The sequence below is a fragment of the Plecotus auritus genome (assembly GCF_963455305.1).
Source record: "Plecotus auritus genome assembly, chromosome: 6".
NCBI lineage: Eukaryota > Metazoa > Chordata > Mammalia > Chiroptera > Vespertilionidae > Plecotus > Plecotus auritus.
Window position 1 is genome coordinate 43,705,102 of NC_137773.1, and position 288,358 is coordinate 43,993,459.

The window sequence follows — 288,358 nt, forward strand, 5'->3', positions numbered from 1 at the left end:
AAAGAGGGAAAGAAAAAATGAGAGATTGGAAAAAGGAAAATGTAAAGCAGACACCTTCCTAATTGATGACACATTTTCAAAAAGTTAAAATATTTACTCATGTTTGTATTTAAATGCAGATGATGTTTATAATTGTGTTAACATTGGATATAATCAAATGATTATGTATTTTATTTTATATTTGTTTTAATAGTTAATACAGTGGATCCTCATTATTCTCAGATTCCTTTTTTTCAAATACACCTACTTGCTAAAACTTATCTGTAACCCCCAAATCAACATTCACTGCACTTTCATACCATTTCTGAACATGCACAGGGCTGCAAAAGAAAAATGGAGTCACCCAAACATGCCCGTTTCCAGGGGATGTTAAAGAAGAAGCCTGCCTGCTGTTTCAGCTCTCACTCAGAGAAAACCAGAGGACGGAGTGGGTGGAAGGCAGTGAGGTGGAGTGCATGAAGCTCTTGCTCTGGGGCCTGTCAGAGGGGGGTTTGAATCCCACGTCAGGCACTTGTTAGTGCGGTGGCCTCCACTGAGCGCATGTCTGCCTACAGTAATGGTTACGTTTCCCTACAGTTAGTTTCAGCCTCATATCAAAGTTCTGGCCACTGGGACTGAATCAAAGTGTAAGGTGACTGTGTCTGGGAAATCTCCTTCAAAGAGAAATGATGGAGGTTCTTTGCCTCATCTCCTTCTCCTTCCTTCAACCTCCTGAAAATGAGAACAAGGAGACATGACCCACTTCACGGCCATTCAAACAGTGTGATTAGATAGGACCTGATGCTCAGAGGGACCCACATCTCATTGCTGTGCTGCAGCCCTCCAGAAATCCTTAATTTTATCTTTGAGCTTATGTTCTGTAATTGAAGTCCTGAGGATTCGTGGAGATGTGTGTCATCTGAGGAGATGCACACAGTATGTGTTTCAGATGCTCATTGTTTCCTCCTTGTAGCATCTCAAGGCCCTGAGAGGAGAGGATCCAGTGGACCATGTGACAAAGTTCAGTGAGATGCAAAGTGAGGACAAAGTAAACATGGTACAGGTTTGACTGAAAAAGCCGGCAATACTGCCAGTTCCAAGAGACCACACTTTGTATTTCAAGAAGAACTTGCTTTAAACTTAGGGAGAAGGTGATGGGATTCTAAGATGCATAAAGGGCCAGGGAACCTTGTCATGGTCTTTCTTAGCTGCATCACTTCCTTGTATTAGCCAAATACTTAGGCTGAAAACAGTAACCTGGAAGGGATGGGAAATAAGGCAACCCATCGTACTTTTCTTTTCAGACTTCCCTTAGCATCTGCAAGGTGAAGATAGAGAGTGGTAGTAGACTGTGCATGCATAAAAAATGAAACAAACGTGTCTAAGTTAGTTTTGTGCACTATCTCCACCATTCTGGATGTATGAGTTATGAAATAGTAATTGTGTCTTTGGTAACAACATATCTGAGTGAAATACTTTTATATTTGCACTTATAACTAACATTGTACAATATCAAGGTGAATGGTAAAAATTGATGTTTTTTATTTAAATTTTTGATTTAGGAAAACATTAATTATAAATAAAATATTTTCTTAACAAACTGAGAAACTGCATAAGATAGGAGTGGCTTTATATTCTAGCACGTTTAACTACATCTTTTCCCTGTTTTTGAAAAAGGGAGTCCCATGTTTTCATTTTGCACCATAGCCTGGGAATTATAGAGTTGGCCCTGCATGGAGATGATGGCTGGAAATCATTCTTGGTCCATGAGATGGAGGGCCTATCCCTGGCAGTGGCAGAACAGAAAGCTGGAAGCAGGCTGGGTTCCATATGACTGCCAAGAATTATAAACCAGCCATGGGCTGTTCACACCCAGATTCCCCAGAATGAGAAGTAAATGGCTATCCTGTTTAACCAACCATTTAGGGGAGGCTCTGTTATTCACAGCCCTATCTACTCCTCATTCACACAAGCACTGAAACTAAGCACAAGAGTTTTAACAGAAGAAGATCTCATTGCAATGCATTTGCATTACAGACACTTCTAGAGTTCAGACACAAAGATAACGTCTTTGGAGGAAAAATGGTCACAGAGATGATTGACCAGGTTCATAATAACTCAAGTGACTAATGAATGTTTCTTTCTTTCTTGATTCATAACATGTATATGGACCTTGATGAAATGTTTTATTGGAATAGAGATACTTGAGTTAGAGTAAATTAGTATTATCTTCATCAAAGATACAGTTTCTGTTTGTATTAGTTGAATATATTCATAATCCAGGGAAAAACCACTATGAAAAGGTGACACCTGAGGCACTGCCCTGATGCTAAAAAGAAAAATTCCTAATGAAAGACAGGCAAGAGAACATCGAGCCATCCATGCAAAGTTGGATGAAATATTTGTTAGTTTACTGATGCAAACCATGTCATAGGAACAATTGCCTACAAGTAAGATCTGGAAAATGATGTGCCTCAGAAGCATTAGAGCTGTAAATTGTATGATCAATGAGATACTACACGAAGAGAAAAGAAACAGAATTTCCAAACTAAGTAAAATGAGCCACACAGGGATGTTCATCAGTCAGAAAAGTCTAGTCAATGTTATGCAAATGAACTTGCTCTGAGGGATGTACAGGGACAGGTGAAAGTAGGAAGTAGGTTTACGGTTCTTACTATGTGAAACAGTTTATTCTTCTATTATTTACTATTATTTGTATTATAATTGTAAGCCCACTTTTGCCCACCCCTGCATTTAATGTTTTCTATAAACCCTTCACAGATAGATTATTAACTGCTCTTGGAATGTGAAGTAGGGGTAGAGGGAGATTAAAAGGCTTAGAAAAGATCAAATATCTGTCTGGAAATAAAACTTAAACTAATAGCTAAATATTGTGAATATTATTTTGTTCTCAAGGAAATGATCTTTTATTAAAATAAAGCAAATAACAACATTGAATGATGAATGGAGAGTCCTAGTAGTGCTCTCCCTTGATCTTCTAAAGAAAGAACTGCTGTGATAGAAGACTTATGAAGAAATTTCTCCAATACCATTGGAAATAGTTTAAAGGAGAAATGGGAATTAATTGGACCAATTAAGCAAGAAAATTCAATAACCCAGATAAAAAGGTGATAGGGTTGGCTGGTAAGAGTGCAATGAAAATGAGACTGAGGGAATTTAAAGTAACAGAATATATTTTAAAAGGAATTTGTTTAGGGAACTCAATATATTCATGTATTGAATGCTGTATCATCTCTCCTAGAAATATGTTGTGAATACAACTATATATTGAGTGATCAAAATTGTTCTGTAAGGAAATAGAAAAAGAAATAATAAATAAATAAATAATGAGCACTTCAGCTCCTCAATATCAATTTCTTTTTTCCTAAGATAATTGTTCACAAATGTCATTTATGTTCTCAGACAAAAGTGGATTGCCTAAAATTAGAGATATAGGTACAAGTTCATGTTTGTGAGTCAGGACTTTATTTTACCATTAAGTGAATGAAAATAAAATTTCTGTTCCATGTTTCAATCAAAATATCAGTTAGTCCACTTCTAATAAAATTAATGGTTAGACTCAATGTTCGCTTTTGCAATAATGATATGAGTGGGAAGGGCAGTCACTGACTTTTGTTGAGTTCCTTCTATGTGTCAGTTTTTACCTCACAAAAGCACTATGAAGTAAATAGTACCATCCCTTTATAGGCCAGAAAGCAGCAGCTCAGTGAAGTGAGATAAGTTGTCCAAGGTCACATAGATAGGAAATAGATTTCCATCTAAGTCTGTTATGGCAGAAAGAGAAGCTGTGGAAACACACTGCTATCCAGGCAGAGCAAGTGGCATTAATCATCTGTAGAAGAGCATGTGAAGTCTTATATGGATCGAGTTCGTGAGGACTAAAAAGGTCTTGCTATTTCATCTACAACTTTAATCAAGTTTCAATATGCACTACCGAGCCTAGCAACCACTAAATTCCACATGAAGCCAATGGAAAAAGAGATCACGAAGACAGATGGGGCCTTTGGATCCATGCACGATTATTGCCTTATGTTCTTTTACATGATCCCTGTAAAAATAGGTCAGCTTAGCTGTCTTACTCAGATGAAAATGTAATAAATGTTTACACAATTCATCACTTAAAGAATCTAAATTTAATTTCCTTCTTGGACTCCTGTCTGTAATAAAAATATGGAAGAAACAGCCTGTGTTATTTACCTCTTGAGAATGACAAGTTATAAAGTGGGATCTTTGAGATAGTAAGCCTAAGTGTTTCCATAGCTTTTTGCTCAATTCACTGCAGCTGTCTTAGTCTTCAATATAGATTGATTTGAGCACATAATCAATGTTGCCTATTTACCAACAAGCTTCACTTGACAAGGTCATCAAAACCACACACTTTGTTATTATAGTGGCTAAGTATAGAATCATTCTTATTATCATACCTCATTAAAACAACATTTAATTGTCCTTTATTTATTATTATTTTTTAAATCCTCATCTGATAATATTTTTTATTGATTTTTAGAGAAACAAGAAGGGAGATGGGGAGAGAGAAAAAGAGAGAGAGGGAGAGAGAGAGAGAGAGAGAGAGAGAGAGAGAGAGAGAGAGAGAGAAACATTGATGTGGGAGAGCAGTATCCATCAGTTGCCTCCCATCTGCATCCCAACCAGGGATTAAACCTGCAACCTAGGTATGAGCTCTGACCTGGAATCAAACCTGTAATCTTTTGGTGTGTAAGACAATGCTCCAACCAACAGAGCCATCTGGCCAGGGCTAATTGACCTTTAAAGAGATGGCAAGTTTTAAAAATTGGTGACTACATTTTCAACTATTTTAAAATGAAAGAAAATGTTAACATCAGAGAATTCATAGTTAAGTCTTAAATTGCTTAAAGCATCATTCATTGGCATTATGTTATGTTATGATGAATTTTGAGGGCTTCATAACTTTCATGTACTTATCTATCTCCTACTTACTAAAACTTCAATGTTTAAGATATATTCTTTTTATACTATGATTTAACTTTTATCTATTAAAAATCTTTTAATGTTAAGATATTTATATTCTTAACATCATAAATTATCATGTCATTTATTATGTTAAAGTCACCCCTTTGGAAGCTCTGAGTACAAAGGGCACTAGTAATGAGTGGTTTGATAAAGAGGTAGAAAGAGCATTTAGAACTTAGATGGACTAAAATAAAGACAGACAAGTAACATATAAAAGAATTTTGAAATAATGTTAATGGACCAATTTGTCTACTAGTATTTTACAATTTTTACTATAGATCCTTCGCCTTATTTTATTACAAGAATACAAATCCTTTAAAGTATTCATAGATTTATTGTATTTCATTTTACTTTATTTCTCCAAAGTTAGTGTCTTGAAAGTATAAGAGAATGGACCACTGTGTGTACAAAATGTAATTATAAGTGGTATGCCTGAGGGAGGTATGTTTTCTTATGCTTAGATATTTTTTGTTGTGGTAACTATGCATATTAGCAGTTAAATGTATGTGTATGTGTTAAGCATTAGCAAAGATTCACTTAAAAAGGAAGCAAAGTACATGTTAGTTATATATTGAACTGAAGAGGGAGGAGGCAAAAATGCACTTTTCCCAGTTTTCGCTGAAAGGGGTCTGACTGCAGAAGTTACAAGCTACTGACGGAAACTCTTGTGTGTAGCCTGCTTCTCTTTGGGACTTTCTTTAGAGGGAATGGTTGCCTCAGATGTGTTGTGACACATTTTTGTTCATGAGTCCCAGTTTATCTTTCCGTCATGTTTATTATTAACCCAATAGTTACTGAGGAAGAGAGAATTTTATTTTTTATTTTGCCATGGAGGTTCCAAAGTGTCACACCTGGTCTAGGAACTATCTAGGACACATCTTTGCTTCCCGCAGCATCCAAACTAGAACTTAACATTTCATCTTTAGCCCATGAGCTTGTTTAGCCAGTGTTCCACAGATAGAAAGAGGAGGATGTCAGAGAGCCCTATTTGGTCCAAATGCCACCCCCAAACCATCACCTGGAGAAGGGCCTGGGCTTCTCTGCCTGTGTCTTCTCATGGTGAAAGTCGGGCTCCCAACAGTCACTCCTAGCTCTTCCTAACTGTGATTGGCTGTGGCATTATTGACCTACAGATCTGATTCCCTCTCTGTCTCTCTGTTTCTTTTTCTTTCTTAGGAATTATGCTTGCTACTCGTGGAATTATTCATTCTAAAACAGTCTTTTCTATCACTCAATATGCTTTCAAGTAGAAAGGAGGATTGATATAGATGCATTTATGCTCAGATCCTTATCTCTAGAGTAATTTTAAAACAAACAAAAATTAAGATCATGAGGGATATTAAAGGTTCTTTATAGTGCCAGGGTCTCAAAGTTCTGTTCTTATTCACATTTGGTTTTGTTAATCTTAATCCTCATTTCCAACTCTTCCTCAATCAATTTTAAAACTAGCAAATAGTTAAGGGGAATAAGCAAGTTTAAAATATCTTTAACTGTGCTTTCTCATGTCTTCATATGACTTTTTCATAACATATTAACTGGTGAGGCAAAAATGTATTTTAAATATAGTTAATTCTAATATAATCTTGAATATAGATTCTCATGTCTATCAATTATAAATAAAATTAACTTGAACATATTACAATTAGGACCTTATTATCTCTTAATAACCTTAATCACAAAAGAATGATTCATTTGGTTCAGTTGGGGTTCAGGTGTACTGCCTACCCCTTAGGACCTGCTTCCAATCCCAATACCCCCTTGTTTCCTATGTTGTCCTTAGCCATATGCACACAATTCCATTTTATTCTCAGGAATTAGCACAGTGTTTTGCAGGCAGTAACTCTCTATCAATGTATGAAAAAGAATAGATAGTATACTGACAAAAAAAAAGAAAGAAAGGGAAAAATTAATGTAAAAAAATTAAAGGCAAACATTTCACAGAAATATAACTAATCAAATTGATATTGATGTTCCTATATTTTTAAATGCCTTATAACAAGGAAACCTATAATTTCCACTTGAATGATTGTGCGTTACTGCAACAAATTCTCTGATTACTTCACTATCAATTGACTTGATTTCAGATGCATGCAAACTTGCTCCAAGTTTTCATAAGGGAACAGAGAAATAAATAGAGACAAAAACTATAACAACATTTATTATCAAAAGCATTTATTGAGTACTTGTCTCTGTAAGGCACTAAGTAGTTGCTATGATTCTTGTGTTCAATAAGCCTACAAAGTCCTGAATTAGGAGTAAATATAACATTGGTGGTTTATTATACATCTTTGGAATTTGTATGAAAACTAATTACACAGTTTAATAACATGTTTCCCTATTTACTCAGGAATACTAACATTCCTTTTAAAACAACAATAGCGTCCTTATCCAGACAATGATCATTAGTCATGACTCTGACCTTGGGTATTTGGCCAACTAGAGACATTCTTACCTGGTACAATTAGCTAAATGAATTCAAGGAAGGACAAGGGAGGTCAAATCAGGCATTATTTTCGTTAACTCCTTCTGGCTTAGTCCATGTTATATGTGTAAGCTTCTTATGGTACCTGAAATGTGCAGATTATGCAGCTCAAAGTGTGAAATTGCCATGTGTACTTAAAATGAAAACCTAATTTTCCTACAACCGGCATTTATATCTCTAGCATTTACCAGGATTGACTGTAAATTAAGGAAAGCTATTTATAAACTCTTTGGTCTGATTTTCCTAGATTCTTTATAATCTCCCCCTAAAACCTAACATTTCATGGTATGAATTGAAAACATTTACTCTCAGTAAAACTGACTGTCAGTTTGTAAGAGTGATAGAATAAAATTGTATATAAGTTATATAATTTTAAGAAAAATGTCATAAAGACATGGTTTTGTTTGGCCTCCAGACCTACATATATCATACATTTCCCCTAACATTAGAAAGAAAATAAAAGCTGTTTTATTCACAAAGCAACTCAATTTTAGCCAAGCAGGGCAGAGCTAAGTCTAAGTCACAGGGTCTCATCTGTCACACAGAATTCTGTTTACTTTTAACATTTAACTATAGAAATGCTGAATTTCATTTCATTGGAAGGAATAAATCACAGTTTCTGAGTGGAGAACAGGAATGAGGAAGAGAGGAAATTTGGCAAGAGAGGGAAATTTCCCTCTTTTTCACCCCTCTCACTTCAGCATATTTTCTCTTACCCCCTAGGCATTAATTGTACATTAACTGTCCTTTTGTGCTCTTTCATTGAGTTCTTGGTTTTTCTTCCTTTTTGCTGCCTATTGTACCTTGACCAGAATATAAGCAAAGTAAAATTCAAATCACCTAAATTCATGGTTTACTAACAGCTGTATTCCATAATTTAACGGAACATTCAGGAACATTTGGGTAAAATAATATTAGCCAAGTGTCATAGTGTAAAGTAGAGATTAGTGTTGGGATTAGGAACAAAGGACTGAGGAATCACTGACCTGAATCTGAAACTTTACTCTACAGCTCCCTGAATTATGTGGACTTGGGAGTTTGCTTATCTTCCCCACACCTGCTCCTTCTTTTAGACAGTGAGAGCATTTCCTAACATGTGTCATCATTGTGGGGATCTCAATAGGTGTTATAAACAAAGAGAGTCCTTATTTGGTGACCAAATAAAAATCCAATGGTTCTTAGCAACTTTTACAATTTCAATTATCATTTTATGCCATGCCATAGAATGAGTTGAAGTTATTCACACAAATGCACAGTATATGCACATGTTTAAGACTTTTAAGATTTTCTGCATGATACAACACTTTCAATTTAAGCTATAATCATTGGCTATAAGAACCAAGAGCCGTGCCTCACTCTGGGAAGTAGAGCATACCTACGCATACAAAGTTCTCAACAGAAAGAAAAAACTAAATATTTTAGAATGTGACCCTCAGCAATGGACCCAGAAGTCCTAATTCCCTCTCTCTCACACTCATTAGTCTCTATTTGCTTCTGATCCTGTTTACTGCCTGAGAATTAAAACTAATTTTCTTTCCTGTGTTCATTTTCATTTTACATTATGTCTATAGAGTTGTTCTTTTTCTGTCCAATTTGATCAGAAACCTTGGACCCTGGCTTAGATTCCCACCCTCTCCCACCCAAGTATGATCACAGTCCCTTGGTCTACACAGAAATGCTATTGAATTTGTGGTCCTACTATTAGTCCCAGCTGTTACATACCATCTAGTTAATCTGGTTTCCAGATCCAGATCCTGCAGTCCATCCTGCTGCAGCCCAAGACTTAACATGAGTTTACATCAGTAGACGCACACATTCCATATATATTACCACAGATTAAAATGGAACTTTGTCAAATATCATGCTGTGACAATTTACTCCACTATGCTTTTTTGGTTCTAATCTTGATTTTAAAAGTAAGGCTAGCTATCTTCAACAGAGTTAATAATGAATAAAACAATTTAATATTTTTCTTTATCATACTTTATTTTTCCCATCATCATTTATCACCCTTATATACCCTCTTCTACACCACCCCCCACAATCACCACACTATTGTCTGTGTCCATGAGTTCTTTATCTATTTTTTTTTCTTTTTTGCTCAATCCCTCTGCTATCCCCCACACATCCCCACACCAGAGTTGTCAGCCTGTTCTCTATCTATGAGTCTGTCTCTTTTTTGCTTGTTAGTTCAGTGTGTTCATTAAATTCCACATATGAGTGAAATCATATGGTACTTGTCTTTCTCTGACTAGCCTATTTCATTTAGCATAATATTCTCCAGAGTAAAATGTTCTTCCTTTTTACCACCAAGTAGTATTCCATTGTATAAATGTACCATAGCTGTTTTGTTCACTCATCTACTGATGGATTCTTGGTCTGTTTCCGAATCTTAGCTATTGTAAATAATGCTGCAATGAACATAGGGGTGTATATATTCATTTGAATTAGTGTTTTGGGTTTCTTTGGATAAATGCCAAGAAGTGGAATTACTGGATCATAGGCAGTTTCATTTTTAATTTTTGAGGTAACTCCATACTATTTTTCACAGGGGCTGCACCAGCCTGCATTCCCACCAACAGTGCACGAGGGTTCCCTTTTCTCCATATCCTCACCAACACTCATTTGTTGATTTATTGATGATAGCCATTCTGATAGATGTGAGGTGATATCTCATTGTGGTTTTAATTTGCATTTCTTGATTAATGACATTGAGCATCTTTTCATATGTCTATTGGCCATCTGTATGTCCCCTTTGGAGAATTATCTATTCAGGTCATTTGCCCATTTTTTAATTGGATTGTTTAGTTTTTGCGGTATTGAGTTTTATAAGTTCTTTATACATTTTGAATATTAACCCTTTACCAGATGTATTGGCGAACATGTTCTCCCATTGGGTTGTTCTTTTATTTTGTTGATGGTTTTTCCTTTGCTGTGCAAAATCTTTTTAGTTTGATGTAGTCCCATTTGTTTGTTTTTTCTTTTGTTTTCCTTGCCTGAGGGTATATATATATATATATATATATATATATATATATATATAATATTGGTATGAGAAATTCTGAGATTTTATTGCCAATGTTTTCTTGTAGGATTTTTATGGCTTTGAATCTAACATTTAAATCTTTAATTTTTAAAGAACTATATAACAACCAGTATAGCATATTGGTATAAACTATTACTATCTAGGAAATGGGATCATCTGCTATTTGTTTTTACATTTTCTTTTCTTTTTTCTTAAATTGATTTCAGAGAAGAAGGGAGAGAAAGAGAGATAGAAACATCAATGATGAGAGAGAATCATTGATCTGCTGCCTTCTGCGTGTCTTACACTGGGGATCAATGCTGCAACCTGAGCATGTGCTCTGACCAAGAATTGAACCATAACCTCCTGGTTTGCAGGTCGATATTCAACCACTGACTCACACAAGCTGGACTATTTTTACATTTATACCATGGAAATTAACCATAATTCTAGAGCACAAATAAATACAGACTGTCATATACAGCTATAGTTTAGTTTTCACAAAGTACTCTAAAATGGCATCAATTTAATATCATAAAATCTTAGGCATGAAGTCAGTTAGAGGTAATAATTTGCAGAGAAAGAATCAGAGGCTACTAGTGATTAGCTAATTTTATCATGCTCAAACACATAATAAGTATTAAATTGTTCTATTAAACTCAGGTTTCCTCAATCCTAGTCTGGAGTGTTCATCTCTCATGAACTCGCTAGAGTGGAACTGATGAATAATGTATCTTGTTTCCTGTGATTCTGATAATAAAAGGGAAGCAGAATATTTTTACAGGGAACAAAAAGACTACATTTACAAAAAAAGCTTGCTTTTTGTATGTTTGATTTGGTCTGTGGCATAACTGCTCCTATTTTGCTTTTAAGTGTTGATTGTATAAATACTGCAGGCTATGCATAAAATAAATGCCTGTGAAGTAATTTGAGCCTAATTTTATTTTTTATTTATTTTTATTTATTTTTATTTTTTTTTATTAAGGTATTATATGTGTACATATCTTGCCATTGCCCCCCCCACCCCACTCCCATACATGCCCTCACTCCCCAATGTTTTGCATCCGTTGGTTACTCTTATATACATGCATATAAGTCCTTCAGTTGATCTCTTATTTCCCCCACCTCTCCCTAACCTTACCGCTGTAATTTGACAGTCTGTTTGATGCTTTACTGCCTCTGTATCTATCTATCTTTTTGTTCATCAGTTTATAATGTTTTTTATTATCCCCAAATGAGTGAGATCATGTGGTATTTTTCTTTCATTGACTGGCTTATTTCACTTAGCATAATGTTCTCTAATTCCATCCATGTGCCTACAAATGGTAGTAATTCCTACTTTTTTATGGCAGCATAGTATTCCATTTTGTAGATGTGCCATAGTTTTCTGATCCAGTCATCTGCTGACAGGCACTTAGGCTGTTTCCAAATCTTAGCTATTGTAAATTGTGCTGCTATGAACATAGGGGTGCATATATCCTTTCTGACTGGTGTTTCTAGTTTCTTAGGATATATTCCCAGGAGTGGGATTACTGGGTCAAATGGGAGTTCCATTTTCAGTTTTTTGAGGAAACTCCATACTGTTCTCCACAGTGGCTGCACCAGTCTGCATTCCCACCAGCAGTGCACGAGGGTTCCTTTTTCTCCGCATCCTCGCCAACACTTGTCGTTTGTTGATTTGTTGATGATAGCCATTCTGACAGGTGTGAGATGGTATCGCATTGTCGTTTTGATTTGCATCTCTCGGATAATTAGTGACTTTGAGCATGTTTTCATGTGTCTCTTGGCCTTCCTTTTGTCTTCTTTCGAAAACATTCTATTTAGGTCTGTTGACCATTTTTTTTATTGGATCATTTATCTTCCTTTTATTAAATTGTATAACCTGCCTGTAGATGTTGGAGATTAAACATTTATCAGTGATAACATTTGCAAATATGTTCTCCCATACAGTGGGGTTTCTTGATGTTTTGTTGATGGTTTCTTTTGCTGTGCAAAAGCTTTTTATTTTGATGTAGTCCCATTTGTTTATTTTCTCTTTGGCTTCCATTGCCCTAGGCGCAGTATCAGTGAAAAAGTTCTTTTGCCATATGTCTGAGATTTTGCTGCCTGTGGATTCCTCTAGTATTTTTATGGTTTCCCGTCTTATATTTAAGTCCTGTAACCATTTTGAGTTTATTTTTGTGTATGGTGTAAGTTGGAGATCTAGTTTCATTTTTTTGCATGTATCTATCCAATTTTCCCAACACCATTTATTGAAGAGACTGTCTTGACTCCATTGTATGCTCATGCCTCCTTTGTCAAATATTAATTGTGCATATTGGTTTGGGTCGATATCTGGATTCTCCATTCTGTTCCATTGATCTATATGTCTGTTCTTATGCCAGTACCAGGCTGTTTTGAGGACAATGGCTTTGTAATACAGCTTGAAGTCTGGTATTGAGATCCCTCCTACTTTATTCTTCTTTCTCAGGATTGCTGTGGCTATTCGTGGTCTTTTTTTTATTCCAGATGAATTTTTGGAGAGTTCTTTCTAGGTCTGTGAAATATGCCGTTGGTATTTTAATAGGGAGTGCATTGAATCTATAGATTGCTTTGGGTAGTATGCACATTTTAATGATGTTGATTCTACCAATCCATGAACATGGTATGTTCTTCCATCTGTTTACATCTTCCTCTATCTCTTTTTTCAGTGTCCTGTAGTTTTCCGCGTATAGGTCTTTTACCTCCTTGGTTAGGTTTATTCCTAAGTATCTTAATTTTTTTGGTGCGATGGAAAATGGGATTGCTTTTTTAGTCTCTCTTTCTGTAAGTTCACTGTTGGTGTATAGAAATGCCATAGATTTCTTGGCGTTAATTTTGTATCCTGCTACATTGCCGAATTCATTTATTAAGTCTGTTAGTTTTTTGATGGAGTCTTTCGGGTTTTTTATGTACAATATCATGTCATCTGCAAATAAGGACAGCTTTACTTCTTCTTTTCCAATTTGGATGCCTTTTATTTCTTCTTCTTGTCTAATTGCAGTGGCTAATACTTCCAGTACTATGTCAAACAGGAGTGGTGAGAGTGGGCATCCCTGTCTTGTTCCTGTTCTTAGGGGAAATGGTTTTAGTTTTTGCCCATTGAGTATGATGTTAGCTGTGGGTTTATCATATATAGCTTTTATGATGTTGAGGTATGATCCTTCTATTCCCACCTTGTTGAGAGTTTTTATCAAGAAAGGGTGTTGGATTTTGTCAAATGCTTTTTCTGCATCAATTGATATGACTATGTGATTTTTATCTCTCAATTTGTTTATGTGATGTATCACATTTATTGATTTGTGGATATTGTACCATCCTAGCATTCCTGGGATAAACCCTACTTGGTCATGGTGTATGATCTTTCTGATGTACTGCTAGAATTTTTTTGAGGATTTTGGCATCTACATTCATGAGGGATATTGGCCTGTAATTTTCCTTCATTGTGTTGTCTTTATCTGGTTTTGGTATTAGGGTGATGCTGGCTTCATAGAAGGAGCTTGGAAGTGTTCCTTCCTCTTGAATTTTTTGGAATAGTCTGAGGAGGATAGGTTTTAGTTCTTCCTTGAATGTTTGGTAAAACTCTCCTGTGAAGCTGTCTGGCCCCGGGCTTTTGTTTGCCGGAAGCTCTTTGATGACTGCTTCAATTTCTTCCATAGTTACTGGCATGTTGAGCTATTTAGATTCTTCCTGATTGAGTTTTGGAAGGATATATTTTTCTAGGAATATGTCCATTTCCTCCAGGTTATCCAGTTTGTTGGAATAGAGTTGTTCGTAGTATTTTTTAACAATCCTTTGTATTTCGGCGGGATCTGTTGTTATTTCACCTCTTTCATTTCTGATTTTGTTTATTTGGGTCCTCTCTGTTTGCTTCTTGGTGAGCCTGGCTAGAGGTTCATCAATCTTGTTTATCCTTTCAAAGAACCAGCTCTTGGTTTTGTATTGTTTCTTTGTTCTCTATGTCATTTATCTCTGCTCTGATCTTTATTATTTTCTTCCTTCTGCTTACACTGGGCTTTTCTTGTTGCTCTTTTTCTAACTCTTTGAGTTGTTGGGTTAGGTAATTTATTAGCATTTTTTCTTGTTTTTTGCAGTAGGCTTGTAGATCTATGCACTTCCCTCTCAAGACTGCTTTCGCTGTGTCCCATAGATTTTGGATTGTAGTGTTTTCATTGTCATTTGTTGCCATGATGTTTTTTATTTCTTCTTTGATCTCTCTGGTAACCCAGTCATGGTTTAATAGCATGCTGTTTAGTCTCCATGTGTTTGATTTCTTTGGGTTGTTTTTATTGTAGTTGATTTCCAGTTCTATGCCACTGTGGTCTGAGAAGATGCTTGATATGATTTCTATCTTCTTGAATTTGAAGAGACTTTGCCTATGTCCTAACATATGGTCTATCTTTGAAAATGACCCATGTGCACTTGAGAAGAATGTATATTCTGTGGCTTTGGGGTGAAATGTTCTGAAGATGTCAATTAATTCCATCTGGTCTAGTGAGTCATTTAGGATTGATGTTTCTTTGCTGATTTTTTGTTTAGAGGATTTGTCCAATGGTGATAGTGGGGTATTAAAGTCTCCTACTATGATTGTATTGCTGTCAATCTCTCCCTTGATATCCTCCAGGAGTTTTTTTTATGTATTTGGGTGCTCCTGTATTGGGTGCATATATGTTTACCAGAGTTATTTCTTCTTGTTGGATTGCTCCCTTTAGTATTATGAAGTGGCCTTCCTTATCTCTTGTTATGTCCTTCACTTTGAGATCTAATTTGTCAGATATAAGTATTGCTACCCCAGCTTTTTTTTCATTTCCATTTGCCTGGAAAACCTTTTTCCATCCCTTCACCCTCAGTCTGTGTGCGTCTTTTTTTCTGAGGTGGGTTTCTTGTAGACAGCAGATATATGGGTCGTGTTTTCTTATCCAATCCGTTACCCTATGTCTTTTGATTGGGGCATTTAATCCATTTACATTTAAAGTTATTATTGATAGGTACTTATTTGTCGCCATTCCTATTCTTTACCCCTGTGTTACTTCTTCGCTTCCTATTTCTTTTCTTTCTTTCTTTTTTTTTTTTTTTTTCAGCAGACCCTTTAGCATTTCTTGCATTGCTGATTTGGTGGTAATAAATTCCCTTAGTCCTTTTTTGTCTGTGAAGCTCCTGATTTCACCTTCAATTTTGATTGATAGCCTTGCTGGGTACAGTATTCTTGGATTCAGACCCTTCCTTTGCATGACTTTGTATATTTCATTCCATTCCCTTCTGGCCTGATGAGTTTCTGTTGAGAAATCAGTTGCTAGTCTGATGGGGGTTCCTTTGTATGTAACTTTCTGTCTCTCTCTTGCCGCTTTTAAGATTCTTACTTTGTCGTTGGTGTTTGCCAATTTAATTATAATGTGCCTTGTCGTCGGTCTTTTAGGGTTCATTTTGCTTGGGACTCTGTGAGCTTCTTGGATTTGTGTGGGTTTTTTCTTCCCTATATCAGGGAAATTTTCTGTCATTATTTCTTCAAATAGGTTTTCTTTTCCTTGCTCAGCTTCCTTCCCTTCTGGAACCCCTATATGCGGATGTTGTTTTGTTTCGTGTTGTCCCAAAGTTCCCTTAGGCTCTCCTCCCGCCTTTTAATTTTTTTTCTAGAAGTTGCTCTACTTGGGTATTTTTTCCCATCTTGTCTTCTAGCTCACTGATGCGGTCCTCTGCTTCTTCTAGTCTACTCTTGATGCTTTCTATTGAGTTCTTTACAGCAGCGATGTCATTTTTCATTTCTTCTTGGTTCTTCTTCATTTCCTCTTGGTTCTTGCTCAGATTGTCGAATATGTCTTCCATTCTTTTCAGCCACCTTATGACCATTTCTCTGAATTCCTTCTCTGGAAGGTTGCTTGCCTCCATTTCGTTTACTTCCTTTTCTGGTGATGCCTGCTTTCTTTCATATGCGGGCTGTTTCTTTGTCTCCCCATGGTCTCTCTTCTCTGGGTGTCTGGTTATGTAGTTCTCTCTCTCCTGCATTGATTTAAAAGCACAAAATACAGCACTACCAGGTACAACTCACAAGGCACTGAACAGAAATGTATTCACGATATTAATAACCTCCAATAAAGGTGACCACCAGAGAAAGGCAAATTAGGTGATAGGAGAGAAAGAAGAAGAGGAAAAAGAAAGAAGAAAGAAGAAAAAAAAGGAGTGTCAAAATGAAATTGGGAAAAGGGAAAGAAAAAAAAAGAAAAAAAAGTGAGAGAGACAAGAAAGAGACTAAGAGAAAAAGGGGAACAGACTATATATATTGGGGATAAAACTCCAATAGAACAATCACTAATCCCAGCAAATGCCAGCAACAAGTGCCTGGGGATTAATACAAACTACAACATCAACTAATATTGAGTGAGGCAAGGGAAAGCTGAAGCACAAAACAAACAAAAAAATAAACAAAAGAAGAATAAGCAAAACAATCTCACAAAAAAGCACAAAAATTTGATATAATCTACATTCAAGCGAACAACAACAAAAGGACAGAGAAAAACAAGTTTTTGGATAGTTAAGACAGCGAAGAGAGAGGTGTGTATGGACTTGGAGTAGGGGATTGGAGATTAGATATGTAGGTAGGGTGAAATTTTAACAAGGGGTAAACAGAAAGAATAGGGAAAATATAAAGCAGGAAAGGGGTAAGATAAACAGGATACCGAAAAGGGGAAGGTTAGGAAGAGAGTGATGGCATAAAGGTAGAGTTGAGATAGAGTAAAACGATGCTAAAGGAAAGATAAAAATAGAATGTAGAACCCTAATCCCAAAATAAAATGAAGAGAAAATAAAATGACACTTAAAAAAAAAAAAGATAAAATAGCAGTAGTAATAATACGGATTGAAAATAAAAATGTAATAATTAAAAAGGTAAAATCAAGTGATGAAAAAAGAAAAAAAAGTTAGTTCCTTGAGTAAAAGATGCACAAAAAATGAAAATAAAAAAAATAAAAAAAATAAAATAAAAATAAAATGTGGAGTAGTGAAGGTCATTCACTTCCTCTGTTGTTCTGTTTGGCACGCCTGTTTCTCAGTCTGGACAGTATTGCAGTTCCGTGCGTTCCACTGCTCTTCAGTGTTGTAAGCCAGTCCTGATTTTAAGCAGGCGGTGTGTCTTAATTTCTCGTATTCCTTTATTTTTGATTACACAAAAGTCAATTTGTGATTCAGCCCCCAGGTGGCAGTGTTTCTGGATTGACTTCCGGGTCTATCTATGGCCTCTCTAGGCAGTGTTAGAGCCTTCTTTCCCTGTGGCACTCACTACCGGTTTGTGGGAGTGGGCTGCCTCAGAGCTGGCTCTCCGATGGTCACTCGCCGCTCTGATCCCCAGGTTCCAGAAAAACAACTTTCCCCTGCAGTCTCCCAGGGTGTCCCCAACTGGGTGATCCTATGTATTGGGCTTAGTAATCAGAAGCAAGGATTTCAAGAGGAAAAAGCCCAAGTGTGCGAACTCCGGGGCTGCACATAAGCCTAGGCGCCCGGGGAACTCCGGGGCTGCGCGTAAGTCTGGGCAGCCTGAAATTCTTAGGGTGTCCCTGCACTTCAGATCAAAATGGGTTGCTTTTTAGAGAGCCCTCTATTAGCAGCTCTGAGGACCCCTTTCCACATTCACAGATCACGCCAGCCCCAACAGCCACGGATTTTTCTAGGCACAGACTTCCCTGGTCCTCCAGCTCCCGCAAAACGCACGTTCCTCTCTCCCGCCGGGACCAGAGACCTCACCTTATCCCAGGCGAAATCTGACCTTTCTGTGGTGGAGTGTAGAGCTCCTCTGAACCCGTGTGTTTGCGCCAATTGGGGAGCGTTGTTCTGGGGCTCGCAGCTGTTCTGTGGGTGCCGCAGTTGTGGATTCTTAGGCTTCCGATAAGCTCCACTTTCCGGATCAAGATGGCGCAGACTCCGCGTCCAAGCCCGCAGCTCCGGGAGGGGACCCAGCAGCAGTTGGTGCTGCCAGGTCAGGGGAACTCCGTCTAGCAGTCCCCCACCTTCTTCTGGAGTTTAGCTGTCTCCCAACTTGCCAACAAACACTCCTTGTGCGATCCTCAGCTGTTCTTTCTTTCTGCTCCGGGACAAGGCTCAGAACATGTCTGTCTATTCCGCCGCCATTATTCCCTCCTCCTTGAGCCTAATTTTAAAGAAAGTGTGATTGTAACTGAAAGATCTTTTACTAAAACAAATTATGGGGGGTTAAAAATATTGCTTATCAGATAGACACACTATCAAATAGTCATTTAGTAACTATTTCAACAAAATAATACCAACTCATTTGAAAACATTCAAGGAGACTGCCTGGAATTGAATGGATTACCCAGTCTTGTCTAGGCCCTTAATTCAACCTTCAAGAAATCCATGCAATGAGTGGCTTCCCCCAAAGTGTCCAGATGCTAATAATAACTAGAAAAGTAAACCACCTGTGGCACAGGGCCTCCCACATCTGTCACTTTGCAACATTCCAGCTGGAATTCATTACTGGCAGGTTCCCCATTTTGCTGTCCCTTACTTCCTCCTGGAACCTTAACCCACTTGTTGGCATTTACTCTCGAGCTGAAATTTCTCTCCCAAGTCTACTTCCCTTGACTCTGGGTTTTGTTTAGGTCTGATTCCCCAGTCTGTACACAATGACAGTCTTCCCTTCCTCATGTAGTCATGTAACCAGATGGGATCCATTTTCTAGACATTCTCATTGACCTGGAATTTCAAAGCACAGACATTCCCTGCTATGAGCAAAAAATAAAAAATAAAAAATAAATGCCCCTGAGCCCTCACCACCTTTCCTATGTTCTCAGAGTCAGCCACGCTGGCTGATATTTCTGGGACCAGCCCCAATAAACAGAACCTATCCAGGGGCTCAGAATCTGGTCAACAGATGGGGGTCTGCTTCCATCTCAAATGAGAACTACTTAGGGCATGTTTTCCTTCTGTTCTTCCTAGGCCTTCTCTCTGTTTTCAGATTAACTATACCTTCTCTTTTGCACTTTTGTTAGGATAGAATCCATGATATTCATAGATGCAGGGAGAAGCACAGAAACATTTTTTATTGATGAGAGAGAGAGAGAGAGAGAGAGAGGTAAATATTGATTTGTTGTTTCACTTATTTATGCATTAATTGGTTGCTTCTTATATGTTCCCTGAACAGGGATTGAACCTGCAACCTTGGCATATAAGAACGATGCTCTAACCAACTGTGCTACCCAGTTAGGGCTAGAAACATTAATTTAAATAGAAGGCACTACTCTTTGTCCAAAATCCCACTCTAAGTATTTGAGAAAGGAAAAAGCACAGAGCAATACAAACATAATGGAAGACTTAAAATGTGCTAGGTACTGTTTAGTATTACACATACATTGTACCTAACATAATCTTCATATTGGCTTAAAGTAAGAGACATTTTATTCATTCTCCTATTACATAGAGTTAACAGAGCTTGAGACAGTTTAAAATGATTTACCAAGTGTCTTTTAATACAAATATATTGGATGAGTATAATTTTGACTTCTGTTGCATTTCATGTCTTTCATATCTTCATTACAGAAGAACCTATTATCAATTATCACAGTATTCTCCCTCTATAAAAACAATCATGGATAAGTTAGCCCAGATATGAATTTAATAAAAGGTGGCTCATCATCTGTACATTTCAAGCTATTCCTAAGTATCCCACTGCTAAAGTACTTGCTTCTTCCAATTTATTCTGGGCCTTAATATCTGGGGACAGTAAAATAAGATGTCTATTTTCAACTAAGCATTTATTTTTGGAGGGTCTCTTTTTAAAAATGCTAAAAAATAATGTGTAAGATTGCACAACAATTCGGACATTTGAAACTGTTCCAAATCCAGGTGAACTTCATTCATTTTCTACATAATCCAAAACAGATGATTACATTGGAGCATATAAATTATAAAGTATAGTTTAGTGCAAAAGAGGCAAATGGGCTAACCAAAACATTGGGATTTAATGCATGAAATTTTAACAGTATTTTATGTATCATTTCCATTCTAAATATTAATAACTGGTGCAATACATTATTTAAGAAATGAAGATTATAAGAACATAAACAAACAATGAAACAAGTAAATAATAAATCCATCCATCTTGAATCTATTAACCTGACAGTTAAAGAAACACTGACCAGTAAAGAAATTCTGGGGGGCAGGGGGCAGGTAAAGGCATGTACTGGGGGGAGGGGAGGCCGGGGGGAGGTCAATGGGGAAAAAAAAAGGAGACATATGTACTACTATTTGTAATACTTCAAACAATAAAAAATTTAATTAATTAATTAATTTTTTAAAAAAGAAATTCTTTGAATACAATAGGAAAGGAGGTTACAATACCGCCCCCTTCAAACATATTTGGTTATACATCCTAGATAACTTAATTCTATCTTCAAAAGATACTTATTTTTAAAGAATTCTTTATATTTAGCCAAAAGCTATCATCTTATATTTTTAAACTATGGTTTCCTGGGTTACAGTGTCCAAATTGCTTAATTTTTCACCTGGGTTCCTCACTCTGGCATATTCACTGGTATGTTTCCTCCCTCTTAATGTGTGGTGCCCAGAACACAACATAGTATTTGAACGTGTTCTAACAAACCAAAAGTAAGACTAGCATATCCTCTTTCTTCATCTCTACACAATAATCCTACCACTATATCATACAGCTTATTCACCTTAAGTTTATTGTAAACTAAAATCCCTATGTGTTTATTAAATCACTATCTGCTAATATGTCTATCATTTCCTCCTTTCTTAAGAAGACTTGGGGGTTTTAAAACCAAAATTCAGTTTTATCCTGTAACTTTCCCCCCCCCATTACTCCAGGCTATCTAGCATTTTGAGATGCGTACTATTCCTCTATTCAGCCCACCCACAATATTATTATCAAAACCAAAGTAAATACCTTAAAGAAGTCCAGATATACCATAAGCTCTGATTTTCATTACATTTAAGTCTACCCATAGGGAGGGATGGTTCTTACTACTAATCATTCCATCCTGTGGGATTTAGAAGAATGAGTCTTTAGTTCACTATTGATAAGGTAAACATCAAGTTGTGTGGAAAGCACTATCTCAATAATTTTCAAGGTCTACTTGGCCATTCCTCTCCTTTCACTTTAAAGTCTCTTTCAGGTTTTTTTAAAACTTTAATAATTGAGAAATTGTTCTTGAAAAATGACTGTCTTAAAACATTTTCCTCTTAAATAAAACATAGTTTCAAAAGGTAAGCACAGTAATAAACAATGCAATCATTTTGAAAGCACAATGAAATTATATTTAAAGAAAATATATTTATACACATATTTTAGGTCTATTTTTAATTATATAAATATGTGCCTTCATTCCTTCTTATTTAACTTGAAATGAAAATTATTATTCTTGTATTAGTAGAAAAACTACAATTTTTTCATGAACCTATAAATCTGCTGTTGGAAACAAAATTTGTGATTTCCTAACACAGCTTGTTCTTTGATCTCATACGTTCTTTTTCACAGAAAATACTTGTAGAAAACATTACCAGAGGAACTAAATAACTATCTTCTTATGTTTCCCTGCCCTGAAATCATTTTTTTTTCTCCACGTTTCTTTTCATGCAGGATTAATGGGAAGAGAACAGAGAATAACACGTCAACTTCTGTGATTGTGTTTTCAAACACAATCTATTTTCTATTTTTCCTATAAAGATGATATACTTTTCTCCTCTCAGCTGTTTCCTTCTAGGTAGGTATTTCCTAGCACTTTAAGTTAAACTACAGTCTTTTTCACATATCTAAAAACCAGTAAATTTTACATACATTTGCATCTGATATAACTGCTTTCTCAAGGAAGTTGATTTTTACCATAGAGACTCCCACTGACTACTTCATATTATACAAATTTTTTACCAGAGAACACACTCAATTATGGTTTAAGTCTCCTCCATTCTATACCATTTAACAAAAGAGCTAAGGGGAATATTTAGAGATTCACTTGATTTGTAAGCCAAATATTCATTTACTTATGATATACATATTACTCAGTTCACCAATCTCCTGTCTAGGCAATTATGGGATATTAAGTGCAATAGCTCTTTATCTACAGAGGTTCAGTTTTCCTCCCCAGTACACAACCTTACAGGTTTTGTTTTCCCTGGGTGTCTCTGTGGACATCTAACCTAGTATAATACCCCAAATTGGCTTACTTGCCAGGTCCCACACATATCTTGTCATCTTCCTCCCAAAACAGAAAACAGAACCTATACAGAATCTTTACTGTTAACTGCTTTATCAATTTCCAAGCCCCTTTACAGTAACATCACTCTTGTTTTGTTATCCACTTCACTTTCTACCAGTATTCAAGTATATTTTCCAATACTATTGCTAACTGTTGACTCTCCACAAAACACCAAACGGGTGGGGAGAAGCTATTGCTAAGGCAAAAACAAGTTTATTACATTTGCTAAAGTAAGAAAGACTCTTACCTTGACTGATCTTTATAATGTTTCAAAATGGGAAATTGGTGCAGAATATATATAGGAATTTAGTTTTTAGGACCCATTTTGGGAGATTTTTAAGGTAGGTCTTGTTAGGTGAGGAACTGATTGTGATTGAGGAGAATTTATAACACCTTAGCTTCAAACAGCGGTCACAGTGTGGCAAGGGTTTTGGGTGAGTATGAGCAAGTTTAGAGTATTGAAAATAGGTTATATAATTTTCAATCTCACCTTTCAGAAACTAATATTTTGGAGCAAGGGCTAAAATAAATTATTTTCACTTGGTGCCAGCATTGTTTAAACTAGGGACAGAAATTGTGTTCAGTCTTGTAATTGTTTAATATACTAGGTTGGTTTGAGTTCTCAGTATGTATACTCCCAAAGGCATTCTAATATCTATTCATTTTTTATTGTGTTCTCTTCTGTACATATACTAAATAAATGCCAATCCTTATCTCTAGGCTCTATGAATACCATTATATCGCTCACAGCTTAATATGCAGAACCCAGGGTTTTAGCTGGTACACAGCATGTGTTCAATTTAATATTCTGTTGAATAGATGAATCAATCATAATGTCTGAAATTCATAGAAATATTTTACTTACTAGTTGTAGGGTAAATGCATAAGCATAAAATAAAATATGTGTGTTAGAAATAACTTAAACCTTTGTTCAGATCAACTCAGCTTTAGGTTTCAGTTCACCATGTACATTTTACTTTCTAAGTAAGTCAATGAGATAGGAACCCTAGTTCAATGTGTGTATGTAACAAAGGAAAAACCTGGAGTACATTTGATTGGGAGAGGGGGATATTCAAGAATTATTTCCCTGAGGAATTGAAATACTGGAGCTGCAACTTGAAATATGAGAGGAAATTACCTAGGCAATGGGAGAATGCATTATAGGCAAAAAAGCAAAACACACACACACACACACAAAATATAATATTGTAAAATTTTATATTATCATGTTCAACAAATCAAAGAAGCCCATTCTTTCTAAAGATAGAAAGCAAGTGGTTTAAAATGATGCAAAAGAAGTAGGTAGTGGCCAAGCCATGGAAGGTTTTGTAGGTCGTGTTAAAGAATCATCAGACTTTATCCTAAACCCAATGTGGAGCACTGATGTGTTATGAGCAGGGGAGTGATGACCAGACTTGGGTTTTGAGAAATTACTCTGGCTGCTTCCTAGAGAATGGGTTAGTCAGGAGCAACTGTCAATACAGGGAGACCACTTGGAACCTGCGGAGGTGATTAAGGTCAGATGATGGCCATGGAGCTGGGTGATGACAACAGTAATGGAGAGAAGCACAGAAACTTGAGAAATATTTAAGGGGTAAAGTAGGAATTAAGTGATGGTGGCGTCATTATCCATATGTAAGGACACTACTGCTCAGTATCGGTGTTGGGGTGATTATCCCAAGTTTAGTCTTCTACATGTTACATCTGGAGAGATTTTAGAAATGTGAAAGTAGAAATAACAAAGTAATATATATATATGTAAATGTTTGGATTTTTCACTAAAGAATGGTGAGGGGCTATATATTTTTCAGTAATGACCTTCTATAACAAGCTATAAATGTGAGTAAAATCACCTAGGTAAAATAAATATTAGAAAAGCCTTACAGAAACTTCAACATTAAGGGTCAGAGAAATTTGAGCCAGCAAAACAGGCACAGAAGGAGGCCCATAAATATAAAGATAAAACCAAGAGAACATTATGTCCTGGAAGCCAGTAAAAAAAATAAAATAAAAAATTTAAGAAGTGCATACTATAAAAGGCTGCTGAAAATCAAATAAGGTGAGTTAGAATTGAAAATGTCATTAGATATAAAATTACAGAAGTTATTGGTGACATCTCTTTTTAATAAACTGGCCTTAAATTTGATTATCACTGAAAAAGTAAAATGAAATATAGAGTCTGAGGAAAAGTTTTCTTTAAGTTCCATCTAATAACGATATCATACTGCAGAAATTAAATCAGGAGATAATTATATAAACGGCAGTGCTGTTATTAGAGACAGGTTGGGGTTCGACCATATGAGGGAATATTTATAGTTTTAGACATCTGGCTCTTAAATATGAATCTCAAATAAATCACTTTTGTACTCCCTTAATGTGTTAAAAAATATGTTTCTATCTTATTTCTACCTCTGTTGGTGAATAAATAGCTCAAAAATAACATAGGCTGGGTTTTCTATACTTGGAATAACTTTAAATATGCAAAAATCAGAACTTTCATGTTTATAAGAAAGACAGTGGAGCTCAGCGGATGGCCTTCTGAGGCAAGTCTTAGGAGGAAGGTGACTCCATTGAGAGTTTTAAGGTAAGAGATTTAAGGGGGAGAAAAATAAAATCTACCTTCTTCCAATAAATTTCTCTATAAGCAAACAAATAGACTGCAATCACAAGAAATTTGGGAAAACATAATAGTTCTGAGAGTTGTTTGATTTTGTTGCTTTTTATTTTGTTTTCTCTGCTTTTATGGTAGCACCTACATTGGGTAAGTAATGCACCCTTCAACCTCACTACTCCTTTAAAAACCACAGTGTTAAGACAAAAAAAAAAAGACATTCTCTAGTCCTAAAGGAAGAAAAAACAGTATTTACTCCTTCTTTATAAGTAGCAGATTTTCATGATTTTTAGTTTATAAATTAATTGTTATAGCTTATGATAATGTGGCATAAGATTGCTAATTGATATAACATCAAGCCTTATTACTTAAGCATCAAGTACTAAATGTTTACTAGTAAATCCACTGTTTTGCCACAGTAGCCTAAAGCATGGGAAATGTAGTATTGATTACTGGTTTCTATTATATGGGAATTATTTAAATGTTCTGACCATTAATTGATAGGGATATTATTTTTTTAAATTTAATAAATCTTTATTGTTCAGATTATTACAATTGTTCCTCTTTTTTCCCCCTATACCTCCCCTCCACCCGGTTCCCACCCCACCCTCTGCCCTTACCTCCCCCGCACTGTTTTCATCAATAGGTGTACGCTTTTTGTCCAGTCTCTTCCCGCACCACCACACCCCTTTCCCCCCGAGAATTTTCAGTCCACTCCCTTTCTATGCCCCTGATTCTATTATATTCACCAGTTTATTCTGTTCATCAGATTTTTTATTCACTTGATTTTTAGATTCACTTGTTGATAGACATGTATTTGTTGTTCATAATTTTTATCTTTACCTTTTTCTTCTTCTTCCTCTTCTTAAGGAATACCTTTCAGCATTTCATATAATACTGGTTTGGTGGTGATGAACTCCTTTAGCTTTTTCTTATCTGTGAAGCTCTTTGTCGGACCTTCAATTCTGAATGATAGCTTTGCTGGGTAGAGTAATCTTGGTTGTAGGTTCTTGCTATTCATCACTTTGAATATTTCTTGCCACTCCCTTCTGGCCTGCATAGTTTCTGTTGAGAAATCAGCTGACAATCCTATGGGTGCTCCCTTGTAGGTAATTAACTGTTTTTCTCTTGCTGCTTTTAATGTTCTCTCTTTGTCTTTTGCCCTTGGCATTTTAATTATGATGTGTCTTGGTGTGGTCCTCTTTGGATTCCTTTTGTTTGGGGTTCTGTGCGCTTCTTGGACTTGTAAGTCTATTTCTTTCACCAGGTGGGGGAAGTTTTCGGTCATTATTTCTTCAAATAGGTTTTCAGTATCTCGCTCTCTCTCTCTGGCACCCCCATAATTCGAATGTTAGCATACTTGAGGTTGTCCCAGAGGCTCCTTACACTATCTTCAAGTTTTTGGATTCTTTTTTTGTTTGTTTGTTTTTCCAGTTGAGTGTTATTTGCTTCTTTGTATTTCAAATCTTTGACTTGATTCTTGTGTTCCTCTAGTCTGCTATTAGGTCTCTGTATAATATGTTTTATTTCAGTCAGTGTATGTTTAATTTCTAGTTGGTCCTTTTTCATATCCTCGAGGGTCTCGCTAAATTTATTGGCCTTTTCTAGGAAATTCTACCTTATAACCGTGGTTTTGAACTCTATATCCAGTTGTTTGCTTTCCTCCATTCTTTCATTTGTGATCTGTTTCTTTGTCTCTGCATTTTCGTTGCTTCCCTGAGTTGGTTGAGTAGCTTTGTGTGGTAGGTGTCCTATAGGGCCCAGGGGCTCAGCCTCCCCAGTTACCTGAGGTGGACACTCTTGGTGCACCCCTTTGTGGACTGTGCACAGCCTTGTTGTAGTTAAGTCTTGATTGTTGTTGGTATCACTGGGAGGAATTGACCTCCAGGCCAATTGGCTGCGAGGATCAGCTGTGTCTATGCTGGGAGAACTTCTATACTGGAGACACCCTTATGAGACAAGACTTGCAAAATTGCAAAAGCCTCTGTGCTCAGCTTGGATGGGGCAGAGTCTCAGGGCAGAGCAGACAGCCTTGGCTTCCAGTCAGCCCTGCCCTATGAGGCCCTTGGGTCTCAGTGTCCCTCAGTAATCGCTGCAAGCACCTCTGAGAGAAAGCCACCCTTGAGTTTCGCCCGCTGCCAGACAGTGTAGTTTCTCCTCGAATGAGTCTGGGTTCCCAGAATCTCGCCCGGAATTGGAGTTCAGCGCAGTCGGGAGCTTCCATCTTCCTCCCGCTTTAGAAAGCCAGCCGCGCACTCAGCCGCTCGTGCACTCAGCAGTCAGTCCTCTCTGCGCGTGCACGCCTCTGGACCTCTGCCTTCCGCAGCTCCCCAGAGTCTCAGTGTGCTTTCTCTTTTCCTGACAGTCCAGATTCCTCCCCTGAATGTGTCTGGGTTCCCATAGTCTCACCCGGGACTAGAGTTCAGTGCAGTCGGGAATTTCTGTCTCCTTCCTGCTTGGGAAAGCCAGCCACACACTCAGCCGCCCGTGCACTCAGCCGCCCATTCTCTCTGCGCACGCACCTCTCCATATCATACAAATACAGCTTTTTCAGATTGGCTTCTTTCATTCAGAAATAAGCATTTGGAATCAATAAGCATTTGCAGCTCCTCTGAGTCTCAATGTGCTTTCCTCTTTCCTTCTAGTTGTAGAATTTCCACTCAGCCAGCTTTCCTGTGGTTCTGGATGGTGTCTGTTTTGTCTTTTAGTTGTAGTTTTGATATTGTTGTGCAAGGCAGCAGTTTAGGTGTTTACCTATGCCACCATCTTGGTTTCTCCCGATATTAATTTTTTTAATTGCAGAGGAGATTACTTCTAAATAAGCAAATATTATGGGAAGTGGGTTAATATAATTTTAAAGTAGAAATTCGAGGGAAATTTATAGCATTAAATGTATATATTAGGACAGGAGAAATATCAAAATAAATACTATAAGTTTCTCCCCTAGGAAAGTAAATAAAGAAGAGCAAATTAGATCCAAAGGAAGGAAAAGAAAAGAAATAATAACAATCAGAGCAGAAATAAATGAAATTAAAAATGGGAAGTCACTAGAAATAGTGAATGAAACCAAAAGCTTGTTCTTTGAAAAGATTCATAAAATTGATGACTCTAGCCAGAGTAACTAAGAACAAAACAGAGTAAACACAAATTAGAAGTGAAAAAAGAAACATCACAACATATTCCATGGACATGAAAGAAACAATAAAGGAACATGGTGAATAGCTCTATTCTCACATGTTAAATAACTTAAATGAGAAAGGACCAATTCCTTGAAAGAGATAATCTGTCAGAATATACACAAGAAGAATGGACTATATAAATAGGACTATTAAAGAAATTAATTCTAAAATAGAAAACACCAGGCCCGGAAAGTTACTGGAGAACATTAACAGATATTTAGGAAAGCAATTACACTGAATCTCTCTAATCACTTCCAGAAGCTAGAAACAGAGGGAATACGTTCTAATTCATTCTGAATCCAGCATGACACTTATATCAAGTTCTCACATTGGTGAGGGTAACCATTTTGAAATGCGTTGGAGCATTTTAACCTTAACAAAACTATTTTACAACACAAAAACCTACACATGGATATTTATAGAAGTTTTATTCATAAGTGCCAAAGCTTAGAAGCAACTAAAGTGTCCTTCCATAGGTGAATGGATTAATAAACTGTGGCACATCCAGACAATGGCATATTATTCAGTGTTAAAAGCAAAGGAGCTATTATGCCAGGAAAAGACATGGAACGAATGCTTATTTCTGAATGAAAGAAGCCAATCTGAAAAAGCCGTATCTGTATGATTCCAACTATTAGACATTCTGGAAAAGACAAAACTATTACAGCAGTAAAAAGATCAGTGATTGCCAGAGGTGAGGTGTAGGAAAGTATGAATAGATTGAGCTCAGGAAAATTTGGGGGCATTGAAACTAATCTGTCTGATACTATAATGGTGGATACCTGACATTATACATTTGTCAAAACCCATAGAATGTACAATAGCACTATAGTGGGATGTGTTGATAGGACTGTTTGTATGTAGGGGTGGGGTACTCTCTGTTCTTTCCACCTGATTTTGCTGTAAGCCTAAAACTGCTCTAAACATGAAGTCTATTTTTAATGAAATCATTATTTAAAAATACACATTTATAATATACACATTTATCTTATGATTCCCACATTTGAAACCTAACAGACAATGTACTTGGTTTAGCTCAACATTTCCCCAATGCATTTTACTGCTAGACTCATTTTATATAACATTTCTTTTATATCCCTTGGAGCTTGAGTTTTATATAATGTTTTCTGTGAAATACTGGGTTTTGATATACCAGTAGTAAATAAAAAAATATATGAAAATCTTCTGCAGTATTTTTTACTCTCTATATAGCTTACATTTTACATTTTTTGTGATTAAACAGTGATATGAAATACTTTTTAAATAGGAGTGAAATAAGAAATTGACATATAAAAAGTAACAGCAATAAACTAAAGGTAGCATGCACTCCTATTTCCTGACTCACAGTGTCAAGTGCACTTAGAAGCATCTGTAGTTTTCCCACGGAGCTGAGAGTATCTGTGCTTTTCACTAATCCATCCAGGCACACACACACACACACACACACACACACCCCACACCCCAGTTTCCATTTTGAATATGAGGGGCGGGCAGATAATCTCTATCTCAGATCTTTGTTAGAACCCTATTGTGCTTCTCTGGTTTTATAGAAACTTGCTTCCTCTCTGCAACTGTGCGCTGACATTTGCCTACTTCTTTTGACTTGACCTCCTGCCACTCACTTTCAACTCGGTTTGAATCCCGGGCACTCTGGCTATTTGGTCTTTGTTTTCCGTTTCTTCCCACTCTATTTGGAAATTTCGTTGATGACCTCAGGCTGTACACTTGGATTATATGCCTTGTTTGTTTCTTTCCTGGAGCAGCGGAGTCATTAGAATTGGAGCACGTCATCTCTCTCCGGAGTTACAATATCTGTGCTTTCTAACCTCCCGGGTTTGGGTCTGTGCCTGCCAGACATTCACTGTCTTCAAGGTCTTTCCAGTTGGGCTTCTGATCTTGACTTTCATGGGTCTGTCCCAGCTGGCTCCCTGACAGTTTCCAATACTTAGCAGACATGAGAGAAGTCCTTCTTTTCCTGTCACTGCTTTTGGTAAGTCAAACATAACACTTCCTGCAAACTCACAGGGCTATCTTCAATGGGCACTTGCCAAATACCTATTTAAAATGCAAACTTTTGCTCCTTATCACACTCCCAATTCCCTTTCCTTGCTTTATTTTTTTCTCTATAATATGTATATCCTTTTATCATACTATCTAATTTATGAAGTCATTTATTTCCCATATTGTCCACCTCCTCCCACTAGGACAGAAATTCCGTGAGTCAGAGCTTTGTCAGTTTTTTCTCAGTGAAATACCCCACAATCCAGAACAGTGTCTGGTCCATAGCAGGCGCTCAATAAACACATGATATGTAAATGAAAGGAATGAGTGAATTTGAGGTCAACTGGGAATAAGAATGTTGCAATTGACAATTTCCATTATGGAAAGCCACAGAATTTTTATCCAAGACTGGCCCATTGTGATACTCACTAAATACTCTGAGGGAATTTGCAGTCTGGGCATCCATGACTGCGATGATCAAGTTGTAAACTTTGTAGCAGGGAAATCAAAGTTAAGTTTACCTTACTGACATACTCTTCAAAGAAAAGTGAATACTTTTTGATGCACAGATCTCAAGGAAGTTATTGACAATTAAAGGCTGTATGGCTTACTCTTTTCATTATTTATTTCATAAGAAAACCACACTGCTCAGTTATTCCCAACTCCAAATTTCTTAAAAAGGGAAATTAATTTTCCATCATTCTCTTATTTTTATGCCTTTAGTAACTGAAAGTGTGTTTTATTCTCAGTGAAATTTTTAAGTCTGGAATCTCCTAGTTGAGAGGAGTGGTCGTTCCTCCTCCCAATTGCATGACTTCTGGAGTGCCTCCACTTTTTGGCTATTACAAATAAAACTACTATAAACATGCATGTCCAAGTTATTGGGTGAACGTAAGTTTGCAGTTCTTCAGGATAAAGGTGAGATTGCTGAATCACATGGTAACTGCATTCAGTTTTGCAGTGGCTGTGGGCCTTTTTGCAAGCTGCCAGCAATGTCTGAGCAATCCTGTTTCTCTACTGTCACCGGCATCTGGTGTTGTCACTACTTTTTCTCTTAGTCTTTGTGTAGACATATCTCCTTTAGGAAGACATCACTCTCATTTAACCTATTTAGAACTCTAATTTTTGTCACATGCTTCATCTCATTCCTTCCTCTTTTCCCAAAGTGACACAAATCACTAATAGGAGGAATGTAACAGGGACTATCAGTACAAATTTTGCAATCATTAAAATAATTATAAGGGGATACTCTGGACAATTAGATGCTCATAAATTTGACAACTTCCAAAAATAACACAAACTTACCAAAAGTCAACCAAGATAATATAAGTTGTCTTGTCATCTTTCAAAGTTTAAAAAGTATAAAATAATAATACCAGACTCAGTTGGTTTCACCATAGAATTTACTATACATTAAATAATTGTCAATTCTATACAATCTCTTCTAGAAAATAGAGGAGAAGGGAACACTTCTTAACTAATTTTTCATGGACTAGTGTTATATTGATAGCAAAACCAGAGAAAGACAGTACAAATAAAGAAAACTATGGACCAACATCTCTCATGAACTTAGAAAAAAAAAACTTAAAAAAATATTAGGAAATCAAACCCCACAATGTATAAAAATAGTTATACCCAATGACCAGGTAGGATTTACTTCTGTAATGGAAGGTTGGTTCAAAATTTGATAATTAAATAATACAATCCACCATTTCAACAGGATAAAGAAGACAAAAATAATATAACTGATACTGAAAAGGCATTTAACAAAATTTAATATTTATTTATGAAAAACTCTCATCAAGATTAAGAACTGAGAGGAACTACCTCAATTTTACATAAACCCTGCAGCTAACATCAGACTTAAATGTGAAAGTCTAAATGATTTCACAAAGATCAGGAACAAGGACATAGAGTTGGTTCTTACCAACTTATTCAACATGGTACTAGAAGTTCGAATCACTGCAATAAGGCAAGAAAAAGAAATAAACATCACACAGATAGAAAAGAAAGAAAGAAAAAATATTTTCTATTTTCAGATAACATGACTATCTATAAAGAAAATTCCCAAGATGTACAATACAACGAAACTACTAAATCTAATAAGTGAATTCAACAATGTTACAAATACAAGATCAATGCAAAGGAAAAAAAGTCACATTTTTTGCATACTAGCAATGCTTATGTAGAAACCAAAATTTAAAACACAACACCATTTAAAATTGCTACAAAGAAAAGGACAGTTAGAAATAACATTAAGAAAACATGTACAGGATCTTTATGCTAGAAAAATACATAATGCTGATGAAGAAAATCAGATATCTAAATAAATAGACATCCTGTGCTGTTCATAAATATTCTCATTTAATTCCCTTTAAATATTATAAATCAAAATACAAATTAATAATATATTTGACACTACAATGCCACAGACAAATGAAGACCTATCAATTTTTATCTCTCTCTTAGGAATTATAATCCTTTTTATGCCAATATTTTTCTAATGTAGTTCCAAATGTTTATATATATATAATGATTTATCACAATCTGTTCTTAAGCATATCTGTATATGTTGATATATTTCAGACCAAATTTATTAAGGGAAAACAAAACAAAAACAAGCCACATTTTTTGTTTTGCTTCATCATGTTTATGGTTTTTATTAAATCTCATGTTTCTGTATAATTGGGTTATTGATTATGTTTTACAAAGTAAGCAGAATATGTTTATTATAGTTCATCATTAGTCCAAATCACAATGTTTATATTGTGCAAATAGAACAATTAATTAGTGTGCTTATTATACTAGTGACTTTATTTATGCTCAATAGGACTATGGGTTTTAGGAATCTAAAAACAATTTCTACACTAAGGAGGAGTAAGAAATATTCATGAAAAAGAGATAAAAAATATATTTTAAAATTATCCAAAAGACTTATGATGAATTACCATGAAATAATTATATTTCAATTTCACCTTTGAAGAGTCAAGACATATTTACTCTCTTCTATTTTCCCCAATGTTTTCAATTGAAAAATGTCTACTATAACAGTATGCTTACTCAAAGGATCTTAAATGAAATATTTAATAATATATATTTTTTAAAGATTGAAAATCAATAAGACAATGTTTAACATGAAAATCAAGAAACAGAAGTTAATTCTGTCTGAACTGCATATAATAGAATTAGAAAGACAGCCATAACTGGTTTGGCACAGTGGATAGAGCGTCAGCCTGAGGACTGAAGGGTCCCAGGTCTGATTCCGGTCAAGGGCATGTACCTTGGTTGCGGACACATCCCCAGTAGGGGGTGTACAGGAGGCAGCTGATAGATGTTTCTCTCTCATAGATGTTTCTAGCTCTCTATCCTTCTCCCTTCCTCTCTGTAAAAATCAATAAAATATATTTTAAAAAAAGAATTAGAAAGACAGTTCCCTGTTTTGAAATAATGATGCAAAATGAGAGAAATATTAAGTTCAGACAAGTTCTGTTTTTATTACCTCTTAAATATGTTAATTACTTTTATTTATTGATTTTTAAATTATATATGTTGAGGAAAATAAAAATCAAGTGAATAATTTTAAGAGGTATATCATTTCAAAATATAGGGATGGGAGTAATTTAGTCTCATGTATATATATTATTTACGAATAAGAATATTTGGGGGGAATAAGGCAACCATCAACTATACATATATCTAAGCTAGACAGAAGTCACTTTCAAAGAAAATAATAACTACACAGAACCTCAAACACTAAAAAGGTATGATAATCTTACAATTTTCTCTCTATGTTGGATTTTATTTGTTATCTAATTCATTAAAGAGAAATATGTTTGAGTATGTTTTATTGATACTACACATAACATTATATCTCATCTTCTGAGTTGGACTGAATGCATGTATTGTATAGATTGGAAAAAATTAGTTAGAAAATAATTAACTAGAATATATTTAGTTTGAAATATCTAATCAGACATTTTAGAAATAGTTTAATATGAGGTCAGTAGACCAAAATATATAGGTAAAAAGTATAAAAAGTAAATCTTTAAATCTTCCAGGTCAAATATTAGGCATATATTTTGGCTTTTTACCATTGTCTTTTCCATAAATTAAAAATCAGTCTTCATAAAGTTTAATGTATTTGAACATTGAGTTTACTTGGAAGCTTACACTATTACTTCTTTTAATTTATTCATTTTAGGAAATCTGCTTTAAATTCAGGGCAAAATATTATAACTCTACTTAAGGCACCATTCAGTAAAGAATATAGAATACTCTCAGAACATAAAATGGCAGTTTATTTTTCTCACTCTTTCCAACTTTATATTGCAAATTTAATTTCCCCCTGAAACCAGGAACACATACCGTTCCATGGAACTATAAGGTTTGAATCATTATTTCTTCTCCGTCTCATGTTATGTTTTGAGGTGGGGATCCATCATAAATATTAGTATTATCATCTGGATCTGATTAAATGTAATGGATATGCAGTTTTGGAAAATAACCCACTTTTTTGCCTATTAGTAAATAATATTGATTCTTCTTTATACAAATCACTAAAATTCTGTAACACCCAGTAAAACAATGGTCTTTAAAAGCTTGCCCAGTCTTGTGTATAAAGTTTTATTTTCAGACTTTAATTCAGTCTGATTATTTTCATTGTTTTTTTTTTTTTTTTTTTTTACCATAATAGCTCTGAGATTACCTACTGACATAAAATATTTTAAGCATCCATAATTAAAACCTAGGGGGAAAAAGACAATAAAACTTCAAAACTAGTTTAAAGCTTTGCAGTAATATTTTATTGCCAAAGAAAGCAGATAAGACTTTCACACTGGGCTGGAAACGGCAGGTAATTAATTCCCATGGCAGAGAAGTGAAGGAAAAGCACATTCCAAATTCTCAGGGTAAAGTGCAGCAGGAATATGCAGCAGGTCCTGTTAGGTTTCAGCATTAACCTATGAGAGACACTCACAGCGCACGGGGTCGGGGGTGAGAGTGGGGGGGTGGAGACTGTGAAAAGTACAAATTATATAATAGAAATGCTTCCGGCTGCCAACCATCCACAAGAGAGAAAAGCTCTAAGTAACACAACAAAAGGGCTTAGGAAGTGTTGGAGTTCTTTCCGCATTATACCTTCAGCATGGGCTTTACTTCCCCTGCCCTGCTTTCCTAACTCAGCCACAGCCAACTTCAGACTGAAGCGTGGCCCTGGCTTTGCCTCACTCTACATTCTGTGGTTTAAGGACTAGAGTTTCCTTCCTTTAGGATTTGTTATTCTGATAAGCCCCCACCCTTTTAGTCATTGATTTCAAAGGGTGATCTGTAGTTCATCACTAATTCGGGGAAATATGTGTGATCTCATGGATCCTGGAAGTTGTAAAGTGGAGCCTGGAAGTGGAGTGAGGAGGAGAAGACAGGGGCCTGTGCACCATTAATGAGGAGGGCTTGTCATTTTCCTGGATTTGGCCAAGACTTGACTGTTTTAAACTGTCTGCAGTGTGTTTGCTACATCAAGAGGGAATTTAGTAAACAGTTTATGGGGCGAGCCAGAGCTGGTGCTAACCTCACACACTTACAGAACACACCCTTTATTTAAATTCTTCCCAAGTAGCATTCAGGTGGACAAAGGTTGAGTATCATCGTTATGACCATGTGCAGAACAAAGAAAAAGTATTTTTTGCCAGTGAATATCTAAATTTTAAGTCACGGCCCTCAAACACACCTTGACCAAAGTCTTGTCTCACACATTTAAAGAGTTAATAAATGCAGCAGTTAGATACAGAACATACAATATCTGATCCTTCTCAAGGGTGAAATTCACACAATGGTTTAAAGGCATCTATTCAAAAAGTTCTGAGACTGATACTGTAGGAAATGACCTAGATGCTTTCCCATAGTTATTCCTACTTTCCCCCCGCACTTCATAAAATGTTTAGTGTTCCAGGATTTTAAAGCCCACGTCAAATGAGCATATACGTCCAGCAGCTGCAGGTGTCTCCTCTACACATCAGATACCATTAAAATTACCAAAAGATTTGCTCATGTGTGTCAATAGGTCCTTCTGCCGAGCCCAGTCCTTAGAATAGATAAGTGAGAGAGAAATGCCTGCTATTTTTCTAGGTACTGTATCTGAAATGGTGCTCTACATGCCATGGGGTTCTAGAGATGCCTGACCCCAGTGAAAGTGGTGAGGGAGGGTGACGAGGCCCAGGTAGGCAACGGTCTGGGTCCCCCAAATGTGCTTTCATCAGAGCAGGCTCGCTGTTACCTGCTTTATATTCTGGAAAACTTCTTCCACTTAAACAACCATTTCACTACAAAGGCTGTTCTGGTAAAAGTTAAAAGATCCAGACCGCCAATGTACATATGTAAAACGGAGAATAACTTTCATGTGTTCTATTTGTTTTGACTGCTACACTATTTGAGCACATGTAAGGAATTTGCTTGCTGTGGTTTTTGGGTGTGTGTTGAACACAGATTGCAGGTAAAAATTATAATTAACAAAGGCTTTGCCACTTCATTGTGTTAATTTCAATTCATCCTTCTCACTCCACAGAAAACTCTTAAGAACATAGCAGTAATTTCTTAATTTTTAGAAGGATAGTCGTTAGTTTTCAGAGTTGTGACTTTTTGTTTCTCCCATTCAGTCTATATTGATCCCTACAGTATGCACAACACATTACACATCATGACAGTAAAATATAAATTAGTTTGTAGAACTGAAATGCTCTGAAGTCTGGGTACATGCCTTTCCCTGAAAAGCTGTTATTAAACCAATGACCTCATAAAAATCTTTAAAATTAATGAGTGACTGTGATGGTTATCATTAGGTATATATCTCAAGCGGAGTCCTTCCATCTTAAAGGAATTTAGTCACACACATATTAATACCATGTTAGACATAACAATGTTTTGTTTTGTTTTTTCACAGATTAGGGACAGAGAGAGAGATTACTTGTTTCAGCTTGATGACTGACTTCTAAGAGTAGAAACTCAAATGTTCTGTTACTTCAATATATTCAAGCTGCCTTTGCAGTCAGATTTTTGACTGTATTGGGAGACAACCACTGGCTGATTGTCCAATTCTCTCTATCCTAGACACAGAAAAGGAGTACTATACACATTTTTGTTCACTATGTTTGCTGTGCCCCAGGGGCTTGAAGTCACACTTGGGCTGGTCCTTCTACCAGCCTAGATTGTCAAGAGGGTGCATTTCATATACTGGCTAATGTTTTAGCTAGCATATTATCCTGCTATTCTCCATAGTATGGCACATAAAACTGTATTTGATAGAAGTTTGAATGCCTCACATAACCTAGTACAGTCTCCAGAACATTATAGGCCATGTCTCTATTTATCTGCCACATGTATGTATATGTACATACACACATGAGAGATGCTCACTTTTGAAAGATCTGAGTCTTAGAAAGAAGACAAATGCTACTTATTTTAGTTTGTACTTAGAGAAGGAGGTATTTTCTACCCATACCCGACTCAATCTCTGACTAATTGATAAAGTGCACCTGAAACTTGGGTTTATAACATCTCATCTTTCTAGAAGATTAAAAAAAAAAATCAAAGTCTGTAACATTTTCCCCACTGTAAAATTATTATCCTATATAATAAAAGCCTAATATGCAAAGTGTCCAGTCGGCCGTTCAACCAATCAAAGTGTAACATGTTAATGATATGCTAAGGCAGCTCAACTACTTGCTGTGATGTGCACTGACCACCAGGGGGGCAGATAGTTGACCAGTCGACCAGTCACCATGATGTGCACTGACCACCAGGAGTCAGATGCTCCAACCGGTAGGTTAGATTGCAGGTGGGGTCTGGCCGATTAGGACTGAGTGAGATGGGCCAGACATGCCCTGGAGCCCTCCCACGGTCCCTCCCCAGCTTGCCAACCTCCCACATCCCTCTCTAGCCTTGATAGTGCACTGGAGAGGTCCCTCGGCCTGGCCCATGCCCTTTCACAATCTGGGGCCCCTCGGGGGATGTTGGAGAGCCGGTTTCAGCCTGATCCCGCAGGCCAGGCTGTGGGACTCCTCTGGTGCACAAATTCGTACACCGGGCCTCTAGTCAATGATAAAATCTTGGAAGCAAAGAAGCACCACTACTTTGACACTCACAAAGTGTTTTTGAAAACAGAACTAAAATCATGTCTACTTGAACTTATGAGTAGTAGTTTTTACTAAATGAGCTGACTTGCTTTCTCCTCATTACCTTCCCCCAATCTCCTTATTTAATTCAGATTCCTTTACTTTATTGGCATGGCCATTAAAGCATGGCCAGAAAAATAGTTTCTTGCTTTCCAAAAGTATTTGAGAGTGTTGGGTTCACTTTTGGTTTCACAGTAATTTAGGATAATCACATAAGTTGTTGACAAATAAACATTCAGGAAATTTTTATGAAGGATAATCTTGGCAAACCACAATAGCCTTTAAACTTTGCTTTAAATTAAAATTCTAGCAGTTTATGATGTTACTTTTTGCCAGGATAAGGCTATAAATTGCTCTCATATTCAAAAGAATGTTTCCATTTAAAATTTACATTTACAAGTCCAATAAGATGCTGGAGCTCATTCTATTCACAGAAAATCTATTGAGTTGCACAACTTAACATTATTAGAAAACCAACTCATTGTTCCTTGAATCAATTTATGGTAGTTAATAGTTCTTTAATGATGGAATTTTATAGTAATTAAAGATAATGATAAAATCTTAAAATGAAGAAGCTAAATTGATAGTTCCAAATAGACAGGTCAGTTATATGTTATAAGACAGTGTCTAATGTTTCTTTTTTAAATCTGTTTTGAACTTATCAGTACTTTATGATTAGTTTACGTAGGTTGTTTGGAATATTTTCTTATGTCCAATTTATGTTTAGAACAGAATTTATAGAAAGTATTTAGAGAACTATATAAAGTACATTAAAGACATATGGCATGTGGTTTCATCCATAAGAGATGCCTCATCAACTATAAGAAATATTCCAGCCAATAAGCTTATGATTTATTATACATAGAGAGTGCACTAAAATATAGGCCAGTTCTTTGTGAATATGAATTATGATCCTTAAAATTCATGCAGAGTTTCAAATTCTAAATTATGTGACATAATTGCTTTTTTAAAAATTTAAATATTTGGAAATAGTTTTTGCAATTAGACTTCTTCATTATTAGTATCTAATATGACAAACTTATACCTTGTATATTTGTACTAAAAAATGAAATTCAGAAGACATATTTAGTAGCATACATAAGCATATGTCAGAAATAAAAAGAGAAAATTTTGATAACCAAATTGGCTTTAGTGGGAAAACTTACATTGATTTCTGTGAGAACCATAAAGACCTGGATTTAATTTATGACAAGTCATATAGGTGATCCTTAAAAAAAAAAAGTTGTGACCTGAGAGGTGGAGGTTGAACTACTGCAGGAGACCCCAACTATCTACATGAAAGTCTTTATAGTAGTTATTATCTATTGGATAACCTAGGGAGGGGCAAGTGTTTCCAAACTATTTCTAATTTACTGTATCTTTCTTTAAAGCACAACCGAATGTGCTTCCAGCTATGCCGGTGGTCGGCAAACTGCGGCTCGTGAGCCACATGCAGCTCTTTGGCCCCTTAAGTGTGGCTCTTCCACAAAATACCACATGCGGGTGTGCACGTACAGTGCGACTGAAACTTCGTGGCCCATGCGCAGAAGTTGGTTTTCGGCTCTCAAAAGAAATTTCAATCATTGTACTGTTGATGCTTGGTTCTTTTGACTAATGAGTTTGCCGACCACTGGGCTATGCAGATACGGTTTTATGAACTCAAAAAAAAAATACATACACACATACACAGCCAGACACAGACACAGACACACACACACAGAGGTATTCACAATGGGTAAGATCTCCCAAGATTGGAAAGTAGTAGAAATATGCTTCTGAAACTGAAATGAAACAAAGAACATTTGGTCTATTTATGGTGAGTAAACTACCATATATTATTTTAAATGAAGTGGGTAGGAAAATATGTTTAAAACCGGCGCAATTGTAACTATGTATGGTGACTGATGTTAACTGGAGTACTGTGGTGATCATTCTGCAATATATACAAATATAGAATCATTAGCTGTATACCTGAAACTAATATAATGCATGTCAATTATAATGAAAGATAGGAAGGAAGTTGGGAAGGGAGAAAGAAAAATAATTGGCCCTAGCCAGTTTTGCTCAGTGGACAGAGCATCAGCCTTTGGACTGCAGGGTCCTGGGTTCTATTCTGGTCAAGGGCATGCACCTCGGTGGCAGGCTCCTCCCTGGCCCTGGTCGGCACTCATGCAGGAAGCAACCAATCGATGTGTTTCTCTCACATCGATATTTCTCTGTCTTGCCCTCCCTCTTCCACTGTCTCTAAAAAAAAAAAAAAAAAAAAAAAAAAAAAAAAAAAAAAAAAAAAAAAAATCAATGGAAAAATATCCTCGGGTGAGTATTAAAAAAGAAAACAGAAAAAAAAAATAACTGGTACTGGTACCCATACAAGCTATGGAGAAATATAGGCTGATCTCTACTGCTTTCTGGCTATATATGTACAAATATAATAAAACTACCATCAATTATTAATGTATGATTAATAGATATAGGGGAACAATATTTGCTCTATTTTAACAGATGGGAAAACTGATACAGACAGTATCTAAGTTGCTCATGATCACACAGGTATGGGTAAGTGGCAAACTCATGATTGAATCCAAATCTAATTTCAAGATCATATTTCCACTGCCTCATGGGCTGGCGGTGTGGATACATGAAGCAGCATTTATAAAATACCAAGTATAGTGCCTGACATATAGGAGATATTGAACATGAGCTATATTTATTAGGCTTTGTTAACAATTAGTGCTTACTCTTTGGGAGGTTCTGGGCAGTTTTTGGAAATGATTTTACCTATCCCCTATTGTCCACTTCAACTCCATATAAAATGATTATAATTCCATAAAAGACACATGTATATAATATTAAAAGGTAAAGAGTGTAATAAGCTACAACTCTGTGGCATGCATTACAGTCCCCCGTTTCTCATAGCAACAATAGTCACAGCGGCATTTGGTCCTCGGTTTCCTACTGCCAACTTCAACAAACAGGAAGTTTCTTATGGTAATAATCCCAAGTCCATTATTTATTACTATTTTCATGATTTATCAATGCATTTGAATTACTCCAGAATCCTTGTCAAAGCCTTCTTATCATTTCTGGGGTGAGAGTGTGGTTAGAAGGAGGGGAGTTTCTAGAAGATCAAATTCTTCCTAACCATATTGTACAATTCACCCTAACTCTAAATTCTCTTTTACCCAACTTTTTTTTTCTAAAATGTGTACTCCAGTCTCATTTTGTCTCAAATGTTGTGCAAAACACTGGAGATACATTAGTGGGCAAAGAACTCACTGTGTCGTGCCAGAGCGCCACATCTTAGAGCCTTTACTGAAATTCAGACAATAGAAGCTCCAAGTACAATACTGTGTGATAAGTACTTTGATCAAAAAAGAATTGAGCACCATTTGATCAAATACAAGGAAGTCTTGCCTAAGATATTCAGAGAGATTTCCCCAGAGAAATTAAAGGTTAAAGCTGAAATCTCTACAAATTATAAACGATCCCTGGTTTCAATTTTTCTCAATCATTATGGAAAGCCTTCTACTCTCAAGTCATCCCTGGGGTGTATTTTATACAGGCAGCTCTGTATTCTAAATAAGTGTTTCTGCTCATCTTAGCCATAAATACAGAAGGTGCCTATGATTACTTCTTGATAAGTGATATATTTATACCATGGCAACATAATAAAACCTAACTCATCACTGACAGAGAACCAAATTCAACAGCATGTGCCTCCAGGTTCCTCTCACCACGGTACCTTCCCATGCTTACCACTGGCCCAGCTTTTCTGGTTTCATCCCTAAAGAAGTCATGTCTATTAACAAGGCCACTCCCCCTGCTTCTGAAGGAGTTAAAATTTAGCTGGGACTGATAATCTGAAAGTCAGCTGAGATGGAAAATGAACAAAGTCACCTGACTAGTAACTATGCTGGGAGAACAGTCACTTAGAAAGCCAACTGCAAAGTTAATAAGAGACATTGTTTCTTCACAGGTCATGTAACAGCTTTAAAATGCCAGAACACGTGCCTCTGATTAACTACTGCTTTCTAAACCATGATACCCCCCAACCCACTTTGCTATACCCATCTATCCCTGGGGATACCCAGTGGATGAATGACCCTCACCTCATGGAGCAATCATTTCCTACTTAATCCCTGCCACAGAAACAACTGCTAACCCCAACCCTAACCTTAACCCTAACCCCAACCCTAACCTTAACCCTAACCCTAACCCTAACCCTAACCTAGCCCTAACCCTAACCCTAACCTTAACCCTAACCCTAACCCTGACCCCAACCCTAACCTTAACCCTAACCCTAACCCTAACCCTAACCCTAATGCTCACCCTAGTTTCCTCCTCAAAATTCCTCAGAGGAAACCCAAACCTTATGCAAGGTGTCTCCTGCCTTCCTCTTGTGAGGTGGTGTCCCCTGGCTCCTCTGGAACACCCTCCTCCATTGCACAGAGCCAATAAATTTGATTTTGTCAGGCTATAGGTGTGTGCCTGGTGATTTCTATCTATCCAAAACTAATTTTAAAAAAATATCAAGAATTTTCTAACATTTATATATCACTCTATAAACATTTGTGGATACATTTTTTAGATAAATAATATTTTGCTGCCAAATATTTCATGTTATTTAATTTTATTTGAGTAAGCTGTTCATAAATGTATAAATGAAATATTTAATATTGGGTCAGATTTTAGTGTATTAATTAGGCAAACTTCTATCAACTTGCATAAAAATTATATTGCTAATAGACTCTGCACTGAGATGTGAGGTATACTGGGATGCTGTATCTAGTTGTACTAGCCATGCATTGTGCAAACATTAAGTGATCCACTCTCATCATAGTCCATGTGAATGGTACCCCCTTTAGTTACACATTGCAACATTCTACATATTCAAACATACTATATACTCAAAGTGTTTCCCATCAAAATCTACATAATTAACAAAATTATTCAAGCATGCTCCATTAACATTAAGCACTAATGTTTCTTCATATTTAAAATGACTTCTCATTTAAAAACATTAGGAGTTTTAGAGGTTCAGTTCTTACAAATAATTTTCATATTATTATAACCAAAACATAAAACTACAACCTTCATACTGGTTTCCTAAACAGATTGCAATGAGAATGTGGACCTAATATGAACTCAATTCTACTAAACCATAAGTCTTTCCTTAACAAAATAAAAACAAAGGTAATTATAGTTGCTTTAAGTTCAACTAAAACTAGATAATTACAGAGAATTGATGTAGTATATCATTATAGTTTTAGATGAGTGTAACAGTTCCATGTACTCTCATTTAAGAATTATTTTGACAATTAGTATAAGTTGTAAGAAAATTCTGAGGAACACCAATCATGTGCCATGAGATGTTCTATGTTATTTGAGAGCATCAAAAGTGCCAGTCATCTATAAATTAGTGAATAAACTTTATCACACTTCAAAGGAGAATAATGCATGCAACAAGGTAAGGGAAGCTCTGTTAGGGAGTAAATATGGGCTGGAGTTTGAAAGGGGAGATTATGATTACTGGAAGAAAATAGATGTGAAAATTACATTCCCAAAGGTGCAGGGTGTACTTAGAAAACAGTGTGGGTATTAGTGTGAAGAAATAAAAAGTAAGTATGATCAGAAAATAAATATAGAGCCAGAATGTACCTGATTCTCTCAGATCTCTCTCCTGTACACATAACAGAACCACTGCTTATAAAGTTCAAGGAAAATAAATAAAAGCCAGAGATAAATACAGAAAATAGAAGTGGAAATATCTAGAATAAGGTTGAATTGTTAGCAATTAACTAAGGACTGAAATCTTGTTTTATATATCACACTTGTTTCTATATCATACTAGATATTATATCAGTGGCATTTGCATTCAAAACAACAAATATATATATATAAAGATAGTGATTTCCACCCCAGAAATAGTATTTTCTGTTCTTATAAAACTTCAGACCATTACATAAACCTTTTATTTAATTTTTAAACTAAAAATAATAGCTATATTATATTTCCCCATTGGGACTTTTATTTATCAAGTTTACCCAAGAAGAGAAAGCTCTACAGAAAACCAACATATTTTCAAAGTAATTTCTCAAGCTTTATTTGCAATTTTATGCCATTTGATACTGTCCACTCTATTTGTGGGAGCTTAGTATAAAGTGTGTTGTTTCATCTAAATATAAATTTTCTTTCCAAATTATTATTAACAAGGAAAATAGTAATGGGCACAATTTCAATGCTGAGTAGTATATTGCCTTGAAAGTTTGGGAAGGAAACATGCAGGGCAGAGGAGTGGAAGAAAGAGACAAAAAAATGTAGATATATGAATTGGGAATTTATATAAATGAAGTAAATCATATTCAGCAATAAACTCAGCAACATGGGCTTAATGGGGAAAAAGGAAGAATATTAAAAGTAAACATTTATAAAATCATTAAAAGCCCAAAATGACATGGAAGAAGTCATCACTTTCTAAATTACTTAAGGTACATGTGCAAAGTATATATTTTTGGAATGACATAAAATAGACTTAAGTAAATGTAACTCAAACTATGACACTATTTTATTGATTTTTTAAATATATTTTTATTGATTTCAGAGAGGAAGGAAGAGGGAGAGAAAGATAGAAACATCAATGATGAGAGAGAATCATTGATCGACTGCCTCCTGCACATCCCCTACTGGGGATCGAGCCCGCAACCGGGCATGTGCCCTTGACCTTAATCGAACCTAGGACCCTTCAGTCTGCAGGCCAACGCTCTATCCACTGAGCCAGACCAGCTAGGGCTATGACACTATTTTAGATTGAAATAATACATGTTTTAAAAGTTCAAGCAGTCTTAGTAAGTACTAAATGGAGAAGAAATATTGATAGCGTTGTAAGTTTAAAATTGAGGGCTCCAAGCCAACATATGAAGAGTGCCTTTCCTTTGATACCTGTTCATTTTTTTCTATTCTACACTTGGTCACCAGCATTATCGAGTTTGCCCTGAACAACCCAGTGTGGGTTTGATTAGGAAGCAAAAAAATCAACCATTTTTAGATATTCCCCCTCACTTTACTATGCTATTTCCTGACATGGGTATTACAGTGAGCCTTGAGGAGAGTGAAACAAAAGAGTAAATATATCATTTGCATGGAGAAGAAAAGCATTAACTGAGCTATTCGTTGCCTAGTTATTTGAGTGTATCAGTGAATAGTGATCTGAAAATCCAAGTCAGTGTCCCTGTTTACCAGCAGTTGGTCTGAGGAAATGGATGTAGGCGAGTCCTCACAAAAGGAGGTATGCAGAATGAGTGCACATCTGCCTATTAAATCTAAGATCTGCATGGGACACCCCACCTCTATGCCTCAGCTATCAGTTCACACTGGAGAGAGAGATGAGGAGATGATAACTCAGAGGTCTGCTGTGTGGAGACGTCTCATGCAGGAGATGGTTTCTCTGTGGCCTATCCTTAAACTTCTCACACTTTCACTCTACCATCTTAATAGATATAATTTGGCAATTACAACAACTTCTCTAATAGCTCTTAGTATACACAGAGGTTTTTTTTAATTGTTAAATTATTTTTATGAATTTTCTCCATATAAATATTCTCTCTCTGTGTGTTTTATTTATTTATTTATTTATTTATTTATTTATTTATTTATTTATTTAGTTAGTTAGTTAGTTAGTTAGTTAGTTAGTTAGTTAAGGAACTGACTCCCAAGATGATGGAGGCTAATTCCGAGGCCCTGCAATTGGCAAAGCAGAGGTACAGGAGAGCCGAGGGTATAGTTCCAGTCCAAAGGCAGGAAAAAAACTATGTCAGAGCTCGAAGGCAAAGAGGGGAAATTCCTTCTTACTCACAGAGGGACTGGCTCAACACCTCAGTGATCACGTATCTACGGTGCAAGAGGAATTGCTCTGATATGTCGGGGATGATGATGCGAAGGAGGGTTATATTTGCGTGGAAAGTCTGCAGAACAAGCCTGTGAGGCGGTAATGAAACAGAGGGCCAGACGGACAGAAGATCCTTAACTGGAAGAGATATTACAGGCGACAGGCACTGGCATTTATTCTCAGGGAAGCTCAGTGTGGACCATTCAGGCTACCTGAGCTCCTCTACTTCGGATGCACACGTGGGGATTTAGGAGAGCAGGCAGCAGAATCTAACTTCCGTGAAAGTATTTATGAAGCATAAGGAGCACAAGGTGTAGGAGAGGCTGGTGGAGATGTGTTGAGGCACTTCTTTGGAAACACAGAATTACATAAAAGTAGGCTACAGCAGCTTAGAACTGAAATATCCGCTATTAGTGGGTGAACAGGGTGTGGCAGCCTGGTACCAAGTAGGGTCAGTAGCTGCAATTTATTTTCAGTGCATAGATGTTATTGTTGCCATTTTAGCTGTGAACAGTAGATATCAGAGTTTGAGGGGGGAAAAAAAGCTTAACACCACAGGCAACCATGTGTGAAACTTTGTCAGGAAATTCAGAAGTTTGTAGAGTATCAGAGGGCTAGGAGTCATTGAACAGAGTCAAAGCCAAAGAAATATTTCAACTCTCTGATTCCAAATTCCACAGAAACTGTCCCTCTAGGTATAATAAAAGGTCACAGCAAGCAGGTGCTAGTAATTTACTACGTTTAATAGAATATAAATTGAATCATAATTACTTTGTCACAGAAAAATAAGTGGCAAATGTGTTTTTCTTTCTTATTGAATTCTTTCAAACTAAGAGAATATGCGTATATTAAAATGTTTAGTATCATAGGTCTTAACATGATGGAACATCTCTTAAAACATGTTACAGGTGATGGTTGTTTGGAATGCAGAGAGCTCCACATGATATACTATAAAAGGTCTCGGAAGTGTATATAATGTCATATATCTTTTATATATTTATGGCTGTCCAGATTTTCCATGTGAAGGAAAGCAGTCAAACCAGCACTATCTCTTCACACCTCCTTTATCTGTCCATCACTGCCAACATACTATAGCATTTAACATGATTCCGAAATCTTTTCTAAAACTTAATTTTTGGGAAATTTGCCAGAAATACTTTGGTCCCCAAGGATTGAAACATCAGAGATGAAAATTCATCACCAATATCATCAGGCACACACACACACACACACACACACACTACCCATATGAACCAATGTCTATTATGGGCATGTATTCAACATTTTCTTTCTTCATGGCACATGTATTGGGCACGTCACTTTAAAACTTCTAAGGACGTGCTGGTGACACCTATGCTTTCTGATCCTTTGGAAACTATATCTTCTTTGTGGGGGTAGGTAAACAAATCTATGAAGCCTAGGAGACTGTGACATTATTTTTTCTCAAATTCAAAGTAAGCTGTTACAAATATAATATTTAGAAGTGAGTTTTGAGTAAAACTTTGGTTTAAATACTCAAACGGAATTTTCTCGATGTGTGACCAAGAACCTCAAACATGGAAACTTTAAGCCCTGGTGCCTGTGGAAATGTCCCGAGATAATTATACCAGCCTCACAAGGACCTTGGGAGGACTTAATGAAGTAATGTCTAGAAAGAGATTAACACAATGCCCGACTAATAGTGAGTGCTCAATAAATTATTAGCAGCATTATAATTACAAATTATGAAAAAAAACAAGTTTTAACATCAAACTAGCTTTACTTTAACATGGAGAATAACATTTTTGAGCTCAGATTGTGGTTTTTTTTAAGACTATATCAGTAAAAAAATGTTTTCCTAATGACTCACATTCTTTTCTTGCCTCTCCTCTTTTTCCTTCTCTTTCTCATTTCACTGTTACTCAGACTTGAGATTTGTCTTTAGCTTTATCATAACTTCAGTGTTTCCAACCAAATATTTTAGCACTTAAGCCAACTTGCTCCTCTTAGAGTTTACTGAATGCTTTTTCATATAAAAACATGTTACCTGACAATAAGTACGGTTTGCTTGCTTTGGCTGATCTAATTGAGTACACATTTTATAATGTTTACCTCTCCATAAAATGTTACCTTTTATAATGTCACATGATGATTAGATATATAGCAAAAATTTATGACAAAGGAATTTAAATTAATAGTTTAATGATTTCCATAAGCCTCTATTTTAAGATTCTGATGTGTTTTCATTTTCAGATTAATTCAACTATTGCTATTGAAACATGAACCTATCTATTTTATGACAAATTGTATTAAGTGCATGCATTCCATAATTCTCCCATATAGATGATGAAACAAAAAATCACCCAGCATATAATAAGCAGAAATAGATTTAAAATTTATATATCATTGGCTTCCTGTCTCATGTTGATCTGGGGGACAATACAAGCATAGTACTATTCATGTTTGATTCTCATACAAGAGGTCTGGAACCAAAACAAATTTGAACCTCACTTGGTAAATTGAGTTTGCTTTGGGCCTGTTCCATCCGGTCTTAACAAGCTTCAACCTTATGTAAATCTTGAAATGTGTCCTATACAAAGTCTGTTAAATAGACAGCGAGGTTTGTGTTCCCACTTCTACTTACAGTGGACTGATTCTCAGCGTCCTTCTCCTCCTCCACATGCTTCCTTAACTCTCTTATTCTCTGGCTACCCAAGTCTTTTATTAAATTAATTAATTTTATTTCATTTGGATCAATTCTCTAAAAGAAAAGCTGAAATCTTCTGGTCATTGTATTTCTTGACCTTTACACTACTCATGTTCTCTCCTAAGGTGTTAGTCAGGTACAGCTGGGATACGGGTCACCAGGGACAGCAAAGTAGTGATAAATTTAAATACAGAAGATCAGAGATAGTGTAAGAATCCTGAATCTTCATGACAATTAGTTTGTCTTTTTTATTACTAGTGATCAGAAGTTTGTGGCTTTTTAAAAAATCTGTCAAAACCCATAGGACTGACAACATAAAGAGCAAAATTTCCTGCAAATTAAAAAATCATTTAGGAGGTCGGATAGACATATCTACTCTGGGATTGAACAATTAAGTAAATGTATGGCAAATGACAAGCTTCACATTTCTCACTGTTGGAGTGGAAGGTTATATTTAAGCAAAGGCAGGAGGCTTGAATGATTCATATGGTACTGGATTAGAAATGTAGACACCAGTATGAACTCATGTTCTTCTTAATATAAATATACAAATATTTCCAATGGAAATATTTTTAGAGATGTGTATATTAGTATGCGTGGGAGAGTATATACACATACAACTCCTTGCCTTGTCTGCTGAAAGGAAAAGCAAGAACTCAAAAAAGCAAAAAGCACACCAAGCACTCAAATCTTGGCTTTTGATATCATTCTCCAATAAAAAAGAAACAAAAACCAGGACTCCTTAGAGAAATGGTGGATTCTAGGGCCAGAGCAGGAAATATAGGAGGTGAGTTGGGAGCCTCTTATTGTGCCAGAAAATAAGAGTGTTCAAAGCAAACAAACAAGCCAACCCTCATGATGGAGTTATGTCAAAGGGACACGATGCACTGAACAAAATTCCAAATGGCCAAAGTTGGAACAACTACAACAATAAAGTAAAGGGTTATTGGCTTATAGCTCCAAATATAAAATAAACATTTAGATTTCATAAAAGCATGACTTCAATTTCAAGGGAGCTTTGTGATTTACTGATTTCATATCATCTTTCACTTTCTTATAAAGAGGGTAGGAAAGATACCGCTATTCCTAACTTTAAATGAGAAACTTAAAACTTAGCATGTTACCTGACCTGTGGAGTGCCATAACAGAGTTAGCACATGGGAGAGTCAGAACACAGACATGAGCTCCTCCTACTCAGTGACCTGTTTTCAATTTCCCCTGAAAAGCCATCTAATTAGGTTCTTTAGTCCTTTATAAGACAAGATGTGTTAGAGTGCCGGAATTTACTTCAGTTACCTTTAATGAGAGCAAGGTTAAATTATATTATTCTTACATCTTACTGTAAATATAAAAATACAGCAATTTTGTTTGTGATCACTCAAAAAAGCATTTTATTCTGCTTTTAATGAAAAGTAAGGTTGTAGAATAAAAATGGAGTTTTATTTTTGCAAATACCAAACCTCAGGAAGAATGAATGTATATGGTTTCAACTAGAGGCTTTATTGCTATAATGTGTGAACATTTCCTTATTCATAACTTCATTTATATAACAAATATTTACTGAATGACTGATAGTGTCAGGCACTGTGCTAGATGCTGTAGATAAATGGCCAATAAAGCCAACTCCATTCTTACTTACCCAATACATATAGTCTAATAGGAATTATAGATATTTGAATACAAATATGAGAGTGTTACACTAAAGGAATAAAGTGTCTGGAGATGACACCAGCTTATAAGATATTCTAGAAGAATTAATAAAGACTTCACTAAGAAAATAATACTTAACACCTTAATAAGAAATAGGAATTGTTTATGTGACAAAAGGTCAGGATTTTAAAGTGGGAATATTAGGAATGGAAGTACAGAGGTGTTCAAAAAATAAGTTCAATGATTGTAGGAACTTAAGTGAGAATGTGATTCCTTGAGTAAGGGGTATGAAGGGAAGAAGAGCATATAAGAAGAGGGCAGCCTGAATAAGGCACATTTAGGAGCTTTGATTTTATTCTAAGAGAATTGGGGAAATGAAACTTATAGTGTTTTACATAAGGAATTTATTTGAGCAGTTTGTTTATTTAAAAGTACACTCTAGTTAGTGTTGAGCATTGACTGAAGAAAAACACAGCTTGAGGTGAGAATACCAGTTTAAAGCCTGATTTGTTATTCAAAGGATACCAAATATGTATTAGCATAGACTAATGATAAAAGACAGCAATTCAGTTTATACGGGGGTGGGGAGGAGTAAAGACAGAAACAAGTAAACAGATTTGGAAGAAATTTGGGGTGAATAATTTTAAGGCCTTCATGGTGAATTATATACAGACAGGTTGGAGAAGAAAGAAAATCCATAGAGGTATTGAAAACTCTGGTTGGAATTCAGGGTATTTGGTTGTGTCATACACTACATGACCATGAAAGAACCAGCATGTTGATAATCTGTCTTATATGTTATAAAAGTATTCTATAGGTAAACATAAAATATCTGGAACTGAAGTGTGAGCTCCAGGCAGAGAATATTGTGGAGTTTCAGCACACAGTTATAACTGGGGATCTAGCAGTCATCAATCTCACCCAGATAGGTGACTTAGAGTAATAAGAATGGAATTTTCAAAGTCAGGTTTCTTCTGGAGCCAGTCAGATGGTATAAATTAATAAAACAGCCCAGATGTATCAATAATAATAACAATAATGATATGATGATAGAATAAATTCATGAGAAATGGCCATTGACACTGTGACTTGGAGTCAAGGTTCAAAGAAAGTTATGGAAACAGTGGTCACCTCAGAACAAATGCTGTCAAGGGAGTGAGTACTGTGAGTCAACTCTAATCTATTTTTTTATTATAAAATTTATCAAGGAAGGCTCAAATTCTGGTTGTTAATGTAATTTTTAAATATTGACAACTAATTATTTTTTTAAAAAAAACCTTGTGAGAATCAAGCAAAACACAATTATAGACCAGATTCTACAGAAGGCCATCCGATCCCATTTTAATGAAATGAGAAAAAAAGAGTACCAACAGAGGATACTGGGAATGTATGAACAAAGATGCACAAATACAGCGATCCTAAAGAGTTAACAGACTTCCTGATCCATAACCAAGTGGTGATAAGCAATGGGATAATAGATCCATGTGCTTGGAAAGAACTTCAAATACCAAACAGCCTGTATTGATATAATTTACAACACTGCCTCCATCTCCTACTGTTCATCTTCATCGTGGAGGATTTATTATACTCCCATGTGCATACGTTTCAGTGCTAGTTGTTCTACCAATAAATGGACTAGATAGTTCATCATTTTCAAAAATATTTATCATTTGTGGTTTATCATTTTTTGTACTTCCAACATATTTCAGGAATGTACTCATCCTAATTCTTTTCACTTTCAGATTATTTTCTTCTACTGGTCTTGCCTTAAATAGCCCAGTAATGTATCCTTATTGTTTTCTTGATAAGATTTTGCAAATGCTCCAACTAGAACAGAATGTGATTGCCAGGTTTTGTGTAGTTGAAATGACAGAAGCACATTTATGTTTTTGAGGGCTTTATTGGCTAGAATTCAAACACTATATTGACTTGGCTCTAACAAGGTTTCTCTTATGCACCCTATGAGGTATTATATTTTCTTGGCAAATATAACGTACTAATCCCTCTCTCTTGGGGTTGAAGTATAGCCTGCTTGAGTAGAAGGATGAACTCGATAACCTAACAGGTATTTTTCTATTCATGATTATTGTCATATAAGTCCAATAGACAGCTAAAACTTTTTAAACATTTCATTCAAAAATAACTGCACTTAAATTATATTAAAATATATCCTATGTAAAACATATTTGCTTTAACCTACACTGCAATGTTCTGAGCAATTTCTTCCAACTATATTTTGCTTCATCCTAAAGTTTTCAAAGAAAAACTTGGGAAAACCAATGTCGTATATATTTTTACTAAAATGTCAAAGCTGAATTGAATTGGTGAAGGATAATATTTTCTCAGGAATTATATCAATGTATTAGAGCCTTAATTTTCATGTTTTCTTATGACTTAATTTCAAAATTTACAAATATCTCTCTAATCTATAACTTTGCCTGTCACATTTAATAAAGTGTTTTGAAAAGGCCAAGTCTGCAAATGGCTCACATTTTTAATTTCTACCATATATTATTTGAGTCACTGAAATAAATCTCAGAATTTGAAACAAGGTTCTTTTGAACTATGTGTCCAAGTAAAGTACATAATTTTATGCAAATTTTAATATATATATGTATATCATACTTTTATTAAACATTAACATAGTTGGGTTACCATCTATATTCACCTGTAAGCTAAGTAGCCTATTCCTTCACACTTAGGCATATAAAACTCATATTTTTCCTATAGCAAAATTAATGTTTACTATGCATTATAGATTCTTTGGTATCCTATAAAGGAAAAAATCTGGAGATATTGAAATCCCAAATGGCAACGTATAAAAAATAAATCTTGAAATGCTCAGGGAAGAAATAGTGGGGGAGAAACCAAGATGACAGCATAGGTAAGCACTTAAACTGCTGCCACGCACAACAATTTCAAAACTACAACTAAAAGACAGAACGGACACCATCCAGAACCACAGGAAAGCTGGCTGAGTAAAAATTCTACAACTAGAAGGGAAGAGAAAAGCTCACAGAGAATTGGAGGTACGGCAAAGGGTCTTTGTGCGCGCAGAGAGGAAGGGTGGCTGAGAGTCTGGCTGACTTTCTCTGGCGGAAGGGGGAAGGAAGCCCCCAACCACACTAAACCCCAGTTCTAACTGCACTGAACCCCAGTCCAGGGCGAAACCCCATGGACCCAGGTTCATAAAGGGGGAGTCTGGACTGTCAGGAAGAGAGAAAGGCACCCGGAGACTTGGAGACCCGAGGGAGCCCTGGGGGAGCCCCGGTGGGCAGGGTTCTGGAGGCGCGTGTGCCAGTGTGCACAAAGACTGCGGAGGTTGCCACAGGCTTTCCCTAGTGGAAGGGAGTCAGAAGCTCCTGACTGCACTGAGCCCCAGTTCTGACTGCACTGAACCCCAGTTCCAGGCGAGCCCCTGGGGACCCACGCTCTTGTGGGGGGAATCTGGACTCTCTGGCGGAGACTCGGGAGCCGGGGAAGGCAGAGGTCTGAAGGCCCGCACGCAAGCAAGGGCAAGGCTGACTGGAAGCCAAGACTGTCTGCTCCGCCCTGAGACTCCACCCCATCCAAGCTGAGCACAGAGGCTATTGCAATTTGGCAAGTCTAATCCCATAAGGCTGTCTCCAGCACCGAACTTCTCCCAGCATAGACACAGCTGATCCTTACAGCCAATGGCCTGGAGGTCAATTCCTCCCAGTGACACCAACAACAATCAAGACTTAACTACAACAAGGCTGTACTCACAGTCCACAAAGGGGTGCACCAAGAGTGTCCACCTCAGGTTAACTGGGGAGGCCAACCCACTGGGCCATATAGGAAACCTAGCACACAAATCTACCCTACCAACTCAGGGAAGCAGTGAAAATGCAGCGTCAAAGAAACAGATCACAAATGAAAGAAATGGAGGAAAACAAACGACTGGATATAGAATTCAAAACCACGGTTATAAGGCTTTTCAAGAATATCCCAGAAAAGGCCGATAAATATAACGAGACCCTCGAAGATATGAAAAAGGACCAACTAGAAATTAAGCATATACTGACTGAAATAAAAAATATTATACAGAGACCTAACAACAGACTAGAGGAACACAAGAATCAAGTCAAAGAATTGAAATACAAAGAAGCAAAAAACACTCAACCGAAAAAGCAAAAAGCAAAAAAAAATCCAAAAAGTTGAAGATAGTGTAAGAAGACTCTGGGACAACTTCAAGCGTACCAACATCAGAATTATGGGGGTGCCAGAAGAAGAGAGAGAGCAAGATATTGAAAACCTATTGGAAGAAATAATGACCGAAAACTTCCCCCACCTGGTGAAAGAAATAGACTTACAAGTCCAGGAAGCGCACAGAACCCCAAACAAAAGGAATCCAAAGAGGACCACACCAAGACACATCATAATTAAAATGCCAAGAGAAAAAGACAAAGAGAGAATCTTAAAAGCAGCAAGAGAAAAACAGTTAATTACCTACAAGGGAGCACCCATATGATTGTCAGCTGATTTCTCAACAGAAACTATGCAGGCCAGACGGGAGTGGCAAGAAATATTCAAAGTGATGAATAGCAAGAACCTACAACCAAGATTACTCTACCCAGCAAAGCTATCATTCAGAATTGAAGGGCAGATAAAGAGCTTCACAGATAAGAAAAAGCTAAAGGAGTTCATCACCACCAAACCAGTATTATATGAAATGCTGAAAGGTATTCTTAAAGAAGAAGAAGAAGAAAAAAGTAAAGATAAAAATTATGAACAACAAATACATATCTATCAACAAGTGAACCTAAAAATCAAGTGAATTAAAAACCTGAGGAACAGAATCATCTGGTGAATATAATAGAATCAGGGGCATAGAAAGGGAGTGGACTGATAATTCTCAGGGGGAAAAGGGTATGGGGGGGTTCAGGAAGAGACTGGACAAAAATCATACACCCATGGATGAGGACAGTGGGGGGGAGGTAAGGGCAGAAGGTGGGGTGGGAACCGGGTGGAGGGGAGCTATGGGGAGAAAAAGGAGAAACAATTGTAATAATCTGAATAAAGATTTATTTAAGAAAAAAGAGATAAAAAAAAAAGAAATAGTGGAAAAGACCAAACAAGTAATTCAATTCAATTCTCCCTTTCTATGGGTCAATTCTGTGGTTACCACAAGTTCATCTATCTTTAGCCACTCTCTATATCCAAGTGACTCCTCCTTTACTCCCATTTATTTATTTATTTATTTATTTATTTATTTATTCATTCATTTAGCTACTTGAACAGCTTAAAATCCTCTAGTGATCCCTACACAAAGCCTTAATATTTTATTATTATTTTTAATTTCTTTATTGATTAAGGTATTACATAAGTGTCCTCATCCCTCCATTAACCCCCCAATCCCCCCCGCCACTCATACCCTCACCCCCCTGGTGTTCGTGTCCATTTGTTAGGCTTATATTCATGCATACAAGTCCTTTGGTTGATCTCTCCTCCTTTCCCTCACCCTCCCCTACCTTCCCTCTGAGGTTTGGAAGTGTGATCGATGCATCTCTGTCTCTGGATCTGTCCCTGTTCATCAGTTTATGTTGTTCATTATATTCCACAAATGAGTGAGATCATGTGGCATTTATCTTTCTCTGACTGGCTTATTTCACTTAGCATAATGCTCTCCAGTTCCATCCATGCTCTTTCAAATGGTAAGAACTCCTTCTTTTTTACTGCAGTGTAGTATTCCATTGTGTAGATGTACCACAGTTTTTTAATCCACCCATCTGCTGATGGGCACTTAGGCTGTTTCCAAATCTTAGCTATGGTGAATTGTGCTGCTATGAACATAGGGGTGCATATATCCTTTCTGATTGGTGTTTCTAGTTTCTTGGGATATATTCCTAGAAGTGGGATCACTGGGTCAAATGGGAGTTCCATTTTTAGTTTTTTGAGGAAACTCCATACTGTTCTCCACAGTGGCTGCACCAGTCTGCATTCCCACCAGCAGTGCAAAAGAGTTCCTTTTTCTCCACATCCTCGCCAACACTTGTCATTTGTTGATTTGTTGATGATAGCCATTCTGACAGGTGTGAGATGATACCACATTGTTGTTTCGATTTGCATCTCTCAGATAATTAGTGACTTTGAGCATGTTTTCATATGTCTCTTGGCCTTCCCTCTGTCCTCCTTCGAAAAGTAAGCCTTCATATTTTAAATGTGCTTTGTGCCTGCCTGCCCTTCCAAATCTTCTAACACAGTGACCAGAATTAATCAGTCCCTCAAATATTCTGAAGTCCTTTCACTTGTAAGACATTTTCATGTGCCCTTCCACATTTATGGAGTGCTCTTCACCTCCTCCTTCCAAAATGGCACCTCCACGACACCAGTTAACTTGTCCTTAAGTTCTTTCTTTTTCTATGACAAGCTTTCTGCCCAAATGCCATTAAGGCCTCCTGCTTATACTGTGAATTAACTCAATACTTCTTTCAGAAAAATAATTAAATGTATATTTGATCACTTTATATGCATCCCTAGTGTTAACAGTGTTTGACGTATATTGGAGAACTAAAAAATATTTGATAATGAATAAATGAAGTAAAATTGCTATATTTGAATCATTTGATTCATATTTTAGGGTATGAGATCCTAAATTACTTCTCTACTTTTGACTTCAAATGTAGCTAGGATTAAAAGCAACACACAGAAACTATGTTTGAGCCATGCTTAGTGCTAATGTGTTCCTCCTTAACTAATAACATTGCGTTGACATTGACTTATGAGACAAACTATGAGTCAGTTTAGAAAATTTTTGTTGCATTATCAATTGGTGAAGCCAAGTAGTTAGTTAAATAAAGCAAATCTAACCTTTTTATTTTATTGATTTATTATCTCAACATTAACCAAAATTTCTGAAGGAGAATATCCTATGATCTGATGCTACCTCAACAGTTTGAAGAATATCTCTTAAAACATCATTATGACAACCTAAGGCTCATTTCCCTCACTTCCTTAAACATAGACAACTGCATACACACACACTCATGCACACCCATAATAGAAAATTATGTGCTATGACAATATGTTGATTTAGTTATTTTAAGTAATTTTTAGCACTATTTAATTTATACAATTTCCCCTTAATGTAGGTAAATGTTATGTAACTTTTAAATTGAATCTTAAATTGTGACGTGCCTGCAGATTTAAAATCTTCAGAACAAACCTATTATTGATTGATTGATTGATTGATTGATAGAACTCTTCATTTTACAAATGAGGAACCTAAATTACTACAACTCTGATCCTCTGTTTGTTAAAAGTGTTATTCAAACCTAAAACTTCATTCTCTCAAACATTAGCACTTTATTGAGTATTGTAAACTCATGATATAAATTATAAATTTTTCATTTAAAGAACTCATTCTGAGAATTTATGTCTATAGACACTTGAAATATAGAGTATTAAAATATATTGATCAATTTCTTGGATAAGTAATCACTTTGATAAAATGTAGGACACAAGAATATAGGTTAGTGGTTTATCTATATTAAGGATAGGTTCCATTCAGACCCTAAACTTTGAGTAAAAATGAATGTTCATAAATAAATTATTGAAGAGTTTAAAGCAAGCTAACAAACTATCAAACAAAATTAATTCTATATTCTATCATGAAATATGCCTTCACAACCACCTGGAAGGCCAGGATAAATTTAAAGGTCTTAGACTCCTCAGGTGAATGTGTTTGAATGTGTTGGCCAGTGGAGAGCCAGACCCCAGCTCCATGTCTTCAGCCCCCAGCTTGCCTTCACTGTCTTCCAATCCCTAGCTTTTCTCATTCATGGAGTCACTCAAACTCACAAGTCTGAATATCCCAGCTTACTTTTAGGCGCCATCTAAATGGCCTCTGTAAAGAACCTCCCTTTGGCTCTTCCTTGGGTCTAAAAGTGTGTACATGCCATTATGCTCTGCCCTAAGTAAGACAGACTCAGAGAAGAGGCCCGTAAGGGCAGTAGGAACGTGTCTCTGAGAAATTAATTCTTCCTCAGGAACACTAACTCACATGTATTGGAGAACTCCCTATCCTCCATTTTAATGATCATATAGTGGGGCTGTTCTTTTTGCCCCAAGTCTAAAGAGGCACACATAATCCGACCTGCCATACGATTATTTGTGCTCAAGCAGGTAAAGAGACCAGGTCTCTTGGTAATACAGATACTTTGAGGTCTGAAATGGAGGGAGCTATCTGGGAAGCTATTAGTTTCAACCATCTGGACAAAAATCTAAGAAAATGATGCCAGTAGGGGAAGAAAGCAGGGAAGGGAGGTTGTGAGTCTCAAACAATGTGCCTGATCTTGTTAGAACTGATCCAATCTTATCATGGTGCTTTCCTCTAAGGCCCAGCCAGGGTCCTTACAATACAATTCCTTTTCAGTGTTTCATGATCCTAAATTATATGGACATTATCAAGAAAGCATGAGAACTGCCCAAATAGCCATCAGCTTATTGGAGAAAGTGTTTTCTTTCACTTTACCTGAGAATATCATTTATTTTGCACTAGTTTGACAGCAGCTTGCATCCTAATACTGTGACAAATTTTCAGTGTCTAACCTGTGAGTGTGTATGTGTGTGGGGGGGCGCGGGGAGGATCCCTGTGAGTGCAGAGGCCATATGGTGCTTCCCTGCAGTCATATGGAAAACCAGCTGGGCCGCCTAAAGATTTATGGTCAATTATCTGTGCTCAAAGGCCATAAACCCATTGAACAATGGCTCTTTCTGGGTTGCTATGCAAGGGAAATACCAACTATTGTAAAGTTCCTTTGTCAATAGGAGAAGTTATTAACTCAAATTACAAAAGTTTATACTTCAAATGGACCCTTTAGTTGATAATAAAAAAAAGTATTTTGAAAGAAGTTTTAGTCTTCTAATAAACGTATCCACAGACACAAACATACATAATAACATACACTCTCACCCACATGCATAAACACTACCAAACTTTCTGGTATGATTTAAGTAAGCACTACCCTGGGACTTATGTAAGAAAATTGTGATTTTTAAATTGTTTTCCTCCTAACAGGATAATTTCATTATCATTTTATTCTATATTGCAATAAACTCTGTACCATACACCACATTCTAGTGTCTGACATTTTTCTCATAAGTTTATGATATACAATCATTTAAGTTTATTAACATGCTTAACTGCATAAGTCCCAGTTGATAGTTTTTGTGTTATAAATACAATGTTACTTGCTTTATTTTTATAATGAATCTCTACAAGGGTCCTTAATTATGATTAATTATAAAAGCTCAAATGAATTATAAAATTGATGGATTTTTTTTGACAAAATCTCAAACAACCATGAAGTATTTATGCCTGGCTAACTTCAACAAAAGAGGACTCAGACTAACACTCCCACACTATTGATTTGGTTTATATATGCATGTCTCAATACCACTGCAGAGAAAATGAAAATCTATTTTATAAGTAATTTACTGTCAAAACAAGAATCAATAAATTGTGAATTTGATAATTTACTTTTCTTTCAATTAATGGATTGTCTTGGTAATAAATCATCAATTAACAATAAGCTTATAAAATTATATTCTATCTGTATTTACAGTGCCATAACTTTTTTCTAGAATATTACAAATATTAAAAATCATTCAAATATAGCCAAAACAAATAATATTTTCTAATATTTATAAACTATTTCATAATAGTTTATAAAATTATTAAATTCAATATGACAGTAGCAATTTGTTTTATATGAGTGGCAAAAAAAGAGAAGAAAAAATTTAAAATATGTGCCCAAATATTAAATGTTATCACTAATATTACATATTATCAAATTTAAAAATAGAAAATTTAATGAGGTTTTTCTATAGATAGTTACTTAACAGTCTTAAAAAGTTTTCCAGTATCTTTCATCTTTACATAAGGAAGACATTTGTGTCTAAAAGTTTACGTTGGGCATGGATTTGACTCAGAATAAAAAAGAAATTGACACAAGATTGCAGAGGTCCTTCCACTGCAGGATGATTGACTTGTTTCTTTACTGTTTGAAGACTGTTGTATGGGGGAGACTACTAAATCAGGAGGAGAAAAAATGTAAATGAGTGATTTCCAGAAAATTATTAATAGAACTATTAATGTGTAAGGATTAAATCCCTAACTTCCCTAAATATATCTGCTGTTACCAAAGAACTCCTCAGCTGTGGAAAGTCTATACTATGTGGAATCATTATGGCAGATTCTTCTCTCAGAAAACACATGGACAGACAGTATGACAACATGTATTTAGTGAGTAAATAGTAAAGGTGTCCTGTAGAAAAAATGTACCACAACATACCTACATCTACACAATGATATCAAACAGAAGTGGGAAGTATAGACATTGATCAAGGTCTGTAAAATATTTTGAGATCTCCACTTTATGAAATTAATCTTTATGCCTTATAAATTTGAACGTGTAATTCGCGTTTTCTCTTAGGTTTTCAGAGCACTAAAGCTATGTTATATATGGTTGTCAGCTTTAACTTGGAAAAACTTTAGTGTTTATTCTAATTGTTATTTAGCCCTTTGACTTTATTGCCACTGCTAAATCAATAAAACAAGTTAAAAATTTAATTGAGACTCTGGGACACAGCAATGTTATAAAAACAATGCCTAAAATTATAATGATTAAGGATGCATGTTTTTAAAACTCTAAAATATAATTAGGAACAGTGAACATAATATCTGAGGCTCATACCTATTTGCACTCCTTCAGTAAAATCAGACATAATGAGCTCCCTGTAGTCATTAAAAAATATGAGAGGTGATTTAATTGTTTTGAGGGCTCTCAACCTGATGCTTATCCCAGAACTACAGCACAGACAAAGCATATTTATCATGTACCATAGCAAGTGAACCTATGAAATCTATGGAGCGAAATGATATAAATCACCAGGCAGTAAACAGTCACTGGGCCTTTGGACTTGCAGAATTCCCACTTCTTCAATGAAGCAATATGGGCTCTATAAGAATGGTAGGAGAGAAATTTAATGATCTAGAATAGAGATGACAAACTGGTGGATTAAGGGAGTAAATATTCACTGGACTTATGAGGTTTAAAAATTCTCATTTCTTTATGAAGCAAATAAATTCTTTATGTGGCTGACAAATATATAAGGATAAACTATCAAAGCGATTGCACACCAGTGGCTTGGGGGATTTAGCTTAAGAATGTGCTGCATTTGCAGAGTCAGGCATGTAGTCAGTGGGGATTCCAAATTTAACTTAGTTGTCAACATTTAAAAATCTTCAGTTTTCCTATAAAAATCCACTTTTTAATCGATGTTAAAATTGAGAGAATCTGATAACATGGTATCTCATGAATACGCAGTAACATTTAGTTAAAACAGTGAAGCAGCTGCTTCTTAGACAGGATGCCTGTTCTACCTTTTGTCATGGTTTGGATCCCTCCTTTTCTGAGTCATAAACATAAGATTTCACAGAGGATTCCTGAAAGCCCTTCTGACCATCCACCCACTCAGTTTAATCTCCATCCTGCACTATATCGACAGCAATTATCACTACCAAAAATATCTTGTTGATTTGTTCATGATTAGTCAAAAATTTTGGAATATAAAATACCCAAGTATAAGACTGTTGGCTTTCTAATCCATGAGCATGTTCCCCAGGGCCTAGCATAAAGCCTGACATACAAAGGATTTTAAATAAGTACAGGGCTACAATATTTGAGTCTCGAAGAATGGAAAATTAAGGAACTAATATTTGGTAAGCCTCTATAATACATTGGGCACTGTCCTAGGAATTTTATAGATAATCTCATTTTAGTCTTATAGAAATTCTATGAAGTAGTATTTTTATGCACATTTTACACTCAGGCGAGTGAGGTGATTGTCCTGAGGAAGCCAAAGAAACATAATTTGGTCCTAGATCTATGATGTTCAAGTCATTCCTTGTCAAAGGTGAGATTCAAATAGGTGAAGAGAAGGAAATACCCTAGAAAAAAGAGAGAAGATTTGCAAAAAGGTAATGTAGATATGTTTGTAAGACTCAATAAGCAGATCAGTTAAGTTTGAGGTAAAATGAAAGCAGGATCTCACAACAATGTGTCCTTCATATTATCACCAGAGTTAATTTCCCAAAGCATGTATCCATTCATTCATGCACCAATTATTTATTGATTATTGGTCCTGTACCAGGCACATGCTAGCCATTTGGAGACATTATTTTAAAAGTCAGGCAACAACAAACAACAAGCAATGGTGGTTATGTGGAGAAAAGGGTACCCTTGTGCACTGTGGGTGGGAATGCAGATTTGTGCAGCCACTATGGAAAAAAGTATGGAGTTACCTCAGAAAATGAAAACTGGTACTGCCTAATGATCCAGCAATTCTACTTCTGGAATATATTCAAAGAAATCCAAAACACTGATTCAAAAGAATATATGCACCCCTATGAAATCTTAAAATTCTCAGAAAAAATAAGTTGCCACTGCCAAGTGTTGACAAAAAAAGGAATAAACCTAGCTAATGGACCTAAGACTATGCCACGAGGAATATCATTATCCAAGCCATCTGGAAAGCAACTAATGCCTTGAAGCATGAGAACTGACAGGCCTTTTCATTTCTATCCTTGCCAGTGTAGGTCTTTAGAACATTTTATAACTTCTAAATCAGACATGTCAATGTCTCCATCAGAATACAAAATGGTAGCCATGATCAAGACTCAAGAACCTGATATTCTCAGGTTACACATTGCATATTGTCTGTGCTGTGATTTATGTCAAGAGTAAAACAAAACAACATGAAACAAATTCAAGTATATATTTATAGACTATTCCCAACTCTTCTATATATAAAATGTTGTATATGTCATGCAGTGAATAGATTGCTTAGAGCAGAAAACTCACTCAAACTGTGTAATAGATATGTAGGAATATGCTTACCCATTAAATAGAATTCAAAGATAATTAATACAAACAAGATATTGATAACCAAAAGTCAAAAGTCTTAGCATTTAGGTTGTTTTGTTATCCTGCAAATATGCACCTTTATAAGGCGGATATCTCCTCTATGATATTCAATGCAACATATTGTCAATGCATGACAAAGGGATGAATAAAAAAAACCCTATAAGGTGAACATGAACCTTCTTAGAGTATTAGTACCACTCACTATTTAGATAAAATAAACTTTAAATGTCACAAGTCTTAAAAATTTGGGGCCAAAGCATATACAAGCAATTTAGAGAGAAGAATAGTAGTGAGTACTAACAAAGGTTAGAAATCGCTTTTTGGTGTTCATAATAGTATTAAACACAAGATTAGGAATGTTCTTCTCCTAAGAGTTCCTTCATAAGCAGGCACTATACAAAATGAAAAAGTCATAATAACAAGAGACCTCAGCCTTATTAATATGATTTAAAATAAGAGCTGTTTATTTTCATCTCCTTGGATCTGAAATGTTCAGCTCTGAAGAAAGACAAAGATACAGACTGAAAACCCTGACTATACCCATGACCCCATGGAAGCAGGAGGCAGAAAGAGAAAAGGCTGACCAGTCCTGAGTGAAGACTTAGTCCCTTCTTATATGGGCTTCAAACATGGCCCATACAAGTACAGCAAGGGCCCTGCCAGGGCAGCACACCCATAAGGTCATGCCCAATAACTGTGCCTACTCACAGAAGGTAGACTAAACAGGTCCTTACCTTGACCATGTAAAATAGCAATTTCTTTCTTGGAGGGTCTGTCGATGGCAGGTACTGTGGACACATAGAAGAGCATCATAGTCTGCTATCTCACTAAAGCCATCTTTGATCTTATCTTCAATTAAATGAGAGAATTAGAGGATGATTTTTTTTTCATGACAAGTAGTTTAAAGTTTCATATTAAAACAAATAGTGATATATATGTATATAAAATATATTTTTATTGATTCCAGAGAGAAAGGGAGAGGGAGAGAGTGATAGAAACTTCAAAGATGAGAGAGAATCATTGATTGGTTGCCTCCTGCATGCCCCCCACTGGGGATTGAGTCTACATGTCTAGGCATGTGCTCTGACAGAGAATCAAACCATGACCTCCTGAGTCAATCAAGATTGATGCTCAACCACTGAGCCACACTGTTTGGGCAAAATAAGGATATCATTTTAACAAATATAAGATTTCACTAAATTTTTAAATAAAGCACAGAAATTCCAAGAGAGTTTGTTTTATACTGGGCTTCTGCACATCTCATTCCCAGAATCCCCCTTACAGTAAACTCAAGCTCCCTTACCATTAGGACAACCTTGGTAAAAATATTTTTTAATTCATAGGCTAAGGAACAAGTGCTGGGATCAGACCTGGTCTTATGAGTCCACATAGCACTTATCAGATATGAGGCCCTAGCCAATGCTCAATATTTCTATGCTTCACTTTCCCTATTCTACAACAGAAATGATTAATACCTAATTAGAAAAAATGCATGTAAATAGTGAGGTACCTACCAAGCTTTCAAACAAAGAAGTGCATTCATTACCCCTACATAGTACATTAATAGTATTGCAGTAGCAGTATTACTATTGGCTATACCATCATTCCTACCACTAATACTACTATTGCTACTACTATTGCCAATTTGAATTCCATGACTACCAGTGCTCCTACTTTCCAAAGGTAGTGGTTTCAATACTATCTATAACCAAACCTGTGTTGTTAGATGGCCCAAAGGTTTTGTAATTTTTTCCTTATCATTATTAAACTAAAAGCCGCCTTCCTTATATTTGTATCTTTTTTAAAAAATAGTCTCTTTATGGAAACACCTTTCTCTTATAATAACCCTTATTCAGATATATAATAAGAGTGTCATATCCCAAGTTTGTTGACTCCGTTTTCTCAATCATCTGTCGCCCTGAGTGGTTCCTGCTGCTGTGGCCGGGTTGAACTCCCTTGTTCACGCAGGGTTTGGAGCATCAGTGTCCTTTATGAATGTGGAGCTCTTAATCAAATCAGGTGTTACTCATGCAGTCAGAACCACACAAGAAATATAACACTACTTTACATTTAATTGGGAAACTTACTATTGACTTTATTTAGAATTTTGGTGTCTTGTTTCTATAAACTTTCTAGCATTTGCATGACTTTCCCTCTATGGCTTCTTTATAAAATTAATAATGTAATTCTCATGCTTAATTATTCTTTTTTAAAGAGTGCACATTCCTCTTCATACCTTCAATATTTTAAATTATCTGTTTGTTTAGCCATCTCTCTTATGGGACTTTGAGTCTTTGTGTTCAGGGAACACCACATTCATCTTGATGTCTCCGGTGTTTATTGAATAAACATATCAGCAAATGACTGGATTGGGAATTTTAATCTTAAAAGTCCAAGACCTGGCATTTCACTTTTAAATTCATATATTTTGTAGTAAAACTTCAAGTCATAAAACTCTTTCTAATAACTTATTTTAAATGTGGAATCAAGAGATAAAAAGTATCTACAACTTATTTTTGTAATGAATATTCAACATAAGCATTTTGTTCTTTTAATATGAAACACAAAATCATTTTAAACTATCATTGAGTTAATGCTATACTGCAATGAGCATTACTACAAATAATATGCCAAATATATTAAAAACACAGACTTCAGTATATCCTATATAGTGCTACATTAAAAAAATAATTCTTTTTTTTAATCAAGAATAGGTTTCCTTAGTTCAAAGTGTTAGGAGTTTCTTCAACAAATTAATTTTTTAACAAATATATTTGTCTTAATTTCCATGTCAAAAACATAGATTACTAATACAGAGACCTTCCCCTCTGGAAATGTCTGTAAAAATATGATTTTCTTAATAATCTAGAAGTCTGAGGTTTTTAAAAATTGCATCATAGCATTTACAGATGGAAAATAATTTAGACTTTTAAGAGCCATCTGTTGATGAAACCTTTAACTTGCTATTTGTTGGCACTTGTTTCAAGATTAATCATTCCAATTTTGTATCTATTTTAAGCAAAGCAATTTCATAAAATTCAACCCCATTTAAGATTCTGTTATCAAGTGTTAATAGAACAAAAATGAGAATATTATCTTCAGTAGTCTTAAAGCTAGAAAATGTTCTAAATACAGTCCTATCTTAATTTTTTAAATTTTAATAAGGAAATCAAACATTTTAATTGTTTCCCATTCTGAGGCTATAACTATATAATGCCAAGTAGCTAATATTTAACAATATCTTAAAACAACCAAAAAAAAAAAATACCAACAAGAACAAAACAACAAATTTAAGTTCTCTATAGACAAGGCTTGAAAAATTCTTGCATATCTAACATAAGTTTCTCCAAGGTTCAAGGGTTCTTTGCCTTGAACTTGAATTTCATTTTATAATTTTTAAATTCCTTAGTAACCGTAAGAATATAAGCTCAAAATAAGATAATTGAGTTCTATAGTCAAAAGATATTTATAATGTTTTTCTTTATTTTTATCCTCATGGATTTATTGTCTTTTTTGATAAAGTGAAAAATCAAATGAAACCAACCAAAAAAGTTCACTGGAAGGCATGTCCAAACACTGTCTCTAAGTGCTGAATTTTAGCACGGAAGGCTTGTTGGACTCTTGAAATATCTTCTTTGATCTTTGTAAGGCAACATTGGCTTAGAGATGAGTCAATTTTAATATATACTTTTATTCTTTTTCCTCCAATGTATCCTCAAACTCACAATTTTTAAAAAATATATTTTTATTGATTTCAGAGAAGAAGGGAGAAGGAGAGAGAGATAGAAATATCAATGATGAGAGAGAATCATTCTCCCTCCTGCACACCCCACACTGGGGATCGAGCCCGCAACCCAGGCATGTACCTGACCTGGAATTGAACTGTGACCTCCTGGTTCATAGGTCGACGCTCAACCACTGAGCCACCATGGCTGGGCTCAAACTCACAATTTAAATAAAGCAAAGATTTAAAGATTATTGGGATTATTCTGAACCATGAAATGTGCAGCACTCTGAATGACATCTAGATAAACTTTTACGAGATGCAACTTCAAATATTAATCATGTTAAATACTAGGTAATTCCTTATTTTTAAGAAATTAGAAGTAATAAAATCATATTCTCACTGTCATATAGTTAATGTCTTCATAATAGGGAATTATTTTCTAATTTAACAAAACACACTTTATTAAGAAGAGATTTCCCCCCTACATTATTTCGACCAATTTTACTCCTCCTACTGAAGCCTGAGTTGAACACGTATGACATTTTAACCATAATTGTATAGCCCACTCTTAACTCATTTCACAATAATAATCTGCATGTCTTTTGAATCAGTGATCCCCTGATCTGATTTCATAACTATTGTGCAAAAATGTTATGTCTTTGTCACTGCCTTTCCCTTCCACCACAAAGCTGGAAGCTTCTCAAGGCCATAGGCCATGTGGTAATTTTCTTCCTATTTTGTCACAACACCAGCATAGAACAATGCATAGAACAAGTGATTAAAAAATACTTTCTGAATTAACTTATGTTTTTGATGAGTGTTTATTAAAACTAATTTCACATCAGAAGAATAAGTGTGTGGGGCAAACAGCATTTAGTCTCTAATAGGGATTGGCATAAGTGATTGTAACTTCTGGCAAACATCACGCTGCCAGTCTAAAAGAAAACAGCTGGCCAAAAACCAATAAATTGTAATTCTCAGTATTTTTTTCAAGGGTAAACTTAGGGTGAATTAAAGCTCTGAAGTCTACTAAAACAAGAATAACTAAAACATGTAAATTATACTTTTTTCCCCTGTCAACTAAAGAGGTATGGTTTTATAAGCATGGTTTAATCCAAAAAGCAGATGTATTTTTTCCTTACGATACTAAATAGAGCCAACTGGCTTGCATACCACTTTTTCCCCCCACCCCATGGTTATTGGAAGTGGCAGGTTGAAAGACTAAGGATTATAATTTCAGGACATGGTAGAAGAAACAAAGAACTGAGTTCCAATCATTTAGAAGAAGTTGAAAACAAACCAACAACAACAACAAACAGACAAAGAATAGAAGAGGGACAGTTAAGGGAAGCGTATGGGCATTAAAAAATGATGTAACCAGAAACCACATTCTGAAATAAGCAATGATAATACTAAGAAGCAAGTATTATAAGTCCCTCAATAGCTCTTCAAGATGTATGTAAAGGGCTCTCTGTGTTAAATAGGTCAATTTCCATTCAACAAATTTGTTAGATGCTTGCTAACATTGCTAACATTTGAGTCTCTCACTACTAATATCTAAATCTCTTCCTACCCCCACCAAAAAAAAAAAAAAAGCAATAATCATGTTGTTCTGGTATGATAGCCTATGAGGGTATATTTGTTGAATCTATAAGCTTTTCTGGACAGGCCTATGGATTTCAGCTCCTTCATGAGTCAGATGGCTTCTTATTCATTTCTGAATTTGCACCACATATCTTACTTAGTGTCTGTTACTCCATAACTATTTTTTTGGAATTTCATATACAGGAATGTAATATTCAGAAGGGTTGAGTATTTAGTTTTGTAGTCAGAAAAATTTCATTCTGGGTCCATCACTGACACATTTGAGCTGTATGATGCAGTAATAGTGGAATAAACTTTTTTAGACTTTTTACATTTTAATTAGTGCAAAGGCCACATTATAAAGTTGTCCATCTTCCCTTCCCATAGCATAATAGATAAATAGGGAAAATAAAGATTAGAGTATAAGACAGGGAAATCACTGAGGAAAGTGTGGAGATATCGGAAAATGCAGTGAGAAGATTTATAAGGATACTTACTATGAAGCTAAAACTAAAGGACTTCTCACTTCCATGAGCCCATTTCAAAGCCCTGAAAGGGGAATCCACAAATGTGTTTACCTGATCATCTGTTTTTGTAGAATGTACAGAAATATTATATTTTAACCACAGTTGTATAGACCATTGTCTTTTGTACTCAGACTTCCCTGAGTTACATACTCTTTCCTTTAAGGCACCATTGCAGTGGCCACAGACATTTTTGGAGATCTGATAAAAGAAAGTTGAGTTATAAATACATTTAGTTCTGGTTTAGTGGAATCTATTTCTGTGGTTCACAGTTATTTCAGTGTATCGTTATATTCTGGCTGGCCATCATGTGGCAGTAATGACAGCAAACAATGTACTTCCCCTTCACTGTACCACGTCACACTTTGATATCAAAGGCAGGATGAAGGTTGTATCATATATGTATTGAAATTTAGCAAATTAATTTGAATGAAACTATATAAAATTTTCCCCAAATTTGGTATGAAGCATAAAAATTTACATGCCATTACCAATAAAAATTGTGAAGTATGGAACTTTTTAAAATGCCAGTAGTAATAATTTTTTAAAGAAATTCTTAATTACTTTTCTTTTTTATAGAAGTTTGTATTATAAGATTATTGTCATATGAAGAGATAAACATTGTTTTTTTAAAAAAGTATCATAGACTTCTGACAGTTAATATAATTATTTTTGTTATTTTTATGGATGTTGTAAAATAGTATTTGATAGCCTTTACATTCTGAGTTTCCATTACATTAACGGAAGATAAAATTGTTTCTCTGAGGTCTCTGGTTTCGAAAATTTATTTAAATTTCCTCCTACATGAACACTATAGAAACTTCCAAAGTCAGCCTCTCTGGAATCAGATGTGAGAGTTAAAATTAAAAACTACTGTAATAGAGAAAATAATTTTCTCTAGAAAAATTCTTCTGAATTTTAAACTCATATGATAAGAAAGTTAATGTGTCTTATAATTCTCATATCCTGATCAAGCAGGGCCAAAGTTTCTAATGCTGAAAGAATTTAGGATTGAATGAGTTGAGTGAATGCAAATTAAGAGAAAAAAAGAGTATATGCAATGCTGTCAGTTTTACTTTGAAAGTCATGTAAATGACAAATACAGGTTTCTGTGGATTTTCTTGTTACACTTTCTGTCAATTGTCTTAGTAAGAGCCTCTCCCATGATGTTACTTTTACCTTTGAAGAAGTGTTAAATATTATTTAGCTTCTAATGTGTTGCTATGGTGCAGAACACTTTTGCTGTCTGCTCTTTGAAGGTAGTTAAGCTCAAAGGGTTGTGTAGCCTTCTGGTTATTCTTGATTTCATCTTCAAGTCTGCAGCTTGGAAGAAAATCTTCCTAAAGAAAGTATGATATACGACTTGGTCAGGAATCAAAACACTTTGAAGTGGCTCCCGAGCCAGTGAAAGAAACCATCTGTCTGTGAAATATCTGTGAATGAAGTCTGACAGTAAATATCAGGGAAGTGAGCGTTACATGGCAACAGACTACCACACACAGTTACAATACGCACTCAAATTTCCATTCTAATGCACGTTCATATGGACATCTAATCTGACCGATGAGTAGCAGTGATTGCTTGGCAGATCTAACCCATCATCAAATCCTTTTTGGCATCTGGGTCGGGATGTCTGTTATTTAACCTCTTTAGAATGATCTAATAGAAATGGACTATAGAGAATGTGGAGAAATTGAGCCTGCTGGACCAGATTATTGAATGAACTGTCCAGGTCAATAGCATCTCAAGAGGTCCACTTTGATCAATAGAGTCTGTTACTTAATTCAAACCCCACTTGAAGGGATCTGGAGTACTGCATTTCTGCTTTCCTTTAATTAGACTGGAATTCCTTAGCACTACCTTTGGGAAAAACATCATTATGCTACTTCCAGGGATAAACCCTATTAATATGTTTGCAAAATATTTTCTAGTTTTTAATCCATATAATTATATAATATATGTTTATATAATATGCTTCCTGTAGGTATATTATACTGTAGGTATATTCTGTAGGTAGAGTAGGTCCTCGGGTTACGTTGGAGATCCGTTCCTACGGTGCGATGTAACGTTATTTTTGCCGTAAGTCGGAACCCACCTACATAAGCACCTATGTCACTCACATGGAGCACAGACACAGCAGTAATGAAGTGAAACAGTAACCAAAATTTAAAAGAAAGGTAACAATTCCTGACCTTTACTTGTGGTAAGAAAATAATAAAAAACATAAAGCACATATGTACATACGTCGCAATGATGGAACTTTATTTTTAATAAATAAATGGGAGATGGCTACGTAACCATGAAGCGACGTATGTCGAGTCCGGCATAACCTGAGGACTACCTGTATATTATCCCAGCATATGAATGGGACAAATATGTTTCTACTTTTTTGTATAAGAATATTTAATACAATGTGGTATATATTATACTGTCATTTAAGAATATTATTTTAAAATATAACTAATGCCTATAAACCATATATATAATATTCATTGGACCATTTCATATTTTTCCAGTTATTCAATATTAAAAATAATATTTTATCAGATAGACAACTGCATAATGTCCATGATATCCATAATTTTATCTGTTGAAGCATTTTTATAATAGCTATTTTAAAATTTTTGTAGAATAATACTAACATTTCTGTCATCTTGTTTCTTGACATCTATTGCTTGTGTATTTTCAATCATTCTCTATAAATGCTTCTTGAATAGATGTAAAATTTCATGCCCTAGGTCATCATCGTCCCCTAAACAGATTGTAGTAATAGTCTCTCACTAGTTCCCCTGCTTTCACCTTTGCTGTCTTCAGTATTTTCTCAATATGACAGGTTGATATATCTTCGGAAATTTTAAACTGATCATGTCACTTCTCTTCACATGTCATTAAGAATAAAATACAAAGTCCTTGTCAGAATTAAAGGCACTAGAATATTTTAAAACATCATGGATTTGAGAAACAAATATATATGATATCACTTTCTACAAGTGTATCTTACCTGCTTTCTACATAATTAGAACCAATGAATGCAGGTCTCTCATCTAAGACTTGGGTATCACACTTCAATACTCTTCCTTTCTATTTATCACTCATTTTGCAAATATCAGTGGACTTTCTGAAAAAATGTGTAATGTCTTAAAATGCTAAAATACAGATAGTCACTTTGCTTTCTATTCTAGTGGAAAAAAAATTTTGACATAGTCCAAAATATGCCTGGGATTACAGTAAACATTATTATGTTGAAACCATGATCTGCCATTAAAAGAGAAAGAGAGAGTAAGGGAGACCCAGCAATATATATAATCAACAATGCTGTTCACACAGTGTATAAATGGTAATGTGAGATTTTAATTCAATTAGAATCATCAAAAAGAACATGATTATTGTGCATGCCTATTCCCTTTTACATTACTACTCTGGCAGATAGTGCTGCTTTCTGTTAAAGTCTCTTCCATTTTATTATGTCAAAAACTAAGCCAAGAAGACAATAAACTAATAATGCTATAATTTTATGCGACACTTTGAACCAAACATTTAAATTTCATACAAATCTCTGGAACAATGTATGGTTTAGAAACTTTGTTATTCAATGATGGTACCAAGGTCACCTAGTTGTCTGAGGAACTAGATTCCAAAATGTCTGTGGATTACTTGAATGTTAGATAAAATCTATGGCAGTAAGAATTTGGCACATGATGCATCTACAATTATTTTCTATCTCAGTATTACAGTCTCTATAACCTTATAACCTTGTTTTACAGAGGAAGGAGCAGCTTACAGAACACACACAAATAAAAATGGACACACTGGTAAACTAACAAACAAAATAGAACCAGACTCATAGATATAGAGAACAGACTGACGGCTGTCACCCGGGGGGATGGAGGTGTGGTTGAGGGGCTGGGTGAACTAGGTGAAGAAATTAAGCAAAGTAAAGATAATTGCTAGGCACAGACATCAGTATGGTGATTACCAGAGGGAAAAGAGGGTCGGGGAGGTAGAAGAGGATATAGGGAGCTAAATGATGATGGAAGAAGACTAAACTTGGAATGGTGAACACACAATACAATATACAGATGATGAATTATAGAAGTATACACATTAAACCTATATAATTTTATTAACCAATATAACCCCAATAAATTCAGTAAAAATATTTTTAAAGAAACACACTAGAAATCAACACAAATTCCAAATAAAAACAAAGTACGGGTCCTGAAATAAAATCAGCTCATTTTTGAAAAAGGTACATGAAAAGCCCCAATAATTGCTATAGCTCAGCTTTACAGTCAATTTTGAGTTTCTTGGCAATCAAAAGGAAAGGCAGCTTATTATATGGAGCTCCACGTCAGAGAGCTCTCAGTGAACAGCAGTTATCATGCAACTACTGGAAAATGGACTAGACATCACTACTGGTTATTTTAGAGATCATTGATATCTAACATACGGTAACACCAGCAACACTCAGCACAGTACAGAGATTATTCAGCAGTTATCAAGCAATGAAGAAAGTTATTCCCATGGAAGTAATTCTCCCTGAGGCATTTTAAATGTGTGGATGTGAGGGAGGCATCCTTAGTGTTTTGGAGAAAGAGGCTCGGGATGGCAGACATGCTCCAATGTGCACAACAGTCTACACAATAAAGAGTTATCTTAAAACCTACCTGGGTTACAAATGCTTTGCCAGACCTTTACCTACATGGGAAATGTATTTATAAGTATTTGAGCTTAGAAAGTATTTTACATAAAAAATGAAAAGTACTTCTTTCATAATTTATTATGCACAGAATATAAATTAAATATATATATATATATATATATATATATATATATATATATATATGGATTTGGTCCTGGTTCCTGGTATAGTGAGTATGTGCAAGTCATGTCTTCTTTATTATACCTTGCAGTTATGCTATCTACTAATTTCTTTTCAGTAAAGCATTTATTACAAAACACTTGATGTAAAAAGTGAAAAGGAGACTTTTGTCTGGTGAACTTGAGAATGACTGGATTAAGATAATTTAGACAAACTCGTTTTTATGATGCTTAGCTGAATATAAGTGCAGAATATAAAACAGAGATGCAGAAAAATGAGCATATATAAAATTACTTCCCAAAGTATTACAGCTTTCAGTTGTTAATGATATTTAGATAATTAATAATTTAAACAAATATTTTTCTAATAAGTCTAAAAAATTTTAATGTTCTTTCTTGCTATTGAGGAAAGATTTATCTGATTCAATAACATGGGTTCAGTTCTATAGGGGATAATAATCAAAACTACTGGAAAATGATAAACTTTAATCTAGGAAAATATGGTTAACAGAATTGCAATGAGCAACTTAATGGATATATTAGTCCATGAAGATGATTGAATAAAATAAATCATATAATTTGATTTAAATTTTGTATTCCTTCTCTAAAATTTCCCTTATCCAGAGTCAGTAGAGTAGGCAAAGGATTTGGAATCAAAGCGCTGTCATCCTTTGCTTATAACTATTCTCCTTTTGAGAAACAGCTCTTGGTTGGCTACTGGGCCTCAGTAGAAAAAGAAAACTTAACCATGGGACACTAGTTATCAAGCCATGTATATATCATTCTGGTTCAGTTTCTCTGGTGAACCCTGTCCCATACATACAGGGACTGGCAAAAGTAGATTTACAGTGGTGAGTGCTCAACACTGTTTATTCTTATACTAGAGGCCCGGTGCACAAATTCGTGCACAGGGGGTGGGTGTTTGTCCCTCAGCCCAGCCTGCACCTTCTTCAATCTGGGACCCCTCGAGGGTTGTCCGACTGCCCGTTTAGGCCCGATCCTACTGGGACATCCCTCTCACAATCCAGGACTGCTGGCTCCCAACTGCTCACCTGCCTGCCTTCCTGATTGCCCCTAACCGCTTCTGCCTGCCAGCCTGATCACCCCTAACCACTCCCCTGCCAGCCTGATTGATGCGTAACTGCTCCCCTGCCAGCCTGTTTGCCCCTATCTGCCCTCCCCTGCAGGCCTGGGTCCCCCCCCAACTGCCCTTCCCTGCAGGCCTGGTTGCTCCCAACTTCCCTCCCCTGCTGGCCTGGTCACCCCTAACTGCCCTCCCCTGCTGGCCTGATTGCCCACAACTGCCCTCCCTTGCAGGCCTGTTCCCTCCCAACTGCCCTCCCCTGCTGGCCTGATCACCCACAACTGCCCTCCCTGGCATGCCTGGTCCCTCCCAACTGCCGTCCCCTGCTGGCCATCTTGTGGTGGCCCTTTGTGTCTACATGGGGGCAGCCATCTTGTGTGTTGGAGTGATGGTCAATTTGCATATTACTCTTTTATTAGATAGGATTATTAACTAGAGGCCTGGTGCATGAATTTGTGCATGGGTGGTGTCCCTCTGGATGGCCTGCAGGGATCGGGCCGAAACCCACAGTCCAATGCCACCTGCAGCTCCTATCTGCTATTCCCATTCATCCTGGCCCCACTGTGCCTGCTGCGGGCTTGTGCCCAATCAGTCCCGATCAGGAGAGGCTTGTGCTGCAGCAGCAGTGCTCACCAGACACGAGCCCTGCGTCTGGCGCCCTCCCAAGGGGAGAGGCCTGCGGGATCAGACTAAAACCAGCTTTCCGACATCCCCTGAGGGGTCCCAGATTGCGAGAGGGCACAGGCCAAGCTGAGGGACCACACTGGTACATGATTGAGCTGGGGAGGGACCACAGGAGGGCTCCAGGGCATGTCCGGCCCATCTCACTCAGTCCCAATTGGCTGGACCCCAGCAGCAAGCTAACCTACCAGAGCATCTGCCCCCTGGTGGTTAGTGCACATCATAACTGGTCGACTGGTTGACTGTCTGCCCCCTGGTGGTCAGTGCACGACATAGCAAGTGGTTGAGCAGCCTTAGCATATCATTAGCATGTTATGCTTTGATTGGTTATTCTGTTGTTCTGCTGTTTGGTCTATTTGCATACTACCCTTCTATTATATAGGATTATTGTATTATTTACCATATGAACAACTATTAACTTACTTTTGTCCATCTGTGTATGTGTCTACATTAAGATTTGTATTCCACTGTTCAAAGCAACATTATTTAATTAGGCAAAATCTGAAAGGTATCAACCAGCAAATGAATAAACAAATTAAGGTATAATCAATACAGTGAAATACTACTCAAAAATTAAAAGTAGAAAACTGTGAATATATGAAGCGATCTTGATGAATCTCAAAAGTATTATAATCAGAAAAAGAAGCCAGACAGCAAAAGTTACATACTGTATGATTCTATTTATATGACATCCTGGGAAAGGTTAGATTATAGAAAGAAATCAGGTTAATGGTGGCCAAGGCCTGGGCTTAGGGGAGTGGATTAACTATGGGGAATACCTTAGAACTATCTTGGAGTGATAAAAATATATCTTGACTGTGGGGATGGTTACATTGCTGAATACCTTTGTCAAAACTCTTTGACCCATATACTTAAACTAGTGGCCCAGTGCACGAAATTCGTGCATGGGGCAGGTGTCCCTCAGCCCAGCCTGCACCTTCTCCAATCTGGGACCCCTCAGGGGATGTCCAACTGCCGGTTTAGGCCTGATCCCTGTTGGCCTAAACCGGCAGTTGGACATCCCACTCACATTCCAGGACTGCTGGCTCCTAACCGCTCACCTGCCTGCCTGCCTGATCGCCCCTAACCACTCTGCTTGCTGGCCTGCTTGCTCCCAACCTTCCCCCCACGCCAGCCTTCTCACCCCCACCTGCCCCCCTGCCGGCCTGCTCACCCCCAACTGCCCCACCTCGCTGGCCTGCTTGCCCCCAACTGTCCCCCCCTGCAGGCCTGCTTGCCCCCAACTCCCCCCCCACCAGCCTGATAACCCCCAACTGCCCCCCACTGCCGGCCTGATCACCCCCAACTGCCCCCCACTGCCAGCCTGATCGCCCCCAACTGCCCCCCTCGCTGGCCTGATCACCCCCAATTGCCCTCCGCTCCTGGCTGGATCGCCCATAACCACATCTGCCTCAGCTCCGCCACCATGGCTTTGTCTGGAAGGATGTCCGGAAGGTCTCCTGGAAGGTCTTCTGGTCTAATTAGCATATTACCCTTTTATTAATATAGATGGTAAATTTTATGGTAATATAGATGGTAAATTTTACCTCAATAAAGGTGAGATTTAAAAAAAAAAAGAACTTTAAAGAATAATCTTCAAATTTCACATAGAAAAGAACAAGAAAGGATTCCACTGGGAACTACCCAGTTAAAAATATTTTAAAAACACACAATTAAATGGTGAGGGCTTTTAAAGACCTCCTCCATAAATTTCAGCAATAGCAATTCTTCCCTCTCCCAAAATGTTCTCCATTTATGTGTAGCAACATTTCCATCATTTTTAAGGATACTATTCAAAAGTGAAAACAGACATCTTTTGAGTCCATGACCAAAAATGAACTAGAAAATCGGAGTAAGAACTGATTGTTGCATAAAGGAAATTGATTCTGTCTGATGCTCACTCAGAACAGGTAATGTCAGATCTTATGTACGCAAACTTCCTAACAAAAGTCAAATTCTCAGGGTGGGTGGAGTCAGTCTAGGGGAAAAGTGATTATTTGATATGTATTTTGGCAAGATGTAGGTAGCATTCTAGAATAACATTATGTATAAATCTAGTTGGCAGTATTTATAAGAAAAAATGTCTGCCATTTTAAAGTATGCTATATATTTCTTTTTAAAATGCCTACAACAGAATGTAATACAGCTTCTCTTTCAAAAATTTCCCAACAGATGCTTTTTATTTATAATCTGTTCAAGTACAATATTTCATTCATTCTTAATTAAATGTTTATATGGCTCAAATTTAGGTTCACTTGAAATCATGTGTTTTATTTGAATTCTGAGAATAGGTAATGCCCCATTCCATCAGGGTATAATGTAAAAGGCAAATGATTTCTAAATATTTTCTGGTGAAACAAACCTTTGTGTTCTGCACAGAACATTTTATTAGCACATATTGCATATTCTGCTAAGCAATTAAAAGTCTCTCTTTTTGTGGGCATAATAAAGAGCGGTAATGGTTATTTTAAACTTGTCTTCCACAAAAAGTTACTTCAATATGTCATTTTGGACACTTACACAATGAAAGTTCTAGAACTTTAGACAAAATATTCACACCACAAGGCAAAGTCAATGTGAATTTTCTAAACTTTTATCTCAGAGGGACTCATTTGAAGAAATTATAAATGCTCAGTTTCTAAAAGTTTCAATGCAATGCCATTATATAGTGCTCTTAGAATTAGCCTTTTCTGGGAATTTGAGTTGAATTGAGGAGAAATAAGTAAAAACAGTGAAAGTAGCCATGAAGGTATCCATAGTAAATTTGGTGAGGAAATTTAATTTTATCAGTGGACCCTCAAAATCTGCCCAGATATGTATATAATAGTTTCATTATAGTAACTTTTCTTGCAAGATATTTTTGTAGATCTTGCTGAGCCACCAGTACACGTGATCACATTTCAAGGGGGATAAAGGAAAAATATGGCCAGTATTTTCATCATCTCCCTGTTAGAACTGGAAATGGGTATTCTTTTCTCAGTCAATAAGAAGCTAATCATGGTGAAACATAATACAAGAATGACAAAACCCAGTGCCATTAAGGGTGTGATTGTGTGTGGCCTGCTCAATCCCACAGCTCAGAAAAGTGGTGGGATTTTAAATATCTCAACCTGTTAGTGAAAGAACAATTTTTAAAAATAATAGTTACATGATATTATTATGAACTTCCTTTTATGTGAATAGATGTGTCTTTGCTTGGCTTCAGATAAAATGTTACTGGAATTATCTGGAAAAAAATATTTGGAAAACATTGATGTTCTGACCCTGATGTCCTGATGGATAAAGATATTTATGACTGATTAGAAAAAGGAAACACAACCCCTCTCCTTTCTGTATTCCCGACTCCCTTTTTCTCCCTCTTGAGTGTGTGTGTGTGTGTGTTCTATAGAAACATAAGAGTTAATAACTTGAATGCAAAGGGGTATTTTTTAAAAAATAAGAAAGGTCCCCATTTTAAAGGTGTTTATTTAAGGGCAAAACTCCCAAAGTTCTATGGAGCAAGGAGTGAGATGACCATGTTTCTAAAATGGTGAAGCACAATGGGACTCCCTAGCTCTGAAGAACTTGATGCTACACTTAATCTGGGTGAAGGCTAATTGTAAACATCCTTGTAGAACTAAAATAACAAACCCACAAAAACAATGAAGGTACTGCATCGTGGGCCACCAAAATGAATTCATATTTGATTTGGCTGTTACTCTCATACAATAAAACCTTCAGAATCTTTGATAGCAATTTAGAGTCTACCTTTCAAAGCAAACTAAAATAATAAAGCAAAATTTTATGTTGTGTATTGTTACCAGCCTTTAAAAATAGAAACACATAAAACTTCTATCCAGCAAAATTGCTTCTTAAATTGATATTTTAGCAAAAGATTTCAGAGCAAAAGGATCATGTTTCTATTATTATTTAAAAAGAAGAAGAGAAAAACTTTGGGAGTGATATAGAAATAGAGGTCGACTTGAGAGGTACTAGACCTCAAGAAATGCTGAACTTGGTTATAAGCTCCAAATATGTTTCCAAAAATAATTAACCACTTTTCCCCCCAAGATGATGGCAAAAAAAATGATATTCCTTCAGCCATTCAGAAAAAATTTTTTTAATATTGATCATTCTGTCACATTATTGGAGTAGTTTCTCAGGTTTTTAATAAATAAATAAATAACTGAGAAATGCCCAAAATTGTTCTTCCAATAGTTATTTTCCCTAAAATATATTTTTCTTAAAAATGTGTTTTTTATTTAAGTTGCCAGTTTTGTTTTGTTTTTTCCTTCTCTGGGCTTCTGCAAAAAGTAAGGGGAATTTAGAATAAACCAAATATTCTCTAATTAGAAATTCTTCAAGATGGTATGCATTTTCTTTCCAGTCTTCTTTTAATGTCAGCGTTTTCTGACTTTTTTTCTCAATGTGAACCTTTAATCCCCCCCAACTTAACCCAACTTAAAAAACATAAACAGACAATAATTTACAATTATTGTAAACTAGAGGCCTGGTGCACAAAATTCATGCACGGGGGGGGGGGGGGGGGGGCGGGGGTGTCCCTCAGACTAGCCTGCACCCTCTCCAATCTGGGACCCCTCTCACAATACAGGAATGCTGGCTCCCAACTGCTCGCCTGCCTGCCTTCCTAATTGCTCCTAACTGCTTCTGCCTGCCAGCCTGATCACCCCCTAACCACTCCCCTGCCAGCCTGATTGATGCCTAACTGCTCCCCTGCCAGCCTGCTTGCCCCTAACTCCCCTTCCCTGCAGGCCTAGTCACCCCTAACTGCCCTCCCTTGCAGGCCTGGTCCCCCTCAATTGCTCTCCCCTGCAGGCCTGGGTCCCCCCCCCCCCCAACTGCTCTCCCCTGTAGGCCCGGTCACCCACAACTTCCCTCCTCTGCTGGCCTGGTCACCCCTAACTGCCCTCCCCTGCAGGCTTGATTGCCCCCAACTGCCCTCCCTTGCAGGCCTGGTCCCTCCCAACTGCCCTCACCTGCTGGCCATCTTGTGTTGGCCATCTTGTGTCCACATGGGGGCAGGATTTTTGACCACATGGGGGCAGTCATCTTGTGTGTTGGAGTGATGGTCAATCTGCATATTACTCTTTTATTAGATAGGATAGAGGCCTGGTTCATGGGTGGGGGCCAGCTGGTTTGCCCTGAAGGGTGTCCCGGATCAGGGTGGGGGTTCCTTTGGGGCATGGGGTGGCCTGGGCGAGGGGCCTGTGGTGGTTTGCAGGCCGGCCACACCCCCCGGTGACCCAAGCGGAAGCCCTGGTATCTGGGATTTATTTATCTTCTACAATTGAAATTTTGTAGCCTGGAGTGGAGGCAAGCCTTCTGCTCGCTCCATGGCGGCAGCCATTTCTATTGGGATTTATGTATCTTCTATAATTGAAACTTTGTAGCCTTAAGCGGAGGCCAAAGCAGGCCAGGGCTACAGAAACTTGGCTTCCTCCATTGCCGGGGGCAACCCTAGCTTCCTGCTCTCTCTAGCTCCGTGGCTGCTGCCATTTTTGTTGGGATTTATTGATCTTCTATAATTGAAACTTTGTAGCCTTAAGCGGAGGCCTGGGCTGGCCAGGTTGTGTGGAAAGCTTGGCTTCCTCCATCGCCGGGGAAACCCAAGCCTCCCTCCTGCTCTCTGTGGCCGCAGCCATCTTGGTTGGGTTAATTTGCATACTCCCTCCTGATTGGCTGGTGGGCGTGGCTTGTGGGTGTAGCGGAGTGATGGTTAATTTGCATATTACTCTTTTATTAGATAGGATTGTCTAGTTAAAATTGCCTTGTACTTTCCAATTATTTTATCATTGAAAGAAAAATAAAACACATTCAAAAAACAACTGCCAGAAAAAATAAGCAGAACAATAAAACAGGTCCTGGAATTACTAGAAGGTAACATTTGGGAAAATAATGGTTTTCAGACAGATCAGTACCACTGCCATTTGGGAAAGAGGAAGGAAAGAAAATGCATTTGTAGTATATGGCATGAAAGTATCAAGAATGGACTGCTGGATGCTGTCCTGCTTATTCATTGTTATGTAACACATGACTCTGAAATGAAAATGATTTTATTTTCACCCCTGGTATGGCCAGGATGTGTGGCTCAGGGTCTCTCAGAGGGTAACTGTCAGGTGGGGGTGGCGCAGCGACAGGGTTGGGGGATGTGGGGGATCTGGGCCTGCCCTGGCTGGCTTTCCATTCCCTTCTCTTCCTGTCCTCTCAGGGCTTCCCCATGCCATTTCTCTGTTGAGCTCCTCTGGACTTTTTAAACTTATAACCCACAGAGCCACTCAATTCCTCACTGGCAACTCAGGCCTCAGTGCAAATGTGCTGGTGAGCAAGGCAACAGAGGAACCTGTCCTCAGAAGGCAATCACTCCCTCTGTATCTAGTGTGGGAACAGTCACGGAAGCCTGCCTAGCTCTAGTTCTGAGTGAAACCTTCTCACACTGTCAGCAGGGGGTGTGGGCTGGCAGATATCCCTGAGGTCATCTTTGGAAAATGAAACTTTATTAAAATTTCATTCATTTTTTTCCTTTTGTTAAAACATATGCCCATTGCTAAAATAATTTATTTGAATCTAAAAGTAATCCAAGAATAAAAGTAGAGGGAAAATGTCAAAGAGCCACACATGTGACATAATAGATGTTAGCCTATATAATAAAAGCCCAGTGACCGAATGGCAGAATGACCAGAATGACCAGTCGACCAGTCGCTATGATGCGCACTGACCACCAGGGGGCAGACGCTCAATGTAGGAGTTGCCCCTTGGTGGTCAGTGTGTTCCCACAGTGGGAGCACCGCTCAGCTGACTGGGATGATCCCCGCAGGCCATGCCCCCCACGAGTGCACGAATCCCGTGCACCGGGCCTCTAGTATTGTTAATAATCAAGAATCCCAAGAGGCTTCCTGGGCATACACTAGACAACATGCCTCAATTAGCAGTTTCATAGTTTCATTTCATGTTCATCTTTAACAATTATAATGACTGATGGTTGTGGATGCTGTACATCACAGCTGCAGGACAACTTTTAACACACACCCTCATCCGGTCTTCACTGCTTCCTTCTAAAATAAGTAATGTTTTCCATGTTCAGGAAAAAAGAAAAAAGGGGATCAGGCAATTCCCTATCCAGTAAAGAAAAAGAAGAAGTCAGGGTAGAGCTTTTGGCAACAACATTCATAAAAACCTTTATAGTTCTTTCCTTCTCATTATATTTATTTTTAGCAGTATTAGTGGGCAGTGACATTAGTCTTCTATTTAGTGCTAAAGTATGCCTTGAAAATTCAGGTCTCACACAAGTCAACTTAAAGGAAAATAGTTCATAAATGACAGTGAAGCCTGTGATGACAGAGCAGTCATTTGCTGAAGTCAGGACACCCTACTGCCCCACAGGCAGGTGAGGGGGAAAGGACTATAGAAAAGTCTTAAAGTACTGCTAAACGTTCACAATTTTGTCAAATAGCATTTTATAGCTTTACGCAACCCTCTCTCCTAGAGTTTGTACTTACTATGTGTTTCCCATTGTCCTCCCTCTTTAGCAACAGCAAATGCAGCATCTGCCCTGCAGCCAGGAGACAGATGGACAAAATCTCTCAGACAGACTGCTATCATCACAGTGAATAGCGATCCCCAGAAGGAATGCCAGGAAATAGAGAAATCAAGTACCATGCTCACACTTCCCTCATTTGGCAAGTTCTTGACAGTCAGACACCATCACCAATTTAGCAGTCATGGAATTGGGATTTAAAAAGGGAAGAAAAAAAAAGGAGAGAAAATAAAGGAAAAAAAGTATATTGTTCCTTCCCATGATCCTATTATATAAAATAATGTTAATAATAGTAATGATACCTTTAAAAAAAACAAATAATTCTTATGGCCTGCTTGCAAAGGAAGCAGTTGGCTTATATAAAGGGTTGGTTATGATTACTTTCACTTATGCTTTCAGAAAACATTTGCTTTATATATTAATTTGAGGACTCATCAGGGATAAAAATATTATAGGTCACAAAACATCACATTTATTTAAGAATAATTGACATATAAGTTAGTTTTCATTGTAAAGTGACTAACTGAAATAATCTCTGAATTCCACAAAAGCACACCAATTTGGGGGTGTTCACAACCATAAAATCTTCTAACCATTCATAATAACCACTACTTTCCAGAGCCCCACATACTCAGAATATGGAGTTAGAAATTACCTGATTGATAGCAAAGTCAGATGGAGGACTTCTTAGAAACCTTTCATAATGTTAAATGTTTCCAATCCCACTTTAAAGCAACAGCAATAATGACAAAATACATGTGTTTAGAAAAATATAAACTACCTACTTATCAGTGTGGAAAACAGGTCAGGGAAATTTAGGGCAACTTCTAAGTAAAAATTCTTCACTGAGTTCACATTGAGGATATTTATACTCTATCCCATCCCATTCCCACAGCAGAAAAGATATGAGATGTCAAAATACCTAATGTAAAGGAAATTTAAATATTCTAAAAGTATATATGCAAAAGATACACTGTACATATTGCACATGGAATATTTGTAGAGTAACCTCCCTCTGTACATCCCCAAATGTTTATAGGTTATTACTGTAAGACAATGATATATTGAACATACGTGGTCAATAAATTATGTTCCTAAGCCTTCTGAATGACTTTAATAAAAAGTCCACCATGAAAGACCAGATGGCTCAGCAGATTGGCAATTTATGAGCTAACTTTAATCTCTCACTGGACAAAATGACTAAAGGTTATTGCCATTTGCCATCTGCCATGTGGCATCTGAATAATGAAGTGGTAGGCTTAGTCTTGTTACCATAGACAGGTGTCTACCATAGACGAGACGAGCCTCATTCCAATTGGAAATAATTTATTTACATCTCCATAGAAAGACCTTTGATAAATGGTTTGAAAGCTGAGTTTCCGAACTAAAGTTGAAAACATCTTGAGGTTAAATTTAATAAAGTGAGGGACTAATAAAAGTAATTTCTAAACTCTCTATTTCAAAAACAATTATTTATGTCCCCACATATTTTCATGACATTGAATTAACAATCTTCAGAATAAGAAGTTATTAGTCATCTTTCAAATGTCTAACTTTGTAGAACATTTTTCAGAGTAGTTATGTATAGGCACTAGAATTACATTTGGAAAACTCTAGGTATCAGTAATGTGTGGCATAAAATATACTATTTAACATTTTTATCTCTAAATATACATGTATGTGAGTAATTGAGATTTTTAACTCTATATAATTAAGAAAAGGAAAGAATGTATGCTTTAGAGAGAGTGAGAAAGAGGGAGAGAGATTTGGCAATAAATAAATAAATAAATAAATAAATACAAACATAATCTTGTTACCTAAAATTGAAAAACCCTAAGTATTTAAATATATTTTCAGACATATCTAAAAATCAATTACTGAAAAGATTCTGCCTAATGTTTAAAAAATGTTGAGTAGAAAATTTGTGGTTAGGATTTTTTTCTTGTCTTTTACTCATTTTTCCTTGAACCTAGAGGGATTCAGATTTCCACAAATTGAGGCATCTTTACTCCATGAATATCTTTTCAAAAGTGGGTTCTGGTGATTCTGGAGAAAATCTTAGAGGATGCAGTCATTGTACTTAAATAACTTTGAACCACAGAGCTATGAAATTATTCACTTCCTTCTGATTAAAAAATGGGGAAAGTCATTAGAATCTCTATAAGCAGGTGCTAATCTCCCCTTTTAACAGATAGTAGCATGTGCAGAAGTTAGGATGTTGACAAGCAAATCAATCTAGCTCAAATATAATGGTCTTGTATTTCTACTTTATTGTTATTTATTTCCATAGCTACATTAATTGATCATACCTCTAACAGACTTTTCACTTGTTTTATCCTATATAATAAAAGGCTAATATGCAAATAGACCAAATGGTGGAACAATCGGCACAACCGAACAACCAAACAACCGGTCGCTATGACGTGCACTGACCACGACGTGGCATGTGCAGAATATGGCAGGCATTGGCTGCAGCGGGATGGTGGAGCAGGTGAGCGGGGTGTCAGACCAAGGCAGGCGCCAGTCACTGTCATCAGGGTGAGCCTCTGGTGGTTACTGAAAATCCTTTGCTTCCACGTACCGCAGTCCCACCCAGCACTTGCACTTGCTGCTGGCACCAACCCCGCTCACACCCACTGACAATGCAGGCCCTGCTTGCACCTGCAGCCAGCACTGGAGCTGCTGCTCACACCCACTGCCGGTGCCGGCGCTGGTCCTGATCACATGGTGCCATCAGTGGGTGCAAGTGGCTGCTGCCAGCCCTGCTTGCTCCTGAGGACTTCTCCACCTCCCCCTGCTCCTGAGGGGTGATTGGGCAGCAGCCACTGCTCACACCCACTGACGGCACCGGCCCCACTCACACCCACTCCTGACGCTGGTCCCAATCGCTCCGCACCGTCAGTGGGTGCAAGTGGGGCCAGCGCCATCAGCGCGTGGGAGCGGCAGTGGCGGGAGCAGGGCTTCCAGCAAACAGGGGACTGGGGCCATGGCAGGAGGGGCCGGGTGGGGACACAGAGGATGGGCCGAGACCTGGCTCTGTGCCTACTGCAGCCTTGCAGCCCACAGTGCCTTTCAAGGTGCATGAATTCGTGCACTGGGCCCCTAGTATGTACATAAAAACATGGAACATCATGTTAAATAAGTATAACATCATGTTAAAACTACTTAAATTTTTAAAGGAACTAAGTTTAAAATAGTGTTACCCAGATATGGGGAAAAATCAATAAAGAGATAGGACAAAGTTATAAGAGCATGTAGATAGTATACTAATTTAGTTCATTGCTTGTAATATATTATTTCATGATTCAAACAATGTATAAGAACACATTTTAATAAATATACTTAAAATTATATCAGCCTTTGCCATTTTTCCAAATCTATAGCCTTTTTTACCCTTTCAGCTCTATCACATGTTGTATGCGATCCATTAGGTATTCTAGACTAATTTTGAGATCTCTTTAACTCATTCCTTGTTACTTTTTCACTATTAGCCTGATAATGTAGCCTGAGAAATTAATGTTTAACTTGTTTCTTCAACTTAAATTTTTAACTTCTGACTCAGAAATAGGAATGATTTACTTATCTAATTCATTGTCATTGAGTCTATGTCTGGTTTCCCTGATGAGTGCCATCGTTCTAAGCTTCTGGGAGCCCTAGTTAATGGTTCCTCTACCTGTTGACAAACATCTTTGACATCCAGCACCTTCCTGTTCATGCAGTTTCAAACACTGCATTTTTATGAATGTCCTATCTCTGTACTAATATTCCAACATTCTTTTCTTTTTAATATATTTTTGTTGATTTCAGAGAGGAATGGAGAGGGAGAGAGAGATAGAAACATTAATGATGAGAGAGAATTATTGATCGGCTGCTCCTGCACATCCCCAACTGAGGATTGAGCACGCAACCGGGCATATGCCCTGACTGGAATCAAACCGTGACCTCCTGGTTCATAGGTCGAAGCTCAACCACTGAGCCATGCCAGCTGGGCCCAACATTCTTAATATGACTAGTTAGACCTCTAAATTCAGTGTGTTCTTTAGATAAAAATCCTTGGGATATCATATTCTTCTGAATGTACAAACTTCTAGACCCACAGTGATTTCTTATAAAAACTTGAAGCTCAACTTGACTGAATTTCTTAGTGTTCTCAGTTCTGAAATAGGCAGTAAATACTATGCTTAAATGTATAAAGTGTTTCATTATTTACTATATTTACATACATTCACACTATATGAACTTTCAAATGTAGGTACAGATATCTGCTTTGAAGACTATAAACTAAAGAGGGAAATGTGATGGAGAAGGAGGGGGAAGATAAGGAGAAACTGATTTAACTAGGGTGGTCATCAAAATGACGATTTGGATAATATTTTTTTAGGCACTGAGGAACTTCACAAAAATAAGTTTCATATATATTCATATGAGTGCTACAAATATTTTATTAAAAGCAAGCATAGTTATTTGGCATTTTACCAGATAAAAAACTAAATAAGATGATGATTCTTCACACCAAATGTTTACTATTTAATAGGTGATCAAGACACATACATAAAAAAGATCAGTATCTTAAGCTAATGCTCAACTATTTTTTAAAAATATATTTTTTAATTTATTTCAGAACAGAAGGGTGAAGGAGAGAGAAATAGAAACATCAATGATGAGAGAGAGTCATTGATTGTTTGCATCCTGCACACACCACAATGGGGATTGAACCCACAACAGGGCATATGCCCTGATGGGAATTAGACCTCCTAGTAGATGTTCAACCACTGAGCCATACTGGTTGGGCTCAACTAATTATTTATGCACATATACAGTTACCCTAACATGCAACTTGAGGTAAAAAGTTAGATTAAAAGAAAGGAGGCACAGAGGCAAGGCTAGGGTAGTCCAGAGAAAGAGGCTGCATCCCTCATGAAGAATAGAAATCTCTCAAAAAAGAAAAAAAAAAAAAAAAAAAGAACAAGAAACGCTTCATGTGTATACCAGTTATAAGCGGCAGACATGGAACATGAATAAGGCAAAGATAATGAGCATACACAGGAAGTAAGTACCAAATTTGGAGAAAAATAAAAGCATAAATTGTGTCCACAGAATTTTATGTAAGCCATTTGGATAGAAAAAGAAAATATCAAATGGTAGAATGTGTCAACTAAGTAAAGCAAAGAAGGTTTCATCATGTTAATATATTGAATAGGTATTGCATGTGTACAGTACACACACATTGATTTTAGATGCATGTAAAAATGTACATACATTGATGTAATTACATGAATCAAATTATTTAGAGATAGTTTCTCAATACAGGGTAAGGCAAAAGTAGGTTTACAGTTGTATGTCAAACACAGAGTTTATTCTTGTATTACTATTTATTATTGTATTCTATATGAACAACTGCAAACCTACCTTTGTCCAACCCTATATATAAAGTCTATAAACATATATATGAAATACCTAATTTTAGAAAACACACACCAATTTTATATAAACAGCAACGCTATCTACACTAATAAAAGAGAAATATGTAAATTGACCATACCTCCATGATGCCCAGCAGCCAATCAGGAGGGAATATGCAAATTAGCAGGACAAAGCTGGCGGTGGCCCCGCCCCCCAGCCGCTCCAGGCACAAAGCGGCCTGGCGGGGCAGGACAGAAGTGAAGCGAAGACTCCAGCTGGAGTAAAGCGAAGCCTGCAGACTCCGGCCAGAGTCAGCAAAGACTCTGCCTGGAGTGAAGACTCTGGCTGGAGCGAAGGTGAAAGGCAGCTGCCAGAGCGAAGGCCTGGGTCCCGGGTGCCTGAGGAAAACCAGTGCTGGCAGCCAGGTGAAGGAAGGCCTATTGCACGAATCTTCATGCAATGGGCCTCTAGTCTTCAAAATAATCACTTAATGTACTAGGAGAATGATATGCAATTGAAAAGTTCATCATTTCTTACACAGTCCTCAAAACATGACCATGAAAGATCATAACTAGTACTTCTTCTAAGAGTGTGTGACAAATACTGAAAAGGAAGAAAATCAACATCCTTAATATTATTAAGATATATGTGCAGTCACTGTCCATGACTTTAGGAGGTTATAGAGGAAAGAAATTGTAATTTTAAGACACCATGGTTTAAACCCGTATGTATCTATGGTGAGCTATTTTACCTATTGGGAAGTAAAAAGATAAAACTAACCCTATGTTTGTAATTTTACAATTGAATTCAATAGGAACAAAAATTAGGACATTTAAAGTCTCTGTGGTTTATCTAAATGGGAATATTAATTCTATGGTTCATATACTGTTTGTGTTGTTGTTTTTAAAGTAGAAAATTAGATCGATGAATGTTCCTTCCATGATATAGCCCACTTTTCTAAGGAAAGTAAAACTGTAGTGGATTTTATTCCTTGAAAACTATATTATTTTCAAGATTAATTTGAATAAATATTAGGATTACCTTAATTAAAAAAAAATGACCTGGTAAGAAAAGGTTTTCCTGGGGAGAAGGGTAATATAAGCAACCACAACTACCACCATGAAATATTTTTATAAAGGACTCAGGCACAATCACTGGCATTTGCAATGGCTTTACATTTGAAAAACACACTAATATATGCATGCATTTATTCAGTAAATAGTACATACCTATTACATGCCTGGAAAGGTAAAGAAGACAGACAGCACTCTCTGCAGTGCTATTGTGGGGAGATATATAATAAAAAAACAAACAAATAATTTCTGACAGTGACATAACTTTTTTGCAGACAATGAAACATATAAAAGAGTGATGCTGTAGGGAGAGAGGGAGCTGCATCCTACTTAGACACATTGGTCACAGAAAGCATTATTGAGAATGTAATGGGATAGAGCTATCAGTGAGAAGATCTGAGGAAAGGAAGTTCTAGGTTGAAAGTGGGAATCAGGAATGAGCATGAGCCTGGAACGTTCAGGAAATGGAAGGTATTCCTATATGACAGCAACACATGAGACAGAGAAGAATCTCATGAACTGCTTGTGGGAATTGAAACTGGCCCAGCCATCTGTAGAACAATGCGATAGTGTAGGTACATGCTATGGCCTAGGCAAAGTCATACCTGAGACGCACATCCCAGAGTGATTCTTGAACAAGTACGAGAAAATATATATGAATGTTCATTCTGTGTTTTTAAAAATATATATACTTTTTTTATTTCAGAGAGGAAAGAAGAGGGCGAGCTAGAAACAGCAATGGTGAGAGAGAATCAGTGACCAGCTGCCTTCTGCATGCCCCCCATTTGGGATCCAGCCCACAACCTGGGCACGTCCCCTGACTGGGAATGGAACCATGAACTCCTAGTTCATAGGTGGCGGCTCAATCGCTGAGCAACACTGGCCTGGCTAGAGAGTGAACTTTATTCAGTGGATTATGTATCCCAAACCTTAGTGCCTTTGCATTGGCCACGCTCATTTTGGCCAATGAACTCTGTTCCCAGGTGTGACAGACAGGAAGTATCTTCCTGTGCCATCCCAACTTTGATGGGCATGCATCTATCTTGGAATCCTGGGGAGTATAAAGTTGTAGCTTCCTGGTGAAGCTGTCCAAATGACATGCCTATAATATCTGGCATTCCCTTTGCTTCTTGCCTTTTATTAATAACTAGAGGCCTGGTGTATGACATTTGTGCACTGGAGGAGGGGAGTCCCTCAGCCCAGACTGTGGGGAGTGGGCCTAAGCTGGCAGTTGGACATTCCCCGAGGGGTCCTTAGTGCTGCTGAGGAGGCAGGAGAGGCTCTTGCTACCGCTGCTGTGCTCGCCAGCCGAGTCCGGCTTCTGACTGAGCGGCGGTTCCCCTGTGGGAGCGCACTGACCACCAGAGGGACAGCTCCTGCCTTGAGCGTCTGACCCCTGGTGGTCAGTGTGCATCATGGTGACCAGTTGTTCCACTGTTCGGTTGATTTGCATATTAGCCTTTTATTATATAGGACTAGTTAATTACAATTGTATCATTTGGACTGCACAGTGGCATGAGTAGAAGCTGGGAGATAATTCCAGTAGTTTGTGGGAGTGATCAGAGTGGCTCAAACTATACAGAAGGCAGGCCAAGAAGGAGGGAAGTGGAAAAATTCAGCGTGTATTTTGGAAGTGGTGCCCAAAGATTTCTAGGCACCGAGACTTTATAGCAGACCATCCCATCAGCTCTGGCACGAACAGCTTCCCTTGGGGAGATATTTTAACCACCCACTCCCTTTCTCATACATTTTTAGTTATATTAACATAGAAAGGAATTACGCATTTACCATCTTGTTATAGATTAATTCTTGCTGATGCTGGCATCCTGGTCACATACTTTTGCCAAGGTGATTCTTGAATGTGAGTTCCTTACCATACATTTAAACAGTATTAGCTAAGTTTTCTTTTTACATGATTTAGAGAAACATTTTCTTGATATTTGACTTTGGGTGGTGGGCACAAAATGCAATATACAGATCATGTATCATACAAATGTATACTTGAAACTTATATGATCCTATTAACCAATGTCACCTCAATAAGTTTAATAAAAATAAAATTAGTTCATTGGTACAACATAAGCAGTAAAATAAAATTGTATTGCCTGCATTCATGATCAGATGGAGAAATTTACAAATAAGTAAAATGCCAAAACAATTTGTTATGGTAAATGTTATATGAACTAAGTTATTTTTGAAGAAAATTATTGCTCAGAATTTATAAAGCAGTTCTGTTTTCACAATGCTAGTCTTAAAAATGCTATTTGAATATAACACCATAATTCTAAATCTATGGAGAAAAAAACTGAGCCATCGAAAAGCTGGGAAGTAAGCTGCAGGAAGCCTCCCAATTCTACACTAAAATAACAAAATGGCCAAATTATTTTTTTTTAAATAATAGTCAACATCTTTGAACAATCTTTTTCATACACTATGCAAGGCTGTTCAACATTTTATTTTTCATTTCAAGGACATGTGAGCCAACTGTTATGGATGATGTATCTTGTAGGGATTTTGAGACTAGCATAACTTATATTCATAATATTTGGGTGTTTTGTATTTTTCTTGGACTTATCTACACATTTGTGTCAGTGCCAGCAAGAGGAAGGAGAAAAAAGAATTCGATCCTGATTCTCAAGTGTTTAAAGCTATAACTGCTCTTGTTCTTTGCTCTCTGGATGCAGGACAGAATGTCTACTCTGCTCATGGAGTGCACCAGCTGTGTCTACGACTTTAACAGCCTCAGTATAGTCTGAAGAGTCCAGACCTAACAGCAGCCTCATGCCATGAAGAACATACTGCTTTCTGACTGACAATGGCAAGGAGCTACCAACCATTCTTTTGTCTAGACATTTTTCCTCCCAAACTTCAGAATCAACAAATTCAAGAATTACAGCTGCATTGGCATTACAGACAGACAAGATGGGTAAACAAAATCTGACTTTCTTCCTGTTAGAGTAGGCACAGACCCTGAAAAACACATTTCCTACACTGTATATACCACATTTCAGCTACCAGAAGTAAGGCCTAGAGACCAATATGCTTATGCCTCTGTGTGATATATGGACAATTGCCACATATTTCTACAGGATTCAGTTCTCCCCCATTCATCACAGATACATTCACTAAAAGTAAATAGTTTTAATTGCAGTACGCAGACCTGAAGATGCCAATGGCCCCCAATCTCAAGCATGCTCTGTGGCTCCTTATTTTTCCGACTCACTGCTTTCTCTAAAGATAAAGCTCACTTATCCTTCTGGTGGCTGCAACCCAAAAGGCAGTGTGAGAGGTGGAGTTAATGCCTCTGAGGACAATTTTCAATTTATGAGGGATGAAGGAAGCCAGAAGACAAATGCTCTAGTCTCCATTCTTAGGATAGACAACACAGAAAAAAACATTTTGTACATTTTTCACGAGTTCCTGCAGAGTCAAGCACTTGTGTGTTGCCTATAAATGTGACCTTGAAAACAGACCGTTCACTGGCTTCCCTCTTTCCCTGTCTCACTTCCCCAATTCCCTCACCTACTTCCTCTGAACACCTTTCAAACAATTCACCCAAGTCCCTTTTTACACTCTGCCTTTGTGATTCCCAAACTAAGACAGTTACCAGTGAATGAATATGCCACACAGAAATGCACATCTCATAATTATCCAGTAATTTTACATCAAAACATTGTTTGCATATTATCAATCCATGTTAGCACTTTGAGGATCTTGAGTTGCTTTTAAGAATCTGATAGAAGATATAGACCTTGTATGGACAGAAATATAAGGGGCTTGTTTATCAGGAAATCCCATCTACTGGCAAAGTGAGTACTCTATAACCATTTCAGAGTTTAATACAACGTTTTCTAGGAACCGCAATGCCCATCACTGGGTAGGAAATGGAGTTAATAAAAAATGTTGTGCCTCCCTGCACATCAAAGGCTCACAGTCAAAACATTTTTTTTTTTTAATTCTTTTGGAAGGTCGTTGAAAAGAATAGAGACTCCTCAACAAGGAGGGTTCTGAACTGTCAGGGTATCATTTGAAAAATTTCATTTCCATTTTTATTAAAACATGATATTTCTCACCCTAGCTGGTTTGGATAGAGTGTCAGCCTGCAGGCTGAAGGGTCCCAGGTACAATGCCAGTCAATGGCACATGCCTGGGTTGTGGGCTCGGTCCCCAATAGAGGGTGTGCAGGAGGAAGCCAATTAATGATTCTCTTTCATCATTGACGTTTCTATCTCTCTCTCCCTCTCCCTTCCTCTCTGAAATCAATAAAAATATATTTAAAAAATAAAAAATAATTAAACCAGGATATCTCTCTCCCCAATTCTGATGGTTCCCTGCTGTCAAGAATCACATGCGTCACATGACCTGTCTTCTGCCATCATATTGTAGTGAGCAGATAACATTTATCTAAGAATTTCACTTGGTCCTGAGTAAAGACAAACACTGTTCTCTCACTGTTAAAATGTAGCAGTTCTAACATAAAATGGCTCTGTAATAGCCACAAATCATTTGATGCATCGTCATAAATGAAATTGCAGGAAATTAAGAATATGTTTGTCTTCCTCTTCCATACAGATTGTCCTGTTTCTAATATTGCGTCTCCCAGTTGACCGTTATTCTAGACTCAACTGCCCAAGGTCAGTGAAATGTGACAAGAAGAATAGGGATCCTGCAGAGATCTGCTCCTTGTGAGCAGTATGAAAGGTTTCCCAAAGGTGGGGGACATTAAAGTGGTAGAAACCCATTTTCAAATGAGGAAGATCTGAGGGCAAAGAAACAAGGCTAGGAACCTAGAGCTATAGGGAGTTTTATGTGAAACAATTTAAAAAGAAATTATCTTCATATATAATTATTTCCATTAATTACATAAAACCCTGGATTAATGTCTGATGTAACTGCAGAGCCGAATGCAAATTATTTTGATGTATAAAGAGTAAATTTTAGAGGGAAGACTAGTCTTAATGAGCCAAGAGATTGGATATTAGAGGGAAGAACAGACTGTGATGCATTTTCCCTTCCCCTGATTCCTCTGGGAAGAAATCTCCATCCTATAGAGGCAATGTGACCAGGAGTTTTAGACATTGAAAAGCATTGATGTGCTGCTTAAAAGCAACATGTTAGTTTATGTCTGAGTATTTAACTTCACTTTTAATTCTTGACTTGAGGGAAACCTGGGAGAGAAAGCACAGTGACTTAAATTCAAACTGCAGCATGATTTATTAAAATGTGCTTCTTAGAAATCCATCTGATTTTAACTCAAAGGTGGGAGGAGATGTCTATGGAGAAAGCATGAGAACAGCATGTACCAAAGGCTAGCAGAGGTGGCTGCCACAGGGAAAGTACACACTTGTGTTTTCCAATTTTGCTTGGGGGTCACTCTAACAATGTGATTCTTAAAATTTGAGATTGCATGGATCATCAATTAAAGGATTTTCATCTCAGGCTTGCTAACTTTTAATTTGGTCAGATCAGGATGTCAAAATCAATCATTTAATCAACTGAATTAAGCAACTACTTACAACATGCCATTATTTCATTAAGAAATAATTTTTACCATTGTCACATTAGAGATATGTGTGTATATGTATATATATATATATATATGTATGTTTATGCATGTACATATGTATGTCTCTGTGAGTATAAATATACATATACATATATACTATGTGTAATGTATATACATATACAGATATACCATGTATATACAGGGTGTTTATATATCTATTGTTTATAAATCTATTACATTTTGAAAATGAAATATACTTTAATAAACGCTCTATTTATAGTCATTCAAAGTGTGTATACATTTTTTGGGATACTCTGTGTATATAGGAAGAAACAACATCCACTCAAATTTTTCTTTAAAATTTGCTTAAAATATATTTATTTATTATTATTATTTATCATTAAAGTATTATTATCTTCTGTATTTGTTATATAGATGTTAAAAAGAACTATCCTAGATCAACATAGTCCTCAAACTGAAATTTAGGAATCATTTCTTGACTTGAAATTTGATCTCAAATTAGAAATGGAAATCACATCCTTTGGTATTTGACCTCCCAGCCCTGTCTGTTGCCCCTCTAAATGGATACTTCATAAATTGGCTCTGATACTACTTGGGACCATTCCAGGGATTACAAAAGCTTGAACTCAAGATAGGCCCCCCTCATTGAGTGGAGTGCAGACATGAACTCATGTTGCATTAAGCAGTATGAAAACTTAAGTCAAATTGTCCCACAGTTTTCAAGTCAGCGGGTGAAAAATAACTTAGATAAGTTTGGAATAAGGAATACCTTACTTTAAAAGTGTTTATGATATAGGAATGAATACAAATGAGGTGGGGGAAGTACAGGTAGATGCATACCAAGAACTGTTGCCATTTTGAATAGTAGCCAAAACTATTTTCCTTACAGATGTTTCTGCAAGAATTTTCTCTAAGCACTCTGTAATTTTAAGAAGTACTTTAATAAATGTCTTTATATCTCTGAAGAGCTCATTTATCCATGTACCTTAACACATTTCTCTGATGCTCTCCTCTGTTTTCATGCCATGTCATTTCTAAAAAAATAAAATCACCTAACAATAAGCTCCATTGCATACATCTTTACCTAAACTCTATTCTCTGAATAACAAATGGACCTTCTTGCAGAAAATTTTGAACATAAGGAATATATTGTTATGATAGGTTTCTCGTGGTTGTTTTATACTCTGTACTACATCCATATCGTTTTTAAAGGATTCAAATTCCTTTGAATAATAGAGGTATTGGCTGTTCATAAAGAAATCAAATACACTAGGCTGCTATTTTCAAGTTTATTTTATTATTTTACAGCTCATATTTCTTTCTATCCAGAGTAACTCAGCCAAAAATTTCAAAAGCACTTTTGGCAGATATGTAAATAAATTGGATAGCAAATATCCAATTAATAAATTTTGGCAGATAGACTTTTGGATCCACATGAGAAGAGAAGACTATTTTAATATCCTTGACCAGTTCATAATGAGCAACATAGTCCTGCCCACACATGTCAAACACTGCGGGTTTCACTCGAGGGGAGTTCAGCCAGGGAAATCAGTCAGTGACCAAAGCCCAAACGTTCAGATAACATGAAAGTGGTGTTCTTGCTTTCAACCATTCTGCTTCCTCCTAAAAACAAATTAAATAAACTTCTGTTCACTTGCTTTTCTCTTTCTGAGTACTGTTTTTATTGTTAATTGCATATTACAGTAAAAGATGAAAAACCTGTCTTAATTGCTATGATCTCACACCAGAGCGGCAGCTGAGGACAGGAGCCTGACTCTGTTCTCAGAGCACTTTCTCTCTTCACTAAACAGCTTCTTGGTCCTATGAATCTGTTCAAAGCAGTGACTATTAGCGGAGTCTGAGGGACTTGGGGAGAAAGCAATGTCTAATATTCCTAACCCCATCCAATTGTTTCCTCTCGTAGAGGAAGTAATGAGACCTGGAACAGTTTCTAAAATAGAAAAGCCAAGACTTAACCTTTCCCATGAAGGGATTCGATGCCAAAGCTTCACTTGCAGAGCAAGCTTCCATCACTGAAAACAACTTTTAAAACCCAACTTCTATTTGAAAAGTCACACAGAACTTCTTTTATCAATGTCCACTTTAGAGAAAGCATCTATCATAACTACAAAGTTTGCTGTGTTTTGCCTTTCTGCTGCACAGATAGCTTCAGAATGCTATATGCAGATGTTGTTATCCATTATTATCAGAAATAATAACTTTGATGGTTCCTGGCTACCTTTAAGATGAGGAATGCATAAATGCTGTGACATGCAATAGTGAGTCATTGCAGAAGCCTCAGGTCCTCATGTCTTCAGCAGACCATCAAGTCTGAACAGTCTGCTGGTCATTCACCTCCTTCACTCAGACTCCAGAAGCCCCTCTTCATTAAACCTGCATCCTTCAAACCACAGTGACAGTCCTTGGGGACAGTGCATGGGCAAAACTCTTCTCTCTAGAATCCACCGTAATGGAATGGAATCCTGATTTATTTATTCCTAATTTACAACCACATCGGAACATCACTTCTATATTTTAGGTTCCAATGCCTTTTACATTGTAAGAAATTTTCTGGGATTGTGGAAAGAGATAACACACAACACACAGGCACACTCACACACATACATACTTATATATACACACACATTATGGGTATAAAGTACAGTTTTGTTTGTAAAAAAGTTATTTGTTTATATAAGGACATTTTGTAGGTCACATAACTGCATATTTTCCTTCTTCTGAGGTTGTGATCATTAATGAGTATGTACCATAGTTAATTACTAGTATTCTTTGATTCAACAAATATTGAAGTCCCACTTTTATGAATCCTTTTTTAACAGCTTTATTGAAATCTGCTTTATGTGTCTTAAAATTCCACTGTTTTAAGTGTAAAATTAATTCATTTTTAGTGACACCACAGTTATACAAAAAGCATCACAATTCAGTTTTCAAACATTTCCATCCTCCAAAAGGAATCTTCTGTCCATTGCCAGTCATTTCACTCTCTTCACCTTTCTGACTCGTTTTTTAAATTTTTTATATAAATTTAAATGTACATAAGGGATCTTTTACACCTGACTTCTTTAACTTAGCATAATTTTCTGAGATTCCTCCATTGGAAGTGTTTATTAGCAGTATACTCTTTTCTATTACTGAATAGTATTCTATGGCATGGATATAACCCATTTTGTTTTTATATTTACCAGATGATTGACATTTGGGCTGGTTTTAGTCTAGGGCTCTTATGAATAATAAGGCTATGAACATTAATGTACAGGTTTTTATGTGGACATATGTTTTTATTTCACTTGTGTATACACCTAGGAGTGGAATTGCTGGGTCATATGGCAAATTTATGTTTAACCTTTTAAGGAAATGGTCAACCATTTTTTTTCTAAATCATTGTACCACTTACATTCCCACCAAAAATTTATGAGTTTTCAAATTTACCACATACCCACCAACACCTGTTTTTGTATGCCATCCTGATTACTCCCATCCTATCTACTGTGAAGTGATATCTTGTGATTTTGAAATGCATTTCCTAATGACTCATGTTGTTGAGCAACTATTCATGTGCTATTGGCCATTCATTTATCTTCTTTAGTGAAATGTCATTTCACATCTCAGACACTATTTTATATCAGAGAAGATAGTAAAGAAAAAAAATTAATGCCTCACCCTCACTTCAAATAGTAGGGAAACTCAGACAATGAAAACATGTAACTGTATCTAATGGTGTTATATGATATGAAGCAATTTGAAGCATTGCAATGGGCATGGGAATACCAGATTACGGGTGGGTGTCATATTTTAAATAAAATTTACGAGGAAATTCTCAATAAGTAAATAGCTGGAGGTCCTGAAGAACATGAGGAAGGGACCCATATATATTTATGGTGGATAAATGTATATGTATATAGTACCATATTTGCATTTTAACAGGTAGTATTATGAGCAACTATTTAATGCAAAGGAGTAATAGCACTTTCCATCTTCCTGCCAAGTATATTGTTAGTTAAATTGGAGCTTGAGTAATTGAAAGAAATAGTAATGCTAGTGCTAGTTATTAGTTTAGGTTTTTTTATTGCTCTTTATAATCATTTCAAAAGATGCACAGAGCAAATTATTATAATATGGGGAGGACAAAAGTAGATTTAAAATCGTGAGTATGTGAAACACATAGTTTCTTCTTATATTATTTATTAATTATTGTTTTATTTTCCATACAAATAACTGTAAACCTACATTTGCCCACCCTTGTATTTTGGTAATCTAATATATATTGTGAATCAAGTGACTGAATTTTCCCAAGTACTTGGCTGTTGTTTGCATGTTGTTTTTTAAATTTTGTTTCATAGAAATAAGATAGTTCACATTCTGTTTGATAAGAATCCATTACTTATCACTATTGGAAGTGATCTGCTCTTACTAAAACAGCTAGAAACATTCCAGCTATTACCCACCACGGTGTCACGATGAAGGGCCCCTTGGATAACACGAGAATAATGCAGAACAGCAGTTCTATTTCGATGATATTAGAGCACCTCACAGATTGTTTTTGTTGTTTGTTAAAAAATGTTATCAGGTAGTTGCAATGTGCAAGATATACTAGAAAGGCAAACTGTTCTGTGATAAAAGCTGACAACTAAAACTGTACTTAGAACAAGTACACAAGCAAAACACATATAAATTGGGTTACTAAGATACACTAGACACTCCAGCACAATGGGAGTGACCTGGGTCCTATAGCAGGGACTCTAGACCAGAAACAGACCCACCTCTTTATCTCCCACCTCTCCATCTGTAGTACTAACAATTTGGCATTTAATCCCTCAATTTGAATCATCCCTCTTCTAATTGATATCTTAGAGTTTCAGGTTTTGTGTGTTTGGTTGGTTGGGATGGGTTTCTTCTTCTTCTTCTTCCTTTTTTCTTTTCTTTTTTTTTTTTTTTTTTTGAAAGGGCATCCTGGTATAGAAGAGAGTGTATCCATGACTATGTGGTCATTTGTCCTCTGACGAGATTCTGGCATCTGCCCTCAGTGCCAGGAGGCAGCTTCCAGCACATGCCACTCTCTGGTTCTTGTTTTCCCTTCCCTTGGGGCTCTCTGGGTGGATATCAGAGACTGGAAATGCTGCCTGGAACTCTGCTGCTCATTTGGGGCATGACTGTCGACAACAAATGGATCTGGTTGGAATTAGCCATACAGACGCAGCCACTGCATGTGCAATAGAAATTTTGGAGTTACCAACACCAGAAGCATTATCCAGACTGAGCATGATATTTCAAGGAAAGAAGGATGAAAATACCAGAGATAGAGAGAGGATATGTGCATAAAATGCTTTACTTTTTTATTAGTAAGGCTGGGACAGGGCTAAAGTGGACTAAGGTGGCAATAAATAATATCACAGATCAAGAAAAAAAACGGACAAAAAAATCTGACACCAAAAGATGTTATGTTGAGTATGTACCATTAAAAACTATGGGCATGGTCTCTGCCTTGATGAAGCTTATAAATCAGTATGTAAGAAAATTAAAAAAGAACTCAAGAAAATAAACCATATTAATGCTACCTACCTTTGTTACTTTATCTGAAGGTAAGACACAGGAATTGGTATGCTTTCTGTGGGTGAGAGTGTGTAAGGAGTAACACCCTGCAAATGTCCAAAAAATGTTTAAATCTGGGAAAGGAGCAAAAAAAATGCAAGAGAAAAATGAAAATAAAAATGACTAAAAATATAGAAAAGAAAACAACAATAATACAATATTGTGCCATAGAGGTTATCGAAGAGAGAGTTTTCACAGAGAAAGGGACAAAGAGAACTTTTTAAATACTTCTGAAAGGTTACAATAAACACAGAGAATTAAAATGTCTACATTGGATTAAGCAACCTGAAGTCACCAGTCTTTTAACAAGAGCACTTTCTGAAGACTCGAGGCTTCAGAGCTGAAGGGACTGGGGAGTGAGGTAGCAAAGGCAAGTCGCTTAAGTAGGGAACCCAATGAGTGGTAACTGGGAACATGATTAGAAAGGATATTTGAAGAATCAGAGTCACTTTACCTGCTGAGGACATGACCCAATAGAGAATATGTGGATGAAAATCCAGAAGAAAAAAAGGCATTTCATAATATACCTTGGTTAGAGGACGTTGGTCTGGCATTTATTTGGGCCAGGCTAAACCTAGATAATCTGTTACTCAGACTGAATCTCCACGTTAGATCAAGAAGGGAGAGAGATAGTAGGAATGGCATGATGTGCACAACAGAAGTATGAACAATATTAGCCCACAGTCTGACTAGATCTCATATAAAGGAACTGCTTCCAAGTTCATCAGTATTTCACTTAGTGCTGTTTACTAGGAAATTTAAACATCTTTCCCTTTGTGTGGAGACATCAGATATAAATGATCATTGGGAACTACTGCCTGGCTCTGTAGAAGTCTTAAAGGGAAGAATAGTAGAGTGGGGAGGATGGATATGGCCATGGAAAAGAATGCAGGTCAAGTAAAGGGCTTTGAAGAGAGGAAAAAGAAAAAAAGGGTGGGCTGGGAAGTGACTCTGCCAAAGGCAGGAACCCCACATCATGAGTACGTATCCACAGTCTGCCTTTCACCACACAACCTGGTGGTCTTTCTATGTTTATCCTGAGTTTCTACAATGTCTATAATTTCCTGCTCCCATATACCAAGAAAAGTATATAAAACCAAAGTGTGAATTATAAAATTTCCCCCATTTTTAAAAAGGCTTTGCCTAACTTTGTAGTAAAGATAGGTTATGGTGTTTTCAGAGACTTTGTGGTTGAAGAACACTTAAGAAAATTAAAGAGCATTTTGTTTTCAGAAATGGTTAGATCTGGAGCAATATCTTTTAGGAACAAATTTCTCATAATGATATTTTCAAGGATATAGAAATAGGCCTCTTTTAAAAATAATAATGATAAAACTATAATCAGTGATGGATGGTCTTGAATCACCTTCAGACTCAAATGAAGGCCCAAGGTTGCTGAGAGGGGAAACCTTACAGATGGCTTTTCCCACGAGGTTTCCAGTAGGCTTTGGTTTGTGCCTGGCTCGGAATTCCAGTACAAAAGCCTTTCTTGTGGTGGCTCGACTCTGTCTTTTTTGGATGTAGCCAATTCCAGGAAATGGACCGAGATGAAGAAATATAGTGTTTTTGTTTTGGGGGATTTTTTTAATTTTTTTTTTTTGGTTCAGTTACTCTACTGAAAAGCTTGCATTAAAAAAAAAAGGGGGGGGGGAAGAAGATTGCTTTCTCTCAAAGAGAAAGGTTTTCAAAGGTTAAGCGAGTTCGTGTATTCAAAATTGTTCTGTGATTATTGAATTTTTAAATTAAAAAATAAAATACTAGCCGAAACCGGTTTGGCTCAGTGGATAGAGCGTCGGCCTGCGGACTGAAAGGTCCCGGGTTCAATTCCGGTCAAGGGCATGTACCTTGGTTGCGGGCACATCCCCAGTGGGAGGTGTGCAGGAGGCAGCTGATCGATGTTTCTCTCTCATCGATGTTTCTAGCTCTCTATCCCTCTTCCTTCCTCTCTGTGAAATATCAATAAAATATATTTTAAAAAAATAAAATAAAATAAAATACTATTTACCCACTAGCAGACTCATGAACACATCAGAATGTGTGGCTGCCAAAACTCTGGAAACTGGGACCAGATTCAGCTATGGGGGATTTTTTACCGCTCCGGATTGCTTTTCGTATGTATCTTATTGGGTAGATATAGATCCAATAGAAGAGTTAATAGTTTCCCATGGGACCTAACTTAGGTCATGAGGGAGGGTGGGGATAAGGTCCTTCACAGCATCAAGGGATTCCGAATCATCTATTCATCATTACAATGTGTAATTCTCCTTCTGCAAAATGAGGGAAAATTGAGTTTACTTTCTGTGGTCTGAAGCCCTCCCACTTTGTTCTGTGACCCCATAAGCAGGGAACTTCTAGCCCGAAAGTGTCTGTGGCACTCTTTGGACACCCAAGGAGAGAAGGTCTGCTTAGAAGGTGATGGTAAAATTTCAATTACAAAACCATTTTGCAAGTAGTGTCTGTGTCCCCAGGCAACTTTAGAAGAGGTCGCAATGTTGCTTTAGGTGTTGGGTTTGGATGAGGGATATAATTTGAGGTTCCTTTTGCTTTTGCTTTTTCAAGAAAAATAAGGTCAGCTCTTGGTTTTCTAACCACAATCAGTTTCATATTAAATTCCTTCTGAATTTTCACCTTCCAACAGAGAAGTGCTCTGAAATGGTTTGAATCATTCTGTGATGGAAAACGTTGCAAATTTTGAAAATTAATTTTTCTTGGTTTAACATTGTTATTACTTTAGGTCATCACAATCTAGTGGACATTTTTTCAACAGATATAACAATATTTTACTGAATTATACAGTATAATATTATTAATAGCATAGTTTATTAATACTATCTTATTATATTGATTTTGTTTTGAATATATTATTTTATGTACTTTGAATTTCCTGGTTTTGAATGGAAAGAAATTGTGATGTTTAACTAACCTGATATCTGTGTACACACACAGACACTCAGGCACACGCACAAAATTAAAATCTTGTCAAAAGCCGTTCCTTCCAAAATTTTGTCTACACTCTGCAAGGTGAACTGCTTAACAAAAAAGCTCAGACAGAAAAGCACTCCAAGAAAGCATAAGCAAAAATATGAATAGTTACATAAATCTCTTAATTATTTTTGTTTTAAGAGCTGCTATGAAGATCCTCTTATAATTTTAAAGCTTTTTTCAAGCTAAAGAAATCTAAAATTTCAAAGTCATACTCTGTGTATCAAAACAAGATAGAGATTTTCTTACAGAGAGAGCAAGAAAGGGGAAGTGCTGTGTGATCAAGAGACCATGTGTAATGGAGTTCAAGTTCCTCCTTCATCCTAACATAGAAAGTCACTTAGGTCTTCTGGGCAAAAAAATTCTTAAACAGGAAATGAAAAATGTTGGACATTTTCCACCTGTGCCAAACCTGAACATTATCTTACTCTTAGCAATGACAAATACAAATTTCTTTGTTATTGTTTTGCTTAGCTTTCTTCTTTTTGCTTTCTTTTTCTTGGATCACAAGTGTGTTTAATTGAAATTTAAACGCATTTACTTAATTTTGCTTGTATGCATTCCTAAAATGTGTGTGCTGTGTGTGAGCACATATTTTATTTTATATCAGTGGCAGTCTAGTAGGGACCTCTCCTTTATTTTTCCACTCAGTACTCTGGTTTTCAGATCCAGCCACGTGCACATCTGAAGTTCTGCTCCTAACTACTGCATACTTTAGTATTCACTTTCCCGATTGTAGGCACTCAAAAATCCTCAGACTCTTCCCCTCCACAAACATTTCCGCAGTACTCATCCTTGCACACTTTATGAACATGCGTGAGAATTTCTCTTAGGTAAATACCTAGGAATGGAATATCTGAGCTAGCCATGGGATATATTATTAATTTGACATAATATTGCTATGATGTTCTTCAAAATGGCAAATTTCAGAGCATATTCTCACTAGCTGTATATAAGAGTTTCTATATCCCACATCTCCACCAACATTAGTTCTAGCCACCAACATAGGTTTCTAATTTTTGTCAATATAACAGTATAAAGGCCTTTAATTAAACGTCCATTACTCTCAATTCCAATGGGTTTGAATGTCACTTCATGTGCATGCTAGACTAAGTGTTGTCTGTGACCTATTAGGTCATATCTTTTGCCCTTATTTGGGGGGACATACTGCTTTAGAAATGTTCCTTGAATATTCTAGATATTAATTCATTGTGGTTTTAGAGATTGCAGATATTCCTCCATCATTTCCTCTATATTGCCTTTTGGCATGATCATTCCTCATTGAACATAAATAATATCATAAAATTTACCACATTTACTATAGTTCATGTTTGAAATCATACTTACAAAATCCTTTATTTCCCTGGATCACAAAGATAAACCCTTTATTTTTCTCTATACAATTTATCATATTACCTTTCATAATTATGATTCTGAGCAAATTGGAGTCCACCATACACATGTGATATACTAATAAACAAGTCTTTTCAATAATTTTAATTTGAAATAGTTTACCATGTTTAGTTTAAGTACATGATTAAACAATTTTGATAATACTACTTTAGAGGATGCTCCTTTTATTGTCTTTTATGGTAGTTCTATGGTTGAAAATATATATTTTTTCTCTGTGAATTCACCTTTTCCTTTACTTGCTCTACCAAGAGTCTTGAGGTTGGGGAGCAACACCCTAATCTGGGCAGGCACAATGAGTTTCAATAAATAAGAGGGAATGAAAGACATGTGTGGCCCAGGTGGTGTGGCTTAATGGTTGAGTGTAGACCTATGAACCAAGAGGTCACAGTTTGATTCCTGGTCAGGGCACATGCCCGGGTTGTAGGCTTGGTCCCCAGTGTGGGGTGTGCAGGAGGCAACCAATTGATTATTCTCTTTCATCATTGATGTTTCTATCTCTCTCTCACTCATCCTTTCTCTCTGAAATCAATAAAAATATGTTTAAAAAAGAAAGACATGGGCAGAAATTCTTTGTACCCATTAATTAGTGAATGATGCCTTTGCTGCCACTATCTACCAGACTCCCCTATTGTACAGAGGTCTACTTCAAACCCTTAGGGAGAGATAACAGGGTGTTTTAAGTGGGCTTGCTTTAATTCTCTGCTCCCAGCAGGGTCTCACTTTCTGCTATTATCATGGTGACACTGGCCTGAAGAGCTGGGGATGCTCACTGAACCCATCTGCCTCCAAAAATACCAATTTAAGAGTGCCTTTTGTCTCCCCAGGTGTTTGTCAACATCATGAAGTACAATACCTGAAATGTATATGGTGTTTTGAATTCTACAGATCACTTTATTTCTTATATATTAACCCATTTAATAATTTTTGACAACAATCTGGAGAGGCAGCTATAGCAAATATTATTTCAATATTTACAAATGAAGATACAAGAGATTGAAAATGTTAAAATACATACACAAGGTCATATCTATATATATAAAAGCCTAAATGACCAGCCAACCGGCTGGTAACTATGATGCACACTGACCACCAGGGGGCAGATGCTCAATTCAGGAGCAGAAACCACAGGCATGGAAACATGAAACAGACTGATGAATCTCAGAGGGAAGGGGAGAGGGTGGGAAGAGATACTAGAGGACTGGTGCACGAATTCATGCACAGGTGGGGTCCCTGAGTCTGGCCTACAGGGATTGGGTCAAAAGTGGCTCTTCAACATCCCCCAATGGGTCTTGGATTGAGAGAGGGCACAGGCCAGGCTGAGGGACCCCTTTGGTACACGAATCTGTTCACCAGGTCTCTAGTATAGACATAAAAGTTAGGCTGATTGATTCTGATGTTATACCTAATATTATTAATGATTTTATCAGTTAATTTTTTCTAGATATTGTTTTAAAATCAAAATATTATAGAAGTACACATAGGAACATACCAAACATTTAACCTATAAATTCTTTTGAACATACTTATTCAAACAGGTATGTAGGGGAAAAGATACCTCTGAAGAAAAGCCAAATGCTTAGCTGGAAGAAAGAATAGAGGACAAACAAGAAAGTGGTAAAGACTGATGTTTTATACAACATTCATCATATTCACATAATAGTTTATTAATCTACTCTTCATACCCAGAAATTACAACCTCACTATAAATATAAAGGCAAAAATAATCTTTTATAGTGACCAATATATATACTTCCACATACATTGCTTTCTTTCACTACTTTTCAATGATTGCTTGTGAGAAATATGTCTGAAAGGCCATTATCTTTAAATTTTTCTTTTATCTTATATATTTCATGTGAAAATTCAACAGAACTATTTTTATATTGCTATAAAGAATAATTTGTGTATATTTTGCATAAAATTTCATAAATTTTTATATGCTTTTATTTTCTTTTTTCCTCAATTTTGTTTCCTTCCTTCTTCCTTCCCTCTCTCCCCTTCTTCCTTTCTGTTTTTCTTTCTCTGCCTGGCTACATATCCATTGATCTACCTACCTATCTACCTACCACTTATATACTTCATCTATAAATAAATGATTTTTAGTACCATGCTTGTATTTAGCTTAAGCTAAATGTGCTTGGGTTTGAGGGGAAAAAAGCCACTGTTCTTTTTGGCATTGTTTTTGATTACTAAAATTAATTCTTAAGACAAAGGTAATTTTCCACGCTTAATTTTTAAAATTAATTTATTACAGTTATAGAAAATATTATTATTCTTAGCTTTACAAAAGGAAGGGAATGCATGTCTATTTAAAACTATGTATTCAAACTTTTCATAACTTTGACAAAGATAATCCTTTCAGGCTGAAAATTTCCATGCTTGGTCTCAATCAAGATCATTACCATAAATAAAGACATTTGGAGTTCAGCTGTTTTTACGTTACCAGTGCACAAACATGGGAATAGCAACATTTGAGAAGTTTTAGTTGTTTTTAGCTTTCTCAACTTCTCTGTTTGTTGTTGTTGTTTATTTTTACATTTTATTTTTATTTTCCTTTATTTTTTAAAAAATTGTTCCCCATCACCATTTATTCCCCTTATACCCTCTTCTACTTCTACCCACCACTCCTTCCCCGCTCAGTGTAATCATCACACTGCTGTCTCTGTCCATGGGTTCTTTCTCTCTCTCTTTGTTTGTTTTTTTTGTTTTTTTGCTCAGTCAACTGCTCTGTTTTAACCTAGGTTTGAACACTGGTTGGTGGATATGCCCCTGTAAGTCATAATACTCTGTGTGGCTTTTCAGATATCAACATTGTTATACTGACTTGAGCTGAATTTGGTAAAAGCTGGTTACTGCTAACAAGTTTTGCAGTTTTGACTTTGAGACACAGTTATACCCTGACATGTTAATAAATATATAATAGCAAGCCTGTCTTCTGAAAAAAAAAAAGTTATTTTTCCTAAAATTTTGTTTTTCTTTACAGAGATAGAAAAAATAAAAATTTGATCTCACACAATTAGACTTTTTTAAATTACAGTTTACTGATTTTATTCCATTTATTTACCCAGCTAATATAGTATTATATAAATTAAATAGAAAACAGTGTGTTATGAGTTTTATCTAGATTTGATAATAAACTTCAGCTAGCATGATAATAAATTGATTTGTTTAGATGTGCATTTTAATCACCTTAGAACTAATTCTGCCACAGTAAATTTGTCAAGAGTGTGACTGTCATTAGTTGTTTGGGTGATCACCTAACTGAAGTACAATTAAAGCTTCTGTAAGGAAGAAGGCCACTTGAAAAATAAAGGAAGCGATAAACCCTGCTGATGTTTATCTCTTCCTGCCTGTCCTCACCTTCTATTCTGCACAATTTATGTCTAGACAAGTTGGGATATAAAAATACATTCCAATCCTAATGTGTTATGAGCCTGTGAGCATGTTCATGGTTTTTTGTTTTATTTTTTGTATTTTATACATCAAACAGATTCACAGAGTAATATTAATGAGGAAGAAGCTATTAAAAGTGGTCCTAAAAAAATAGCAGCGGCAAAACACTTAATATAAAACAACATTTTTTCCAGGCAGTTAGAAAAATTCAATTTTTGAAACTAAGAAGTTCTAAATTTGAAGAAATACTAACTCAAATAACTGACAAGTGTTTTAGACTATCATAAATTAATGTTGAGGTAATTTTACATTTAATTTACAGAGATAGATATAGATAACTATGTTTTACTAAAATGCTATTATCAGGGGTTCATTTGTTCTATGGATTCAGAAATTATTAATTTAATTAAAAAGTAATGTGAATGGTTCATGGAATTATTACTCATCTGAAGTGTGTCTTTATTGTTTAGGTATTTTCATATCTCTAAAATGAAGTTTTTTTCAGATCCTGATTGAAAGCAGTAAAATATTGTTGAAGCATCACAATATGAAAAATATATACAAGTTCCTCTATTAGTTGAATCTGAGTAAAACCTTTCTTTAAGTAGTAAAACCATCCCAAGGCCTGTAAAAAGGCCAAATGTACACCCTTTGGATTATGGCTTCCTTAAAGACTAATTACTTTTCCTACTAAGAAGAAATATATACCACATTTCTATAGCCTCTGTCATTATCAATGATAGCATGCCAGGTGTTCACAGTTTATCACTGTCATGACTTCACAAAGATTTATGTGAAATTATGCATAGGGAAGAATTGTCTACGCAGCTTTGAATTTTAATTGCTAACTTGTGACTCTCATATGTGTACACTGACATATGTGTGTATGTATGAGTGTGCGGTTGGGTGGGTGTGGGGTGTGTTCCACAAGAAATATGTTGGTAACTTTTTAAAGGCCAGAAGAAAATTATAAGTATAGACAATGATTTGGTTTCATGATATAGCAAGTATATATTTACAATTATTTGTTATAATACTTGTGATACATTCCAGTTTAATATCTATAGGAAGGTTGCAGGATTTAAGGATTTGGTAAACACATTAACTATGTTTGTATATCTTGATATTTTCTATATTTTTAATCTTTAATAAATTCAGTCATGATACTTTAAAATTTTTTTCTGTTCAAAGCATTAACTCAGTGATTTTTAACCAGTGTGTCCCAAGAATTTTTAAAACATGCAATACCTAACTATTTTCCCTTAAACTGTCAAATAATAAAAAAGTAACAATAGCCAACACAACAATAGTCATCCAATGTGAATGTATCAAAATCATACCTATTTTTTTGTCAGATCAGCAAAAAGTATATTTTTGATGTGCTATAGAATTTTAGTAATTAGTTTATGTGTGCCATGAGATCTAAAGGGTTGAAAATCGCTGTATTAACTGAATAAATATCTGCATACATGTGTGTTTGTAATAAATATAGCTAGATCAAGTTTTAAAAATCATGGTCCTAACAAAATTATTCAAAGGAAATGATTCAGAATTCATGACTGAAACAGAAGAACAGCTCTTTTAATAGCGATGGTAAATTTGAGGGTATTTGGTAACAGCAATCCTTGAAAAAACTCATTGGAAGACCTTACTCAATAAGATTTGGTTCCAGAGGTCTCTGTGGTTCAGGTTTGGGTTGGAATAGAATCTCCACAGATGAGGAAACAAAAAATAAAAGTAATCCTTCACAGATTTTCACTCTGTAGGCAATCATTCCTAAATCTGAATGTGATGCTCTTTCCCTCTTTATTTCCCATCACTCCTCTGTTTGTTTTATATGTGTCAACCCTGCTTTAATAATACTACCTTTACAAATTCTTAAGGAACCAAAGAATAAATGAGCACTGATTGTTTTCTTAATATATGGGTGCCAAGAACCCCTATTCCTGAGCAGTTAAGACATGTAAAATCAGAATAAACCATTATATACATATTACACATTAAAAGTCTGGCCAAAATAATGGAAATACAAAGGGAAAACCATAGTCCTTTTTTCTCCTAGCATGTTATAATATGTGTGTGCAACTATGTTTTCTAATGTGATAAAATTGTGATACATATTCTATCATAAAAACCATTAACTCCAAGATTTTCTAAGATAGTGCATACACATATACTCTATATTAACTACACATCATTATATTTGTATCTTCCAAACCTCATATTCTATTTTTATTTTAGAATAGTATTATTACATATCTCTAATGAAAATATGAAAAAGGGTAACTTGAGAAGAGACTTTAAATCATGCTGGGCAGCAGCCTGGACCTGGTAAAGCTCTTTGAAGGAATTAAAGTTCTTTGTTCAAAAGACATTTTATTTCAATAAAGATAATTTTTCAGGTTTACCTCAGATAATTTAAAACTCCAACTGCTCTTGCATGGTTTGACTGTTGGTGATGATTTTTAACAAACTGGCTAATGCCACTCAAGTTTTGTTTAGCTCACACAGTGTTGTAAATATTTATCTCTATATATAAAAGCCTATGTGACCAAATGACCAAACGACCAAACAACTGGTCGACCCGTCACTATGATGCGTACTGACCACCAGGGGGCAGATGCTCAATGCAGGAGCTGCCCTCTCGTGGTCAATGTGTTCCCACAGGAGGAGCACTGTTCAGCTGACCGACAGGTGCCAGACACTGGGCTCATGGCTGGCAAGTGCAGCTGTGGAAGCACGATCCTCTCCTGCCTCCGTGGCAGGTGCAGTGGGGCCGGGATGAGCAGGAGCAGCGCAGCACCTGGCCCAGGCTCAGGTTCCTCCCCAGCCACCTGCCGCTTCAGACACTACTACATCCCTTGGGGTCCTGGATTGTGAGAGGCCACAGGCCAGGCTGAGGGACCCCACCGGTGCATAAATCTGTGCACCGGGCCTCTAGTATCCGTGTAATATAAAAAAGTCAGACTATATTATTTAAAAAGCTGGAGTTCCAGCTTCTTTTAAGACGCAGAGCATGTGGGAACACCAAACTCTCATTTGCACTTAGCAACAATTGACTGAGTGAAGCCCATGTTTTCATTGGCCCACCTGGTCCATCCAGGAGCTTTTACCCCTGCTTTAGAAATATAGGAAGAAGTGGTTGCCTCCATTGAGCTACATGAAGAGTAATATTATTTTATAAAAAGAGGAAAATGTTTCCCAGAAAAAAAAAAAATGTGTAAATAGTCTTACCTACTCAAATTGGCAAAGGATAGAGTTATTCTACTTACTTGTAATTTCTAGATATTTACAGTTCCCATAATAACTTGACCCTAAGTAGCTTAATGAAGGTGTGCAGGGTCTCTTTGTAAACACTAAATAATCTGGTTAAGGAGTATGTAGGTAAAAGGGAAATGAATATATATGCAATATCTATTAGAATCAAGTAACTTGGGTGTATTCAACAGAGAGTTTATCATATGACTGGCCTAAGTTTATATTCCCATGGTGGAAGTAGGCAACAAACCCAATTATTTTCAGCTACCACTACATTGTTTGCTAGATGTAAAGTGCAAAAGAAATATAAATGAGGCAGAAGCTTTTTAAACCAGAAAGAATTCATTTTATCTTAATCCTCATGATGTTGCAGTCATGTGTCTAATCTATTGATTAGCTATTCTTGATCTTTTTATGCTTCTATTAACCATGGACACTTAGTTTTTCTTCTAAACTCTATCTTCCCAAACATCAAAAGGGTTTTTGTTGTTTGTGCATCTTCCTAACAAAACTACCTTCTACCAATTATAGATTGGATGCTCTCCCTCGTTCTTTCTGCACCAGCTGGCCATGCGTTGTGTGTATGTGTTGTAAGATTTTAAAAATTGATTTTTAGAAGAACAGAGAGAGAGAGAGAGAGAGAGAGAATGTGCAAGTGAAACATTGATTGGCTGCCTCTTGCACACCCTCTACTGGGGATCAAGAACTGCAACTAGGGCATGTGCCCCGACTAGGAATTTGAACAGCAACCTTTAGGTGACCAGGATGACACACAACTAACTGAGACATACCAGCCAGCTGGTCAAGTTTTAATTCCAATAAGCAGTGAGCCATTTATGCCAGCATTCAAGAATCTGCCTAAACATTTTCCCAGTATTTTTGTATATTTATTTTCAAGAGATTGGCTCTATTTTTTACAATGTATTTTTTCAACATATGATAGTATTCTTAAAATTTCCAAAAAATATATCTTATTTTCAGGTTGAAACATGTCAATTACAAAGACATATGTGATTGATGAAGACACTGCTCATTAGTTCAAGGAAGCTCAAAGCCATAAACCGCATGCTTGATATTTTTCTAATAAGAATAAAAGTCTGAATTAATTTAGATTTAGACTCACACAACAAATATTTGCTTTAAAGTCATTTTACCTTTTATTTCTTTAGTAAATTCATATTTAAGTTTAAATGTTTTAGCACAAAATATCTAGGAGATAATCTAAACGAATGTTTCTTAAAATATGGTACTTGTAAAATGTATCTGAAAATATTAATTTTCGTTTCGCAAATACAGAGTTTTTGTCCAAAAAGTAAACATCTCTGCCAACTATTTCTTACCCTAAATACTAACTGATGAAGCAGAAATTGTCATTTTATCAATGCTTTAATTCAAATGAAAAGAAATGAAATTTTTATTACATGTATATATGTTAATTTGAATTTCTTTCCTATCCCCTTAACAAATTGTTAAGTGAACTGGACTCATTTTCATCATATTTCTAATATGAATTAAATGTATTCATTTAGCATAAAGAGCCAGGGGATCCAATAAAGAGATATTTGATTAAAGTGAAATGCAAGACCACCTTCACAGTGCTTTCTATTACAGTCCAGATCTAGAAATGTGCCCCATAATTGAGTGTTCTTATATAGTGGAATTATCTCCTCACTTTCTGAAGTTACAGCATTGTATCACTAGTGTATTAAGCCACAGAAATAGTACATTTGGGTATTGAAACATGATACATAGAGTATATGGGTTTTAGAAAAGGTGATATATTAAATATATTTTTGGAAAAAAATAAAGTATATAGTCTGGGTTTTCTTATTAGGATTAAGGAGAAATACAACTAATGTATATTTTCTACCATTATTACATTTTGCAGTTTTATTTCCTCCATCATTCCATGATCCCAGATAGGTATCTAAACATAAGGAAGGCAGACTGTTTTCACAGCTGCTCTTACAAAGCTGTACCTATGCACTCTGGACCACACAGAAGGAACACAATTGCTCCATTGTTAAAGCAATAACAAGAGATGCTTTCCTAAAATTTAGGTTTACTCAAATTTATTTAATTGCCCTGCTCAAAGATCAATTCTATGTGTATATACCTATCAGTATAGGAACACAACAGTAAGGAGATTTATTTTGGAAAACTGGTTTGGAATGACATGGAAAAGAGGACCATTGTAAAATAGATAAAGTCCCATGATCTTAAAAGTTAAAAGGTAATTGATTGTGAGAACATGTCCATTACATCTCAAACACACACTTCAGGATAAGAAAAAAATAATGCAAGTAGAAGCAACAGTGTCATCATGTAAGATTATATTCTGCTTGCCAAAGTAATTTCTCAATATGTTCCAGTGAATTACACCATTTTCTTGTTTATTATTTAACTCAGATCACACACACACACACACACACACACACACACACACACACACACACACACAAATGTACCCCCATAACCAAAATCTGTCATCTGTCAAGAGAACAAAGTAATGAGGCATGTTCCACCTTTCCTTCCTAAAGGCTACTCTTAAATGGCATTTAAGAAAGAAGAGATAGATTGATTCATACCTATGAAATTCCAAAATAAAAATTAATACTCTGGTTTCTATTTTAGTATTTTTTTAAATATTCTCAGCAGTTTACAGGTTTATTTAATCCCTCTAGAAGTGAGGCCAAACCACTGAAAAGAGAACCCTCCGCTCACCTATTAATGCCAGACTGCTTCCAACAATTCCCCAGGAAACTGTTCTAGACATGTGCTGTCAGACTCAGCTGGGTTTTTATTAAGTGGTGCACTGACACTCCTAGAACCTACTCAACTACAACAATCTGAAGTTTCTTCAAAAATCAGCTTCCTTGTAAGGATCTATCTCCTAACCTGAAGTGGGTTTTACTTGTATACTTTTAAGATGACTGATGACGATGTTTATTTTTAATAAAAGTGACTGACACTTGCTGCATTTTTTACCTTTCTTTCAAGCATTTTGAATGTACTAACACATTTAATTTGCAAAACTATGAAATATAAAGCCAATCAGAGAAAGACAAGTATCACATGATCTCACTCATATGTGGAATCTAATGATCCAAAATAAACTGATGAACAAAATACATAGATCCAGAGACACAGAAGTATGGAACATAGAAGGTGAGGGTGGGTGGGTGGGAGGAAAGAGATCAGCTAAAGAACTTGTGTGCATATATTCATAACCCATGGACACAGACAATAGGGTGGTGAAGGCCTGGGGTGGAGGATGGGGTAGGCTAGAAGGGGTCAATGGGGGGAAAAAGGGGAACATAAGTAATACTTTCAACAATAAAGGTTTTTAAAATATATATACAATTTAAAGATGAGAAAACTGATTTAAAGAGAAGTTGGGTTCTTTCCAAAAGTCACATCCCAAGTCAAGGAGGAGAGTAAGAATTGGAACCCAAGCCGACTGGCCTCTGAGCCTGTCCTCACAAACACAATGAAGATCTGCCTCTCTGCTTACTGTCTCTCCACTCCCCCCTTAAAACCCAACAGGAGATAACGCTAACTGTTGTCTTCAAGGAAGCTGTTTGATCCATCTATATTTATCCTGAACATCAAAAGAATTCTGAATGTGCATAGAATTTTGTTTTTAAAAAGTGAAATGTTTTGCTTATGTCTGAAAATAAATATAAAAGATTAGGATAACCAAAGGCTAGGAGCAATATGCTAAGTCTAAATATCTGAATTTAGGGGGCTTGCACAAAAACACTATGGGCAAAGCAAAATAAATAATAGATGTGAAATAAGAAAAAAAATTACAGTTAAAAATATAAGCATTGCCTTAAAACTGATTTATATGACACTAGACCTCAAAACTATGTAATGATACTATTTAGAATGACACATATAGTGAGCCATGTCATAGTTTTTAACCTCATTCACAAAAAGACTGTCAGTTGGGCCTCATAGTCCAATAAGCTGGGAGAAGGGAGATCAACCTTCTTACAAATGTGAGAAAATAAATGTGAAGATTACATTCCAATAGCTGCTTTGTAAAATATTTTTTAAATATTTTAGCAGTAGTTATTCTTAAGTAAAATACTTTTTAAAAATATAATCTCATGAGCTTTAAGAAAATGTATAAAAATGTATAAAATACTAAACACAAATTGGGAAAACTAAATAGCACAGATGCAACCACGAACTAATTCATTTAATTTGAAGCCTCAGAAATTTTTTTCTACTTTTCCCAAAGTCAACTTTCACCAATATTTAATTGTAACTTTATCTCTAGCACCTTCTCCTACTCTCTCATCTTTTTGTAAGGTAGAGTCACTCCAACAAAAATCAATTTTATTGTTGGACATCTATCTTTAGAGTTGTAAACATGAGATTATTTGTTGGTTTGAATAAAAACATCTGCATGTTTGAATTTTTCTGTTTTCACTTGGATGTTTAGTGTCATATAAACATAGCTGTATTCCAGAGATATGACAATATTTTTTTATTTTAAATACTTGAATTTGTTTTTACCAATTTTTGAATGGTATTTTTTTTAAATACATTTTTTTTCTCTTTGGCTAAATTCAAGGAAGGTTTATATTTCCACTAAAACAAAGCAGATTTTAATTGCAAAGGGTGTTTTTCATTTATTTTGGATGTGTCATGAGTTCCTTGTAGGTGTCCTGTAAGTAAAAGTGTACAGAGTTAGAACTTCCTTTACCAGTTGAGGATTTTTTATTGAGATAAAATTTACCTATAGTGAAAAGCAGAGATAGATATTAAATATGCATTTTGATGAATTTTGATCTATCTATCATCTATCTCCAAGTAATCAATTCACTGTTTAAGAAACACATATTTCCCCACTGTCAATCTCCATCACTGATTGGCAAACACAATTCTGATTTCTAGCACTATATATTCCTAACTATAAGTTCTAAGTTTAAGAACTTAATATAATTGATACTTCTCAAATTAGTGTTTGTGTATTGTATGAAGAGTAATGTATTATTTTTCCCCATTTATTTTTCCAGTTTCTCAAGAACCATATATTAAAAAAAAAAAAAAAAAAAAAAAATCCAACAACTTTTCTTTCTCCACTGAACTGAGTTGGTACTTAGGCTGAAAACTGATCACGTCAGTGCAAACTCATAAAACTCTATTTTATTAATCTACTAGAGGCCCAGTGCACAAAATTCGTGCACTCGGGGGGTTCCCTCAGCCCGGCCTGCACTCTCTCACAGTCTGGGAGCCCTCGGGAGATGCCACGGGGGCAGGAGATATTCCCGCTACCGCTGCTGCACTCGCCAGCTGCACTTGCCAGCTGTGAGCCCAGCTCAGGGCTTCTAGCTGAGCAGCGCTCCCCCTGTGGGAGCACACTGACCCCTAGGGGGCAGCTCCTGCATTGAGCCTCTCCCCCTAGTGGTCAGTGCACATCATAGCAATCAGTTGTTCCGTGGTTCGGTCAATTTGCACATTAGCCTTTTATTATATAGGATTTGTCTACTCATGCCAAAAGTACAGTCTCTTCATTACTGTAGCTTTATAGTAACTTTTGAAAACAGGTATAAAATTTTTCCAAAATTATTCTATTTTATGATTACTTTGACTATTGTAAGGACTATGCATTAGCACAGTACTATTTGAATCTCAAGCTTGAAAATTTCTATTGGAAATTTTATTGTGATGATTTTGAATCCATGTGGAGAGAATTAAATTAATGACAATATGGACTCTTCAAATCCATATACTTGGCATTAACTTAAGTCATCTTTAATTTCTTTTACCAATTTTTTATTGGCAGTATAGAGATTTTATACATATTTCCTAAATTTTACCTAAATATGTTATGTCCTGATTTATTTTTAAAAAGTATTTTAAAAATTATATTTTTATTTGTTCTTTTCTATAATATATAAATAAAATTGATTTTTATTTATTTACCATTTACTTGTGAGTTTGCAAATTTATTTATTTCTCCTAGTATTTTTGGGAGCACAGGGATGAGGTGACAGATTCCTTAAGATTTTCTTAACTAACAAAGATGTGTTCTATGATTAAAGAAAGTGCTATTTCCCCCCCTCAATCTTTATGTCTTATTTTACTCCTTGTTTTATTGACCTGTATGCAACACTGTGTTCGTTTAATAGGATGTCATGAATGGACATTCTTCAGAGGAAGCACACATAACCTCACCATTATCCCATTATCATAATGTATCTGTGGATGTTTCCTAAATGTACTTTGTCACATTGAGAACATCACCTCTACTATTAATCTGCTGAGAGTGTTTATCCAGAGTGTGTGTTGAATGCTGTCAAATGCCTTTATCTGCATCTAGTGAGATTTTTTTCACATTTAAACATTTACATTGATTTTTTAAAATGAAAAACTAGCCCTGCATTCATGAAATAAATCCAAATTTGTTATAATGAAAATCCTAAGATAGTATTAAGGATTTGTGTTTCTATATTTAAGAGGGATATTAATTTGTCATTTTTATGACATCTTGTAAGTTCATGTGTATCATTTTATCTCTCAGTTATAAGAGCATATATGAGATTATGTATATATGTATATAGGTATGTACATTTTTGCTTTATTTGCTAGATTGTCAGTTTTAATAAGTTTATTAGTCTCACTATAAGGTGAGAATAGAACAATTTGTTACCTTAAAATATAGGTTGGTCTTTGATCATCACAGAGTCTGTGATACATATACAAGCCAGCTTTAAGACTGATTCATGATTTTCCAGAACTGAGTGGAGAAGAAAATGGTTGAACTCTAGCCAAAGGAAGGAGTTCATATTCTACTTGAATCTTAATAACAATGGAGAAGAAGTGTGAATGCAACAGCCTGTGAGTCCCAAATATCTCTGAATCAACCCCCACCCTTGACTGTCAGGGGAGAAACAGCTGTTTGGCCTGCAGGTCCCAGGAGGTGCATTAGTAATGGCCAGAATCAGGATTTGTCTTTTGCTCCATGAGAAAGGGCTATCACCTCCCTGGCCCTTTTCAGGTGGAAAGTACATCTGAGGGTATGAAAAACTGGTCTCAAAGATAGTAACATAAAATTTAGGTTCCATATTCCATGGTGTCAAGCTGAAAAGATTTTGGAATCTCCAGGCAAAATGTGACACACCAAACTATTATCAATATATAGCTAAAGCCTGTCATTCATTCATATTTTCAATGTTACTTAAATGCAAACTGCTATATCACCAGTAAGTTGTGCCTGCCCATTTTACTCTATCTGCGGTGTGCAGATTTTATTCTAGTAAACACTCCAGTGAATAAAAGAAAGTTTCATACCAAAGCGAATTTGTAGTTGCTGTCATTTGCTTATTTAGCCAAGGCCCCAGATGAAGAATTGATTGTCCCAGACTGGACATCCTAAGGCATATGGGTTTTCTGTTACTTGCATCTGAACGAATCTTGACAAATCACTCTGTTAATGTAAATCTGCTCCAGTAAAACTAGTCTACTCTGAGTGAGCAGGCAACATTACCCCTTTGTACCCGTACAGCTGGGAGCAGTCACCACTGAGGCTAGGTGTGGTGCACCAAAGTGAATTCTAACTGAATGAAACTTCTTGCAGCATTCTTTTGTCCTCACCCTCTAATTTGCCTGTGCTGTGAAACATTTACTGAAAAAGTAAAACACATCTTTCCTCTTAGACACTATTCAGTAGGTAATTTTTGTAACTATTTTTATTTATCTTTTCGTAACACTTATAGAAAGAGCAAGTCATTTTTTTCCTATCTCCCACACCCCCTACACAAATATTTTTTCCTGACCTTCATTTGAACTGGAAAAATAACAAGAATTTCATAAATATTCTCAAAGCATATGGTCTCATTAATTTTTGTGTGTGTTTCATTCTGAACTTAAGCTGTCATTATTGCACCTGTTAGAATATTTTGCACACATATTATAGATTTGACATTTTGAAGATAGCTGCTGTCAATAAAAATTATAGATGTTTATTTTAAGTACTGTGGCTAGAAATCATCCAACAGATCCTGGAGGAAGCTAGATCTGACGAAGGCAAATATATCCAAAAAATATTACTTTTCCATATGGTTTCAGAGGCCTAAAAAATACCTAGGTGCATTATTACTTAATGAATTCAAATTAACCTATGCAAAACATTTTGTAATGGCATGAGTTAATTTTTAAATAATATAGTTAAAGAATATTTTCATATATTTCTCTATTGTAGATAATATTTATAATATATGATAAGCCATAATTCACTGAATACCATCAACTTTATATTCTCATTCCTTTTAGTATTTTATTTTACTAAAAAGGTAATGTATGTTTCTATTTTTAAAATAAATAGTGAAAAGAATATAAATTCTCTCAACAAAAAGCTAATCTTCTCATATCCATAACTGATTCCCTAACTGATTCCACTGGTACTTAAATTCACACAAACACACTTTTTTTTTTTTTTTTTATTCACAAATCCCTCAGGAAGCAGATGGACTGAAAAATTAGAGGACATACTTATTTCAAATTCAAGTTAAAGAATACTATTTAATCAAATCTTATATTACTGTTTTAAGAATTAAGGAGATTCCAGACCTGTTATTTTGGGTTGGTAACCGGTTTAAACAGAATTGTCCCAATTTAAATATAAATAATAAGAGGAGAAACTAACAAGAGCCAAGAAAAAAATCATCCAGCAAGAAAATTAGAAAGAAACATAATTAGTAAATGATACATTTTAGAATTGGTAAACAATAATATTTATTTCAGATAATAAATTAAAATTTAATTGACTACTTATTTGGGGGGTCAAATAAGTTAATGAGACAAAGATAAGATTAAATGAAGCGGTCAGAGAAAAGTAAATTAGCAAAAGAGAAAAAATTCGATCATATAATCAATGTACAATAAGGATATGTGATCAGTAATAGAATTCAGATTTAAGAAATAACACAAATTGTATAGGAATAGAGAAAAAAAGAAAGGTGAAAAGTCCAGGAATGATAGGTGTGTTGGTTAGTTTCATGTGTCAACTTGGTTAGGCTATAATACCCAGTTATTTGTTTAAACATTCTTCTAGGTGTTTCTGTGAAGGACTTTTGTTGGTGAGCTTATCATCTAAAATCATTTGGCTTTAAGTAAAGGAGATTATCGTCCTTCATCATGTGGTGGGCCTCATCCAATCAGTTGAAGGCCTTCAGAACAAACTGAAGATTCCCTGGAGAAAAGTTCTGCCTTAAGACAGACACTTTTCAACATGCCAGTCTGCCCTGTGGATTTGTGACTTGCTTACTCCCACATATCTGTAAGCCAATTCCTTTCAATAAATCTCCATCCTTGATAGGTAGATAGGTAGGAAAGTAGGTAGGTAGGTAGATGATAGATGATAGATAGATGATAGATAGATAGATAGATAGATAGATAGATAGATAGATGATAGATAGATAGATGATAGATAGATAGATGATAGATAGGTAAACAGAAAGATGGAGATAAACATCCCATTGATTCTGTTTTACTTGAGAACCTTGACTAATATAATAGGTACAAAAGATAGGCAATAAAGAGCCAGAATATTGATTGGCATATCTGAAAAAATATATATTCAGAGATTCAATAAATATAATTATTTCTTAAGTTGAAGGGATATATGTATTTTCAGACTAATATATGTTATATTGGGTCAGGAAAATTAATAACTTAAGAGAGTTATTGCCTTTTATTCACCATATAGTTATTCATTAATAGGTTTAAAGAAAGAATGCTGTATATTGGAAGATTAATTGGATTATCTGCAAAGAACAGAAAATAAGAATATTCACAACTCTCTTTACAATATGAGATACCAGGGAAAATGAGCCAATATGTATAGAGTTTTGATGGGAAGAAATAATATAAAACAAAGATTTGGGAACCATCCGACTTTTTTTTTCACTAAAGAGAACAGAAATATATTATCATGTAGAAAATAAAGTACATTACTCATATATCTTTTCTAAACTATGAAAGCAGAGAGAAATCAACACTTCAATGTCTGAGCCAATTCCTGTCTTTCTAATATGTAAAGCATCTAGAAATAGCTTGTTTCTACTAGAAAAATAACTCTGAGAAGCCCTAGATTACAGATGAATCCCAGAAAATATGGAGATAAAGATTAATAAATTTTATCATGTAAGATGTTACTTTAAACATTTTTAAAAAATCTAAGAAAGCCTAAAGTAATGAATTGGTAAAAAAAAAAAAAAGTCTATGTAGAAAAAAATGGCAAATATTTTTATTAGAAAATTGGCAAAGAATATAGATATTTCACACAAAAAATAAACTGTACATAAAATAACTTCTTTAAAACTAAAAAAAAAGTGCAAGGAAATAGCCATATGTTTCTTTTGCCTATAAAATTAAAAACTATGAAATGTTTGCCCATTTCAGTGCTAGCCAGGTTGGGAGGTAACAGGAGTTGTCTTTGAATCACTGATAGTAGTACAGACAGAGGTAGCCTGTTTGAAATCCCCTTTTGTAATATATTTTTGCTAAGTTTAAAATGTGAACACATTTTGCCTCAGCATTTCCAATGCTAGAAATGTTTGCCATGGTAGATAATGGCATATATTTGAAAAGAAGGCATGTGCATAGTTGTTCTTCATGGTGCTATTTATAATAATGAAAAATTATAAATACTAATTGTTAATTGGTTCAATAAATTGTAGTAGATCCATAGGCAAGATCATAATGCAGGCATTATAATTATAATGGATACCTATATTTGTTTATGGAAATAACCACAAATATAAAAGATTTATAAAGCAGCCTGTCTAGAAAAGTAATACTGACTAAAATATATACAATAAAGTGATATCTAAAATAGTGGTCATCAAACTTCCTTCTATATAATTTTTATGTGTTTGCATTTTCTATAATGCACATGTATGCTTTTTTATGATAAAAACATTATATTTAAATAACTCTATAAACCTTGTTGGAGAGGAGATTACCTGATGATTTTAATAAGAGAATTTTATAGAAATTGCATTTCATAACATAAAATTGTTTTTTTAACTATCTACTCTTGATGTGAGACTCCATTAAATAGTAAAGTGTTCTTTAGAAGGAGCTGCAGGAAATGATAACCTATTATCAACTTTCATACACTTATTATTGTGATTACAATGATGTTAATAAAGAATTCTAAATTTTGATGGAAAAATTTCCCAAAGGAGATTTAAAGGATGACAGGTAATCATGTGGAACCAGTACTAAACACTGAATACTGACAAAACAACTGATTATGTTTTAAAAGTTAATGAGATAATATTTCAGGAAGCAAAATAATATAACCTGAGAGGACACCATCTGGGCTTTGTGTTTAGTAATTAATTTTAAAGAAAGCTCATTGCTACCTATAATTTACTCCATCTTTTAGAAAAAAAATGCAAATTACATGAAGGTGTGTTGGGACATTAAGAGCTAGTATACCTGCTGAGGCGGGTATTTTTATGTCTTATAGTCCTATCAATTTAGTCACCAAAGCACAATGTTAAAAGAGAGTCAAAATGGAATATAATTAAAAAGGCAAAATCTATATAAGTTTATTACATGCTTATTGGAAGAATAAAAATGATAATTCCAAGTCACCAAAACGAGAACATTTCCATTATTATTCAATATTAAAGAACCAAATAGACATACATTTTCTACTTACTGAAGAAGTAAATCTACTGTGAGGAAGGAATGACTCATCTGACCTCATCATACAATAGTTGAAATATCATTCAAAAGTATTCTTTTGTTAGACACTAAAATCTCAATAAAATGCATTGAGTCATAGAAAGATTTTATACATTTACCTAGCCTAGAACTTGAAAAGTCCCAAATTTTCACTCATGTTTTCAGTAATTTCTTAATTGAGTTCATCCTTCTCAAAGGACAACCTTTTATAATGTTTTTAAGTTGGTAGGGTGGGGCTGTCTGATTGTTAAGGACATAAACCACCAACACCAAGCTGTCAAGATTCAGATACCAGCCCACCCATAATAGCCTCATAATGACCCATAGCAAGCAATTCAGTCCATAGATCCTGGAATCCTATCTGGACTAGCCACATGAATGCCAGTGTGTCTATTAGCAGACCTGGCCCAACAACTTAAGTCAGTCAAAGAATTCAAGGTCAATGTGGAGTACATTCCTTCCTCACCCCACCCCCAATTTATAGTCTCCCTAAACAAGAGGAGGAAAAAAAGGTGGAAGCAAGTGGTTGGGTTGAATTGGTTTAGTGAGTGCAAAGGTGGCCTCTTGCAGAGCAGGGGGTCAACCAGTAGTCTGGAATCTCAGCTTTAACTGTAAAGCAGCCTTTCCACTGAGCCTCAGGGGTCATTTTATAGGTGTTATATACACATTTTACAGCTTTTCTCTGGCCATTCCTTTTTTATAACTGCCCATCTTATCCTTCCTGGAGGTGCTGGCCCAGCAGGGGGTGAGGTAATGGCCAGTTATGGAGATCAGAATGGATGGCTTTCTTCACCCACTCACCTTCCACCTACTGTTTAATGACCACCCACCTATTCCCAGCACATTCAAGAGAAATTGGCAGGAGGAACTCTGAGAGGACAAACTAGAGGAAATTCATACCTGAATTTCTCTCACTGCCACTTTGCTAGTGAATGACCATCCCACTGTGCTTCTTTGAATACAGGCAGGATTATATTTAAATCAAGAAAAATGCAACTGGATCTGATATGGGAAGAACCATAGGAAAGAAAACAAGACAGTGTAAAGCTCCCTCCCTTATCATTCTGACATGAAAGAAAAGTCTTTACATAGTGCCCACACAATAATGGTCAAGAAAATTTTCAGTGTCTTAAGCACAATTTTGAGATTATGTGTCTAATCAACCTATGCTACAGAAGGAATAATAAGATTTACTTTTTTGTTTTGTTTTTTTTTAATTTATCTTTATTGTTGAAAGTATTACAGATGTCCCCCCCCCCCTTTATCCCCATTGACCCCCTTAACCATGCATCCACCCTTCCCAGGTTTTCACCACACTTTTGTCTGTGTCCATGGGCTATGCATATAAATTCCCCCCTCTCTCTACTTCCCCCACCCCCACCTTCCCTCTGAGATTCATCAGTCTGTTCCATGCTTCTATGTCTCTGGATCTATTTTTTTCATCAGTTTATTTTGTTCATTAGATTCCACATATGAGTGAGATCATGTGATACTCATTTTTCTCTGGCTGGCTTATTTTGCTTAGCATAATACTCTCCAGGCCCCTCCATGCTGTCTTAAAGGGTAAGAGATCCTTCATTTTTACAAGTGAATAGTATTACATGCTGTAAAGGTACTACAGCTTTTTTATCCACTCATCTACTGAAGAGCACTTGGGCTGTTTTCAGATCTTACAAAGAGTAAAGTCAGTTTCTTCAATTAATGATGTTAGGAAAACTGAACAGGTACATGCAAAAAAAAAAAAAAAAGGAAAGAAAAGAAAAGGAGAAAGAAAAGAAAAGGAACTAGACCACTAACTTATACCATCTGCAAGAATAAACTCAAAATAGATAAAAGACTTAAAGGTAAGTCATGAAACCACACAAATCCTAGAAGAAACCATTGGCAGCAAAATCTCAGACATTTCTCACAGCTGAAGAGAAGGGAAGAAAAACTAAGGAGAAAATAAACAAATGGGTCTACACCAAAGTAAAAAGCTTATTCACGGGGAAAATAAGATTTAAACTTCTGGGATTTTCCTAAAATATTGAGAATTTTTTTGGTTCTTTCAAGTCTGCTTCTGATATAGTTTTAATTTTCCTGAAAATTCTGAAAATATGTAATGTGGATGAAAATGCAAAGCAAGAAGAAATACTTTGGGTATTGAGATGGTTTGTCTGATGTGTCAACTTGACTAGGCTATAGTAGCCAGTTATTTCATCAACAACTAATGTAGGTGTTGCTGTGAAGGTGTTTTGTAGACATGGCTAATATTTACTATCAATTGACTTTAAATAGACGAGATTACCCTGTATAATGTGGAAGAGCTTCAATCAGCTGAAGGCTTTGAGAGCAAAAACTAGATTTCCCAGAGAAGAAATTCTGAAAAAATAGGTTATTACAGGTCCTAAGGGGGTGAGGAGTGGGATAGGGAATGGGGACAGGGAAATACCATGCTATAAACAGAGCTGCCAGATTTGCTCACAAAATACAAGGCCAGATGAGAGTTCCAGATTTAAAAGACAAATGTAAAAATATAATTTGAATGATAGTTGTCTGCTTCCCTGGAGAAGCCAGAGGGTCCCCTCCTCTGGGGAGACAGAGAGAGCTAGAGGAAACTGGTGGTTTTTAAGGGAAGAAACCAGTGAGGCAAGATGAGCAGGGTTTGGGTTGATGGGTTTGAATGATCTCAGCAAATTGGGGCATAAAAGCAGTTCTTAGTTGCCTGGTACCTCTGACCCTGATGTGATTAGGGCAGGGAATATTGAACTAGAATTAAAGAGTCCTACAGAAGGGGTGGAGGAGGTGTGGGCTCTGAATTGGTTAGTTTGCATATAAATGGTGCACACAGTCAGAACCTTCACTACCTCTAGGAATTGACTAGCCCTGGGAGTGGCAGTGTCTCCAGGGTCATAAGGCCCAGAATAAACAGACATGCTTAATATACCCTCCTTGTTTTCTTTACTTCAAAATCCACCCCAAAATGCTTTCACTCTAATGTTTACATGGCTGACATTAAATATTAACATCCCCAGGAGACAGCATACACAGACAGGCCTCCTCAAATAGGCAAGTTAAGACATGTTGTATGGGACATTCTTCCAGAGGCTCCTCACCACCTGGGACTGTCCCACTCTGCATTTCCAAAAACAACAACTAGGAGAGCAGTGAACAAACACAATGTGACACACTCTACAAATACTGCTCTGTGGCTTTATTTATTTCACGATTCTTCTCTGTGATATTTGGACAGCCTTATAAATGAGATTCTAAGCCAAATGCAAACCAGCATTCTCAAACAAATATGCAAGCAATAATACTAGTCTTATCATTAGGTAACCACCAAGCAAATGTTTTCAGTTGTCTCAGTGATACCAGCCAAACACAAAACTTAAGAGAACCAAAAATCTCTCCCTAGGTTTCTGACCCTTCCTTTCCCTTCTTTTAAAATATTTGTTTTCTTTCTCTTTTTGGTAGGGAACACATTTCAAAAACTTTTCCTTTTGACTCTTAATAAGAACTTAGAGCTATAATGATCCTATTGAAATTTTTCTGACCACTATTTTCATGTTTATTTTAGTTAAATTTAGAGAATCGACCTCATAAAATGTATCAGCATGATTGGAAAAAAAATCGCAGATTTGTTTATAGAATGCAAGGACAGATGAGACTTTGAGAAGATTGAAAACTCAAATAGAAATTATTTGAATATATTAATAACTTCATCCCCTTTCCCACATAAAAAATTCAGATTTCAATATATACGTGCATTATGATAAAATTGTGTATTCTTGTCTAGCCACTGTTTTAATTTTCAAATATAATGTCTTTCCATTTAATTGTCCACTCAGAAAGTTTTAATTAGCCAAATTTCTAAAACATGGCAATCATGCTGCTGAAAATCAGCCACAGTTTTGATTTACAAATCTGCAAAAAATTACTTGGTAGCAATCAGAATGAACTGCACAGCTTAAATCCAAGGCTTTCTCATGTGGCATAAACACAAGCAAATGGTATGGTAATTCTCCTTGATTGTACTAGTTGGGAGAATTCAGCAAAAGCAGCCAAAAGCTAGCTAAAGGTATGCTATCTACTGGGCTACATGACATAAAACAGCTACACATGTGTACTGTTGATTTTATCGACAAGAGTGGGCAAAAGTAGGTTTATAGTTAGTCAAATGAAAAATAATACATTAATAAATAATACAAGAATAAACTCTGTGTTTCATGTACTTACAACTATAAGCGTATTTTTGCTCACCCCTGTAGATAAAATCTATATAGCTATTAAACGTATATTTAAATTAAATGTGGAATTTATTACTCAGCTATGTCACTGAGAAACAAGTGCTATTAGGAAGGCAGGACCATCTGGTATACAGACACTGGATTTCAGGATTTGTTTGAGGGAAGGTGGAATTTAGCACATTTGGCAGAGCTTTCCAGTCCCCGCATAGTGCTATTCTTAATATGACTTTTGTTATTTATAAGTACTGGGGATAGTCAAGGACAATAGAGGAATAAAATAGACAAAGGAAAGCTGACTTTCTCATTTTAAAACTAAAGTTCTTGCTCCATCTTAAATGTCTGTTAACATGTTTATGCAGCCAAATTTTATGATTTTTGCAGCAAATCAACTTTCCAAAGAGAACCCTAAGGTGCTAGCAGCTTACAGTCTATGCCAAAAGTTAATATCTCTAATAACATCAGCATTCATATCCCTAGCTCAAAGGAGAAACACCATAAACACTACTGACAAGATGCTCAGGTTCAAAACAGGATTTCAACTTTCAATATATGTATCCTATTCATCAGCTGGCATTATGAAGGGTCAGGTCACTGGTTTCATGATGCCTATTCAAGTGTAAACAAGAGCTATAACCTGTAAGCATGGGGATTTTTATTTAAGTTTTAAAAAGAGTATAACGTATCATAAAGCAGGACAGATGTATGACCTAAGAAGACGTGTGAGGAAGTCTCCATTTCCTGCTGGAAATTTCAAGGCTGCTTCATGGAGTCTGTGGTGCAGAGGCTAGTTTTAACTAGAGGAAAGTTTTCGTTACTCTTTAGGTAGGAGAAAGCTCCTTCAAATAATATGGGAAGAGTGATGGTAGAGTCTCCCCTCCCGGAAGAGATTAAAACAACAACAATAACAAAATATAAGATTATTCTCTATTGTGTAGCATAAGACAAAAATGTGGTAAGTTAAAATTAGCATTTTTAATTATTTATATACTTCTAGTCCTTATGTTGGGGAGAAAAGATAATATACAAAATTCCCAATATTTATTATATGCATACTTTATGCTAGGCTTTGTGCTATGGAAATTATAAACATTATTTCATTTATACTTAAAACAATTCTAAACCATAAAAACTATCATGGCTTTTTTTTTTTTTTTTTCAAATAAAGAAATGAAATCCTGGAAGAATAAGTAATTCCTCCAAGTCCAACCTTCTAAGTGATGGAACCAAGAAGTGAAGGGCTCTAAAATTGTGATCTAGGAGTGATATTTAAAAATACATCCAGCACTAACTGATTTGGCTAGGTGGATAGAGTGTCAGCCTGAAGGTTCATTTCTAGTCAAGGGCTCATGCTGGGGTTGTAAGCTGGATCCCCAGTAGGGGGAATGCAGGAGGCAGTCAATCAATGATTCTCTCTCATCATTGATGTCTCTATTTCTCTTTCCCTTTCCTTTCCTCTCTGAATCAATAAAAATATATTTTTAAAAAATACATAGAAATTTCAGAGCACTTCTGAAAAGCTTTTTTACATTATTAATTTTTACACACACACAAAAAGACTATTAGAAAAATTTAATTTCCATTAATGGTGTGCAAATGAACATGATACCAATCCTTCATCAGAAAGCTAAAACTATAAGGAGATATTTTTCACAGTTTTTTGAAAAAGAGGTGGTTTATTTATGTTAAGCAACTCCTGAGTCAGACCACATCAGAAAGGCTGTAGGAGTAAGCATGGGATTGTCTTTCCATTGGTAGAGATTGCAGAGGGGAAGGAAACAATAGAAGCTGGAGAGGTCTACCATGATGCTGGCTACTGCCTTAGATGGAAAATTTCTCTCTTTACAGGGATGGATCTCAACCAAGGGCAGCGGAAAATAAATTTGAATCTTGAGAAAATTACAGGGTTTATCTTACAGTCTTGGAAGGTACATCTGTCAGGACACTCCATCAAGCCATCATGTCATTGCTATTTCATTAGAAATGCAGAGATTACATCAATTTAAGCAGAAGTTCCTATCCAAAGCTTCATACTGGATGAAAACGGTGTAGAACTTCCCATAAGGCAGATGGTGTTTCTACTCTGATGGGTAATTTGACAAGTGGAAGGGAAGAGATAAAGATAAAGTGGAAGGAAGGCAAACTTTAGATTGTCCTGGTTTGTAGCTCAGTACCACTAAGTAAGCAATCTTAGGCAGGATACTATTTAATCCGTCTGAACTTATCTATAAAAGATGAATACATAATACTAGCAATTACATATACACATATATATGGCCTGAGATAGTAGGAGGTCTCGCTGGTAACTATTATTATTAAGGCATCTGAAGCCTTAACCTTTTAGCTTTTTGTGTTGTTAATCCTCACCAGAGGATACTTTTTTCATTGATTTTTAGGGAGAGTAGATGGGAAGAAGAGGGGGTGAAAGAGAGAGACACATCTATTGGTTGCTTGCCTCCCAAATGTCCCCCACCAGAGCCAGGGATTGAACCTGTAACCCAGGTACGTGCCCTTGACCAGGAATCAAACCCCCCACCCTTTGGTTCATGGGCCCAACGCTCTAAACTGTGCAACATGGGCCAGGGCACCCTAGCTACTTTTAATGGTTGCATGAGTCTCCTTTTTAGCGGTGCTTCCTCAAACTTATTTCTCAAAACATTAGATTTATAAGACAAAAATATAGTGATCCTTTAACATAAATATCATATAAAAATGTAAATTGTGAATTTCCTAAAATGGAAGTATACTAACATAATATACTAGCATAAACATTTGCCAAATGACTATAATCATAGTATCTTTTTTTTCCCCTGTAGGGTATTGATTGCACCCTGAGAAGATATAATTGTAATGAGCATATATTACTTTTCCCCAGTTGTCTTTCTGGAATTACCAGCAGAACTACCAGAAATTGAATAGCTCTCTCAACGCCCACTGGCAGAAAGGGAATTGTACAGGCATAGTTGTCTGAGAGATGTAAATTTATCTAGAAGATTCCTAGCTGTCTTTGAGAACAAAATTGGGTTAAGCTTCCAAACTTCTGAATTCTATAATAAAGGAACGGCTTGGGAAATTCTCTCTTCATTTCCATTAATTCACCTAGCCCACTTCTAACAGATATTTAAATAATGGAAGTAGTAAAGACCCAATTTCTTGCTCATAAGCCTAAAGAGACTTCAGAGTTAAATAAACGATAAAATCCCAAGGATAAAAGGGTAGAAAAGCTCATTATCTCCATCCTGTTTATTCACCATAGAAGAACATCCTTTGATATAAGCACAAATCTCTCCCCAGGGCAGGGGGATGGGAGAAAGAACAAGGCTGGATGTTTCATTTCTGTAATGGGTAATTACTAAATGAACTCAAATAAAAGATAAAACAAACTTTCAGTGGAAGATTTTGGGGGGAACATGTCATCTAAAGCACATATTCATAATTTGAATAAAATTTGAGTGCCTAGTATTATTCTAAGTGGTACTTATAGAACAGTCATAAAACTGACACCATTTTTGCCTGTGCCTTAATATCTGCTTATTTTCCTCCAAAATCAGAGGTATAAGGTGAAATGTACAGGAAGGTTATACTTGAAAGAAGAAAGTGGAAAGGAAAGGTCCTGAGATGTCAATCATTTATATGGTTCTTCATTCATTCCTTAATGCTTTCCACAGTGCCAAAGGTTGCTGAGAAAGTAAGGAGAGGAAGAGATGTAACTTCACTGGGAACAGTATTTGTGGGGTGATGGCCCAGAGACCATTGTGCAGTGGGCTGAAATGAAAGTGTGAGAAAAAGAAATGGACACTAATTATGAACATCTCATTTGAGAAGTTTGGCTTTGAAGACAAGAGGAACTAGGGCAGTAACTGGTGTGTTTATTTTTTTATTTGGATAAATAAGAGTGTTTAAAGGAGAAATTTGAGACTTAAAAAGTCAGTGCAGAGAACTGTAGTTGAGAGACAAACTGAATACAATGGGAATAGAAGGAACAATCTCAGAGTAAATTCCTAAGGAATTAGGAGGAGAGAGAAAAGAAATATGCCTAAAATAGGCAAAGAAACTACTTGTCAAAGGAGAGAAAGAATCAATCTGTGTCTTCTTTGTTTCAACACATCTCTAACTTTAACAGGCACAAAAACAACTAGGGAACATGTTAAATGCAGATTTTAAATCAGAGGATTCCCAAGCTCTCTAGCCCACTGAAGTCATCGTGAAGTTCAGCAGGCTGGAGAACTTGGGAATCCTGAGTGGGAACCTTGTGAAAAAGACAGAAAAATGGAAAATTACAATCTAATGAGTTGAAATACAGAAGAGATGGACAAAGTGTTGAGAGCCTAAAGGCAAGACTAGTCCTTTCTAAAAAACAAAAGGAGATATCCAAGTCTTTTTTTTTTTTTTTTAAATCAGCCTATCAGCTGCCAATGGGCCCAAGAGTGCAATGGGGTAAAGAGAAATGATAGTCAAGGGGTCATGCCATTAAAGGAAGAGGTATTGCATTCTCCCTGCCCACAAAACAGAAACAGACTCATAGATACAGAGACCAAATTGACAGCTGTCAGACAGGAGAGGTTTTGGGGGGCTAGGTGAAGGGATTAATAAAAAACAAAGGAACAAAAAAGCCTCATAGACACAGACATCAGTATGGTGATTAGCAGATAAAAATGGGGAGGAGGGAGATAAAAGAAGGTAAAGCAAGGATAAATGATGATGGAAGGAGACTAGGCTTTGAAAGATGAACACACAATACAATATACAGATGATGAATTATAGAATTGTACACTTGAAATTTATATAACTTTATTAACCATTGTAACCCCAATAAAATCTTATCCTTTCAGACAAGCATGGATGGACCTGCAAAGCATTATGCTAAATGAAATAAGCCAGTCACAGAAAGACAAGTACCATATGATTTCACTTACATGTGGAACCTAATGAACAAAATAAACTAACAAACAAAATAGAAACAGGCTCATAGATACAGAGAACAAACTGACTGCTGTCAGAGAGAAGGGGGTGTTGCAGGGCTGGGTGAAAAAAAGCCTCAACATCATGATGATTACCAGAGGGGAAGGGGGCTTGGGGGAGGCAGAAGAGTATAAAGGGGGGATAAATGGTGATGAAAGACTTGTCCTGGGGTGGTGAACACAGAATATAATATGCAGATGATGTATTAATATAATTGTACACCTGAAACATATGTAATTTTATTAATCAATGTCACCCAATAAGTTCAATAAAAAGGAAACAAATAAATAACAAAACGTGGGAAAAAATAAAAACATTTTTAAAAAGATTGAAATAACTGCAAATGACCACCTCATGAATAAAATTTTATCCAATGCTTGTCATATATGCTTTTATGCTCCCACTAAATTATCAAGCTCCTTTCTTAAACTAACCACAATTATTGACCCAATGTTTGAAGAGAATCTCCTCCAAAGAAAACAACAGATGGGCTATAAAAGTAAAAACATGACTCATTTCCCATCATCCATGAGTACATTGGGACATCCCATTTTCCTAAACTAGTTAGACATAAAAGCTTTAGTCCCAGCATCCAATCACTTCACTGGGTAAAATTATATCATACAACTACATGATAAACTTATAAAGGGAGAATAATATGGGCAGAAATCTAATATCTAACTGAAAAACCAAAGAGGAAGGTTTCAAGGCTTTTGTACTTTTCTGAAATAAGATGCAGGTGGGAAAATTGGGACGAAAGGTGCCATGATATTTATCTTCGGTGAGGATGTTGTAACATAGGGGGACTGCAAAGAGTTGTGTGTAATTTAATCACATTGTTTAGCAATATGGTCTGTGTGTATCAAGATGTTACAAGTGGTTCTATATAATCCTGTCATCCAATCAAATGTTTTATAATGTTTATTATCTCTATATATATAAGCCTAAGTGACTGGCCAACCTGCCAGTATCTATGATGAGCACTGACCACCAGGAGACAGATGCTCAATGAAGGAGCTGCCAAGCTGGGGTGACTTGGCAGCTGCAGTTCTCGGGTGACATCCAGAACCAGAGAGGAGGGAGCCCAATTCTGGGGTACGTCACCTGAGAACTGCCCTCTAGCAATCCGGGACCCCTGCGGGGATGTCGGAGAGCCAGTTTCGGCCCAATCCCGGCAGGCCAGGCTGAGGGACCCCACTGGTGCACAAATGTACTGGTCCTCTAGTAACATTATAATAAAGTTAGAGTTTAGAATTCCAACACTTACTCTGTAGAACAAAAAGGTTAGGACATCATAATAACCAGGGCATCCATAATTGACATGGAATACCAGATGAGAAGGGTACAATAAAATATGAGGAGGTAAAGATAAAACAGAGATACTGGGGAAGAAAGGGTTTACACCTGTAGTGTGGGAAAAGAACCACTTCACTACAATAAAACATTAAGGGTAGAAGCAAATGCAAATTAACTGGGGTAGAAATTTGAGTCACATCCAAGTATTTATTTTCTATGTATAGTTCAATGGGGATGGTTTACAGAAATGAAGGTATATTCTAGGATAAAGGACTTAAGGAAATCAATAAAGATTGAAATAAATGTGAGAAAGGAGAGAAGGATTTGAGAGAGGCAAAAACAGTATTTTATGTTATTTTGAAGATCCAACAAATCCAGAGGTTATGGGATTCTCTCCACATGAGAACTGGATTCTGGGTTGGTGCTTCAGCAATAAGTATAGAAGAACTGGTGCTGGGGGTGTATTGTAAGGAGGAAAGAATTTGAAGGTATTGCAGGAAAAAAGTAAATGAGTATGTGGCATAGCCTAGATAGACAAGAAAGTGAGCAACCACTGGTAGAAGGGAAAAAAGATGTGTGATTGATGAAATTAGATGAGAAATAGAATCAGAACAAGAGAAATGGACTATTGGGGTCAGACAGTGGGGTGATGATATTTGGGGTTTAACATTAGTTTCACTTTGGGGGATTTGCACCTTTCTTTGCACTTGTGGTTCTCAGTGATATTCGCAACCTCTTCTGTGTTCTTTCTTCAGCTCACTTCCTTCTGCCGATATTCTTAAGGTAGAGATAGCTGATGCATTCAACCTCCTTATCTGTCAAGAAGTACTCCATTCTTAAAATATGAGCTAATAATGAAATGTCAGTGGACATTTTTTTTATGCAGAAGGACTAAATATCACAAAGGCAGCAGTATCTCAGGAGCTTAGTATTATTAACAACAGTGGTAGTTGTGTATTTCATTTTGGCTTAGTAGATACACCACTGCTAAAAATAATTAAAATAAAGCAGAAAATGTACAAAGTCTTTTAAATAAATTAACAATCTGGCGAGGAATAACAAAAGGCAAAAAAACAAATGTGACTGAGAGACGGAAAGAGCATAGAAGGTGGCTTTTCCTCTGAGAAATTTGCTGGATCCTGGTGAGCTGTCTTTGCAGAGCAATGGAGCAGAAAGAAAGCAACGTTCAGAGCTTGCCTAAAGTTGGGAATGCAAGAGGAAACTCCCCACATTAACCTCCTTAGTGTGTGGGCTAAACTAGAAATAAACCTGACACTCACCAAAAGGATTGTAAGAGATATTGCTGGTCTCAGGCTTTGCCACAGAATCAGATGGAAGAGAGAAAGAAAATCTCTCTGGAGAATTTGTCCCAAGATGGTATTCATATGTGTTTACGACTAAATTTTATACTACCCTAGATATTTCAAGCTGATAATTTATTTTAAAATGGTCTCAGGTTGTTGTACTCCTGGGACCTCAGTAAAAACTTTTCTCAAGAAAGCCACAGTCACTATTAGTTTTGAAGAAGCCCAATTCCAAAAACATAAAGTGGCATATAACACACAAGGAAATGAGCGCCCATTTGATGACTAATAGAAACAACATAACAGCTGAATTTCGAAAACATGAATAAAAACATTAATTACTCATTTTGTTCTCCTCAGTTAAAGAACAAGGTCATCATAGTCAACCCAACAATAGCTTCTTTGGATCCTTAGATCTGGGTTACATATGTTTGCAGTTGCAAAATGTTTCTGACCACACACCACATTCAGAGCACTAAGTGCACTCGGTCCTGAGCATTCAGTGATGCTGATTTATCGGTACTTTGTTGAGAAGCCTATCCCCAGGGAGCTATCCCATAGTTGGGAAGAAAAATATGCACACTGAAATCAAAGTGAATTGAACATTTTAAATAACAAATATGGGCTATTTAAATTAGAAAAAAATGTAAACAATATCTTCTCTTCTATGCTTCCTCATAAAAGTTAGCCTTTTACGCTCCCAGAACTTCTGGGTAAGGAGACAGACTTTAGCTAAAAGATTGACTAGGTCCATCCTACTAACATCTCTCTTCATAAATAAGGAGGGTAGAATTCCAGTTCTTCAGAGTAAATTAAGGAGCTATACTATTCACCCCAGAACCCACCTTGCATTCCTGGTATATTTTCTTTAGTATGAACCACTGGATCAATTAGATGAATACCTCATGCTCAGGCCTCTCAGTTTTTTGTTTATCTCTTCCCCAGATCTGGTCCTAACCAACATCCAACAGTTTATCACTGTAATTGTGTTTACTTTAGCCTGACAACTGACAAGTTTCTAATCCAGCATTCTTGGAAGCAATGAAAGCATCTTCAATAATCATTTGCTATCACAGTTCAGGTTTACAGGAGCTAGACTTCCCAGGACAAACCTTTCATGTCTTTGGACTAACTGAACTGAATTGCAATGTGATTCTCCAGCAAGAGATTCCAGTATTTATCACTCAAGTATGTTCCTAAATTAGATCAGCATCATCCAGGAAAATATGTAACAGCTCAGAATGCCCTTGATTGTAATGAAGCTCGGAGCAGAATAAGAAGACAACAGCTTTTTAAATCCTATGAGAAAAACAGCCTCACTTGAGGTCATACATATGGCAAGTGTATTGTTTCATTGGAAATGCATTTAATGAACTCATTTTCACTTGCAAAATATGGTTGAAAGGATTGCCTTTATTTTGTGAATTTTGGTCCATGTGACTAGAAAAGAGGAAGGTAACTCAGACACCAGATAAGATGGCTCTGTGGCAGATAGGATTGCTCTCTCAAAATTCCAGGATCAGGCATGTCTTTGCTTTTATGGATGGTATGTTCATATGATAATCCAAAGACTAGAGCTAGAATTCAAATTCTCAATGCCCACAGCTAGCCTCAGTGGCCCTTTTTAGCGAGTAAAGGCTTAAAACCAAACCCTACTTTCTGTTAGTAAACATTGTACTGTGTCACTTCCTTGGTGATAATACTTTCTGATTTTGGTTCATGAGCTTGTTGTCCCCAGGCTAAAATTCAGCCCATTCCACTACAGAGGGTTAAGTATATCCTCCCAGTCATGACTTATAAAGGCTAGCTTGGTGTCTATTTATTAACATATGCAATAGTGTAAGCAAGTAGAAATGTCATTTCTTTAATATCACCTGCCTTATTCTCCCTCACAAGACCACTCCCTGAATTATTAAATCCTCAGGACAATGAGGTTCTGGTTTACATAACATAATCTCAGGAACAAAGCCTTGGGTATGTTTACTCCAGTGACAGAGTTTTGGTCAAATTAAGGCTAATAGCTAAATCTCAGTGTGTCTCTACTCCAGGCCCAGAAAAACAGCAAAACCTGACATCAGGAACAGCTGTACTGGCCAACTACCCTCTACCCTAGGACTGTTGAATCAGTAGAAACCCTGATCATGACCCCAACTCCCTTAGTCACTATGATTAATGATTTTCCCCCCATATAATCCATACCCTGGAAGCCATCAGGAAGCTAGGTCTTTGAGCACTAGCCCACACCAGGAGCCACTTCCTAAAAATAAACCCTTACTCTCTCTGCTGCAAGCTCCTATTCCTGTCTGATTTGGCTTTGATGCACCAGGCAAAAGGACCCCTTTAGTTTGGTAACAATAGCCTCCTCAACATGGAAATCAAGCAGAAAAAGAGTGGTAATGAATTATTGGGGAGAGATTTCCTGTGCCTGAATGCCAACAAGTAACCTTCATTAAGTGTATGTCAGTATAGTAATGACCTAGTTTACTGTCTGAAAGTTAGTCTGACACAAGAAAAAATAAATGTTTCTTTTCCTCCATCCTGGGCATCAGTAGTTATTGAAATAGAGCACGCAGCCCTAAAGTTATTAAAAGATGCCTCAGGAACTGTTGTGAAAACAAAACAGCCATCAAAGAGGTGAAGTTCCCACTCTCTCCATCCCATGCACTTCAACCTCCAGACCTGTTTTCTATCAGCTTCATCTGTGCAAGACTTGTTTGAATAAAATATTTCATTGAGTACTAAAAAGGAAGAAAAATTGAAAACCACTGTTCTATTTCATCAACTATAACGATATTTTGTTATAAATTATTTGGATAATCACAATTGTGCAGACCTCATTGTAAGTATAAATGATGAGTTTGGAAAGGTTTGTTTGAAACCATAACAACAAAACAAAGCAGCACTGTTGTCCCTCAGTTGCCAAAGATGACGGACTACGCCTGGTGGGAACATGCTGTATGCATGTGTGTGAATGCCTCATACTATACGACCAGGATAATGAGAGTCTGTACATTAAATAACGCATAATAGCAAATTATGCACTAATGTTTCTAAATGTGTCAGGAATGCTAGTCGGGTTTGATGGAGCTTACCAGTTGTATCTTCTGGGAAGTATGATGGAGATCAGTGATGACACACAGATTTTGTAATTTTCACTTCTTGATTCTATCAAAGATAGGGATGAATTTTTAGGTAGCCTCTTAGTGAGTTTAACATATGAGCACAATCTCTTGCAATTGAGAATGAGGTATACGGTATAAGAACTTATCTGAATCTTTCCCAAGCTGTTGTCCAGATTTTGTGGGGTCTTGGAAGACATGTGCTCCAAAATCAATTTGATGTTCCTGATTGCTAATATTTGCTTTATGGACTTAACACTAAACATGTGTATACACATGTGGCCACTTAACAGCCTAATGTCTTTGCATTTGTGCAGACCGTCAAAATGCACTTAATTCACCTAAGGATCTTTTCTGTGAGATGGGTCTTTCATCTTCACAAATTTGAGGTAATGGAATTTGAATAAGTTGGAAGACTGAATTTAAGAGACCCCTTTCAAAGTGCTCATGTTGAAGAGCTTTTGAGGACAGCATGAATATGATCTTCAGCCTGTTCTGATATATGTTAAAGAAGAAAGTCTGTCAAAGGCTTCATGACCTATTTCCCATCTGATTATTTACATAGGTCATTTACTCAGATAAGATTTTAGCAACCATGATACATGCTGTTGACCCTAGAGTCAATATTTTAAATTAAAATGGGGTTACCCTATAAAGCTGCTTCCCATTTTAAAGGAAGATTTGCATTTTCAGAATCTTTAATTTAAAACAGTGAAATATACTGGCACATTGTCCACGTTTTCATCTTCTCTCTCTTTTCTTTTGGCCAATAATACTGAGCACTTCTTGTTATGAAAAAAGTATGTAAATATTAAGCTGTATATGATCAACTAGGTTTTTCTTTCTCCTTAAGTTTTTTAGAACTAACGTAAGTTGTTTTACTACAGGATTCAAAATAAAAATAAATTGCCTATTTCACTCCTTTATTACTTTTATGTGGAAATAAACTTCAGACTTTTCTGGTAGACATAGGAAGGTGTGATACGCATATACGGTCTTTATATCATTCAGTATCAAATGTTTACCTAAGAGATCAAAGTATACATTCACATAATAAGATATTGTTTTGTCTTGATGGAAGAAAAATGAGAGATATTAGTTGATTTCAATTTGTTTTGTAAGTTTTCCATAGAAGTTTGAAAATTAGTGTGCTAATTTTTTAAATGCTTAAAGGATATTGCAAGACTCCTATATCACCTTTTCTAACCCTCTTTAAAAATCATTTTCATTACTTTCTCTCTACTTTATTAGTAAAAAAAGTATAAATGTCTAACTGATTTTCTCTCTTTCTTCTTCTTTGGTTTCTCTCAGGTACAAATGTTTCTAAATGATCTATTATCCATTTTAGTTATTTGACTGTTATACAAAACCTGAAGTTCACTCTTTCTTCAGTGTAAGTGAATTGAATTTATTTCAGCATACCCAGTGAGTTTATCAATTAATTGGGTACTGGATCCTCACAGGTAAGTCCTAAAAAGTATTGATAGCCAGTGAATCTAATTTTACCATCATCTTTGAGGTCAATCACTTATGCGACAGCAAGCATTTAAGAGAATGTAAAGGGAAGACGGTATTGTCGAGTGCATTTACTGTGTCCATATGCACAAGACCTACTAAGACTTGGTTAAAAGTAAGACTAATCAGAGAACTTGTCAAATTATCTTCTTAGATCTCACATAATTATTTAAATCAGGCTAAGCAAAGAAACATGTTGAGCAAATTTTTAAATTGTATTTTCTTAAACTTATTCATTTGTTCATTTACCAAATATTAATTGAGGATTATAAGTACCAGAAATTGGACAGGATACTGTGGATAGTGTACTATATTCCTATTGTCTTGGAAGATAAAAACCTGGCTCCATCATGCGTGAGCTAATCTTTGTATTATTTAGTATTATTTAACCTTTCTACTTAACTTTCCTTATCCATAATACGTGAAACATAATGATATCTACAATCATTTTTGGTAGCTGAGAATATTAAATTATGAAACACATAAAGTATTTTAAATAAATACTGAGCCGAAAATATTAACTCAGTAATAGTACTATTAGTAGTATCATCTAAGAGATACATTTAAGAAATAATTACTAATTATAAATACTGCATTATAAAGAAGTATAGAAGTTAAGAAAGCTTATATAGGATTATTCCACAAATAATAATTATTCAACTACAATTTGCTTAAACATGTAAAAGTATAAGCAAGACTACTATATATCTTATATCCATGATAAAATATTAAATAACACTAAACTTTATAAAATGGAAATTTCGTATCTGTAGGTATATCTTCATTCACATCATTCTCCTAGAGACTCATCTTTAATTTTTCTCAATCTAACTATTTCTGTATAAAATGTCAAAAAGGAAGTCATTATAAGCCTCACTATGTTGGGAAAAAATAATTAGGTTTCAAAATAAAAAATGGACAAAGGAATATATGGGAAAATATTAGAGGGGGTTTTTCACAGCTGCAGTCTCAATAGCAACAGTAAATCAGGCATAAAAATTCCAGTCACATTTCCACCACATATAAATCCACTTCTCTTAGATGTAATTGCACCAAAGAAACCAGTGATCTAATCTTTGGAGAAGTCCCTACATTTTACTAAATTATATTTGACAATACGTTTATGTGTTGTAATCAGGGAGACATTAAATCCCATAAAGCATGTCACTGCCTTTTATATACTAAATGCTCAGTGAACATGTGAGTGTAAGGGGGGAAAGAATTCATACTTACATTATTGCACTAATAATGAAGTTAATACTGCTGTTAAAATTATTTTTTAGCCCCAACATGCAGCTGCTTCTGCCCGGGTTGCCACATCAGCAAACCTAAAATCAGAAAACTTTCGTGTCTCTGTGAATGTGCTACTTGACCAGAAACACAGTCTGTCAGGGTTGGCCAAACCAACTCTGGGTCTTCTCACCCCGGACACTGCTGATTACGTGACCCCAGCCTATCTCTTCCTTGCTCTTTATTCTTTATCCTATAAAAGCTTCCTGCCTTCTTCCGATTTTGTAGTTCTCCTAATGGAGACTGTCCACTTCATGAACTGTTATAAAGTTTGTTTGTGTCACCTAAATTGTCTTCTTTATTTTCAACAGTTTCAGGAAAAGCTTAGAATTTACGAACTTTTGGAGATCTAGGATGATATTGCCTTAACATAACATGGGTTTTGACTTAAATTCCCAAACAAGATCTGGAAGTCAAAGAGTTAAAGCCTCTCATCCATTGTACACCATTTTCACTGTTCAGATCATTTCTAGATCTCTAATGGGAATGAGGCTTCCACTAGTAGAGCAATTCCACACATGAGTCTTAGTGATCCAGAAAAGGCCAAGAAACCTGACATTTCAAGTTTTATGAAATGGCATATTAAAATAAGGTTGAACTTGATTGTCTGTCTCTTTAATCTATGTTAATTTATTGCAATTACTAATGCATTTCACAAAGAATGTTCCAGACAAGTTCATTAAATACTTTGCATAGCTTAAGGATTGAAGATACAGTCCTGTTGTGAAAAGACTCTACATGGCAAGAGTAGACTAGCCAACATAAATTAATTCATTCCAATACCCCATAGCATTTTCAACATAACCTTCTGTTTGTTATGCACCCTTGCCTAATGAGCAGCTTAAGATCTCAGAGAAACATGATTATTAAATGCTTCTGATGCGGTTCTAACTGTATCCTTATTAGAACCACATTAGAATTGTCCACAATCACTATTGTGAATATTGTAGCAATTCCTTAATTTAAGTGAATGCATAGAAATTGGATGGACTGTATTTGGGACCATGCTTATGTAGGAATGCATTCAAGTTGAAAATATTCAACAGAACTTTAAAGAAAATATTTCTTGATAAATAGAAATAACAATAGCTAACACTTGCTGACCATTATATGTGAAACATGATCACATTGTTAAATGTCATTGCAATTAACATTTAACCCTCATGAAATAAGAAACTGGCACATAAAGATGTTAACTTAATAAGTCAGAACCCCCAACAAGGATTGATAGAATGGAAACTTGATTCAGTTTTCTGGAAACAAGATGCAGTAGTAGTGGTTAAGCCTATGGATTTTGGAATCAGATTAGGCAATTTCAAATCCTAATATTAGTATTATGGCAATGTGATCTCAGGTATGTTATCAGGTTCATTAAATGTAAATTAGATAAATTATGAACTATACCACAAAGTTGAAAGGAAGTTATCTACATGCAGTAAGCATTTAATAAGATGGTTATGTAACATTTTATTAGTTTTTGCCCAGCCAGCATTGCTTAGTAGTTGAACATCAACCTATGAACTAGGAAGTCACAGTTCTATTCCTGGTCAAGGTACATGCCTGGGGTTGTCAGCTCAATCCCCAATGTGGGGTGTGCAGGAGGCAGCCAATCAATTATTCTCTCTCTTAATTGATGTTTCTATCTCTCCTTCTCCCTTCCTTTCTGAAATCAATACAAATATACTGTATTTTTGTATAATTTTTGCTTTCAGTATTGTCATGTTCAAATATATGGACCCTTATATTTGAGATAGGTTTTGGACACAGAATATTTATAAGTTATGTAGTCTGTGAGAAAATTCATTCTTATGCAGGGCTGTTCTATGCAAAGAATCCCGGCCTTTGGCCACTAAAGAGCTCAGTCATTGTTGCCAAAATATTACCAGTATTTTCTATAGCCCCTCTCCCTGGGTTATGTTGCCCATTGTGATTCACTGCTCTATGAGGCAAGGGACATCAAGCAGCTATTAAACAGGAAAACCTGACTTGGAATGACCTGTTGAAGTAATGGAGACTGACTGGAAAAAAATTAAATATTTATATACTAATTATATATGTATATTTCTATATATAATAGTTATAAATATCTCTATATATGAAAAATACAAAAATTATATATCACAGAAATAGGATTTGTTAGAGTGACAGACACTTTTCTCCATGGATTGTCACTCTGTCTTAGTACTACATCCTTTCCCTTTGTCCAAGAGTTATTTCTTGGCAGCTTCTTTCACTTGGTTTCTTTTCCTTGGGGCTTTCTAGACTTTTCTTTAATCAGGGCTCAATGTCTTCTCTCCTAAATACCAGATTTTTTGCATGGCTATCTCCTAACACCCAATCAGATGTCACCTTACATTCACCTCCTAATGAAGCCCTGTTCTGGACCAATAAGTACTTAGTAGCTCTCTCACCTCATCCATGTCACTTTTTCTACCACCCAACAATAATTTTCTACATCAATCACTCTGTTTCATTTCTATTGCAACATCTACATCATTCTGTAGACCAATGGCCATTTCCTTTTTTTTTAATCTTTATTGTTCAGATTATTACAGATATTCCTATTTTTCCCCCCATAGCTCCCCTTCACAGAGTTCCCACCCCACCCCAGGCCCTCACCACCCCCGCACCCCACTGTCCTCCTCCATACTTTTAAGATCTTTGTCCAATCTCTTCCTGCACCTCCACATCCCCTTCCCCCAGAGGAGTGGTCGGCAAACTGCGGCTCTCGAGCCACATGAGGCTCGTGAGCCGCGGTTTGCCACTCTGTTGACTAATGAGTTTGCCAGCACTGCCCCAGAGAATTGTCAGTACACTCCATTTCCATGCCCCTGATTCTATTACATTCACCAGTTTATTCTGTTCATCTGATTTTTTATTCATTTGATTTTTAGATTCACTTGTTGATAGATATAGATATGTATTTGTTGTCACTTTGTTGCTCATAACTTTTTATCTTACCTTTTGCTTCTTCTTCTTCTTCTTAAAGAATACCCTTCAGCATTTCATATAATACTGGTTTGGTGGTGATGAATTCCTTTAGCTTTTTCTTGTCTGTGAAGCTATTTATCTGACCTTCAGTGCTAAATGATAGCTTTGCTGAGTAGAATAATCTTGGTGGTAGATTCTTGCTGTTCATCACTTTGAATATTTCTTGCCACTCCCTTCTGGCCTGCATAGTTTCTGCTGAGAAATCAGCTGACAGTCGTATGGGTGCTCCCTTGTAGGTAACTAACTGCTTTTCTCTTGCTGCTGTTAAGATTCTCTCTTTGTCTTTTGCCCTTGGGGCATTTTAATTATGATGTGTCATGGTGTGGTCCTCTTTGGATTCCTCTTGTTTGGGGTTCTCTGCTTCCTGGACTTGTAAGTCGATTTCTCTCACCAGGTAGGGGAAGTTTTCTGTCATTATATCTTCAAATACGTTTTCAATATCTTGCTCTCTCTCTTCTTCTGGCACCCCATAATTCAGATATTGGTACACTTGAAATTGTCCAAGAGCAGTGTTCTCAACCTTCCTATGCCACGACACTGTAATACAGTTCCTCATGTTGTGGTAACCCCCAACCATAAAATTATTTTCGTTGCTACTTCGTAACTGTAATTTTGCTACTGTTATGAATCATAATGTAAATATCTGTGTTTTCCGATGGTCTTAGGTGACCCCTGACAGTGGTTCTCAACCTATGGGTCACAACCCCTTTCACAGGGGTCTCCTAAGAACATCAGAAAACACAGATATTTACATTACGATTCATAACAGTAGCAAAATTACAGTTATGAAGTAGCAACGAAAATAGTTTTATGGTTGGGGGTCACCACAACATGAGGAACTGTATTAAAAGGTCTTGGCATTAGGAAGGTTGAGAACCACTGTCTTAGAGGCAACTTACACTATCTTCAGATTTTTGGATTCTTTTTTCTTTTTGCTCTTCCAGTTGGGTGTTTTTTCTTCCTCGCATTTCAAATCTTTGACTTGATTCTTGGGATCCTCTAGTCTACTATTGAATCTCTGTATATTATTCTTTATTTCAGTCAGTGTATGCTTAATTTCTGACTGGTCCTTTCCTTTTTTTTTTTTTTTTTTTTTTGGCATTCTCACTAAGATCCTTGAAAGTCTCATTAAGTTCCTCAGAGGTTTCTAGAAGATTCTTGAGTAACATTATAACTGTGGTTTTGAACTCTATATCTAGTAGTTTGCTTTCTTCCATTTCTTTCATTTGTGACATGTTTCTTTGTCTCTGCATTTTGGCAGCTTCCCTGTATTTGTTTCTATGTATTGGGTAGCTGCTAAGTCTCCTTGAGTTGATAGAGTGGCCTTGTGTGGTAGGTGTCCTATAGGGCCCAGTGGCTCAGCCTCCCCAATCACCTGAGGTGGACACTCTTGGTGCACACCTTTGTGGGCTGTGTGCACAGTCTTGTTGTAGTTAAGCCTTGATTGCTGTTGGTATCACTGGGAGGAATTGACCTCCAGGCCAATTGTCTATGAGGACCAGATGTGTCTACAGTGGAAGAGCTGCTGTGAAGGGATATACCCTTATGGGGCAGGACTTGCTTCAGTGGGGCTTTGGTGCTCACTGTGTCTGCCCCTTGAGTGTATCACTTATGGTGTGAAGAGTTGTAATCTGGTATGGTCTCACACTGACCACTGGGTACACTGGCTCTTGCATCTCCAAGGAGGTGCAAGGTCAGCCACTGCCTGGGCCACCCAGCAGGAGCTACAGAGAGATCTGAAGATTCATCCTCTTGTATTGGGTTTGGAAGTGCCCAGACAAGGCCCAGCTGTGAAGCAAGGTGCTGGTGCAGGTTCTTTGGCCTTCTTTTGATAGCTTTGGGGCTCCCTGGCCCAGCTGTTGCCTGTTTGACAGGTTTTAGGCTGAGAAAGGACAGGCCATTCATATGCAAAAGCTGCTGTGCACAGTTCGGGTGGAGTTGTAAATTGAGTGGGGCGGGGTCTCAGGGAATCCCCAAGGCAGAGCAAACAGCAATAGCTGCCAGTCAGCCCTGCAGCAGGGAGGTCCCAGTGCAGGAACAATGACCACTGAGAGCACCTCTGTCTGGGAGAAAGCTGCCCTCGTGATCCTGCCCCGATGCCAGACCGTCCAGTTTCTCCCCGTATGTGTCTGGGTCCCCCAGAGTCTCTCCCGGAACTGGAGTTCAGAGCAAGTGGGAGCTTGTATCCTCCTCCCAATTAAAAAAGCAGTGCACCCAGGTGCCAGCCCGTTCCATGCCTCCACACCTTTTACCAGTCTCAATGCGCTTTCTTCACCTCTCTGGTTGTAGTACTTCCACTCAGCCAGCTTTCCCATGGTTCTTGATGATAGTTGTTCTGTCTTTTAGTTGTAATTTTGATGTGGTTGTGAGAGGCAGCAAGTACAGGTGTTTACCTATGCCGCCATCTTGGTTTGATCAATGGCCATTTCTATGCAGCTCACAACTGTACCCTCAGTGCCCAGAACAAGGCCTGGCACACGGTAAGCACAGAGTTAAGGCCCTATGTCAGCCGTGGGCAAACTACGGCCCGCGGGCCAGATCCGGCCAGTTCGGCTATTCTATCCAGCCCGCGGAGCCGAAAGAGCGGAGGGTTCTCTTGCTCTCCCCTCCGCTCCTTTACTTTGAATTTATATTAGTTCACACAAACACCATGCTTTTGTTCCGGCCCTCCGGTCCAGTTTAAGAACCCATTGTGGCCCTCGAGTCAAAAAGTTTGCCCATCCCTGCCCTATGTGAATAAGTGCATCTTATTCCTCGCTGGAATACATAGTCACCAAATCCCCTCACCACTGATCCCCACTTGTCTTTAATGTCCAGAGTGCTGCTGGCTTTCATCTTGATCTGACAGAGCTACAGTGTGGGGAAGGGGGTCTTGTCACAAATTTATTTTAAAGGAGAATGTTGACATTAATTTAAAACACGGTTCCTTTACCATCCAAATGTTTGCTTTATATCTCACTAAAATACAGTTTTTAATTATTTGATTTTTCCCCTAGAAAAGTTTATATGACTGAACCCATTAAAAATATGCTGGTGTTACTTATTCATGTTTTTACTTAATAATGGTTCTCTTAAATCTCATTTTAGTATTAAATAATTTTCCCCAAATTAAATAGAAATATGGCCATGCCTGGTAGTTGAATGATTTTATCACATTAGTTCTCCTTTCCAGATGCCATGGTTTTATGTAGTGAAAATGATCCTCTCATTACCAGATGGTATGAGAAAGAAAGTGCTTCAGGGAGGTATATGCTATAGAAGCCTGTACACTAAGTAGCTATAAAAAGAGAAGCTTTGTAAACTAGCCAGCAAAGTATCTGAACTCAGCAGTGTGGACTGGGGAATGCAAACACTGAACTCCCCATCTGACCAGATGTGGCCATTCCTAATGGAGAAGTGCAGTCAACCAATAAAATGTTTTCAAGTTAAAGCTTAAAGTGGTGATTATAACGCTAATGTTCTTGCCTGGAAAGTATAACTGAAGTAGACAGAGATACAAAAGAAAAGCAAACCAAATGTAGTATTTACCAGGCTAACTCTTAATTTAGCCTAGTTTCAGAATTCCACAACTTACAGTATTCGAGATATAAAAGCATTACATAAAGATAACTGCTGATTATATTCTATCACTCCAAACCTAATCCAATCATTGTTTCATTGCTGTAATTCTAAATGTGATTGTAGATGAGGCTTTTATCACATAATTACCTATCAAGATGATGGCCCAAATATTTACTCCCTCCCGATTTGAGATATTTATACTTTCAACTATTAACATCCACTTAGCATCTCTAAATGGACCCTCTTGTGGAATGCCTGCTAACTCTATTATCACAGATATAAACTCCAAAAGGAGAGCACTCTGACCACTGTGCCCCCAACTCTATGCCTTGCTTGCCGGCAGTGGATTCATTATTTATTTCCTTTGCTTATCTCACTGTTTCCTTTTCCATCCCCGCTCACCTGGGAGGGCATCCTCAGTGGATCTCTGAACTACAGAGTGAGGTTCCGATTTTCAGTTTTCTAACCTAGATGAAGTATGCTGTTAACCCAAATCTGAAAGTCATGATATTTCCTATTTTCCCTCTGGACTGAGTCAAAACTCATTGAGATAGTCAGGATCCCATGATGCGGCTTTATCCTTTCACCCTTATTGTCCATAAGACATGAATGTGGACTTTTTTCTTCCTGAGAAGTCAGCTTATTCCCCCTGTTTGATGACATCAGTGAGACATCGCAGTGCCCACGTTGCCTTGCCAATATCTAAAAGCTTATTCATAGCAAGTCTACTGACAATCACCATCATCACTGCCTTTTAAAAAACCTGAATGTTTTTCTTCATATTTACTCGCATTTTAATAATGTGCTTTTTGCGATACATTGGTTAGTGCTGGCGTTTCTTCTGAGGAAGTTTCCTCGAACCCATTTGGGAGTGTGGCAGAAAAGAAGTGCAGAACTAACAAACCTGCAAGTGAATTAAAAAATAATAACCCTGTGTACTAAATGCCTTTTTATTTCACACGGAGAGTGTGTGAAATGATGCCACCAGACTGGCTGTGTCACAATGAAGCAACCAGGTTACTGATTTTATTTTCTTCATAGAGGTTTTTAATACTTGCTTAGTTAACATTGAAGCTAAGTTAGAGATACGTTAATATCGCTATGTTAGTTACGGATTAAGAGACAGAACAGAACGGTTGGGTTCTCCATTCAAGGTCCCTCTGCCAGGAAGGGTCAGAGCAGGGGCAAGGGCGTCATCCTGGCAGCATTAAGCCTCCGCTGATGCAGGTTTTATTAAATTCTTCATTGGGGTTTTGTAATCACAGTTTAAAAGGTCTTCATTCTTTCTTATTTTAAATGAAAACAAATTATCACCCTATAAAGCAACTACAAAATTAAATTTAGTTTATTGCTATAGCATAACCTCAAAATGACACTCCAAATGCGATATTTACCAAAATTCAGGTTTTATTTATATTTTTGTTACTTGACATTTTACATACAAACATACAAAATTCTTTAAAATTCAACATTCACCTTGCATCTAAGGAAGGTACAGGCAGTCCTCAGGTTACGTCGGACTCGACGTACATTGTTTCATGGTTAAGTCACCATCTTCCATTTACAGTATTTATATAAAAAAAAAATTCCGTCATTTCGACGTACATATGCGCTTTATATTTTTTATTATTTATTTCCCACAAGTAAAGGTTAGGAATTGTTATCTTTCTTTTAAATTTGTTTTACTGTTTCACTTCATTACTGCTGTGTATGTGCTCCATGTGAGCGATGTAGGTGCTTATGTAGGTGGGTTCTGACTTACGCGAAAATCGCATTACGTTGTGCCATAGGATGGGATCTCTGACGTAACCCGAGGACCTACTGTATATGTTCTTCAAACCTGTTTGCATAAAAACTTTAAATGTTTTTATCTTGTGGCGGGGGCGGGGGGAAGCCAGTTAGCTTTCTATTAGAAATTAAAATTCTCTTGGCAGAAGAAAAGCTTGAATAAATGTATTTATAAATAAAATACTCATTATATTTTACTTAGAGTGTTACTGTATGCTTTGTAATCAGTATTTCTTCTTTTATACTAGTAATTTTCAGATATTTTTTAATTCACAAAATATCTATTAACCTTTTGTGAAAAGGTTAATTAAGAGAAGAATACCTATTCATAATGATATTCACTTGAGTCAAAAAGTTTGAAGGAAGAAAATGACAATTAACAACGTGCTTTGAAGCAGAACACTTGATAAAGTCTATGTTGAATTTGATTTCAATTGGATTAATTGGGACTTAGCAGTGATTTTCCCTGAGTTCAAGTATAGCTCAAAGTCCTAAGGAGTCTATTGCTTGACTACTAGTAATCTGGCATTACAAATACTATAAATACCTTTTTTAGCCCATTTTCAGGAATGGAGGAAAGGGAGAAGCAAGAAACCTAAAAGAGAATCCCAATTTACACTGATCAGACCTGAGGTCTCTTTGGAAATATATGGGTGCACAGATGGCTTGAATTTAAGATCAATTAGTTTGAAGACCAATTAGTTGACATATGAAGTTTGAAGTATTTATTATATTTTGATTATTTCATTAAAATAATGCAACATTGCTAAAATAACATAGAACATCCATACAGGGTGGGGTCAAAGTAGGTTTACAGTTGTATGTGAAACACAGAGTTTATTCTTGTATTATTATTTACTGACTAGAGGCCCAGTTCATGAAATTCGTGCATGGAGGGGGTGTTCCCTCAGCCTAGCCTGCACCCTCTCCAATTGGGGACCCCTTGGGAGATGTCCGACTGCTGGTTTAGACCTGATCCCACAGGGACATCCCTCTCACAATCTGGGACTGCTGGCTTCTAACTGCTCACCTGCCTGCCTGCCTGATCGCCCTTAAATGCCTCTGCCTGCCAGCCTGATCACCCCTAACTACCTTCCCCTGCTGGCCTGATCTCACCCCCAATGGCCGGCCCTCCTCTGCTGGCCAATTTGGTTCTGATTGGTTAGTTTCTATGCCAGTCAGCGCCAAAAGCTCCACCTGCTAGGCAGCCATTGGCTGCTCACAGTTGACCCAGATTTGGTTCTGATTGACCGGTTTCTATGCCAGTCAGCATCAATAGCTCCATCTCCTAGGCAGCCATTGGCTCCCCATAGCACCCAGATTTGGTTCTGATTGGTCAGTTTCTATGCCATCAGCATCAAAAGCTCTGCCTCCTAGGCAGTCATTGGCTCCCCAGAGCACCCACATTTGGTTCTAATTGCTTGGTATCTATGCCAGTCAGCGTCAGAAACTCCACCTCCTAGGCAGCCATTGGTTCTTCACAGCACCCACATTTGGCTCTGATTGGTCGGTTCCTATGCCAGTCAGCGTCTCTGGGCCTATCAACAGAGTCTAATTAGAAAGGCGGGGCTGATCAGCAGCCCTGGTGAAGGCCTGGAGAGAAATGGAGGCGCAGCTGCTGGCCAGACTGGGAGAGAAAGAGAGAGGCAAGTGCTGATCAAAAGCTGCCTCAGAGACAATGGATCAGTCCCTGCTTCTCTCTTCAGGCATTATTCTGGCCCTGATTCATAGCCCCCTCAGCAGTCAGTGCTGGGGCACTGTGCCTGCAGCAGAAGCAGTCAGAGCTGGGTTGCCATGGCTGACCTCAGGACTGACTTCCGGTTGGTCAAGCCTCGGTCGTTACTGGTTGTTACAACCCAGGGTTTTTATATATTAGAATTATTACATTATTTTCCATATGAACAACTGTGAACCTACTTTTGTCCCACCTTATATATGACTACTGCAATTAATTAGGTACATTTATTTTTCTTTTATAATTTATATTTTAAAAGTATATATCTCTCTCTGATATACATAGTGCATACTAGTATTTCCCTTTCATAGAGTTTTACAAATATTTTCTACTAGAGCCCCGGTGCATGAAATTCATGCATGGTGGGGAAGTGTCCCTCAGCCCGGCCTGCACCCTCTCCAATCTGGGACCCCTTGGGGGTGTCTGATTGCTGGTTGTGGAATCGGGCCTAAACCGGCAATTGGACAACCCTCTCACAATCCGGGACTGCTGGCTCCTAACTGCTCACCTGCCTGCCTATCTGATTGCCCCTAACCACTTCTGCCTGCCAGCCTGATTGCCCCCTAACTGCTCCCCTGCCAGCCTGATGGCCCCCAACTGCCCTCCCCTGCAGGCCTGGTCGCCTTCAACTGCCCTCCCCTTCTGGCCTGGTCACACCCAACTGCCCTCTTCTGCTGGCCCGATCACCCCCAACTGCCCCCCCCCTGCTGGACTGATCGCCCACAACTGCCCTCCCCAGCCAGCCATCTTATGGTGACCATCTTGTGACGACATGAGGGAGGTGATCTTGTGGTAGCTATCTTGTGATGACATCACTCTAGGGCGTGACTCCACCTAAGCTTTTATTATATAGGATATTCCTGCTTATTTACTATAGGTATTATAGAAAGGTGGGAGCAATCCTGAAGCAAAAAGATGACTAAAAGAGAATTTATAAAATATTTCTCTGAAAATATGTATAAACTCGAAACTGAATGAGTGAAAATTTTTTTCAAGCAAGAAATCAAGTATAACCCAATATAAAAGATACAAATCCAGGTTGTGCCAGCAATTCTAAAGGTTGCTGAATAAATGTTAATAACACTACTGAATCAAGAAACAAAATAAATTGAAAATGGAGAAGGAAACAGAATAAACAGGAATATACATAGATATGGCTTTGCACCATTGTTTTTCACTTTCAGATCATGATCCTATATATGCATGACCTGAGGTTGTATCTACTACATTCTTGGTGGGACAGAACTAAGAAATCCTTTCTAGGTTATTATTTTTCTTAGGAGTATATGTGTGGAGGGAAGTGGGTGGAGTAGGACTAGATATTTCAAAAGAGAATGTTTAAACTTAGAACAAGACCCATGATAATTCAGTGATTTTATTTGATGGAATCCTGGGAACCAATCTGTTCATAAACATACAATAACAATGTTATGTATTAAGGGTTTCTTAAAAGTTATTTGAGAGATCATTTTGGCATTTCTTCTGCATCCTCATTCCCATTAGACTTATTTTTCCAGGGAGTAAATAAAACCAATGATGTCTGGGAGAATTTTCTGAGATCCCAGGAATGATTAGCTGTACATCTGCACTTGAATTCATTTCTCCTGCCCACCCTGCAGTTCCTTAGAGGATTTCAGAACTCCCCCAAACCCTATATGAATTCTATTCATTTGGGAACTTTTTCAGGTCTTGAAATCAACCCAGGTCTGAACTGTCTTCAAAGCCATCACCATTCAGCAGATTCCCCAGCAACCGGTAAAGCACCTGGGAGATCCACAGTGTCACACAATCATATAAGTGATTTGGAAATGTGTTTTAATGAGGTGTTTGTCCTATGGGAAAAAGAAAGGCTTGACTCTAATTAAAGTTGTAGCCAATGTATTTTTTTTGCAGTTTCATTTAAAGATGATTAGATGTCTTTTCAGTTATAAAAGCTGCATGACTACGCATTTAGACAAACTTCAGGCAGAATTTGCAATCCTAATAATATGTACCCATACAAGTGTTATGGACATCTATATTTTACTTTGTGAGGAGAGTGTTCTCAAAAAGTTTTAGTGTTGGCAGAAACTTGTGGATTCCAAATTTATGAAATTACTAGAATTTGAATTCTAAAAATCCAAACCACTGAGTTGTAATAGATAATAAGTCATTGTTAAAAAGCTCATTTGAGAAAGTCTCTCCCATTGAGTGGAAGCTTGGGCTGTGCAAATGTACAAAAGTATTTATTTGAATCTCTTGCCCTGCTTCTAAATTTACCCTAACAATGGCTTTTAGAAAGTTATATTATGCCAGACCTAAAGGCAATTTCAAGAAAATTAATTCAAAAATTTTAAGTTCATTTCTATCTTTAGACACTGCGATGATTGTAAAATATTTTCCTCTGGAACAAGCAGCCCCCCTTTCATACTGATGTTCACATTAGTAATTATTAAAATGTATCCAATTCTAGCAAATCTGGGTCTTCAGTTATATCTACCTTATATTATGAAAGACATTTTCAATTTTATTGTTGAAAAAAAAAGGAGGAAAAAGCTCAAGAGAGTGTCTAATTATCCTACAAGTAATTTTACTAGATTAATATCAGCCCCATGCTAATTCTGTGATTCTGAACTCCATGAAGTATCTAGGCCAATCCTAACTCTTCTCTAGGTATCACTACTAAAGTATCCAACATAAATGGACAGATATGTACTTGTAAAGATTTTATGAAATAATAGTCAGAGTCTGAATAGATAATTTATCACAGAGATGCTCAATCAACTGAGCCACCCATCCAGGGTCAATGCTATGCTTTAATGTGACCTATTAGAAGGCCAGTGAATGCTTTACTGATGACTTTAGATAATAGGCTTTTCAGATACAGAATAAACAGTATAACTTTAAATGATAAATTTTAAAATAATTAAAAGAAGAAATAAGATAAAATTTTAAGAAGACCAGGCTGATTTCTATAAATGAAGCTAAATTAACTATATATACATATGTATATACATATATATGTGTATATATATATATTAAATGATGTCACTGAATATATTAGTTAAGGTTTAATTGGTAGAGCAAATATGATTAATGGTAAATAGAAATTTGTTATAGGAAATGCATCTTACAAATATGGGAGATGCTAGGGAAGTAAAAGTCTAGAGATTGATGTATAATGAGAGAAGTATTAGATTAAGTAGATTCCCAAACCACCCAAAGTCCTGAGGATAATTTACTATGATTTCTACAAAAGTGTACATGTTTATAGGAATGTAAAAACCCATGAAATCTATTATGATATCATAAAATAACAATCCATACATATTAATAATGGAAAGTATATTAATAACAATACCCTAATACTGAGAACACTCTGCTATTTGCTCACTTTGACTTACTCTAAGTATAAAGTATTAGCAACCACAAGGAATGATTCCCTCAGTTCTACAGCCTCATTTTAAACCCAGCATATTAATACCATGGTATTCTGATAATTCCTTCAGAAGTATCATCTATAACAAAATTGACAAAATAAACTCAAACAAAAATCTAAATGAATTAAAATAGGTTAAAAGAATACATGATTATGTGACTTATAAATAAAACTAAATATATCTTATTTACTAGCATTTGCCACAGTAAAAATATTGAAAAGTATGAAATTTTATTAGCAACAGGAAGCAATATTATTCTATTTAGGTATATACTTCATGAGGACTGGATTAGGAGAAATGAAGAAAGTTACAAATGCTCATAGAAAATCCTAAATAATAAAGAGCTAATATGCTAATTAGACCGGCTGGTGGAACGACCTTCCAGAATGACCCGCTGGAATGACCAGTGGGCAGGGGCGGGGCCACTAGGGCCGAGCTCCTTGCACAAACTTCATGCATTGGGCTTCTGGTTTTAATTTATAAAATTTATATATAATTTATAAAATTTTATTTATAAAATTTATAAAATTAATTTATAAATTTAACATATTTCAACTTAACATCCCAACAGAATTTAAATAAATTATATAAAATATTTCTAAAATCCATAGGGAGATATATGCAGGCAAGAATATTAAGTTTTATTCTGAAGGCAAATAGAACTCCTAGGTTGGAGAAAGGGAGATAGAAGTGATGAAACAAATGCAGCCCACCTCATATTACAATCTATTTGAAATATTTAAAATCAAATCATGCCATGTCAATAGAGAAATAAAGGTCAATGGAGAAAAGTTGTGTTTATGAACAGACACTAGTTTTTATTTTTAGCAAGTCATGAGTAAATTTTGAAAATATAGCAAAGAATAAGTAAATTGTGAAAATAATCAAAATTAATACATCCTATAAGAAAACCCTGATAGTGGTATAAGAGAAAAAATACACATATTAAACTATAAATATGTGTAAAGAGAAGATGAGATTTTTTAAAAGTTAAAAACTCAAATGACAGAACAAAGAGGTTGTAATATATCTTACCTTGCTGAATAAACAGAGTTAATCTTGTTTTATGAAGCCAAGTAACTGATTGAAGAACGTCCAATATATATTTTTCAACTTCCTTAAAGCAAAAAAGAATATCTTAGTTTGCTTGACCAAAGCCTTGGGATTATATATATACATGTATATGTATATATAAAAATATATGATTATATGTTATACTATATATTATACTGAGAAACCACTGAGGAAGAAGAACGTAACAGTAAATATCACTGCACAAATTTTCAAAGACAAATTAAATATTAAAATAATGAAAAGCTTTTTGAAAGAGCATTCTTATTTTAAGTAATCATTAGACCATTTTTGAAGGCCTCAGTATCTTTTGAGGGAAACATAGCTATGGGGAAGTCCTCTATGAGCCATACTATTGGGGTAATAATGAGCAGATGGCTTGATAAAGCTAGCCCAGTGGTCGGCAAACTCATTAGTCAACAGAGCCAAATATCAATAGTACAACAATTGAAATTTCTTTTGAGAGCCAAATTTTTTAAACTTAAACTTCTTCTAATGCCACTTCTTCAAAATAGACTCGCCCAGGCCATGGTATTTTGTGGAAGAGCCACACTCAAGGGGCCAAAGAGCCGCATGTGGCTCGCGAGCCACAGTTTGCCGACCACTGAGCTAGCCAAATGCGAAGTGAAATGCGGTGTGGGGGTGAATGTGATGTCCTGATCAGACAAGTTATAAGAGCTCAATATTGTAGTGCCAGTGACAAAGCATTTTAAATCAGGAACATGATATGTGAGAACCAGGTAGATGTATGACCATGAGTGCAATATGTCTCAGTATTTCCACTCTTTATTTTAAAAAGCATACTCATTGTGCAGTTGTCAAGTGTGGAAAGTGTTGAGTACCACACAATATATCTTTAATTCTACAAACGTGCATACACTGTATAAACAGTTCTCTGTAACGGTACCTATGATGGACTTTTAATTCCACATCTTTCTAATGTTACTATGGAAACTTTAACTTTGGAATTTCTTGCATGCTTAATTCCTCAATGCTAATGTTCCAATACCAGATCTGAATGACTATACATTATGGATATTTCTATCTGCTCTAGATGCTTCTAGAATGTAACATTTAACCACCTAAAAAATATAACGGAGGTGGGAGAGGCACACACACACAAAAAAAAGCAGAAACAATAAGAATCTGTTCTGTTGGTTGGCAGCAAATCTCTTTGTTAACTGTTGGATGAGAATGTGAAAAGGAATCAACACCCACAGCAGTGACAGAAGGTAGTGTAGTGATGGAAAATTAATGATTATATCTGTAAAATGTGTGAAAAGACCTCAGATTGTGGAGAAAATGTCCAAATGATCCAACTTGCTAATAACTGAGATCATAATACAAAACTTCATATTAATAAGCTTTCCCTGCCTTAAAGCAAAGCGAAAAATGCTTTTGGAAGTCATTAATACACACATAAAAACAGCTGCCAGGATGAGGCACGATGCTGACGGCTGGTATGCAGGGTAACTTCTGAAATATCGCAGTGCCCGCCTCATGGAGGATTTGGCCTAAGCAACTTCATGTGGAGGTGCCCACGTGTGCACACAAATGCTGCTTGTGTTCTGCTTAATTGTTTAAACCAGGAAAGTGGTAGGAAGGACTATTATTATGGTTTGTCATGTTTATAAGAAAACCTCATGTTTGGAGACTGGTGGCTCATTGGAAACATTATATTTTTAACAACTGAGGCTCATAAGAGTTCACCTTGACCCAAGTCAGGGCCTTGGAGGGATCCTAGAAAAGACGACATACATGATCATTGACACTGCTTATATGGTTTGATGATACCAGTGGGGGCTCCCTGGCTCTCATTTGCCCAACTGCTTGTCTTAGTACTGGACACCTTTCCTCCTTCGTCCAGTCTTGCATGTTCAATGTGCACATGTCATTTCTATCTCTCTAATCATCATGCAAGTGATGAGGAAAACTTGAACAGGCATCTCAGAGCAAGGAGCATGTGTCTTAGGGTTCAGTTTCCCCAAGTTGTTGATGTGAAAGGAAAATACTTATTCTTAAAACTTATTCATAATTTTTAAAAAATTTAAATATATTTTTTTTAATTTTCCTTCAGCCTGTTACGTGGCTTTAGTAAGAATATAATTTTAATGTAAAAACAAAAAGAGTGTGTGTGCATGTTGGTATGTGTGTGCTGCATTCCAGTGAATTAAATGAGCTTTCAAACATAGAAAACTCTTGACAGTAAGTTCTAATGAGGAACTTTAGAATCTATTTTGTTCAAGTGGAATAAATATTTGCTGACTTTTATCACCAAATCTGCCTTAGGCACCAAAAGAGAAGTGTCTTGATTTAAAAGTATATTATTTTAGCCATTATCAGCATATAAATAGTTGTTGAAGATACTGGGCTCACAAATATAAACAGAAATACAGGCTGACATCCTTTACCACTATAGACTTAAATCACCCAAGGAAAAAACTATAGAATGCATGAACACATATCGATAACTATTTATTCTCTCCAAACAAAATAGCGAAGCAGACGATAAATACTTGTTGTGTCCCCTCCCACTCTCTTTGGATGTCACCTTTCCCTTCATATATTACAGACTCCTAATTGCCTAATGACCGCTTCCCCCCATTGCTTCTTTGGCACAGCTCTAGGAGACCTCTAGAGTTTCCTTAGGAAGGTTTAGAAACACCATGGAACCAAAATAAATAGATAGATAGATAGATAGATAGATAGATAGATAGATAGATAGATAAATACAAAAAAGAACAGATTAGACAAGAAGAGAAAGAGACAACTTCATTTTTATCCATCATCCCATTCCCCAAGCCAACAGTGTTCAGCACCAAGAAGAAACTTTCCAGCTAGAAACTTTCTCTCACTAGGAAAAGAAGAGCAGGATGAGCAACCAGCTTCTGCACCCTTAGTGGGACTCTGCACAAATGTCCCACTTTGATTTCACCCCACACGGATGGGCAGAGCTCATACATGGAGCCAGCTTGCACAAGGAAGAAAAGCAAAGGCTATTACTAGCAGACATGCAGCATGAGTGACTGCACTTCATACACACCTGCTCTCAGACAAACTCATAGGATTTTGCCACTGACGAAGCCAACAGCTAGCACTTGACACCATGGACCCCTATAAATCTCACCAGCTTTCCCCCGACAGGCATGTGCCATCACTGACCCCAGCTGCCTGAGTCCCTCCCCACCCCAATTACCAGTGCGGGGCCTCACTTGCAGCCACCAGCTCAGGCGACTGCAGCCATGCAAGCACAAGACATCAACCTGGGCCACCCCAGGTCTGACCTCTACCACCTTGTCCATGCTTAGGGTCAACTCCTCTTCTGGCTTTGCAACTACATGCCACTGGCCTGATGCTGTCATCAGCCTCCACTGTAGTACACGTGCACAGAGGGGAGAATGCAGCCTTGGGTGAGCACATCAGTAGCTGGTCCCTCCACAACTGCTTGCAGATAAAACCAGCTTCTGCCTTGTATCACTGTCCAGCACCACCACACTAACCTATAGCTAGCCCGCCCCCCCAACCCCAACTGTGCACATACGTACATACCTCCAGATATGATGCTAACTTACAAGGAAGCGTGTCATAAGCCACAGAGGAAACAACACATAGTAAATTTAGTGTGTATTTTCCATAAGTAAATTGTGGGGAATTTTGTTCTGCTGACAGCCTGCTTTGCAATGTTTCTGGACTCTCTCAAAAGGAGGCGTAGAAAACCCTGCAATGGTGTTGATATGCAGTGAACAATGCATGCATTTTTATTTGTTGTTGTTCCCAAGATACGAATTGACAAATGTCTTGCTTGAGAAGATACCTAGTATATCCAGGTAACGACCTTCAGATGTGCATGAAGCACTGGCCTTGGGAAAGGCCTCCAAGTGGTATGACAACAGAAAAAACCCAGAAATCCAAACAGGCAAACCTTATAATAGGTTTTGAAATCCAATGAAAGATAGAATTTGCATTGACTATAACCACTATCCCGTCATTTTAAACACACATCCTCCCAACCTTATCTACAAATGGCAACCCGTACAATTTTGACTATTACATCATCCTGTAGTTATGTTTTATGTCTGGCTTTACTAAAAGAGATGCCCGAATTTATCTTTGAAGTTAGAAAATGTCCTGGGCCCTATAGATTATTTGCTGGAATTTGGCAAAGGTCTGGAATACTTATATTTTTCCAATATTAAAATACATTTAACCACCCAGCCCCCACTTATTTTGTGGTCCCAAGTGTAATTTCTGGTATTTCACCATACACATCACCAGCTACCAGCAATCTGGTTTCCTTTTTTCTTAAAATTTCTTCACCACTTCAGCACTTGGTTTGTTTGCGTTCCACAGGCCAACTGATCTCCACATGTGTACTGATACAGTAAGACCCTCTCTCAGGAAGAAGAATTAAATTCAGGAAGTTGGGACTGACAAGGGGAAGGGGCAAAGCATTTCTGATGGCATATTACTCCTTCGGGTAGGGAAATCTGTGGGCACATCTGCAGATTTGTGTGTGCGTGGAAAAAGAGTTGTTTTGTGCAAGATGTTTACTTGGCATACAGAGTAAATATAATTTCAAAAAAAAGTAAGTAAATGTTGCAGACATTTGCAAATATTTGGATTTTGATTTAACCTTTCTAACACACTCTCTAAAGGCCAAACTTAGTTGAACTGGCCTTGTTTTATTCAAGTCATAAAACAACAATTGAAAAACTACTAGTTTCATATTAAGATTATGAAAATAAACTTACACTGATGAAACGCTTTAACTAAGTTTGGGCCAAGTGTGATGAAAGCTTTCCAAACATTTGTGAAGCTTTTTACAATCTTCCTTCCATGTGGGATCAGTAGTAAATCCAGATACCAGGGGCAGCTTTTCAAATAGATCTCAAACATAACAAGAACTGTCAGTGCTCCATTGGAATCATCAGCTGTGCATCGTCCCTGCCCACATTTACCAACGGCTTCCTCGCACGCTTGTGGTCACTCCATCCCCTCCTACTACGGAATACATTCCCACCCCAATATGCCCATCTGCCTTTTGTAAGTATACTGAGTTTCCTGTGAAATGAATTTGAAAGAATTAGAATAGATCAAGGACATTTTTTGGCTATAGCTAGTCTACTATTTTTCCCTCATGATCTTTTTTTTTTCAGGTATAGGAATAGAAAGAATATTGAATTCAGATTCAAACCCCCGTAGACTATAAAAATGAATTATTTCTAAATCATAACGACTATCAATAATTTTGTGACATGGAATGTGGCTAATAGTTCGGGTTTTTAATATGATGCTTTGTAAACATAATAAGAACTCAGGGATATATGGGGGAAAAATGGGTTTCATTTTAAAAATGGGTTAAAAAGTAGGCTTCCACTCACTTAATTGATGGGTTTTAGATGTCCACTGCATTAGTAGGAGAAAGATTCTGAGAATAAATGTATCTGGGTTCAGGAGCAGGGTCCCAGACTCTGTGGATGAAGTCACGGGCATGGGCTGTGATACGCGTGGCAAGGGTGCCATGCAGCGGCTGTGTCTGCCCGAGATAATGCTGGTTCCAGCTCTCACGGCCTCAGATTCACTTACTCCTCTCTTCTAAATTATTTCTATCACCCGAGGAAATAAGCCTATTCTTATTTTCATAGCTGGGGAAATTACTGTCAAAGTATATTTTGAAAGTTATAAAGTACCCCTTGTACCCTTTCTTAAATGGACTTTTAGTGATACTGTTTATACTCAAATAGAAGAGTGAACTGGTTGTAAAAAATAAAAGAACAGAGGAATAAAAAGCTTTGCCAATACAAGTGCTCAGATATTACTTCCAATTTCTATAATAAAAAGTACGTTTCTTCCACAACAATTTAAACATGGGTCTGCTAAGCAAAACTATTTTCATCTTGCTCTAGCGGGCAGTTTTGCCTAACCAAGGAAAGTAGAATAAGGTTATTGAGAATAACTCATTGTAAAAACTTCTGCATCTTTTACAAAAGTCTTAACCTTGACTAATACGTGGGTATTTATTAAAGGAAAATAATTTTGGCAGACTCCGAATAATATGGAGTTCTCAAACCTCACATTGGAAAAGACTGAATAAGAAAAATGTATTCCATGAAAATAATATTAATCAAAACATTAATCCTGATACTAATATAATAGTAACACTAGTAAGAGCTCATATTTGCCACTTCATCTGTGTTATTGTGCTAAATGATTTACATATATGAATTTATTTAATGCTCACAATAGCCTTAATACATTTTATTATTATCATAATTTAAGATGGAGAAAATAATGTGTCTGAGATCATTCACTGGTTGAGTTCATGATTCAAACACAGAACTCTGACCCTATGATGTCTTCAACTGGGAAGACACAGGAGAGTCACAGCAAGAGAAAGGTTTTATATTTATATCTGACCTATTTATTAGATCTGTACTGGAATAAGACACAAAATTGTGAAACTTGTGAATCTTGGTTTATTCCTTCTTTCAAGAATTTTTGTTGAATGCCTACACATGTTAAACTCTTAAGACAGGTGCTATAGATACAAGATGGAAAAAGATACAAGAACCCACATTGCACAGAATCTAGTCTTGTCTACTTCTGGACACAGATGTTAAATTGAGACCTATACAGATAAGGAACATTATAGTAACTATAATATGTAGACTATGGTGTAAATAATATAGTTATTCTTAAACTACACAAATATTACAGTTTAATGACCTTATGTTAATGCAGAAAAGAATGCACAAAAGTCACAAAAGCTTGCACCTGCCCAGCTGGCTAACATTTTCTAATTGCAAGGCATGTCAGGGTACTAGGAAGAAGCCACTGGGATTCCATTGAACAAAGCATAATTGAAAGGCAAACAGAGATACAGACAGCAAATGAACAGTCTAGGGCCCAGTGGTGGGCAAACTTTTTGACTTGAGGGCCACAATGGGTTCTTAAACTGGACCGGAGAGCCGGAACAAAAGCATGGATGGAGTGTTTGTGTGAACTAATATAAATTCAAAGTAAAGGAGCGGAGGAGAGAGCAAGAGAACTGGATAGAACAGCCGGATCCGGCCCGCGGGCTGTAGTTTGCCCAAGGCTGGTCTAGTCTGTTGGTTCCCTCAGTCAATGCCTGAACTAAGTGATGTTCCTCTGGTAAGGTGAAGGCTGTTACAGAGTTGCTGAGTTCTTAATCTTTCACTCCATTGAATTCTGTTGTAAATAATACCAGTAAAACTACCACATTGCAATACCTAGTTGATATAGCTCTCCTAAACTGACTTCAGGTGGGGAGTTTCTTATATACACATAATTCCATCACGGATAGCAATAACTGAAGAGAAGAAAATCAGGTTTCTGCTCTTACAGCTTAAGTAACATGGTTTGGGGAGCATTAAACAGTCATTTCTATATTGAGGAATTTGCAATTTTTGTTGTAATATCATGGTACTACTAACACGTTGCAAATACTTGCTTTATCAGTGTCACTAATATGGAAGTAAAAATGTCCATGCAATCTTCCAAGTAATGTAAATACTTATAGTTGTCATGAATGAACACTGTTTGACAGAGTAGGCCCTAAAAATGATGGTAATACAGATATAGTTTAATGCATATCTACCTTTCTCTTTGAAACAGAATTTGGGTTAGAAAAATAAATATAGCGCCGAAACCGGTTTGGCTCAGTGGATAGAGCGTCGGCCTGCGGACTGAAAGGTCCCAGGTTTGATTCCGGTTAAGGGCACGTACCATGGTTGCGGGCACATCCCCAGTAGGAGGTGTGGAGGAGGCAGCTGATCGATGTTTCTCTCTCATTGATGTTTCTAGCTCTCTATCCCTCTCCTCTCTCTTCCTCTCTGTAAAAAAATTAATGAAATATATTTAAAAAAAGAAAAATAAATATAGCAAGGATGATTTTTTGACACATACTGATTGGACCATAAATTAGTTTTCTTTTTTATCTTTTCCATCCATGATCACCCATGACATGTCATTCACTGGCACCGTGTTCAGTGACCCACAACTAACCTTTGCCAAGGAGGCTTAGAGACCTCTCTCTTTTCCTTTGGGAAAATTGGAGGTCAGCTGAGAGATTGCTTTGGTAAAAAGAGTTATAGGTCCCCTTGCCTAACCTCCTGAAGGATTACATACCTCCACTAAAAGAAATCTATATGCTCACCTTACCAAAGTGTGCAGAAAGGACAATCTGACCAGAAAGCACTCCATCCCAGGATTATCATCCATCCCCTCCCATTGCACCGAATGCCCTCTGCAGCCTGAGACCTGTGGAGGCTGAGGAGCAGCCTTGCTTCTTAAGAACCCAGTCTGCACAAATAGAATGTGAAAGCTGGCTGATGCAGCGTGTAAATCTCCATTTTAGCCCACCAAGACATCACCGCACCTCTGCCAAGTCTCAAAATCCCAAGCAGACCTAGGAGATGAGTAGAAATATAAATTGAAGCTCCTTCATGTTTAACTTCTTTCCTTTATGGTTCTTATTCCCACAGATGGATTAAATTTTTACTATTGGGGAAGAACATTCTTTCTTAGAAACATACTCATGTAACAAAGTTCAAGTCCCATTTCTCCTTCATTTGCTCTTTGGGGCTTCTACTTATAATCCACTGCCCTCTCTGAATCTGAATTTAGCCAATTTGTTCACTTGGGTAAGTTTGGGTTCCAGGAACACCAGGGGGCTCTTTGGCCTTGTGTTTACCTTTAAGGTCAAAGCTATGGAAAGCCTGTCACACAGCTTCTTCCTGAACATGTTGGCTCACTTATTTCAAGGGTTCCATATTCCCTGGGAAGTTGTTCTTTCCAAAGTCAATTTTAAGGTTAAGCAAATATTAGTGCATCTAGCAGTATGTCCCATGTGCTTCCTTTGATTTCTTTTACATGCAAAATCCTAAGACAGTGTCATAAGTGCTTTAGAGAAAAGTTACTCTGTACTTCTAAAAGCCAATTTTCCTTTTAGATATATTTGTTCACGTGCCAAGGTGAATGAATATTAAAGATGCATTCAGAAAACTGTAACTGATGAGAGCATAATCCTAGATTTGTTGTATCCCTAGGAAACACTAATGTAAAGACTGGAAGCTCTAAATCTCCCAGTCTCTCATTTTCTACATATTACACGCACACACAAAAAATAATTATAATTGCTTATAAAAACAGAAGACTATAGAATTCTTAACTATCCATGTTTAATTCTATTGGAATCTCTATGGTGCTTCAATGCATGAACTGGGTTTGTCTGACCTTCTAACCTGCATTTTGGGCAACTAGACCCATTTCTTTTCAGTTGACAAAAATAGATTGATTATCTTATTTATAGAAAAGGAGTTTTCTTTACTAAAAGCTAGTTCAAGCTTTATGTTAAAATATTGTCAAAATTATTGCACCTTGAAGTTTCCAAAGAAATTATTTTATACTGAATAGTGTTTAGCAATTCTAAACCATGAAGAATGCTACTTGTAATAGTGCAGACTTTACTTCATAAACAGCTTTTTAGAGGATATGGCAAAAGTAGATTTACTGCTGTCAGTACATGAAACAGTATTTATTCTTACATTATTATTTATTAATTATTGTATTATTTTCCATACAAACAACTGTAAACCTACTTTTGCCACACCCTGTACATATATAGATATACTAGAAGCTCGATGCACAAAGATTCATGCCAGAATGGGCCTTCCTTTCCCTGGCTGCCGGCACCGCCTTTGCTCTGGCTGTAGCCGCCTTTCTGCCTTCCCACGCTGCCCAGAGGCCCCTGGCCACTTGGCGCCTGCATATGCAAATTAACCCACCAACTTTGTTGGGTTAATTTGCATACTCACTCCTGATTGGCTCGTGGGTGTCGCAAAGGTACGGTCAATTAGCATGTTACTCTTTTATTAGGTAGATGGGCAGATATATATACATAGAATATACTGATATATGGAGATATGGATATATATATCTCCATATGCCAGTATATCTGTAATATTAAAGCACACATTTCTATAATTTTAATTTATACTTTAATAAACATGTATAGATTATGAGATGAATTTATATTAAATATTTTAGCACAATACATATTTCATAATATTTCTACACACAGAAGACAGTTCAAAATCTAAATGTTTTTAATTTTTAAAGTTAGATGACTTAGTTTCTTTTTCTTTTTGTTGATTTTAGAGAGAGAGGAAGAGAGAGAGAGAGAGATAGAGAGATTGACTTGTTGTTCCACTTACTTATGCATTAATTGGTTGATTCTTGTATGTGCCCTGACAGGAGATCAAACCTGCAACCTTGGCATATGGGGATGACACTTTAACCAACCGAGCTACCCTGTAAGGGCCTAGTTTCATGTCTGTATACTGCTATTCATTGACATCCACTTGGCATTCCTGGCCTCATTTACTAGTGCTATATTTTGAAATGTTATCACTCTTATCTCCTTTATATTAAAAAGGCACCTGCCCTACATGTTTACTGAAGGCCCCAAATTAGATACTACTTGGGAAAGAAATCAGTAAGTTATCATGCTCAAAACAACCTTAAGTAATTTCATTAGTCACATATAATATTTAGCAAACATTTCATATCTAATTTTTAAATTATGTTTACTTCCATTTTTCTCATTATTTCTTGAATCACTTTTTCATGATAGAAATTTCTGAAGCATTGAAACATTTGCAAAGTAGTGCTTTATTGTGCATTTTACAGCCAAAGTGTTGGCTTAAACATATTTGATGCAAAGTAACAAAATGCAATTTTTTATGTCAGTAAATAAATTGTATGTGTATGTGATCTTAAAGGAAGATGAAAGAAAACTTATAGAAAGAGCTATGGATGCATGGACTCAAGTAAATGATTTTGACTGAATCCTATGGAAGAGGTTGCTTCAGAGTCCTCACGGGCTTACCCAGTGAACAGGGGTTGTGTTTCGTAGGTAAATGCACTCTCTGACTATTCACATCTTAATTTTCCCAAAGGTCACACTGCAGAGGACAGGCCTGGGCAATCTGGAAGGTAGAACTGTTTATACAATTCATCTATAAGCACAGGAGGTTGCGGTACAAGATCAAGCTAGACTTTGGTTGTGCCCTGTGAATAGGAATAAAATTCCTCGGCTACTGGTAGCGGTAAGCCAAGAGTCAGCTTTCCTTATGTTGTTCCCCAATATTCCTCAGGCCAGTCCACATTTTCACCATTTCCTCTTGCAGTAAGCCCTGCTATGTCATGCCCGAGGGTAAAAATGAGAAACACACTGATTAATTTGTTTACCTTTCCTCAACTTTTTTCCTAAGTCAATGACTCAAGTTAGTCCCGTGCAAAATTCCCAATCAATCAAGTCTCTTTTTGTTTTACTTTTTTTTCTATCGCATAACAAAATATTAAATGTTAAGATTTTTACATGAGTACATATTATTTTGAGCTTTTATGAGGCCATGAGTGAGGAAATTCAAATTTATGATTCCTTTAGGAAGCACAAGCTGGCTGTATTTGGACAACCCATATGTACCAGAACAGTTTCTGTATAAAGAGGCTTCAGAGACTCACTTATTTATGGTTTGGAAAATACCAGAACGAACCCTTGTGCTAAAATGGCAGCCACAATTTTTGTTTTAATCATCATCATCAACAAAATATTGTTCACTCTCTGAAACAGTTGGAATGTGATCCATTTCAGAACAAAGGTCAAGGTTGAGGGCTATTATGATGAAAGGAGCTACTTATTGGTATTAGGTCATTTCATCTGGGGTGGTGATTAGTGTGCTAACCCGGATCTGTCATTGCCTGAACAAATCTCAAAAGCAGAGAGCCAACACAAGGGCCTTGCCTACGAAGAACCATTACTCACTTGTGTTCCGGTCATGGATGTAAAGCCTCACAAAGTGTCTGCCCTCTCACCGTTTTTGATGAGATACACAGAATAAATGATTTCTCAGGTTCCTTCCTTCCTCCTCAGCTCAGTTGACTATTTTGCAGGTTTGCATCCTGTATAGGAGTCTATTTCAATACTTCCTATTTTGGAGGCTGCTTGGTGCACATGGTGCTAACTTGACCTTCTGTGAGTCATATTTTCCAGATGGGCAGCTGTGAAGGGCTGGTGTTCTGGTTAGCCTCACTTTGGTGTCCCTGATACTATGAACAGTGACCTTATCACTCGGAGTAAGCTCAGGAAAGTGAGGTCCTCCTGAATTTCTGAAGCCTTTTCCAAGCCTTCTGAGTTTACCCCTCCTCTTTCACTGTTTAGTGCTCTGCCCTATCAAAACACATTTTCATGAAAAGATCTGGTTAACTCATTAAATTGTGATTTATACAGCATGGTGTGTTGTCATTCCCAGGTGCATGTGAATTTTAACCCCATACATGGAGTCTTAAATCAAAGGGATGACTCTTATAATTAACTTTAATAATTTATGGTCTCTGTGAGCAGGTGAGAGATGAATTTAAGAAGTTAGGAAGTGGGTTTCTCTTTAACCCCTGAGACCATATATTAATAGATGCTTACTCCAACTCAGCGATAATGACTATTTAGGCATCAAATCATTCACACCTTTTTTCTATCTCTGTTATGGACATATAGAAATTTTTGCCTAGGATCTCAAAAGAGGTGATGATGGGGATTAAAGAGTTTTAAATAACAGTCAAGTCAGAGGAAGCAGAAGGGCAGGATCCCAAATTTGAATCTGGGCCTAATGCCTTGGAGTTTTAAAATTCCCATGCTTCACCTAAAAAAAAAAAAAAAATCTAGATGTTTTAATACTCCTTAGTCTCCAATTTCCCCCATTAATAAGAAATAGAAAGACATAAAACTCTAGGTGAATATCCATTCCCAGGGAGGCCCCCTGCTGGGTCTCTTTTCTGCTTGAATGACCAACTAGAATAGCACAGAAGGGGATCATTTAAATTGGAAGTTGTAGAGAGTTACAAATTCCAGGTATTAATTTGTTGCTCTTTCAATATGTCAGTCTCTGAGACAGCTGAATAAAGGAATCACAAAGGCTTCACCACCCATGGAACACTGCCCTCACTCTGTCTATAATTCTTCTGAGACAGAGGGACTCCTATGGGTCGGACACCCTGGAGCTATAAAAAGCAACAGCGTTGTCTGTGGCAAAAAGCAATGAAACAGGACATGTTAGGAAGAGCCCTTGTAGATCTGATACAAGGCATTCTTATCTGAATGCCTCCACTCCACAGGCAGAACTGGGATCTAATTTTCACAGAAGGAAACTGAGTTGTCTAACTAAGAAAATCCCAGTATTGTCAGTACAGGGATAATGTCCAGTGCAGGGACTTTTGAATCAACACTACCTCATGCCCAAATGACCTATGTCAAAATCAGTCATCACCAGCTATTGGCTCTGTGACCAGGGGTTAGCCATGTGACAGCCTAGAGATACAGCTTTCTGCATCACAAAATGGTGATAATAATGAATTTACCTACCTTATAGGGTGGTGGTGATAATTAAATGAGGTATTTTTTGGAAACTTCCTATCAAATTTTAAATGTTCAACATTATTCTTGGTGGTGTTATTTTATAGTCCTTATCTCCAAAGGTAAAATAATGTCAAAATGCCACCCATCAACTGTTTTGAAGGAGAGAGATGAAGAGAGAGTAAAACATTTATTCCTGTGATCACAAGGGTAAACACAAAGCTGTGTCATTAGTTCAAGTTGAAGCTAAGCCTGCTCCAGATTTCTCCACCTTTGAATGTTGAAACCATACTTGACTTTGGCATCAGGCAATGTCATTTAATATGTTCAGACAGCCCTGCATGCCGTTAAGCATGCACTGTGTATTATTTTATGATGTTTGAGTTGGACTCGCACTTTCTGGGTACACGTATTTGTGTGTGTTTTTTTCAGATTCTTGTGAAAAGCTGGAGGAATCTGTTTCCAATTTCATGACCGTTTATCACTAATCCAAAATGACTGCAGCGATACCTACAGACCTACACACAGGAAGCTCTGAGAATTGGATTCATCGTATATTTGCCCAGAAGCTCTGTTAAACCAGTTTTATGCTTATATAGCTGAAGGTGACAGTCTGTGGGAAAGCAGACAGCATTATACTGAGCTACAGAATGGAAAAATATCTTAATTTATTGAACACAACAGAAGATAAAGGACTAGTGATGTCGGTGCTTTCAAGAATTGCTTGATCACCTGAACACTTACTGTCTCTTTAAGTTTCTAATATTCTCTTTATAATCACTCTCAGCTGTAGTTTTCATTCATGAACAGATTTAATAGAAAGAAAGAAAGCCAAACCATGGTTTTCACTTGGGAGAGTTCTCTTAATCAGACATAAAGTGCACTTTTCCTGGAAAATCTTCAAACTGGTTTGAAAATATTGCAGCTGTGAAGTAATTAAGGTATTTGAAGTTTCTCAAGCAATTTGCATGAATATAATCACAAGTGTCATTGTGCTAGGGTACACTTAATACTTAAAAGCATCCTGTAGCATCCTGAAAGATCCCTCCTTAAAAAAAAACACACAGAGATATCTGACATAAATCTATATGAATGATGCTTTATTTAAAGCACCTCATTTAAAAATTTAATTCAGTAACTTAATATTAAATGTATTCACTGATGTTATTTTGCAAGCAATTTTATCTTTAAGTTCTTAAGGTCTATGATAACATACCTTTAATAACTTAGCTTTCTAAATGTAAGAAAAGCATTCATACAAATATATCCATAGTAGCATTATGTGAAGTGGCTAATTTGAAAAGAATCAAATGAAACTATAGAAAAGAGTTGAAAAAAATATAGTGCATGCATTCATTGGAAAACTATGTACTTGATAAAAAGTTTATATGAAATAGACAACAAAAATACTTATTCTAGAAGGACAATTGAAACACAATTTACAAGTTTTACACTATGTTATGTTAAATATTTGCATTTAAAATTTAAAGTACTTCATTCAAATACTAGTCCTGTGGTAGAACTATAAGCCTGACCATCTAATTCCCCTACTTAAAATGCTTCAATGTCACTCTATTTGTCCTAAAACAAACTCTCTATCATGATTCTTCCCTCATTCTCTAAACTATGATCACGTTGGCATTCTGTCAAGGTTTCCTCCTTGCTTCAATATTCCATTTCAATGTCCTTTCTGCATATGGAATGCCTACTCCACTCCAGCTAACCCTGACCTTCCTGAGCAGTTAACTTCTAAGAACTCTCAAATACCAGTTAACTTCATTCCTGTGGAAGCCTTTTATAAATCATCTTGGGAGACAACGTTCCCCTGGTATAGTCTCACGTCCCTTTGAAATCACTTTCATGCCCCTTTGACAATTTCAATTAATTACTTGGGTAAGTATTTAATGCTTCCCTCCCATAGCAGAACATATATCCAATTAGATGAGAGACATTATCGCTTGTTACCACTTAGAGCAGTGGTTCTCAACCTTTCTAATGCCGCGACCCTTTAATACAGTTCCTCATGTTGTGGTGACCCCCAACCATAAAATTATTTTCGTTGCTACTTCATAACTGTAATTTTGCTACTGTTAATGAATCGTAATGTAAATATCTGTGTTTTCCGATGGTCTTAGGCGACCCTGCTAGCGGTTCTCAACTTCTTGGTCATGACCCACAGGTTGAGAACTGCTGCTGTAGACCCACAGGTTGAGAACCACTGCTGTAGAGCCTAAGACCATCGGAAAACACAGATATTTACATTACGATTCATTAACAGTAGCAAAATTACAGTTATGAAGTAGCAACGAAAATAATTTTATGGTTGGGGGTCACCACAACATGAGGAACTGTATTAAAGGGTCGCGGCATTAGAAAGGTTGAGAACCACTGACTTAGAGTATCTGACATACAATTGGTACTCAGCTATTATTTTTTTGGTTTGACTACAAGTTGTGCTTTTGGTAATGATGAATTGGCTCATATCAAACAAACCCTCCCATAAAAAATAATGATATGAACACTGAACAAAATATGTATTTACACACACACACACACACACACACACACACAGTTGGAGGCAAACAAGATTCTCCTGTTTACAACTTTTCTCCTGAGGGAAATTTCAGTCCCCACTGTAAAGGCCACATCTTTGAGAGAAGTCTGACCTTGAGGAACCAGAGGAAAGACGTCAGGGCTCCTACAGCTGCAGCCAAGTGCAGGGGAAGTCCCAGGAGAGAGCAGCAGAGGGTGAGCCCACATGTTGTGCTGGTCGGTGAACCGAGCACACACTGGCAGCCTGGGCACGGCCCAGCTAAGGTGGGAGAACGGAGTCCCTATTTCCACTGCTGCCCGCTGCAGAAGAGCAGAAGGTGGAATCGAAGTTCAGCCAGGTTAACTGCTGGTCTGCTTAAACAAAAATTCAGCTCTATTTTGGTCTGGGATTTATATCCACTATAAAAATATCTCTGAAAAAGCAGCATTTATGTTGATACCCTAGGGATATGTAGGAGTTAGGAGGAGAGTAAATAATATTTTTTTCAGAGAGAAGAAAAGCACATGTGAATGTTCAATACTGGGAAAGCCTGACATGTTTTGTGACACAACAAATACCAACATGGCTGATGCATACTGAGAGAGGTAGGGAGAGAGGCATGTGTGATGCGATACATGGGGCAAACAATGTGGGATCTTGTTTGTCATGTTATTCTTACTTTATTCCAAGTACTTCCAAAGCCTTCAAAGGCATTTTTGAAGATTCTTAATTGATTTTTAGACAGAGGGGAAGAGAGAGGGAGAGAGAGAGAAATATTGCTGTGAAAGTGAAACATCAATTGGCTGCCTCCCGCTTGCCTTGTACTGGGGATGGACCCAGACACCTTTCAGTGCATGGGAGTACACCCAACCCACTGAGCCACAATGGCCAGACCTTCAAGGGTTTTAGGCAATGCAACTGCGTGATCAGATTGTGTTTTAAATGATCATTCTGGCTACAATTTGAAAAAGCATTGCTGGAGGTAAGGGTGGATAAAGACATCCCCAAATCTCTCTCGATATTTTCCAGCTATAATTGGAGGGGTGGGAGTTAGTAAGGTAGAGTAGAATATAAAAACTTACATTCAGGTTTCTGGCTTGAATACTCAAGATACACACATACACACACTTGTACACACATATATTCACATAGAAGATTAGGAGGAGAATAAAATAATAAGTAGCACTGAAGTAATCTGTTAAAGAAGCAATCATTTCCCTCTTAGGTTTGAAAAGAATATGTAATAATGTCTAGTAAATAAAGGCATTTATATTTTAATGGCACCTAATTTTAACTTCATGTTTATAATAATTAGAAGTTTGAGCTCTGGAGACAATTTTCCTGGCTTTAATTCTCAGCCCTGCCATTCACTCCTTGTAAAACTTGGTATATGTATGAAACTCCTTGTGCCTCAGTTATCTCATCTGTGAAATGGGGATAGTAATGGTATCTAGGTTGAGAGAATTAAACAAACAAACACTAACATGGCAAAGACTAGCTAGATGGTTGCCAATCCTATTCTTTTTCTTCCTAGATTCTCACGATGACATCGCCTAGCTTCCCCTTCTTTTAGGTTGGGATGACACCACTGTGTTCCTGCCAGAGGCGCGTGATTCTAAGACCTTGCAGGTCTTGCCATAAAACATTTGGCATAGTCTGTTCTCTCAGTTTGCTTGCTGACTATTTTAAAAAGAGTTGGAAAGAGCCAATATCTTTGATCACCAGGTAAAAGGCTGTCTCCTAAAAATCCAATTAAACTTCGACATGAATGAGAAATACACATACACCTAAGCCACTGCGGTCTGAAGGTGCTTTTTCAGCACTAGCAATGATTTCCCTAAGCAATGCCACAGCACTTAGAGCAGCAGCTAGCTAGCCAGAACATAGTGAGAGTTCAACAATGGCTAGCACTGAAAATACTGTTGGGCCTCCAGGAATCCAAATGTCAGAAAATATATTGACTATGGAAATGATGCTCCAAATAGCTAAAATAAGATTCCTTAACTCTGAAAACAAAATTTCACCTTAAAGCCAAGCATGGAGAACATGTTCTGTGTTAACCTATCATCTCAGTAGCAGAGAACATTATTGCAACAGGGTTCAAAACATATGTAGAGAGGTAAGCTGACAAGCTAGTATTGCTAGATAAGTGATTGTATTGCCACTAGCCATTTGACATATGCTCTGTGCCACTTCACCTGTAATGAGGGTTATCCTCAATTCAGAAACCCTCCAGGTGCCACATTTTTTCTCGGCATTATTACCAATTCACTCACTCATTTTTTTTTCTTTCTTCAGGTAGAAGGAATATGGTTTTCATATATTTATATAAGTGCCGGAAACTGATCGTTGTCTCACTAATTAGAAAGATATGGACAGGGAACAGGGAAGGCTGGTCAACAACCTTCATTGCTCTGAAAGGTCAGAGCTCGTTCACTGTTTAGTTGAAACATTATTAGCTGAAGCAGCCTCCACCTCTGTGTGTCTTATGTAAATTTCTGTTATTGGAATTTCCTGCCTAAAGGCTATGGGTGTATCCCATAGTCTCAATAAAAGGGATAGCAAGGCCAGAGCAGATGGTAGTCCTCGCACTAGAGGTGGGCTCCCACCTGGCCCCCAATATTCCCAAATTAATACTTTTCTAGTCTTTTTTCATTTGTGTGCGGCCTTCTCCAGAACCCGAACCCTAAACCCGAACCCTGAACCGCGGGACGTGAAAGGGGTTCCCACATATAAGCAATGAAAATGGTATTATTGCATGCATGTAGGTTAGCTATATATGACAATATGCCAAACATGGAAAACTTTGCTTGTTTGTATCATACATGGTGTTCCAAAAAATGTATACACACTTTAACAGCTGATGGCTCAATTTTGAAAATGAAATGCATTTTAATAAACACTGCCTGTATAATTAAAGTGTGTGTATACATTTTTGGGACACCCCGTATTTATACAATACATATTATGGTAGAGCACTAGCTATCTAAAAACAAAAATGTTTATTACACTTGGTATCATCTAGCATCTTCCAAAGTCGTATATAAATTTTGAGAGAGGGTGAGGGAGAGAAAGAAATATAGAAACATTGATTGTTCAACTTACTTATGCATTCATTGGTTGATTCTTGACCGGGGATTGAACCAGCAACCTTGGCGTATGGGGATGATGCTCTAACCAAGTGAGCTACTGGCCAGGGCAGCACTATATAAATTTTAAATAAACAGCTTGAGCAGAAACTTTCAGCAAAAACAGAGCTACACAGATACTGATATTTTTTTCCATCTGGAAAGAAATTATCTGCCTTACAGCCATTTTACTGTTCATTGCAGAGGGTTATGTGAAACAGACTGCATTGAAATTTTTTATTTCCATTAGAAAACCAAACCTGGATTTTTTTTTCTACAGAAGCTGCATATAGATTTAGCACACTCACTGAACCCTGTTACAGGCATTTTTAAACCAAAGCCAGTAACAGTGGACCTCTCTCAATCGCTAAGTACACGTGTGTGTTAACACAGACACACAGAAACCGGGAAGGAAATCGCCCCCAGCTGTCCATGACCTTGATACTCAGATATCCTTGCTTCCCTATCCTTTCCCGAAGCAGGGTGCATGAAAAGCTTCTAGTCTTCATGTGTTTTTATTCTTTTGCACGGAAGCATCCAAACCAGTAACATAATCTTATAGTGATGTTCAGGTAATCACCGACTTCCTCACTGAAAGGCATCCCTCCTAGTGTTATAAGTGCTTCCACTCCAGTCTAGGTCATTTTCTCTCAGCTGAACATGGTGGATGTATTCAAGCACAAGGGAAAATGATCCTGGGTAATTTTACTTCAAAATCTCCAAGTTAAGCAATTTTTAATGACATCCCATTACCTCAATTTGTTTTTGTTTCCAATTCTAAGACAAATCTTAACAAAAAAAAAATACAAAAAATTAAAAAACCAACCAACTAACCTGAGGACCAGAACTGAATTCCCTTTATCTTTTTATCAAATGTTTACCTTGTGCACTGCATAAAGCTACAAATATCATTTACTTTAATCCCTTATTGAGAATGAATGTTTCCCATTTCAGGGCACTATGTTGGCCACAAAAAAATACAGCTCGGCTGATGTAGCTCAGTGGTTGAGCATTGACTTATGAACCTGGAGGTCATGGTTCAATTCCCCGTCAGGGCACATGCCCAGGTTGCAGGCTCCATCCCCAGTAGGGGGTGTGCAGGAGGCAGCCCATCAGTGATTCTCATCATTGATATTTCTCTCTCTTTCCCTCTCCTTTCCTCTCTGAAATCAACATACATATATATCACGTTCCCCGAAAATAAGACATCCTCCAAAAATAAGACCTACTTACAGGTTTCCTTCTGAGTGAAATATAAGGCATCCCCCGAAAATAAGGCCCAGGCTCTGTCTCAGAATGAAAACTAATTTACCGTAAACTGGTCGCTAGGGCCGCCCCAACTGGCGTCTAGCAACCAGTGACGTTACGCGGAGTCCTGACATCACTGCTGTGTGGAGGCGGAGCGGAGGTCGGAGTGAGCAGTGAGCGCGGGGCGGGAGAGAGGAGGAGACTTTCGCAGATGCGTGTAGAAGAACAGGAGGATTAGAGCCGACGGGACGCGGCGAAGGTGGTGAGTGCTGGTCTGTCTCTGGTGACACTACCTGATGCTCGCGGCCGACTTCATGATGACTGAAGGTTCTCAGTCAGTGGCAGACCCTGCTCCAGCCCAGATCCAGGCCCCAGCAAGCCCAGTGACAGTCCCCAGGCAGGCCCCAGGGGGTAAATGTCTGATAAAGGCATAGGGGGAATGTCTGGTGAAGGTGTTCAGTGGCACAGGGGTGGGGGGAGGGGGATCACTTAAAATGACACAGGAGGATCAGAGGGGACAATCAAAATGACACAGGAGGATCAGAGGGGACAATCAAAATGACACAGGAGGATCAAAAGGGTTTACTAAAATGGTAATCCCCCCTCTGATTCTCCTGTGCCATTTTGGTTCCCCCCTCTAATCCCCCCTGTGTCATTTTGAGTGATCCCCCTCCCCCCACCTTGATACCCCAATTCCTTTTTTTTTACCCCTAGAAATGAGCGCAAAAAGAAAAAGCTACTCCGTGGAGTACAAGAAAGGAATCGTGGAAGACTCTTGGGGCCAAAATCTTACTGCTTTCTGCAAAGAGAAGATGTTGAGTATCCGATTGGTCCAAAAATGGCGAGCAGAGTATGGTAACCTCATTGAACAAGTGGACAAGGGAAATGCTAAAAAGCGCAAGTGTGGATCAGGTCGGCAACCATTATTTTCCGAGCTGGAAGACCTGATCTGTGAATGGGTTGTTGACAGGAGAGCAAAGGCTTTGGTTGTGAATAGGGCTCAGATTCAAGAATTTGCTCTTGCAATGGCACCACAGTTTGACATAGCCCCTGAAGACTTCAAAGCATCACAACACTGGCTGGATAATTTCCTTCAGCGAAGTGAACTGTCTTTAAGAAGATCTACAACATTGTTTAGGTTGGAAGATACTCAAGTTATTAAGTGAGCACCTGCATTCAAGTCCTTTATTGATGATGCTGACTTCTCTAAATACAATCTTTCCAACATGATTGCTATGGATGAAACTGCAGTGTTTATGGGCCAATCATCTCAAACAACAATTGAACAGCGGGGTGCCTCCTTAGTGTACATTCCCTCCACTGCTTACGAAAGTGCACGTGTTTCCTGTATTTTGGCAATTCATCTGGATGGCACTAAAATCCCACCTTTAATCATTTCTAAGGGCAAGAAGGAAAAGATTGAACGTGTTTTGGGAGTTTTTATTCCTGAAACTGAAAAAGCCTGGGCCACACAAGCAGTTATAAGGAAGTGGGTTGATTTAATGCTGCCGCTTGTTATGCGAGGGAGCCAAAGAGATCTGCTAGTCTGGGATGCAGCCAGCACTCACCACGCTAAAGACATGAAGACATTTCTTCACGAAAGAAAAATAGATCAGATAATGATTCCCACAGGAATGACGGCCTATCTCCAGACTGTTGATATTGCAATAAACAAGCCATTCAAAGATAATTTGCGCATGGAAATTAATGACTACATTGAAAATAGAATGGAGAGAAATCAGCGTGGAAACTTTGTGAAACCTAAACTGCAAGAAGTTGTGACTTGGGTGAAGAATTCATGGGAGAAAATCACTGACGGTTGCATTGCAAATGCACTGCGAGCAGGCTACCTTGACAAGAAGTACTCATTCAAAGACAGTGCTATTGCTAAACATGAGAGATTTGGTCCACTGATTCTGAAAGAAATGGAGTCACAAGAAATTCACCAGGAAATTCAGGAATTGGATTGTTATGATGATGTTCCAGAAGATGATGGCATGATTGTCATTGAATAAATAAGTAAATTCTTGATACTGTAGGATTCACAGTTTGTCTGGTTTGTGTTGACAACTACCATACTACCGTACCGTATACAGGTAATAAATTTCCTTTATTTTCATTTAACAATAAATGTGTACCGTATTCCTCTTCATGGAAAAATAAGACATTCCCTGAAAATAAGACCTAGTGTGTCTTTGGGGGCAAAAATTAATATAAGACACTGTCTTATTTTCGGGGAAACACGGTATATATACATATATATATATTCTATATAATAAAGAGTTAATATGCTAATTAGACCAAACAGCAGAAATACCGTCTGGATGCTCTTCCGGATGAAGCTGGGGCTGCGAGGGCCAAGGCAGTCAGGGCTGGGAGGGCTGAGCTCTTTGCATGAATTTCGTGCATTGGGCCTCTAGTATATATATAAATTACAAATGTGAAAGAGAAAGCCCTGACCTTCATGGAGCTGACAAGTGGACCAGTAACAAAACAGATGCAGAAATCAGTGATCATTAATATGATTGATTAATAATATTATTTTACGATGGTTAAACAAACACTCACATACATACATGCATTTTACCACCAGGTAAAAGGAAACAAGAGGTCAGAAAGCTGTATCATTCTTGAGATCTTAGGATTAAAATTGAAGAGCAGAAAGACATCATACCTGGAGGTGGAAGAGAATGTGCCAATGCAAGGCTACAGGAATAGGGAGGGTGCTGGTATCCTGAGATGAGGGTGGGTGGGTAGAGCTAACAATGAGTACAGCATGCACAACAGGGGATATGAAGGGCATCCACATTTAGACAAAAAGAGATTTTCCTGAATGACTCCTATCCATCCTGCTTTTATATGAAAACAAAACAAATAAATGTAAATATACGATATTTCTCTGGATAGAGTCTATTCTAGAAAAAGGCAAAGATAATACAGAAACAGTAAACTTGATGGAATGATCCAAGGAGGAAGTATCAGATCAGCTATAAGGGAAATAGCACCCATTACTGATAATAGTGAAAGAAAGAAACCAGTGTCTTTTAAAACTTCCTTTTTAAAAGTGGTCGTACTTGCCGGACACTGCATATGCGGGGTTGATAGCATAGGCTTCTAGGAAGACCTGCAGCTTCCACATAAACAGATCACTTCTGGACATGCTTTGAACTCCTTATAAAGGGGTTCCAGTCGTGGTTCATTTTCCTAGGTGGCATCTACTCTTTGGACTGCCACTGATGGACTATACCTGCTTGAAAGTGCCAAGGAGCTGAAGCATTCCCAGCCCTTGGGTCCTTGTCCAAGTCCTCCTTGGACTCCAAGGTGCACAAAGAAATAAGGCCACTGGAACCTCCTCCCACATATTCAATGTATTAACTTTGGTCTTTGTAAAACAAATCAGCCTGGGGTTGAATATGGTATTCCCACATTAATTTTACTATTGTTTTTAGATGCTTATTTAGTTTGGATTTATTTTATAGTAATAAAGAATGAAATAAAAACCAATTGTGGTCATCCTTAAACGTGGTCTCTGGGAAAGATTCTGAAGTATCTGTTCCCAAGTTAGCTTCATAACCTTCCCACGCCCAGGTCATTGCCAATTGCCTGGCAGCTTCCTCCAAGCAGCCTAGTCAAAAATACTGAGGTTAAGTTGCCATGACACTTCCTGGAACAAGGTGATAGCACTCCAACTGCAGAAACCACAGAGTGTGCTGATAAAAACAGTTATTTACTCAGTGAGCTTTCAGAAGATAAATCTGAAACAGAAGATGTAATACTCTAAAAATATCATGTCAGTTCTCTGAGAATTTCCCAGAGTTTTACCAAAGATGACTTGTGAAATAGGTATTGTTACATCAATTTTGGGAAGGGGTGGTGCATATACTTCATATATACTTCATATATATATATATGTCTATATAGAATTACAATGCTAGAAAGGGTAGCATTGAGTTCAGCTTTTATTTTTTACACATGAGGACACTGGCCGTGAGAGTTGAAAATGGTTTGCTCAAAGTCACAGAGCAGATAGGCAGGGACAGTCGCAGAACTCAGATGCCAGGCTCCTGGTTCCATGCTCTTTGCTATACTCTGTAGCTGCAGAAGAAAATACAAATTTACATACACACACACTAGCAAGGCTGTCCCCTACCCACACACACACACACACACACACACTCAACTATCTACACCCTGGGCTGTCTGTGAAAGGGCAGAGACTCCATTTTTGTGCTAGGCCCTTCCTCCTATCCCCAGAATAACCTCCCTTCTGAGAAAAACTACAAGAAAGCAGCTAGGCCCAAATTGGGCTATACTGTAGCATGCTCCTTCACCCATCAGGTGCCAGGGCCAGCATGACAGGTTGAACCGGGCTGAGGTAGGGAGGTGGGAATTGAGAAAAGAAAGAAAGACAGGAGAGTGGGATCGGGAGGACTACAGATCATCGAGAGACTGCAGCAAGTTTATTAACTGCATAATGCCTTTTGTGCACAGAACACTGAATAGGAGGTCTGTCAAGAGAAATGTATTCTCTGTTTCTCTTAATCTCTAAGGGAGAGACAGAGCAGAGGGACAAATTCTCAGTACAGCAAATCTCAGTAAATAGTTACAGACTTCTTGGTAAGCTATGAAAGGTTGTTCTCATTCTACTGATAACCGCCATCCAGACAAGCCTGGGAAAACTGTGTGGGTAGGGGACAGCCTTGCTAGTCCCTTCAGGTGACCTGGAACTGACCAATCGGGGTCAGCCAACTCAGGGGACCCTCCCCCTACCCCAGACTCCTATAAAACCTTTGTCCTGTTGAAGCTCTCTCTCTCTCTCCCCACCTCGCTGCTGCACCGGTGTGTGTGTGGGACTGAGCTCGAGCTAGCTCGAATAAAGGCTCTTTGCTTTTGCATCGGACTCGGCTTCCTGGTGGTCTTTGGGGATCACGAAATCTGGGCATAACATCTGCACTGTTTTTTCATACATAAAAGAACCTACTTTGTAGGAGTATACTTGTTCCTCATAGCTAGCTCCCAAAGTAGAATATTTTGCACACTGTAGAAATACTTATATCCTCAGATGGCATCATATCCATGAATATAAGAGCATTACCTATAGCATTATTGAAGAAAGACTGACTTTTGTTTCTCTCGGTAACACAAAAGCATCCCAAAATTTAGATTCTAGAGTGAGAACATGGGACTGGAAAAAATGGTTAGATTCCCTGGAGCTAAGTCATTTCATTTTATATATTAAAAATAAAAACTGAGGTCATGAAAGCTTAAGTGACTTGCACATGGTCATACACTTGTTGCCTAGATTAGGCCTGACAAATGATCCTTCCAAAGTATTCATGTAACATAGGTCTCTTGGACCTTAATCCAATGATTATGCCTCTGTGGAGGGATAATCGTTGCACATCCCCCACTCCCATAGAGAAAACATGAAAATAAGAATGAGTATAATTATCCAAGTGGAATTTAATCAAGTCTTAATCAATTTTTAACTGAAGAACATTAAATAGTTTCAGATGTTTGACCCTTTTGGCTTTATTATACCATGACTTCTCTGAATGTTTTGTTACATTCATATTTTTTTTGACAATTAGCAGCACTTCTAGAGTTCCATGATATATGGCATTTTAGGAATGCATGAAACATATAATGACACACACACATACAAAAACATAAGGGCCTGACATTATGTGCACACACACATACACACTGCAATTTCAAGAATGGAATTTTATTTTCTTCTAATATGATGAGTATATTAATCTCCTTGAATAATAATGATGATAATAATAATAAAAAAGAGGGAGAAGATGACTGAAAAATAACCCTAGAGTAGGACTGTTTGTTTTTATTAACTTTCCCAAAACAGATTGAGAGAAGTATGATCTGCTTATAATATCAATTATTTAATATCAATTACTGAAGATGTTTCTAAAAATTATATGAGCAAATATGCTTCACATTATATCAACTGTTTTGGAAATCACTAAAGTGGGTTAGAATATCTGGGAAATCTTGCATTATTAATAATGATGAGTAAAAATCCTGTTTAATTCTTTTTTTAACTAACAGTTTCCTCAAACTTATTTTTACCACAGAATGTTCTTCTTTTCTTCATCATTAACCATGAAATTGTGCTGTGGAAACTGTGATTGAGAGAGTACATGGCCAATGTTACTGAATGAAAATGTAATACACCTGAGATGATGCAACTGTCAAAACTAGGACAGATTAATTTTATAAAGAGTATTTCTCAAGTTTCTAACTTTTCCTTAAATCCTATAAGACATGAAATAATTGTCAATTAGAGTTAGCCAAATGTCTGATAGGTGGAATCCTTAACCCGTATGCAATGAAAACAAAACACCTCAACTTAAATAGTCAGAATAAAGATTAGACGAAAGAAGTGAAAGTGTACATTTATTGAATTTTGTTTGATTATTAGTTTATTATTTGGGTGATGGTAAATCACTGTTAAGGAAGTCACTCAATAATATTTGAAGTGACACATGACAACTTATTACACTTCAAGGAGAATTGCAAGCATGGATTTGATTTAGATCTCAACTAGCTGTATAGATTCAGATCCTAGTAAAATAATTTCTTAATGAGTCAATTTTACCATTTTATATAACAATGCTAAATTCCGTGAAATTATAAAGAGATCATTATAAAGAGTTAAAATTTTAAACATACTATGTATATTTCCAGATCAACTGTATGTGTGTTAAATTGAAAGTCTCTCAAGTCTTCTATGTTCAAAGCAGTAGAAAGATGAGGAAGACAATCTTAATAAATGCTGGCACTATCCAAAATTTATTGTACATGAGATGGGATAGGTTCCACAACCTTTCTTTGTTTTTCATCAGACATGTTTTAATATCACTCTAAATGATGTATTGAATTTTTGCCTTCCCCAAAACATTAGAAAATCAGAACTATTTTTTAAAGAAACATAACAATTGTCATTCATTGAAGTTTAATACTTCAATATTAATATTTCATAATATATAGGGGGAAAACAGAGAATACCTTCTTTCTAGAGAAGTAAAATGTTCTAAAGCTATTGCATTTAGATTTTAAAAGCCAATTACCGAGTTTTGGAAATGGAAAAGTTAGCTTATAATATTTTATCAATATTATTTAAAGATCTTGGAAAAGCTACAAATGTCTTTAATTCCTCCTGAAATTTTCTCACTTAACTGCAATAACATAAAGTCTTGGATTTTTATATTTTAACTATTGCCAGATCCCTAATCGATTTCTCCCTTCTACTTTAAATTTTACCAAATCTTTGGGGACCAGATATGGTTCGAATCTTGTAAATGTCTTTACATGTATTGCATTACTCTTTCACAGCTTTATATTTTTTATCCTTTAAGTCTGGACAGGGAGACTGAATTCTGAGAAACACAGAAGCAACTATATGAACCTGTGATGATATATGAGAATACGGAGCTAGTCACAACTCCTAAAGTGACGATATCTCGGCTCAATGGCACAGGGCCTAGGTCTTTGGCCTCAAAATCCTTTTCAATATGTCAATAGATCAAACGTACATATGTGTGCTGATTTTAATAAAATGGCAAAATGACAGCTTTTTAATGAAAGACCTTATAAAACACTCTTGTTATAACATGTGATTATTGATACTGGCACACAGATTTTGTTTCATATGTGTATCTGGTCTTCCAAACATCATGAAACTCAAAGATTGTGTTAATTCTTTACAAATACAGGCTGAAATTACATAATGGGTTTTGCTTACTTTGAATTAACAAAAATCTTACATTGACTATTTTAAAGAGAAATGGAAAAATTCAAAGCGAGTTAAACTCAAAGGTTTTTTATTTTTGCATTAAGTCATTCACCATGATGAATGACTCATGGCATATTTAAAATATAAAATACTATAAGCCACCCTTGCAAAATGTGCAACTCTTTCATTGTTTCTCAGATTGCTATTCCTTTTCGGTTCCTATGAAGATAATTTGGGGCAATCTTTCTGAGAAACATTCATGTAGTAAAACAATTGTTCAGTTTTGATAATTATCATACTATCATGATGTAGTAATTTTTGTTCTCCCAGAGATAAAGTTAGAACTCAACAACAATAAGCTCTCTATTCATAATACAGTATTCATATATTGATGCATATATACACAAACAGACATATACACATATTCATATATATACTGAGTGGCTAGATTATTATGATCTCTGAACACATAATAATCTGGCCACTCGGTGTATATCCTATATAATAAAAGGCTAATATGCAAACTGTCCCCTCGACCAGGAGTTCGACCAGCAGGCAGGCCAGCCAACCGCCCATGTCCCCTCCCCCTGGCCAGGCTGGCCGGACCCCACCCATGCACTAATTCATGCACCAGGCCTCTGTTCTCAGAATTACTACAATAGCAAGGTTCATTCTGTAATTAGTGAAGGGGTCTGGTTTACAGCCAGTAGACCCACATTGGAGTACTGCTCTACCACCAACAAACTGTGTAACCCTGAAGAAATCATTTAGCTTCCTTGATCTTAATTTACTATTGCAAGAAATAAAGCCTTTATGAAAAAGTATATTGGAAACAGAGCTTCCTAGTCACATGTTTTATTGTTTTGATTACTAAGGCTTGATACTATTTTCGGAGACAATAATTTCAGAGGCAGCAGCTATCTCATCTTAAAAATTTTTAGTGAATCACTAAAAGCCAGAAATTCACCAAAAGCTCATGCTCTGTTAGTCATAAAAAGGTTTCAGCCTAGGAATTACATATGAGAATACAGTTGGAGTTGGGTGCAGTATGTGGAGTTCAGTTTTCTGCTACTTGGGAGGCAATGTGATTGTGATTCAAATGTTCTGGGTGGCCTTGACTCATGCCATAGACTATTCTGTTTAACTCTTGGGGAAGTGCAGTTAACAGACATTTATTGAGCATTTAATATAAACAGAACACTGACCTGAAGACTGAAATTTGCACAAGATCTACTATCATTCACTTGAGGAATTTATAATATCTCTAATATAAAAATCTATATGAAGTTAGCCTTCCACACATTCATTCATTGACTTATTTTTTCAGCAAATATTTCTTGAGAATCTTTCATATACCAGATGCTTGGAAAATAAGAATGAGAAAGGCATGCCCCTTTCCTCAAGAACATGCAGTCTCACAGGGAATCTAGCAGGTCATGTAAAAAAGGTAGGGTAGTAAGAAAGGGCATGTACATGGGAGGGATCATTTAGCTAAAGCTTGGAACTACAAAGTCTTTTCCAAATCTAACATATTCTAACATCCTTATTTTAATGACAATTTTAGCTTCTTCAATTTTTTTAACCCAAATTCCAAATAAAGTTTATGGTAAGCTGCTGTACTCTCTCATACTAGGTCTGTACTGTATGTAGATAAAAAGTAGCAACAACAAAGAAGGCATCAATTTTAATTACTCTTGTTTTTTATGAATTTCTCTTTCTAATTTTAAGATATTATTTTTCTCATTATAAAAATAATATATGCACACTATAAATACAATTAAAAATAAAAACATATATAAAATCGAAAGTAGCTATCATTCATATATTAAGTCCCTAGAAATAACTGCTATAAATATTTTGATATATATCCCTTCAATCACACATACACACACACACACATACACACACATATATACACACGCACACATTATTGAATTGGAATGACTTTTAGCTGGTCTAGAAATAAGGTACATGGCCTAGACATAAGGAAAACCATGTTTATAATCAAAGAATAATATAGTAAAATGTCTCTTCCCTTCTGCTCCAAACCTGCTGATTAACACTATATTTTAAAAAGTAACAAAGGAAAAGGTACCAATTTTTTCTCTCACCCCCAACATGAATGAAAGGGAGGGGGGTTTACACTAATCTTTAGAGAACCGCACTATACGTCACATGGTCCAGCTTCCTGAACAGCTGATCATGATTCAGTTGGGCCCCGTTTTTATTTTTTTTATTTCTAGACCAGCAAAAATTGCAGAGATTTCCACCAGATATCTCTAGTGAGTAAGTTTATATACAAAAATATTTTGTTTTATGATCTGTAATAAGCATATTTGGCACATTTACTAAGTATATAAACCCGAGTCCTTTTTTGAGAGAGTCTAGATTTAAACTAAAAGGCTCCACATAAATAATGAAAAACATAATGCACTGGGCAATGTCAATGAATAAAAGATAATTTTCACTAATTTCCCAAAGCTGCCTAAGTCCTGATTGTGTCTACTCTTTGAAATATATTTAAATAATTACGGTTGTCTTTTCCTAGAGATGCACAAATAAAGAAGAAAGATAGAGTAATGTTTTGTAAAAATTGAGTATAAAAGAAAGTTCATGAGCATGCATTTAACCTGAACATCCTGGAGGAGGAGGAGAGAAGATAAGAGAATAAAAGATTATTGCTGTCAAGATGTCTCTTTCCAACAATAGATAGGTTTTAAGGCATACAAGACCAGGACTTTAATCCCTATCGACCCAAAATACAATGGGGTAACATTTTTCAAATAAAACATACAAAGCACATTAAAAAGTATCAATTATTTTTGTAAGGAATTTTAAATAATCTACTTCCAGAAAATTACATGTATACATATATTTCAAGGATATATACTTTCAAGAATTATTCAAATATACATATGCACTATATACTAGTATATGTGTGTGTGTGTACATATATACAGGTATATATGTGATATCCTATATAATAAAAGGCTAATATGCAAATCGACTGAACAACTGGACACTATAACACACACTGACCAACAGGGGGCAGACACTAAACACAGGAGCTGCCCCTTGGTGGTCAATGAGTTCCCACAGGGGGAGCACCGCTCAGCCAGAAGCTGGGTTCTTGGCTGGTGATCACAGCAGTTGGTGGCGGGAGCCTCTCCCACTTCTGGGGAACCGCTCCCCAGAGGAAGCCAGCCTAAGCCATCATTTGGACATCCCCTGAGGATCCCCTGAGGGCTCCTGGACTGCAAGAGAGTGCAGGCTGGGCTGAGGGACCTACCCTGAGTGGACGAATTTTGTGCACTGGGCCTCTAGTATATATATAATAAACAAACAAACAAACAAACAAAAACAAAAAAAAATAAATTATAATCATTTCACAATGTTTTAGAATAAACTATCGGGTCAAAATATACTCTGGGAGTAGAACCAACTAGCAAGTTCTAATTATCAGGATTAGTTCATTATTAGGTATAAGACTAGAGGAGACAACTTGTTACCAATGGGAGCTATAGTAAGTCTAACTAAATTAGTAGAAAAACCAGATCCCTCAATGCAATCATTGATCCAAAGGCAGGGTTCAACACAGCACCTGGAGATACAAGATTTATCTCAGGGGAACCTGATCAAAAGAAAGTATTGCATTGAGAATACGTGTAGAGCACAAATGAGGGTAATTTCATCTTAGTATTAAGTATTGTAATGTACCAAAATCCAGAGGCCAAGAAAAACCAGTGGAGAAAGGAGTAGCAGATATAGAACAAAATCACTTTTTGGTATGAGTAAATAAATCTATACTAAATTATAGGACACTAAGAAAATTCTGAGTTGTTTTGAAAATGCACATTCTACCTTCAGGGACAGAATAAATCCATGTCCCCCAACAAGCCATTTGCAAGATGAAGAAACAACACCCAGAAAAAGGAACCCATGATACCAAACACATAATCAATGGGGCTAGCAAGGGTTGAGTTGTCTATTAATGTTAAGGGATTAAAAATTAATGATTCTGCACTTTACTTAGTTGTATATATGCCTAAACCAATTGTTAAACACACACAGTGTTTTTAGACTCTTAATTCATTTCTTAAATCAAGGTTATTTGTAAGACATAAGTTGATGTTGCTAACTACACGTGTATTATGCTTGTTAGATGACCTGACATTTTTAAATGCCTATTCAAGTCAATCACAAAATCACACTAAAATATAATTCAATGCATATATCTGGGTAGTGGTAGTATTTTACCAAAAAAAATACACCTGTGTGCTGTTGTTGTTGTTTACTGTGTTCTATCTTTAGCCTCATCCAGATAAATTCTTCTTGAAACATTTTCAAGGTACTAACCTTCTCTCTTAATACCTTTAATTTTGTAACTCTTCTCTGACTTTGTTTCTCACATCTTTAAAATTCCCATCGGGCATCCAGAAATGGACAGAACACAGTGAATTGGCCCTAGCATCATTCTTCAGATACCATCCTGATGTACTTCCAGGCTATTTTGCTGAGGAAGAGGAGTTTAGGATTGATAAAACACTCAATCCTAAACTAGTTCGTTAGCAAGTTAATTTATTTAAAAATGCTTCTCAGAAAGTCCACAACTGGTAATATACATATTCCCTAAATGACCCCTCCTAATTATAGGTTTTAAATCGCAATAGAATCCTATACAATAAAAACTCAGGAAAATAAAAAGGGCAAGAAACACAGTGCACTACTTTGAAGATGTTAATACATTTATGTGCCTTTATCTCTGATTATGACATAATCCAGAAGTATTGAGTATTATACAGATGGCCAAATTTTTAGATGCTATGCCCTAATGCAAAGGAAATGTGTTTTCCATACTAAACCACGACATTTAGATACACCAAGCCATATTTCCAGATACCCTTTACCAGCACACCACTTTGGCTTTGCATTAAAACAAAATTTACTCAGAGGCCCCACAAATGATAGCTCCCCAGTGTCCAATTATTGCTTCACAATTCAAGGAAACATCTACTTATGGAAAGGCATTGGGCCAATAACAAGTCCAAGAAATAGCCTTTGAAAATTCAGTCCTATATTTTATTAGTTTTCCTATAAAAACATCCAGCAGGACACTATACATGGGTTAAAAAGTCACAGTGTTGTATGCAAAAAATGTAAGTCAGGACAGCTATGAACATAAAACATAATGTCAATACTTATAGTATATGTGTTTATACACATATAAATGGGTAACTATAGCTAATAGATAGAGTTGTTGGGAATATATAAATGTGAATATATAAAAATAAATATATGGATGTGGCTTCTTGTTTTTGACAAAGAGCTAGCTTGAGTTGCTGCATCCCTCAAAAATCAATCAGAGAGAGTTACCAATAATGAACAATCATGAAGGCAGCATATATCTAAATAACTAATTTTAGAAACTGTAAGAATCCACTTGAAAACAAGTCCAACTTAGCACTTGAGAGGGAAAAAATGCAGACTGGCAGATCTCAGAGGGGAAGAGTGGGAGGGAGGTGACTGAATAAAATAAGGTGAAGAGATAAGCTGAAGAATACATATGCATAGCCCATGTACACACACAACAGTGTGGTGATGGCCAGAGGTGGGGTTGGCGGGGGTTGGTGGAGAATAAAATAAAAATAAAAATCATAGACATTTAATATACCACTCATTAAACAGTTGAACATGTGAGTAATAAAGCAGTAAGTACAGGGTGCCCCATAAAAATGTATACACACTTTAACAGCTGATAGTTCAATTTTGAAAATGAAATGTATTTTAATAAACACTGCCTTTATAATTATTCAAAGTGTATGTATACATTTTTGGGACACCCTATCTATACTAACAAAAGGGTAATATGCTAATTAGACTGGGAGACCTTGTGGATGTCTTTTCAGACAAAGCCATGGTGTTGGGGCCGAGGCAGAGGTGGTTAGGGGTGATCAGGCCATGAGGAGAGGCAGTTGGGGGTAATGAGGCTGGTGGGGGTGGCAGTTGGGAGTGAGCAGGCTGGCATGGGGGTCCAGTTGGGGGCAAGAAGGCTGGTGGGGGGGGCAGTTGGGGGCAAACAGGCCAGCAGGCAGAGTGGTTAGGGGTGATCAGGCAGGCAGGCAGGTGAGCAGTTAGGAGCCAGTGGTCCCGGATTGAGAAAAGGATGTCCGACTGCCGGTTTAGGCCCGATCCCCACAAGGATCGGGCCTAAACCGGCAGTCGGACATCCTCTGAGGGGTCCCAGATTGGAGAGGGTGCAGGCCAGGCTGAGGGACACCCCCCCCCCATGCATGAATTTCGTGCGCTGGGCCACTAGTATATAAAATAAATAGTATGATCAATACACTTTACCTAATTGACAGGCAACCTAATCAATGAAAAGTATATGTTCATTTCAAATGCATATCCTATATAATAAAGAATATGCAAATTGACCCTCATGTTCTCATGTCACAAGATGGCTGCACCCATGTTGTCACAAGATGGCCACCACAAGATGGCTGTCCCACATCGTCACAAGATGGCCACCCCCACATTGTCACAAGATGGTCAGCAGGGGAGGGCAGTTGGGAGTGACCAGGCCTGCAGGGGATGGCAGTTGGGGGGATCGGGCCAGCAGGGGAGGGCAGTTGGGGGTGATCAGGCCGGCAGGGGAGCAGTTAGGTGGCAATCAGGCCGGCAGGGAGTGGTTCAGGGGTGATCAGGCTGGCAGGCAGAAGTGGTTAGGGGCAATCAGGCAGGCAGGCAGGCAGGCAGGTGCTTAGGACTCAGCAGTCCTGGATTGTGAGAGGGATCCCAGATTGGAGAGGGTACAGGCTGGGCTGAGGGACACCCCTCCCCCCCAGTGCACAAATTTCATGCACCGGACCTCTAGTAGATATATAACAAAATTGAATATACACTAAATCATAATTCTAAACTCAAAAAAAATCATTATACTTAAATAACACAGAATATGCTCAAACCACCATGGAATTCAACTAGGAAATAAGAAAATCAAAAATTCCTATACACTTAGAAAATAAGCAAAGCAGTTCTTAGAGTGGAAGCTTAGATTACTAATCTGAAGTCTTACTCTACTTCAACTGTAGCCCAAAATGTTTGTTAACTTGAACTTTCATTTTCATACAGTTAATATATTTTTTTCTCTTAATTTCACTGGGGCTTCCACTTTGATCCATGTGTCTTTCTACTCTTCAACTATCCAGGTATTTTTCAGGTATATTTCTGTTACTGGTTTCTAATAAAATTCAGGTATCAGCTATGAAAAAACTGTGTCCTTTTTGTTCTTTTAAATTTAAAATATGTTTTATGGCCCAGAATGTGACTTATCTTGGTGAAAGTTCTATGTGCATTTGAAAATAGTATGTATTCTGTTTCCTTGGGTGTACAGCATTCTGTAAAGGTCAATTAGGTCAATGGGTTGATGGTGTTGTTCAAGTTTTCTATTGTGCTTAATAGTTTTCTATATACCCTTTCTATCAATTAATGAGAGTAGAGTGTTGAAGTCTCAGACTATAATGGCACTTTTTTTCAGTTCTGTCTTTTCTTTGAATATATTTTAAAGCTCTGTTAGGTGCCAACTGCATAAGAGTGTTATGTCTTCTTAAAAATTTGATGCCTTTATGATTGTATAATTACGGTATTTATTCCTGACAATATACTTTGTTCTAAAATCCAGTTTTATTTTGGTTAGGGCTTGCCTAGATTATCTTTTGCCATATGTTAACTTTTATCCTATTTTTATCTTCATATTTTAAGATAATTTCTTATACATATCATATAATTTGGTCTCTTATAATTTTACTCCAATCCGACAATCTATCTTTTAATTTATATGCTTGGACTATTAACACTTAATATCATTACTAATATGGTTAATTAAAATCTACTAGTGGATAGCTATTTTCCATTCATTCTATATATTCTTTTTTTCCTTTTGAATTAACTGAGCAATATTTACAATTCCATTTTATCAACTCTATTTACTTATCATTCTCTTTAAGAAACTTTAGTGGTTGACGTAGGCCTTATAATATACATATTTAATCAGAGTTCACCTTCAAATAATATTTACACTGCTCTATATTTTGTGTAAGGACCTAAGTAAAATTTGGCCTTTGTTATAGAGCAGGGGTGGGCAAACTTTTTGACTCGAGGGCCACATGGGTTCTTAAACTGGACCGGAGGGCCGGAACAAAAGCATGGATGGAGTGTTTGTGTGAACTAATATAAATTCAAAGTAAAGGAGTGGAGGGGAGAGCAAGAGAACCCTCCGCTCTTTCGGCTCCGCGGGCCGGATAGAACAGCCAGACGGGTCGGATCCGGCCCGTGGGCCGTAGTTTGCCCACGGCTGTAATAGAGTATGCTTCTTGCAGTAAATTTCTTCATTATCTATGTGAAAATGCATCCCTCCCCTAATTGCTAAATGATCTTTTCCATGAGCATAGAATTTTGGGTTAATGGTATACATTTATATATATATATTTTTTATTCCAACACTTTATAAATGTCACTTCATTGCCTTCTAGCCTGCGTACCTTCAGGAAAATAGAAAGTCATGGATTTTAAATAAGACCTGGATCAATGGGCCAAAAACTGAGCATTTAGTTGATGATGTATGAAAACTGGCTCAATAAATTAGGGAAAATAAAAGTGAATTTCTATCCCATTGCATATAAAAAGGCATACCCCAAAAGAATCAAAGCTCTAATTGTGAAAGATCTGTCTACAAAGTTAAGAGAGGTTAACAAAAGGTAACAGAGATGAATAGCACATGAATTTTCACTATAACATCTAATAGAGGCTTGGGGTCAACAAAAGGACATGATGGGCATAGTTAATAAACCCCTTGTTTATTACTCACAGAAAACATTTGCAACATATATGGAACCAACAAAGGCCTAATCTCTGTATCTAGACTATACAAAGAACTCTTCCTAATCCTCAAGAAAAATACAGCAAGTCAAAGTAAGAAAAAAATAGGCAAAGGATGTAAACAAGCATTTAACAACAACAACCAATTAAGACTCACAAAAGAAGGCCACTAAAACAAAGGCATAATAATTTGTAGTTCTCATTGGAATAATAGGAAATACTAGAGTAGGGAAATGTTAGACAACCAGAAAATGCAGATGCTGCTGGAGAAATGAAAATTCTCCTGAACTGCCTGCTTGTGGGAATTGCAACTGGCCGGGCCATCTGAAGAGCAATGTGTCAGCTTCATGTTAAATTCAGTGTACGTACATGCTACCTACGACCTAAATGAAGTCTTTCCCGAGTTGCATATCCCAGAGCCATTCTTGAACAAGTATGAGAAAATATATGTAAATGTTCACCCCAGTGTAGGTTTTAGAAGAAATGACTTTGAGAAAGCTAACCCCTATTTTGTAAAACTACTGTTTGGAATTCTCTGCTGTTTTTTTAGACAGCCTCTTATTCTAAAAAAATAACTGCTTTCTAGCCTGCTTTAGCCTGCTTGAATAATGAGGAAGATAAACTTAGCTGTCTGACCTTGTAGGCCAGAGACTAGATATGCCCATACTCTCGGTGCCATGCCAGGTACATTTTTTAATTGGATAGAACTGTGTTGTTTTCAAGGTCAGCAGCGAGATAAACACTAAGTGCACATTGGGTTGGCTCTTTAATAAAAAGGGAAGTTCTGCTTGTAGCTTTGCTTAGAATTTGAATTCATTTCTCTAAGCCCACTGGTGAATAAAGTGTGACTCCAAACTCTCCGAGCATTGCTTGATTTATTCCAGTTCTCTGTAACAACTTGAATGCAATCCAGGGAGGAATGGACAATCAAATGTGGCCCAAGAACACTATGTAATACTGTGCAGCAGTTAGCAAATAAAACTAGATCTAAACACAGAGACATGAGTAGATTTGAAAGCATGGAAAATAAATAGAATGGGCTTATAACGTAACAGCATTTATGTAAATTAAATGTATATGCACATGAAACAAAAGCACAGGCAAATAAATTATGCATACCAAATGTATCAGTATGATTACTATGGAGACAAAGAAATGTAAGTGGATAAGTTGTTAAAATAGAAGGAAGGAAAGAAAGAAGAAAGAACTAATGAAAGAAGGGCGGAAATGATGGAGGGCCTTACATAAATCTCAAATAATAGTGTTCTAAGGATCTGGGACTAATCAAATACTCCATCACAAGGCTAAAAGTAAGTTATTAGAATGATTAATAAATACTTATTAAGTAGGACTGTAGATAAATGAGAGGTAGATCTATACATGTACGTAGGCACAAAGGTAGGTAGGTAGATGAGAGAAAGAGAGAGGTGTGGATAGATGGATAGTAGGTAAATTATATAAACAGATGATAGATAGAATATATATATATATATATATATATATATATATATATATGCAGGTAGATAAAAAGGAGAGAAAACATTCCTTGAAATTAAATACTCAAGTTTAAGGCAGAATATTAAAAAGTGGTGAATTCTGACATTTCTTCTTGACATTTTCTAAAATGTAAAATTTATTTGATCTATATTTGATCTAGAACAATATGGGCTGATTTCTACTACAAAGGTCTGTGAATGTGTTTTCTCAAAATAAGGTGACTTTTCTCCTTTACAACATTCCTATATTCCATCCTATGTTCCACAAACCATTTCCTGGGCAACTGGCTACAGCTTTTGCCTACAAGTTGCTAAGTCACTAGCATAAATTCCTCCTGGGACAAACACCAGTCATTTCAAAGAACAGCCTGACAATTTATGTTTTGTAAACATATTAAAAGCAATAAAATAATCCAATAACTGACTCTACATGTATTGTCTCAGGTGGTCTTTACAATAGCCTACTAAAATAGAAAGGCTATATTTTTATTATGAATACACTATTTATCACCATTTATTTATGAATAGGATTATTATGGCATTTATAAGAAATGACTACTTTCTTAACTATCTTTATTATTCTTTTCCTCTGCCATGTTGCACAAATAACAATTATCAATTATAAACATTATAAATACCTTATAAAGGTTCATCATAAGTGAATATAATATTCATATGGTGATGTAAAAAATTCAAATTCACAAATAAAAAATCCTTTTCTTCTTAATAACAGAGTCCCAAATTTAACAAAACTGTTGGATTATCCTGATGAGATTGCTTTTACAATGTCTGGTCCAATTAATACTACTTGTATCTTCTTTCAATGTGTTTTGTTCCTATCTCTTCCTGGGCTGAATGAAACAGAATGATCCAATTTGAACTGCATGCCTATTTAGCTAAATGAGAATATTCAGTGGTCTAGTTAATCTTGAGCCATTGCAAGGCCTCAAATAGAATGAGGTAATATATTCTATCCTTACTAGCTCAGCCCTCCTCCTTTTTATTCCTAAGAAGAAAGGTTTATGTTGTGGGAGAAGCAGAAGGTCGTAGGTCATAACCACACAGCATGGGGAAACAGGGGAGACAGCCATCTCTATGTGAATTTACAATCCTATCTGTGCAGGTCACTGCCAGCTTTGAGGGAGACAGGGGCCCAGAGTTTGGGCAGGAACCTCACATTTTACTTCATCCAAGTGAGGGAAAAAAGGAATAGCCCTATGACCAATACCACACAAGGAATCTCTGCTGTTTCGGTAGTCTTTCCACTGTGCAGATGCACAATCCTTGACCAGTCAACAGACGTTCAATGGTCATGTCATCTCCCTTCAAATCTCTTTCAAACTGTTACCGATGGAGCCTGGGCCCTGCCTCCTATCTTCCTCCCCCCCCCCCCCCCGCACATACCTTTATCCCTGATGAAAGCTACTTTAACGCTTTCCTTCGTCGAGGGACAGTGCTTTCAGGGGGAGACATTGGGCTGTGTATATGCATTTGATCAAAAACGTTTGAAATGTGCACAAAGGCAGCCAAGTCAGAAAAAGAAAAGGACCGCTGCATCAAGATGTCAGAGCCATAAAAGAGCTAGTTGGTTGTAAAAGCTCTGGCGGACTAAACGGCCTAGTTAAACAAAGCACAATTACGGCTATCCTGTCCTTTCTCCCAGTCCTTTCTCTCTGTCAGTGCATGCAAAACTCACTAATTAGCATTGCATCATTGTCCTGAATTCTGATTTCACTTCATTTTCTGGACAGTCCTGCTCTTGTGTCTGCCAACATAGGACGAAAACTCACTTTTATGGAACTCTTGCATTTTTCAAAGTATTTCACCCACTCTTCTTCCAATCATGTGCATTTTTTCTGTGCATAAACAGAGAGAAATACACATTATGAACCATAACACATTATTCTTTCTCAAATAATTCACTGTTCAAAATTAGAAATATCCAAATACATTCAGAGATTTCTTTGAATAACATAATGGAAGACTTTCCTAAATTCTAACAAATACAAGCTTAAGGTGGCATTATTCAACACTCTCCAGGATTAAAACAAGTAAACAAACAAACAAAAAACAATAACAGCTTAGCTGATTTGTCCAGGAAATGCCCTAAGATTATGCCAGATTGTCTACCATTCCATTCTCACCACTGACACCCAGTAGCACTGGGGTAGCATGCCAGTTCTAAGGCAACCAGAAAGCATAAAAATCTGGGCAGGATAGCAGTGAATAAACACACTAAAATCTAAGTCGGAAAATACCAGTGTGCCATGTAAGGTGTGATATAATAAGGCAAAGCGTACTCCACGCACAAAAAACAAAACCCACAAGAAACCCCATCGGGCCTTGGTAGGAAAACAAAGCCCAGAAACAGCTTCCCAGCAGCCACCTTGAGACCCGAGGGCCGTCATTTAGGCAACTACAGCTCAGTGGCTGTTAGACTCCTCTTCCTTCTGAACGGATTCTGAATGACTGTGGCCTTAAGCCTCCGTGAAACAGGGTGGATGGGTGATAAGAGAATGGGTTTGGAAAGCTCTCTGGAGGGATTTCTCTACACAGAGAAATTAATCTTCTAGCAGGATCTCCAATGTTGTAAGTAATTGGAAAAAACGGAATGCATAGAAATTGTATAATACTTGGAGATAAAGGACATGAAACCTGGGCATGAGATAAGTATATGCCCAAGATTATCTACCTATCAATCTATCTCTAAAATGAATGCTAATTCAAATAATTTTTTGATAAGAAAATCAGCAAATTCAAGGGAAAAATAGCTCAAGAATACAAAATTATGTGACTTTTATTTTGTGAGGTTTTTTTATATTATTAGTTCATGTCATTTAATAGCTGGAAGAGACATATTGATACCAGTATACAAAACATGGTTCTGTTCTTCTCCTGGTTTTATTCATGAAGATTTGATAGTGTCTCTAGTATGCCATCATGTGACATTCACATGTATATCCATTTTCTATGTAGTTTTCTCCCCCGCCCCAGAATGTAAAGCATTTTATAAATCAAAGTATAGTTGTCATACAATATTATATTAGGTTCGGATGTACATCAGAGTGATTTAACATTTAAATACCTTATGAAGTGATCACCAGAAGTAGTCTAGTATCCATCTATCACCATATGGAGTCACTATGATATTATTGATTGTATTGTCTATGCTGTACATTACATCCTGTGACTTACTTATGCTGTAAGTTTGGCATTTTCATTGTTTTTAGTGTGTATTAATAAGCACTACAACCAAGTGCATTTTGAAAATATATTAATATAATGTTTCCTTTGTTCACTTGTGATAACAAATGTTAACACCTTTTGAAGTGATACTTGGTAAGTATTAGTGTTTCCTTCTCTATTCAATTATTTTATAAAACTCTTGTTTTGCTCTCAGGGAACACAATATCAATTAGCTTTATTTTTATTTCATTATTAAATATTAGAATGGTTGACTCTTCCTCAGTGCTTCCTACAGAAGCGGCAGCCAGATCCTCCTTGGCTCTGTGGCTGCCTCAGACCCCTTGTGAAGCCCAAAATCGTCTTTAAGAGGACCAAGAAGTTCATCTGATACCAGTCAGACCAATACGTCAAGATTACACAGAACTGGCGGAAACCTAGAGGTGCACAGAAGATTCAAGGACAGATCTTGATGCCCAGACCTGGTTACAGGAGCAACTAGAACCCAAAGCACATGCTGCTCAGTGGCTTTCAGAAGTTCCTAGTCCACAGTGCCGAGGAGTTTGAAGAGCTGCTGATGTGCAACAAATCTCCCTGTGCTGAGATTGCTCACAGCGTTTCCTCAAGGAACCGCAACGCCATTGTGCAAAGAGCAGCCCAGCTGGCTCTCAGTCACCAATCCCAATGCCAGGCTGCGCAGCGAAGAAAATGAATAGACAGCTTGTGTGCACATTGTACTTGTGTTAATAAAACCATAAGATTCTGCCATCTGGCATTTCAAAAAAAATGGTCGGACATTTGGCTAATTACTATGAATGTAAAATTTTTGTCTCTAAAAATATTAGACTGTCAATCCACTTATTATTCTGTAACTGGAGAAAAATAATGTATCAATATTTTAATGTCATTTTATATCATCTAAAATTGAAAATTCAAAAGGACTTGGATTATATAAATTGTTCTAGGAAAGAAGTTTTTGGATTAATCATTTATAACTTAAAATTATTTTTATTAAAATATTTAAAATCACAATTGCCTTCTCTCACATTTGAGTAAGCACAGTCAGGTAAGTCCTTTGGAATCTTGGGTTCTGACAGTGTCTCTGGGTTATCATTTGTCTCATTTTATAATTTTTTCTAAAAGTGAGAGGCTTAATGCATATTAACTATTAACTAATAATGTCTTCCATACAGACTTTTTTTTCAAAACTACATCTCCTTATTAAAAAAGAATGCCATACCTGTGAATGTAGAAACACATGTAAATGTATGCATAATCACCCTTATCAATATTTAGCGACAGAATGATTTATTCTCTGGACAGTTGGTTTCTAGATAACAAGGAATTTTCACTTATACAAATTCTAACTACATGTAACATATCATAACCTCTTATATGCCACTACAACTCTAGTCAGATTTCTTCTAGTTATGAACTAGTGGTCCAATAGACTTTTCAGGCACCAAATAGTTGGCTTCATTCCAGAACCATAAAAGTATCACATAAATAGTGATAAGACATACATAGAGTAAATACCCTTGATATGGTAATGGCACTTGACCTCTGTAGTATCCCCCAAACCCATAACCCAGTCTCATCATGAGAAAAACATCAGACAGATCCTAAACAACACCTGATCAGTAATCCTCAACCTGTGAAATATTTTTAAAATGTTTCCTAATCTGCTCAATGAAAAAAATGATGCCATTTACTAGCTGTACTTCTGGGAGCACATATAGCCAAAGATTGAAATACTGATTCTCACAGTCCCTAGTACATTGTAGGAGTTGAAAATTGTTGTATGCAAAAATGGATAAGCTGCTGCTTAATGCTTCTTAAGGAGTCTGTATTTAGTGTTAATTTGTGTTTCTCTTCTCATGTCACACATGAATATTTCCAGGCCCTTTAAGAAACAGTCATTGGGGGAGGGGTTGCTGCTATTGATTCTAAAAGTTATAAATTTTGTTCCTTTTTAATGGTAGCTGTGATATTTGGAACACTTTCTTCTAAACATCAAATGTTTTATATCTATTTGGATAGTTACAGGCCGTTCTAAGTACCAAAATGCAAAATACTTTGCTTAAAATCATGCACACACATTAAAAAAAAATCCCATAAACAAAATTTTCCAGTTGTAAACATAACACAACACAAACAATACCACATATGTGGGGGATGGAAAGAGCTTTGCCAATGCCCGGGGCCTTTGGCAATACTAATGCTTGGTGCACTCTTTTGAAGAATTCCAAAGCCTGTGGCAAACTGTTCCCATGCACGTTCCAGCCAGGGACACAGCTGTACTGTACTGATGGGTCACTTGGAATACACGTTAACTCTGAACCAAGCATTGCAAAACGGATGCTTCTCACTCCTCTTCTGCCTTGCTAAAAAAAAAACAAAACAACAAAAAAAAAAACTTTCAAATATCCTCTTATAAAAGAGATGCTATAAAGATAAGTGAAATCTTTTCTGCAAAGTATGCGAAGATTCTAGGCAAAACTAATGGATGAATACAGCACTAAAGTCACCAGCAATTCACTAGCCAGATCCCATTATCATATTTATAACTTCTATTTGACATAACTGTTCATAACTTCCCACCAGCATAAACATGAACTAGTCATTTGCTTTTCATTATTATGAAACAAAGGTTAAATTCTGTGCTAATATTTATATATTCATGATAACGGTAATGGGCTTTTTCATTAAACATGCCCTGAAGAACTCAGTCACTTTGGCAATTTCCAAGAGTTGCAGGTGGTTAGCTTTCTCTAGAACTTAATGGAAAACCTATTCATTTGTGATGCATTGTGTGTGAACACAACAACAACAAACAAAAATCAATGTCTAATATGCATTGGAGAGAATTTGTAAAAGAGAGAAAATGAAAACATTTCCAAGAGTTAAGCTAAAAATTATCTCTTTTGATCCAATGAAAACGCTATTAATGGTTTTATAATTTCAGCAAAAACACATCCTACATAGCTGCTGCTGCTTTTTTTCTTCTTTAGCTTGAATAAAAGCCAAAGAAAATCTAGAAGCCAAGGCCTATCTTTGTTATAAAAAAAAAAAAAAAAAGTATAGGGAGAGAACCAAGATGGTGGCATAGGTAAACACCTGTACTTGCTGCCTCTCACAACCGCATCAAAACTACAACTAAAAGACAAAATAACTATCACCTGAATCACGGGAAAGTTGGCTGAGTGGAAGTTCTACAACTAGAAGGAAAGAAAAAAGCACATTGAGGCTGGTAGGAGGTGTGGAGGTGCGGAGGCGCACGTAGAACGAGATGGAAACCTGGTGTGCTTTTTTTTTAATTCAATTGGGAGGGAGATACAAGCTCCCGATTGCTCTGAACTCCAGTTTCAAGCGAGACTCTGGGGACCCAGACTCATAGAGGGAGAAACTGGACTGTCTGGCATCAGGCCGGAATGCAGGGCGGCTTTCTCTCAGAGGTGCTCACAGCAATCATTGTTCCTGTGCAGGGGTGCAGGATTTGGAGAAGCAGGGACCTCTCTGGTGCAGGGCTGACTGGAAGCCATTGCTGTTTGCTCCGCCCTGGTGATTCCCTGAGACCCTGCCTCACCCAATTTACAACCTCATCCAAGCTGTGCACAGTGGCTTTTGCATATGAATGTCCTGTCCTTTCTCAGCCTAAAACCTGTCAAACTGCAGCTGGGTCAGAGAGCCCCAAATCTTCCAAAAGAAAGCCCAAGGCCCGGCAGCAGCAGCCTGCCTTGCTTCACAGCTGGGCCTCATCTGGGCACTTCCAAACCCCATACAAAGAGGAGGAATATTCAGATCTCTCTGTAGCTCCTGCTGGGTGGCCCCAGGCAGTGGCTAACATTGCACTTCCTTGGAGATCCAAGAGCCAGTGTACCCAGTGGTCAGTGTGAGACCATACCAGATTACAACTCTTCACATCCAAAAGCAACACACTCAAGGGGCAGACTCAGTGAGCACCAAAGCCCCACTGAAGCAAGTCCTGTCCCATAAGGGTGTCTCCTGCATAGCAGCTCTTCCAGTGTAGACACAGCTGGTCCTCACAGACAGTTGGCCTGGAAGTCAATTCCTCCCAGTGATACCAATAGCAATCAAGGCTTAACTACAACAAGACTGTACACACAGCACACAAAGGGGTGCACCAAGAGTGTCCACCTCAGGTGATAGGGGAGACTGAGCCACTGGGCCCTATAGGACACCTACCACACAAAGCCACTCTATCAACACAGGGAAGCAGCCAAAATGCGGAGACAAAGAAACATGTCACAAATGAAAGAAATGGAGGAAACAAACTACTGGATATAGAGTTCAAAACCACAGTTATAAGGTTACTCAAGAATCTTCTAGAAACCTCTGAGGAACTTAGTGAGACCTTCAAGGATCTTAGTGAGAATGCCAAAAAAAAAAAAAAAAAAAATGGAAAAGGACCAGTCAGAAATTAAGCATACACTGACTAAAATAAAGAATAATATACAGAGATTCAACAGTAGACTACAGGATCCTAAGAATCAAGTCAAAGATTTGAAATACGAGGAAGCAAAAAACACCCAACCTGAAGAGCAAAAAGATAAAAGAACCCAAAAATATGAAGATAGTGTAAGGAACCTCTGGGACAACTTCAAGAGTACCAACATCCTAATTATGGGGGGTGCCAGAATGCTGAGAACCAAGATCAACAGTAATTAATATAAATGCGAGAAGTCCAGTCAGAAGGCTGAATGGTGTTCTTTGATATTTACAGGGTGAATATCTGCATTTTATTACCCACTATTGATGACTCAATGGCCTAAAGCAAACTCCCCCAACTGATAATCTTACTGTTTACTAAACAATCACCTTTGCTATGTCTGTTTGCATTCCTGAAAGGCAATTGTGTATTCTAGTAAATAAAAGCAGATGGGAACAGAGATTCAGTGGAACTTGGTCCCTTGTAACAAGATCACAACTGGCTTCCCCCATAATTTCCAAATTTATATTTCTTGTCTTGTGTTTTAATTTGCATGTCAGACCTTTCTCCATGTCTTTGAACCCAAGGCCACCCGGGCTGTGGCTTCACACCAGAAGAAGAGAGAGAGAAAGATATTGAAAACCTATTTGAAGAAATAATGATAGAAAATTTTCCCTACCTGGTGAAAGAAATAGACTTACAAGTCCAGGAAGTGGAGAGAACCCCAAACAAGAGGAATCCAAAGAGGACCACACCAAGACACATCATAATTAAAATGCCAAGAGCAAAAGACAAAGAGAGAATATTAAGAGCAGCAAGAGAAAAACAGTTAATTACCTACAAGGGAGCACCCATAGGATTGTCAGCTGATTTCTCAACAGAAACTATGCAGGCCAGATGGGAGTGGCAAGAAATATTCAAAGTGATGAATAACAAGAACCTACAACCAAGATTACTCTACCCAGCAAAGCTAACATTTAGCATTGAAGGTCAGATAAAGAGCTTCACAGACAAGAAAAAGCTAAAGGAGTTCATCACCACCAAACCAGTATTATATGAAATGCTGAAGGGTATTCTCTAAGAATAGGAAGAAGAAGAAAAAGGTAAAGATAAAAAATTATGAACAACAAAGTGACAGCAAATACATATCTATCAACAAGTGAATCTAAAAATCAAATGGATAATAAATCTGATGAACAGAACAAATTGGTGAATGTAATAGAATTAGTAGCATAGAAAGGGAACAGACTGACAATTCTTGGGGGGAAAGGGGTATGAGGGGTGCGAGAAGAGATTGAACAAAAATCTTACACCTATGGATGAGGATAGTGGCGGGGGGTGAAGGCATGGGGTGGGGTGGTAACCAGGTGGAGGGGAGCTATATGGGGGAAAAAAGAGGAACATCGGTAATAATCTGAACAATAAAGATTTAAAAAAAAAAAAAAAAGAAGGGACTTGTTCACATTTAAAAAAAAAAAGTATATCTTTTAGCTTAATGCCTTAAGATTCTGTGTTAGAGGATAAATGTCCTGTCCAGGTGGATGCTGAAGGAACAAATGTGAAAAGTTGTGCTCAGTTTTTGTATCTCTCAAATGAAGGGGCAGAAATATCACAAGAGACTTTCTTAGAAATCTAGTAGAGAAATCATGATTTGGACCAAGGTGCCATAAAATTAAAGATGATGAATGTGATCATCTTTTAAAAATACATTTAGGGTTATATAATTCTTGAAGATAGTGGTGACAGAACTTGCTGATACATTTTATATGGTTATATTAAAGTGACAATGAGCAAGGATGGCTCCTACGATTTTTTTTCCTGAGCAACAGATAGTGCCACCATTTGCTAAAACATGGAAGACTTGGGGAATATTTACCAATGGGGAATCAGAGTGCTATCTGAGTTGTATAAAATATTTATTAGACACCTAATGGAAATGCAGAAATGGAAATGAGATATGTAAATTTGGTGGGGTGGTGAGGACTATGAGATAAATTTGAGAATCATCAACATATAAATATAATGTAAAACCTTATACACATTAAAATCATGTTTGTAAAGAGAGAATAAAAGAAGACCATGTTAAAAGCCTTTAGAGGTGGGGGCAAAATACCAGCAAAGAAGATGAAGAAAGTGTAACCAAGAAACTTATCTACCAAAGCCTACTTTCTAGATGAAATTTAACTTTTCTTTTAAAAAGGGATCTATGGCTTGTATCTCAGATGAAGGATGATGATACAGACAATGACTTTTAGTGTAATTACATGGATCCTAAGACGTCCCTATTGGTATCAGTGAAAAATATAAAGATCTGTACAAATTTGCAAAATTACCAAAGGGGTAATCACCAACTGGTTCCCAAGCTTTTAAAAAAATATTTGAAGTATAAAGTACATTTATTAAATATTTAAAGTTCACTCATCTTAAGTGTACATATTGATAATTGTCTATACATATGTAAATGTCTTTTTTCTGACATCAAATTTTGTGCTTCTCTAATGCCAATTCAATTCTGATATCAACTCCTGGAGTTAGCACAGACCTTACAGGTTAAGGAATCAGTCCCATAAGACTGGCCCCACTTCTGCCACCAATCTCCAGAAGGAGGTGAAAGGGGAGAGACACCCATACCTCTGACCAACAAGCTATAAATCAGGAATTCTCACAAACCCATCCTCAGGCATGTCACTCTTGATGTGCTCACTATCTCAGAAACTCCCAAAACCCTAACATTTAGGACTTCCATGGAGGTTTCATTACATAGGTATGGTTAATAAAGTTACTGCTTATTGGTTATTAACCTCAATTCCAGTCCCTCTCCCCTCCCTGAAGATCAAGGGTGGAGCTAAAAGTTCCAATCCACTAACGAGGCTTTGTCTTTCTGGTGAAGAACCCTGTCCTAAAACTATGTGCAAGTTCCACATACCAGCCATCTCATCCTATATAATAAAAGGGTAATATGCAAATTGACCTAATGGCAGAACAAACCGGTCACTATGATGTGCACTGACCACCAGGGGGCAGATGCTCAATGCAGGAGCTGCCCCCATCCCACAGGCTCCGATCGTCCAATGGGGAATGGTGAACTGGAGGTGGTGGCGGCAGACAAAGGTGGCACTAGGCCAAGGCCCTCACCCTGCCAGTCGCCCCACGACTGGTGTCAGGGGATGGGGCTACTGAGTGGGTGGGAACAGCCAACCTCTTGGTCCCTCCCCCCAACCAGCAGGCTCTGATTGCCTGATGGCAAATAGGGAACTGGGGGTGGGTGGCAGGGGGTGGTGGGGCCAGCAGCCAGGAAAGTTGGCCCTGATCTCAGGCCAGGCCTAGGGACTGTACCCCGTGCACGAATTTCGTGCACTGGGCCTCTAGTTAGCATATAAAAGACACTCCTCACTCAGAAGATTCCAATAATTTTAGAAGTTCTGTGCCAGGAACAACAGGAAATGCCTTATTTATTTATTTACTTATTTAGATTGATTTTTAGAGAGAGAGGACAGGAGGAAAGAGAAATAAACATCGATCATCTGATCAGCTGCCTTCTGCATGCTTCCTACCAGGGATTGAGCCCATAACCCAGGCATGTGCCCTGACTGGGAATCAAACCGGCAACCTTCCAGTGCAAGGGAACCAACTGCACCACACCAGCCAAGGCAAATATTTATTTTTTTAATACCAAAACATATACACACCCTTGAAGCAAAAATCAGAACAAGATACAGAATATTTTGGGAATTTGCTTCCCTAATGTGTTGACAACTCTTTTAGGCTCCAACATCAACAGTCCTTGTAAACCTTCCAAGGATTCCCCCAACAAAGCCAGACTGAGATTCTAGTGACATCTCAAAGACAAATTTGTGACAGGTTTGATCTATGGAACATCCTATAAAACATACTGAATATCCAAAAGATTTTTAGTTGTCTATATTCAGCAGGAGAAAGAGAATGGTGAGAGAGATTTCTGAATCTGAGTTCACCTGTTGTTAGGAAACAATATATTCTATATAATTATCAGAGCAGTGTAAAACAACACTGAGCAACCAAAGCTTGTGTCATTATCTTTTCAAGACAAATTGTTTATATAAAAAGACATATCATGTTTTCATGTTGTTTTTTTTCCCAAAGTCATCTAGAATATTTTCTAAACATACTAAGATTATATATATATATATCAGATTCCCCAATCACCTTCTCCATTAGCCTCTAGGAAAAAAGTGAGGCTCCAATTTGCCCTCATTCTCTCCAACTGGTTAAACCTTAAGAGAAAAAGGTTATTTTCTAGTGAGCCTTACCTAAGGGAGGCTTACTTTCCCTCCATAAACCCCACTGTGACTCTGAACACTAGAAAATAGTATGACATCTGAGGATCCTAAAATTTGGAGAAAAATATTTCCATCAATCTTGGCCCTTTGGTTCTCTATTAAGATAATGTCTATCGTTCATTTTCTTCTGATACCTTCTCCGCCCTTTGTTTTGGTTGCTCTGTGACTTGAGTGAGGAGAAGGTGTAATCTCAGAGACTACTTCTGCCCAGGTCCACTGCCCTCTGACTTCTGATTGGGTTCAGCCAATGTACCTTTTGGCAGAAGATAAAAAGAACAAGGGTTTGGAGTAGTCACGAGGGTCCCTTAAATGGCTTGAGTTTTTATAGGCTCTAGGGTCGCTGTTTCCTTGTATAGACATTTTAGTCCTAGTTGTCATCATGGTTTTCAGCCCATGCTACCTCCTTGGTGTCTCAATATCCCTTATTTGTTCCCTTTGACCTTCCCAAACCACTTTATTTTTATTTACAGTTTATAGTCAGTCTTATTTTCTATTAGTTTTTACAGATACTTTACAAAGTGATCCCCCAGGTACTTCCAGTACCCACCTGCTGCCATACATAATTATTAGACTATTATTGTCTATACCCCATATGCTGTACTTTAAGTCCTGGTGACTATTTTGTAACTACCAATTTATTTCTTCATCCCTTCATCTTTTTCACCCATTTTCTAAACCCACCTCCCCTCTGGCAACCATTGGTCTGTTCTCTGTGACTATGAGTCTATTTCTGTTTTGTTGTTTTATTTATACTGTTTTTAGATTCCACATATAAGTGAAATCATATGGTATTTGTCTTTCTCTGACTAACATGTTTCACTTAGCATAATACCCTCTAGGTCCATCCATGCTGTCACAAATGGTAAGATTTCACTCTTGTCTATGGCCAATTAATATTCCATTGTGTAAATGTACCACCACATTTTATCCACTTGTCTATTGATGGGCACTTGGGTTGTTTTCATATTTTGATTATTGTAAATAATGTTGCAATGAACATAGGGGTGCACATATTCTTTCGAATTAGTGTTTTGAGTTTCTGGCTAAATGTACCTTATATTTCCTGTCAGGACCCTGACTGATAAAGTCTTTTAGCCTGCATTTAATTATTTTCAAATTTCTTATGTAACAACATAAGGAGGAATGTTAATGAATCCTGAAACTGAAATAAAATGTCATTAAGAGTCCCTTAATATGCTCCCTTACATCACTGGCTCTCAGAGTGTTCTCTATCGAACTACACCCAAAGGCTCATGGGACCTGTAACTCATTCTGCTTCTCATTCTCAAAATCGTATCTCACTCATGAGTAAGGAAACCTTTTCTCCTTCCTTGTAGCTTCTTCTTTAACTTATCCTTCCTTACTGTGCTGTGTCCTCCCCTGCATGGCCCTAATTAGTAAGGGCAGTCTGTGGTTGACTTTTTGGGCTTCTTGGTTTCTATCCCATGGGAAGCATAAACATAGAAAAAACTGCTTTCAATTAGTAAAACTACTATGGACAGAATCTCTTAGATCCAGCACTCTCTTGCAACAATACCCACTACCTTTCTGATCCTGACAATTGCCTTTGAAAACTTCCTTTCTGGTTCTATTTACTGTTCAAAAAAAGTTTCCCCTCTCATAGGTTCTACATGCTTGAGCAATATTTCATTCCCTTTTATGTTAAGAACCAGCATATGTTGACTTCTTGTCCAATTAATGCATCACATCTAGTGATGGTGAATTCAATTAGCGTGTGGGCAAAGATCTTCCCATCAATTTTCAGTATTCCTTATAGATGTTTCAAATATTATAGCACTCCGACTTTATGTTAAAATTCCAGGTTCTTCAATGCAGGGATAAGAACCTTTCTTTATAGACAACAGTCCCTGAATTATTTCATCTAGAAATTTACTGTGGGGCTAATTGTTATAAATTCAAATAGTAAAGCATAATGCAAACTCTCTGATGGAAACATGCATTTTTGCCTGGCTGGTGTGTCTCAGTTGGTTGAGTGTCATGCCATGCACCAAGAGGTTGCTGGTTCAATTCCCAGTCAGGGCACATGCCCAGGTTGTAGGCTTGATCTTCATTAGGGGGCATGCAGGAGGCAGCCAATCAATATTTCTCTCACACATAGATGTTTCTCTCTCTTTCTCTCCCTTCCTCTCTCTCTAAAAACTCAATAAAAATGTAATTTTTTTAAAAAAGAAAAAGAAACATGCATTTTTTAACTTTAGCTTATATCCTCTTATCTAACCTCTGGGTTCAGCACATCCATAATATTTTTTCCCTCTAAGGAGTTATTTCTTCTACTATACCTGTGCATATCTTGGACTGACTCCTAGTCTTGAACATCATTCCAATGACTTTCTGGTGATATTACGCAGTATATCTAGCTTGTTTCTACAGTGCAAGTTAAATTAGGCATGCCAGACAAACATACTAATAATTCAAAACCCTGAAAGGTAGTCCTCACATACAGTATGTGCTAGAAATTCTGGAAAGATATACAGGTGCAGTTCCATCCAAGGGTGGGGGGATAGCAATCTTAACATACGTAAATCATAAACACAAAATTAATGCCTGAAAGATGTATGCCTAAGTTTTCATAGTCTTTAGATAATGATTTGTTTAACAGACACATTTGGAGGCTGAGGTTGCTTGGGGTTCTGATGGACATAAACAAATAGTGGGATAGGGATTCTGGCTGTTTTCATCTACACAGAAGCTAAGTATGAGTGTTGGGTTTTTTGTTTTTGTTTTTGTTTGTTTTTTTGGCTGCATATTATTATTACAGTTCATTTTAATGATAAATATAAATTGGTAAAAATATGTTTTTAATATAACTCCTCCTAGGCTTCTTCTTCTTCCCATTAAAATTCTATTAGATTATTAGTAATGTATCCAAGAATTCATGATGACATTTTCTTTCCTATTGCACTTACATTCTAAAGCAAATTGCTGCTAAGTAAAAATAAATAAATGTGTTTCTTATAACTGAAACAGACCCTTTTCTTAGTATCCAAAAATGATAAGCCAGACCCAATATGGAGGGGAAAACAGAGCTACAGTATAACTAAAAATGGAAAAAAAATACTGATCAAACACAGGGTCCATTCGCTTTCTGTGTCAAAACTCTTTGGAATATGTGTCCACACAAGTTGAAGTCTAAATTTCCAGTCCAAAAGAGGTAGGGCAGAAAGACTAGCCCAGCTATTTGCAATGCAGATAAGTCAACGATGGTTGTGGGCCAACACTGGGCCTAATTTCAATGATTCCATGAGTCAAGATTTTATTATTTCCCATTTTCTTTTGATTATTTTTTCCAAAGAAACCTGAAAGACAGCTGACTGTGCATATGAGACTGGTATGGATTAGCTCTTGCTATTCAATGTAGGATGCAATAGTATATCATTAGGTGATGCCCATAGAGAAAAGAGTAATATAAAGAGAACTTTTTATGAAGGCAAGAATTTTGCCTCAGGTACTGGACTAACATTAATGAATCTCACTTGTGTTTAAATGACATTTTGCTTTTCTGTAAAGTATGACTATCTTATAAGGCTGACATTTCTAAGAATATGAAGTGCATTATATATTTTAGAAAAATGTAATTATAACATATTCATGCTAAAACAAACTCATAGCTTTTCATTCACTAATTATTTTCCATTAGTTATTTCCCGTATTGAAACATGGTTTTATTTTTTTTCACGTAATTGCTCTACTGACTGTCTCAAAGGAAAGAAACCAAAAAATAATGTGAAATTAAAGCTCTATTTCAAATTAGTTGGCCAATGATGGCTTGAAAGGGGTCTTGGAATTATTATTTTTTAATTATGTTTCAGAATCCTTTTGGGAACCTTTTAAGCAACTTGACACTGAATTATGTGTTCCATGGTTAGAACGGATAAGCAGAACCAGAATTCTGTGTCTGGGTTTCATGTACTATTGATCTCTGGATATGTGAAGAGTTTATCCTATCAATTTTCCAGCTATAAGCCTAGGTTTAATAATATTAGCTACTATTTGTTGAGTACCCACTATGTGAAAAGCTCTGTTATAAATGCTTATTTAATCCTCACAACAAACCTAGGATATTACTACTATTATCATACACATTTTATGGGTAAGAAAATTGAAGGTATAGAAAGGTTCTTAGCTAATAAGTGTATAGCCAGCATTTACAATCAGGTAATCTTGTCTAGGATAGTTAACCACTATCATCTCTAAATACATAAAATCCTGTATAAATAAAACTGTTATTATAGCTCAGGTTTTCTGGGATATTCAAATATAACTAATAAATGTGAAAAGATAAACTTTAGCATTTAGTTGGTTTTTCTGAAAAAAGCATGAGTCATGTCTTTTAGCCATCTCTTTATATTGCAGAATCCCAGTTGGAAAAGAATGCATTATACTGTACCAACACAGAAATATAGTAAGTAGAACAATTTAACCATATTGTATTCAGGAGAAACTAAAGCATTTAAGTGCCAAGAATTTCCCTTCATACAGTTTGCTTCATACTAGCCTCTGTAAGCTGTCTTGTCCATTGAAAAAGTGTCCTCTGTAGTGAATAGAAAATATTTTTGCAGATGTTCAGTGGTATTCATAAATTCCTGCAAACACCCACAAATTTTCCCCTGAGACTTGGCTAATTTTCACTTCATAGATCTGTGAAATATTTTAAAATAAAAGAAGCATGTCAGGAAATCTTGGGTTGTCTGGTTCCTTCCTTCTTGGCTCCTGGTATTTTACCTCTTATTCCGTTTTGACATGTTTTTCTGTGAAAGAAATATGTGTATATTCAATTAATTTAGTCAACATTTCTTTAAGAAAAAAATTTCAACACATAAGGAAATTAAAGGAATTCTAGGGGAAATTCACTGCCTAGTTTCTTCCATTAACATCTACATTGGTTTCATCACATATCTTTTTATCTGCCTATCCATCCACATCCATCAATCTTATTTTTTTGATGCAAAGTAAATTTCAGATATATGCAGTTTGCTTTTAATTATTTCAACACACACATAGTTTACTATAATCCATTATTGTTTATAATGGTTTTAATTGTTATGTAAAATTTACATTCAATAAATTCAGAAATCTGAATTGTATATTTACTAATTTTGACAATACATACATCTGTGTATTTCAAACTCCTATCAAGATAGAGATCATGACCATCACCCCATATTCAATAATTTTTTGTTAATCCTCACGCAGAGAGAGAGTGAGAGAGAGAGATAAACATCTATGTGAGAGATCCACATCAATTGGTTGATTGGTTGCCTCCCACATGTTCCCCAACCAGAGCCAGAAAACAGAATCGAACCCAGGACCCTCTAGTCCATGGGCCAATGCTCTATTACTAAGCCAAACCAGCTAGGGCTTCAATCATTTTTAAAAATAATTTTAGAAGAGGATTTAAGATGGCAGTGTAGGTAAACACCTAAACTGCTGCCTCACACAACAATTTCAAAACTACAACTAAAGAACAAAACATCTATCACCCAGAACCATGGGAAAGCTGGCTGAGTGGAAGTTCTACAACTAGAAGGAAAGAGAAAAGAGCATTAAGACGTGCACAAGTGCTGAAAAGCTGAGGTACGGAGGCGCGCGATCCGGGCTGGCGGCAGGTGTTGCTTTTTTCAACCTGAAGGGAGACAAGCCCCTGATTACTCTGAAATCCAGTTTCTGGGGAGATGTGGGGGACCCAAACTCCTACAGGGAGAAGCTGGACTGTCTGCCATCGGGTTGTAAAGTGACGCAGAGCCGGCTAACTGGCAGCCATCGCTGTTTGCCACGCCCTAGCCTAGTGACGCCCTGAGACCCCACCCTGCACAACCTACAAACCCACCCAAGCTCCAAGCAGGGGCTTTAGCATATGAATGGCCTGCTCTATCGCAGCTTAACATAGCAAACTTGCAGCCGGGTCAGACAGCTCCAAAACCTCCAAAGCCCAAGCAAAGAGGAGAAAATTGTAGTTCTTGCTGTAGCTCCTGCTGGGTGGCCTCAGACAGTAGCTGACCTGCACCCCATTGGAGATCCAGAAGCCAGTGTACCTAGTGGTCAGTGTGAGACACCGGATTTCAACTCCTCACATCTATAAGTGACACATTCAAGAGGCAGACTCAGTGAGCACCAAAGCCCCACAGAAACAAGTCCTGCACCATAAGCGTGTCTCCAGGACAGCAGTTCTTCCATTATAGACAGAGCGGGTCCTCACAGCCAATTGGCCTGGAGGTCAATTCCTCCCAGTGTACCAATAGCAATCAGGGCTTAACTACACCAAGACTTTGCACTCAGCCCACAAAGGGGTGTACCAAGAGCGTCCACCTCAGGAGATTGGGGAGGCTGAGCTACTGGCCCCTATAGGTCACCTACCACACAAAGCCACTCCATGAACACAGGGAAGCAGCCAAAATGCGGAGACAAAGAAACATGTCACGAATGAAAGAAATGGAGGAAAGCAAACTACTGGACCACATAGAGTTCAGAACCACATTTATAAGGTTACTCAAGAATCTTCTAAAAACCTCTGAGGAACTTAGTGAGACCTTTAAGGATCTTAATGAGAATGCCAAAAATATGGAAAAGGACTAGTCAGAACTTAAGCATACACTGTCTAAAATAAAGAATATACAGAAACTCAACTGGAGATCAACGTACCCTAAGAATCAAACCAAAGATCTGAAATATGAGGAAACAAAAAACACCCAACCAGAAAAACAAAAAGAAAAAAGAATCCAAAAATATGAAGATAGCGTAAGGAGCCTCTGGGACAACTTTAAGCGTACCAACATCCAAATTTTTGGGGTGCCAGAAGAAGAGAGAGAGCAAAATATTGAAAACCTATTTGAAGAAATAATGACAGAAAACTTCCCCTACTTGGTGAAATAGACTTACAAGTTCAGGAAGCACACAGAATCCCATACAAGAGGAATCCAAAGAAAACCACACCAAGACACATCATAATTAAAATGCCAAGGGCAAAAGACAAAGAGAGAATCTTGAAAGCAGCAAGAGAAAAACGGTTAGTTACCTACAAGGGAGCACCCATACGACTGTCAGCTGATTTCTCAGCAGAAACTATGCAGGCCAGAAGGGAGTGGCAAGAAATATTCAAAGTGATGAACAGCAAGAACCTACAACCAAGATTACTCTATCCAGCAAAGCTATCATTCAGAATTGCAGGTTAGATAAAGAGCTTCACAGACAAGAAAAAGCTAAAGGAATTCATCACCGCCAAACCAGGATTACATGAAATGCTGAAAGGTATTCTTTAAGAATAGGAAGAAGAAGAAAAAGGTAAAGATAAAAATTATGAACAACAAAATGACATCAAATACATACCTACCAACAAGTGAATCTAAAAATCAAGTGAATAAAAAATCTGAAGAACAGAATGGACTGGGGAATATAATAGAATCAGGGACATAGAAAGGGAGTGGACTGACAATTCTCAGAAGGAAGCAGGGGTGAGGGGTGGATTGGACAAAAATCTTACACCTATGGATGAAGACAGTGGCGGGTGGTAAAGGCATGGGGTGGGGTGGGGAATCAGGTGGAGGGGAACTATGGGGGGAAAAAAAAGAGGAACACCTCTTTTTAATCTGAACAATAAAGATTCATTTAAAAAATAAAAATAAATACTTTTAATCCATATTATTTTGTCTGCTTCATAGGATCTATAACTAATAATCTTAAGTAGTTTATTATCCTCTTATGTCAATTTCATAATATTGTGCCTAATCAGTTTGAGAATTATCTTAAGAATCCTATAGTTTCTTACACAGAAAGTTGTCCAAAGAAGTAGGAAGCCTATGTTTATTGCTTGGAGGCAGTTTCCAGGTTATAGAACAGGGAGAGAGAAACCAAACGTGGCCAAGTGGTCTCACTGATCAGAGCAAACGGATCAGAGGTGTGAAGAGCAAAGTGACTAGGATTCGTGCGCCAAGAGAAGAGAAAGCCTCCGAGATGGTGGGAGCGCGAGAAGTCTGTGTGGGAGGCAGGAGGCATCCCAGCAAGCATTTGGTGGAGTACTAACCTTCACATGCATAAGAGAAATGACCCAAGATTGGGAAAGGAACCACTGAAAGATAATAATGTGAATAATTCTAGGAGTTCAACCAGGTAAAAAACAATCTGTTTTTCTACCAGTCAGAAGAGAAATATGCTATAATACATGGAGTGTGAAGTAGAGTTCTCTGAATGGTATCACTTTAATAACCCAGCTAAATCAGCCTCAGACCAAAAGGCTGCTCTAGGCTCCTCTTCGCAAAGCTAAAAGACAAATCATGAAAGGGTCAAACTGATGCCAAGTAACTTAATTACCTTCCAGGAAAAAAAAAAAAAAAAAAAGGCTAAAATTATTTAAATAAATAAGTAAAATCCAGTACCTAACGTCCTAAATTAACAATGTTCAGCAAGTAATTAAAAATTATTCATGCACAGAAACATATCCGAGAGGAATAACCCAATAAATCAAAACAAAACCAGAAACGAAAAAGGTGATGGGAATAAGAGAAAAAGACATCAGAACAGCTATTACAAATATGTTCCATGCGATCAAAAACTTTGAAGAAATTGAACATGATAAAAGGAATAAAATAAATTTAAAAATGACCCAAATCAAAATCATGGAGATGAAAAATACCTTCTGTGAAAAATATACTGGATATGATTAAAAGTAGATTAGACATTGCAGGAAAATATCAGTAAACTTAAATACATAACCATAGCAACTATCTATACATATAAAAGCCAAACGACCAGAATGGCAGAATGACCAGAACGACCAGTCACTATGACGCTCACTGCAGCAGCCAACCGGCCTGATGGGGGCCCCGATTGGTCCCCCCAACCTCCCGCAGCCCCTCCCCCCAGCCAGCCCTACCCCCAGTCACCCCCCTAATCTGTGGTAGGGCCGGCCAGCCAACCGCCCATGGCTCCTCCTCCTGGCCCGCCCTGCCCCTGATTGGCACCCCCAACCTGATCAGGGGCAGGGCCAGGTGGCCAAACTCCCAAGGTCCCCTTTCCCCATGCAGGCCCATCCCTGATTGTCCCCCATCAGGGTGGGCCAGCCAGACCCTACCCCTTCATGAATTCTTGCACTGGGCCTCTCATTCAAAATAATGCCCAGAGAGGATAAAAATGTTGAATAGAAAATGAACAGTGAATCAGACCTGTGGGTCAGTGTCAAGTATAATGTAATTAATGTCTGTAATTGAACAAAAATGGAAAAAAAATTGATGAAGATCAAAAATTTGTTGATGCAAAGAAAATTTTAAACCTTAAGTTTCAAAAGGCACAACAAAATCTAGGCAGAATACACTCAGAGGAACCAATTCTAAGGCATTTCATAAATCACTAAAAACCAACATTTTATTTACTTGTTTGTTTTCATTGCTATTACTAAATTATTTTCTTTGCAGGGACATTTTTCAGAAGAAATATGCACTTTATGATTTTGACAGTTGTAGCAAAATCAATAACTAGTAGTAGGAAGCTTCTGAAATGACCCCCAATGATCTCTGCCTCCTTATGTAATCTCTGTCCTCTGAGTGTGGGCTGTACCTAGTGACTCTCTTCTAAGTATTACAATATAGCAAAAGTGATGGGATGCCACTTTTGAGATAGGGTTACAAAATTACCAGAATCTCCTTCTCCCTCTCCCTCTTCGTCCCCCTCTCCCCTTCCCCCTCAGGAAAAAGTCCTATATTGTAAATAGTCCTATGAAGAAATTCACATTGATGTCTCAGGACAAGAGTCTGTAAGGAGCTGAGGACTGCTAATAGCCCGAGCGGACACCTTGAGAGCAGCCTCAAGAGAGACCCTAAGACAGGCAGTCAGCTAAGCCATCCTATTTCCTAACCCACAGAAATGTTGATGTAGTAAAGGCTGATGTTCTCTTTAGCTATGTTGCAGGGCAAATCTGTAAAGAGGCAACAGATAACTAATACAAAAGACTAGAGAGTTGTGTTATGTGAGTGTGGGAAACCAGCTAGGCTCTGTGACTGGCTGGCCATTAACCTCTGATGCCAAACCCCTGGCTGGTCAGACTCAAAAGCAAGTTTGAAATTTAAAAAAAAAAAAAAAAATTTAAGTAAGTTGGAGTAAATTTAGAAATTACCTCAATTACTAACTTTCAGAAGACATAAGAAAAAATATTAGTTAAACCACTCATATTAAATATTTGACTATCACATGTCTAACATTGAAAAGTATAATTTTTCTTATATGTATTTTATTGTTTTTAGAATAGTAAATTTGAAAAATAAAATGGGACACAAATAACATTCTTATATTCATCAATAGCTCCTCAACTTCAGCTATGATAGACTCTAACTCCAATGCCACTTTGGATTAAAATCTTTTCATGAAGATTTACTGGATGCCAGAATTGAATTACGGTGTTCTGTTCACCCTCACTTGTCTGCGCTTCCCTCAGTCATGGATACTGGTTTTCGTTCATTGCAAGCATCACGCTCCATGCTCCATGTATTCCCAGTGTGCTCACCTTTATGGGGGTACAACCTCACTACAAGTAGCTGTATCATGGTGAATGAGGAAAGTCCTTCAGCATTTGCTTTTCTCACACCTTCTCTACCCCTGGTAGTATTAGCACATGCAAAAATTTCATACAAGAGATCTAAACCCAATAGATGTACTATTCTCCAAGAGGACTGTAAATGTCAAATTGATTTAAAAATCAAAAACTGACAAATAAAAAAACCCTGAAAGTTGAAAGTGGTTTTAATTTTAAAACATTTAAACAAAACCTATCAGGTTCTGGCATAAATGCAATTTTTCTACCAAGCAAATGCCAAAAGGAGGCTTCTCTGTATGGGACTGCCATCTAGTGGGCAGTGCTGTGGGGCTGGCTAACAACAGTGGTGAAGTTGGTTAGGGGTTGGTGAGCAGAGCCAGTTTTATCCACACACATTTAAGGAGTAGCTGCCATGGGCATGGCACTTTCCTATAACAGGAAAAGATTTTTGAAATGATTGAAATAAAAAACTTGGTCCCTGAGTTCAAATATTCACTGTTGCTTTTTTTTTTTTTAATATATGTTTTATAGATTTCAGAGAGGAAGTGAGAGGGATAGAGAGATAGAAACATCAATGATGAGAGAGAATCACTGATTGGCAGCCTCCTGCGCACCCCACACTAGAGATCCAGCCTACAACCATAGGCATGCACCCTGACTAGGAATGGAACTGTGACCTCCTGGTTCATAGGTAGATGCTCAATCACTGAGCCATGCCAGCCAGCCGGGCCAAATATTCACTGTTTTATCTATAAATTTAAAACCACAACCTACCAAATAATCCTTCTTAACCTCAATGAGTCAACATTATTGGAAAGGTACTATTATATATTCAAAAAGCCTCTTGCTTTCTACACTTTATCCCCTCCTGCTATCACCCAGTCTGCTATGAATTTAAAAGAAACTGTGAAAGAATAAATGAGAGTTGTTTTGAACCAAATGAGTAATTTAAAGAATCAATGTGTAATGTAAACACTATTAATATTATAATTTCTACCTATATCTTTAGTCAATGACTAGCAAATTTCCTCAAGAAAAGTTAGTTTTCCCAAAGGAAAAAGAAATCAGTTGTGAACATTTATTGTGTAGACTTGAAATTCATTTTGTCTATGGAGTTTAAATAATTTTTAAATAAAACTCCCCTGCATGAAAATTTATAAACCTTGTAAATTTAGTAAGCACTAAAAGGTGAAATAGATGTGTAAATTAATTCATTATAGACAATAATAATGCTGAAGAGCCATTAAAAGGTTGCTGTTTAAGCAATATTTTACAGAATGCAATATCATTAGTGGTTTTTGTAAAAGCTTAAAATTAAAAAAATTGAGACATAGACATCTATTTAAAAATTAACCTGATTATTAAAACAGTATGACATACTTTGTTTATTTTTATATTGGTGTAGAATGTTTCGACTGGTAATTGCAATAAAATTTTAAAAAGAAAGAAATATCTCTCAAAAACAAAAATGAGAACACTTAGTACATTCAGGATAAATAACTATAAAATATTATAATTACTCACGAGATTATAATGATATATTTCTGAGGAAGTCATGAGAAAAACTCAATTTCTAATATTTTTCATATCACAGTTAACTAAAAATAATAGTTACAACTTGTGTTGTGCTTTGTAGTTCATAAAATGATTTTACAAACCCTATTTCAGTCACAACTGCAAGCAGATATTTCTTTTTTAAAATTAAATCTTTACTGTTGAAAATATTACATATGTCCCTCCCCCTTTTTTGACACAATAGATACTCATATTTAACAAGATGGTAGACCAGCACTTCTTCAGTCAACTATCTATAAAATGGTTGTAACATTTTAAGTTTTTTTAGTGTCATCAATGCATTTACTGCAGCATCAGAGGGAAAATCTAAATCTATTTGTAAGTGCAATTTTCTATTACATATTTGACAGAAAACCATGCTTTACTGTCCTAAACAGTATATTGTACAGCAGAGGAAAGCTAGCTTTGGGGATGATTTACTTTTTTTTTTAATGTTCTTATTGATTTCAGAGAGGAAGGGAGAAGGAGAGAGAGAGAGAGAGAAACATCAGTGATGAGAGGGAATCATTGATTGGCTGCCTCCTGCACTGGGGATGGAGCCTGCAGCCTGGGTATGTGCCCTTGACTGGAATCGAACCCAGGACCCTTCAGTCTGCAGGCTGACACTCTACCCACAGAGCCAAACAGGCTGATGTACTTCTTACTGAAAACTCCTAGTTCATTGTATGTGCAAAAAGATTTTCAGAAATACATTTCACCTAAATGTTTTGAAATACTTTTTGATCCCAAACTTTCCTTTGAAAAACTTCATGTTTGGCATTCAAGTGCATGTATAGTTAAATCCAGTTCATAAATTAGCAACAATTTTCTACCATATGCCTACATTTGTTTTGCTTGTTTATTTGTTAGGTTGGAGTATGCTGAGTTTTTTTGTGTTGTTTTCCCAGTTCTCTGCATGTTCAGCATTAATTTTAGCTGGCACATAATCCTGGAGTATTTTCTAGGACACAACCAGTTCGTGTTTCCTCATCACTGATCACTAAAAGCTCTACAACTTTTAGGGAAACACTGTAAACCTGACCAGTGTTGCTCAGTGGTTAGAGCATTAACCATGTGCACCGAAGGATTGTGGGTTCCATTTTTGGTCAAGGGAGCCTCCTAGGTTGCAGGTTCAATCCCCAGCCATGGTCAGGTGTGGGAGGTAACCAATCAATGTGTCTCTCTCATATCTTTCTCTCTCTCTCTCTCTCTCTCTCTCTCTCTTCCTCTTCCACCCTTCCTCTCTCTCTAAAAACCAATGGACAAAATATCCTCTGGTAAGGATTAAAAAAACAACAACAAAGAAAAACATTGTACAAGGCTTTATTTGGTGTTTAAGTCCTTTCAGATATCAATATAGTAATAATACTGCAGTGTTTTTTGTCGTTTAAATCATCTTGGCGCATTGTAATCAAGTTAAATAAGTTTGGCGACTGAGACATTCTCACCGTGTGTGTGGCCTCTCATAAGTCACTTTTTTTCTGTTCTAGTCAAAGCTCCCTCATTTACAAATAGAAGATAATAAACTAGCATAGGACTTGTATAAGATAATGTTGAAATTATGTTTTAATGCATATAATAAATCATAAGATAATATATAAAATGTACCCCTACAACATAAATTTTAATAGGATGAACCATGTATCTTTTAGATAATTTTAGCACTTATGCACACACAAATATTAATTTAATCAGCTTATGTTACCATTCAAGAATAAGTTTTAAACAAAAGTAAGAAACATAATAATATTTGAAAATAGTTTTGACATTGCATTACCATTTGGGGAGTTTCAAGTTTATATGTTATGTTGCTTTCTGTGGTTCTTTTGAATTAGTCTTAAAGTATAATGTTTTCTTTTTAAGAGTGAAGCATTCCTTCCTTCTTGCTTAAAAATGATGGTCCAGTTTGAAAGTAAAGATTATACAACGGACTCTTCATTTAAACCTTATGTAAAGAAATAAAACCTTTATGTCCACACATTTTGAGCTCCTACCTTCATGCATTTACAGTGTGTTACATTTCCCAGCTTTCTCATATTTAATGTTTTACAGCCTGTTCTCCAGATTCAGGTAGTAAAAGGTTAGAAGGTACCTTTAAACAGACAGAAGGGCTGCAGAAACATATTTTAATTAAAAAATAGCTTGGACTAGAAATGTTGCCCAGTTTCAAAATAGATTACACCAACAGCTAATGAGCAAAGACGAAATCTGATCTGTTTTCCAGTGAAGCCTGATGTAGTATGCATGTGCTGTTGCAGAGTGACCTAAAAATGGCTGCTTTGAATTTAACCAAATGGAGCCAGGGTCACCTGATCACAGATTAGCAGTTTTTCATTTAAATTGAAAACAATGGGTCCGGCCAGCGTGGCTCAGTGGTTGAGACTGGACAGTTCGATTCCTGGTCAGGGCACATGCCTGGGTTGCGGGCTCCATCCCCAGTGTGGGGCATGAAGAAGGCAGCCAATCAATGATTCTCTCTCATCATTCATGTTTTCATCTGTCTCTCCCTCTCCCTTCCTTTCTGAAATCAATAAACATATGTTCAACAACAACAGAAAACAATGGAAGCAAAATCTAACTCAGGCTAATAAGTTTGGAAGAATAAAATAAGACTGAACATTGGAAGAACAAGTTCTAAAAACCTTTATTTAGCAGGAGTTATATATTGATTTAGCCCATTCTCTTCTATAATATATCAGCCTTCTTCTGTACTCAGGTGTTTTGTGGCAAGTTTCACAGGTGATTTCACACATGAATTGGAAGTATATCTCAGAATGGGCATAGGACAAGTGCCCTGGCCCTCATTAACCTGTGCTAGGTGCTTAAAGACCAGACTATTAGGTACCTAAATGTTTGTGTCCCATGTTCATATGACATTTCGCTATAGATAAAATAAAATAAGAGGGGGGCTACAACTTCATCATAACCATTTAAGGCTGTGTAGTATATGAAGAAAAGGCATGTAAGTGTGAAACTCTATCACACTGTGGGTAATTAGTCCAGACTCCCTGCACGGCTGTCTTCTATCCTAAAAGATGGATTAGTGACTCACGGCGGGACATTAGATAGTAAGCAAGGTCATGGAGGATATATAAAGGGCTGAATGGTGGAGATATGAAAACGTAGGATTTGAGGACAGCCATTTTCAGCCGTGCAAACCAAGTGAAAGAAAAAGCTCATCTGCAGAAAGAAAACTAAGCAGCAATGAGAGGAGCACAGGCCGGAGACAGAGCTTGCACATTTCACATTCCCTGTAAGTTTTGTGTTCCTGTTGCTGGTTCTACTACCTGTCGATAATGCCCAGTTGCACGTTCCCACTTGAGTTTCATTTAAAAACTACAAACCAAAACTCTTTATCATTAGAATAGATTTCTTTGTTGGTCTGTTTGTTTAAGCGGGGTTGAGTTGATCTCATATTTATGATTTAAAAAAAAAGCCTTCACACACCAAATCCTGAGACAGAAGTGTGAGGGGGGTAAAATAACTATTCTAGAATGTTAAGTTCCTTTATGAAAGTAAAACATCTGTAACATGAGGAAATTTAAAAAACAAAACACAGTTTTCAGGACATTAATATTAGTTTAGAGCTCCTTCTTCCAACTATTGTCATATCTTACCCTGCTTTATAGAGACTCTGCTTTTCTCTTATTCTTATTCCATCAAAACTCCGTCTAACACTTCTGCCTTATATATAGTCCTTTTAAAACTGTTAAACAGCTGAATATAATATTAATTATTAATATAAAATTATGTTACATTTATTAGATTTAGGTTAAGTAGACTAAGTCATTCACTAACTCAACTGCTAACATGAGCAAAAATTTGGGTGTCTATGTGGCCTGTGTAGTAGCTAGATGTAATATAGGCTTTTGCAAACTCATGAATATGATCTGATAATATTGCATAATGCAATCTTTTGGGAAAGGCCATTAAAAAACAATGGAATTTACTTGGACATAACACGCAAGGAGACTGAGTACCTACTATACTAAGGTTTGATATTTACATTTATATTTTAATCAGAATGAACATCAATTATGCATGTGGCATGTGCAGTGTCAAACTTAATTGAAGAATGTGCATAATTTATTAACATAACCTTTACATTTTTCAAATGGCCAGTATCCTCAATAATATAATCCACTCTTCAAGAAGCATAAGGCTTTCTTTTATTTAAAAACATTGCTACATCTATATCATCTGACAAGGGAAATTCAATCCCATTCTTTATGTAGGACACTATATTTTTTTTCAAATAATTTACTCCAGAAATATTCTGGGAAACAATTATATTGCTTCAGTTTACCTTCTACTATGTAAGCATTTTTAACCTCTACCTTAAATTATTGCGATTGTGTCTTCTAAAACAGTACCTTTTAGTGTGTTAAAATCTATATTTGAGAAGTTCAGGTTTGAAAATATGTTTAATAATAAGGTTTAGAATTTTTATAAAAGGTCTCTCAGGAATGTGCTCCTACATACAAAAGCACATACGGAAACAAATATTCTTTATTGTTGAAATACATTTGATGGAATATGAATATTTTGTGTTCAAGTCATCAGAATACTATGCTTATGCATAAGTGTTAATTCTGGAGAAGTAGGTTCTATATTCAAAAATAAGTGCATATCTTACATAAAAAAGCAAATATTTTATTCATAAAATCTCACCTGAAAATTGGTCTTTAATGAATTTTCTCTAATATATTTTTTTGTGATGATGAGAATTATCTGTATCTGTACTATCTGATATAGTAGCCACCAACCACATGTAGATATTTAGGACTTGAAATATGTCTAGTGTGATTTTCAGTCATTTGCCAATTGGGATTTAATCCTTTCTAGAAAAAATGCTTGACGATAAAAAAAAAAATACATCAAATATATCACTTAGCTAATTATCTAGTTTTCCATGCATTAAAAACAAGTAGTAATGATATTTACTTATTTGTTTTCCTTCTGTGTACATTTCAAAAACACTTTCCCCAAGTCTACTCTTAGCAGTACTATAAATATAAGGTTATTTTTCTCTTAGAAATTGGCCCTCTCAGTGAGAAAGTACCATGTAGCAATGTTGATTCCATGGTTATTTCCTTGTGGCAGGGCTTGTTCACATAGTTTGACAAACTCTTGTCATAAATATTGAGATTTATTAACCAGAAACTTTTCATTTAGCTGCTATGATGGGTATGAGTTGATTGATTATCTCATTGTAACCTTAAGACACATGAGGTGATCTTGGTAAATCCTGGAGCCATGATTCAAACCAATATCATGACTCCTACTTCTTGCCAAATTCACATCATTTAGGTAGCTTTAACACGGTATGTAATGTGTTGACCATACACCACTGGGGTAATAACATTATATAATTTTCTATTTTTTAGCAAAACATTTCTCAGAATAAGTAATAGTAGAAGGGAAGCAACAACATGGTAAAAAACAAAACAAAACAACACAATATACTTTGCCATAATGACCCATAGTTTGAATTAGATGTTAAAATAGAAAAGCTTCGTCTACAGAAGTTTTACAATTTTATCATTGCTATATGGTAAGAGGATGATTGCAAGGACCATAGTTATAATTCAAGGGATAAATACACGAATATAATAGGATTGAATGTAGATGGTGACAATTAAAAAAAAAAGTGTGTGTTGGGTTAGGGTGGAGCTAAGGAGATAGAAATAAGGAATCAAGGAACAAAAGGAACCGATGCATTATACTGCCAGTCATGGCAAGACTTTGAAGTTTAAGAACACATTTTGCCAGAATTTACAATTGCCCATAAGGATAGATGTTTACCGATCAGCTGATTAAAAAATAAGGCCATGAAGACATGTGGTGAAGAAAAACCAGCTCCCAACTCAAGGCTTTCAGACATAAAAAATAAAGGATTCCTGAGAACTGTTTTTGAAATATTTTAGTTATATCTATAGTTTCATTCTCTCAGGTGCATTCTGAACATTGCATCGGGATTTTCAGTTTCATCCACTACTGGATACAATGATGTTCTGCTGGATCCCAGTGCAAACCAAGTGATAAAGGTCTTTGGGATTTCACAGGCAAAGTCAGGACCCATTTAGGTAACCAAGCAGTGGGCAAAAATTTAACTGAAAGAAGAAACAAAAAAGAATATACTAGTACATTCAGGTGAAATTTTCAGAATACCTTATATTTGTTAAAAGATCTCAAGACTCCTTTTATGTCTGTAGAGTAGCTTCATGTCATGTTTCATAACTGACAGAAATGAGTCTTCAAAAGAACAAATTATTCATATAATAACATTTAATTGTATGTTAATCTTATGGCTTCTACAACATCTCATCTTTCCCTTGAGTAGCAGGCACATGTGAGTCTCAAATGCAAGTCATTATTTAAATAACAACACATACATTATTCATTATCATCTTCTTAGCTATTATGCATAATATTCTTTCATGGGCCGATTATATTTCCGCTTGTCTTTTAGATTCACACATACTTAAATCTTTGCAAAGACATTTTAACACACATGGCAATCTGTCTACTGTAGTTAGGGTCATTTCAGGACTAGAGAAATGTAATATTTTAAAATTAAAATTTCTATCATAAGATTCTGCAATGTTTTTAGACAGGGTATTTATTGATCTAAAAGATAACCTTCTAAAGTCTGAGTGAGGCAATTACAGAAATTCTAATAAATTCAGTCAAATGTGAAGTACAAGTATGGGAATTATCTGGCCAGTCAAATATGAGTGTGTGTGTGTGTGTGTGTGTGTGTGTGTTTTCTCAGTTATGAAAAGTTAACAGGGAACTTTAAAAGTACACATTAAAGGCATTAACTTTGTTCTGATTCAGTTTAGCCTGACAAACTATCTTTCCATCTGCATTTCTTCAATGAATTCCCATGGACTTATATGCCGGCACCTTTAGACTTTTAAACGCTGAATTTATAATAGCACACACAATAATGTCAGATGTTTTACCTTCAGTAGAATGAGTCTGGGAAAGTGAAGCTCTGATACTATAACTTGGAATGGGAAAAATGTAAGTATTCTTAGAATTAGTTATATGATTTTATATTAAAAGCGTCTGAGGATACAGATATTAAACTGCAAATTCTGTTGATGAGTTCACAATTACTGTATCTATTGCTGTACATTCACACACATAAAACTTTGAACAGAAAATGAGTGAAGTTAATTTAGACAAATAGTCACTTGATATATATCAGAAGTCATGAAAACAGAAGGCCACATAAATACCCCTCTGCAGCAGGCCATGTATTATTATTGCTATGCTCCTCTAGAAGTAATTATGAACATTGAAGCAACGTTCATCACTATCTTGATATTTTTTTTGTCAATGCAGCCCCTATATTTGTTGATTAATGTCATCAACTTCCTTTAAAAACTGAATTTCAATTATTAAGTTTTGCATTAAACATGCACTTTTTATTTTGAACATCTAATTATGAAAAGGACTTACTGCTACATTAAAAAATACTACTGCCGAGACCGGTTTGGCTCAGTGGATAGAGCGTCAGCCTGCGGACTGGGGGGTCCCGGGTTCGATTCCGGTCAAGGGCATGTACCTTGGTTGCAGGCACATCCCCAGTGGGAGGTGTGCAGGAGGCAGCTGATCGATGTTTCTCTCTCATCGATGTTTCTAACTCTCTATCCCTCTCCCTTCCTCTCTGTAAAAAATCAATAAAATATATTTTAAAAAAAATACTACTAAGTAATGCATATACACTCACACACACTTATAGGTCTACCTTGTATAATATAGCAAGAATGACAATAGCAAGAATACTCAAAGTAGCCTTTGCAAGCTTACAGAACTGCTCAGCACCTTTTACCAAACACATTTCATATACGCTTAATGTAATCTCCTACATTTCCCAACCACTCTGATTACTGGCATGCTGACAGCTCATGACCTCTTAAGCAAAGGCACGTCTTCATATTCTCAGGGAAGATATTCCCACTATGTCCTTTAGAAAGTAAAAGCTGAGTGTCTTGGCAGCCCAGCTCCTTTCTACTGGATCCTTGGTTACTGGCTATGCTGGCTTCTTCTCCAGGCATCTGGATGGGATGGCTCCCCCCTTGACCATGCTCTTCATTTTATCTACATCCTCTATATGATCCACATTCTCAAGAACAGAGGCCATTTAAATGACGACAAAGGCCTCGCCGTGGCTTTTGTAACCTTGTGCTGGAGGGGCCTGAGGAGTGAGATGGTGTCCAGGTTGTTGCTTTCTCACCTTGGGTCACTGTGGACGAAAGGTCTACCAGGCTACTGCCAGTCTATTTGCTAATGTTCCTACAATAGCACTAATCCAAACTACCTCAACCTGTCAGACTCCCTCCTTTCTTCAACCCACTGCCGAGGGGCTTCCCTGGGGCTGCCCAGCTCCTTCCAACCCACCAACAGTATACATATTTTCATAAATATTAGACAAATTCCTAGGCTCAATCATCGTGAAGGGCAGAGGACATTAGTTCTAGGAATACTTTTCCCCTTAGTTACCTTTGTCCATCCAACATTACATCTTGTTGATTATAAATGCTTTTGGGGTTTTTTTTGGCAGCAAACGCTTTCTCCCCACACCTTATGGGGCTCTCTACAGCAGCAAGGAGTTCAATGTTCCCTGCATTTGGGGGGATATAGAAGTACTATCAAAGTGTTCATCCTGCTTGGCTATTAATATATGACACATTTGATGTGCTAAAAATTATAAGAAGTAAGGCCCTTGCTGGTTTGACTCAGTGGATAGAGCATCGGACTGCAGACTAAAGGGTCCTGGGTTTGATTCCGGTCAAGGGCACATGCCCAGGTTGCAGACTTGATTCCCAGTATGGGGCAAGCAGGAGGCAGCCAATCAATGATTCTCTGTCATCATTGATGTTTCTATTTCTCTCTCCCTGTCCCTTCCTCTCTGAAATCAATAAATATATATTTTAAAAAAATAAAATAAGCACTAAGCACTACAATTAGGTTGACTTTTGTAGAAGGAAACAATGTACTTGGCAGGACCGGATGTGATGTCTGGGTTTCTGTCATTCTCCCGCCAGGAGTGCCTAGGAGGTATCTGTGGTGCTCAGTTGTCTCCTTCCTAATAAAATCAAGACAGGTCACCAAACAAACAAGTAACACCTCCCAGCACTACTGGGGACCAGGAGTTGGCTGTCTCTAGACATGTATAGCTGGGGGTACTTCATTTAAACTATATATTTAACTATTTTTTTTAAATATATTTTATTGCTTTTTTACAGAGAGGAAGGGAGAGGGATAGAGAGTTAGAAACATCGATGAGAGAGAAACATCGATCAGCTGCCTCCTGCACACCCCCTACTGGGGATGTGCCCGCAACCAAGGTGCATGCCCTTGACCGGAATCGAACCTGGGACTTTTCAGTCCGCAGGCCGACGCTCTACCACTGAGCCAAACCGGTTTGGGCTATATATTTAACTATTTAACTATATATTAAAATAAGAATTCTGTAAAATTTCCATTATCACATATTACCAATTGAAACCATAACCGAAGCTCAAAGGACAAGGTTGGAGTTAGCAAACTCATCCCAACTGCTCTTAATACAAATTCTTACTTTGTTAAAACTAGATTATATAGGAATGATAAACTAGGTAGAATACCAGGATAATCAGAAAAAATAGGGTATAGGGTATAGCACAGCAAGCACAAGTCAAGTTACCACATGCATACAGCATCTGGCATCTGGCTGACAAAAATCCAGGATTCTCTGCTTTCTATAGGCACATAAAATAGTCCTCATTAATGAAAACCTATTTTCACTATCTTTCCTAATGCCCTGAAGAAAAATATACTAATATATTAAATAAATGGTTTATACAATTTGAATCAATATAACTAAAAAATGGAAACAAGCCTAAATATCCAATTTAATGTCCAACCATTGTAAAGGATGGATAGATGGATGGACAACGGATCTACAGATGGACAGTCTAAGGAACAGATTAAACACCAATGATAAATAAGTTTTCCTCGGTTTAAAATGACCCAGGTACAGAACATGAACTGTCCAGAAAGGTGAGGTCCATGAAGACTACTGGTAGAATATCTGGCTATTTCCAATATTAGCCAGGATTGCACAACACTTTTGTGTTTCACACAGCCACAAAGCAAAGTCTGTCATTTGCTAGAAGATACACCAGTTAAGAATATCATTTTGGACTCTGGGGAGGACACCGGTGGCACAGAGACCACGCCATCTTGAAGAACAGAACTGCTTGAGACTAGGATCTTAGCCTCACCACCACCCAGCCTGGTCTCAGTAGCAAACCGGGACCCTACAGCCACTCTGGTAAAAGACCTGTGACCACAGCTGCAGATCCAGGGACACCAAGGCTCCAGGCACCCCAACCACAGATTTCTGTGAGTCACAAAGCCAATCCCCCTCCCCGCTGGCCCCACAGCAGTGGCATAGGAACTACCAGACCCCGGCCACACAATAAGGCTTTCTGCACACATACAGCAGCAGCAGTTCTACCCGACTTTGAGCCTTGGTGTCAGATACGGGAAGTTTGTTTCCCATGACCAGGCTCCAGGCCCAGGCAGGGAGACAGTGCTGAATTTGAGCCTGGACATGCGAACTTGGGGAATTTGTTTCCCGCAACTAGGCTCCACGCCCAGCCAGGGAGGCAGTGCTGAATTTGAGCTTAGGTGCACAACCTTGGGGAGATTGTTTTCTGCGACCAAATCCCATGCCCACACAGGGCAAGGAGACAGCACTGAATTTGAGCCTGGGGCATGAACCTGGGGACTTTGTTTCCCATGACCAGACCCTGCACCCAAGCAGGGAGACTGCGCTGAATTTGAACCTGAATGTGTGAACTCAGGGAGTTTGATTCCCATGAACAGACCCTGGGCCCACACAGGAGCAATGCTGAATTTGAGCCTGGATGCATGGACATGGGGAGTTTGTTTCCTGCAGTGCACACCCATGTGACCAGACCCCACACCCACACTGAGCAGCAGTGCCACCTGACTTTGATTCAGGGCAAGCGCACACAGAAGGCTGTTCTCCACAGGGCAGGAGTGAACCTCCTGCCGACACAGTGCAACTGTGCAACCCAGTCTCCCAAGCATATCAGGGACCATGAATCTCCATGCAAGAGGCAGCAGTGAGCACCAGTGACTAGACTGTTTCTCATTGTGTGTGCCTAAGATCCCTGATTCCTAGTACATTCACACTAAGAGCCAGCGACTCCAATTCTTGGTGCATGCACACACAGGGACCTTGATTCTCGGTGCAAGGCCGCACCAAGCAAGAGACTCTGATACTCAATTCTCGGCACGGACACAGGAGCCTCTGACTCCTGATATGCACTAGGGGACTTTGATTTTTGGCACACGCCAGCAGGTTCTCTGTTTCAGCATGGTGCAGGCAGGGTCCCTGATTCTAGGTGCACACACGTGGCCACACTAAGCGCCTGTGACTCTGACCCAGGGAGGGCGTGGCTCCCACCAACCCACACCAACCGCACATCTTGGTGTCAGAGCTCTTCAGTGACACTTTGGGCGTGCAAAACTCCCACTGTACATGGCCCAGGCCTCCACAACTCCATATTTGAATCTTCTGGTGATAGTCAGAATGGGGAGACAACAAAACAACCCCCAGAGGAAAGAAAAGGAGGAATCGTCAAGAAAGGAAATAAGTGAGACAGAAGCATGCAACAAGACAGAAAAAGAATTCAGAGTAATGGTCATACAGTTCATACACTGCATGGACGAGAAAATCAACAACCTATGCAAAAATCAGGAAGAAATGAAAAATGATATAGCTACAGTCAAAAATACCATGGAAGGCTTCAACAGTAGATTGGAAGAAGCAGAGGACCAAATTAGTGAGTTAGAAGATAAAGTACAGAAACAAGCCCAATCTGAACAGCAACTAGAGAAAAAAATTAAAAAGCAGGTGGAGAGCCTAAGGGAGCTTTGGGACAATGCAAAATGAAATAACATACATATAATAGGGCTGCCAGAAGGACAAGAAGAGCAGCAAGGATTAGAAAATTTATTTGAAGAAATAATGACAGAAAACTTCCCTGATATGGGGAAGAAAAAAGTTACACAAGTACAGAGAGTCCCAAGCAAGATTAATCCCAAAAGACCCACATCAAGACATGCCATAATTACAATGGCAAATGTTAACGACAAAGAGAGAATCTTAAAGGTTGCAAGAGAGAGACAGAGGGTTACCTACAAAGGATCCCCCATCAGATTATCAAATGATTTCTCAACATAAACACATCAAGCTAGAAGGGAATGGAAAGAGATATACATAGTGATGCAAAGCAAGTGACTGAATCCAAGAATACTCTATCCAGCAAGACTATCAATCAAAATTGAAGGGGAAATCAGGAGCTTTGCAGACAAAAAAAGGCTTAGGGAGTTTATCACTACCAAGCCAGCAATGCAAAAAATGCTAAAGGGAATGCTATAAAAAGAAGAAATAAAAAGGTAAGAAGGAAGTTGGGCTCAAAAAATAAAAATGGCTACAAACAAGTACCTTTCAATAATAACTTTAAATGTAAACGGACTAAATGCTCCAATCAAAAGACATCAAGTGGCTGAATGGATAAAAACACATGACCCATATATATGCTGTCTACAAGAGACCCACCTCAGAACAAGGGACTCACACAGACTGAAAGTGAAGGGATGGAAAAATACCTTCCAGGCAAATGGAAATGAAAAAAAAGCTGGGGTAGCAATACTTATATCTGACAAAATAGACCTCAGGGTGAAGGCCATAATAAAAGATAAGGAAGGCTACTTCATAATACTAAAGGGATCGATACAACAAAAGGACATAACCCTGATAAACATATATGCACCCAATGAAGGAGTACCCAGATACATTAAAAAAAAAAAAAACAAAAAAAAAAACTCCTGGAAGATATCAAGGGAGAGATTGACGACAATACAATCAGAGTAGGGGACTTTAATATACCACTGACATCACTGGATAAATCCTCTAGATAAAAAAATCAGCAAAGAAACAGCAATCCTAAATGACTCACTAGATCAGATGGACTTAATTGAAATCTTCAGAACATTTCATCCCAAAGCCGCAGAATATACATTCTTCTCAAGTGCACAAGGGACATTTTCAAATATAGACCACATATTGGGTCACAAGCAAACTCTCCCCAAATTCAAGAAGATTGAAATCATACCAAGCATCTTCTCAGACCACAATGGCATAATACTAGAAATAAATTACAATAAAAACAATCCAAAAGACTTGGAAGCTGTATAGCATGTTATTAAATATTGATTGGGTTACCAATGAGATCAAAGGAGAAATTAAAAACATCCTGGAAACTAATGACAATAAAAACACAACAATCCAAAACCTATGGGACACAATAAAAACAGTCCTGACAGGGAAGTTTATAGCTCTACAGGCCTACCTCAAAAAAACAAAACAAACAAACAAACAAAAAAAATGGTAGTAAATCATCTAACTCTACAACTCAAAGAATTAGAAAGAGAGCAACAAGAAAAGCCCACAGTGAGCAGAAGGAAGGAGATAATAAAGATCTGAGCAGACACAAATGACATAGAGACCAAAAAAACAATACAACAGATCAATGAAACTAAGAGTTGGTTCTTTGAAAGGATAAACAAGATTGATGAACCTCTAGCCAGGCTCACCAAGAAGCAAACAGAGGACCCAAATAAACAAAATCAGAAATGAAAGAGAAGAAATAACAACAGACCCCACAGAAATACAAAGGATTGTTAAAAAATATTATGAACAACTCTACTCCAACAAACTAGACAACCTGGAGGAAATGGACATATTCCTAGAAAAATACAACCTTCCAAAACTCAATCAGGAAGATTCTAAACATCTCAATAGGCCAATAACTATGGGAGAAATTGAAGCAGTTATCAAAAAGCTTCCAGCAAACAAAAGGCCAGGGCCAGATGGCTTCACAGGAGAGTTTTACCAAACATTCAAGGAAGAACTAAAACCTATCCTCCTCAGACTATTCCAAAAAATTCGAGAGGAAGGAACACTTCCAAGCTCATTCTATGAAGCTACCATCACCCTAATACCACAACCAGATAAAGACAACACAATGAAAGAGAATTATAGGCTAATATCTCTCATGACCATAGATGCCAAAATCCTCAACAAAATTCTAGCAAATCGGATCCAATAGTACATCAGAAAGATCATACACCATGAGCAAGCAGGATTTATTCCGGGGATACAAGGATAGTACAATATCCGCAAATCAATAAACATGGTACATCACATAAACAAATTGAGGGAGAAAAATCACATAGTCATATCAATTGATGCAGAAAAAGCATTTGACAAAATCCAACACCTTTTCTTGATAAAAACTCTCAGCAAGGTGGGAATAGAAGGATCATACCTCAACATCCTAAAAGCCATATATGACAAACCCAGAGCCAACATCACACTCAATGGAAAAAAACTAAAACCGTTTCCTCTAAGAACAGGAACAGACAGGGATGCCCACTCTCACCACTCCTGTTTGACATAGTACTGGAAGTACTAGCCATTGCTATTAGACAAGAAGAAGAAATAAAAGGCATCCAAATTGGAAAAGAAGTAAAGCTGTCCTTATTTGCAGATGACATGATATTGTACATAAAACCCCCGAAAGACTCCATCAAAAAACTAATAGACTTAATAAATGAATTCGGCAATGTAGCAGGATACAAAATTAATGCCAAGAAATCTATGGCATTTCTATACACCAATAGTGAACTTACAGAAAGAGAGACTAAAAAACAATCCCATTTACTATCGCACCAAAAAAATTAAGATAGCTAGGAATAAACTTAACTAAGGAGGTAAAAGACCTATATGCAAAAAACTACAGGTCACTGAAAAAAAGAGATAGAAGAAGACATAAACAGATGGAAGAACATAACGTGTTCATGGATTGGTAGAATCAACATCATCAAAATGTCCATACTACCCAAAGCAATCTATAGATTCAATGCAATCCCCATTAAAATACCAACAGCATATTTCGCAGACCTAGAACCATCTTTCCAAAAATTCATCTGGAATAAAAAAAGATCCCAAATAGCTGCAGCAATCCTGAGAAAGAATAACAAAGTAGGTGGGATCTCAATAGCAGATATCAAGCTGTATTACAAAGCCACTGTTCTCAAAACAGCCTGGTACTGGCACAAGAACAGACATATAGATCTATGGAATAGAATAGAGAACCCCAAAATCGACCCAAACCACAATGCCCAATTAATATTCAACAAAGGAAGCATGAACATACAATGGAGTCAAGACAGTCTCTTCAATAAATGGTGTTGGGAAAATTGGATAGATACATGCAAAAAAAATGAAACTAGACCACCAACTTACACCATACACAAAATTAAATTCAAAATAGATAAAGGACTTAAACATAAGACTGGAAACCATAAAAATACTAGAGGAATCCACAGGCAGCAAAATCTCAGACATATGCCGAAGCAATTTCTTCACTGATACTGCTCCTAGGGCAATGGAAACTAAAGAGAAAATAATCAAATGGGACTACATCAAATTAAAAAGCTTTTGCACAGCAAAGGAGACTATCAACAAAACAACAGAAAGCCCACTGCATGGGAGAACATATTTGCCAATGTTATCACTGATAAGGGTTTAATCTCCTACATTTACAGGGAACTCATACAACTTAACAAAAGGAAGATAAACAATCCAATCAAAAAATGGGCAAGGGACCTAAATAGAAACTTTTTGAAAGAGGACATAAGGAAGGCCAAGAAACATATGAAAACATGCTCAAAGTCACTAATCATCCAAGAGATGCAAATCAAAACGACAATGTGGTACCATCTCACACCTGTCAGAATGGCAATCATCAACAAATCAACAAACAACAAGTGCTGGTGAGGATGCGGAGAAAAAGGAACCCTCGTGCACTGCTGGTGGGAATGCAGACTGGTGCAGACACTGTGGAGAACAGTATGGAGTTTCCTCAAAAAACTAAAAATGGAACTCCCATTTGACCCAGTGATTTCACTTCTAGGAATATATCCCAAGAAACTAGAAACATCAATCAGAAAGGATATATGCACCCCTATGTTCATAGCAGCACAAATTACCATAGCTAAGATTTGGAAACAGCCTAAGTGCCCATCAGCAGATGAGTGGATTAAAAAACTGTGGTACATCTGCACAATGGAATACTATGCTGCTCTAAAAAAGAAGGAATTCCTACAATTTGCAACAACTTGGATGGAACTGGAGAGCATTATGCTAAGTAAAATAGGTCAGTCAGAGAAAGATAAATATCACATGATCTCACTCATCTATGGGAAATAATGAACAACATACACTGATGAACAAAAACAGATTCAGAGACAGGGAAGCATCGATCAGACTGCCAGACCTCAGAGGAAGATAGGGGAGGGTGGGGCTAAGGGGGAGAGATCAACTAAAGGTCTTGTATGCATGCATATAAGCCTAACCAGTGGACACAGACACCAGGGGGCTGAGGGCATGAGTCCGGGGGGAGGGGGGGGTTGGGAAGGTAATGTGGGGATGAGGACAAATATGTAATACCTTAATCAATAAAGAAATTAAAATGCAAAAAAGATTATCATTTTGAATGTCCTAATGTTGCCAGGAATCTGTTACATTTAAAAGAAAAAGTTATTTTCATCTAATCCCTCCAACTGGAGATCTGTGATGCATCAGTGCTGCCCAGCCACATTTAGGAGTGCGGACAGCTCTCTGCAGTCTCTGGCAGCAGCCTGTGAATCTGAGCAGAAGGGGGATTGTTTCAAAACTAGCTTTCTCTTTATTTTTGTTGTTGTTTCTCCAAATGCTCAGTTTGCAGCAGCATCTGCTATCTGGGCTCTGATGGTCCAAACAGATGTGTCATTACCTCATGTGATGAGCAGGGCCTTGAGCAAAGCGCCTGCTCCGCCTTGGCAGGTGGTCCTGGACACTTCGTTTCAACCCAAAAATAGCCAGAGTTCACCAGGGAATGGGAACTAATGAGAGGCAACTTCTCTGAAAACATGGTGAGCACCGTAATAGACTCCGAGTCTCCAGTTTTAGTAGTATTTCCATTTCAGTAAAACGTGGTTTTGACACAGCTTTTGAATTATCACTGAATTTATCAAGCACGTTTTACTTGCTGTTGTTGCTCTTGGTGATGCAAATAAGGAGATGACTTCAATGTTTCTAAATGCATAGTGAGTGTGAAGCGTGAGCAGTCAAATTGTGATGTCTCCAGGCTTTGTATCCTGTGGCATAAAGCAAGCAAACGAGCCAGGGCCATAGACACATAGACTGGTCCCAGGAAGAAATTCTACACTAATGGTGCTGCCTTTAGTCACTATGGCATGCTCTTCTCTTCCGGAGGAGGGCACAGTACATGAGTTCACGATAATTTTTCACTTAAACTAACTGTTGAGGAAATAATCTATTCCCACCACCATTCTCTCCTAACTGGCTGCAAGCCTTTCCCACAGTTGCCCAACACACTGGGAAGGTAAACCTACTTGCTCATCCTTTCGGAAGCAGAGTAGCTGAACTTGAGCAATATGAGAAAATGGTTTGCTCTCTGTAGGTAGCGGACCATGTGGTTTAGATACATTTTCTCATTTAAACTTTATACAACCTAATGTATATATTACTATCCAAATTTTACTAATGCAGAAACTACCACTTCCCATCTAGAAATTGGCAAAGAAATATTAAAATTCAGTTATGTGCAATTCCAAATTGCATTTCTCTCTACCATGCCATCAACCAGGCAAATAACTTTGGGCATTATTAGTAACAACCTCTGATACTCAATTTTTTTCTTCCATAAGCTAGTTATTTTCTAGACTGAATGAAAGGGCAAACATGCACACAGACATGTGCACACACAGGCAAAAAAGACAGGCTCAGATGCATTCATACACTCACATTGTTTAGCATAGAGCCTGGAGCATAATGAATGATCAATATACAACTTTGGCTAATTTCTTTTTATTATTATTATTATTAATTTCTTTATTAATTAAGGTATCACATATTTGTCATCCCCCCATTTCCATCCCAAACCCCTCCCCACGCATGCCCCCACACCCTGTTGTCCGTGACCACTGGTTAGGCTTATATGCATGCATACAAGTCCTTTGGTTGATCTCTCCCCCTTACCCTCACCCACCCCTACCTTCCCTCTGAGGTTTGACAGTCTGATCGATGCTTCCCTGTCTCCGGGTCTGTTTTTGTTCATCAGTTTATGTTGTTCATTATTTCCCCTAGATGAGTGAGATCATGTGATACTAGAAATACACTTATAAGAACCGAAAATGAGATAAGCAATAATGGTTATGCTGAGAGGCAAATGAATCAGTCTGTAGTGAGTTTCTTTCTGGGCCAACAGTTCTTTTGAGTCCCAATTTCAATGTCAAACAGTTCCTTATGTGTACATGTCAGCAATGATATTTCAGTTCTGGATGGTGGACAAATGGTGGTAATGCAGGTCCGACCCTCTCTGGTTTGGTCCTGGGCAACCTGCAGCGATGCACAGCTGCTGACTGCTAATATGGCAAGGTGTCGTCAGCGTCTTCCATCTCTGGACTGTTTCTCTTCTGTCTTCATGGCTGGAGCAGTCCTGTCAATTCCCCTCTGTTGCAGGAATCCACATGGTCTTGGAGGTGTTTTCTTATAGTATTTGTAAATTATTAAAAAACTATTAGCCACTTACTATTTATCCATCCTGACAAAATGTTATCTGGATTTAAAATAAGTGGCCTAGAAAGAGCATTCTTTTCCACAAAGAAGACCTTCATGAAGGTTTCTCTGGCTACTTCGCTAGTGAGTACATGAGCTTTGGGGACTAGGGACCCCTGTAGGGGGCCCACTGGATACATCACCACATGGCCTTCCCATAAGCCTTCACACTGGCACAGTGTCAGCAGTGGCCTTAGGCACTGAGGCCCCTCCTGCACATGTTAACAGAGGTTGTATGGGTTGATGGTACAGTGGGTAACTAATTTTCTACTTGGCTTCTCTAGCCTGGTGGTTTTGATCATAGGCTCTAAAGCAATTTGGTTGCTGTATAATCTTGAACAAGTTTTTTAACCATGCTAATCTGAAACCCCTGCTTTATAAATTGATGGAAAAAATCACTTGCCCCTAAAAAATATCTAACATTCTAATACCTCAAACATAACCAGTATTCAATATGTGTTAGCTCTTATTTTTGTTTACTAATATTGCTATTGCTACTGATAATAATAAGTGGTGTGTGCTTTTATTCCAATGATGTCTCTTCCTCTTACAGCTGTGGAAATTTCAAAGCAGGTCAAATACTTATAATCATTAACTTAAAATTGCCTACAAAGAGAAATGAAGATTTTTTATTATGGCAGACATAATTTAGACAAAATTGTAATGTTTCAAAATTATACATCCTGTGGCAAAAGGCAAAGTCAAAGGCCTGAACATTGCTGGAGGCAACGGATAAAAGCCCATAATAGCACACATATTCAATAACGAAAATTACAGTTATTGTATGTGCACATTTTTTCTCTCAAGCTGGCCAGGAATGGGAAGGGGGGAAGGAAAGCAGGAAGGCAGGGAGGCAGGAAGGAATAAACTTACCTTTTTTTTCTTTATATCTCTTTGATGCATGTTTGACAATGCATTTTGAATGATTTGCAGCTGTATCTTCTAGAAATTTAGAGCTAAAAAGTGTCTGAATAATAACTCCGTTTAAGATGGTCTTTTTAATAAAATATGACATAACTGAAGCCCAAGGAATTAGTTGATATTTCCAAATTTATTTGTTTAGGAGATGGAATGGCAAAGAAAGAAACATTTAGCAGGGTGAAAAGATTTGTGTGAGTCTAATTTTTTAAGTGACTTTCAAAGTTATATATGGATGTCCATGATCTCATTATCAGTGCAAAGGGTGACACACATAACCAGTGTAAATGTAAATTGTAATACACTGCTGAGATTTTTGAAGTTAATTTGAGAAAAATACAGTGTTTTCCAAACTGAGATAATATGAACTTTTTTTATTGCCAATAATTCCATTCAATGCAGAGAATGGTGTGAAGCCAATGCTTTGTTTTTTTTTTTGTTTTGTAGTGTCTCTGAGTAGGTTTCTTCCACAGATAGTAACTATAAATATTCTCAAAATTTGTCAGAGGCCAGCAGGCAATTTTACACTTCAAAAAGATTTTTTATTTAAAGAAAAAGAAAAACACAAAACAACCAAGATAATTTCCCCCCATTAACTACACCAGTTATCCTTTTTTGAGCTAAGTGGTGTGTGGAATTATGAACATGACGCATTATTACAATTTTTAAAGATGATTGTCTTAAATGAAGCAAATCATATAAAGCACTTGTTTTTCCTCATCATGGTATACAAAGAAAAAACTGTCAGCCCCCTCAAGAATAAATAAGAGAATTGACAAATGTTTTCTACAAAGAATCCTAATATAAAGAAATGGTGCCACACCCTACTTGGTTTGTCTCAGTGCATAGAGTGTTAGCCTGTGGACTGAAGGGTCCTGGGTTTGATTCTGGTCAAGGGCACATGCCAGGGTTGTAGGCTCAATCCCCACAGGGGGTGTGCAGGAGGCAGCCAATCGATTCCCTCTCATCATTGATGTTTCTCTCTCTCTCCCTCTCCCTTCATCTCTGAAATCAATAAAAAATAAAAGTGGTGCCACCAATTTCTATTTCATGATGAATGTTGTTTGATTTGGTTTTGCATTTAAATCACTCCCTGATAATTAGAGATAGAGTTACAAAGGTGTGGGATTTATCATCTCAAAAAAGAGGGCATTTTGTCACTCAGTTTCTGTAATCAAGATTGATAACCTCTATGTTGGTTCACTCATTGTAAGCTTTTCCCTTAATGCAGTAATAAAAACATAATTATTTAATATATGTATTCACATTTGTATAAGTACAATATTCCTCTCCCTCTAAGGATTACACAGAATTTCAAAACTTAGTTCAGTCATGGATCTTGTTCATTATGAGCAAAAAATGTAAAGTAAAAACTTGTACTCAATTCAAAACAAAAATGTAAGACATGTAATGTTGAACGATCTGTTTCATCTTCCCCAAGAAATTTAAAAGAAAAATGTGGGTTAAATAAGCAAAAAGAATAAACATGGTAGGAATGAAAAAAAAAAGAAAAGAATGAGAGATTGTTGAGGAAATATAAATCCTAAAGTCAAAATTAAGAAGGTGAAAAGGCCTGGCTGATCTTGAAATAACTAGTTCTGGATACAGGACAAGTTCCCTGAATAGTGAACATTACAAGGAATAATAAACCTGGAGAGAAAGACCTCTGTTGAGCTTTCTCTTCTAGTATCTGATGGTGGCAGAAAACTTCCCTTTTGCTTGCAGCTTGCTGGTCTAGTTATGAAAATCATTTGTTACCAGTTATGATGTAGAATATTTTCTTTGTGAAGAGAGCCTGACACCCTAGCCTGTTTTTACCAGCATACTTATAATTTTTTTTCTTTCCCTGGGCTCTCCCAGGTACCATATGTGACAAGTCCTTATCTTTCTAGCTCATCTTCTCCCACTTTTGTCTTCCTGAAATGAATCCCTCCTTCAGAAAGCAAGGATTACTTCCTGGCATCACACCATGTTCAATTACAGCCTATAAGCTTCCTTTAGGAATAAACATGGGCTAAAACAAACTTGTCATGATATAATGGAAAGGTCACAAGATTTAGTCAAATTCTAGTTCCAACCCTTACCATCTGTGTGACTGTGGACTAGCTATTTAACTGCTCTAAGATTCATCTTCTTATCTGAAAATTGAGCATTTTGCATGAAAATATATATGAAGGCATAGACCAGTATGCATTCTATGGTGTACTAGTATAACATAACGCAGTTTCTCAATCAGCAGGAATCACTACTAAAATTGCTATTATTACTAGGAACATAAACACCACCATTAATAACAAATCTTTCTTGTTCATCTATGAAAGAAAAGAATATTTTTCTGGGAAACTGACAAAATTAAATGATGTAATTTATGTAATACACCTGAAATTATTAGTTACTCAATTATTTTTATTTTTATTATGTTATAGCTACTATTAACATTTCTTTCCAGTCATATTTCTCTGAAAGTATACTTTCTTCTAAAAAACAAACAAACAAAAATAACTCCTTCTGGAAAGAAAAAAATGTAGACAAAATATTTTGTTGCCTCTTTGACACTCCTTCCATTTATTGAGAATCCAAAATCGATACTACCCAGTGTCCCTTGCTTTTCAGCTTCACTAATTAATAAAAATTAACCACATTCATACTTCATTTTAGTACTCAAAATGATGACTTTCACATGCATCATGCCTTATGATAGTCTCAATATAACATGCATTTATATTAATTTGTTGAGACTGCCATAATGAATTACCACACACTTGGTGGCATAAAACAATAGACATTTATTTTCTTAAAGTTGTGGAGGCAAGAAATCTAAAGTTGAGGTGTCAGCAGGGCCACATTCCTCTGGATGCTCTTGGGCAGTGGTCAGCAAACTCATTAGTCAACAGAGCCAAATATCAACAGTACAACAATTGAAATTTCTTTTGAGAGCCAAATTTTTTAAACTTAAACTTCTTCTAACGCCACTTCTTCAAAACAGACTCGCCCAGGCTGTGGTATTTTGTGGAAGAGCCACACTCAAGGGGCCAAAGAGCCGCATGTGGCTCGCGAGCCGCAGTTTGCCGACCACGGTTCTAGGGGAGAACCTGTCCTTGCCCTGCCTCAGGCTTTCTTTGTCTTGTGACTATATAACTCTCATCTCTGCCCCCTTTTCTCCCAAACTTTTCCTCCATGTCTATGTTTTCTCCTCTTGTCTCATACAAGGACACTTGTCATTGGATTTTGGACCCATTGGGATAATCCAGGATAACCTCATCTGAAAATGTTTAACTTGATGATATATGAAAAGACCCTATTTCCATATAAGGTCCCATTCACAGGTTCTGGGAGTTACCAAGTAGACAGATATGTTGGGGGCTACCACGCGACCCACTACAGCAGGTCAAGTAACACTGCAGAAGAGGAAAACCGGTCCTCACGGAAGTGTCATGAATTTTCCTGGTTTAAGGTGACATGGTCAATAAGCAGTGGAAATGGGGTTAGAAACCAGGTTGTAATGCTCATGGGATTCTCATTACTGGATACTCATGTGAGCTGGGAACGGGCCCTGATCCAAATCCACATATAATATTGTTGTTTAACTCAATCTTTCTCCAAAGTGATATTTTGCAACATAATTCTGTAAGATGTTATAGAAAAGTCATGGAGAATGGGCTCTAATGTCCAACAAACCTAAAAGAGTGAGTTAAGTCAGGTTAAGTGGTTTTATTTATTTCAGAATGCAGAGTCTGTGACATGCTACAGTACACTAGCAATTATAAATAAAAATAAAATGAAAACAAAAAAAATCATGCATTGTACACAGCATTTCCAAAACCTACTCAACCCTGAAATTGTGTATGTTTCCTAGAATATCTTTTTAAAATGTTCTTTGTAGCACACAGTTTTGGGACAAGTTGGTCTAACCTAAAAAGAAAGACAAATTGTAGGATTGTAATGTCTGAAATTTGGGGCCAGGTAAGAAAGAAAAGTCCTGAGAAAAGATGTATGAGGGGCGATTATCCAATTACAGAAAATACAACAAATATTTAGTGATCACCTGCTATAGATTAGTCAAGTGCTATATTCTGAATATTTATTATAACTGCTGTGCTCTCTGCCTTCTCATAGCTTACAGTATAGGTAAAAAGACAGTCATTAAGCAATTAATTTAAAGAAGTGTGATGGCCCTAACCGGTTTGGCTCAGTGGATAGAGCGTCATCCTGCGGACTCAAAGGTCCAAGGTTCGATTCCGATCAAGGACATGTGCCTTGGTTGCGGGCACATCCCCAGTGGGAGGTGTGCAGGAGGCAGCTGATGGATGTTTCTCTCTCATTGATGTTTCTCTCTATCCCTCTTCCTTCCTCTCTGTAAAAAATCAATAAAATATATTAAAAAAAAAAAGAAGTGTGATGAACTTTATATCAGCAAAACTATACTGTGGTATGGGTGTACATAATGGGGAATATTGCCTACTCTAGGGACTGAGGAAGTGGCATTTGAGCTGACCCCTGGATAAAGAACAAGATATAATAAAATGAAGGGGGAAAAGAATCAATTTCTTTTTGCCAAGATTCAGAGCTCAGAAAGGCATCTATTCTCTCAGTTATCTTCGGGAAAAAGGAATTCAATGTTACTCTTGATTTAGGAGATGTTAACAAATCTTAAAAAAATTAAAATTTCAAATTTGATTTATTGTAAGTGATGAATGGGACAGAACCATCACTCCATCTTTGGACCATTACCCTTCCTGACCACCATGGCATCTCAATCTTCACTGCTGTGCTTCAGATAATCCTGCACCACATACCCAAACCTTGGGAACTACTTTATGGACTCCCATTCCTTTCTCACTATAGTGGAATACAGTTGCTTCAGTCAAACAAAAGGCTTTTATGAAAATTTCTAAGAATTTTCATGACTTTTTGCACTCAACACTACAACTGCAATTGTCATGTCCATACAAATTGTTATAAATAAAAGAAAGGAAGGGCCTACTTTTCTGAAAGAATTTTACATTTATAAGCATTCCCTTAATACATTTTCCTTGGGGGTAGCTAGATTAAAATGTGATAGCAAACTGTAAGGTATGAAAGCTTAAGAACTCACAACTAATTCAGATGGAGATTGAGTGACTTCTTTCTAAGTCAAATGGTAAATATATAAGTTAACAATCAGATCTAAGATTAAATCTATCATGATTTATGATTTTTTAAAAAAATTAACATAGCCCAGTATGCCTTCTTTTTACATTCTTACACTGCACTCTACTTATGCTATTCTCTCCTCTCTGATCATGCTGGCATGGTTTACTGCTGCCATTTTTTTCTCCCAAATTCATATATACTGCTGCTGAGCAATTTTCACTTTCCTACTTTTAGTATATGCCAAGAATTGACATCAATAAGAAGAACTTCAGGCCAAAAATACTATTCCCTAATGAAATACATACTCAAATGATATTCCCCAAAATTCTCAGCTTGGAAAAACCAAGAAAAATGCAAAGTAATTTATGGAAAGGAGACTATAGTACTTGACATTGAACATTTTTATTATAAATGCATATGGGCCATATGTTTAAACTATATTTCAATGTCCATGCAGAGAAACCACAGTATCTACTAGAAGAGAAGTTGAAAAGAGGGATAAGTTGTCTTTGCATCTTTAAAAAATTCTTTAGAATCTCTAGAGAGACCATACATGGTCCAAGTAGATTGGGTTTGATTTAGTTGGACTCTTACATCTATATATTTTCTTATATTTTCATGTTGCAAGTAAAGCCTTCTATTCATATCTCTAAGAGGTTACTAAATAATGTATAGAGCAAGATTCTTTCACATGCAAAACTTAAACGGATACAAGAATGTTTCTGACTATCAAAGCATCACTCAGAAAATTTAAAATCTACGTGAATATGTTTGTGTCAACACAAACACCACACAGTAATCATTTAAAGTGCAAAAGATGCAGTTTTTTCATGAGCATCATAATGAAACTTACTGGATTCTGTAAGTTTTGAATCTGAATTCCATCAAACCAACCTTGCATCTACTTGATGACAGACTAGTTAGCAGGTGATATTGGGGGAGCATTGGCTTGGATTCTGACAATCACTTCAAGGTGGATGACTTTTAGGTAGTTTTCAAACTCTGAGATTCTAGTTTATCATCTCAAGTTTATGATGTTATTCACAGTTTTCACCAAGATTCTTTTCTTTAACAATTTCAATTATTTATAAACATAAAAGGTTTTGACATAACTAAATTAATGTCCACCACTTGGATCAGGATAGCACAGTTGTTAACTTAAAAATGCCAATTTTTCAGACCCCCCTACACATACACACACACTCAGTTGGAATCTTGAGAAGTGGGTTCCAGAAATCTACATTTTTATATAAACACTCCTGGAGATTATCTCTATAGTTTGACAACTACTAATATATAATAGATTATTTTGTAGTTACATAGCATTCCATCAATATTTTGTTTATTTTATAAATCAAATGAACAAGAAAAATAATAGCTTTCATTTGTAAAATGATTCATAATTACAACATCAAAATTCTTTTCTCCATGCCAAAGACTCTTTTCAACTTATAGGAGAAGAGAAGTTTCAAAGAAGAAACAGGTCACAGATCCTTCTGAAATCCATTAGGGATGTTTGCATTAGCAAATTAGGAACAAATGCTATTAGAATAATAGAAACTCAGGTGAGAAAGATTCTGTTCTTAGAATCTGATATTGACATAGTTGTTGCCAAAGTAAATAAGACTTTGAAGTTAGTCTAAAACAAGTGATCCGCTGAATAACCCATCCTGGTGCAAACCAGAATGGATTACTGCATAGTGTGAGATACGGAAAATAATCAGTGAACATGAAAGAATCTCAACCAAGCACAGAATATCTCATTTGACTAAAAATTTCACCAATTTCATTGTGGATCAATAGATCGCCCAAACTACTCATATCAATAATAGTTTGCTCTGCAGACATTTCATGGCTAGCAAATGAATAGAGTTGTCATATACTAATCTGTGAAATTAGGCAATAGTTCCCTCTAGTGTTCTTGTCTTTGTTCTGAGCAAACAAGTCTATTATATGCCAACCAATCTTAGTACCCTTAACTGCCATAAAATACTGGGGAACTCTGAAGTCAGGTATCTGGTCACAGCCTTTGATTTTAAGGCCCCATAAAAAAATAATAAACATGAACCCAAAAATGGGGGTTTAGATATACAAGGAATATGATATGATACTTAACTATGTGTACATTCTGGGGAGGAGGAGGGAGAGCAGTAAAACCAGACTGTATAAGGAGCCAAAACTCCACAGGGGCACCTATAAGAGAGACTGGCCAATTTGGTTTAACTGATGCAAGGATAAGGCCAGGGAGTCAAAGGAACTATAGGACGTATGAAATGTGGCACATGCTTACCACACACACACACACACACACACACACACACATACACACACACACAGGAACACGTGCCCAAGTACACAGGGTTGTGTGAAAAGGGAGCCTGTGTGCTCTGGGAACCAGTGGTCTGAGATGGCTCTGGTAGATACCAAAGACGTGTGCTTCATGCAACTCAATCATCTTTCCTATGCACGTTCCCCTTTAAAGGCCTGGGCCCCAGAAGAGAAAGTTATTTCCTTTCTTGATGGATACAGAGGTTTGAGGATATTGAAGACTCAGTGCAGAGATGAATATACTAGAAGATTCTGGTAGTGGAGTGAGATTGAGGCCCCGAATGCATATTCCACAAGAAGAAAGGGAGCTCCTGAGTAGACTCAGTTGATGATGAAGAGCATGGCATCCATGGTCTAGAGCATGTGCCTCCCCAAATGCCCCTTCCCGAGGACAAGTTCCACAGCTGAGCACTCCCAGACTCAAGGGGCCCTGCTCCGAGCACTGGCCACAGAAGTCCATCTGGCTGCAGTACCACTTGGAGCAGCAGCATGGAGGTAGCAGCCTCAATCAGGAGCAGCCTTCCCAGAGGCCTAAGGCAGCGCCCGAGCACCTACAGCTGCTTGAGAAATTTTACCTCCCTGCTACAAGATTGTCAAGCAGATGCCCTTTCCCACCGCCCTCAGTACTACACCTGGATCTGGATCATGGGGACAGCTGCACACAGAGGCCATGGCACCTGGCCAGGTACCAGCAGGCTTTGTGCAGAGCCAGCCCACCAGTGTTCTGGGGTGCAATTAGAGCTTTGTGTGCGTCTGGCTCCAAGGGCACCACACGCTGCACACAGGTGAGTGCCCCTCCCAGAGCTCTGAGTGTGGGACGTATTGCAGCCGAAAGGAATACTTGATCAACCACCTGCAGCTCCACACCAGGAAGAGGCCTTTCCTCTGTACAGTGCAGCCTCAGCTTCGTGCTCCAGGAGCGATTGGTCAAGACCAGCAGAAGCACATCAGGAAAGCTGAGAAGCACACCAGTTGCTCCCCCAGCCTCCTGGACCACAGGCCAAGCCTGACCAAGAAGAGGGCAGTTTGGGGCTCCCTAGGCAGAGCTACTTTGTAGGACACCCCAATCCTCAGGGAACTCAGGAAGAGGAGGGGGGAGTCCGGCCCTTGGGCGTTGGGCCTGTCACCAAAACTGCCGTGAGCATAACAGATCACCCAGAGAACCAGTGTTCTTTGCAGACATCCCCACACCTCATTTTAGGATCAGAAATGTGGGGTCCCAAGGTGATGACCAAACTGTGGTTACCTGTGACTCAAGGCCTGTGCTAGCTGCACCGAGAGCAGGAGGTTACCAAGCCTTCCATACTTTGTTTTTTGCACCAATTGTTCATTAAAACGATGGATGTAAACATAAAAGAAAGAAAGAAAGAAAAGAAACAACTCCCCCCACCTACTCCCCTCCAGGAAGTACTCACTGGTGACCTGTGATAACCTGTGATAATCCATGATTACAGCTTTGAGGGACTCTAAAGGGCCAATTTCATCTTCATTGTCAGCCTTATGCTTCTGCCCATCATCTTCCTCTGCACAACCCTGTTCTTTTACCTCCCCTCCATAAGTACTCATTTCTAGGACAATCTCCAGACAACATCTGCACATTTAACTTCAGCTCAGAGTCTCCTTCGAGATCCTGACCTGTGACAGTGGAAGCCAAGAGTGGTCCTGAAAAGCAGGCAATGAGGTGGGTCATCAGCGGGCATCAAGCACCTCATCACCTGAGGGAGGGAAGCAAAGGACGGGCCCTGGCACAAGGTGCTGTCCCAGTTGTTGAAAATGCACTCGTGAAGTAGAACAATGTGCCAGTGAAAAGGAATGTGTAATGTATCACTTGTTTGAAACACACTTGGAGGAAATACAGTACACCTCCTACTCCCACCATCCACAGTTTTGCTTTCTGGCAAGGTTTCAGTTATCCTTAGTCAACCCCAGTCCAAAACTATTGAAAGGAAAATTCAAGAAATAAAAAAACTCAGATGTTTTCCATTACTCACCATTCTGAGGAGCATGATGCACTCTTGCTCCACCTGCCTGGGACGTGACCCCTCCCTTGGTCCAGTGTCTGCTCGCTGTACACACTCTGCACCCAGTAGCCACTCAGCAGTGTTTGTGTTAACTGACCCTCATTTTACTTCCTAAGGGCCCACAGTAATGGTGATTGGGAAGTGCCAGAGAGAAGCTTTAAGTGCTTCCTTGAAGTGAAAAGGTGAAAGTTCACGCCTTAATAAGGAAAGAAAACAACGTCCTGTGCTGAAGTTGCTAAGATCTAAGATAAGAACGAATCTTCTGTCCCTGAAACTGGGGAGAAGGCAAAAGAAGTTTGAGTTAATTTGCTGTCACACCTCAAACTGCCTAAGTTATGGCTACAGTACATGACACATGCTTAGTTAAGATGGAAAAGGCATTATGATTGTGGGTGGGAGACAAATAGAAAGGTTGTTTTGATTGAAGGTAATGAGTTGCACCACAGAGCACTGAGACTTCAGCAAGAGAGCTCTGAATCAAGTGAGCCCAAGCCATTTGCTGCAAGTAAGGGACAGATGGCTGCACAGATCTAGGCAGAGATTTGCACTGAAAAATATAAAAATTACTGTGGAGAGACCACATTCAATAGATGTTATTACAGTATATTGCTAGAATTGCCCCATTTTATTGTTGTTAACTCTTACTGTGTCTAATTTATAAATTAAACTCTATCATAAGTGTGTATGTATGGGAAAAAACATAGTATATATAGGGCTCAGTACTATGTGCAATTTCAGGCACCCACTGAGGGTTTTGCATATGCCCAATGAAGTCTACTGTGGTGAATTTGAGAAAAATAGCATTGAATGTGCTAAACTCAGTGTGCACTTTATAAGATAAGAAAAAGCTGGGGTCAATTAACAGGCACCTGAAAGCAAGTGAAAACTGCTGACCCTGCCCTCAGCCATTACAGTATACCAGTGGTCGGCAAACTGTGGCTCACGAGCCGCGGTTTGCCGCTCTGTTGACTAATGAGTTTGCCGACCACTGCCCTATACCAACAGCAGGATTGCCTTGGAGGAGGCGTGTGATGGAAATGTTTGTCACCACTGAGAATGTATAAGATGCAGGAGTGTTGATTTCTACACCACCATTAAATGGACTGAGGAATTCAGAGGTGAAGGTCCCAATCATATCTGCATTTTGCCTTCATCAGAAAGGCTTTCCTAATCCCATCTCAGCCAGCAGACCTGCCCAGTGGTTCTATTACCCTGGTTTATTTTATCAATACCATTTTTCTGTATCTGAAGTACCTTAGCTGCCCAGATTCCCTGAGAATATTAGTTCCATGAGAAATATAAATTTTACTTTCTTGTGCATAGCTACATCTTTTTTTAAATATGTTTTTATTGATTTTTAGAGAGAGAGGCAAGGAGAGGGAGAGAGATAGAAACATCAGTGATGAGAGAGAATCATCTGTTGGTTGCCTCCTGCATGCCCCCTACTGGGGATCGACCCAGGCATTTGCCCTGATAGGAATTGAACCATGACCTCCTGGTTCATAGGTCATTGGTGAACCATTGAGCCACACCAACCAGGCCATAGCTACATCTGAAGTGTATGCATCAGTGTCTATGGAATAGTAATGCTCATTACATGTTCTGGGACATTGGGTAAATTAGAAAATAATATAGATAGCTAAAATATAAAACATAATGTATTCACCTTTCATTCTCCAGAGCTAGTAGCTATTAATTTAATTATATTTTGTTTTATCTCTTATTTGTAATTGACAGAAGTAACTTGTATGCTTCAATAGCATTTTATGTTGCACACCCTTACACAAAATAATATATTAATGTGAAACAGTTATGTTTCTGTTATCTGTTCATGTTATGTAGACAGGAAATAAATTAACATGCAAATTCTGTAAGGATTGAAGATAGCATTTTCTTTTGCAGTACCTAAAAAATGTGTCTCTGGCATTAAAGATTGCAATATTCAAAAACTACGTATTTTTAGTAGAGTATTTATTATTCCATTATCCCCCATTATCTCTCATTTACATAACTATAATCTCTACTATTGCTTACAGACAAACCAACCTTCAACTGTGACACTGGAGGAGAAAATGTATGCTTTTGCTGCTTAAAAGTTATAATGACTGAAAAACTCCAAGCAACATATATATTAAATAAAATTCTTAGTATTACATCAGAAACTATAGCTGTAGTGTATCAGTCTTAGAAAAATATTCTTATCTTGTGGAAATAAGGGAAATATAACATAAGAAAATAGAAAGAAATGAGTGTGTAAAAGAGTGCTTTTAACTGGATATTTGAGTGAAAAAAATATCTCCTGATATAAAATAATGGTTTCTGTATTGGGGAAGGGGAGTGCTGTCATAGCCTTTTATGCAAAAGCAGATTCCATAATGTGGACAGGAACCCATTGAATGAGCCTCTTTCAACTCATTAAAAAAGTAACATTAATGGGGTCAGAAAAAAGTAACCTCAGACACTACAGACCACAAAAAGATTTCCATGTCAATCAGCCAGGGTCTTCTTTGTCCTCAGGTTATGCCAGGCAACAACATTTGATTTAATGTATGGTGCATAATTTTCTGTATGTTGAATTGTATATGTTCCATGTTTATCACAAAATATATGTGTGTTCACTGACAATTTCATCATATGCATTCACATTTAATTATTTTCCTCAAAGAAAAAATAATTACTTTTCCAGAGGATGAAGGTGACATAGATGAAAATATCTCTTTCACAGATAATAATGTTCATTCTTAACAAACGTTGCAACTGGAGTTTTAGAAAGAGGCAACCCATATACAAATTTGTTAACTGTATGAACAACCTAGTTTTTGAGGAAGGGGCTGATTGCTGTGGACAAATATTTCTAAATACTAAATTCCAGAATTATATGTGCATACACAAGCAAGGCCAGGAACCCACCATCTTCCCTTGCTAAATGATTAGGACAAATAAGAATATTTGCTCTTTGGGCAAGCCCACTCCCAAGAAAGAAGAAGAGGTTGGGGCTATCTATATAATAAAGGCCTAAGCGACCATCATGGAAGAACGACCAGAACGACCAGAACGACCGGTCGCTATGATGCACACTGACCACCAGGGGTAGACGCTCAATGCTGGAGCTGCCCCCTGGTGGTCAGTGCACTCCCACTGGGCGAGTGCCACTCAGCCAGAAGCCAGGCTCACAGAGGTGGTAGCGGGAGCCTCTCCCACCTTAGCAGCAGCTCTAAGGAGCAGCAAGCCGAGCAGTAAGGAGCCTGCTGCTAAGGAGCAGTGAGCCGAGCAAGCAGGTGGGCAATAAGGAACGAGGGATCCCGGATGCAAGAGGGATCTCAGACTGTGAGAAGGCACAGACTGGGCTGAGGGACCCCCCCTCCCCCCTGCCAAGGGCACAAATTTTGTGCACTGAGCCTCTGGTACTACATAAAGTTCTGAGCTGGTGATTATTCCAAGTGCCAGACAACTTTTCTCACTTAGGGACATAGGCATATTCCAGCTGTGAATCCTATATATCCTAGGATGTTTTCCTCATTCTTGTGGTCAAAGATAACCATATCATCATTCTAAACTATTGGAATGAGAAATAGTGGACAAGCAGGTTTCTTTTAAGTGTATAATCTAGAATTTACATACATCATTTTTTTCATACTTTTTTGTTAACAGCTTGGTCACATGGCCACAGATAGACATAAAAATGCTGTGTAGGTGTGATATTATGAAATATGTATGTGTTCTTGGCACCGAGGTTCTAAAACCCTTGGAATTTCATAAGTGATAAGAGCAAGTAAGGTGCCTTTCGTTGCTGGACTGTACCTGGGTACAGGGTGTACTGGTTGTCAAGAGAACCAACAATGTCGTTAGAGGGTTAAAACTTTCAGTCCTACTCCCCTGACCTCTTGTGAAGGGAGAAGAAAGGGGGGTTAGAGGTTGAATCAATCTCCAATGGCCAATGAGTTAGTCAATCATGACTATGGAAGGAAACCTTCATAAAAACCCAAAGGACAGGATTCAAAGACTTTCCAGGCTGGTGAACGCTTGAAGATTTGAGGAGAGTGGTATGTTAAGAGGCAGTATGGAAGCTCTGTGCCCTTTACCCACACCTTGTCCTATGAATTTCTACCATCTGGCTATTCATGAATTACATCCTTTTATAATAAACTGATAATCCCATATGTAAAATGTTTAAATTCTGTGAGCTGCTCTAGCAAATTAATCAAACCCAAGGAGAGGGTGGTTGGAACCTCTGATCTATAGCCCAGGGGTTAGAAGCACTGGTACCATCTGGACTTGAAACTGGCATTGGAAGGGGGTGGACAGTAGTATACACTAAACCCTTAACCTATGGAATCTGATGCTATCTCCACAGAATTGAGTTGAATTGTAAGGCACGGGTTTATGTACAGAGTATTGCTTGTTTGGTATCAGAACCCACCCACCCCCGATTGAAATTAGGATCAAAAACTTACAGTTGGCTTTTCACTTTATTATCTGAGAAGTTAATAATAAAATTTGATTCTATGTGAATTTACAATTTATAAATGAAGACTGCCCACTATTATGTCTTATATTTCTTTCTTTTGGGTATGTGAATGGTTTTCAGATAAAAGTATATATAATATATATTTTTCAAATATCTATAATAATAAAAGCATAATATGCTAATTAGACCAGACAGCCGAATGACCTTCTGGATGTCATTCCAGACATCCTTCCAGACAAAGCTGCGGGAGCAAAGGCAGAGGTGATTAGGGGTAATCAGGCAGGCAGGCGAGTGGTTAGGGGAGATCAGGCAAGTAGGCAGAGGTGGCAGGTGCGATCAGGCAGGCAGGCAAGTGGTTAGGGGTGATCAGGCAGTCAAGCAGAGGGGTTAGGGGTGATCAGGCAGGCAGGCAGAGTGGTTAGGGGTGATCAGGCAAGCAGGCAGGCAAGTGGTTAGGAGCCAGCAGTCCCGGATTGTGAGGGGCATGTCCAAGGGATCCTGGATTGCAAGAGGGTGCAGGCCGGGCTGAGGGACCCTCCCTTCCCCAAGTGCACAATTTAATGCACAAGGCCTCTACTATACATACTACTATATTTGAATGTGATAGTCTAAAAAGTCCCAACTTCAAGTTCAGATAGCAAAGAATACATTTACTTAATCTATTGTTTCCCAAATTTTCATTTAGTAGATAGAGTTCAGATATTGAAGGATATCCTAATAAGTGCACCAAAATCTATTCAGTTTCGGAAAATGAGAATTGGGGGAAACAGTTTGGATCATGGAGGATACTGTTATTCTATTCTACACATCATGGTTAAATGAAAAATGAAGACACTCTTTTCTAAGATGCTGAACACTCCATACCACTTCTTCTCAGTTTATAGCCTGAGCTCTTTGTATCTGCCTGCTCCCTAGTTGTTGACAGCAGATTCCATCGTCAGCCCACTGCTCTTTGCATAGTCTTCCCTTAGAATATCTTCTATTTTCCTGTTGTCAATTACCACCTGTATAGTTACATAATGTGGCACCTGGTAAAACCTTGAAAAGTAGGCCAACCACTTCTGTTTCTATATGTGAAGAGGCTAAATCACTCCTAATGAGGATGTGTATTGTTATGCAAAAAAACATTTTGTCTCCATTAACTACATAAATATTAGCCAACTAGGAATTCATTGCCCTCATAAATGTTTGTTAAAAATATGTAAATCATTTGGGGAGATGATAGATAGATGATGGTAGATAGATAGATAGATAGATAGATAGATAGATAGATAATCACCCAAAACATTGCATTAAGAGGTATGTATGTTGTATGAAGTTTTGCTTTAAAAATAGAGATCCACCAGGAAAAGATTAAATAGGGAGAATTTTGACTAAGGTTCTCTCAGTTGCAAGTACCACGAACTAAGTAGAGGTAGTACAGTTAGGAACATTATTCAAAGGATATTGGGTAACCTCACAGAATCCATGCAGCAGCTGATATATCAAGCTTCAGAACAGATAGAAATAAGAGTCATTTTAGAGATCTTAGCTGTTGAAAGGCCTGTACTTTCTCTTTGTGGCAAAGTCAGAGGCCTGCTTTAGCCATAAATCATACCCAGATATCACTCAGCAGAGCAAAACGCCACACACCTGAGAGAAAGAAGCTGCTAGGCTCTGCTTGATCAAGGTATCCACTTCTAGGAGGAGCAGCTGGGCTGGGAAGGGTCATGCAAACAAACAGGGCTGTTTATGACAACCCAGGTAGGTCTGGTCAGTAATTCTCAGATTCAGAAGATTTAGGAGAACAATGCTAAAGCTCTTCTCTATTACTTGTATATTTATTCATTCATAAATCTCTACTGGAGCTAGCCTAGTGACATTTTCACAGTAGACATATGTTAAATTCATACTCTTTCCCTTGCTTCCATTTTTTTCCTAAAGACCTGTAATATATCACACAATCATTACTCAAGCACAGAACTTGAAAACATGTATGGTGCTATTTTCATTTTAGAAAGTTCTCAAAATCAGTTAAAGTTAAAATAATCCATTGTGTTTTGATACTACTATTATTCAAAAATTTTTGGGTTTATTTTTCAAGTTTAAGGTTACAGTTATTGGAGTAAGCTCCTTATAACACTTAAATAATAGTATCTAAGAGACAGGCAATGAAATTTAGCTTAACTGTTTTGAAAGGAGTTTGTTCTTTGTTTTACTGTGTTTTGAAAGATTCTAATTATACTCAGTTCTCTTTGCCTATTTACAGGAATCATAAATTGTGTGAAATATGGATGAAGTCTCCATCATATGACTTAGAATGCACAAATATTGTGAAAAATTTTAACGTATCTTATTTATTTGGCTTTCCTACTTTTAAAAACCTAAATTTGTTCATAAATATACTTAATTTTTTATAAAACTGATGTTATATCATAGTTAGAACCAAACATAAGCATAGCCTGATCAGAAAATTTTTATTACAATATCCTCTAAAGAAATGCACAATTAGGTAGTTAGTTCATGAACACGAAGTATACTTTTATTACTAAAGGTAAATGTGAAACCTTATTTTTACTTTCCCCGTCTTCCCCAACCCACAACACTCTATATTTTCAAAGTGGAATGGTTTGATTTGAATTGCAAATCTTATCATATATAGTTTTATTCTTTTTTTTTTTTTTTTAATCTGGATGAGTGACAGTGGTATATAAGAGTTAACAAACCTTATCCAGTTTTAAATACATTTCTGGTATTGAAAGCTAACAGAGCTGAAAGTTGAATAGGAGAAAGCTCAGCTCCTGTATTCATTCTTTTATTTGTGTCTTGAAAGGGCCTTATGGAAGAAACCTGATAGAAATGTCACGGCATTACTAAACAGATCGAAGGCCAAGGTGGGAAAACAAAAGGTTGGCTCTGCTGAGTCCTTTGTCATTTCATACAGAATGGATAGTGCTTTCAAAATAAGGGCCTGAGGCTATGCGTGTCCTTTACTTTCTCAGACCCTGAGGAGAAGCAAGTCCATCCCTCAATGGTCTACTGAAAAAGGCTTGAAAGAAACTCCATGTTTCAGGAACGGGTGACAATAAAGTGGGGGGAAATCTAAACGAAGGGGGCGCATATCCCTGCACCCGGGAAGATCCAGCGCCCGCCTGAGAGCTCATCTGAAAGGTTATCAACATGACCGCACTGAAACTTAATTTCTGTGATTTGTTGTGCTTTGTTTCCCTGGAACATGAACATGGGGTTCATCTTTAAATTCTTTGTGAAGTACACTGATAATCTGGCTGTCATGGGAGTTTACAACTAGCTACCTTGCTAACATATGACAAACAAGTAAAAATACTACATTCTGAAAAGTTCCTAGAACATTTAGCAAATTATTTCTCATTTAAGACCATAAAGTGTTGTGAAAAAGCAAGGTCTTTCAAGTGATGGAGTCTTGAGCTTCTATCCTCACTCACTTAGTTTCTAACTTTCTACCCTAGGCAAATTAGTCAGCTTTTGTGTCTCAGTTTTTGCCCTCATTAACTGAGGACGGTAATATGGAATATATTGAGCCGCCTGGAGGATTACTTGAAATAACATAGGTAAAACATCAGTAGAAATTACTCTCTCAACAGGGATTAATTTCCTTCTCCGCATTGAAATTAACTGGGTTCTAATGGGAAGGGCTGCATTTTTGGAGAGCTTATTTTTCACTGATGACAATTATAGAAGGTTAAATAATCTATTACTGTGATCTGGAATAATTGAAATGATCAATCACTTCTTTTACATAGTAATATTTGTTAGTGATTGAGTAAAAATAAAAATTTAGAGCTCAATTCTTAGGCAAAATAAATAAATGCATGCTATACCTCAACCTTTCTGTTATCAGTGAAATTGTAAGGGGAAGGCTATGCTTAAGGTGCATTTGTTGTACAATATGATACTATTTGAGAATACAGCATACTTTTGCCTTATAGTGTAGCATCGCCATTTATAATAAAATGATAAAATATTTTAGACTGCGGAAACAGGATAGCTATAGGTTTAACCTAAAGTTAATAAAATAAAATAAATGCTGTAGATGTTATCTCTATAATTTAAATAAAATAATACCTGTGAACAGGTATACCCCTGTGTTCCTGGAGAGTCCTGGGTTACACTTGAAATTCCAATGATATTTTACATAAAACAAATTAAAATGATTAAAACAAAGTTAGTGGAGAGTTTAAACTAACTAAAAAATCAAAGAAATACAATGAAAAGGGAGGCATCATGTGTCATTTTCAACTTAACAAATATTAACACAAAATTAAAATTAAAAGCTAGTTAGTGTTAAAGAGGGTTCATGTTGACAGCATGCTATATATTAGGCAAGACTCTAAATTGGTCCAAATTTCCAATTCATATGGGGACTTCAGCAATGTGTATAACTTGGACTAAACAATTCCATTTCTTAGAATCTATCCTCAGTAAATAATCATGGTTTGTACAAAGACATAGTTACAAGGATGTTTTCCCAAACATTATTTATATTATCAAAAATTGTAAACAGTCCTAATGTTCCACAGTAAAGTTGAATTAACTATTAAACATCAATACAGTAGAACAACATGCAGCCATTCCCAATTATGTAAAAGGAAATTACAGTCACTGTGCATTTTTACATTTTAAAGTATTATATTACATTTTTTTAATTTAATTCTATTTTAAAATGTGCTTTATAATAGTAGAAAAACATTACAAATCTATATCACAAAATGAAAAGTACATATTATCTCTAGGTCAGAGTTTTAAGATTACTTCTTTTGGGGCATGTGCACTTTAAAAATTTTTATAGTATTCTTTTTTATCATAATGTATGTATAAATTTTGGCATGATGAAGAAAGGAAGATACAAAAATAGATTAGATTCAAATTATTGTATACTATCTTGGAAGAAAGATCATCTTTAGAAAGATACATCAAGTTTCTAACACTTCCTCTTGTTCATTATAATACAATTAACTTGTTCAATCAACTTTAACTTTGTATTACAGCATCCTTTCAGAGAGCTGCCTTCATTGAGGAAAAGGAACTGACTAACTTTAGTTTTCAGGTATTATTAGATCTCACTCTATTTGAGAGTGTTTTGAGCCAAACAATACTGTTCCTAAAAGATTAGAGAAACAATTTTGGAGTTGCTATTTTCCAAACCCTACAATCATAATATGTCACTATGCTGGCATCATTAAAAATATCCTTTCTTTAATATTCCAATTTTGTGAATAAGCAAATTATGAACTTTAAAATAAAATAAAATGAGCATACCCCACTTTACTAGTTTTCTGAAAAACTACTCTAGCAAAATTGAATTAATTTAGCTCAGTATATTAAAAGCCTATACCCGGAATAAGGATTTGTTTGTTTGCTAGCTGAAGGAATTTGCACTGTCTGATTATGGAGGATTTCAAAAGCGCTGAAGAATTGGAAAAGCAAAAGCTATGATAAACAACAGTGTAACAAGCTGGGGTGGGGGAGACCCAGATAGAGCCAAAGGCTCAGGGGAAATCAGGTCTTAGTATCTTCTGTAATTATATGAAGCCAATAATAATAGGGTAGAACTGAAAGTTTCTGAGAATATTTAGAATTTTAAAATATTTTCAAATAAATTCTTTACATAGATATATACATACTAGTATATGAAGGATGTGTCTGTGGTATGTTATAACAAAGAGACTTAGAGTTTAAAAGAAAGCAAAGTAGTTTTACAGTGAAGACTGAAGCCTCCAAAAAAAATTCCCTTTAGGAGGTGGGGAAGCTTGAAAATTTACTCATCCTAATAAATTACGTCTTACTATTTGTCTTAAGCTTTTCTTAAAGCTTAAAAAGGTGGCTGTTTTATTTGAGACATTTTCTCATATATTTATAAGCCATCGTGTAGGGGTGTTAAGTAATGAGATTGTTACTCTGAGAAAATGCCAAAGTTCCTGGTCATTAATTCTAAATCCCTAATATGAGTCCTCCATTGGCAAAAAAGTTAGGATTCTAAGCAGGGTTTTTCCTGTATGTACCAGAATATTAGCCCCATGCGGACAGGGTTCTTGGATCTGATATTCTGTTTTTTACATTATTTTAGGACATTACTTTTTCTAGATTGTTGTGTTTTTCTCTGCTCCTTTTATTCTACAGCTCAACACTTCTTTATAGCCTCTGTTATAAAGCAAAATAGAGGCAAATGTAAAAGAAGCAATTTAAATTTTTATGCTTTATTACCCTTTAAACTTGAAATACTCCTAAACTTATGTATGGTTACAGAGCCACCCAATATTTTAATGAAGGATTTAATAATTTTAATAATGACTACAGGTTTCAAATACCTGAATTAGCCCTAGTCGATTTGGCTCAGTGGATAGAATGTGAGCCTGAAGACTGAAGGGTCCCGGGTTCGATTCCGGTCAAGGGCACATGCCCAGGTATTGGGCTTGATCCCGTGCGTGGCATGCGGGAGGCAGACAATCAATGATTTGCTCTCATCATTGATGTTTCTATCTCTCTCCCTCTCTCTCTTCCTCTCTGAAATCAATTTAAAAATATATATTTTTTAAAAATACCTGAATTACCAAAACAACGAGTAGCAGCATTTTTGAGCAAATTCAAACTATGACTACTGCTGCTATTTCAAACTATCCAACTAGTGTTACTTTTTCACTTTTGAATTAAAGCTAGGGTAAACTTTTACATAATCTTGGGGAAACAAAAAGGCTATAGCCTAGAAAACTGACATCTCTTGGTCAATGAGAAAATGAAAAACTTTCTCAAGAGTGATGGTGGCAAAAAGAACACAAAGAACAGCATCATGGTGGGGTTCCTACTTTCCGGGCACTCCACTCAGTCCTGGTACCATCCCTACTCCTCCCAGCGTTGCTGCAGCCAACCAACTGTTCCAAGGAAATTATCTTATTGCAAGGAGGCCATGGGCTATGTTTTTCAAATGATGTTTCTTCTAACAGGAAATATGGCATTTTGATCCATCTTTCAGATGAAAAGAAGTTGAAATACATCCCAACATTCCCTTCTGCAAAGCACTTTACATTTTAACCTGTTTCAGTGATCCTGTGTAATGGGTGAAAATAAGATTGGTCTCTTCGAAATACAGATCCACATTATAGAACAGGTTTTCCCAAGAAACAACAAAAAACTCCCCAAAGTTCAGAGTAAGGTAGATCTGGTAGGAGGTATTTATAGCGCAGGACCTGTCACTTCCTCACTTGTGACACTTTAGGAAAATTACCTGATCTCTTGCTGCTTCTGGTTCTTTATCAACAAAATAGGAATACCAACTCTACTAGTTTTATATTGCTGTGAAACAAATTGCCACAAACTTAAGCAGCTTAAAACAATAGCCATTTTAATACATTATTTGGCGCAAGTTATATGATAAATAAATGTAGACAGTTATTATTTTTATTATTGTTAAAGGTTTATTTAGATTTAGATATCAAATAAAGAAGTAAAAAAAATTGATCAGTCACAGTGCTAAAGCATGATTCATATAATTAAAGATGTGGTGAGAGATTTTTTTCTAAAACAGCAGTTCAGAAACTCTTTCTCTGAAGGGCCAGATAGTATAGTGAATGCTTTAGGCGTGGTGGGCCATATGGTTTTTATCACAGCTCCTTAACTCTGCTATGGTTGGAGCATGAAAGCAGCCTTAGTAAATACACAAATGAATAGGGGTGGCCATCTTCCAACAAAACCTTATTTGCAAAAATCAGACCAGATTTGTCCCTAAGATTGTGGCTTGCCCACCCCTCTTCTAAAAGAAGAGATAACGGGAATATCTTCCTAGTTCCTAATTTTATCTGTACTAATTGATCTTTTTTGTTAAGACTATCCTGCCGATACATCTATAACACATAATTTTCTAAAGCAGTGTGGGTTTTATAATTCATGTTCCGATAATAATTAGTTTTGGGGAAATAGTGTTTGATGAAAAAATGTAAAAAGAACATGAGAAGCTTAGATGTGTTAGTGGTATTCCTTTTACTGGGCAGAAATAAATTACCAAATTCCATGGAGGTATTTTTTCCCAGCTAGAAGCTGTAGAGGAAAGTTGCCTTTTACATATCTTCCTGAGGGGTCATGACTATAATTCACTGGGATGGATTGACATCTAAAGAAGAAATTATACCCCAAACAGAATGAAAGCCAGGCTCCCATTCCTTTAGAATTTTCTTCACAAATGTTTTGTGGTGTGCAGGTTATGAACTCTGATTGGAAGATGCTAAAATCAAAATCAGTAATCCATTGAAAGGATCACTTCATTTTGTTTTATTCTATTTATATTGACTCACGAATATGGTATAGTGTTCATTGGTTTTATACAATTGATTTGACTAACTGAAATTATTTGAATAGGGTTTTGTTTTTTTTTCTGCTTCTTTCTTAGCATTTTGAAAAGTCCAAGGCAGAGTGGGGATAATAAAAAATGAAGTGAGCATTAATCTTAATTTTGTCAAATGTCTGCAATTGGGGCTAAATTCCATCATATTTAAAATCACTACAAAATATATATTAGTTTGTTATGAAAGAATATATAACTTTTCATTGACAGGGCATTTAAAATAATACTCTTTCTTAGGATTTCTTATGTGTTCAGTTGATTGTAGAAAAAATAAATTTTTTTAAAAAAAATAGTGGGTTTTCCCCAAAAAACGTATGTTGATAGATACACAAATGGTTAAAATGCAATTGTAAACATTTTAATCTTAGACATGTCATATTTTTATTTGTGTCTTTTACTTATTCTAAAACTGTTGTTCTTATAATAGCATATGCAATTAAAATTCTTGTCTCTCAACCATAAATAAAACAACAGTCCCCTAAGCATTACTTTTGGTCCAAGCACTGAAAAGTCTAGGAAAATGATAGTGGGGAATGAAAAATAATCCTAGGGAATGAGACTTGGTAGGCAAAGATCAAAAGTCTATTTCCATGCATTTTTCTAATAACAACAACAAAACAACAACAACAGGATGTATTGACAATGGATCAGGGATCAGCAACACAAAGGGAAAACCCAGACTGGTAACCAAACAAATGTATGTTACAGATTTTTAGGCTGATTCCGCTACTTTTTTGTTTGTTTGATTGTTTTTCATTTTACCTCTGACACAAATAAAATGCATCACAAGCAATCCCTCTCACTCTTAGCTACATATTCAAATTCTGTGGAGATACTTTGAAAAATGATATGAAATGTCTTATACAAACCACCAATTTGAAAAAGATGTTATTTCAAAACTTTTCTTTTATTCTAGGCTAAAAATAATAAAATAATGGCTGAGCACAATTTCAAATTGAACTGAAGCATCAGAGACTGTTTCAGATGAAACATGAACAGCCCCCAATGCAGTCTGCATGAAGAGGTAAGAGTTCGTGCCCCTCCGTGGTGTGTTCACACACAACAAACCCCTTCTTTTTTACATGCCGATTAAGAGTTCCCAGCCTCTGAAATTATTTCACTCAGTTTGATTCTGTCCTTATTCTCCATGGCTCATTTACCAATTCCTATACAGGGCTATTCATGTGCCTTGGGAGAAAGTGAAGGTGAATATTATGTTTACAAAGGCCAAAGCCAGACAAAAAGGACTTCAACCATTGCTGCTATAATTCAGATTCCACAGTTCCCCTTAAGACCATCTTCTCAATCTGGAGTTAAACATTTGCATTCTTTATTTCCAACTCCCAGTGACCAATGACAAAATAGGTCAAGGATAAAGCTTCAAATGAGGTAAAGAGTCCTGGTTCCCAGATCTGACGTTCTCTGTGAAGAATATGTACAATATTGAGTATTGCTTCCAATTTTCATGTACTACTTCTTGCTTATTCGTTACCTACTTACAGAATCTTATCGGCTTTCATTGATGAAGAATTTATTTTATTACTATAGATAGAGTTCCTTATCGTAATAAGTAAATGTATTTAAATAAATAGTTGCTTTTGGCAAAGCTACTATGTAGGGTTAAAAATCAGGAAGATGTGCATCCAGCCGGTGTGGCTCAGTGGTTGAGCATCGACCTATGAACCAAGAAGTCCTGGTTCAATTCCTGGTCAGGGCACAGGCCCTGGTTGCAGGCTGGATCCGATCCCCAGTTGGGGGTGTATATAAGGCAGCTAATCGATGATTCTCTCTCATCATTGATGTTTCTATCTCTCCCTCTCCCTTCCTCTCTAAAATCAATAAAAATATATATTTTTTAAAAATCTGGAGGGTGTGTACAATTTGGGCTACATGGCATCTGGAAGGGAACTCCAAGGAGACCTCTGACAACTTGGCAATATTCTGTTTCTTAAGCAGATGTGGACATCACAGTGCACTCTAAGAAAATGTTATCATTCTGAACACACGGATTTGTGCATTTTTGGCCTTTATGTTTTACCTAAATAAAGAGTTTATGTATAAAACTATATTATACCAGAGGCCTGATGCACGAAATGTATGCAGCCCCGGCTGCCTTGGCCCTCAAGGCCCCAGCTGCCCCGTGGCCCTGCCCACTGGTCATTCTGGAAGGTCGTTCTGCTCTCCGGTTTAATTAGCATATTAGCTCTTTATTATATAGGATATTTTAAATATTTTATAATATATCATATACTAGAGGCCCGGTGCATGAAATTCGTGTATCGGGGGCGGGGCTGGTGTGTCCCTCAGCCCAGCCTGCACCCTCTCCAATCTGGGACCCCTGGAGTGATGTCCAACTGCCCGTTTAGTGGGATCGGGCCTAAACGGGTAGGTGGACATCCCTCTCACAATCCAGGACAGCTGGCTCCCAACTGCTCGCCTGCTTACCTGCCTGATTGCCCCTAACTGCTTCCGCCTGCCAGCCTGATCACCCCCTAACCACTCGCCTGCCAGTCTGATTGACACCTAACTGCTCCCCTGCCGGCTCAGTCACCCCTAACTTCCCTCCCCTGCAGGCCTGGTCTCCCCCAACTGCCCTCCCCTGCAGGCCTGGTCACCCCCAACTGCCCTCCCCTGCAGGCCTTATTGCCCCCAACTGCCTTCCCCTACAGGCCTTGTCCCCCCAACTGCCCTCCCTTGAAGGCCTGCTGCCTCCCAACTGCCCTCCCCTGCTGGCCATCTTGGGGCGGCCATCTTGTGTCCACATGGGGGCAGTCATCTTTTGTGTTGGAGTGATGGTCAGTTTGCATATTACCACTTTATTATATAGGATTATATATAGCATAAACATATGTATACAATGTTACATGTATACCCGTGTTCCCCTAAAATAAAACATCCTCCGAAAATAAGACCTACTTACATGTTTCCTTCTGAGTGAAATATAAGGCATCCCCCCAAAAATAAGGCCCCCAGGCTCTGTCTCAGAATGAAAATTAATTTACCATAAACTGGTCGCTAGGGCCGCCCCGACTGGCGTCTAGCAGCCAGTGACGTTACGCGGAGCCCTGACGTCACTGCTGTGTGGAGGCGGAGCAGAGGTCGGAGTGAGCTGTGAGCGCGGGGCAGGAGAGAGGAGACTTTCACAGATGCGTGTAGAAGAACAGGAGGATTAGAGCGGACGGGACGCAGTGAAGGTGGTGAGTGCTGGTCTGTCTCTGGTGACACTACCTGATGCTCGCGGCTGCCTTCATGATGACTGAAGGTTCTCAGTCAGTGGCAGACCCTGCTCCAGCTCAGATCCAGGCCCCAGCAAGCCCAGTGACAGTCCCCAGGCAGGTCCCAGGGGGTAAATGTCTGATAAAGGCGTAGGGGGGATGTCTGGTGAAGGTGTTCAGTGGCACAGGGGTGGGGGGAGGGGGATCACTTAAAATGACACAGGAGGATCAGAGGGGGCAATCAAAATGACACAGGACGATCAAAAGGGGTTACTAAAATGGTAATCCCCCCTCTGATTCTCCTGTGCCATTTTGAGTGATCCTCCTCCCCCCACCTTGATACCCCAATTCCTTTTTTTTACCCCTAGAAATGAGCACAAAAAGAAAAAGCTACTCCGTGGAGTACAAGAAAGGAATCGTGGAAGACTCTTGGGGCCAAAATCTTACTGCTTTCTGCAAAGAGAAGATGTTGAGTATCCGATTGGTCCAAAAATGGCGAGCAGAGTATGGTAACCTCATTGAACAAGTGGACAAAGGAAATGCTAAAAAGCTCAAGTGTGGATCAGGTCGGCAACCATTATTTTCCGAGCTGGAAGACCTGATCTGTGAATGGGTTGTTGACAGGAGAGCAAAGGCTTTGGTTGTGAATAGGGCTCAGATTCAAGAATTTGCCCTTGCAATGGCACCACAGTTTGACATAGCCCCCGAAGACTTCAAAGCATCACAACACTGGCTGGATAATTTCCTTCAGCGAAGTGAACTGTCTTTAAGAAGATCTACAACATTGTTTAGGTTGGAAGATACTCAAGTTATTAAGCGAGCACTTGCATTCAAGTCCTTTAGTGATGATGCTGACTTCTCTAAATACAATCTTTCCAACATGATTGCTATGGATGAAACTGCAGTGTTTATGGGCCAATCATCTCAAACAACAATTGAACAGCGGGGTGCCTCCTTAGCGTACATTCCCTCCACTGCTTACGAAAGTGCATGTGTTTCCTGTATTTTGGTAATTCATTTGGATGGCACTAAAATCCCACCTTTAATCATTTCTAAGGGCAAGAAGGAAAAGATTGAACGTGTTTTGGGCGTTTTTATTCCTGAAACTGAAAAAGCCTGGGCCACACAAGCAGTTATAAGGAAGTGGGTCGATTTAATGCTGCCGCTTGTTATGCGAGGGAGCCAAAGAGGTCTGCTAGTCTGGGATGCAGCCAGCACTCACCGCGCTAAAGACATGAAGACATTTCTTCACGAAAGAAAAATAGATCAGATAATGATTCCCGCAGGAATGACGGCCTATCTCCAGACTCTTGATATTGCAATAAGCCATTCAAAGACAATTTGCGCATGGAAATTAATGACTACATTGAAAATAGAATGGAGAGAAATCAGCGTGGAAACTTTGTGAAACCTAAAGTGCAAGAAGTTGTGACTTGGGTGAAGAATTCATGGGAGAAAATCACTGACAGTTGCGTTGCAAATGCACTGCGAGCAGGCTACCTTGACAAGAAGTACTCCTTTAAAGACAGTGCTATTGCTAAACATGAGAGATTTGGTCCACTGATTCTGAAAGAAATGGAGTCACAAGAAATTCACCAGGAAATTCAGGAATTGAATGGTTATGATGATGTTCCAGAAGATGATGACATGATTGTCATTGAATAAATGAGTAAATTCTTGATACTGTAGGATTCAGTTTGTCTGGTTTGTGTTGACAACTACCGTACTACCGTACCGTATACAGGTAATAAATTTCCTTTATTTTCATTTAACAATAAATGTGTACCGTATGCTTCTTCATGGAAAAATAAGACATCCCCTGAAAATAAGACCTAGCGTGTCTTTGGGGGCAAAAATTAATATAAGACACTGTCTTATTTTCGGGGAAACAGGGTAGTTTTATACACACATACATAGTATAGATAGATAGATGATAGATAGATATAGATATTTCTCCAAGAATAGACAAGTCATTTTCACTCTGGTTTTGAATATATATTTTTGTGTAGCATAGTATATCTTGTAAATATATATAATGATCCTATTATATGATCAGAGATTATAACTTCTCTTACAATAAAATCAGCTATCTGTCTCATTTAAAGCTAATAGCCTTCATTTTATTAACTCTCACTCAGTCATTCTGGCTGTGTTAGAAATCAAGGAAGTAAACAGAGCAGCAGCAGACATTAAGATGGAAGTAGCAACTGAACTGGAGCAGCAATGCAAGAGTTGATGCACAGAAGGCCCTTGGGAGAGACTTCCCTATAGATTTCAGGAGAAATATGTCAAAATACTCAACTCTTCTCCCAGAAAGTGATAGTTATAGAAATACAATTATTTGCAAAGAATGTTTAACTCCCAGGTAATAAAAAGCAGTTATATTGTTAGTTGAGACACCTGTGTATCCCTATATTCTATCCAACTTCTGTAACACTTTAAAAGATGCAAGGAAATTGTTCAGATCTTATAACTCATCCTTTTCTAAAATACTAGAGGCCTGGTGAACGAAATTTGTGCATGGATAGGGTCCCTGGGCTTGGCCGGCAATCAGGGCTGATCAGGGCCTTCTGGCTGCCGGCCAGGGCCTTCCTTCATTCCACGCCACCCCCTGGTGGTCAGCACACATCATAGCAAGCAGTCAAACTCCTGGTCAGTTGAACTCCCAAGGGGATAATTTGCATATTAGCCTTTTATTATGCAGGATAATAAAAGGAAATTTGGCATAAAATGAAATGATAGCTTAAAATAAAAATGTTCTTTATTACCTAATTATATCATTGAATGTAAAACATTGGAAACTTAGTTATCAAAAAAAATTAAGTCAGTGAAATATGATTCATCAAGTATGAGTTAAGTCAAATATATAATTTGCTGTAATTTTCAAGGTTGTAATTTCATTAGAAATACAATGAGAAAAAAATGTAAAATGCTTTCATACCCTGTATTGCCCTGGATCATAATAATAATTGTGGGAAAATGTGTTCCTTTAGCTTTAACCCCAATCACTCTGCAGATACTCAGCTCACATACGAACCCTCCAAAGCCCAAGGTTGAGAGAACTGATGACTGTGCCTCAGCGTCACCTCACAGCATTGTCAGAGGCCAGGGATCCCCCTTTCCAATGAGAGTAACACCTACAGACTCTGGACATCCTTTGTGAAAGAGCTGTTGTACTGAGTTGCTAACCTAGGACCATGCAGATGCACGAAATGTCACCATCATAGCTCCTGAGAACCACCTCTGTCCACTTATCCTTGAATAGTTTTCTGAACCGTAATTTTGTCCCTCAGTCCTCTTTCCCTTTATGTTTACTGAATTCTTCCTCGGGAGATGATTTGGTTTCCCCCAGTCCTCCAGACATATCAACTGACACATTCAAAACCCCTGGACCAGCTCCCTTCCACCTCGCCATAAGCTGCATCTCGGTTTCTGGTACTTGAGGCTTCCTGAAAACCATCTGCAAACAACTGCCGTGACTCTTTTGCTTTTATCTCCCCTGCGGCCTGGGCAGCATTTGCTTCTCATCCGATGCCATACGTGCCTTTGCAGCGGATATAAAAATTCCGAGATTTTCACAGACAAACGAAAAGGTGGCCAATTAATTGGAGTCGTGAAAAAAATCAGACTTAAGTATGCTACAAAGAAAAGATGGTAACAGTTTTGTTGATGGTTGCCCCTTATGGCACCTTTACATTTTAGAAATCCTTGAAACATTTTCAAAAGTAGTTTTCTCCTTTGCAACCTTAAATAACACAAAGTTGATTACTCTATTTATAATCAAGAAATATTTCCGTGGAGTCAGATGAAAAGTATCACAGTTATCATTACTTTTCTTGTCTTAATTGGAGAATAAATGTAAGGTTGTGGTCACTTGATATTTTACAACCTCTTCTCCTCTTTTGTTCTGAAATGTTCTTGGATACAGTTGAAAGAAAACGACAACATATGGTCCATTAGTTTAAATGAGGTGGGGGAAGAACAGGACGGATTATTAATGATAATAATTTATACTTCCCTTTGTATCTATAGGCTGCTGCCTTGATGTGAATTTGGCAGGCCTCACAGTCAAATGAAATTTAAGGTTAAAGGTTGAAATATGACTCAGGATTTTGGGGGCAAAAGGAAAAGCAAAGGAAAACTGTCCACGTTGGATTTTTGCAGATTCCCTATCTTACTTCTGCAACACAGTTCATCTGCCAGTAAGTAATATTTCCTGTAGGAATTTACAAATATTGAACTAAAATTATATTTTGGGGTTTCTTTACTTCATCTTACTGTGATTACATGGTTGCTCTAAGTGTCAATAATTTAAGAAGAAAATCTGGTACTTCCTTCTGGGTATTTGGAGGCAAATAGCCTTTCAGCGATTGAGGAGACAGTTATGGGTGACTGGCTGTACCTCTTGGTCAACAATGTGTAAAAAGAGTGACCAAGAGGATGTTCACAGACTTCCTTGAAGAACAGAAATTTGAATGTCTTTACATCCTCACATGCTTCCAATGCATGAAATAATCTGTTCTTTATGAAAATTATTAACCTTATTATTGTCTTCAGTTTTTTGTTTTTTGTTTTTTTGTTTTGTTTTGTTTGTTTTGTTTTTGTGTGTGTGTGGAAATATTTTAATTAGAGGATTCTTAGATATAGTGGTTAATCTATTGCCCACAATTCCTCACTAATTAGGCGCCTCATGTTGGGGACACACTCTCTTCCCTTACAGTAGAAACAGAATGATCACATTTCATAGTTCTCCTGTTACAAGATTCACATCTTTGTTAAGCCAAGAACTGTGGCACAAAAGGATATTTCATTAGCCAAAGTCACGACAATGTGCTAGAAACATCGATTACTTTAGAATGCTTTAACTAGAAAATATATTGCATTTCCATATATATTAACCATATACATGTGTAACTATTTCTAAGTGTAATTCAGTCATTACAAAATTAGACATTCTGGGAGGGGCTATACACATATGACCCACTGCACCCCCCGCATAAGACCCTCTGCATTAGAAATAATCATGAACATCAAACCGAGAGTACAGAAACCAAACAGACGTCCAGCTAAGCAAGTGAACAAGGCACTGGGCCCTTGGGCCATGCTGTCGGCTGAGGGGGCCACCTTTCTTAGGGTGAACAGAGGCACCCCTTCCTGGCTGACCAGCTCTCCTTGTATTCCTCACCCCTTTGGGGACCATCCCCACCTCAGTCTGCATGCCAGAGCCACAGGCAGCCTGGTTCTGACAAGGGTTCTCAGGTGGGAGGGCAAGGCTGGTTGATACAGGGCCAGTTCTGGACCTCTGTACTGGTCAGCTCTGTGCTCACTGGGACCCAGAGACCAGGTCCCCTTCTGTCACTTCCTGTCTCCATGTACCTACTTCCCCACTGAGCCAGGACTCAGGACTCCGGGAAGATTCGGTGTAGGCTCATGTTCCAGGGTTCTTTCTGAGGAGAGCAGCCTCCCTGGGCTACCGGGTTCAGAGTGTTTCAGGAAAAGAAAGAACATGCGCCAGTGGCCCTCGGAGCTACTTGCTAGGGGTGTCCCAGTGCCCGAGACTACCTGCACCCAGGGGTGGGGACCAATGTGGTGAGCGTGGAGGGCCAGGCTGCTACACGCAGATGCCCAAGGGCAGTGCCGGATGTGAGGAGGCTACATGTCATGGGTCAGCCACCCTGGCCTGGGTTTAGGCATCTCGTGATGGCTCAGGCAGAGCACGCCTTAGAAGAGTCTCGACATAAATTCCAACTTGGCCAGATCTGAACCCTAGCGCTCTATAGCCCAAACGCCCAGGTCGGGTGGACAGAAACCCCGGACACACATCATCTATGCACACAGCACTGTTTACAAAGGACCAGGACAGGTGCCACGCAGGACCCAGGAAGAGGCAGTGAGACCTGCTGGGGCCCAAGGCGGTGCTCTGCGGGGCCTGGAGCTGTGGAAGGGGGTGGGGAGACACTCCCTGAGGCTGCCTCCTCATACTTTTAATGACAATAAGGCAACAAAAACCTTCATATAAACAGTTTATTTACTCTAAACAGCAACACAGACCAAACGCCATATAAACACAAAGGAAGTGATGCGAAAACAAGAGGCTGGCTGACTTTGGATCTGAGGCTCATAGCAACACAACCCGGGTTCTGCGGAGAGAAGGACAGAGGCCCAGGGAAGGGGACAGGCCGATTTCCTTTTCCTACAGCCAGCTGGAGGGTAGTGTAGCTCTGACAGGGGAAGCATGCCTGCACCCGTGAGCAAAGGGAACTAGCTCCTCAGGAACTCATCCTATCTAATAAAGAGGGAACATGATAATTGACCATCACTCCATCACAAAGATGGCTGCACCCACAGCTGAGGCCAAGTTCCCATAAGGAGCCTTAACAAGCAATCAGCAGGGACCTGAGGCTATGCCCTCCCCCGCCCCCCGTTGAGCTTGACAGGGGACCTCAGGCCGCTCCCCCCACCCAGTGGGGCTTGACAGGGGACCTCAGGCCACGTCCTCCGCCCTGGCGTCAGGCTGGGGGACCTCAGGCTTCGCCACCCCCCGCCCCAGTGCCAGGCTGGGGGACCTCAGGCCATGCCCCCCACCAGGTGGGGCTTGACAGGGGACCTCAGGCCATGCCCTCCACCCAGTGGGGCTTAACAGGGGACCTCAAGGTGCACCCCCAGTGCTGAGTTGGGGGAACTCAGGCCGCTCCCCCCACCCAGTGGGACTTGTCGGTGGACCTGAGGCTGTGCCACCCTGCTGGTGGGGCTTGATGGGGGACCTGAGGCTGTGCCCTCCCACCTGGCAGGGCTTGATGGAGGACCTCAGGCCATGCCCCCCACCCAGTGGGGCTTGACAGGGGACCTCCAGGTATGCCCCACCCTTGTATGGGCTGGGGGACCTCAGGCCACGCCCCCCATCCTGGTGCTGGGCCAGGGGACCTGAGGCTATGCCCCTTGTCTGGCAGGGCTTGACAAGGGTAGGACTGGCCAGGTCTGGATCTAGCCAAATGGGGTGGGGGCACGCAGCCGGGTCTGTGTCTCATGCGATTTTGAGGCACATGTGGGTGGGCAGGGACTTGACTCTGGGTCCCGTGGTGCACCCCAGACTCTGACAGGAGAAAGGTTTTCATATACATTTTACTAAATTTCTTTCATCTCTGACACATCTATTATAGAGAAAGGGCAAATAGCAATATTAAATTATTTCCTCTAATTAATCCCCTTTTAATGTGCACGAATTTCATGCACCAGGCCACTAGTAGAAGTATAAGAGTTTATCATTTTACAGTGGTTGAAATACTGACATCAATATTAACAAGCAATCAGCAGGGACCTGAGGCTATGCCCTCCCCCACCCCGGTTGAGCTTGACAGGGGACCTCAGGCCACAAATAAAAGCAAGTTTTACAGAACAATCAAAATACAAAAGACTGAAGGAAGAGACCCTGTATGAAAAACTGGGCAATTCAGCAAGTGGAGAACTGTGAACAGTGGCGGAAATGGAAAATGGTGCCCGCCCACCTCCCCCATGTGACTAGTAATTGTATAGAGCAACGCCGGATCTGCAAACGTTGTAAACAAGTTCTTGCCAAACCAATCCCTTCCTTTAGATCAGGGGTCCTCAAACTTTTTTAAACAGGGGGCCAGTTCACTATCCCTCAGACCGTTGGAGGGCTGGACTATAGTTTTTTAAAAAAAAAAAACTATGAACAAATTCCTATGCGCACTGCGGGCCTGGGACGAGTCGGCTGCTAAGCAGGACAGGCAGCGGCACCCGGCGGGCCGGATAAATGTCCTCGGTGGGCCGCATGTGGCCCGCGGGCCGTAGTTTGAGGACGCCTGCTTTATTGTTGCCCCAGGTCGCTACTTATGAGGGTGCAAACTTCTTGGCTTGGGCTCGAACTCTTTTCTTATATTCCACTCTGTCTTGGCAGTGAATTGTGTAGGCCTCTGCTTGAGCTGGATCCTGAATATTTGGTTCATTTAGAAGTTCCTGTGTTCCTAATAAGATCTGCTTAATTGTGATGGCTGGCCTCCAGTCCTTGTCTTTCTCCAGGATAGACAAGCACACCGTGCCCGAAGGGTACACGTTCGGGTGAAATAATGGTGGTTCAAATTTGCATTTCGGAGGTGAGGATGGATAGTCATCTTTGAAGAGCATGCGTCATTTATTTTTTTATTTTTATTTTTTTATTTTTTTAAAATATATTTTATTGTTATTTTACAGAGAGGAAGGGAGAGGGATAGAGAGTTAGAAAGATCCATGAGAGAGTAACATTGATCAGCTGCCTCCTGCACACCTCCCACTGGAGAAGTGCCCGCAACCAAGGTACATGCCCTTGACCGGAATCGAACCTGGGACCCTTCAGTACGCAGGCCGACGCTCTATCCACTGAGCCAAACCGGTTTCGGCGAGCATGCGTCATTTAAACAAGCCTCCTTCCCAAGGGGTCCCTTTTTTCCCTGGAATGGCACACTCCCAGTTTGTGAGGTTCATCATGACGTGGGGGATTTTTGTTGGGACAGCTACAAAACCAAATGGGTGGTCTTTTCTCCAAGCTTTCCTCTCCTGGGTGAGTCTGCTGAGGGCGATCCCCGACATATTCAAAGTCCTAGGGCGGCCTCAGCCCTGTGAGCGAGGCGGACGAAGGGGTGGCGACTGAGGCGGCGCGGCACTTCGTTTGTCTTGGGACTTCCCTCCCGAGCCCCCTTCAGTTTTTATTCTCTATTAAAAGGTGTAATTCAATCATCACACTTATTGTTAATGCTGCTTCCTAGTAGAACACTCCAATATCAGTTCTTTTAAAAACATTGTTGCATAAATATCACCTGGGAAGGAACTGGGGTGCTTCCTAGTGTTGCTATTTTAGCAACAGAGTTCTTGTTTTTCTAATGACACAATAAATATTATAAAGAACCGCTACCCAGGTTGATGTGGGAGTAGAAAACCCATGAGTCTGCCACTCGTTTCCACCCTCCACAATGCTCTCCCTACCCCCTGCCTGCCGGGGGGTGCTTCTCAAAGACCCTAAACCCTGGGAACTCATTCTGAAATCTGCTTGTTCATGAACTACTAGAGGCCCAGTGCGCACGAAATCGTGCACGGTTAGGGTCCCTAGGCCTAGCCTGGCCACCGTCGCATGGCCTCTGCTGCCCTGCGATGCTACGTGAAGCTCCCCGCCCCGGGACACTCCGGGACGCTCCGCGATGCTCATGGCCCCTCGATGCTCGTGGCCCCTCGACTGCTCTGAGAGGCTCCCCCTGCCCTCCCACCACTCAGCGAGGCTCCCCAACCCGCAACTGCCCCACGAAACTCCCCCGCCCCACGACTGCTTCACGAAACCTGCTGCTGCCTGGGTGACTGCTCCGCTAAGCTCACGGCCACCCTGCAAAGCAGCCCGCCACCGCTGCTCAACAGTCCCCAGTCCCGCCCCGCTGCCAGCCCCCCTCATGGTGAGCAGCTCGGGGGCTGGTGGAGAGGGGGAACTGAGAGGTGCTCCATGCACTTCATGGTGACCGGTCATCCGTTCAGCCGTGACACCACCTAACTCTTTTTATATATTAGGATGAGAATGCATCCATCCTTCAGAGAATTGGGGAAAAACACCAAATCTTATAAGAACTTTTTTTAATCTTAAAAATTGTCATTGTAAATGGAAATATAAGGAAGTATTTTGTCAGGCCAAAAAAAAAAAAAAAAAAACAACAACAACAAAAAAAACAACACACTTGTCCAGTAATATGGAACTGTGGTCTCTGACCCAGCAAGCCTGAGCAACAGATTAATTTGCCTGTTTACTGGGTTCTGAACAATCTCTATTTGTGTTCTGTGAAAAAAAATGGGTGCATATCACGCAACTGGGAAACAGAGTGTGTGTCCTTCAGAAGAGCTCACAGTGCAACTAAGCATTCTCATTATCCTATACTAGAGGCCCAGTGCACAAAAATTGTGCACGGGGGGGAGGTTGTCCCTCAGCCCAGCCTGCACCCTCTCAATCTGGGACATCCCTCTCACAATCCAGGACTGCTGGCTTCCAACTGCTTGCCTGCCTGCCTTCCTGATTGCCCCTAACCGCTTCTGCCTGCCAGCCTGATCACCCCCTAACCACTCCCCTGCCAGCCTGATTGATGCCTAACTGCTCCCCTGCCAGCCTGTTTTCCCCTAACTGCCCTCACCTGCCAGCCTGTTTGCCCCTAACTGCCCTCTCCTGCAGGCCTGGTCCCCCCCCCAATTGCTCTCCCCTGAAGGCCTGAGTCCCCCCCCAACTGCCCTTCCCTGCAGGCCCGGTTGCTCACAACATCCCTCCTCTGCTGGACTGGTCACTCCTAATTGCCCTCCCCTGCAGGCTTGATTGCCCTCAACTGCCCTCCCTTGCAGGCTTGGTCCCTCCCAACTGCCCTCCCCTTCTGGCCATCTTGTGTCAGCCATCTTGTGTCCACATGGGGGCAGGATCTTTGACCACATGGGGGCAGCCATCTTGTGTATTGGAGTGATAGTCAATTTGCATATTACTCTTATTAGATAGAATAAAGGCCTGGTGCATGGGTGGGGCCAGCTGGTTTGCCCTGAAGGGTGTCCCGGATCAGGGTGGGGGTTCCCTTGGGGCATGGGGCAGCCTGGGTGAGGGGCCTGTGGTGGTTTGCAGGCTGGCCGTGCCCCCTGGCCACCCAAGGGGAGGCCCTGGTATCTGGGATTTATTTATCTTCTACAATTGAAACTTTGTAGCCTGGAGCAGAGCCAAGCCTCCTGCTCGCTCCATGGAAACTTTGTATTCTTAAGCGGCGGCCAAAGCAGGCCAGGGCTGTAGAAGCTTGGCTTCCTCCATCGCCGGGGGCAACCCTAGCCTCCTGCTCTCTCCAGCTCCGCTGCTGCCGCCATTTCTGTTGGGATTTATTTATCTTTTATAATTGAAACTTTGTGCCAAAACCGGTTTGGCTCAGTGGATAGAGCGTCGGCCTGTGGACTGAAGGGTCCCGGGTTCGATTCCGGTCAGGGGCATGTACCTTGGTTGCGGGCACATCCCCAGTGGGGGGTGTGCAGGAGGCAGCTGATCGATGTTTCTCTCTCATCGATGTTTCTAGCTCTCTGTCCCTCTCCCTTCCTCTCTGTAAAATATCAATAAAATATATTAAAAAAAAAAGTCATATAAAAAAAAAAAAAAAAAAAAAAAGGAAAGAAACTTTGTAGCCTTGAGTGGAGGCCTGGGCCGGCAAGGGCAGGTGGAAAGCGTGGCTTCCTCCATTGCCAGGGAAACCCAAGCCTCCTGCTCTCTCCAGCTCTGTAGCTGCAGCCATTTTTGTTGGGATTTATTTATCTTCTATAATTGAAACTTTGTGGCCTTGAGTGGAGGCCTGGGGCCGCCAGGGTCTGTGGAAAGCTTGGCTTCCTCCATTGCCAGAGAAACAAATCTTCCTGCTGGCTCTGTGGCCGTGGCCATCTTGGTTGGGGTTAATTTGCATACTCACTCCTGATTGGCTGTGGGTGTAGCGAAGTGATGATTAATTTGCATATTACTCTTTTATTAGATAGGATAATAAAGAGGTAATATGCAAATTGACCATCACTCCAACACACAAGATGGCTGCCTCCATGTGGACACAAAATGGCCACCACAAGATGGCCAGCAGGGGAGGGCAGTTGTGGGAAATCAGGCCAGCAGGGAGGGCAGTTAGGGGTGACCAGGCTGGCAGGGGAAGGCAGTTGGGGGCGACCAGGCCAGCAGGAAAGGGGGGACCTTGGCCTAAAGGGGAGGACAGTTGGGGGTGACCAGGTCGGCAGGGGAGGACAGTTGGGGAGGACCCAGGCCTGCAGGGGAGGGCAGTTGGGGGGACCCAAGCCAGCAGGGGAGAGCAATTGGGGGGACCAGGCCAGCAGGGGAGGGCAGTTGGGGGCAATCAGGCCTGCAGGGGAGGGCAGTTGGGGGGACCCAAGCCTGCAGGGGAGAGCAGTTGCAGGGGACCAGGCCTGCAAGGGAGGGCAGTTGGGGCTAACCAGGCTGGCAGGGGAAGGCAGTTAGGGATGACCAGGTTGGCAAGGGAGGGCAGTTAGTAGTGTCTGGGCTGGCAGGGGAGGGCAGTTAGTGGCAATTGGGCTGCAGGGGAGGGCAGTTATAGGTGACCAGGCCAGCAGAGGAGGGCAGTTGGGGGCAACCAGACCTGCAGGGTAGGACAGGTAGGGGGAACCAGGCCTGCAGGGGAGGGCAGTTCGGGGTGACCGGGCCAGCAGGGTAGGGCAGTTGGGAGCAACCAGGTCTGCAGGGGAGGACAGTTATGGGTGATCAGGCCGGCAGGGGAGGGCAGTTAGGGTCAATCGGGCTAGCAAGGGAGTAGTTAGGTGTCAATCAGGCTGGCAGGGGAGTGGTTAGGGCTAATCAGTCTGCCAGGCAGAAGCGATTAGTGGCAATCAAGCAGGCGGGCAGGCAAGCAGTTGGGAGCCAGCAGTCCTGGATTGTGAGAGGGTTGTCCCAGATTGGAGAGGGTGCAGGCTGGGCTTAGGTACACACACCCCCATGCACGAATTTTGTGCACTGGGCCTCTAGTTAATACTATAAACTACTCTTTTCCCAGCTTTGTATTTAAGTGAGATGTACAGGCCAAAAATATTGAAATGGATTAGAATGCCTTACTGGAAAACCCAAAAGATATAAATCATTCTTAGCTAAGTCTGACATTTGGAGGATACACTACAAATTTGTCAACTTCTTTCATGGGTAATAGAAGTGTGACCAATTTGAAAGAATGAAGACAACAGATGCACCCTAATTTCTTCTTGGCTTGTAATTTTGTTCAGTTTTCCTGTTCCCTTGGATGAGGAATAAGGTCTCCTGGTAGCACAAAATTGAATGGCCTATCCGAGTCAGTTAGTAACGTGAACAGTAGCACAGTGTCCTGTGCTAAAAGCACCGAAAGCAGTTTAAATTATAAAAATAGACTCATGAACAAGTTTATGAAAACTAAAATAAATGGATCATAGGTCCTTCTGTAACTTAACAACCTATTCCCCATTCCATGTAATAAGTACTTCCTTTGTCAAGTTGGAAGTCTAAAATAGCTGGGTGCTAATTTGTAGATTGATGGCAATAAATATGGCAAAGCACTTGGTAATAAGAACAGTTATAAAATGTAGACTATTATAAATTGTTGACAGTAACATAAGCCTGGGAAATAAACTGTAATTACAGCGTACCTCAGCTGTGCAATAACTTTATTGCAATACTTTAGAACTCTTCAGTGATTCTGTATAGCATATACAAATTTAAAATGAGCTGAGAATTGGGAAAGCCATACAGTAACTCAGTTTCCTTCAAAATATTCATCCTGATTTTAAGTACTATGAACAGAAATGCAGGTTAGACTTGCATCTTCCATGTAATTGCCATTATTTTGTGAATACTGAGATTTTTAAGGTGCATTTAAGCAGGAAAATATAGTAATTAAACCACAGCTTTGTATTGAGAGTGTAATGTTAGCAGGTGAAAAGAAAAGGAATTTTTAATTTTCATTTTCACTATTCTCTCTCAAAGAAATGGAATATCAATTAGACTACAACACAGATATGATTAAGAGTTCATTAACATCTGCTGAGGCAGTAAAGATACGAAGCAATCACTACATTTAGAGTTGAGACATAGATTTCAGTTCTAACTCAGCTACTAATTAGTAGGATTTTGGTAAGACAATGAAGTCCCTGTAAAATGAGAAAGGCAACATCTGCCCAACCTATCTCACAGGATTGTGAAAATAAGAATAAGAAGTATAGTGATAGACATCAATATCATGGCCCTCTTAACTGTTATAGACTTTACAAAATCAAGGTGTTATTTGCTGATTATTTAAAATGAAGACTTTAAATAAAGTAATTAATAGATACATATGATAAGTTACCCTCATTGTTATTTTAATATTTATTTCATATTACATACTAGAGGCCCGATGCACAAAATTCAAGGGTCTTGGCCCTCACAGCTGCGGCAGCTGCCTCAGCCCTCGCAGCCCCAGCTTCATCTGGAAGGTTGTCAGGAAGGACGTCCAGAAGGTCGTTCTGATGTCCAGTCTAATTAGCATGTTACACTTTTATTATTATAGATAACACCCATAGAGCAATTAATTGTGTGCTGCACACTATTCTAAGTGCCAACATTAAGAAATATATTTAATAAGGATCTACCTTTATCTCTATTTCACAAAGGAAGGAATTAAGACAGAGAGCGGATGAGTGGTTTGCTAAAGCCAGCCTCTCAGAAGTGAAGGAGCTAAGTTCCAAACACATGGGTACTGACACAGAGTCTATGCCCAAAGCATCCCACATCTTGCCTGCATCTCTTAGGAAATAACTTTTAAGAGGAAACCTGAGAATAAAAAGTGAATGGTGAGGAGACTTAGGTGCAGAACAGAAATCAGATGCAAATATCCTGAGATGGGGAAGACATTCGTGTATTATTTATAAATTATATAAACTTGTAAACTTCCTCAGTCTTAAACTTCTTCTGATCTTAAAAAGAGTAGGGAGAGGGAGTATAGGATTTAGCTCCAATTTATAAGGAGTTTAGAAATCATCCCTCTTGTCCATACAACAACAACAAAAAGTTGGATAAACTGATCGCGACTTCTTGGAGTCATCAGAGAAATGAGGTTGTGGGGCAAACTGCCACCCTGGAGTCTGAAGGAACAAGCTTACCCAGAGAGACACAGCCAAGCTTGACTAACCTGGACTGGAAAACGAACAAAGCCATGAACTAGTAGGAACACTTAACTGGTAATTTTGATGAATTTCTGGAGACCAAGCACAGACTAGCTTGAGAGTGAAAAACTCCTAGGGACTCTAGGCTTAGGGGACCCCCACAGTGTTGTTGGCTTTACCTCCAGTAACCCTGCCAGGTGAATATCTAAGAAAGAACTCTTCTGGCTGTGGTGGAAATAAGAGAAGAATAATCATCAGAACAGGCACAGAATATTCTTCATAACAAAGGCATACTCTCCAAGAAGAAAACTTGTCTGAAGCCTTCTCCCAGGTAGAGAAAGTCCAGCCCTCCCACTCTAGCTGTTTCTAGGCTTCCTGTCTCAACAAAAGGGAAAAAAATGAAGAAAACATAATTGACAGAGAGGGGGTGAGGCTTCAAAGAAATCGATGGTAAATTCTGAAGTCAGGAAAGGGTGTATGGGGGTCAGGCGGGAAAAACTATCCCACTGGAGAAACACTTGTCAAATTCATATTTCTGAGATACAGGCATACTTAAGGACTGATATATAGTAGAAAGATTACAAAATGCCTCTTTCCCCCAAAATTTACCACCACACTCAAAGGTCCAGTATGAAAACAGTGGATTGGAGATGAAGGAGCTTCAGTCACACTGATGAGGAATGCTTCGGAAAGCCCAGAGTGAAGAGGAGAGACTAAAAACACTAGAGACATTCAACCCCTCTAGCACCTATAACTACAGCAAACATTAAACACAGTTTAACCCCTAACCCGATTAACATAAAACTCTATACTAACCATCTATTTACCTCAGTTCCTATTATCCAATAAAACATATCAGGCTTTCAATGAAAAGTTGAGAGAAATACTAAAAAGCAATTACAAAGACAGACTAAAGAGACAAAGCAATCATTAGAAATAGACTCAGAGAATGATACAGATGTTCAAATCGTACAAATAATCTAAAATCACTATGATGAATGTGCTAGTCTCTAGTGGAAAAAAGATGACAATATGACAGACCAGATGGGTAATGTTAGTAGAGATATAGAAACTCTAAGATAGAATCATTAAAATGCTAGAATCAAAAACATTGTAACAGAAATGAAGAATGCTTCGGGAGGCTCATCAGCAGAATTGACATGGCTGAAGAAGGAGTCAGTAGCTTGAAGACAGGTCAGTAGAAATGGGTTAACAGTAAACATATGGAGAAAGATATACTGTAATCATAAAAAAAGTTGGAGCGTGGCTGGGTGGTTTGGTTGGTTGGAGCATTGTCCCATACACCAAAAAGATTATGGGTTTGATTCACGGTCAGGGTACATACCTAGGTTGCCAGTACACATGAGGGACATAGCTCATCAATGTTTCTCCATCTCTATCTAAAAAAAAAAAAATGTTTTAAATCAATAAACATATTCTCAGGTAGGGATTAAAAAAATTAAAAGTTGGAGAGAGTGACATCAACATCATGATGGCATGTTGTTCCCTTTTCTCCCTCTCCCTTCCATTTACAACTAATCAAACATCCAAAACTGGGGAGGGGGCCAGTGCCTCTGCACAGAACACTTGGACACAGAGAGATCCACCCATCTGTGCACCAGAAAGTGGGTGGAAGCTGACAACAAAGGAGGTGGAGTCCATATGGCCTCACTAGCCGTGAACAGATGTGTACGGTCTTTCCCTTTCTGTTCCAAGTGAGAAATGGAAAGCCCAGGAAAGGCAATAAGGTGCCTAGTTACTGTGTAAACTCAGATTTTATGACAAAGAAGATTTTGGCTGCTTGTCCAAATCATTCTGAAATTCCAAACTTGTAACAGTTGTCCTGATAATTTAATCATGATATATTTGGAGAAATTCCCAGTTACTTTGTAGTGACTGAAAATTTCATGCAGATAAAATTCTTAAGACAACTTTAAGAAATTAACTTACGGATGGAAATGGAATGTGTTTTGCAGGACTGCAGATGAAAAAACAAAACCCAAGAACTGACAGATATTACATTTTATTTTAAGTTAGATGTGTTCCCTTCCAAGGTCATATTTATCTGGATCATAAAATAGAATTATGGAATTTTAAGAGAGCCAAATTTAAATTTAAAAAAATAATCTGAATTTTTCAGCCTTCTAGTAATTATCATTAATATCTGTGTGCAAAAATAAACATTTCTCTGAAATATATCTAAGTGCTAGAAAGACCAAAAGAGTAGTTTTAGTTGTATAATTGAAGGTTTTTTTGTTCTAAGGAACTTAACCGAAGTTTATATAAAATATCTCTGTGTGCATTTAAGGTTCATATTGAGAAGGCATGAAAATATTTTTGCTATTTTTTTTGTTTGTTTTTCTTAACTAATGGTTTTCAGCCCTTTAGCATGAAAAAATTAAAGAAATTGTTTTTCTGAGAGTGATATAATTTTTTTTAAAGACTTAAGCTGGAATCTGCATTGCCATAATTACTCTGAGTTCATTCATCCCTCACCATATCACATCCATCCATTTTTTCTTAAAAGATCTAAGGATGGATTCATGCACTGGATACCTCTCTCATTGTCTGTCCCTCCCACTCCTGTGACAAACAGAAAGCTCAACCCCAAGGCTCAGTGAGAACTCCTCTGAACCAGGAGGCTAGTTCAGATCCCTGAAAAACCTCACCATTTCTATTTGCTGTGAGGTAGTAAGCCGTCTCTGCCCATCACACTGAAGGAAGTTTCCCCCGCTCCTTGCCAACCATGGGCAGTTCAGAGTCCACAATTTGCAGACTTCACATGAGGGATCTCAAACCTCTGATACTCTGCTCTGGGGCTCTGTGAACAACCATCACTGTGTCTTGGACACTGGGTTAGACAACAGATATTTAATGAGTTAACATTAGATATTTAAAACAACAGAATCCCTAATATCTGGTGCATTTGAGATCAATCACTGGTAAAATCATTGTAAAAAGAAGTTAAATCTGGAAATCATAAAAAAGTGATATAGTCATAACTAAAATAATCTTCACTCAAAAAATAGAAATGCTTGCTCATTCTCCATTATAGGAATAAGGCCATTTATTTAAGAATGGGACTACAATTTGCAGTTTCTTATCACTTTTCGTGCATCAATTATACACAAAATGTAATGTACCATCTACTGTTGAAAGTCTGGGTTTCTTTAAAAATGAAACTAGAATTTATAAAAAAAAAAATACATGGCAATTTGAATGCAAAGGGCTTCTAGTACTTTCTAATCCCCATTCCCCAGCAATCTTATAAATTTTCAGACACACAATTTTATTGCAACTAACTTGTATTTAATCTTTCAATCATTCTGCTTAGTTTTCTGTTCACTATCTTCCACTGATTTCTGCAATATTCAATTACCTTTCATTAATACCACAGATAAAGCTGGTACAAGAGATATAACAGGTACAAAGAGTTTTGACAAGACTCTACTGAGTCATGTCAGCATAAAGTTAGAGTGGCAGCAGCAGAAATGCTGAGCATTCATTGTGCCTTGGGCTGGGATCAGTGTGTTTACCGAGAAAATGCAAAGCTTTTATTAATCCAGCTGTTGGTAAGGGTAAACCACTTAAGCCAATTTCTATTGCTCTTATCAAAGTCATCAGTTTATGTAAAGATTTGAAAAGGACTTAAATTGTCTTCAATCTGATCAGATCTCCTAGAACAGAATTTGATTCATTTTTCAAACTCTGGATTGAAGTAACTATTGTGTGTGGATTTTTTAGTGGTTTTTCAGTTTTGAATTGAAGGTTTTTTTAGTTTTGAATTATAGTAGGGGAAAAAATAGAGTAGAAATTTAAAAAAAAACCACAAATGCTAAGTCCTATCTCCATCCTTTACAAGCCTTGGGAATAATAACATTAAAATAATTATGTTACAAAATTGATGAGAAAAAGTAAAGATATAATATGTAATAAATTATATTTAATCTTCCAATATTACCCATATACTTTTAAAAATATTACTATTCTGATATTTTGTCTGTTACTTAAATTCCCTAGGAGAATATAGTAAATGGTTGATTTAGAAATAGTTATTATATCAATATTAGAGGCCCAGTGCATGAAATTCATGCACAGGTAGAGTCCCTAGGCCTGGCCAGTGATCAGGGCCCATCAGGTTCCCTGCCTCCTGGCCTCCCCACCTCCTCCTTCCCTTGCTCCCTCAGCACCCTGCCATAGTCGCTGGTCGCCCGCCATGTTCCGCGCCACCCCGTGGTGGTCAGCTCATGTCATAGCAGGGGACAATTTGCATATTATTATATAGGCTGGCTAATAAACAATTTGAAATACAGTATTCTCTACATATGAAAATTAAAACCAACTCCTAAAACATATTTAGTATAAACATTTCCAGAAATGTTTTTAATGAACATTGTTTGTTGCCATAAAATACAAGAAATAAGCAATACTCACTATGCCCATACAAGGGTCTGACTTTTGGTTATTTGGAATTTGCAATTGGATTAACATTCTGTATTTGAGCCATAACATTTACATCATTAATTTGCCAACACTGGATTTATGCTCATTCACTATAAGAGGGACATTCATTTCCATTGCATTATGTATGTTGATAAACTCTAAGGCACAAAAATCAAGTAAACAGAGTGTCCATTGTGGTCTTTTATCACATATCTGTACATTGAATTTCAAAAACCAAGCATTCATGTTGAAATTGGCTAATAACCAAAGCACTTATTGTCAAATTAACTGTTCCCATCTGAAGTGATAAATGGAGAGTTCATAACTGTAAACCATGGCATATGAAAAATAGCCCATTGACATCTGTTCTTAACATCTGGCTTTTTAATCGATGCGCCAAAGCAAATGGGATATGCAATTCTATTTTGCCTCTCCAAAATTAGGCTTCGTGATCATTCATGTCTGAATTATATGCTCAGTAGCCCTACAAAATGAAAGGGTTTAGTGTTATATTAATAAAGGCCCAGCATTCAGGTCCATGCACATTTTACACTATCCTTTATTTAGCAATAACTCACTCCTGGCAACATCATGAGACAGTATTACTTCAAGCCCTCTTCCCAGGAAAAACAAAACAAAGGCCACACTCTTTCTACTCTCTGTCTCCAGCTCTTCAGGAGAAACACTGCCTCGTTTATTTAAAAAATAATAAGAAAAAACTACAGATATACACACAAATATAGGTCCTCAAAGAGTTGTTTATTGGAAGACAGCTTTAAGGCAATTATATGTTTGTTTCCAGCAAACACTAAGAAGTGATTTTTATAAGTTGTTCAAATTCACTCAAAATAAAACACAAATATCTATTGGTTGGCTTTGCTGTAATATTTACTACTGATGCAACAAAGTGATATACAGATGTATGAAAATAAAAACAAGTTAAAGAAAGTGCTAAAAATGATTACATTGGTGACTAATGTGCCTGTGTAGGGAAAACACTCAGTGGGTATGGAGACAATAGTTAAGGAACCCAAAACAATACTTGGTTTATATAGTTCACTCATAAAGTGACTAATTCATAAAAATAATTTATGTAAAATTTTGTACAGAGGTTCAATGAGTCAAATTGTCCCTAGTTTGCATAATGATGTCTGCATCCTTAGAAAATGGACTACAGAGCATTCAAACCACAACTCTGGTTTAACTTATAGGTTTATAATCATGACAGCATGGTCAAAGTGGCTGATAGCATAGGGTCTTCACTAGTCCTACTTTAGTGAGACTGACCTAAATTCAATGATATTATTGTTTTATTAAGAACTTGCAGTCCATACAACATGCCAGGTCCCATGCAAGTACCTAAGAATGAAGTAAGTGAATTTTCAGGGCACTGGGTTGACAGCTAAGAAAACTAACAATGGCCTGTAGTGTGTTAACTGATAGTAAGAGGAAGTATCCTGTCCTAAATGAAGAACTACCTAACCCAAACTTATAAAATAAATGCAAAGAAATAACACTAATTTATTTTACTATCAATTACTTTTTCTTTTTTTTAATAATACCACCCACTTTATTTGGGCTATTGTTAGGATTAAAGGAGAAAATGTTAAAACATTTAGCATAGAGCCTGGCATATGATCAGCAATAGGGTGATGTTACTTTCTGTAACATTTCCCCTCTTCATAAGGTAGAATGTTAGAAAGAAACTCAGAAGTAACAATATCCCAGCCAATACAAAATACAGTATTTATCCTTTTACTCTTTCCTGTACAGAGCAACAGAGAACATACAAGGAAGTACACAGGAAATTACTTTTTAATTACTTATAAAATTAATTTCAATTAACTTATTGATTACTATTAACACCCGTGTATGCTATTGCTTTTCTATAATAAGAGAGCAGATTATCATAAATATACATTTTATTTGAAAGTACATTTTATTTGAAAGTAATATAACAATTTAAAAAATTTATTATTTATCTTATTTACTTTTTTTAAAGGAAAGAAAATAGTACTGAAAACTACAAGAAAGAAGGAATGACTATAAAAATAGTGTGGATGTGAAGATAATTATTTTGTACCTTTGTTAGCATTTAATTGAATATGCAATCATAAATATTTTGTATTAATTTTTTTTCACAATATCTGTTCAGATGTGGCAACGATAGAAAGAAGATCAGATTATATTATGTTACACTTTGAAAAAAATTGCTTTTGAAGTTTGATTCTCTAACATTAGGGACTGATCTCAAAACCTATAAACAGAATTTAATAGGCATCTTCCCCAAACTGAACTTCTGCCAGGAATTTTGTGCCCTCGAATATTTATAGAGACTTACTTTTGAATGAAGACCAAGCAGTAAGAAGTCTCTTACTGTACACATTTTTGGTGCATATTTAAGCTTTATATAACACCCAATATAAAGCTTGAGCTTTATATTAATTCTTTATTAAAAATTATAATACACAAGAGTTGAAACACCACACGTAAACAAAATGATATACTAAGGAGGAATTTCAAAGAAACCAAATGCTAAGCCTAATGTTTCCCCAGGTACATTCTCATGCCTGAGCCATACTCTACATCTATATGCATGACATGTTCTTGAGATAGAGTGAGGTGAGAGAGTGGCAAAAAGTCAACCAATGGACTTATGTGAAATAGTGGGTTTTATTACCAGAATAAAAAAAATGTGGACACATTTTTAATAATACATTTATACTACTTCATAAGTACCCTTAATATTTTCTTTACATTCCAGTACTTCAATGTGCATGTCAACAAGGCTAGCTACTAGTATTTACCAGCCTTCTATGTCAAAATGTCTCAGACTTCTATTTTTAGGAGAATGTGCTAACATTATGCCTCAGACGGGTCCCATCTGCATCAAACTTTTAACTAGGTGTTTCTCTGGTGTCATCCAATATGCACTTTCATACACTGCTTGGGAGAATGGAAGTCAAGTCAATATTTTGGAAAACATTTGGCAATTTTTATTAATAGCCTTAAGCATTTTCTTGTAATGTGACCTAAGTAAATTCACTTGGGTCTATCAGGGAGTGTATGTGTGTAACGTATGTAAAGATTTCTGCACAACAATGCTTGTCAAAACCATATTCACACTAAGAAAAAAGTGAAAAGTTAATCTAAATCTCTCCAAATAAAGAAAGTTAAAATTGATCAAGAATGTGGGTAAGTGGTTGAGCATCAACCAATGAACCAGGACGTCACAGTTCAATTCCCGGTCAGGGTACATGCCCATGTTGCAGGCTCAATCCCCAGTTGGGGGCATGTAGAAGACAGCCTATCAGTGATTCTCTCTCATCATTGATGTTTCTGTCTCTCTCTCCCTTTCCCTTCGTCTCTCTGAAATCAATTAAAAAAACATATTTAAAAATATCAATGGTTCTGATCAAATTAAAAAATGGGTGAAGGACCTGAATAGACATTTTTAAGAAAAGAATATTCAAGCAATGGCATATCATGCAGCCACTAAAAATTAAAATTTATAAAGCTAAGAAAGAATTTATATTTATAAAAAGCCAGCGACCAGAACGCCATGACAACTGGGACAACCAATCGCTATGATGCCCACTGCAGCCAGTAAACTGGCCCGATCAGGGGGTGGGGCTGGCCGGCCAACCCCCTCGCAGCCCTTCCCCCTGGCCAGCCCACCCCTGATCAGCCCACAGCCCCTTCCCCCAGCCAACCCTGTCCCTGATCACCCCCCACCCGACCCCAATAGGCCCCTCCCCAGCCGCTGACCCCCGATCAGTCCCTCCCACCCCATTTGGGGGTGGGGCCAGCCCAAAACCCAGAGCCCCACCCCATGGCTGGTCCCACCCCCAATCAGCCCCCCCCCAAATCAGGGGAGGGGCCCACCGGCCAATCACCCGTGGCTCTTCCCCCCAGTTGGCCCCTGATGGGGATGGGATGGCCAGCCAACTTCCCGGCCATCTCCTCCTCCCAACAGGCCTGGCCCCGATCTGCCCCGATTGGGGCTGGGCTGGCCAGACCTCATCCATGCACGAATTCATGCACTGGGCTTCTAGTATATTATAAAAAAATAAAGAATAACCACAACTACTTAAAACATATACAGGAAAACATACTGGAATAAAATTACTTCAAAATATCATAATGGTATGCTTAGTCCATGCCAGTACATTTCTCTTACTTATTTCTTTGTGATTGCCTATTTTTGCAAAGGTATATAAACAGTGACACGTGTGACCAGATAACAGTCAGGTTTTATTCATTTTTCTCCCAACTCCTGCCATCAGAAGTAGCGGGGTACAAGGGATCCCTTGTTATGCACTGGTCCATGTCGCCCACAGAGGACACTTTTGAAGGCGGACAGTTGAATTCCACTGGATTATCTGCCACTAAAGCTCACCTGTTAGGTGGCATGGGGCAGTGAATCATAATTAGCACATCTGCTGTGTGTGCTCAGAGTGAACAATCGCAGAGAACTGAACTGAATTACTCTTGTAGCCAGCACTGTCAGACCAGGTCAAAGCTGCTATTTATCCTCCAGTACCACAACACTTGCAGAAGTCACCTCATTTCTGCTCTCTTCCCATATTTCCAAGGAAATATAATTACAGAAGTAACTTCCCTCATGGGATCATGTGTAACATTATGAACAGCTAGAAAATGGGCACTAACAAATTAAGTAAAAGTCTACTCGGCCAGAACCTCATGTCAGATATTCAGAAAGTTTCAATAACATTTCTGATATATGTATTAGTTTTTAAAGAAGCTGAGTGTCTTTTTTCTAATGAACATTTAAAACTTCATTACACAACCTAACAAACTGATTAATGTTCCTCCATGAAAAATTTCATGAATAGAATAAACTAAAAATGCAATTAAAAACAAGTAAAGGTATCAGCAACCATTGCAGACATTTGCTGTATCTTCACCTCTTTGTTCTGCGGCTATCGTGTGGACTCTACGTTCCTGCCATCTTGCACATGTACGATCACCTCCAAAATGAGAATTGGATGAAAGGGTGTGGATGAGTCAGTGTAAATCCATTACA

General features: G+C 37.6%; 2 pseudogenes across 2 annotated transcripts; one reads left to right on the forward strand and one right to left on the reverse strand.

The window, feature by feature from the left end:
• Positions 1 to 198,252: 198,252 nt before the first annotated feature.
• Positions 198,253 to 198,840, forward strand: LOC308251639 (large ribosomal subunit protein eL32-like; annotated as a pseudogene). Its single transcript has 2 exons — positions 198,253 to 198,280; positions 198,391 to 198,840. The product of its transcript is annotated as a large ribosomal subunit protein eL32-like (transcript).
• A 73,215-nt stretch (positions 198,841 to 272,055) lies between these two features.
• LOC308250045 (SUMO-conjugating enzyme UBC9-like) lies at positions 272,056 to 272,790 on the reverse strand (annotated as a pseudogene). Its single transcript has 2 exons — positions 272,613 to 272,790; positions 272,056 to 272,354 (listed from the first exon to the last, which is right to left on the reverse strand). The product of its transcript is annotated as an SUMO-conjugating enzyme UBC9-like (transcript).
• Between the last annotated feature and the right edge of the window lie 15,568 nt (positions 272,791 to 288,358).